The sequence below is a fragment of the Rhinopithecus roxellana genome, chromosome 3 (assembly GCF_007565055.1).
Source record: "Rhinopithecus roxellana isolate Shanxi Qingling chromosome 3, ASM756505v1, whole genome shotgun sequence".
Classification (NCBI taxonomy): Eukaryota; Metazoa; Chordata; class Mammalia; order Primates; family Cercopithecidae; genus Rhinopithecus; species Rhinopithecus roxellana.
Window position 1 is genome coordinate 15,310,229 of NC_044551.1, and position 288,358 is coordinate 15,598,586.

Here is a 288,358-nt window from a genome sequence, read left to right on the forward strand (position 1 = left end):
TTTTTTGATTGGTCCGCTCTTTGCCTGGTTCAAATAAAATCCATCTCCATTGACTGGCATTCCCACCATTCTATCTGTCTACTAGAATATTTCCCGGCTTCATTCACATGTAGTCTCTGGCCAGGAGAATTCTTGGTTGTAGATTCTTTGTGACATTAATACTTTTGCTCAATTTTCCTTATAACAACAATAACAAAAAACTAGAACACTTTCTGTGAACTCTCTCAGAAATATCTGTGTGGGGCTTTGATCCTGTTCTGAAGGCCGCTCTGGCTAGGTTTTTCTCTTTGATACCAAATAACTTCCTCATCCCCTGTGGGACAATTTGGATGCAGGTGGGATCCCATGACATCAGCCTGGATGGATGACTCAGATTTCCCCTTTTATCTTTCATCCCTCCCTTAAGAAGACTGGAGTCTTAATAGAGCTCGAGCTCTCCCCTACTAAGTTATGAGTTTAATTAATAATTAATCGTGAGTTACTACGGTGGTATCCAGCTTGTGGAGAAAAAAGTTTATAAATGCTCAAAACATTGTAGGGGCAAAAGTGGTTTGTTTTTAAAACCACCTTCTCTTCTTTAAAAGTGCAGATTTCCTCCGCAGAGGCCAGCAGTTACCGGTACGGTTTGAAGCAGCAGAGTGCAGGAACGGCTTCCCTGTCTGTCAAAGGGGCTTCCCGAGGACACTCAGTGAGGCCGTCAGATCATCATGTGGTGTATCGGTGGCCTTATTAAAACAAAAACAGCAACTCCACAGTCCGGTGAGCTGTATGTGTGCCCAAGTACATAGGTGATTAGAACAGAAAGGCCTGGGCTGGTCATCTAAGCTCTTCCAGTGGCCACCTCTGAGGAAGGTGGGATGTGAAGGGAGTGACAAAGGACTTGGAGAGTTAAGACAAGCACGTGCTCCTGGGCGGTGTGCGTGGTAAGAGAAAGAACCAGGGGAGGTTTGGGGAGGGATCAACCAAGTCAGAATGGGGCATGGTAGGCGGCTTCCAAAATGGCCCCAGTGACCCTACGATCCTGCCCTCGGGGGCTCCCTGCCCTGGGTTTGGGCTGGGCCCAGAGATGGCCTCTGATGGACAGGATATGGCAGGAGATGGGAAGTTGCTGTGTCTGTATCACTTCCTACAGAGGCTTAACATCTCTTTGTATTTATACTTGGCTAATAGACTTGGTCTTAATCCATTTATGCCTAGCATTCCATTATTGGAACATTCCATTATTGAAACGCTAGGCATGTGGGATTGATATCCTACTGCTCAAGGTGATCACCAAGGTCTGATGGCAAAAATTCAAAAAATTGCTACCCCAGACAAAAATGGTTAATTCTACCATTTTATTTATTTTTTATGTTACTATTTTCAACGTTTTAATAAGAATTTAAAAATATTCAGCAAAATTGACAATATTTTATAATTTTTAATAAATACGTCTAGTGTATCATGAACCTTTTACTGCACTTGCTTTGGGGCATTTCTTAGCCTCCATCTTTTTTGATGCACATCAAAGCAAACATCGTAAACGTCCCCCTAAAATCTCAGCTTGCATATTATCACCTAGAGTTCAGTATTTTTTTACATTTTTTTCCCTTGAAGGTAAATATTACATGTAACAAAATGTCACAATCTTAAAACCTTCTCTGTGTTTTGACAAATGCACACCTGTAAGGCCCAAACCTTTAAAAAGACGACATAGAGGCCGTCACGTGGAGGCTGTCATCCCACAAAGCTCCCTCATGGGCCTTCCTGGTCAATCCTGGCCCTCAGCCCCCAGAGGCAGCCACTCTTGTTTTCATCTGTTTTACTTTTCCATCACAATCAGCCTTGCCTGACCTAGAATATCACGTCAAATGGGGTTGTGGCGTGTAAGCATGGTGTAGACGTCTTCTGCTCAGCGGGATGTTTCTGGGATAGAGCCGTGTCACTGCGCACGGCAGGAGCTCCCGTCTCTCCATTGCCGAGTGCCGCTCCATCCTAGGAGCACAGCCTGTGCTGTGGTTCGTCCATCCTCCCATGCCCGACCTGGCGCTGCTTTGGCTGTGCTGCGGCGAGCACAGCACAGGTGGTTCATCCATCCTCCTACACCAGACCCAGGCTGCTTCGGGCTTTGGCTATGCTAGAGGGAGCTGCTGTGGACATTCAATGCGGGCATGCCATGGACACATATGTAGCATGCTATGGACACATATGCAGCATGCCATGGACACATATGCCCTCCTCTTGGATGAAGTAACTAGAGAGGAGTGTGCTGGGCGCTCAGGCGAGTGTATCCTTAACGTTTTCAAAAGTTGCTGGAATTTTTTCTCCCCGATAGTTGCACCATTTCACATTCCTATAGCAAAGAGATAAGAATTGCTGAGGAGGAGATGGGGAGGGGGTGGTGAGAGATTGGTCAAGGGGTGCGAAGCTGCGGCTGGATGGGAGGAATAAGTTCAGGTGTTCCATTTCCTAGCAGGGTGACTAGAGTTACCCTAATGGTGTATTACTGCTCACTTCAAAATTGCTGGATGACGTTTTGGCATCTTCTCATCATAAAGAGATGCTCAGTGTTTAAGCTGATGGAGAGGCTGATTTCCTTGATGTGGTCATTACATGATTCCTACACAAGCGGAACCATCACGTTGTCCTCTGTAACGTGTGCCTCACATCCTCAGCAACGCTTAGTGTTGTCGGTCTTTTTAATGTTTAAATATTCTGAGAGGTGCGTGGTAGTTTCATCCTGTGGATTTAACTGTGTGTCCCCGACACACCAATCGTGTGGCACATGTTTCATTGTGCTGACGATTGGCCGTATCTTTCTTTCTTAAGTCAATGTTCAATTTTTAAAAAATGAGGTTATCTTTCTAATATGCAGTTGGATGATTTCTCTATATATCCTGGAAGCTAGTGCTTTGTTAGACACATGGTTTTCAGATATTTTATTTTTCCCTATGGCTTACCTATTTATAAATGATGTGTTTTAATAAATATAAGTTTTACATTTTAATTATGTTCAATTTATCTATTTTTAATGGTTTTTACTGTGTGTGCCCTAAGAAACCTTTGCCCAACCCTGAGTCACACTGTTACTTTCCTTCGTTGTCTGTCACACCTTGTTTTTGTCCCCCCAACTTTTCCTGTCTTCTGTTAAATTAATAGAATTTACCTCCTATTTTTCACTACTGGTTTTAATGCCAGATCTAACCATAAGTTGGCTAAAGGTGGTCAATATCTCTATTAATCTTCTGATTGTACAGAGACCCTGGGAATCTTCAATTCCAACTCTGTCCCCACCAAGCCATCCAATAAGCCACACTGCCCGGCCTCCTGGTGTCTTCTTGCTGTGATGCCCTTCCCAAGGTCTCCCAGGTGTTTACAATGTCTTCACTGGCCATCACTCTTTTGCCTCTGACCCCTGACTCACAGTTTCAATATTTTTTCACTCAGGTGTATCCTTTCAATGAAGTTGAATTCTTTCAGGATTGTTCAGTGAGGTTTCCTAAGTCATACCTTCTCTCAGGTCTTTGAATGTGCCACTGTTTTCTCTCAGTCTGGAATGATAACTGAATTCTAAATTGACAGTTAATTTTCCCTTGGCGCTATAAGATATCCCAAGGTCTTCTGATACCCATGGTGTTGGCTAGGAGTCTGCAATCAGGCTAGCTGGCAGATGATATTCCTTTTCTCACTGTTATTTTTGCACAAAGCAACAAGAGGTTTTTCTCCTCTAGCCATTCCCTCTCATTGTTTCAAAGACATTTGAGGTCTGCTTTTGGTTTTGTATCAGATTTTCTTGTTTTTCATGGTACTTAATTAAATCATGTAATAAATTTAAAAAATATAATAGCAGTACACAGGTTTGGAAATACAGCCAGCTGACCTGATTCATAAACACACAATGGGTGGGGCAGAGCAGTGCAGGTGTCCAGAGGCGCAGCCAGCACATGGGGGCGCTGATGCTCTGTACACCCATCAGCGCACCTTGGGGTGGGATGGGGAGCGTGTGTGAGTTGGTTCTGGGCTTTAGTGGGGTTACTGGAGGGAGTGGCATAGTGCTGATTTTATAGTCTTTGTCAGACAGTTCAGTCATCTCCACTTCTGAGGGCATGCATTCTCCCCTGCTCTCAATCCCCCATCTCTCTCTCCTGTCCATTTTTGCCTGGGGACTTACCTTTGAAGAGGGGTTTTCTGCAGGAATTCTGCCTGCTCTAGCCTGGGAAATCTTTCTCCCTACAATTTCACATTTAAGTTGGCCAGGACACTTGCAGTTTCACTGGTTTCAGACCCTTCTGGTTTTCATTTTTCATTTACATTCTGAACAAGGTGGGTGGTATTAATTCAGACACCACACCCATACATGGCCAGATCTGGGCTCCTGCAGGTTACAGGGGGATGCTTTTCCCTAGGAGAGACTTACAAGGGGTGGGGTCCCCTGACACTTCCCATCAGCACCTGGCTCTCTGCAGGGGCCTCAGGCCCTCTCCTGACTGGGAACTTGTACCATCTGGCGTCCCTGTCACCTGCCTGTGTAGGCCTCAGGGCTGCAGCTGCCCGGGTTGTTGTTCTGAGTCCTGTCTTTGCTTCTGGCTCCTAGGAATGTCCCTTCCTCTCATGCTGGAACACGTATTTGCGTTGGGGGGACTATGTTTCATGAGTTGCGTGCCTGTTGGCCGTCCTGCCAGTTCAGCTTACTCTGCATAGTAACTGGAGCTTTTCTTGTCAGGGAGTTGACCTTTACGATGGCCCACCGTGCACTGCATGCTTGCTCCACGCTCAGGACACACAACACACGCTCCATGAGGAGACACAAGCTCCTGACTTCACGTGGCTTCCTGTCTAAAGGGAGAAAATAGAATAGATTAAAGTCTAGGACTCTGCCTTTTAATGAGCGATGGGCTGAGTCTACAGAAGGAAACGCCCCTGAGTGCAGGCTGGGGAGTGGTGGATGCAGAGGAACCGTGGGGCAGGAGGGTGCTCGGCACGGTGTCCATTCCAGGCAAAGAGTCAGCCCCAGCCAGCACAGGGACCTCCCAAAACTTCAGCCTAGGATTTAGCAGGCCGACCTGTGCTGTGAGATCACAAGGGTTGGTCACATGCGAGCTGTGTGAAGAATGTTATTAATATTTTTATGTCTAAGGATTTAAAATTATCACATGGATTTTTAAATTGCTGAGGCAGTGCCTATGGTGTTGACACTTATGTGAAGGCTCAACCTTGACTTTAAATGGTGGAAGCGTCTCTCCTCTTGATGTGGCGGCAGGAAGTGTCTCCCATGCAAGGACTCTGTGCTGAACGTGTGACTGTCACCCCTGTTGTGAGTCTCTTGGGCTTCGCTCCTGTGACTGGATCCCATCATTCAGCAAGGGGACTTTTACGACATCATGAAGACCTCAAATCTTCTGACGTGAAGTTAGGGAGATTATCCTAGGTGTGCCTGAGCTAACCCGGGAGCCTTTAGAAGAGAGTAGAGGAATCACCCCAGCTGGTGTTGAAGACGTACGTGGCAGGGTGTTGAGAGAAGTAGGCCAGGGGCAAAGGCCTGATTCCTGCCAGCACCTGGTGAACTTGGAAGAGGCTCCAGAGCTCAGATGCGACCCGACCCTGGCAGGTGCTGACTTCAGCCTGGTGAGACTCTGAGCAGGGGACTCAGTGCAGCCCCGCCTGGCTCCCGACCACGGTGCTGTGAGCGGACACACGGGGGTCTTTAGCCACATCACTCTCACCTCCCCCTGGGGTCTCGGAATGGAGAGACAGGTGAGGGAGTGAGGGGCTCTCTGGGGAAGTCGGCAGCTCCTGCCTGGTCAGGCTGCATGAGGCTGTGGTTCAGGGGTTGTATGGGGAAGTCGGCAGCTCCTGCCTGGTCAGGCTGCATGAGGCTGTGGTTCAGGGGTTGTATGGGGAAGTCGGCAGCTCCTGCCTGGTCAGGCTGCATGAGGCTGTGGTTCAGGGGTTGTATGTAGTGTCTTGGTGTTAGGGAAAGGCTTCCCTGCTGCAGGAGGCACTCCCTGGGCAGAGACTGCATGCACAGATATGGACGCTCACATCTAGGGCCTAAAACAGGCAGGGAGAAGATGACACCATTTTTTACAAAAATACATGTGTTTCTATTTTAACTTAATTTTAATATTACTTTTATCATAAAGTTATAAACAACTGTGTTTTATTATTACAACACTTTTTTTCCAGCTTCATGTATGATGAATAAAAATGGTGTATACGCAGGGTGTGCAGCATGATGATTTAATGTCTGTCTACACTGTGAAATGACCACCACAACCAAGCCGAGTACATCCATCACTCAGGCAGTCACTGTGGTATGAGTGCAGTGAGATGGCTTTGATTTGGCTCTTAGCAACTTCCGACGCTCCTGGTACCTGCAGTCACCATGCCACACCCAGGCTTCTATGCATGTTCATCCCACAGCTACAGGTTTGGACCCTTTGACCAGTGCCTTTTCTTTTCCCCTGGGAATCACCGTTTGGCTCTTAATGACTGTGAGTTTCTACTTCTTTTTTTAGAGTCCATGCATAAGGAAGAGCATGGAGTGTTTGTCTTTCTGTCTAGCTTATTTCACTTAGCATAACATCCTCAAGGTTCATTCATGTTAGTGTAAATGGCAGGATTTCCTTTTTTTTTCTTTTTTCTTTTTTTCTTTTTTGAGACGTAGTCTCACTCTTGTTGCCCAGGCTGGAGTGAGGTGGCATGATCTCGGCTCACTGCAACCTTTGGCTCCTGGGTTCAAGTGATTCTCCTGCCTCAGCCTCCCAAGTAGCTGGGATTACAGGCGTGCGCCACCTCGCCTGGCTATTTTTTTTTTTTTTTTGATAGAGACAATGTTTCACCATGTTGGTCAGGCTGGTCTTGAATGCCTGACCTCAAGTGATCCACCCTCCTCGGCCTCGCAAAGTGTTGGGATTACAGACATGAGCCACCATGCCTGGCCAGGACTCCCTTCTTTTTAAGGGCTTGGTTGTATTCCGCCATGTGTGTGTCCTGCTTTTTCAAGGCTTGGTCATATTCTGCTGTGTGAGTATGTGTCCCTGCTTTTTCAAGGCTTGGTCATATTCTGCTGTGTGAGTATGTGTCCCTGCTTTTTAGAGGCTTGGTCGTATTCTGCTGTGTGTGTATGTGTATGTCTTCGCGTGTGCACCACATTTTCTTTACACATCCCGTTGCTGGCAGACTCGTACGTTGTTTCCACATCTTGGCTATTGTGAGTGATAGCGCAATGAACGTGCAAATGCAGGTATTTCTTGGAGAGAGCGATTTTATTTCCTTTGAGTATATACCCAGTAGTGGGATTGTGATCTCATACCCTAGCTCTATCTCTAATTTTTTGAGAAAACTACAGCCTGTTTTCCATAATGGTTATATTAATGCACTTTCCCGCTAACTGGGTACAAGGGTTCCCTTTTCCCCACATCCTCACCAACACGTGCTGTCGTTTGACTTTTTGATAACAGCCATTCTAACAGATGTGAGGTGATCTCTCATGGTGGTTTGGTTTGCATTTCCTTGATGATTATTTAAGGTGAGCATTTTTTCATCTGAGTTTTGACCATTTGTTTATTTTCTTTGGAAACATTTCTATTCAGGTTCTTTGTCCATTTAACCAGGTTGTCTGTTGTATACTGTGGAGTGCTTTGAGTTCCTTATATACTCTGGAACTACGTGATACTCATAGGTATTTTCCATACTCAATAGTGCATATTAATTAATCTGTAAACACAAAGAATAGTTGTAGAACTTTAAAACAGGATGGACAATGCTGTTTGCAACATTTTTATTTAGTGAGTACTTGGAAATAGGATAAATGTTCAGACAGTGATATCTTCTTACCAGGGACTGCACCGGGCATTCGAAAGAGTTTTATTTTCTTTTTTTAAAAATATTTTTCTTCTTTTTGAACATCTTCAGAGTTTCTAAAACAAGCATTCACTATCTTTATTATTCCTATTTTAGAAAGAAGCTTGAATTAGGGATTAAACTACATTCTACCACCGACAGACTCCAAACTTTCACCAGCTGGTTTGCTTTGGGCAGAAGGCCCATTTTTAGGATAAATAAATACATCAGGAAGTTGTTGCAGGAAAGTCTGGCTCTCAGTGTAAATGCTTGATAAAGGGCTAATACTATTATAATCATAATTTTTATTTTCAATTTTTGTGCTTTCATTTTAACTAAGTTTTCAAATTTGTTTGCATAAAGGAATTTATATCTTCTTATCTTTCAAAAAATTTTTATTATGGTAAAATATGCATACCATAAAATTTATGATCGCAATCACTTTTAAGTGCACCATTCAGTGGCACTAAATACATTGACATTGTTGCGCAACCATCACGACCATTCATCCCCACAACTGTTCATCTTCCCCAATCAGAAACGCTGTCCCCATTAAACACTAACTCCCCATTCCTACCCCCACTCCCCAGCCCCTGCCAAACACCATCAACTGTCTGTCTACATGATTTAACTTCCTCTAAGCACTTTATACAAGTGAGATCATGTGGTATTGGTCCCTCTGTGACTGGTTCATTTTACTGGGCACAGTGTCCCCAAGATTCTTCCATGTTGCAGCCTCTGTCAGAATTTCCTTCCTGTTTAGAGCTGAATAGTACTCTGCCATCTGGGTGGAACACATTTTGCGTACCCGTTTATCTATTGAGGGACGCTGGGGTTGCTTTCACCTTCCGGCTATGGTGAATCCTGCTGCCATGAACATGGGTGTGCAAATAATTCTTTGAGACCTTGCTTTCCGTTCTTTTGGATATATACCCAGGAGGGGAATGCTGGATCATATGATAATTTCATTTTTAATTTCTGAGGGACCGCCACACTACTTTTCACAGTGGCTGTACTATTTTACAATCTCACCAACACAGCACAAGAGCTCTAGTTTCTCCATATCCTTGTCAACGCTTGTTAGTTTCTGTTTTTTTATTTTTTTATTTTTTATTTTTTATTTTTTTGAGATGGAGTCTTGGTGTGTCGCCCAGGCTGCAGTGCAGTGGCCAGATCTCTGCTCACTGCAAGCTCCGCCTCCCAGGTTCACACCATTCTCCTGCCTCAGCCTCCCCAGTAGCTGGGACTACAGGTGCCCGCCACCACGCCCGGCTAGTTTTTCGTATTTTTTAGTAGAGACGGGGTTTCACCATGTTAGCCAGGATAGTCTCAATCTCCTGACCTCATGATCCACCCATCTCGGCCTCCCAAAGTGCTGGGATTACAGGCTTGAGCCACCGTGCCCGGCCAGTTTCTGTTTTTTAAGTAGTAGCCATCTGATGTGAGTGAGATGGTATTTCACTAGTTTTGATTTGCATTTCCCTACTAATGAGTGATGCTGAACACTTTTTCATGTGCTTATTGGCTATTTGTGTATCTTTGGAGAAACGATGATTCCGGTCCTTTGCCCATTTTTGAATCAGGTTGTCTTATTGTTGAATGTTAGAGGTTCTCTGTATATTATATTATAGGTTCTAGTTATTATGTAGTTATTATATGTTAGGATTTCTCTCTGTATATATTATGAATGTTAATTCCTTATCAGATATATGATTTGCAAATATTTTCTCCCAACCTGTGGGTTGCATTTGTTCTCTGTGGAGAGTGCCTCGGATGCACAGAGTTTTAAAATTGTCACCACGTCCAATGTGTCTGTTTTTTCTTTTGTCACCTGTACCTTTGGTGTTGCATCCAAGGAAGCATCGCCAGGTCCAAGGCCATGGGGTTGGAACCGAGCAGCATGCGGCCTTTTCAGCTGGCTCCTGTCATCTCTTCACATGCATTTGAGGCCCCTTCATGCCTTTCCCTGGCTTGACAGCTCATTTCTTTTTAGTGCTGAAGAATATTCCATTGTCTGGATGTGCCATAGTTTATTTATCTACTCACCTACGGAGGGGCACCTTGGCTGCCTCGGAGTTCTGACAGTTATGAATAAAGTGGCTCTACACATGCGCAGGTTTCTATGTGGATTTCCATTTTCAACTCACTTGGTCAAATACCAAGGAGCGTGGTCACTGGATCTTACCATAAGAGCATGTTTAGTTTTGTGAGAGACCAGCAGACTGTCTTCCACCGTGGCTGCACCACTTTGCATTTCCAGGAGTGACGAGTGGGAGTTCCTGTTCCTCCACGTCCGCGCCAGCATTCCGTGGTGTCGGTTCTGGGTCTTGGTCATTCCAATGGGGCGTGTCCCAGTGAATCTTTGTTTTTGAGCTGAAGTGTCTCACCATGTGCGGACAATGACACTGGTGCTGTGTTTGGACTTTAATCCTCCTTCGTGTATTTTCTGTTCGTCTCCCTGATCGATGTTCTCTTCTGTCCCATTTCTTGCTTTCTTTTGAATCAAACACATATTTTTCTTTCACCTCTCCTCTGTTATTGGTTTGTGATTGATGCATTTTTTTTTGATATTATGTTAGTGGCTGCATAAGCTTGGAGCACACCATGTGTCTGACTTGTTAAAGTCCAGTTCATGATATTCCCTTTACCACGTCCCAGACAGATTTGAGCTCACAGAGCCTCCCTCAGTGCACCACCCTCTCCCACGGTGAACCGCCCCCTCCCTCGGTGCACCACCTCCTCCCTCCGCACACTGTCTCCTCCTCGTGCTGTCCTCTTCCTGCATTTTAGCCCCACATTCATTTAAATCCCACTGGGCCTTGGCATGACGGTGCTTGCAGTGAACACCTGCATTTAGCTATCCACATGTCAGCTGCCCCTGTGCCAATGCTCCTTTCTGCACTTCCAGGATTTCGTGGGGGTGGTTTCCTCTGCCCAGAAGGCTGTCTCTTGTGCTATTTATTACAGCCTTTGGCAGATGCATTCTTTCAATGCACTCTTTCTAGACACTTCTCTACATGCCTCTGTTTTTCCTTCACATTTGAGGGGCATTTTTCTCTCTTAGTTTAGGCTGTCCTTTTTTCCATTAAGATGCTATTCTATTGTCCAACAGATTCGTTTTACTCTCCATAGTGTCTCTCCTGGATGTTTTAGATCGTAAGTCCTTTTGGCCTCAGATTGTATCAAATAGCATCTTTTCTCCCCAACAGCCTTGCAGTTTGCTCTTGGTGCTAGCACGGCTCTACTGTGAGCTGTGAGCTGTGCCCTCAGGCACAGAGGCCCTGGGGGCCAATGGAGGAAGGCTCTCAGCTCTGGCTCCCTGAGCAGCACAGCAGGAGGCTGCAGGAGGAGGCCAGTCGGATGCTCTTCTGTTTCTTCTACAAACACAGATTTCCAGTTTTCAGTGGGCAGGAGCTCTACATGAGATTAGAACCATAGTAGGGGTGTGAGCGCTGGGGGAAGGGGAGGGCATCCTATTTTCCCCTGAAACCCGATTCTTGCCATGAGTTTAGTCTCTTCCTTCTTTCACCTTGATGCAAAAAATGAAGTTTATGTGAATCTTGATCCTTTAAGTGGTCCTGAATGTCTCACAGAAACAACTGTTTTCATTCTCCTTTTACACACAGGGAAACTGAGGCAGAGAACAAAAGTGAGTGGTCCTGGCACAGATCCAGTGACTCTTCAGGGCTGACCTGTTGGTCTCATGAAGGAGCCCTGCGTTCTCAGACACAGCCCACCAAACTCTGGGGCCCCTTTTCTGTAACTTCTGTCTCATCTCTGGAAAACCAGGCTGCTGAGTGGCTTAGGAAGGGCCAGAGAGATGTTTTGGTTTTGCTGATATTTTGATTAAAGAGCCAATGATTTCTCTGTCACCCATTTCCTTGCGATGGCCGTGACTTAATCAGCACAGTGGGACCCCCCTGTCCCCCACCCCGGTGGGATGAAGTAGTGGTCAGGTTCTGTGCCAAGCTTGGTAGGCTACAGCCCCAGGCACTTAGCCACTCATGCAGGTGTTGCTGAGAAGGTGCTCTGTAGGTAAGATTAAAGTCCATCATCAAGCAACTTTCAATAAAGGAGATAATGCTGGATAATCCTGGTGGGCCTGAGCCAATTGGTTGAAGGAGAAAAGTTGAGTTTTGCTTGAAGAAGAGGCAGGTTTGCCTGTGGACGGCAGGCTCAGCTGTGCTTCAGAGATTCAGCCTGACCTTCCTGGCACCTGGCCCTGTGGGTTTCAGACCTGTGCAGCCAGACCCCGCAAGTCCATGAGCCAATTCCTTGCAGCCGATGTTGCAGAAAATCAGTCGGCATCTCTTGCTGGTGGAGCCCAGCTGTCACAGGTGGAGGGGGAGCACATCCATCAGGAGCATGGAGGAGGGGCTGTGTAGGCTCTCGTGGAGAATCCATCCTAATGAGCAGGGTGGTGGAGACAGAGGCTGTGGGGGAAACAGTGACTTGGGTGGTTGCAAGGGGGACCCCCTGAGAAGAGCCTGACTTCTCAGATTGAGTCTCCTGTCTCCCCCACCCCTGGCCCTGAAGCTCTTGCTGACTTAGCTCTTTGCTCTCCATCATGGCCCCCAGCTTTTGCTCCCACACCAGATGTGCTCACAGCCCCAGTGTGGGGCTGGGGTTCTCGTCCACCCTTGGGACGTGCCCTGCTGAGAGAGTGGTCAGTGGCACCCGTGACCCACCACCTGCTCATTGAAGTGGAGGCAGAGGGCGGAGCTGGCTGCATTCACACTTCCTGCAGGTCATCATCTGTTGTTTCCAAGCAGAAGTTTGAACTTTCCTGCCAACGATTTCATTTCATTTTAAATTTGCTTTAAAGAAAAACAGGAAAAGTCTTCCCTGAGGAGGTGACATCCGCACTTGTTTTCTGGGTGCCTTGAGGAGTGGTGTGGGTCCCGGGGACAGATGGAAGCTTGAAGGGCAGAGGGTAGGAAGGGGACAATGTCATGAGTCAGTGGGAGCCTCAAAAACTGCAGAGAGAGGAGCTGCCTGTGCCTCTTGGATTCTCAGCCCAGGGTCAGGGGCAACATTCCTGTTCTCGCTACTTCCACAAGAGGCAATTAATACTCGGCGTTCAGCGTCTCGGGTCCAGACGATCTTCCCAGGCACAGCGAAACCATGATCATTGGATCATCTCTGTTGAGTAACTTCATTTTCCCGTCAGTCAAATCCAGAATCAAGCAACTGAGTGCAGCCAGTGTGAAATGTCTCAGCGAACAATGCGTTAGCTGCAGAGCCTTTGGCAACGTCACTGCTGGCATGTGCAGAGGAGCTCTCCAATGTGAAAATAGCCCGTACTTTAGAACAACAACCCAGCACCACTTTTAGAACAATGTGAATCGTGTCTGTGGAAGGGTAAACGTACGCTGCTTACATCGTTGCTGTTTACTTTTTAAGGTGTGAAGACCAAATCGAGTTACTCACGGATTCTTTAAAAAGCCAGCCTCTCAGCCAGGTGTCCTGTGCTTTTGCGGCAGACACATCTCACCAAAGCTCCAAGTCTCCCTAGAGATTTGCGTATGATCCCCCTTAGAAGAGTCCTTCTTTTCCAAGTTGGGGAGCTCTCTGTGCCCTAAAAAGGCCTCCTGCAGAGATAGCTTGAGGGGCTTCCATGGGGATGCTGGTAGAGCGCTCCGCAGAGCCAGCCCCACCCTCTGGACACTGGTTTCTGGTGGTTTTCCAAAGGCAGCCTCTGGAGGCCTCTGCCTGCCTGCCCCACACATCACCGATGCCTGGGTGCCACCCGCGGCATCACCGATGACCACAGGGCTGGTCCCCTGCTTCTCATCTGTCATCACTGTTCCAGCTGCTCCATGTTCAACTGGACCGGCCCTCATCTCCCCAACCTGCCCTCTTCCTCCCTGACGCTGCCTGCTCCCAGGGGCTCTGCCAGACCCCCGGTGGCCCCTGGGCACACTCGGTTGTCCAAACAAGAACTGCCCCAAGGAATTAGAGATTTCTTAATCTGCCTCACCTCGCTACCCTGAAGGGTGTATGGTCCCCTTTCCCCAAGACAGTTAACCACCAACCCGCTTTGGGAGTGGACATGATTTCTTCCTAAACATTGCCAATCATCAGGATCACAGAGTGAAAGGCGTTCACATCTATACTTCCTTAAAGGGATTGTACGTCCCCAGTTAACAATAATTTAGTAGGATTTTTTTTTCTTTCCCTTATGTAGACTCTGTTCTTCCTTGCAGCCCATGGAGAGCAGTGATCACAATGACTGTTCCCTTACATGTAGCAGCAATAATTGTCCAAGATATATGTGTTCATACAGCAAACTTTTATAATACAAGTTTTCTTTTGCTGAGAACAACCCCATCAAAAAGTGGGCAAAGGATATGAACAGACACTTCTCAAAAGAAGACATTTATGCAGCCAACAGACACATGAAAAAAAATGCTCATCATCACTGGTCATCAGAGAAATGCAAATCAAAACCACAATGAGAAACCATTTCACACCAGTGAGAAGAGCAATCATTAAAAAGTCAGGAAACAACAGGTGCTGGAGAGGATGTGGAGAAATAGGAAGGCTTTTACACTGTTGGTGGGAGTGTAAACTAGTTCAACCATTGTGGAAGACAGTGTGGTGATTCCTCAAGGATCTAGAGCTAGAAATACCATTTGACCCAGCAATCCCGTTACTGGTTATATACCCAAAGGATTATAAATCATTTTACAATAAAGACACATGCACACGTATGTTTATTGCAGCACTGTTCACAATAGCAAAGACTTGGAACCAACCCAAATGTCCATAGTGATAGACTAGATTAAGAAAATGTGGCACATATACACCATGGAATACTATGCAGCCATAAAAAGGATGAGTTCATGTCCTTTGTAGGGACATGGGTGAAGCTGGAAACCATCATTCTGAGCAAACCATCGCAAGGACAGAAAACCAAACATCGCGTGTTCTCACTCATAGGTGGGAATTGAGCAATGAGAACACTTGGACACAGGTGTCCATTCTACAAAATATCACCACGACCCTGATCAGCACCCCAAAACTTGCCCCTTGCTCCACTATCAACTTCCCCTCTGTGGGAACCGCCAGCCCGATGTCCAGCAGCAGGGCTTGGCCTTGCCTGATTTTGAACTTCCTAGGAATAGGATTACGTATCATGCATTATTTTCCATCTGGCTTCTTTAACTCAAAATGATACAAATGAAATTCACCCTTGCTTCTGTCCAGCTCCTTCCTCGTGACTGTTGTGGGTGTGTTCCCTTGCACAAATGCACTACAGTTATGCTTCCATCCTGCTGCTGATGGACATTTGACTTGTTCCCAGGGTGGGGATACTGTGAACACTCCACCCAGGAGCATTCTTACATATGTCCTTTGGTAAACATGTGCATGGATCTCTGTGGGGTGTGCACCGAGATGGGGAGCTGCAGGGTCATTTGGTGCATGGATCTCTGTGGGGTGTGCACCGAGATGGGGAGTTGCGGGGTCATTTGGTGCGTGGATCTCTGTGGGGTGTGCACTGAGATGGGGAGCTGCAGGGTCATTTGGTGCATGCACATTCAGGTTCACTTTTCTAAGGTGGTCATGAGAATTTATCTCTCACTGATCACGGGTTCTGGTCCCAGTTCATGCCTCCTCAGTCCTTGATCAGGGAATCTTTGTTTGTTTGTGTTTTTCTTGAGCCTTGCTGGTGGGCATGCAACAGGTCCTGTTTGTGTGTGTGTGTGTGTGTGTGTGTGTGTTTTTTTTTTTTTTTTTTGCATACCCACGAAGACTAATGAGACTGTACACCTTTTCACCTATTTATTGGCCCTATTGGGGAGTATATTTTATTAAGAGTCTGCTCAGTCCTTTGCCGGTTCTACCACGTGGGTGTCTATCTCTTTCTTATTGGTTCATAAAAGAATTTAAAAAATATAATCTATATTGCTTTATATCTCATTCTTGTAGGTTATATGTATGTAGAAAACGCATTATCTGCAGCCTTTGCACTTAATCTTAACGGTGTCCTTGGATGACAGCAAGCTCTTACATTTCAATCTTTTTGTCAGCGGTTTCATGCCTTTTGTGTTCTCTGTAAGTAATCTTTTCACAGTTCCCTAATAATCACACTTTTTTTTTTTCTTATGTGATTCTCTGGGAGACTTAATTATGTTTATTTTTACCTTTTACATGTAGGTCAACATTTCATCTGGAATCGGGTTTTTTCATGGTGTGAGATGCTCAGAGTCAAAAATTTCTTTATGGATATCAAATTTACACAGCCCATCAGCTGAAAATGCCGTTTCCCACAATACATATTATCTTTTTCATAAATTGAGGTCCATATATGCGTGAGTTTGGTTCTGGACACTCTATTCTGTTTTGCAGGTTTCTGTTGAGCCTGCAGGAACACTCATGGTATACATGACTGTAGCTTTGTAAAAACTCTTGATCGCTGGCACTCTAAATTTTTTCCTCTTTCCTATTTGTCTTGGCTGTATTTTGCCCTTTGTGTTGCCATATACATTTTAGAAACAGCTTGTCAATTTCCACACACACACACAAATCCCACTGAGTTATTTATTAGGACACTGTGGGATCTGTAGAATAATCTGGGGAGAACTGATCTTTTATAACATTTGGTTTTTGACAGCCCTGGAATGTTCCTTCCGGCCCCCAGGCCATCCCTCCATGACTGTGTTCTGTGGGTAACCCTCAATCTCTCCCAATCAGCCCCATCATGCTGGTGTCCAGAGAAAAACGTAGGCTCCCAAATTCAGAGATGGAGGGATTGGTGAGGCTGACATTCAAGGAGAAGAGTGAGAGGTGGATATAGATGTTTTAGAGACAAAGCTGCCTCAGTGCCTAGAAAAGGACTTGAGATCCCCAAGGACACAGGTGAGTTTGGAGACCACACATGTGTGGTGTTAGGACACAGGTGAGTCTGGGGACACAGGTGAGTTTGGAGACCACACATGTGTGGTGTTAGGGCACAGGTGAGTTTGGAGATCACACATGTGTGGTGTTAAGACACAGGTGAGTTTGGGGACATAGGTGAGTTTGGAGACCACACATGTGTGGTGTTAGGGCACAGGTGAGTTTGGAGATCACACATGTGTGGTGTTAGGGCACAGGTGAGTTTGGAGATCACACATGTGTGGTGTTAGGACACAGGTGAGTTTGGAGACCACACATGTGTGGTGTTAGGGCACAGGTGAGTTTGGAGATCACACATGTGTGGTGTTGCACACCTCTGGGGCAGGGACCCTCTGGCAGGGCTCAGTGGCCTCTGCAAAGGTATCAAAGGCAGAGGGGCTGGCTGCCTCCCAGCTCTCAGGGGCTGTGCACACTCCTGGACCCCTTTCAACTGAGTTGATTGGAGTGGGGTGGTCATCAGGATTGCCGTGTCCTCCAAAATGTGTATGTTCAACTCCTCAGCCCCAGGGTGATGATGTGAGGTGAGGCCTTGGGAGGTGATTGGGTCTTGAGGGTGGGGCTTCATAATGGGGTTGCTGCCCTTCTGACGGAGGCCGCAATGGGCTCCCTGCCCTCTCTCCACCTGGTGAGGACACAGCAAGCAGATGCCATCTGAGGACCAGGACTCAGGTCCTCATCAGACATCCTATCTGCTAATAAGTTGGTCTTGAACTTCCAGCCTCCAGAACTGCGAACCATTGTTGACAAGCCGCACAGTCTGTGTATTCCATTATAGCAGCCCAAAGGGATGAGGAGACAGATATGGCCTGGTGATAATGCACACCTCTCATGGGGACAATGTCCCCATTCCCCTCCAGCTGCACTGAAGACCTGGAGCAATGGCTGCCATCCATGCACGAGGACCCCTCGGAGGCTCCACCTGCACAGACTTTGCTAAGGGTGAGGTGTTTACTAGAAGGAGCACATTTCCTAGTTAAAATCCAATTAGATTCTCCTTGGCAGCTTACTTTACAGAAACAGGTATAGACTATCAGCTTGTCCAGCTGGATGCATCCCTTCAGAGGGAGGCCTGGGGCCACGTGCACCTAATGAAGGTGTGGCAGTGCCTGGGAAGGGGCTGGCTTTCCACTCAGCAAATGCTTTCTTAAAGAAAGACTGTGAGGAGAGTCCATTTTCTTAGAGCCATATGAAGCAAATCCTAAAAGCCTACTGCCCAGTCTCACCCCTTAACAGTGAACCTGGGGGGTGACATCAGAAATTCCCAGCGTTTTCCTCCTCGTTGATCCCTGTGATGAAGGCACTTGCCCATGTGTATTCTGTAGTAGGAGTTTGCACTCTGAAACTGGTCTTTATTAAAGAACAAGCACATTATTTACCAATTATAGTAAGAGAAATACCTAATTATTTATAAAACCTGTTGCTCAGCATGACAATACAGGTGATCACATGTCATCCACAGAGTTTCAGATGACTCTGTTATGCCGACCATGTGCTGGTGGATGTGTAGTTCTCTCATAGGCCTTTTACCTTATTGAAAATCATGCGTGCATCCCAACTGTTGTTTAGGATTCTGAGCCCCCTGGGCTGGGAGCCACAGCACTGATGACCTCAGAAACAAGGTTGTTAGAGGCTGTGTTCTCTCCACACCCCTTTCTTGTGAGGCTCTGGGATGCTGCTTGGTCTGGAGGGGCATCCTTCCCACGGCCCCGCAGGAGACTGCTGTCATCTGCATTCTACTGAGGGCGTCCCTGGTCCCAGGTTTCGTCCTCCACCCTGACATGCTCAAATGAGTCAGTCCTCTTCGTTCATAGATTCTATATTTGCAAATTCTCCTACTCACTGAAATTTATTTGTAACATCAAAATCAGCACTCATACAGTGTCTTAGAATTTGTAGATGTGCACAGAGCGATAAAAAATCAGAGTCCTCCGACATGCACAGCCCCAGCTGGGGTGAACAAAGGCCCAGCTCTGCCTTCCTGTTACAGCTCATCTTGTAAACGATGTGCTTCCTGTGGTCTGTTGAGTGCCATGTTTCTTGAATTTGTGTGCACTTTGCTGGTGATCTCACTGTTTAAGAGGGCGAGCACAGTGCAGAAGAGCTGTAGAGTGCCCAAGTGCAAGGGGCTGTGGTGTGCCTCACGGAGAACACGTGTGTCTGAGAAGCTTCCCTCCAGCACGAGTGATGAATCACCACTGTATAGTGAACAAGGTGTCTGAACAGAAACACATAACACAAGGCTGTGCACTGATCCACGGAAGAGATGCTGTGACCAGAGCTGAGCCCTGCGTCTCCCCAGGATCGGGGGTGTTGGTCAGCTCACCATCTGCATACTCCAGTACGTAGCCACACCCCCCAGCGGCTGGGGGCCCCCGATCGCCGGGGGGTGACCCACCAGCCACCTTGAGTGGTGGGGACCGAGTGCACTTCTCACCAGTACTCGGCTAAAAGTCTGCGTGCGACCTAGCTTTATGTGTCCTGATTTTGGTCTTTGTTTCACAAAGGGAAGGGGGTTGGATGTTGGGTTTCCCAGAACATGGTGCCTGTTGGGAAGTGCCCCCAGCGCCTCAGAGCCAGTGGGAGGAATCCACCCAGATGCTGCTGACAAACCTCCTTGCGGCAGCTGCCACTCCACACGGAGGTGCAGGGAAGCCAGCTGCCAGGGCACACACACAAACACGTGCAGGTGCACACACACCTTCACACACAGGCACACACACCATACACTCACACACACACCTGAACACGCACGTGCACACATGCTACACTCACACGTATACAAGCACACATACCCGAATACACACATGCACACACACTCTACACTCACATACACAAGCACACACAGCCACATTGGAACACACATGCCACACTCACAAGCACACATGGGAACACACATATGCACACACTCATGCCACACACACACAAGCACACACATTGGAACGCACATACCACCCCTACACACAAGTGCACACACACACCTGAACATGCACATGCACACACATGCCACACTCACAAGCGCACACACACCAGAACACATGCACACACTCCTGCCACACACACACAAGCACACACACATTGGAACACACATGCCACACACACAAGCACACACACAATGAAACACACATATGCACACATACATGCTACACACACACAAGTGCACACACACAGGTACACATGCCAAACACACATACTGGAACACATACATGTACACACACCACATAAGCACACACACTGAAACACACATGCACACACACACCACACACACGCACACAAACACACACACACCAGAACACGGACATGTATACACACGTCACACTCACATGCACATACCTGAACACACACATGCACACGCATGGCACACACACACACCTGAATATGCACATGCACACACACGCCACACTCACATGTACACAAGTGCACACACACCAGCACACACACACACCACACTCACACACAAAGGCACACACACATATATCAGAACACACATATGGACACACACATGCCACACACACAACCAGAACATAGGCACATGTGCCACACTCACAAACACACACATATACTGAAACACACACATGCACACACACCACACACACACTGAAACACATGCACACAAGCCACACACACAACACACACACACAATGCACCTGAACACACACATGCACACACATGCTACACTCTCACACATGCAAACACATACACATACCCGAACACGCACATGCATACACACACACCACACTTGCACACACCCTCCAGCACGTCCAGAATATTTCTCTTCCCTGGTGGGAGAAGCTCTTGGTGCTTGGAGACTCCACTGAGAAGCGCTCACTGGAAGCAGAAGCAACTGTGGGAGACAGAGAAGGCGATGTGGGGGCTGGTGGGGCTGAGCTTCCCACTCTGGGCTGGTGTAGATGGTTGCAGAGTCACCAAAAGTGACACCTGGCCTTGAGGGACCCTGGCAGGTGACAGGAGGCAAAAGCACCGATGTGGATGATTCTTCAGGAGAGGAAGCTGAGAGCCTCCTTCAGGCCACAGCCCAGAGCCTCTGGGGACCCCGCGGTGGAGCCGCGTCCTGGTCACTCGGATTCGGTACCTGGTCAGCAGCCTGCACCTCTTCAGCACCCTTGGGGCAGTCACACCTCCTCTCGGCATGTAGGAGAGGCCAATGTCCTGTCGTCCCTGTTGGTTAAACTTGTGGCTTGATCTTCCTTAGACAGATGCCAGCTCCATCCCCAGGGGTGAACTTTAAAGGCTCATCGTAAGGCCCTGCCTTCCCTGTCCTCCCACGACACCCCTGGACCCGTGCCCATCCCTAGACCCATGACCCTCAGTAGGCAGCATTTTCAAGGCTGCCTCTTGGCCCTGGACGGTTGTCTGGTCCACCTTCATGCCCCATCACATCATTGAGGCTCAAATGCCCCCTCCTCACCAGGCCGCCACTGACGCCCTCTCCACAAAGCATCCCCTGCTGCACCTCTGTGTCCTGACCCAGGGCTGTTCCCCCCATATTTGTCGCCATCCAAGGCAGTACCATTTGTTTCCATGTTTGTTCACTTCCTGTCTGTGTCCCCCACCAAGCATGAGCGGCGTTAGGGCAGGGGCTGGTTTCCGGGGACTTGTGTCATGGTGGTTGCCACAGTATTACGGTAGATGCTAGCAGAGGAAAGGGAAATTGAAGACATTTGTTTCACAAAAAGTTTGTTTCCTAGAAGGCACCCACCTGCCGGAGAGACACACCTGCTGTCAGCGGCGTTTTAGGGGCTGAAATCTGTCATCCTGCCAGGCCACTAAAAGGAAAACCAATGTTACGTTTTGGCAATTTGCTCAAACATGCAGCAGAATGAAGGTCGTTTCTCTGCTCACTGCGAATGACTTCCCATCCCCCACAATTGATGCAGGCCCAGAGTGTGCGCCCAGCCAGCCACAGGTGCAGCAGCGGCCCCCACTTAGCGGTATGCTCCTCCCCTCCCCTTTCCTCCTTCCGTCGCCTTTTCCTTTCCAGTGAAACATATTCCATCTTTCCTTAAAATAAAACATTTAAATTTTTAGGAATATTGCCTGGTAAATGGGAAATATCTTGGTTCTCGACGGGTGAATTTGTGTAACTGGGGTGCAGGCTTACAGACAGAGGTAGTTTTCTCTAGTCTTTTCTGAGTGATGTGTTTTACACCTTTGTTTTGCAAGCCACTTTCTATGGGTGTACATTCTGTCCTAGAGAAGTGTAGGGCCTCCGGGCCAGTATGAAGGCGCGGCAGTCCAGCCCTGTCTCGTAGAAATACCATGGGAGCCACACGGGTAAGTGGACGTGTTAGAACAGTCACATCAAAAAAGTAAAACAAACAGGGAAATGGGTTCTATGAAATTATATGAAACACTATGATTCATTTAACCCAGCCTATCTAAAATACAATCATTTCAGAATGTTCCTATGATAAAAAACATGTAGTGAGATAGTTCACAGTCCTTTTCATACTAATTCTTGGAGATCCGGAATGTATTTTATACTTACTGCACATCTAAATTTGAACCGGCCACATTGTGGGTGCCTATGGCCACACAAAGCCAGTGGTCACTGCACCAGACAGCACAGCCCGAGGGCAGGGGTTGGTGAACCGTGGCCCGTAGTCTGCTCATGTCTGGTCCACAAGTTGAGAATGACGGTTAGAGTGACAAATGGTAGAAAAAAGAAACAGCAGAAGAATATGTGATAGAAGCCATAGGTTAGGATGTTCAGGTTTATCACAGTGATTTTCAGGTGAGTCAATCAATAAAGACATATGTTTTTTTTCTGAGTTTTAATAGCAGAAAATGCAGATAGAAGAACCCCCATAAACAGAAGCTGTACGGGCGCTTGAGAACCGTGGGTCTGGTCTGAGCCCAGGCAAGGTGGCCACCTGGTGAGGGAGGCGCCCAGCAGCTGAGAGGCAGGTGGCCTCAGCCCATGTCACCTCACCCCATGTCACCCGGCCCCACGTCACCCAGCCCCACGCCACCCGGATCCCCTGCGTTCCCCGTCGTGCAGCACTGCCTTCTTATCCACAGCGTGTCTCGTTGGCGAGGCTCGGATGAGAGCTGTGCTTCACAGTTGCTTGCAGTCGGGGGGATAAAGAATACTTTCAGCTTGGTCCTGTCTGACTGTCATCCTCAGCCGCTTTACCAGGCTTTGGGTATGGCCTCAGAAGAGGTGCGAGGTCAAGCTCACGGATGCTCATCTTAAAGGGATTCCCATGGCAGGTGTGAACAGAGCCATTGTCTCGCCTTTTATTTTACAGGATTGCCGGCTGTTACCACGTATGTCTTGGGTGACCTAATTTGCAAACATAGTATTAATTTCCTCTTAAAATCATGCAGACAGAATATAAAAATGTGTGCTCAGCCTGTGGCAGGAAGGCAGACGGGGCAGCCACACAGTTTCTCCTTCCTGCTGCCCTTGGCAGACCCAGCAGGTTTCAGTCTGAAGAGCTTTCCCACCACAGGCCATGGGGATCGTCCATAGACCGAAGGGGCCTCCTGACTCTGGTGTCCTGGGCGGCTGCTTCTGGCTCCAGCTATCACTTCCATATCCCACTGACTGACGCTGAAGGACCTGCAGATGCCCAGGAGCTCGGGGCTCAGGCTGTTGCATCCCCGCTTTCAGCCACACATGGACCCCCAGGAGGTCCTTGGCTTCTGCTGACCCTATTGGGGCATCAGAGCCCTGTGCGTTCTGGTCCAGCACCTGAATGACCGGAGGACTTCCCTGCTGAGGCCGCGGCTGGACCTCACGGAGCTTGGGAAGAACTTGTGTGTGTGGTGCATCTTCATGGTGCAGCCACAGGACCAGAATGCGTTCTGAGAAATGTGACTTTGTCATCGTGCGAACATTGCAGAGTGTTCCCTTACATAGACAGAGGTGGCACAGCCTCCTCCACACCTGGGCTGTATGGTGTAGCCATCGCTCCTGGGGCACAGGTCTGTGCAGGAGGGGACTGTGCTGAAACTGCAGGCAGCTGTTGCACAATGGTGAGAGTGTGGGTGTCTACACATCTACACATGGAAAGCCATGGTGAAAATACGGCATAAAAGGTAAAAGATGGTACACCGCATAGGACACTGAGCATCCGTGGGGCTTGTGGAACAGCAGTGGCTCTGGGCAAGTCAGTGAGTGAGTGGAGCATGAAAGTGAATGCCTAGGACATGGCTGCACAGCACTAGTGGCTTTAGGAACGCTGGACACTTAGGCTACACTGAATCTATTTACAACATCTTTCTTCAGTAATAAATTAATCTTATCTTCCTGTAACTTTTTTTTTACTTTATAAACTTTATTTTTTATAACATGTTGACTCTTGTAATAACATAGTTTAAAAGACAAGCACATTGTGCATTTGTACAAAAATATTTTTACATTTGTGTCTTAATTCTATAAACTTTTCCTGTTTTTAAAACTTTTAACTTTTTAGTTTTACTTTTTAAATATTTTTCCTTAAAACCTAAGAGACACACACCTTAGCCTAGGCCTACACAGGGTCAGGATCATGCATATCACTGTCTTCTCCCTCCCCTTCTTGTCCCGCTGGAAGGTCTTCAGGGGCGATGACAGGCAAGGAGCTGCCATCTTCTGGGATGATGTCCTGGCTTCTTCAGGCCACCTCCTGAAGGACCTGCCTGCAGCTGTTTATAGTTAATTTTTAAAAATACAAGTAGAAGAAGTACGCAAAACAATACAAAGTATAGTACGGTAAATGCATTAGCTAGTAACAGCCATTTATAATCATCATGTACAGTACATAATTGTATGTGCTAGACTTTTACATGCCTGGAAGTGCAGTAGGCTCATTGACACCAGCATCACCACAAACACGTAAGGGGTGTGTCACCCTGCAACAAGACCATGGGTCTGCGGCCAGGCTACAGGAGACTCTCAGCTCTGTTATCATCTTACGGGAGCAAAACCATTTATGTGGTCCACTGTTCACCAAAACGTTGCCATGCATGCATGACCGTATTTAATTAGTCTGCAAAAGTTAAAAATGATGACTTGGAAACACTGGTAGTGTGGCATTTTGCTTCAGCAACATTTTCCCTGTTTGGGCGTCGGTGGCTCAGCCAGTGTTGAAGAAATCTGCAGTGAACAAGAGCGCAGGTAGGATCTGCTGCAGAGGAGGTTGCACCAGGCCACAGCCGCCTGGTGATATCAGATTCGCCAGTTGCTGCCTCCACTGACAGAGAGCCGGGCAGGGGGATAGGGGAGCTGGCGTCCCACCCACATGCTCTCTCTTGCTGGGGTGCTCAGTCCCTGGGGCCAGGGGTGCCCTAATGACTGTGTGCTTGTCCACTTCCAGTGGAATTATGAATTCTGCTGGGCTAACAGGTGCTGCTGGGACTGGGGGGTGTGGGTTGAGCGCCCCTGCACACACATCCAGGGACTGGTTGGTGCAGACACACACTGACTTGACTGCACACACCCCTTGACAGCACAGGGGCTGATTCTGTGGCGTTGTTCCCGCTCTAGACTGAAGCAGTGTTCTCAAAGTAAACCTGGCCAGTAGTAGCACTATCCCTCCTGGGAAGTGGTTGGAGATGCAAATTCTCCAGCCTCATCCCAGACCTATAGATTTAGAGCTCTGGGGCATAGCCCAGCAGCATATGTTTAATGAGCCCTGCAGTAGGTTCTGATGCAGCTCAAATTGGGGCACACAGCTCTGAGTGTCCCTTGGCGTCTGGAGGGCTCTGGTCTGCAGCAGAGACATCTCCTGGCTTAGCTTTGCCCCACCGCGGCTTCTCTCCTTGCTCCCCTGAGAGCACCAGCTCCAGCCATCTCTTGGACAGGCATCTCGCCCTGGGGGTCTGCATCTGGGAACCAAGGGGGCTTTCTGCACACCACCCTAGGTATCTCCAAATTATATCCAAAGCTGCTTAATTCCTCTCCTTACCTCCCCCAGTCCATACCTATACCTTTTAAGCCACGTGTCTCTTCTACACATAGAGTCCAAGAAAGCCCAGGGAAAGGCAGGCAAAGTGCACTGCGGAGGTTATTAATGCATCTCCAATTTGACGTTCATTTCTGGTAGACTCAGCACGCAGGCTTGGCTCCTGCTGTGCTATTTCCCCTTTTCTCCTTTACAAATTCAGTGAAGACAAAGGAAAAACAAACAAACAAACAAACAAAAAAAACAGAAGGAAATGAATCCATTAATTGAGAAATGTTTTCAGATACTGTAAATAACAGTTTTATATTTAAAACAGGACCATACCAGGGCATTCAATTCTGTCTGGAGTTCTGCTGGGAGATGGGCAGCTGCCGGCCACACGCGGCCGTCAGGTGCTCGAAGTGCACTGACTCGCACTGAGAATCTACACACGGGTGTTGGAGACTTAGTGCAAGAAAAGAACGTGGAGTACTACAGAGTAGTTTACTCTTCATCGTGTGCTGAAATCATCACATCTTGGACATATTGGGTTAAATAAAATAATATTAAAATTTCTTTCACCTGTTTCGTTTGCTTTTGCTTTTGTTTTGAGGCAAGGTCTTGCTGGGTCACCCAGGCTGGAGCACAGTGCTATGATCTTGGCTCACTGCAGCCTCGACCTCCCAGGCTCAAGCCATCCTCCCACCTCAGTGCTCTGAGTAGTTGGGACCACAGGCACGCACCACCATGCTCTGCTATTTTTTTTTTTTTTTTTGTAGAGATGGAGTCTCGCTATGTTGTCCATGCTGGTTTCCAACTCCTGGCCTCAAGTGATCCTCCTGCCTTGGCCTCTCAAAGTGCTGGGATTATAGGTGTGAGACACCATGCCCGTTCCACCTGTTTCTTTTTCTTGTGGCTTTAGAAAATTTAATAATACACATGTGGCTCATGTTCTGTGTCTTTTGCCCAGTGTTGGCTGAGAGGTACTAAGGTACTAAGAGCAGTGGCAGCTCAGCAGTGAAGGAAGTAGCTGCCCCTGGTCTGCTGTCCAAAGATGGCGAGCTGGCAAAGGTTCAGATCGCCACCAAACAAAGCCCTGATGGCCTTTCCTGAGCACGGGGCCCCAGGTGAGAAGGCAGGTTCTGAAGCGGGACTTCCCACTCATCTTGCCCAGCCTGCCTTTCCCGGTCTTTCGATGCTCGCTGTGGTGCCGTGAGACGTGATGAAGTTCGTAAGTCAGGGCAGTTTTTAAACCCACAGACAAGAAGCACATCTGCAAAACGCAGCCTGGGAACTGTCTACTCTCCCCGGAACCGTGGGGATCTCTGCAGGAGGAAATCGCACGGGTGAATTGTCGTGATGCGGTTGTGGCTGTTGGCAGGAAACATCCCCACATTTTCAGTTTAAATGTATTGCTCCTGATCTTTCCAAAAGACGGAGGCAGAACAGCTGGTTGCCATACTCTGTGTAAAGTCCTTTGGGTAAATTGAAGGTAAATTTTATTCCTTAAATTCTGCTCCATGGGGTCACAACCTTGGTTCTTTAAATAAAGAAAATTGTGATTTCTTTTTCCCTATAAAAGCAAAACAATCTGGGTAACTGCACCATGGATGAAGCATTTAGACAAATGATGTGATTTGGATACCAAAGGGAATCTGAGGCCCGGCACAGTGGCTCATGCCTGTAATCCCAGCACTTTGGAAGGTCGAGGCAGGCAGATCACTTGAGGTCAGCAGTTCGAAACGAGCCTGGCCAACATGGTGAAACCTTGTCTCTACTAAAAATGCAAATTTAGTCTGGCATGGTGGCACGTGCCTGTAATCCCAGCTACTCAGGAGGCTGAGGCAGGAGAATCGCTTGAACCCGGGAGGCGGAGGTTGCAGTAAACCGAGATCGCGCCACTGCACTCCAGCCTGGGCAACAGAGCAAATCTCCATCTCAAAAAATAAAACAAAACACAGAGGGAATCTGAAACCCCAATCTAATAAGATTGCGTTATCTATAAGCTAGAACACTCCGTGGAACAACATTTTGGAAGAGTTTTCTATTTTTGTGGTTCATGAAATCTTTGTATCTACACTGAAATACTATACATCGCAATATGACTAAAACTGAAGGGGGTTCAGATGACCACGAGGCGACTCAGGACCCTCCAGACAGCAATGGCATGGTGGGGGGCCTTGCCAGGCTTCTCTGCCAACTTCGCCGTCTGGGTCTGCCTGCTCGGGGGCTCCAGGGGCCGTTCTGTCCACAGGCCGGTCTGGAAGCGGTGCTGCTGCTAGTGGAGGAAGAAGAGGGTGTGCAATGGAGCTGGAGCTTGCAAGGAGCTGGAACTTGCGGGGAACTGGAGCAGGCGGGAAGCTGCAGCTTGCTGGGAGCTGGAGCTTGCGGGGAGCTGGAGCTTGCGGGGACCTGGAACTTGTGGGGAACTGGAGCAGGCGGGAACGGGAGCAGGCGGGGAACTGGAGCAGGCGGGGAGCTGGAGCTTGCAGGGAGCTGGAGCAGGCGGGGAACTGGAGCTTGCGGGGAACTGGAGCAGGCGGGGAGCTGGAGCTTGCGGGGAGCTGGAGCTTGTGGGGAACTGGAGCAGGCGGGAACGGGAGCAGGCGGGGAACTGGAGCAGGCGGGGAGCTGGAGCTTGCGGGGAGCTGGAGCAGGCGGGGAGCTGGAGCTTGTGGGGAGCTGGAGCAGGCGGGGAGCTGGAGCTTGCGTGGAGCTGGAGCAGGCGGGAGCTGGAGCAGGCGGGAAACTGGAGCAGGCGGGGAACTGGAGCAGGCGGGGAACTGGAGCAGGCGGGAGCTGGAGCAGGCGGGAAACTGGAGCTTGCGGGGAGCTGGAGCTTGCGGGGACCTGGAACTTGTGGGGAACTGGAGCAGGCGGGAACGGGAGCAGGCGGGGAGCTGGAGCTTGCGGGGAGCTGGAGCAGGCGGGGAACTGGAGCTTGCGGGGAACTGGAGCTTGCGGGGACCTGGAACTTGTGGGGAACTGGAGCAGGCGGGAACGGGAGCAGGCGGGGAGCTGGAGCTTGCGGGGAGCTGGAGCTTGCGGGGAGCTGGAGCTTGCGGGGAACTGGAGCAGGCGGGACCTGGAACTTGTGGGGAACTGGAGCTTGCGGGGAGCTGGAGCTTGCGGGGAGCTGGAGCAGGCGGGAACGGGAGCAGGCGGGGAGCTGGAGCTTGCGGGGAGCTGGAGCAGGCGGGAGCTGGAGCAGGCGGGGAACTGGAGCAGGCGGGAGCTGGAGCAGGCGGGAAACTGGAGCTTGCGGGGAGCTGGAGCTTGCGGGGACCTGGAACTTGTGGGGAACTGGAGCAGGCGGGAACGGGAGCAGGCGGGGAGCTGGAGCTTGCGGGGAGCTGGAGCTTGCGGGGAACTGGAGCAGGCGGGGAGCTGGAGCTTGCGGGGAACTGGAGCAGGCGGGGAGCTGGAGCTTGCGGGGAGCTGGAGCAGGCGGGGAACTGGAGCTTGCGGGGAACTGGAGCTTGCGGGGACCTGGAACTTGTGGGGAACTGGAGCAGGCGGGAACGGGAGCAGGCGGGGAGCTGGAGCTTGCGGGGAGCTGGAGCTTGCGGGGAACTGGAGCAGGCGGGACCTGGAACTTGTGGGGAACTGGAGCTTGCGGGGAGCTGGAGCTTGCGGGGAGCTGGAGCAGGCGGGAACGGGAGCAGGCGGGGAGCTGGAGCTTGCGGGGAGCTGGAGCAGGCGGGAGCTGGAGCAGGCGGGGAACTGGAGCAGGCGGGAGCTGGAGCAGGCGGGAAACTGGAGCTTGCGGGGAGCTGGAGCTTGCGGGGACCTGGAACTTGTGGGGAACTGGAGCAGGCGGGAACGGGAGCAGGCGGGGAGCTGGAGCTTGCGGGGAGCTGGAGCTTGTGGGGAACTGGAGCAGGCGGGACCTGGAACTTGTGGGAAACTGGAGCTTGCGGGGAGCTGGAGCTTGCGGGGAGCTGGAGCAGGCGGGAACGGGAGCAGGCGGGGAGCTGGAGCTTGCGGGGAGCTGGAGCTTGCGGGGAGCTGGAGCAGGCGGGAACGGGAGCAGGCGGGGAGCTGGAGCTTGCGGGGAGCTGGAGCAGGCGGGGAACTGGAGCAGGCGGGGAACTGGAGCAGGCGGGGAACTGGAGCAGGCGGGAAACTGGAGCTTGCGGGGAGCTGGAGCTTGCGGGGACCTGGAACTTGTGGGGAACTGGAGCAGGCGGGAACGGGAGCAGGCGGGGAGATGGAGCTTGCGGGGAGCTGGAGCTTGCGGGGAACTGGAGCAGGCGGGACCTGGAACTTGTGGGGAACTGGAGCTTGCGGGGAGCTGGAGCAGGCGGGAACGGGAGCAGGCGGGGAGCTGGAGCTTGCGGGGAGCTGGAGCTTGCGGGGAGCTGGAGCAGGCGGGGAACTGGAGCTTGCGGGGAGCTGGAGCAGGCGGGAGCTGGAGCAGGCGGGGAACTGGAGCAGGCGGGGAACTGGAGCAGGCGGGAGCTGGAGCAGGCGGGAGCTGGAGCAGGCGGGAAACTGGAGCTTGCGGGGAGCTGGAGCTTGCGGGGACCTGGAACTTGTGGGGAACTGGAGCAGGCGGGAACGGGAGCAGGCGGGGAGCTGGAGCTTGCGGGGAGCTGGAGCTTGCGGGGAGCTGGAGCAGGCGGGGAACTGGAGCAGGCGGGGAACTGGAGCAGGCGGGAGCTGGAGCAGGCGGGAAACTGGAGCTTGCGGGGAGCTGGAGCTTGCGGGGACCTGGAACTTGTGGGGAACTGGAGCAGGCGGGAACGGGAGCAGGCGGGGAGCTGGAGCTTGCGGGGAGCTGGAGCTTGCGGGGAACTGGAGCAGGCGGGACCTGGAACTTGTGGGGAACTGGAGCTTGCGGGGAGCTGGAGCTTGCGGGGAGCTGGAGCAGGCGGGAACGGGAGCAGGCGGGGAGCTGGAGCTTGCGGGGAATTGGAGCTTGTGGTGCCCACCCAGGACCAGTTACGGACTGGGGGAACCCAGAGGACAAAAGAAGGACTCCTCGTTCGAAAGTTGTTAGGAGTTTGAAGACGGCAACGACAGAGTGTTCAACTAGGTGGGAGCCCCTTCTGTGCCTGGGGCCTCGTGTGACTGCAGAAGCCACCGGTCCCTGAAGGCAACCCTGGTGTTATGGCACAGACTGTGGGGACAGCTCCTAGGTTCTCCCCTTGGCCAAGCACGACATTGCCTTCAAGGGGCCGGGGAGAAGGGCAGTGACGATTGTTGACAGTTCAGGAAGGAGGGGCAGTGGCTGAACTATGTGGACCATATGTGCCCACCGAGGGGTCAGCCTTGAAAATTCTCTCTAGGATTTATGACCATTGAGGGAGGACATTGCTCTTCTTGTCAGAGAGGGTAAAATATATCCTGGGGGGCAAAGATTTTTGTGGTTTTACTTTTTGTTCTCTCCTTCATTCCTTCCTTCCCCCTTCCTTCTCTTTTTCCTTTCTTTCTCTTTCCCTCCCTCCCTCCTTCCTCCTTCCTTCCTTTTCTCTGTCTTTCCTTTCATCCTCTTGCCTTTATTGTATTGTCATTATTATTTAGCACAGGTAGCCAACTGCGTGTAGGGGCATTAAAGGTCAGCCCGTTTAGTCCCATTGAAAGAACAAAATACCAAGGATACATTTATACTCTCTATCTATTGCTGGACAGCTGATTGAATATTTTCCCCCCTCAAAACCATATTTCTTCAGGTGTGTTGATGATTCTGTTTTTGTGTTAAATAGAGCCAGCCTCTTCCTACTTCTGTGTTCTTGCTATAAGCTGGCTAGGGACAAGGTCACCAGCGACCTAATTCAATCAGCAACTGCTGGCTTTAAGCGGATCCAGGAGTTCATTGTGTGAATGCAGCCATTGACTGGCTTCAGACATGGAGAGATCATCGATATTTTTCTGGGCCATCTTGGTCTCGCCTCTTTGGCAGAAGAAAGCAGCACCCACACAGATGTGTAACATCTGATTCTGGTCCAGCTCCTGAGGGCTGGGCTCTGCCCGTTGTGCGTGGCCCCACAGCTCAGCCAGCATCTGTTTCCATCTGCCGAGCCATCCTTTCTTCTGAATGTGAACTGTTTTCTTGGTTTCTTTCTGGCATCAGAAAGCAACAATGAGTGATTATCTGATGCAGCATCCCTGGGGCCCCAGGTGCTGGTGACTCATTCAAGTCTCCCTGCAAACCAATTCATTAAACCTGCTTCATCTGGGACGTGCTGAGAGTGGAGGTATATTTCAAAAGCGGCTTGGCAGCAACGGTGCAATTAAACAAGGAGGGAAGGAGAGCAGAGGCGGAGGAGGAAGGCGCGATTTAGTTGTGACTTGAACACTGTCTACACCAGCCAAAGAAGGCTGGTCCACACTGGCTTTCAGCTGAGGGGAGGGGCAGTGCCCAGATCATATAATTTTTGAAATTACGTTTGTAATTAACTTCACGATATCTCCAGGGAATTCTGGAAAGACAGCAAGAAAAAACACTGTGGTATCTGTCCTATCAGATACTACAAAGCACCTAATGAAGTATCCTTAGGACATTAGAAAAAACACTCACTCAAAAAAGGTGGAATTCTTCCTTTGTATTCTTGTGGTGTTGGTTAGGGTGGCAGGGTTCATCGTTAAGTTCATCGTTAAGCAAAGCAGGGTCTTGCTGCCTGTGAGATGTTTCACGCAGTTTTGGTTTTCATTCTTTGGGTCAGGGTCTGGCTTTCCTCCTAATAGTCTTTTACCAAAACAACCTCTTCAGGAACTTTTAAGTTCATGCAGATTTTTAGGAAAGTTAAATCTAAAATATTTTGTGATAACAATTTGAAGGTCCAAAAACATTGCTATCTCCCCACTTATCAGTTGTTTTAGTGAGCCTTGCTTCTTCGAATTATGTTCTAATATTTTAATAAAATCTCCATAAAAACAATAAATTTGCAAGAGAAGCAGAGTCCCAAGTCAAGTGCGCTTGACCACATTCAGAACTTTCCTGTCTCAGGGCTTGGCTACCTGCGTCACTAGATATAATTATGTGGCAAATTGTGCAAGAATGAGCAATGGAAGACGTCTGGCGATTGAGTGATTTCTCAGCCTCTGGATGTAGTGAGCAGAGTTGGAATAGATGGATGAGAACTGACATATCCAAGTAAAAGCAGCCAATGAAGCGGCTTAATAGGCTTCCCAGGGCGCCCTGGGAGTACACGCCACCTTCACCCATTAACCATTAGCTCCGCTGCAGACGTCTCAGCTGCTGTGCAGCCCCTCGCACAGAAACCCAGGAGACCAGCACCTGCCTTCTGACAGCTTACAGTCCAGTAGGCTTCAGTGACAGGAGTAGGATCCAATCATCCCCATGAACTTGGGATCTGAAACTTCTTTGCTGGAAGCTTCTTTCCCAAAGAACACCAAGAAGCCACGGTTTCAGGTACACACAGTCAGAATGCGCTGCAGCAATGTGCTTTGCAGCTGGAACTCCTATCAAGTGTTCTAGGCAAGGCATGCACCCCAGCACCAGAGAGAATCAGGAAGGGGAAGGTGCCCTGAACTTCAGACAAGAGCCCCTCCCAGAAACCACCACCAAAGCCATCACTGTGTTTCTACCCTCAGACCTGTGTCTCTAGCTTCTCGGTAGAGGAAGAAGAGGAGCTGGGCGGACAGGGCTCAGCAGCTTCTAAGTTTTCGCCATGTTTATGGAAAAGTGGGCCAGTTCAGATTTGGATTAGATCACCTAAGAGAAGGCGTGGAATCTGCCTCTTTCAAGTTTTACAACAGGAAACTGGCAGAGAATGTCACTCCTCACGAACGCGGTGTTTCTCCTTTTCCTGGGCACACAGCCAAATGACAGTCCAAGGTCTCCTTGCACCTGTGTGTTCTGCCCAAGCCTGTGTTGGTGGGCGAGATGGAAGCTGCCTGCAGCTTAAATAATCTGTCCTTTTTACTGTCCTAGTCCATGGTAGATTTGGACGCCATGCGTTAATGATGGCAGTGCCACAGAACCGGGGCCCGAGTGACTGTGTGGAGTCGAGACCCTCACCCTCCTCCAACACAATGCTCTGGGAATGGGGGGAGAAGTAAAGTTTTGCATGTTAAATGATGGATGTTTTGTGTCTGTTTGTTCTAGCTGTTCACCTACTTTTACCAGTACAAAGGATATGCAAGCACAGGGAAAAGTTGTCTTATTTAAAGGGCACTTACCAATACTTTATTAGCAAGACTAAATACATTGAGCAAGTTTATCAGGTTATCAATCAGATAGTAAAACAGTGGAGGATCAAGATTTAAGGTTAAGTCATCATATAAATAACATACTTGTTGTGATAACATCTCCTTTTCTAGGTTCTTGAATGCAATTTAATTTTCCCAAGGTCTCATTTTTACTCTGCACCTCCAGACTTGGCTCCTGGCCCACAGGTGTCTGTTGATTTTTTTTTTCTTTGACAGCAGGGGGTGCTCTGGGAATATGTTCTTCAAACTAACTTCTGCCTCTAGTTATAGTTCTTTAAGAATCCAAAAGAAAGTACAAGAATAATAACAATTTGTCAATTTGTAAATAAATGTCTTCTAACTTTGGAAATGCAGATTAGCACAGACCCAGGGCCTGAAAGAAATTAACGTGGTACTAAAATAAATTAGACAGTCGAAATGCAACCAGTAAAGAACAAAGGAAATGTGTGTTGTTCATGGAACCCACCATTTACTTCAAGCTGAGAGATCAACCACAAACCCCAGGATAAGCTTGAGAGACACTGGTGGTCACTGAGTAGGATGGTGACTTATCTTTCTCCTCCGCTCCTGGCTGGGTGATAGAGTGAGGAGGAGATTGGGTGAATCGTGTCAGGATCCTGCACTGCCCAATTCTTACCACTGCAATGGCCACGTTTCAAACAAGGGCTTGGTGGAGGGAGATTATGAGTGGTGAAGGTAAAATTGGTGTTGAAGACACAGCTAACAGCTGGGTTGATTCCCTTGGATTTGTTTTCTGATTTCTGGTTCTCATTTGCAAAGTAGAGACGATCCCTCCTGGCGCCCATCTCAACAGGCTGCTCTGGGTCCTGTGAGAACACATCTCATGCTTGGTATTTAAATCCCTATCTTTTCTTAAGTGACTTGGAATGGAGTTTTATCCTAGAGATGTTCTGACCATTGGTTTGCCAGTGCCCTACTAATTCATGTGTTCTCAGTTCCCTCAATGGCCTTCACATTCATTTTTTTGGGATTCCTCCAATTCACTTTCCCTGATCTCCAAAAAACTAAATAGTACAAAGAGGGGACTCCTTGTGCTCTGCCACTGGTGGATCACACCACGTTGCCACCTGTTTATTGGTCCATGCCCCCCACTGGTTGACAGCAGCATCTTAGACGTTATTATACCGACTTTAGCAGTACTTGCTGAGCGAGTGAGTGAACGACTGGCTAGCCACTCCTCCTTTGGAATCTGTTAGTGCCATAAGCCGCTTTGGTGCTGTTTCTCTCACTCATTTCAGATCACATCTCAGTGTGCTTCCATCTCGCCCCCAAGAGCACTGGGCACCCTGGAGTGGGGGCCTATTCATTTCCCTTTGAATCCTAAGTGCCTGAGATACTACTTGGAGACTGACTAATATTTGTTGGGTGAATGAGTAAATGAATAAAGCAATGAGTTATCTGTTCAGCATTTAAGGATAGGGATTGATGAGACTGGAGTCTAGACGGTTTTCTAAAACAGTCTTTCTAAGGTACTCAGTGAATGTTTCTTGACTCCTGAGATGACCTATTTCTTCTTAGGGCCTCATTTGCTAGAAAGGTTCTTCAAATGGTGCATCAATGTGGTGCATCAGAGTTAGTCCTGCTGTGGAAATATCTTTTGGAGGGACATTTCTGGAAGTCAAGTGATACATGTTTTAACACTTAAATGATCTAAATCTAGCACAGAATTTTTTTCCTCACAGTTAATGATATACTGACAATTAAAAAAATTCTGCTTTTTAAGAGTTTAGACAACTGTTTACCAGAGACCTAAGACCAAGGTATCATTTTCTCCATCATTACTTCAATGTAATAAAAGTTGTATATGAAAAATCCACAGCTAACATCATACTCAGTGGTGGAAGACTGAAAACATAACTCCTAAGGTCAGGAAAAAGATGAGTGTTTTTTCTCACCACTTCTATTCAACATTGTACTAGCAGTTCTTGCCAGGGCAATTAGACAAGAAAAAGAAATAAAAGGCATCCAGATTGGAAAGGAGGAAATAAAACTTTCTGTACTCACAGATCACATTATCTTGCATATAGAAACCCCCAAAGGAATCTATGAAAACCTATTAGAACTAATAAATGAGTTCAGAAAAGTTGCATGATCAACATACCCAAATCAGTTTTATTTCTACATGATTAGCAATGAACAATCCAGAAAGGAAATTATAAAAACAATTCTATTTAGAGTAACACCAAAAATAAAGTGCTCAGTAATAAATTCAGCCTAGAAGATGTAAGGCTCATACACTCAAAACTATAAAATATTGTTGAAAGAAATTAAAAAAGGCTTAAGTAAGTGGAAAGACATCCTATGCTCATGGATTGGAGACTTAATGTTGTAACGATGACAATATTCCCCAAAGTGACCAATTGATCACTATTAAAATTTCAATGGGCTTTTTTTTGTTTGTTTGTTTTCATAAATGGAAAAACTAACTCCAAAATGTGTACGGAATTGCAAGGAGCCGTGAATAACTAAAACAATGTATAAAAAGAGAACAAAACTGGAGGACTAACACTTCCCAATTTCAAAGCTTACTACACAGCTACAGTAATTAAAACAGTATGGTACTGACATAAGATAGACATACAGAACAAGGAAACAGAACTGAGAGTCTAGAAATAAACCCATACATGTATGACCAATTGATTTTCAACACTGGTGCTAAGACCATTCATTGGGGGAAAACAGACTTTTTAATAAATAGTGCTGGGGCAAAGCCTGATATAGGCTCATAATAATAATAATAATAATAATAATGATAATAATAAAGTACTGAACAACTGGATATCCATATGCTAAACAACAATTGTGTATCCCTATCTCACACCAAACAAGAAGTCAACTTAAAATAGAACAAAGACTTAAATGTAAGTACTAAAAATATGAAACTGTTATAGGAAAACATAGGTGTATTTTTGTGACCTTGGATCAGACTATGGTTTCTTAAAAGTAACACTGAAAGCATAGAAGAAACCACAAAACAATGGGTAATTTGGACTTCACCAAAATAAAAAGCTTTTGTGAATCAAAGGACACTACTAAAAAGGTGAAAACATACGGCACCACGAATCTTGAAAACATGATGCCAAGAAAAAGAAACCAGATGCCCAAGCCCACATACTGCAAGATTCTATTTATAGAAATGTCCAGAAAAAGGCAAACTCATAGAATCGGAAAGCAGATTAGTGGGTGCCAAAGCTTGGAGGTAGGGGAAGTGAGGAGCGACTGCTTAATGGATTCGGGATGACTTTTGGAGGTGACGTAAATGTTCTGGAATTTGTGGTGTTGGTTGCGTAACATTGTGAATGTATAAAAGCCACAAAATTGTTTACTTTAAAAAGAATAAAATAATTTCATTTCAATAAAAGAAAGAAGGAAAAAGGCTCTGATGGTTAATATTGAGTGTCAACTTGATTGGATTGAAGGATGCCAAGTATTGTTCCTGGGTGTGTCTGTGAGGGTGTTGCCAAAGGAGATTAACATTTGAGTCAGTGGACTGGGAGAGGCAGACCCACCCTTAACCTGAGTGGGCACCGTCTAATCAACTGCTGATGCAGCTAGAATAAAGTAGGCAGAAGAAGACGGAAAAAGTAAACTTGAGTCTTCTGACTTTCATCTTTCTCTGGTGCTGGATGCTTCCTGCCCTTGGACATCCGACTCCAAGTTCCTCAGCTTTTGGACTCTTGGATTCACACCAGTGGTTTGCCAGGGGCTCTTGGGCCTTTGGCCACAGACAGAAGGTTGCACTGTTGGCTTCCCTACTTTTGAGGTTTTGGGACTCAGACTGCTTCCCTGCTCCTCAACTTGCAGATGGCCTATTGTTAGACTTCACCTTGTGCTTGTGCGAGTAAGTACTTCTTAATAAACTCTCCTTCATGTATATGTCTATCCTGTTAGTTCTGTTCTCAGTTCTGTTCCTCTAGAGAACCCTGACTAATACAAAGACCTATGTAACAAACCTTATATGTGCGAAGGTCTTAACTAGAATGTTATTTTTAACAATGAGCAATTAGAAATAATCTAAATACCCACCAATGATATGTGGTTAAAATACTGTGGAATATGTACTCAATTAGTATTCCACAGCTATTTTACATATTATTATATATGCTGTAGCAAAATGTAATGATTATGTTTTTAGGGATAAACAGATTACAACATCTATAATAGCAACTCTTTAATAGAGTGTATGTATATGGAGATATATATATATATGGAGAGAGATATATATATGGATATATATGTGTGTGTGTGCATATATATATATAACAGAATATATACATGGAGAAAGACTGCCAAGGAAAAGAAAATTGAAAGCAGAATGTGGGTCATTTTGAAATTTTATTTTTTATATAGAAAAGTGTTCGGCAGATCACGAGGTCAGGAGATCAAGACCATCTTGGCTAACATGGTGAAATCACATCTCTACTAAAAATACAAAAAATTAGCCGGGCATGGTGGCAGGCACCTGTAGTCCCAGCTACTTGGGAGGCTGAGGCAGGAGAATGGCGTGAACCTGGGAGGCGGAGCAAGTATTGTCATTTATTCAACAAATACTTATTGACAGATATTTATGCTATAAAAAAAAGGTTAACTTAAGTTTGAAATTGAAAAAAACAAACAACACTAAGGAATAGAACAATCTCTATATCAAAAACATTTAGCAGTGCACATTTTGAATTGATGCCAAGTGCAGAATAAGCCTTTGATTTCTTTGAGGTCAGCAGTTACAGTGGATTTCAAAATTATTCATTCTATTGACTATTTTATTAAAGAAAAGAGATTTATTCTGATTTATCTTAAAATTTTTGAAGTTCATCAACACGATATTTTAAAGAGAACAATGTCTTCATTCAATTATTATTTTGCTTATTCATACAATATTCATTTATCAACAATATATTAGACACTGTTGGAGAGTAAGGTAAAGCAAAATGTAAATATTTTCTCGCAAAACTTTTGATTTAGTAAAGGAGAAAGCACGTATAGAAAGCCAGGTCTTTAAAAAAATAGTTTCATTTGAGTTTCAACACTAATGCAGGGAAGAAGTACGTTATAGAAAATGGAATTATGTTCATGGATTTTTTTCCTAGTCAGTATAATTAAACCTTGTTCTTAGCCAAAATTCTGCCAATCTTCATTTTAATAAGGTGCCACTTGATAACTTTACTGTTCAACTGAGTGTGTTAGTTTCATGGCGTTATTGAAAGATACTTTAAATAGTTATTTAACACGATCTTTGCAGAAATTAGGAAGAGTTTCTTATTACACACTGAACATTAGACCGACCCTAAGAAAAGCCTCAGAAGTGGGTGCCTTCAATGGTAGACACGATGCAACATTCGCATCCACGTGGCACATGCTGTGTATGTCACCATGGTGGGACTCCACATTCTGTGATGAGACACATTTCCATTTCTTTACTCTCATTATGTTTATCAAAGCTGTCTATTTCTTGGTCCTAATTCTGGCTTTTAGTTTTTGCAAAAAGGACTGCAAACACTAATTAAACCGTGGCAGCAGCATTTTTGTTTGTTTGAGACAGAGTTTATATTTTTGTTACCTAGCCTGGAGGGCAGTGGCACGATCTCAGCTCACAGCAACCTCCGCTTCCTGGGTTGAAGGGATGCTCCTGCCTCAGCCTCCCAGGTAGCTGGGATTGCAGGTGCCTGCCATCATGCCTGGCTAATTTTTTGTATTTTTATAGAGATAGGGTTTCACCATGTTGGTCAGGCTGGTCTTGAACTCCTGACCTCAGGTGATCCGTCTGTCTTGGCCTCCGAAAGTGCAGAGATTACGATGGGGTCCATGATACCGAGCAGACTCAGAGTGGTGCATCCCCCACCAGGCCCCAGAGACCCCTTCCCAAGACCAGGAATCCTAAATTCCTTACTAGCACTGGGTGACTGTGAGGGTCATAGGGTGCACTTTGTAGAGAGGTGAAGACTAGAGCAGAAAAGTATCTGTGCTGCTACTAAAAAAGACCAACCAACTACAACAAATTTGAAGGAAAACAAAGATTTTTATTTTTAAATTGTTAGGTCCCTTTGAGATTTCAGATCTTTTTCAGTTTATTAAACATAACAATGCCTATGCAATTTGGTATATTTCTTAATGTGATTTTGATTGATTGCTTAAAGAAAATATATTCTGCATTCTAGTAATCATTAAAAATTAGCTAATGGAATTTCAATTTAAAATTTAAGATATACGATCTTGAAGTTCAGTTTTTTTAACCAGTATTTTAGAATATTATAAAAATTAATGTAGAAATATTGTCGGCAAATAAAGGAAAGAAGGTTTTCTGTAATTAATGTTTTACTATGATGAAACGGACGTAGAAATCTCAATTTAGGAGATAGAGGGTCCCCACATTGGGGAACACACCAAATATACGTAATATAAACACGGCCGTGCATGTTTTCTAATAAGCTCCCCTTTCTGCACAGTCTTCATTTTCTGTTCCTCCTAAGCGTTCTTCGAAAGTTTCTGACATCCAAGGCAATCCTAGCTGTGGAAGTTCTTTCCCCTCAGCTCTTGGAGGAGTTGCTGGGTGTGGTGCGTGGAAGAGGAGCCGTCTGCTGAGAGAACAGGAGGAACTCCCCTGTCTGAGTCAGTACAGGACCACGGAGGACGAGGAACTCAGCCCTCCCGAGTGATGCTCTGAATCCAGGGAATAGGCTCGCTGGGAACTGCAGAATCCCTCCCGCCGGCCTGTGATAAAACCGTGTTGACTTATGGAGCATCATCTTTGGTTTATATTGAACTTTCTTAAAACTTTCCTCTTCTATATAATTTTACTCTCTACCATGGAGATAATTTTGATGAAATAAATCTCAGTCAGTGCACATTGTATTTTTTTTCCTATTCTTTGTATTACATTGGTGCAGAACTAATTGCAGTTTTTGCCATTAAGAGTCTTGGCATTTACTCTTTGCCATGACTCTTAATGGCAAAAACCGCAATTTACTTTTAATGGCAAAACTCACAATTATGTTTTCACCATCTTAATAATTCTCAAAGTCTCAGGTCTTAAGGCACCAACTTCCAATCTCATTCCAGATGGAAACCTCTTGATTTCTCCGTATCTTCCCTGTTCTGAGCCTTTGACCAAACAAGGCCATGTGCTTCCTGCCTTTGTCATTCCTGATTAAATGCCAACGCCACCGTCCTCTCTCGCATTCAGTATTCAGAGGGCAAAATCATGAAGCAGGATCCTACCGGCCACCGTGTCAGTCCACAGTTCCCATGCTGGGTCCTGCAGTCTCTTCATTGTCCTATGGGATATTAAAAGGACTTCTGTGAAAAAGATAATTCTTAAATGATATTGTCATTCTAAAAAGCACTTTAAAAAAGGTATGTGAAAACTGTCAACATACTTACATGGTGGTTTTATTGGTTTTCAGTAAATTTCTTTAAAGCAGTGGTATGCAGTACTTGGTAACGTCCCCTAGGTAACAAGAGGCCGCTGGAGACATGAACATGGTGGCCAGGTCAGCATCTGCTGACTGATGCTTGAAGCCATCACAGAGAATATCAGAAGGAGGAGGGTGTGGTGGCTGGGTCAGTGTCTACTCGCCATCGCAGAGGCAGGATCCATGAACCCACCTCTGCACTGGATGAAGATGGTTGCAGTTGACTCATTTTTTTGGTCTATATTTGCTGTGTAGGGACGTGACTCACATTTTGTCATTCTTTTCTGCATTGGAGCTGTCTGTTAGACACTTGGGATCCTCGTGTGTTTCAGCCCTGAGCCCCTGTGGAAGCTTTACCAATAAATAATCCTTTAGCCAGGGTGATGGGGCCAAATAAATCTGGGGACCATTGTTTTTGGTAGGAATTCAATGGGAGAAAACGTCAGAGCGAAGAAGGCTTCACTGTTCTTCTTTTTCTTATAAAAATAAAGGGGCTATTAAAGGCAGAGCTGCCTCTTGTGCTTTGATTTTTGAGTTCTTCATTTCTTTTTATTGTAATAAATACTACTAATAATGTGACAATGTGGGTTGGTAGTTATATTTACAAATCTCCCTAGGTCGTATTGTTTGAGAAGAAAAAGTCTGTGGGAAACTAGGTTTCCTAACTTTCCATATATTCCATAGACAATCTGAGTTTCACCATCATAGATTAAAATCTTAGAATGCATTTCATAAGCGAAATGTATACTTTCCTACAGTACTTAACAAGCAGGAGTCCAATTGTCTCTTGTGACTGAGATAGTCTAGTCGATATTTTGTTAATGAGGAATGTTTTGTCCAATGGAGGAGATACAGTTGTTGGATCAGTAATTAAATTGTTGTCCTTATTATTTTATGAAAATAAAGGGGAGATAAAGAAGAGGGAGATGATACTAGTGTAGGAGCCTGAATGCACTATGGGTAATAATAGAAGTCACACATGCCAAAGGTGGCCTCTTCTTGTCTCAGCAGTGATCCCAGAGGCAGGTGCAGAGCCCATGGGAGGGCTGCGGGGCCCCTCCTGCTCTCTCAGCGGGTTAACTGGCACACATGACTTGAGCCAACGCAAGCAACACTTTCTATCAAAGTATTCCTCTTACGAACACGAGACAGTGGCCAAAACAAACCCCACTCCAGTGTGAATCGTCTTGATGAGACTGATCCATGTCTAGCCATAGTCAAAAATGGGATGTCATTTGTGTATTTACTAATTTCACCTAACCTGGTACCGCTTGGCACCACATAATTATTTATTGTTTTCTTAATTCCCCAAACGTGAGCTTATGATAGACTTGGTGTAGATGGTGTCTTGAATAGACATAGTGTTCTACTATGGAAAGTCACGGGTTTGTGCTGTTAGTGCCATGATGCGGCTGGACGCACCATCAGGCTGACCCTCAGCCTAAACTTTGGACGGCAGGCATCAGAATGGCAGGCATCAGAGGGGCCGTGATTTATCTCTTGCCTCCACCTAGCCCAGCAGATGCTCCAGGTGGACCTTATCCATCGATGCCGTCCTGGCCCTGAGCTTCTCTCTGGGCTGCTGGGTAGGTGTTGCGAGTTGTTTAATGACACCGCAATGCGGAGGCAGCGGCACATTTGCTGTGTCCTTCCTCCCGTCCTTGTGGGGTGACCTCCAGCATCTTTGCCAGAGCCCGCAGCATCTGCCGCTCAGCGGCTCCCTCCCTGCTGGACGGCTGGGCTCCTTCCAGGGCTCAGACTCCGGCCTCCCTCCTGGACCAAATCTTTCCGAGCTTTTCCTGAACTTTTATCATCAGAGAAATATCCTTCTAGAAGAAGACGTTTTTACAGAACAAAAACAAAAACAAAACCCTGACCAATTTATATGATTGGAATGGGTGGTCAGTTTTTAATAAAACAAGTGTTGTTGAAATACATACATTAATTGAAACTGTCTAATACAGCATTGCTGCTATAGGTTAAATAGTCCCTGTCCCCCCGAAAAGACATATATTATTCCATCTGTGAAGGTTTATAACAATAACAGCACCCACTCAATACAGACACCACATAACCATCTTCAAATCCTCATCCCTGAAAAAAAAGTCGGTTTTGATTCTAAGAAATTGCTACAGTGATTAACATAATAATATGCATTTAAGCTACTATTTAGTTTATCTCTGTTACTTATATTTTAATAAAATATTTACATTCTATATGAAGATTAATTTGGAGAACTCTCAGTTATAAAATTGGTCCCTACATGTTTATTTCCAAAGCCTTTAGTTAATCATTCTGAATTGCTTGGCTTGATTGCTGACAGTTTTTGTCACCCAGCCTGTGTACTACATATTCCTGCATTTAGATGGTAGATTTGGAATAGAGGATGCTAGCACAGTGATTTTAAGTACAAAGACACAGAACTCAAGACAGTCCATTCTGTCATTCTAGCAACCTTTTGCAGTTGTTCTTTGCATTTAAAATTCGAAATAGTAAAGCAGAGCTGCAATTTGTGAGATGTTTTGTTGTGTTTGAATGCAACGTTAAGTGCAAATTTTTGTTTAGCAGCGAAATATTTTACTAAATTTGCATATGATCTTTAGAATTAAATTGTATTCCTTTAAAATTGTTATTTAAAATCTAAAGGACACACAAAGAAAATTACTACTACTACTGATTGTTACATTTTTATTCCTGAAATAATTGTGCTGTGCAGAAAAGAGGGTCTCAAAAGTTGCTCCAGGTGTCAAGTATACCAGTGATACGGTTAGGCTCTGTGTTCCCACCCAAATCTCATCTCGCATTTGGAATCCCCCACGTGTCGGGGGGGGCCTGGATCATGACTGGATCATGGGGGTAGATTTCCCCCTTGCTGTTCTATGATAGTGAGTGAGTTCTCATGAGAACTGGTGGTTTAAAAGTGTGGCACTTTCCTGTTTGCTCGCTCTCTCTCTCCTGCCGCCATGTGAAGATGAAGGGGAACCTTCATCGTCTGCCATGCTTTCTGTTAAGCCTGCAAAACTGTGAGTCAATTAAATCTCTTTTCTTCATAAATTATCCAGTCTCAGGTAGTTTTTAAATAGCAGTGTGAAAAAGGACTAATGTAATCTCAGACTTCTAGGCTCCACAACATAAATTATGTTGCTTAAGCCACCCCCTATGTGCTATTTGGTTATGACAGCCCAAGCTAAGTAATACAGAAGGGAAAGACAGGTGGCACATGCCTGAAGTGAGGAGATGGGAGTCCAAGGAGGGAAGGGCAGTTACAGCCAGAGGTCAGAGGGCTGGTGGGATGAGGGCTGCAGAGGGTCACCTTCAAGGGTTCACTGGAGCTCCGACCAGTGCATACACATGAGAAAGTTGCCCCAAAGGATTAGAGGGAACAATTCTCAGATAACACACAGGGCTGAGGATATTGCTTCTTCCTGTCAGCCAGAATGCAAAGCCTTACGCTATATAGGACATTGAGCAGAGCAATCAGAAGGGTTTAATTTTAGTAATGGGGCAATGTTAGCCACAGTCTAACAGCTACTCTGCTTTCAGCAACAAAGTTTAGAAGCAAGACTCTGAAAGGACAAACCATTTCTAAGTGACTTAAACATATCCTGGAATGAAATTCAAAGATATTTATAAAAATAAAAAATATCCAATACCCCAAACAGTGAAATTCACAATGTCTGGCAGCCAATCAACAACTAACAGGCAAGGAAAAAGCAGAAAATGGGAGGTGTCAAAATATTTGAATAAATAATGGCCAAAGCTTTCCCCAATTTTATGAAAATTGTAAACTCACATATCCAAGAATTTTAACAAAGCAGATGAAAAACATGAAGAAACCTACAGCAATGCACACCATAACAAATTGTATACAGAGAAAACTTTAAAAGTAACTATGGGAAAAAAAGACACATAATATACAGAAGATAAAGATAGGGATGAAAGTAAATCTATTGCCATAAACAATGCAAGTGAGAAGACACCATAGTAACATATTTAAAATACTAAAAAAAAAAAACTGTCAACCTAGAATTGTTTACCTAGTGAAACTATCTTTCAAAAATAAAGGCAAAATAAAGACTTTTTTAGATGTACAAAAGCTGAAGGAATTTATCTTCAGCAAGTCTGTACAATAAAAAAGGTAGAAGGAGTTTCTTCAGGCAAAGAAAAACTGATACCAGATGGAAGTCTGGATTTCCATGGAGGAAATGAAAAGCACTGTAAGTGTCAACTAGAATGGTAAATACAAAGTGATTTTTCTATTATTTAAATTTCTTTGAAAGACAGTTGGCTCTTTCAAACTACATAAAAATAAAAATAATGTAATTTGGGGTTACAACATATCAAAGTAAACTTTATTACAACAATAGCACGAAGTTCAGGAAGGGAGAAATGGAAGTATGTGATTGCAAACTTCTTATAGTATATATGGATTGGTATGATACTATTTGAAGATAGACTGTGATAGGCTAAATATGTGTACTATACACTCTAATGTAACTTCTTAAACAGCACAAAAATAATAATAACTAATAAGATAACAAAAGACAAAAATGTAATCATAAGACCACTCAACCCAAAAGAAAACAGAGAAGTAGGACAGTGAGTAAAGAATAAATGGAATAAATAGAAAGCAAACGGCAAGATGATAGACTTAAAGCCAACCATACAATTATACTAAATGTAAATGTCAAAGCAACTCCTTCATTGAAAGGCAGAGATTGCCAGATTGGATAAAATGGACCTAACTATTTGCTAAATTCAGGAAATCCACTTTAAATACAAAGACAAGATTAGATGAAAAGTAAAAGGATGTAAAAGTATGTATTAAAATCAACAGATAGCTGGACTGGCTGTATCAATATGATACAAAATATTTTTCAGAGCAAAGGCTATTACTAGGGATGAAAAAGACCATTTCATAATGAAGGTATTAATTAATCAAAAGGACATAAAAATCCTAAATATTTATGAACCTAAAATCAGAGCTTCAAATACATGAAGCTGAAACTGAAGAAAATGTGAGAATAAATCAAAAAGTCCAAAATTATAATAAGCAATTTTAACATTCCTCTCCCAGGAATAAATAGAACAATAACACAAAATATCAGTAAGGATATAGAAGATATGAGCAACACTGTAAACCAGCATGACCTAATTTACAGCTGTAGATGAATTCACCTAACAACAACGTAAATATTCTTTTTAATTGCCTATAAAGCATATACCAAGATAGAGCCAATTAATGTGTCATAAAGCAAGCCTCAACTTCAGTGGATTTATGTAAGACAAAGTATATATCCTGACTGCAGTGAAAGTTACCAAGAAATCAATAAAATATCTGGAATATCTCAAAATACTTAGAAACTGAAAAACATACTTCTAGATCATCCATCATCAGTAAAATAAAAAAAAAATCAAAAGAGAAATTAGATAATATTAGAAATGAAGGAACACAGAAGCACAGCATGTTACAGTTTACAAGGTGCAGCTAAAGCAGCGCTTTCAGGAAATTTCATAGCACTAAATTATCCTATTAGAAAAGAAGGAAATGTGCTGGTCCAGGTAGCAGAGAAACAATTTAAAAAAAGAAGAAAAGAAGGAAATGAATAAAATAAATAAATAATCTCAGATGCCACATCAGTAAAGCGGAAAAATAAGTGCAAAAGAAACTCGAAGTAGGAGAAGGAAAAAAAACAGTGAGCATCAAAACAGAAATCAATAAATTAGGAAAGCAGAAAACAGAGAAAAGCAATGAAACCCGGAGCTGATTCTTCGAAACAATCAATAAAATTAATAAACCTCAAGTCAGATTGGTCAGGGAACAAAAGATAGAAAATACCAATCACCAGTATCACAAATGAGAGAAATGGCCTCACTACAGAGTCTTCAGGTGTTTAAATTATAAGAAGAAGATATTTTGAAAAAAAGCAATAAATCAAAAAACTTAGATAAAATGGACCAATTCCTTAAAAGATACAATCTACCAAGATTCACTCATGAAATAATAAATGAGCTGAATAGCCTTATGTAGTAAAAACCTTCTGACAAAGAAAACTCCAGGCCCAGGTGGCTTTACTGCTGAACCCTACCAAACCTCCTGAGAATAAACACCTACACCCATGCTCTACTTAATGGTGAAAGACAGAATGCTTCCCCTACAGGCCCAGGGCCAGGCAAGAAGAGCCATTTTCAGCCCTTCAGTTTCACATTGTGCCCCAGGTCCATGAATTATGCAGGGAATTTAATAGAAGGTGTCTAGATGGGAGAGGACGTAAAAGTGTCTTAATTTTCAGACAGCATGCTTACCTGCAAAGAAAATCCCATGAAATCTATAAAACAACTACTAGAACTAATAAGAAAGCTTAGCAAAGTGGCAGCCTACTAGATCAATATACAAAAATCAATTGTGTTTTTATATACTGGCAACAACTAGAAATTTAAATGGAAAGAAATACCACTTATAATATAAAAACATGAAATACTTAGGGCTAAACCTGACAGAAGATGTGCACGACCTCTACATTGCATATTAAAAAACTTTGATGAGGGTAATTGAATGAGATCTAATTAGATGGAGGGATTTACCATGGTAATAGGTCGGGAGACTCATTACTGTCGAGGCATACGTACTTGACATATGCCTCGTACTGTCCAGCTCTCCCCAGATTCGTGTACGGATTCAGAGCAATACCAATCAAAATCATAGGAGGCCCTCTTTCTGTAGAAATGGATGGTCTGATTCTAAAATCCATGTGAAAGTGCAAAGTACTTAGAATAGCTAAATAAGTTTGAAGCAGAAGAAAAAAATTGGAGAACTTTTGCCACCTAATTTCAGGGTTTATTATAAAGCTACAGTAATCAAGACAGTGTGGTATTGGCATAAAGACACACAAATAGAGTGATAGAATAGGATAAGGAATCTAGAAATAGACCTACGTGTATGTCAGCTGGTCTTTTGTAAATGCATGGAGGCAATTCGATGGCGAAAGGACAGTCTTCCTAACCTTTGTGAAACAATTGATGATCCATATGAAAAAAAAGGACTTTGATAAATTCATTCTATCATCCACAAAATTTGTTCAAAACGGATTAGAACCATAAATGAAAAGCTAAAACCCACAAAGTTTGTGGAAGAAAACACATTGGAGAAAATCTTGAGGCTTCAGGTTAGTCAAATATATATTAGATACAACATCAAAAGCATGATCTACAGGAGGAAAAATGGATACCTTCAACTTCATCAGAAGAAATAACTTACACTGAAAAGTAAATGGAAATAACGATCACAGACTGGAAGAAAATATTTGTAGATCACATATTTGATAAAGCACTTGTACATTAAATATAAAAAGAACTCACAAATGTCAATAATAATTTTAAAACCCCACCCAATAAAAAGATGGACAAAGGGTTTGGAACCAAGTGGCCTAGCTCAGCTTCAGAAAAACACTTAAGGAAGAAAAGTAGAGAAAGACAACAGCTCATGCTGAGGTAGGATTTGGGGGTGGGCACAGCCTCAGAGGGCTGGAGGGGCACACGGAGTGTTTGCTTCAGGGAGGTTTGTAGCCCCCCTCCCACAGGGACCCTTACTGTCTTCTGCTGGACATCCTCAATTTTCCAGGTGAACATGAAATCTTTTCATCTATGAGAGCTTTGATTCCACTGTGTTGCCTCCCTGCCTATTCCTCATCCTTTGGCTGGGACACTGCTCTGAGCAGAGGGTGAGTAAACCAGGAGCTTTCCTGGCATGCAGGCTCAGATTCACATATGGAAGGGATGCCTCCCTCATCAGAACTCAATGTGTATCATACACACCCCTTCGCAGCTCCTAGCCAAACCACCCACATTAGAGTTAACCAGATTATGTGGGACCCCACCCCTAAATATACTTTCTTTTCTTTAAATTTGTTTTTAACCTCTATAATGCTATTACAGTAAACAGGTGGGGGATGTCTCATTAGCTCAAAAGAAAGTATGTAAGGTACGGGTTTGACTGAGAGGCTTTTTTTTTTTTTTTTTTTTTTTTCTGAGATGGAGTCTCACCCTGTTGCCCAGGCTGGAGTGCAGTGGTGCTATCTCGGCTCACTGCAACCTCTGCCTCCTGGGTTCAAGTGATTCTCCATTCTTCTGCCTCAGCCTCCCAAGTAGCTGGGATTACAGGTGCATGTCACCACACCTGGTTAATTTTGTATTTTTAGTACAGACAGGGTTTTGCCATGTTGGCCAGGCTGGTCTCGAACTCCTGACCTTGGGTGATCCACCCTCCTCGGCCCCCCAAAGTGCTGGGATTACAGGCATGAGCCACTGCACCTGGCCTGACTGAGAGTTTTAACTCTACTGACACCCATTATATATTTGACAATCCTCACTCCTGGGTTAAGAAATTCAAACCTTTCCATTGTTCTGCTTCTTTTTTTCTCTTTGATTTATTCTCTCCCTTCACAAGTTCAGACTTACCACCACTGGCTCTTTCTAAGTTATTTACATGCATTTTGTCTACACTGCTTAACGTTCATATAAGAGATATTGCTCTGATCAGCAGTTCACACTCAATGACTCTGATTTTATTCTTGTCTTATTGCCTTGGCAGGGACCAGAGTCATGGGAGCAGTGATGGCCTGTATCCTTGTCCTGAGCCTGACTTGAAAGGCAATGCCTCTAGTTTCCCCACTCCACACAATCTTAGTGTGTTAATGACAGTGTGGGTATAATGTACTTAATCTTCAAGGTAGTACCATGGTAATAGGCTGTGGAAATTCGTTGAGGTTATCTTTGTGTCCTAATAAATGCTCTACTTTTAAATGTCCCATAGGTGTTTAAAAATAATTTTGATGCTCTGTTAGGAAATTTGTTTTTCATTTATGTATCTATTTCGTCAAACTTTTCAGTTGTGTATTCAAATTCTCACTTTTTTCATATGTTGTATTATTGGTCAATTTCTAAACTTGTGTTAATTGTTCCTGTAATTATTGTGGATTTGTCCATTTCCCCTTGTATTTATAACAGTGTTTATTGTATTTCAACCTGTTGGTAAGGGAATAAAAATTCATTGCTCATACATTCTTTATCCTTATGAAGCATGATCTTTTCCCATTTTATGCTTTTATCTTAATTTCTACTTTAATATTAATAGTGGCTTCTCTACATTTCTTATTTGCATTTGCCTCATATATTTTCCCCACATCTTTGCCTTTTTATTTTATCATTTAGTTTCTTGTAAAACACATATCAGTAAATTTTATTGTAAAACTCAATCTGGGAGATTCTTTTAGTAGAAGAATTCATTTTGGAAAACCATTGTGTTGGACCACATTCTTTAATTTTATTTTGCTTACCTCTTGTAGCTGACTTTGTAGCAGCTTGTGCTTTGATGCTCATACCCTACATCCGTTTAAAGACACAGGGTGTTTATTGGGGGCAGGTCTTCCCAAAGACCTGGAGGCTGCCTTCCCCAGCCTGAGGTCTGTCTCAGAGTCTCCTGGCTGCAGGAACAAGGCCAGACTACCCCAGCACCATTACCTCCTTATGCAAATGACCACAACTGAATTAACTGGGAGTTTGGTCCTGGTGCCACACTGGTTCTTGAGTTGAGTCTTTTCATTATTTTAGAACATAGAAGACACAGGCTCTTCTGGGAAGCCAGTGGGAAGTGACTCCAATGGCTGCTAAGTTATTCCAAAGATTGCCAGTTAGCAGCTTCCTAGAAATCCAGCAGATTTCAGTCCTCTGAGGAGTCAGAGTGTCAGGGTTGTTTTCCAAAAGCACCTGACTCTGCATCTACTTGAAGTACGTAGCCAAGAAGGTGGGGATTCAGACAAGTATGTAGCCAAGATGGTGGGGATTAGGATAACCATGTGGCCAAGAAGGTGGGGATTCAGACAAATATAAAGCCAAGATGGTGGGGATTAGAACAAGCATGTAGACAAGAAGGTGGAGACTTGGACAAGTATGTAGCCAAGAAGGCGGGGTTTCGAACAAGTATGTAGCCAAGAAGGTGGGGATTCTAACAAGTATGTTGCCAAGAAGGTGGGGATTCGGACAAGTATGTAGCCAAGAAGGTAGGGATTAGGACAAGTGTGTACCTAAGAAGGTGGGGACTTGGACAAGCATGTAGCCAAGAAAGCAGGGTTTCGAACAAGTGTGTAGTCAAGAAGGTGGGGATTCTAACAAGTATGTGGCCAAGAGGGGATTAGGACAAGTATATGGCCAAGAAGGCAGGGATTCAGACAAATATGTAGCCAAGAAGTTGGGATTAGGACAAGGTGATGTTTCAGTAAGTTAGAGTGTTAGTTAAGGACTGTGTGACTTTTCACAAGCTGATTCCCCTTTATGATATCTGGAATCTGAATAAAGTTTTGAAGTCTCCAGCTGGAGGAAATTTAAACAACATCATTTCTGCACAGCTCCAAGGTCATGGACAAGCAAATTGTTTCCCAATATTACAGAAATGTTTTACATGTTTTGAACATGGGTTCTAATCATTTAAAGCATGACAGGAAACCATTTCACTGTTGTAGAGCTACCATACACATGCGCCTGAGGGGACACCAGAACACACTGAGGTTCAGTAATTGCCAGCATTGTCTGTGATCCTGGAGCCTGCTCTGGCTCACCAATGGGCTAATGGCTCTACTGAAAATGAATGGGAAGTGTTTAAGGCAGTATTAATTGAAGAGCATTCATGCAACTACAGATTCCTGAAAGCCATGTGTGCTGGTGAGGACCTCTACATACCCACTCTTTTCCCTGAATGGCTTGTCATTCTTCCCTCTCACTTGTTTCTAGCCAGTCTCCCCATAGAAGCAGCTGTTGCCAGTGGACACTGTGCTGTCTGTTCACCACATGCAGCAGGTGCGAGATGCTGGCCTGATTGGGGTGGGCGTGCTGGGTTTGGCCCACACAGTGAGTGCTTAGCGGCCAAATGGCTGAGCCAGGACCAGGAGCCTTGTCCTTAGAGGCCAGGACAGCGCACCTGTGGATCCTTCAAGATCAAGACCCTTCCTTACATCTGTCCTATAATAACCCCACTAGACCCCCAGCTGCAGAGAGGGGAGAGTCTGGTGGAGATGCATCAGACATGGATGGGGGTTCCTGAGGCCCCTGCTTTCAGGATGGGGGTTCCTGAGGCCCCTGTTTTCTCTCTGCAAGTGTAAGGGATCTTTAAAAAAATCTTGCTGAACTTGGAGGGTGGGACGGCATTCAAGGACACCTGTCCCGGACACACATTATGTTTTTTTTTAGAAAATAAACTAGACTCAAGCAATGCATGTCCTTGGGTAAGTTATTCCCATCTCATCCAGTGTTCAGGACCACCCTTCAGTCTTTAGGGTGGGAAGGACTCCATAACAGCTACCGCTGTCTCAGCAGTCATGTGCGCCCCACACCTTCTCCATCACCCTTTGACTGGACAATCTGTCTTCTGGAGGCACAGCCAGCCAAGCTGCCCAGCCTTCCTAAAGAGGCCATCTGTGCAGGCTATGGCTGAGGGGAAGACACACCAAAGAGCCAAGCGTCTCCATGAGAGAGTCGGCCGCAGAAGGACACTGCCCAAAGTCAGCACGGTGGGGGCTGGCTGTCCACCTCAGAGGGAACAAAGGGAAGGTTTTTGATTTTCTGGGGAAAAAAATTCCACAGAGGGAAAAATAGGGACTTATGTAGTCGACAATATCAGTTCTAAAAATGCAATTTCCGGATTAATAACAAAGACGCTGTTCTAGTGCACCTGTTCCTTGAGGACGTGTGCTTTTGACCCACAGAACATATTGTGCCCCGTGGCTCTTAGCTGAATCGTGACTTAACAGTCCTCCCCTTTTTAATGCGTGATGTCTATTAAAACGAGTCGCTGCTTGTACCAGGGTCCTTGTGGAAATGAGAAGCACATCTCGGTAGGCTGGCCACTGGTTAAATATTAAAGCTTGTAACTTTAATATTTGTGTGTTATATATTTCATCATAGTAAAGAAAAAGTCACAAAATATTGTTTCTTTTATGAAACCTTCCATATCTAAGCAATCACAACTTCTTTTATCCTACTTTGGCAGATAAAGTTTTTACATCAAGGATACATCTAGACACAAACAGAACAAATTTATCTATCACACTCATATATATACATGATTAGCATATCTATGTAGGCACAGCCACACATGTATACACACATGCATATATTTATACACGCATGCTAAGATAGGTACTAATATGCTAACGTCACGTATGACTTTAGAATTCATTTTGACATCTGCATCTCACCGTCTACCTTTGAGAACGGTGGGAAGGAAGAAGAGGCGAGCCTGCACTTACCCCTGAATCATCAACTCCCTGTCTCGTGTTTCAGGTCAAGAAGTCACGTTTCTTCTGCAGGAAGTAATCAGACTCCAAAGAGAAACAATAAAAAATAATCAATAAATAGAGTAAGTGAAGGTGAGGAGCTTCGTCAGGGTGTGCTTTTTCAATTTATCCACCTGCCCTCATGGGTGGGAGAGAAAGGAAAGTATGATATTGTAAGGGTTAAAAATCAGACACACCAGCTTAAAGGAAGAGATTTGAGAAAATGAGGACTAAGCCATTAGAAAGACAGGAAATACAGCATGCAGTTCAACTGGGAGTGTTGTTAAAATCCAAAAACCAAGATAAAGATTTTCCAGTTGTGGCAATTTGCTGTAGTATTGAGCTGATGAAAACTAAGTATTTATAAAAAAGCAAAATATGTACAATTTTTTATCATGACCATTGTCAATTATTTTAATGAACAAGGTAGGTATTTGGATATATGGTCTTAAAATTCCTCATGGTTCTTGGCCAGTGATAGCTCCAAGTTGTTAAATGGTGTTTCCTGAAAACTCACATATTATGAATTAAACCTAATTCTCTCTAGGTGAAATATTCAAGTGGGTGTCTGAATTTTATGGTAAATGGAAGCAAATCTTCCAAACTTCTGCATCCATAGGGATTGTTGCACCCAGGCTCCTGTTGCCATTGGCTAGATGTGCTGGGCGAGAGGCAGGTGCACATCGACGTGGCAGCAACCCATTTGTGGCTGGCACATACTCTGCCTGAGGTTTTCAGCAGGTGCCCAAGAGCTGCGGGGCACAAAGAGAGGAAGTGGCTATGTAGACAGCTTGCTTCACTTCCTGTGTCATAGTTGACACCTGTCCCTCTCTTTCAGTTAAAGTGTTTGCAACAATTTTCATTCAAAGAATGAATTTGTCCTAGATTCCAGATCTATCTTGTTGTCATAGATTGTGTCCTTCAAATGGAGGAATTTCAATGACACAAGGGGTACTTCTTCAGTCATGGTCCATGGTCATGGGAGATGGTCATGGTCAATGATTGTGAACAATAGTATTAGGTGACAGTCGTGGGTGAAAGTCACAGCAATGACCATGGACAATGGTTGTGGGCAAGTCATGAGCAAGGGTCATGAGTGCTGGTTGTCTGTGATGACCATGGATGAAGGTCATAGGTGAAGGTCATGGTAATGGTTGTGGGAGAAGGTCACAGTGAGGGTAATGGTGAAGGTCATGGATGATGGCTGTGGACAATGGTGACTAGTGATAGTCATTGGTAAACATCATGGTGATGGCTGTGGGAGGTCATAGTGAGGGTCATGGTGAAGTTCATGGATGGTGGCTTTGGGCAGTGGTGACTGATGATGGCCATGGGTGAAGGTCATAGTGAGGGTCATGGCAAAGGCCATGGGTGGTGGTCATAGGCAATGGTGATTGGTGATGGTTGTAGGTGAAGGTTGTAGTGATGGCTGCGGGAGGTCACAATGAGGGTCATGGTGAAGTTCATGGATGGTGATCTTGGGCAATGGTGACTGGTGATGGTCATGGATGATGACCACGGTGATGGTCACAAGAGAAAGCCAGGATGAAGGCCTTGGATGAAAGTCCTGGTGATGGTTCTGGGCAATGACTGTTAGTGAAGGTCATAGGCAATTGTCATGGGCAGTGATCACGGGTGATAGCCGTGAATGAAGGGCATGATGATGATTGTAGAATGGTCATGGGCAAAGGCCATGAGGATCCCTTCATGAAAATGTATTGCTTTTGGAAAATGAAGAGCACAGTTGTCTGGGTCTTGCACACATCTTTGGTACCCTCCAGGAGTGGTTCAGCAGGACAGGCATGTCAGACAACATTTTAATGGGGGATGTGTGAGTGACTTGAAGGGAACTGTGTATAACACAGAGACATGAAAGAGCATGTCAGAAAAGAAGAACAAAGAGGACAGCTAAAATATTGATGTGTTAAATCCAGAAAAGAATTTTGGATGCAGATATGAAAGTTTATTGCATTTCTTTTGTGGTTTTCCTGATGAAACTCTGGGAGACAGACTTGGAGGAAGTTCAGGGAAATGCAAAATAGTCATCACTGGGGTTGACCAAGAATAAGCATCTCACTCTAAACACAGAGGAGAGGATGACACTTGAGAAAGGATTAGGGAAGTACGGCCAGGTGTCCTCCATGGAAAAGGGTTGGGGTGACAGGCAGGAGCTGGCTGCAGGACTCTTCCTTTGTGTTTCTAACCATGGTGAGACTTCAGAGTAGAAGCAGCGCCATCTTTAAAACCTCATCTCATCTCCCCAGGAAGCTCTCCAAGAACAGTGAAAATAAAGTCAGTACCCTTCAACAGAAATCCAACTTAACTCATTCATGACATTTTATTTGTAAACATTCGATCCAGCAATTATTTTCAGATCTCGTTTATCACCTGCTGCATGAGAACATGTGGAGGCTAAGCGGTGCCTCCTGTGAAATCCTTCAGAGCTCAGCTCACCACCCATCCTTCAGGGGCAGTAGAATGAAAATAATATTTTTAATTGGCTTGAAATGTTTTGGTAAAGGCCTTAATCAGAGCATAAAATAGAAGCACATTTCCTGTGGTTTTAATAAGTTAATTTGTCCATATTTTTCTTTCTGAATTCTGCACCCCTGCACAGTTTTGACTTAAAGGAAGGCTCCTGCCAGTTATCCACTTGCACATTTTCTTCATCATCTCCATTGTCCTTTTTCAGTCTTGCAAGATAGCAAGACAGACAAGCAGTTTTGCTGAAATTTTCCAAACAAATTCACCTTTGCGGTGAGGTAATTATGGGAACATTTCAGTCTCATGTATAAGCTTTACAGAAGGAGGTGTGTGCCGGGAAGGGAGTGATGGTACCTGATCCTGCTGCTGCGTCTGCCCCTCCTACTCGGAGTGTGCTAATGCTCGGGCATGCAGGCTAATTTCACAGCTGGTGTGCTTTCTGCTGACCTGAAACCGAAGTGGAGGAGACAAGCAAAAAGTGGGTTCAGCAGAGAACTTCAGAAGGATTTTGACAAAACGATGTGCATGAATCAATCAATGAAATCTGCTGGACTGGAAACTAGACATACGCTATCCAATTTCCAGCCTAAAAAGTTAAATTCAGAAAAGCAAAAATAAAATTAAGCAGATCGATAGCAGAACAGGCATTTCTTTATGACAATAGTTCTAAATTATGCACAGTTTACTCAGGTGATTATCTCACTCGTTTAATGTAGTGTTGGGATAGACTCTAGGCTCAAATGTTGATGGTGCATAAGGAGTTTCCTACACCCCTGTATTTCATACGTGTAAGTCTTGACCTCGTGTTATATGGGTCGGAGGCAGGGGTAACCTACTAATACTAGTTATCTTTGTTTTTTTGCTTAGAAAAGATGGTAAACTCAGTCTAATGGCGGCTGGCTGGTCAGCAGGGTCACAGCAGCCACAGGTGGCTAAGGACCAGGCTTCAATGGTTGGGAGCCTTAGGGCAGATCTCAACTGTTCCTGCCCCTTCGTGCCAACTCTCAGTGCAATGTTCAGGGTGGCAGGTCCCTTGGGTGTGCTCACACCGAGAGTCTAAGGCGACCCACTGCAGGCTTGGAGAAAGACTCCTCTCCCCAGCTTCCCTGAGGCTGGCTGCATCCTCTCCTCCACTCGTGGGAAGTTCTGCCCCACAAAGGGGTTGGCCACCTGTCATCAGCAAACAACCAACCTCCAGAATCCTGTCCAGAGGGGAAGATCTGCGTTAAGCAGACACTCTCTGAACTAGCTAACTTGTTTCCATTTTGCCGGTTCCCACTGGCTCCGAGAGCACAGTACTCACACCTGGACATCAGGTCGGCCTGTGCCTGGAGGTGTTACACACAACCTGCAGGGAAACAGGATTGACCCCAGGACAGATGGAGGGGCGTCTTGTAGGACAGGACTCCTGTGCACTCGTTAGGACCCACAGGACCACACCGCAGCTGGGTTGAAGCCCTCGAAGAGGCCATGTGGGTGGGGGGCAGCAGCCTCACACCTAACCAGGGTCTTGCTGAAAACAGCCTGCTGGTTCGGTAATGGGTTGGGGCGGTTCCTGGGATGGAGCAGGGAGGGGGAGGAGGATGAAGAAAATTCGGTGGAAAGAGGTTTTTTGAAGAGAAAACAAAACTTAGAGAAAAAAAATCAAACTTAAGGCCTATTAAAGAGGTGGTCAGGGAAGAAAGCTGGAATTCAGGGCAGAACTCCTAAAACCTTAGCATGAAGGTGTGCGGCCGCCCCAGGAGGCTGACAAATACGGACGGACAAAAGGTGGCAAGTGCTGGGCATGAAGGCTTGTTATTTACTGTGGATGGGGGAGGACGCTGGTGGGGAGAGGAAGCACCTGGCCATGGTCAATAGTCAACAGAATGCTGGTCCTGGAACTGCAAGCAGGAGAGGCTGAGGCTGGGTGGTCAGTGAGCAGCAGGACTTTACCTGAAGGCATCCTGCTCAGTCCGGCTGCCACGACAGAGCACCTCGGCTGGGGGCTCACACAACAGAAATGTAGTTCTTGGAGCCAGAAGTCTGATATTGAGGTGTGGGCAGGGTCGGTTCTTCCTGAAGCCTCTCCCTTGGGTGTGTCGACGGCATCTTCTCCTTCATCCCTCTGTGCCTATCTGTGTCCTCACCTCTTCTTTTGAGACGGAGTCATGCTCTGTCACCCAGGCTGGAGTGCAGTGGCTTGATCTCGGCTCACTGCAACCTCCGCCTCATGGATTCAAGCGATTCTCCTGCCTCAGCCTCCTGAGTAGCTGGGACTACAGGTGTGCTCCACCAAGCCAGGCTAATTTTTTTGTATTTTCAGTAGAGATGGGGTTTCACCATCTTGGCCAGGATGGTCTTGAACTCCTGACCTTGTGATCCACCTGCCTTGGCCTCCCAAAGTACTGGGATTACAGGCATGAGCCACTGTGCCTGGCCTCTCAACTCTTCTTGGAATGACACCTGTCCTAGCAGTGTCTAGCACAGGACCCACATTAATGAACAAATTGAATCTTATTTACTTCCCTAAAGACCTCATCTCCAAATACAGTCACATTCCAAAGTCCTTGGGGTTAGGACTTCAATGTATGAATTTTAGGGGACACAATTAACCATAACAAAGGCAAGAGAGTGGCTCAAAGAACTGTGAGAAGTTCTGCGAGTTTGGGACTGGGGCAGGAGGAGAGTCATGGGTGGATGGGAGTGGTGGCTACAGGTGGCTGCCAGGACCTCGGCCATGAGACCTGTCTATGTGGACAGCCACAGGACACAGCCTTGACTCCCTGGCCCTAAAGCCTCTGCAGACTCTGCCTGCTTCCTGGGCCGCTGCAACCACTGCCTCTTGGCCTCTCTGTGACATCAGCTCCTGACTCAAAGCCCAGGTCTGGGCTTGGAGGGGCCTGGAGCAGAGGGCGTCGCAGCAGCCTCAGGACAGTGGGAGAGAGAGTCCCAGCTCTGCTTCACCAGGGTGTGCTGGGCTCTGTGTCCCCCAGGCCTCAGAAGGTGGGCTGGGCATGGTGGCTCACACCTGTAATCCCAGCACTTTGGGAGACTGAGGTGGGCAGACTACCTGAGGTCAGGAGTTTGAGACCAGCCTGGCCAACACAGTGAAACCCCGTCTCTATTAAAAAGACAAAAATGATCTTGGTGTGGTGGTGCACGCCTGTAGTCCCAGCTACTCAGGAGGCTGTGGTAGGAGAATCGCTTGAACCCGGGAGATGGAGATTGCAGTGAGCTGAGATTGTACCATTGCACTCCAACCTGGCGACAGAATGAGACCCCGTCTCAACAAGCAAAAAAAAAAAAAAAAAAAAAGAAGGTGGGAGTTCCCCAGACATTAGGAGGAGGTCAGACCCTTACTGTCCAAAATCAGTGACAAATGCAGACACAAAGTGGCTTAAAGAATATGGGGTAAAGACTATCAAATCTTCAACAAAATCAGGTAAAACGTTAGCTAAAAATGTACCATTATGCTTTCAAGATAGCATGAAGGAAAGTATTAGGAAAGTTGATTGACTTTATGTAAGTCATGAAAACAATGACACCCATACTTTACGGAGATGAGAAATGCATTGTAGAATCACGCTGTCAACACTGGACTCACTCCAGCTCCATTCGCGGTCATGAACACGTGGACTGAGCCAGCTCAAGTGAATGTGGACGTGTCAGCGGGGGGGAGCGGCCCTGACTCACTCAGCCGAGCCCCGCTGTGCAGGGAACGTTCCCCTGGGAAGGCCTCTTCTTCCCCTGCTGTCCTCTGCCATCTGCAGAGGCCGGCTCCCGGGCAGGGGCCCCATCCTCTCATCTCTCCCTGATAATAAAGGATCCCAAGTCCTTCTCAGACAGAGTAGGGTGAGGATGGGAGGCACAGCGGGGAGATTGTCTCCCATCTTCCCTGGACTGCACTGAGCCAGCCTGATGTCCTGGGGACATTGAAGACTGGTGTTTCCAGTCACGTCTCGGTGGTTACAAATGCATGCAAGTGACTGATCCAACGGTGACACTCCTCGTAAGAGCAGTGTTATCTCTGGCTTTGTGGGTAGAACTGGCAGGTGCCTAGAGGCATCTGGAGGAAGAGCCGGGCAGTCAAGATAAAAATGAGGTATCGACCTCAACAGGAAAGCAGCCTTCGGAAGAGAAGATTCCACACGAGCAGTGACCACGGCGCAGCTGAGGCTGAGGAAAGAGGGGGACCTGGTGGTGTTACTCGGGGGAAGGAGATGACTCCAAGTGAGGTTGCTGTGTCTGGCCTCATATTAAGAGCTCTCCAAACTGTGCCTCAGTCAGCCCCTGCTGCACGCCAGTCAGCTTGAACTTGGCACTTTAAAACAAGCACTTATTCAGCGTGCAGTGTGGTGACAGGGTCAGTGAATTGCTTTGTACCTGGCCAAGAGGTTCCTCTGCTCTCAGCTGGACTCTCCTGCACCATGGGCAGCCTTGGGTTGGCTGGGGCTGGCTGGCCTCAGTGGAGCTGGCCTGTCTGCTGTGTCAGATGGCTCATCTCCCATCCCCCCGCTCTTCCGGTCTTGCTCATGGGACCGCAGAGTGCGGGGACTCTCGGCTGCATTCTGGTGGCCAAAGCAGGTTGCAAGGCCGCCCCGGTGGAAGGGCTGGGGAGAAAAAATCTGCCTCTCCCTGGGTGTCGATGGGACATCACAGAGCCCAGGGTGTGGGCCCAGCATGGAGGAAAGGCTTGTTGGCTATTCCACAGTGACCCTAACACATGCTCCATGGCAACACAGGAGTTTCCCTTCCCAGGGTGACTTGAGCAGAGCATCAAAATGCACTGACGGTCGAGGTCCCCAAAGCGGAGAGAACATGCCAAGGTCCATATTCCAAAGCAGGCACTAGAGCCCTTGTGTGGGGCACGAAAGGGCCATTTCAGGCACCAGAGCCCTGTGTGGGGCCGGAAAGGGGCATTTCCCAGCCCCCTCTAGGACACAGCGGGATGCCATGTGAAGGGGTGGGGAGGGAATTGAGAGGTGGTTTCCTAGAGGATCGGAGGGCTGCTGGCATTTCTGCCCCACTTTCCCCACGGGGTGGGGCTTTACCCTCAGCTGAAGCTGAGTGAGAAGACACAAGAGCCCCCTGGGTAGCTGTTTGGGTCTGGAGCACAGGGCACAGCCATGCCGAGTGCCTTTCGCTGGCAGGTGGCTAGTGGCCCAGGAACTTCCTTGAGGTGAGGCTCAGGGACCTGTTTCCTAGGAGGCCAGGGATAGTCTCCGGGAGCTGGGCCGGCGCTGTCTGGGAGGGACCACAGGCAGCCATTCAGGGAGAAGACGGGTGTGAGACACGTTGCAGGACCTGGGAGTGAGGTTCAAATGGGGGAATCGCCAGGAAGCCCCCAAGTTGAAGATCAGTAGCACGACCGCTGGCTCATCTCTGTGCCTTTCTTCTGGATCCTTCTCTGCCTTCCCACTGACACCTGCAGGAGGCAGAAGTGGCTGATGAAGCAGGGGCAGGAGGTCGGGAGGTTTGGAGTCCATGCATCAGCCTCGGGAGGACTTCCAAGCCCGCTGCGTGTCTGAGCTACAGCCACAGTGGATTTCCACAGCTGGTCATTGTTTGAATGACTAAGACCAGGCTGACCTGTGACCCAGGGAGTCTACATATTAATTTTTTTAATATGAAAGTGACTTGACATGCTATGGAATCTACCAGAAATTTCACCCAAGCTGGGGTTGAGCAGGGAACAAACCAGGATTCGTGCCACAACAAACCTATGTCCACGCCGTATGCACTTGCCCCGCCTCAGATGTCCACCCTGGGGTGATTATTTCCCTGGTCTTATATTAGTTATCTGTTGCTCATAACTGACTAGCACAAACATTATCTCTCAGCCCAGAAGACTGGGCCAGAAGTCTGGGCAGAATTTCAGGAGCTTGGGGTCTGGCAGGCTGAGGTCAGCAAGCTTCATGGGAAGCTCAGTGTCCTCTTCCCAGTCCATGCTTGCTGGGAGGTCTCTGTCCTCACCTCTGTGTAACTCCTGGAAGGAACAGGGGCAACTGCTGTGGACTCCAGCTCCCTCCGACCTCGAGACCCAGGTTTAAAGGGCTCACGTGACTGGGCCAGGTCAACCCAGAAAAAGCTTATTGTTTTGATTAACTCAGGGTCAGCTGAAGAGGCACCTTAATCCTATCTTTGCCACTTAATCCATAGTCATGGGAGCCACGTGCCGTGGTCTTCACCACCCCTGCCGCACCCCGGGGGGCCGTTGTTGTGAGGCTGAGGATGTCTGGGACTCCAGTCACTACTGGTCCTGCATAACGACATCTCCACATTTGGTGTAGGGAACCAGGCTGATGAGCCTCGGATGTGTGTGACACAGACCAAAGGGAACACGGGCTCAGCCATGTGAGTTTCTCGCAGTAACACTGCAGTCTTGCTAGTGCAGAAACCCAGACATCTCCCTCAGCCTCCTGGCAGGTGTGGGGCAGCCACGAAGGAGCCTGCAGGTGCCTGTGGGAGAACAGAGCTTGGGCTGCCCACAGAGCCCGGGGGCCTAGCGGGATGATGGACAGACAGGCCAGGCTCCCACCTATCCTGTCTCCTAGCAGATTCCGGGGAGCAGGGCTGCCCTGGGGCATCCACGTGGCCCCTTGCTGCTGGGGCCAGGGTAGATCCACTGGGCTTCGAGTCTGCTGGGCAATGACAGAGTGGTTTCAGGGCAAGCCCGTCCACTGGCCTTGGAGGAGGACCAGGGCTGTGCCGGAGCATCTGAAATTCCAGCTCTGCGGCCCTGGCGCCTCCAGGCGAACTCTGGGTGTGGTACCAGGTCCCCATTTCCACAAAACTGAACAACATGCAGCTTCTTACTCAGTGGCTGTCTTGGGATTTTCCTTTCAAAAGCTTTTACAGTTGCTTTCAAGCTGTCCATTTGTTTGTCTGTCTCTTGTTTAGAACGAGGAATAACAATGAATGTTGGAGAGCCTCTCCAGCAGATGGGTCGCATGGCCCCAGCCTGAGGGATGCGTGTCCCCATCCCACTCCAGGGGCAAGTCCCCGCCGACTCGTACCCCAGGGAGGTGGAGGCAGGTGCCGTCCCCTTGTCCGGGTGACCCAGTGTGGCCTCCCCACCAAGCCTGCAGCCTGGATCGGCAGCAGCCTCTATCGGGGGCCGGAGGAAGCAGCCGAGATGTGGCTCGGAGGTGGCGGCTGCCAGGATGGGTGCTCCAGTGACAGCTGACGTGTCACGGCCTGAGCCTCCCCCCTGGGTGCGACTCTCTTGTCCACAGCATCAGCAACTCTCTGAAAAGATCCCTCTGCTACATGTCACAGTGCCTGGAGGGAGGGACGGCAGCCAGGACCTGAGGTCCTGCCAAGCTCACAAAATCTCCCTGTAAGGACCTCAGAAGCCAGGAGGACCTGGAGCCAGTGGGACGGAGGCCACGGATGGGCCCAGGGAGCCTGAGCTGCTTGGAGGAGGAGGCAGCAGCGGCGACCCCAGCTGGGAGCCAGGCATGGTAGAAAGAGGGGCGTCTGGAACTGGAGCGTGGCGGTGACTCTGGAATTCTGTCCAGCTGCGTTCAGCCATCCAGCAACAGGTCCCGGCGTGAACAGGTCCCCCGGAGCGAGTGCTCGGGAATGTCTCCTGGCCAGGCCTAGAGATTGCAGGATGCCAGGGGAGGAGCCCCACGTCTCCCCTGTTTCCGGGCCATTGTCTTCTTGGCTGGATTTTGAGGAGGGTTAAGTGTCCCTCTTGGCCTGGCTGCTGAGTGGGGTGAGAGCGATTGCGTGAACTTGCTTCCTGGCATGTGGCTGTGAATGCTTCTCGGCTCGCCTGGCCCCCACGGTTTCCTTCCCAGGCTCTCTTTGCTGGCAGGAGGGAGCAGACACACAGGGTGTGGATCGCTCTGGAACTCACTGGGGGCCATGCGCCCCGCTCATCACTCTGGCCACACTCCCTGCCCGTCCCCTTTAAATTCCCGGCTTGCCTAGACAGGCAGATGGAGTGGGCTTTCAGGAAAGAGAGAGAACAAGGAATCTTCTATGTGGCTGGTTTTGAACCCTTGAAATCCCAGGGAAAATAATCACACTAAATACTATTTGTAGCAGCTCAGAGACATGGAACATGGGCTGAATCCTTTGAATTTCTTTATAATTGGAAAAGGATGTTTTTACATCTTGACATTTTTTGACTCTCAGCCACATCTAGATAGAATTAGTGAGACCCCAAGAAGACATTCCATCGATGCTGGGTAACTGCAAGAACCTTAAACGGCTCTGTCCTGGCATCTCCGAGAATGGCGGCCCACAGTGACCTGGAATCCCACAATGGCTCCGCCAGGCATTCCAGGAACAGGTCCCAGGGACACACGTCTAATTCATTATTTATGGAGCAAATTATCTTTCTCCATAGCAAGCAGAGACCTTGACAAATGGGCCACCACTGTGGTTTCCTGATTTTCTTTTCTTTCCTTTTGTGGGGGCTGAGGGTTGCGACAGATGATGCCCTAAAGACCCCCAGGGCTGTGCCTGTGCCAGACATCTGGCCAGTCCTCAGGGTCCTGGACTTGTCCTCATCCTGCTGCCTGCAATGCACGGCAGGCTGCTCACCTGCTGCCTGCAATGCAGACCTGCCTCCCCTGGATGCTCACTTTTCATAGCTTTGTGCCTGGTGGGTGCAGGCTTAGCCTCCCAGGAGGCCCCTCCCCGACCATGGTCAGAGGGAGTCATGGACCACCTTCCAAGCATCAGGTAAGTCATGCAAAGCCTCAGGTGTATGAGGCTCACAGCCACCTTGAGAGAGCTTATGGGTGTGGAAAGTTTTATTATTTGGGAAATGCCATGGCTTTGTATCTGTGAATGAGGATGGGTGGGTGTGGAGACCCGCAGCTGTGTGCCTGGGTGGGGTTGGACTTTTGCACCTGCTCTGTGGGTGTTTGCATCAGTGGTAAGAGTGGAGCAGAGGCAGCCACTCGTCCCGCATCCGATGTGCAGAGGGGAGGCTGCAAGGTGTATCTTTGGGGGTTGTGTTTGCCAGGGGCCCTCGTTGCGGTTGGATATCTGTGCTCCGAGTTCCCCTGGAAGCTTATTTACCTGACAGCTGTGTCCAGTTGGCCTCACAGATAGGCTGATGGTGCACATACTCGCTCCAGCCATCTTTAGAAGGAACAAGATTCATTCTAAGCCTGGTTTGTGATTCTGACTGTAGTCACGGAAGAAAATGAAAGCCGATAAGCTTTCCATTGTGTACACTTTCTGTAATTTAACTTTTGAAAGCCTCTTGTAGCTTTATGGGACTATGAGTAAGTCAGTCGGTGAATACCTAGAAAGCACCCATGTTTTGCTGAATGATTCATTTTTAGCCCTTCTGTGTATAAAACATTTCAAGAAAATCAGAGAAAAGTTATGTTCCTAATGTTTAAATTGCAGCATAAAATGATATTTGATGCGTTGGGGCCATCCTGGTACCATTTAATGCCATCCAGTTTTAGGGCAACCTTATCTCCAGTACTCCAGCATCAGGTCCCGGTGGCTCAGGGAGTGGGGGATAGGAGTGGTTCCAACAGGCATCTCCATCCAGCCTGGCACTGGGAACATGCAGATCCTCATTTCCAGGAGCTAAGGGTCTACTTGTTGGAGGATGGCACAGGGGCTGCTGGACAGAGGCCGTGCAGAAGGTTCTGCAGTGGGGGCGCTTGTGGGTCTCTTCCATGAGGCTGGAGCTAATGCTCATTGTCCACTGCGCGTCTGAACCATTGCATCTATAGTCATTACACGCTCCAATTGTCCAGGCTGCGGCCTCCCCAGGCCCTGCTGCTGTGGCTGCAGTGGCTGCTATTTGGGGTCTGCCTGAGCACCTCTGGAGGTAGGGGGCAGAGACCACAGATTCTGGAACAAACTCCTCGTGGCGGCTGCATCCCACGTGTCTACTTGGTTGGGCCCCGTGCCTAGATGCTTGGTCAGGTATTATTATGGATAATTCTGTGAAGGTGTTTTTGGATGAGATTAACATTTCAGTGGGTGGGCTTTGAGTAAAGTAGAGGACCCTCCATAGTGTGGGGCTTTATCCAATTAGTGAAGGCCTGCACAGGACGAACACTGGCCTTCCTCCCCCAGGAAGGGGTTCTGCCAGCAGACGCCTGTGGACTCAAACTGAACTTACCCTCATCTCCACTGCTCACCTGCTGCCTGCAATGCAGCCCTATGGCCCTGGACGCTGAGACACCTCACAGATTTATGCCTAGTGGGTGCAACCTTAGCCTCCCAGGAGACCCCCTCCCTCCCCCCTCTTCATGATCAGAGGAAGACACTGACCACTTTCCAAGCATCAGGGCAAGTCCTGGAGACCATCAGCTCCTCCCTGGGTCTCCCGCTGATGGCCAGCCCCAAGGATTTTGGACTTGCCAAGCCTATAGAATCGCTTGAACCAGTTCCTTAAAATAATCCCTCCTTCCATGCGGATATACACATTCTACTGGCCCTCTTCTCTGGAGAACCCTAATGCACCATCTTATTTGTTAATGTCATAATCTCTCTCAAAAAGAGTTGAGGAACTGGCCCAAGGCCCTGCAGTGAGTATGGCTCTAGATCCTAATCAAGTGTGTGTGGCTTCACAGCTGTGATCTTTCCATGTACCACATGCAATGAGGAGGGAAGAAGGGTGCTAGGCAATGTTCTAAGCACGTTTGTTACCAGACAGTCATCTAGGTGATCCTCTTGCCCTCTTGTGCAGGAGCTCCTGTTATTAACCCCGTTTAACAGATGCGGGGACCATGTCACAGAAAGAGTAGGTCCCCTGGCCAAGGCTGCCCAAGGCCGGTCAGTGGCAGAGCCCAGATTTAGATCCAAGCAATCGGCCTGCAGACACCTTCCCACCCTGTTTGTGTCTATCACGCTAGGTTGCATCCCCATTACAGAATGTTCACCTCCACTTAGGAAGACATAAGTGAATATCAATAGATTTTATGATATTGCATCTGAGTTTATCATATTGTAGTCCATGGATTAATACGTCTCCACATATATTTGATCATCAAATGGAGAAATTCATAGGTGTTACAAAAAATCTATCTATTGAGCTTGATGAAGGGTAGTTTGTTACCTGCCTGAAATGCTACAGATGAGAGAAGCCTGCTAATACGCCACCTATGCACTCTGCATTTTGTTACAATGAGATGTGTGCACCAGGAATGGCAGCCACCCCGGCCTGCCCCCAGGACACAAGTGAGCTGCCCTTGGTGAGGGGCAGGGCGGGGGCCTCCTACAGCCCTGGCTGTTATCACGGTTTGCTTGTGGGAGTGACAAGTTAGGCACAGTCATTTGACAGAGGCCGCTTCTAGATTAAAAATGAAATGCGGTGCTCAGTGCAATTAAAAAGTTTCCGAGTCCTCAACAGGAAAGAGCAGGTTCTGTCGGAGCTGCCCAGGACTGCGTGGGGCTGGGTTGAGATTTGCAGGGCTGTCAAGGAGGCTGGGGCCAGGCAACACCACGTGTCTTCTGTTTGTGTGGCTGTGGGGCACAGTGTGCATATACATCCTGTTGCCCTGGCAAGTTTTGTGTCTTTTTGTTTGTGCCAGGTGTCTGGAGGCGTTTAAGGAGAGCCTCTGTCCACAGGAAGCCAGGAGTCTAGAACAGGAGTGAGCTGCGTCTTTTGTGAGTGCAGGTCTGAACATCACCCAAGCATGAGTGTCCTGTCCCTACTGTGTGACAGGCACCGCACACGGGTGCTGTCAACAAGAGAGATGCACTGCCTCACAGTCCTGGAGCCCAGAGGTGCAAAGTCAGGGTGCTGAACTGGCTTGGTTCCTCCCAAGGCTGGGAGGAAGGAGCCATTGCCGGGCTCTCCCAGCTTCCGGTGACCTCGGGCATTCCTTAGCTTGTAGATGTCTCCTCCGTCTTCACACTGCCTTTCCTCCACACACGTTTGTCTTTGTGTCCTAGTGGCTCCTTTCGATAAGGACGTGGTTATGCTGGATTAGGGCCTTCCCTCATGACCTGCTCTTCACTCATCACATCCTCATTAGACCCTGTTTCCAAAAAGGCAGCATTCCTGGGTCCTGGAGTCAGGATTTCAGCACCTTTTGGGAGGTGGATCGAATCCCCATAACAACCAGCGGTGACATTTTCCCCTTCTCGGGGGAGACTGAAGGGTCTGAAGATACTGATACGTAGAGGCTCTGGCTAGTTACCCACCTGCCAGCGCCTCAGTTTCTCTTTCGATAAAGTAGAGATGACATTCTTTGAATGTCATGAAAAACTGGTATGTAGAGAAGAGTTAACAACAGCAACAGCAACAGCAACAACAAACCCAGGTGGAAACACATACAAGTTGTCACAACCAGTGGCGACATTTTCCCCTTCTCAGGGGAGACCGAAGGGTCTGAAGATGCTGCCGGCCTCCTTGGTTTCCGACAACTTGCCCCAAGGTGCGTGTGCGTCTGCGTCTCATCTAGATCATTAACTCCTCCCTGGAGAATGAAGTGTGACACCTGCAGGATCTTTCTCAGTGCTTCTTTGTTTTTAAAAATTTTGTGCTTTACCTTTTGTATGTCTGTTACAGAACAGAGAGAGAGATTCGCCGCGGTGCCCCAATGAGGCGAGGGAATTGTGGCTGCGTATTATGATGGGCCCATGACTTCTGCCTCAGGGGCCATTTTGGAAGAGGTTGGAACATATCCCTTCTTTGAAACAGATCCCGGAGTGCACGAAGGCAGGGCTGAGAGTGGGAGAAAGGAGGCTGTGATTGCGAACTGGCCCAGGCGAGGCCCAGTCACCTGGACAAGCAGAGTCTCTCTACTGCCAGGGCCTGGGTGGGGCAGCGGCTCCAGGAGTGCCCTTTCTGTCACGTATTCATTCAGAATCCCAGCGAGGCCCACTTGTGACAGCTTTCAGGAGAGGGGTCGGCGTTGGGGGTCTCTCCCTGCCCTGCGGCCCTGGGGTGAGCGCCACAGAGACAGTGACCTTTGCCACAGGCAGACGGATGTTGAGACAGAGGCCTCCTGGTCTTGATGTTCCAACTTCAGATGTCTAAACAAGATGACAAGCACTTTTGACCCCACCGCTTGTCTTGTTAATGACTTTGCAGGAAATCAAAGTAATGCTTTCCCCACAACACCTGTGTGCACCCATGGGGAACCCTGGGGCCCGGGGTGGTGGGAGCCCTGAGCTGGGAGGCAGACAACGTCGGCAGCACGTCACAGACCACATGCTGGGAGCCACTTCTGTGCCTAATGGTCCTTCCCATTTCAGGCTTGACCTGCACTTTCCAGCTCTCAGTGAATGCCCCAGGGGCTTAGGGAGGGTCCAGGAGTTGACCCTGTCATCAGACCATAGTGACACGCAGAGACCAGGGACTCCTTTTCCAGCTCAGTGTGGAAGGCTCCCTGAGAGTCAGCATGAGGCTGAGAGGGAAGCTGGATTAACTCTGGGTTTCCTCTTTCTCTCTACCACGTGACCTGTGTAATCCGTATTGGGGTCTTCAGGCCCTGGCTCAGGACAAGCTCCGAGGTGAACTTCTCCCTCTCTGGGTCCTTGTAAGCTATCCTGACACAGTCAGTGGCCACTCCAGGCCGAGACAGAGGAGGACGGCTGCCAACAATACGCAGAACCCTGTCCTTGCTCACTCCACAGGGACGGGAGACGGCAAACATTCGCTCAATCCCACCTCCGACAATGAACCCCGAGGAAATGGTCGTGGAAGCTCACAGATGATCCAAAACTGAAACAGTGATCCAAGAAGAAAACTGAGAAGAGTTTCATTGTGGAACAGGAGGGAGCAGGTTACAGAAATTGTTACTGGTTGAGTTGTTATCCCCAAAAAGATACGTTGAAGTTCAAATTCCCAGTACTTCAGAATGGGACCTAAGTTAGAAATAGGATCTGGCAGATGTGATTTGCTAAGACGAGGTCCTACTGGAGTAGGATGGGCCCAACAAGCAGTAGTGAGAGAAGGATAATATAGCCAGAAGTATAGAGGTAAGTGAAGGTCAGAGAGATGAAGAAAAAAAGAAATTAGATTATGTAGAAAATGATCTTAAGAGCCAATCTTTATCTTCCCCAGATGACCTTAAATGCATGGATCAGTGAAACGGTGGCTAGAGTCCAGCTAGGCAGTCCTCAGGACTGGTTAATTTGTGTATGTGACAGAGAGCTTCATGCAAAATGACACAGAGACAGACACACAGGGGACAGCCTGTGACAACGGGCCAGAGACTGGAGTGGCGAGTCTACAACCCTCGGCACACCCAGGGTGGCTGCGACCCTCGGATGCCAGGGAGAGGCGAGGAAGGGTGTCAGCCAGAATTTCAGAGGGCATAGCACCCTGCTGACACCTTCGGGTGGGACTTTCAGAATAAATTTCTATTGTTTAAAGCAATCCAGTGTGTGGCGCAGCCCTTGAAAAGGAGGACGGAAATTGTGTCACTTTCACAATAGACTGTATTCATCCATTAAACAGCAGTGCCCTGAGAATAACGCCTGGTGACACAGGAAAACACTTGTGCTGCAGTAAATTAAAAAAAGAAGTGAATTGCAAACAGCATGTACTGTATGATTCAATTTCTGAAAAACAAAATATGTGCTTATTCACAGAGAAAAATGACTGGAGAAATGCATGGCGATGTTCACCACGATGTTCTTGCTTCTGATTAAGATTGTGATATTTATGTGTACTTTTGGTTTATCTTCGTTTCTCAAAGTTTCACAGTGTATGTGTATTGTTCTGATGGCAAGAAAAAAATGCTGGACTTCCTTCAGCAAAGACAAATGCGAAGAGCAAAAATGTGTATAACAAATTTGGAAGACAAAGTTTGAATATTCTGGAAGTGTATGAACCTAAAAGGGAGACAGAGATCCTAATAGCAGAGCCAGAGATCCTTACACACAAGAGAAAGAGACAGGAAACGTTAATGAAATACTCAAATGCTTTAGCAACATCAGAATGCAAATAAAATCATTGTTTTCCAGTAAAATAAGGCAAGCGGTAATACTCAAAGTTTGATGGAGTTGGGTGAAATGGAAACTCCTTCTTCTGCAGGAGGGTATGACTGTAGAATTTCCAGGATGGGCCATTGTGGGGATGCCTCAGGGGGTGCTGGCAGCCGGTTCTGGAGCCTTTCCTGAGAAAGTAATTCCAGACATGAAAGATATTTCAATACAGTGACCTCCAGCCAAGCAGACCCGGACCCGATTAAATCGATGGCCAATCAGCTCTGGAGCATGTGAAGGACAAGGGACACGTTTCCACCATTTTTCATGCATGGGGAACATTTTCAACATGAAATCAACCCAAGAAGGCCTTGATCTGGGAACACATCAGCGCTGTGGTTTGGTGAGTGGGGATTTATTGGGTGATTGTTACCACTTCCACTCTGGTGTATCACGGCCGGGACAGCCTGGGTGTGTGTGCAGGTCCCAGAGGGGATTCAGATCCTGCAGCCGTGACCACCGCTCTGTCTGCAGGGCAGCCCACAGCCAGGGCTGCCGCTGACTGAACAGGGCTCTGGCTAGTTACCCACCTGCCAGTGCCTCAGTTTCTCTTTCTGTAAAGTAGAGATGATATTCTTTGATCGTTATGGAAAGCTGATATGTAGAGAAGAGTTAACAGCATCAGCAACAACAAACTCAGGTGGAAACACGTAACAAGTTGTCACTATATATGGCTAAGATTGCAGGATTATTTTTTATTCTCAGGTTTCCAAAATGTGAATGACTTGACAATATTCATCTTTTATGAAAATAAAAAAAAATCTCAGATTCTAAATATATGCCCTTCCCACGTAACGAGGTCTACCAAGGCTTTTCTGGGAGTGTGGCCACCTGAAAGTCCGGGGAATAAGCTCTGAGTGCGGCATGCGGGAGCCGCCGGCTCACTGCTCACCACACCTCGGAGAGTCACCTGTCCTCACACTTCTGTGAAGCCAGCGTCCGTCTGGCCCCCACCCTGCTGTGGGTCCCAGGGCATCAGGGAGCCACCGACAGAGCCCAGGAGGAAGGTACTAGCAGAAGCGTCTGATGGCAGCATAACCAAATACGCAGAATTTCACACATGGGAGATTTCTTTTCTGAGAACCTCAAAGTTCATACAAAAATTAATTAAAGCAGGGTCTGCGGAAATAGCAATTATGTCTGTAGTATGTTTGCTTTGATGTTACATAGGTTAAATGGTATTAAAAGTAGCAAAATATATGGCGTGAAAATAGATAGCAAACTCTGAGCTCCTGCAAACACAACCAGAGCCTATAACACTAAAAGAGCCCAAATACAATTGCAGAACATGACCATGAAATAATACTCGACAACGAACGGTATTAGGTGAAGTATATTACAACCAGAAGTGCAGAGGTAAGTGAAGGTCAGAGACATGAAGTATGTAAAAAAATAATTTTAGATTATATAGAAAATGATCTTAAGTGCCAATCTTTTTCTTCCCAGATGCCCTTAAAGACATACCTCAGGGAAGCGGCAGCTAGAGTCCAGCTGGGCAGTCTTCAGGACTGGTTAATTTGTGTACATGATGGAGAGCCTCTTGTGCAGCCCATACTTTGCGTTGTCCAACATTGTCGCTGCTTCTCCTTGCTGATGTCACCTGCTCAGACCTGTGCAGATGGTGAGGGCTCTGCATAAGGAGGTTCAGGAGGTCACAGTTCGAGGAGATGCAGGCTCCAATACCAGACCCAGGTTAGGGATCTTGGAAAGATGATTGCAGTTATATGGTGATATGGTTAGGCTTTGTGTCCCCACCCAAATCTCACCTTGGATTATAATCTCCGTAATCCCCACAGGTCAAGGGAGAGACCAGGTGGAGGTGATTGGATCATGGTAGGAGTTCCCCCATGCTCTTCTTGTGATAGGGAGTTCTCATGAGATCTGATGGTTTTCGTTTTTTTGTTTGATTTTGTTCTTGAGACAGGGTCATGCTCTGTTGCCCAGGCTGGAGTACAGTGCCACAATCTTGGCTCACTGCAACCTCCACCTCCTGGGTTCAAGCAATTCTCTGCCTCAGCCTCCTGAGTAGCTGGGATTACAGGCACCTGCCACCATGCCCAGGTAATTTTTGTATTTTTAGTGGAGACGTGGTTTCATCATCTTGGCCAGGCTGGTCTTGAACTCCTGACCTCGGGATCCACCCGCCTCGGCCTCCCAAAATGCTGGGATTACAGGTGTGAGCCACCGTGCCTGGCCAATCTGATGGTTTTATAAGGGGCTTTTCCCCCTTCGTTCGACACTTCTCCTTCCTGCTGCCTTGTGAAGAAGGTGCTTTGCTTCCCCTTCATCTTCTGCCATGACTGTAAGTTTCCTGAGGCCTCCCCAACCATGTTGAACTGTGAGGAAATTAAACCTATTTCCTTTGTAAATTATACAAGTTTCTGACTTGGACCCATTCATTTAAACTTTTTTGTGTCTCTGGTATGTATGTATTTATTAATAACCTGTGTAATGGGCACATTGAAGACCTTTGTCCCAACCTCATCGTGAGACGTGAAATGCAAAGATGGCATCTCCACTGCCCCCTCCCGTACAGAACACACTCTGCGGGTTTTTGTACCTTATCATTGGCTTCATCACAAGGAGCCGACTTCTCCAAATCTCCTGAGTGATGCTTAAGACATGTGACTGTCTTAGGAGGTTTTCATGACATCAAAGAAAACCTCTCCTGGTGAATTTCGAGGCATATTGTCCCAAGTCCTCAGAACTGCAGGCAAGTCCAGAGGAACCCTTGGGTAACAGTGCTTGGACAAGGTGACTTCAATCTCTGTAGAAATGAGTATGAAACATCAAAATATAATTCTTCTTGAGTAGGTTTTGTTTTTTGAATATTGCCTAGACATCACTTCGAAATAAAAGGCTTCTACCTGACACCCATCAATCATCTGACACATTTGCTGCGTGTCTGCCAGGGCCTCAGTCCTCTCACCTCCGTTGCTGTTTGTGTTTTGATGCAGACCATCCTTCTCCAACAAAGAATGGAGTTGCTTTCGGAGCAGACTCTGAGGCTCGGGTCCAGCACTGCGTGCTCTCTCACACCTTTCCTTAAATGCCACTCTGGACGGGTAGCAGAGATTCGCCTCTTCTGATGCAAACCAAACTCTGAATTTGTTTAGAGACACAAACAGAATTCTGTGGTGGCAGGTGCCATGGAAATCAGGCCTAGGAATGTTTTTGGGGGTGAAGGAGTACTACAAAAATTTATAACCAAATTTGAAACCAAGCCAAAAGAGATCAGTGAGTGCATGGAGACCATTGGTGCGATTGGCCTGACGATTCATGACTGGATTCACTGGGTGATAGAATTTCACAGCTGCATCACAGGACACTGGCCACTCTGTCTGCCCATCTCTGGCTCCAAACTGCATCCCTGGAGGTCAGCAGAAAAGGGGAGAGAGGCCTAGGGTTGCGTTGACCCATCTGGGGCTTTGGACTTCAGGGACTGAGCAGGGCTGGAATTAGAACCAAAGTGTGGGCTCTGCCCTGTGCCCTGTGCTTGGCTTGGGTGGGGACAGAGTCAGCTGATTTCACATCGATTTCAGGGCCACGCTCCTTGAACATTGTCTCTGGGGTGGGGTTAGATGCGTACTCAGACAATCTCCCCTAGTTGTCTCTCCCAAAGCACTCCCACCCAAGTCTCCCGCCGCAGTGCAGCTCTGCCTGCCCCCACACAGGCTCCACCCCTCCATCGAGGCTCTGCATGGGTTAGGATCACAGCCCTTCTGGACACACCGTAGTGCCCAGCATGACATGAGTCCCCAGTCTGCATACCCAGCTCCATCAGCAACTGTTTGGAAGATGCGGGCAGAGACCTGGGGACTTAGGGAGAGCATGGGGCCACCTGGGTGCTTCCATGGGTCACCAGGGGCCTCCGCCTACAGCCACATCTCTGGCTCAGAGCAGCAGCCGTGGCCCCTCTCACAGAGTGGCCTGCTCTCCCGTGGCCCAGGTAGTACCCTGCTCTGCCAGGCTGCACACACGAAGCACGAACGAGGAGCCCCTGGCAGCCCCTCAGGTGTGGTTGCTGTCAGCCTCACGCAGGAGGGAGAGTGCAGCATGGGGAGAGGTGGCAGCAGCTGTGGCGGTCCCTGCAAGCATCCCCTCAATATTAGACAACCCCTTGATAACAATTCAAGGAGATGCTTTCTCTTCATTTTATCCTGGCTTGCTGTATGTCCTATCAAACGGATTTGGTTCTCTCTCGGTTGCTTTCATGATAAACACTGTGTCCATGTTCATGGTATACACATTGATATGGTGTGGCTGTGTCCCCACTGAAATCTCATCTTGAGTTGTAGCTCTCGTAATTCCCACAGGTCGTGGGAGGGACAGGGTGGGGGGTCATTGAATCCTGGGACAGGTCTTTCCCGTGCTGTTCTCGTGATAGTGAAAGTCTCATGAGATCTGATGGTTTTATAAGGGGCAATTCCCCCACATGCTCTCTTGCCTGCTGCCGTGTAAGATGTGCCTTCACTCCTCTTTCGCCTTCCACCATGATTGTGAGGCCTCCCCAGCCACGTGGAGGCTAGAGCCATTAAACTTCTTTCCTTGATACGTTACCCAGTCTCGGGTATGTCTTTATTAGCAGTGTGAGAGCAGACGAATACACACATACTGCAAAAATAATACCAAAGCATACACTGGTAATCAGCAACATGTTCCGAAAGTACTTTCTTTTCTTTTCTCTTTTCTTCTCTTTTTTTTTTTTTTTTTTGAGACACAGTCTCGCTCTGTCGCCCAGGCTGGAGTGCAGTGGCCTGATCTCAGCTCACTGCAAGCTCCGCCTCCCGGGTTCACGCCATTCTCCTGCCTCAGCCTCCCGAGTAGCGGGGACTACAGGCGCCGCCACCACGCCCGGCTAGTTTTTTGTATTTTTTAGTAGAGATGGGGTTTCACCGGGTTAGCCAGGATGGTCTCGATCTCCTGACCTCGTGATCTGCCCACCTCAGCCTCCAAAGTGATGGGATTACAGGCTTGAGCCACCGTGCCCGGCCCCTGAAAGTACTTTCAATAGGCTACCTTAAAAAAAGGATAAAAACAGACAAACGCATGACTGTTCTTGGTGCTACAGGAATCAGTCCTTGTGTGAGCTTTGACTCTGGGAGCCTGCTGCTTTCTGGCAGATGATTTTTATGCAACTTTATCCAATTTAAGCAATCATGAAAACAATCTACCAGAATTTCTGCTTTGTAAAGGAACTTGGATTTACCAAAAAACAAACAAACAAACAAACAAACAAAAAAAACAAAAAAACCCCAGCTTTTTCATGAGCCAGTCAGTCACTAGAAATGTCAGACAACACACCTGGTGGTTGGCAGAGAAAGACAGGTCCGTGCTTGCCATGCAGAGAGGCCATGTGGCCTCAGGCCCTTGAAGATGGGGAGCCGAACCATCCACGGGGCACCTGCACCTCAGGAACTCCTTCCTGATCGGAGGCTGCCTCGGCGCCCACTTGACAGGAAGTGGTTCTCTCCCTGCAGAGTGAGCCTCCAGCTGCTGCCTTGAGGAAGGCGGACCAACACCTTCGTCTCCATGGGTGCCTGCGGACCCTCCTGTCCTGAGGCATCCCCACCCCTTGCCTCCTCCTAACACACGTGTTAAATCATGCTTAAGTAAAAGAGCCCAAACCCAAACCAGTTCTGCTGAACCTCACCGTCTCCAGTGGTAAACTCTCCCGCCCCGGCTCCCCTTGGGATATTCCTGATAACTTCTTAGTTTGATCCTGCCTTCGGGAAATGCTAGGATAATCTCCACCTTCGGGGAATGCCAACCTTTTTCCTTGGAGCGTCTCACCTCCTGCTGTGGGATGGCTACTCACACCTGTCGGTGTATTTTGTTGCCGTGAACACTACAGGTTAATCTGGGAGTGGAAGCCGAGCTGGTCAGTCGGACTGATTTTACCTGTTTGAGTGTTTTTAAATATGATGAAGCGAGGCCTGGGCACTTTTATTTTGTTTATTATTTGATCTTTTTGGATTACTTAGTGAGACTACATAAACTCATCCAAAAACAGCTAGTGTTCTGCCACATAAATACACTGGTACTGGAACAGAATTAGATCAATAAGCAGCGAAGAGAGGATGACTGAGATGAACAGGAGGGTGGAAGAAAAATCAGAACTGGCAGCGATGGGGAGGGACTGAGGTCTGGAGCAGCCCCACACAGCACTGCTCGGAACACATGCCTGCACCCGAAGCCACACGCCTGGACCCGGAGCCCCGCGGGTCAGTGGCCCATCCTGACACTAGCCAAGTTTGCTAAGCATCAACACTGGGGAAGACAAGGACTGGTGCTGGCTCACCAGCTGTGGAAATGGTGATGCCCTGGCTCCTACTGTGGGAATGGTGAAGTGCTGGCCCCATTGCTGTGGGACTGTGGAGGTGCTGGCCCCATTACAGTGGGTCTGTTGAATATGGGCTTCATTGCTATGGTAATATTGATGAAGACAGGCGGTGGGATTTTGTGGCCCTTTCTGAGTTTCTTTTTCAGATGCCCGTCCTGCATAGCAGCTGGTGCTGCATATCTGCAGTCAGAATTCAGCCTCATTCCTCCCACCTCTGTGGATCCAAATGGTCTTCTGCTCCCCGACCTTTTGCAAATCCTTGCTGTTTCCCAGAGGAAGCAAATCTGTATTTTTCTCAGTTTTCAGACAAACTGATGTCCAGTCCAGGCCCCTCAGAATCTTAGAGTGTCCAGAAAATATGTACTTTCCCTTCAACAGGTGTCTTGATCTGAATGCGGTCTACACCTTTATCTCCCTAGGTAGAAGTTCCTCAGTCTCACCTGGACCCCTCAAGGGTGGAGACATTATACACTAAAGGGCGAGAGGCAGACATTGGCCAGAAAGAAACATTCCTTGCTAGTGAGAAACAAGTTATGTGTATATTTTAAAATGAACCAAAAATATTTCCTTGAACAGCTTCCAAATTCATAAATGCGTAGAAAAAAGAGTCTGACTAAGAGCAGCTGGCATTTGCAGCTGCCCCGGTTTTACCTGTTTCCAGGTAAGCAGGAGACATGTCTGCTGGGACAGTGATTTAAGAGAGCCACTCACCTAAAATAAGCAACTAAAACCATCCTGGTTGTTACAAATGCTACAGAAAATAAGCGGAATCCACCTCATTGGAATACATCAACATGAAACCTGGACTGTTATTTCTGAGAAGGTAATTAATGTTTCACCTCTTACATGCCATTATTAATGCTAATAATAGTACTTTACATGTATAGTGTTTTCCTCTTTGAAGCTGTTTTTATAAGAGACCACATAGTCTTGTCTGATTGAAATATGACATTAAGGATGCATATTTAAATCTCCCACTACAATTGTAGACTTCTTCTTTCTCTTTAAATTCTATTTTTTTTTTGTTTTCTTTATTTTGGGGCTATCTTATTAGGTACATATAAGGTTATGCCTATTATATTTTCTTGATTAGTTGCTATATCTATCATTACATATTATCATTCTTTATCCTTTGTAGTGCTTTTTGGTTTAAACTACATTTTCCTTGATAGAAATATAGCTACACTGATTATTTTTTAGTATTTGCTTTATAAAACTTTGCTATTTTTTGCTTTTTATCTTTCTGCAATTTTATATTTTATATGTATCTTGTAAACAAGACATGGCTAAGTCTTCAAGCTGCTGAATTTGATCCATTTACATTTATTTTGATTACAGATAGATTTTGAATTTCAAAAAATGCATCTTTATAAGGCACACTTTTTAAAGGCATATTCATCTGATTTTATAAAATGAGAAAACAAACTGAGAAAAGTTAAATAATTTTGTGAATGCTATAAAATAAAACAGTGAAATTGCTAATTATTTTTAAGTCACTGTGCAGAAAACTGCTTAAATATACATTAAAATAACCTAGCTCTTAACACATTGTCCTAGTAATTTCTGTAGAACTTCTGTAAGTATATAGAAATTAAAAATGGGATTGGATTAATAATTGTATAGCACTATCTGGACTTTAACCTTGATTTTCTTTTTTTCTTATATGCAATTATACTGAAACATGAAGATAAAATATACTAATTTTGGTTAGATTATCTACCTCAAATTAAGCAAATACAATATCTTTCAAAGTGTAATTGTCTACTTTTCAAAATAACTTTTTATTAAAGAAAGGCTCATAATACTATGCCTTTAACTAGACAGTACTCCTAATTAATGTAAGATTTCAGCAACACATTACACAGAGAGATTGCACATGCAATCATAAAAAAACTACATATAAATATTTAAAAACATGACATTTGTGAATTATTTCAACCTTTACAGACTTCTTTATAAGCATGTTTCATGAAAAATAAGGGGTCCAGATATAACTCTAAGTTAAACCTTACTTTAAGTTAAACCTTAAGTCTCCCCATAAAGGTGTCCTAGAGCAGATGTCCACTGATCCAGGCATTGTAATGCCTGGGAATCAATAGTGTAATCAGCAAGGTGGAACTGGATATGTGGTGATAGCTATCGATGTTTACGACAGGTGGGTGCACCATCAAACTGGAGTCTGAACTTAATAAATTGGTGCTCTGGGAAAAAGTGGATGAGAGTCATTGTGGATGTGGATAGGAGCAGAGCGGTCCTGAGCAGGACGCCGAAACAGAGGAAGCTTCAGAGGACGCTTGTGCCTTCCTCATAATGAGACCACGGAGCACAGCAGGAGCCACGGGGAGTTTTACAAAGGCTGCTTTTGACTTGGTTTTGCAATCACCTTTTTATTAGTAAGTTTTATTTTGTTTGTTTTCCGTTGGGAATTTAAATAGTAGGAAAACAGTTTGGGATTATCTGTCTAGACACCTGTCAGTTCAGTTGAGGCTTGTGTCATCTTAGAACTAGCTATATACTAGGCAAGGCTTCAAGGCTTGCTGAAGGGCAATGCTTCCCTCAGCTAGGAGGAGATGGTTTTTACAGCAGTGCTGTCTCCACAGGGAGCCACCCAGTGTGCTAAAAACAACACTGGAAACACAAATCTGGAACAGTGGTTTGTTTTTGTTGTTGGGGGTGTTAACACGTTACTTGAAAACTAATAATCTTTTAAAGATGTGGCAAATCCTAATGGCACCCTCCTGGGTAGTAAGTCCAACATTGTCCAGCCGCTCAACATTTACAGAAAGAATATTGTAAAATGGTTTTGTGAGCTTGTGTTGTTTCCTTCCCTTCTTTCTTTTTTCTTGCTTGCTGGCACTAAAAGCCTTTCATTGTTGAAACAGTTGACCATAATCTTTATTTACATTTACTCTATGTTTCATCATAAGCTGTAGTGCATTTTAGCGTAAAGTGGATTAATCAGAAATCATAGCTGAATTGGCAATTCAATTGTTAATAGTACTTTTTCTAACATTCAAAAACTTTTTTTCTGTTTGAATTTATTCCTTTTAAATGACTAGAACAAATTTGAGCAATTAAAAGCTGGTAAACTTGAGATTTTTCTGGTTTCATTTTAGTTTTTAAATCCTTAGACTATTGTCACAGATATAATCCAGTGCATAATTGTCTTCTAATTTGACTGATGACTTAACTGCTGAGTTGTTTTGTGGCTTTTCACATGGTTATATTGAAGGACAGTCTATATGCACTTGAAAAGGTTATGTATTCTGCTGTGGTTGAGAATGGTCCCTAGATATTAGTTGGGTCAAGTTGGTTAATAGTGTCGTTCAAATCTTCTGTATCCTGGCTACTTTTTCATCTAGCTTTCCATCAGTTATTCAGAGTGAGATATTAAAGTGCCCAACTCTCATTGTGCAATTGTCCATTTCTTTCTCCAGCTTCATTAGTTTTGCTTCATTGTAAAAATATTTCATATACATATGAATGCAGGTAAACATAAAGACAGTATAAACATATTTTTGCATTGTTCTTTGAAGTTATTTAAAATGCAATATAAATGCTTATGTATACATGTAATATTCATGACAATGACAGCACAAAGGAGGGAAAGGATGAAACTGCATTGGAGCAAAGTGTTTCACTCTGTTATTACGTGTGTATATATTTACAATTATGTTTTGCTTGTAAATTGACTTTTTTGTAATTATAAAATCCTTCTTAATTTTTAGTAATGTGTTTTGTCTTAAAATTTACTTTGTCTGATATCAGTATGGCTACTAGAGCTCTCGCACAGTTACTGCTTGCATGGTATGTTTTTTCATCATTTGCTTTTAAACGCTTTTGTGTCTTTGAAATAAAGTGTTTTTCTTGTAGAAAGCATAACATTTGATCTTTTATTTTCAGTTGTTTTGTTTTTAATTCATTTAAACCGTCTTTAATTTTGGATTGGAGTTTTTAATCCATTTATAGTTAATGGATTTATTAATATAAGTAATGGCTGAATTTATTTCCACCATAAGATGGCTGAATTTATTTCTACCGTGTTGATGCTAGTTTTCTTCATTTTATGTCTTTTTTGTTTGCCCATTCTTTCTTTACTACTTTCTTTTATGTTCAATAGCAGTTTTCTAATATACCATTTTATTCCTTTTTAAATGTTATTCTCTTGGGAAATATCACTCTAGGGATTAGAGTATACACATTTACTTATCATAGTTTATTTTATGTTAATACTAACTTAGTTCTGGCAAAATAGAAACACTTCGCTCCAATACAGTTTCATCCTTTCCCTCCTTGGTGCTGCCATGGTCATGAATATTACATGCATATATAAGCATTTATATTGCATTTTAAATAACATCAAAGAACAATGCAAAAATATGTTTATACTGTCTTTATGTTTCCCTGCATAAGAACTTTAACATTGCGCATTATTTCTTCATGGGCATTTGAGTTACCATTTGGTGTTATTCTCTTTCTATCTGAAGGATTTCCTTTAGTATTTCTTGTAGGATAGGTATGCTATTGAGAGGTGAAGCCGGCAGGGCTTCAGAATGGGGTGTGGACTTGAAGAACTTTTCTGTCTAGCTAAAGGATTGTAAACACACCAATTAGCGCTCTGTGTCTAGCTAAATGTTTGTAAATGCACCAATCAGCACTCTGTAAAAATGGAACAATTAGCACTCTGTAAAATGGACCAATCAGCAGGAGGTGGGCGGGGTCAAATAAGGGAATAAAAACTGGCCACCCGAGCCGGCAGCGGCAATCTGCTCGGATCTCCTTCCCTGTTGTGGGAGCTGATTTCTTTGGCTCTTCACGATAAATCTTGCTTCTGTTCAGTCTTTGGGTCCGCACTACCTATGAGCTGTAACACTCACTGTGAAGGTCTGCGGCTTCACTCCTGAAGTCAGCCAGACCATGAACCCACCAGAAGGAAGAAACTCTAGACGCATCTGAACATCTGAAGGAACAAACTCTGGACACACCATTTTTAAGAGCTGTAACACTCACCGCGAGGGTCCACGGCTGCATTCTTGAAGTCAGCGAGGCCAAGAACCCACCGGAAGGAACTAATTCCGGACACACTATCAGCAAACTCTCTCAATATTTATCTGGAAAAGTCTTTTTTTTTTTTTTTTTTTTAATTTTTGCTTTCACCTTTGAAAGGTATTTTTGCTGACTATATAATTCTTTATTGATAGTTTTCTTTCTTTCTTTTGGAACTGTTAATATGTCATCCCAATACCTTCTTGTATACTTTATTTTTTATGAGATGTCTGCTATTAATTTCATTATGGTTCCCTTATATATGGTGATAAGAGTTTGGATGCCTGTCTCTGCCCAAATCTCATGTTAAATTGTAATCCCTAAAGTTGGAGATGGGGCCTGATGGGAAGTGTCTGGGTCATGAGGGCAGATCCCTCATGACTTGGTGCTGACTTTGCAATAGTGAGTGAGTTCTCGGGAGAGCTGGTCATTTAAAGGAACGTAGCACCTCCCCTCCACTCTCTCACTTGCTCCTGCTTCTGCCGTGCGATGCATCTGCTCCCCCTTTGCCTTCTGCTATGATTGCAAGCTCCCTGAGGCCTCCCCAGAAGCCCAGCAGATGCCAGCACCATGCTTCCTGTACAGCCTGCAGAACTGTGAGCCAATGAAACCTCTTCCTTATGAATTACCAGGTCTCAGGTATTTCTTTATAGCCATTCAAGAATGGCGTAATACATGTACTGAGTGTTTGTTTGTTTGTTTGTTTCTCTTGCTGCCTCCATGACTTTCTCATGTTATTTGGTTTTCAACAATTTGTCTATGATGTGTCTAACTGTGATCTCTTTCTGTTTATCTTTAGGATTTGTTAAGCTTGTTGAGTGTGCAGATTCTTCATTAGAGTTGGAAGTTTTCAGTTATTTCTTCAAATATCCTTTTGCCACATGATCTCTAGCTTTTCCGATATTCCCATTAAAGATAAATTTGATACTTCTTGGTATTCAGTGGGTCGCTAAGGCTCTGTTTATTTTTATTTATTCTTTCTCTCCTTTGCTTTTCCAAATTAAACACTTTCTTTCAATCTGTCTTCATGTTCACTGATTTCTTATTTGGTCAGTCCAAATCTTCTTTTGTTTGATTTTTTCATTTTTTAGATTATGCTTATTAACTACAAAAAGTCCACTGGATTTAAACAAATAATTTCTATTTCTTTGATATTCTTGGGTTGATGAGTCATTATCACTGTATTAAAAAATTATTTAAACATGGTTTTCTCAATTGTTTGAACATATTTGTAATAATTTCTTTTGAGGTTTTTGTCTGCCAGGTTCAACATCTGGGTCTTCTCAGAGACTTTCTATTGACTGTTTTTTTCTTATGTGAGAATCACACTGTCTCGTTTCATTGCGTGTCTTACAATGTTTCTTTAAACCTTGACATTTTAGGTCATATGTTGTAGTAACTCTAGATCACAACTTCCTCTCCCTGCGGGGTTGTGGTTGCAGGTTTTGCTTATTGTGTGTTTAGTGACTTGCCTGGACTAATTTTGTAAATTCCTTTTCTCCTGCGGTGTGTGGTCACTAATATCTGTGTTAGGTTCCCCCCACTCCCTTTTTATTATTGCATTTATATTTAAGCCTGGTGTTGCAGGGACCACTTTTGGTCAGCATAGCTTAGTCATACAATGTTTGGTCAATGGTTGTACTAAAACATCTTGTGCTAATAAAGCTTCTGCCTTTTGCCAATAAATCCATGTGTGGGTTGGGTAATGCATTTTTAAAACCAGTCAGTTAACATAGCTTGCTGCAATGTTTGCCTCTGGGTATTTTTTTTTTATTTTTATTTTTGCCATAGGGATTGCTGTTGTATTAAACACCACACCCCGCATCACATCAAATCAGTCCCCTCTGGCAGCCAAGTTGCCAATTTGCACTGCCTGCCCAGCCCAGGGAGAACCACCACATGATTGAATCTGGGGTGGGCAGAGCAAAAACAGGCTTCTATAAAAACACCAGTCTACAATACTTTTACCTGAGGTTTAGTCGATTTTTTGTGTGTGTGTGCGTGATACATGCTTCCTAATTATTGAAATGCTTCTATTTTATTTCCAGAGTTCTGCAATCTTGTATTTGACAATTTTGTCCAGTTTTGTTATTGTTTGGAAGGAAGTTTATCAAGTGTCTTCCTCCACCATTCTAGGAAACCCACCAACTTAGAATAAAATTTGAGTTAAAAAATATGCGTTAGTATTTCTTGGTTAGTATTGCCACCAGAGTAGAGAGTTGGGCAGAAACGCTGATGCATTATTGTTTACTCAGAAGCATTTTATAACTTTTTGACAATATTTCTCTAGGGAGTCCAATTTTACTCAAGACTTCTGGAAATGTGGTGCAATGCTTTAAAAAACCAAGACACAGAGTATGCACAGTTCTGTTGGTGTCGCAAAACTCTTCAGTTATCACTCTCACTTCTTGGAGAATGTGGCATTACTAGAAGTGTGGCCTGGAGACAAGTCATCACGCTGAAGTTCTTATCATTCATCTGCAGGGGTCTCAAGGCATGTATGAAGAATTCCATGGCATATTTTAGACACAGTATGACCTCAGTGTTTCTAAAAACATTCCCGCTCAAAAGAGCTGCTACTGTGTGCTTTGTGACTGCTGGTTCTGCCTACAGGTGACACACTCCTGTCACTTAATCATCTGAGTGCTGGATGTATAATTTATTGTTGCATTCAAAGTTATGCACAAGTACAGTCTCCAGATCTACAGGTGGAGAACTGAGGGAGCAGAATCGATTGTTCTCATCAGGGTACAATCTGAAGTCTCTACTTTGCACCAGAAGGGTAATTCCGGTTCAGATTATTCAGTAATCAAGCCTTGACCCTCTTTCCATCGTCACACAGAGTTATAGGGAAAACTATTTTAAAACAGAAGCTTATATAAAAATAATGATCTTCTTATTGATTTTGCATCTGAATTTTAAAAATTGTAGAGAATCAACCTCTTTTATTATTTTTAACATTTAGAGATAGAAAAATAAGTGCTCATGTTTTCATTTCAAACTAATTCTTTTCTTATATGTGTATGTTTCCCTTATTTCAGAAGTAACATCTGTGCAATATAAAACATTTGGAAACAAAGATAAAACTGAAAACCTGCCTTACTGTTCCTCACTGTCCAAAGGTAACTCCTGCCACTATGCTAATGCAATTCCTTAAGGTACTGTGGTCATATGGTCAATGTTTTCTTCTGTTTTTCAGATTCATCTTATGCTTGATTCGTAGCATTCTCTTCCCACTTATAGATCCATCACAATCTCCTATTTTTTGCATTTTTTACTATAAATTTTGTATCAATAATGTCTTTGTCCATAAAAGTTTTCAGGGCTTCTGGACATTTCTTAGACTAGATAACTAAAGAATGAATTTTGTTGTTGTTGGAAAGACAGGAATATAACCAAGATTTCAGGTAAGTTTTGTCTAATTGCTTTCCCAAGAAGGTCCCATCTCTACTTCCAAGCTGTCGTTTTGTGTATAGTACCATAACTGGTTAATTGTTTTTAAAATAAACTACTCTTTAGAACACTGTAGATTTATAGAAAAATTATGGCAGCAGTACAGTGAGTCCTATTTTCTACTAGAACAGTACACCTATTATACTCAATGAGCTAATAGTGACACATTATTATTAATTCAAGTCCATATTTTATTCAGATTTTCGTATTTACTTACTGTCTTTCTTCTGTTTCAAGATCCCGTCCAAGATGCCGCAGCACATTTAGCCGCATGTCTCAGCTTAGCTCTATGGCCTGTCATGAAGGATGGGACAAAATATCATCAACAGGCGAAGAAAAGTACAAGAAAAGTTTTAGGAAAAATTTCATACATGTGTCTTCAGAAAACCATTGCTCCATTGACAAGAGGTCTGATGGCGGTTCACACCCGAGGCAGCATACGGCCGGTGCAGCTCCCAGCATGGCTGGTGCCCCGTGGAGAGACCCTGAGGCCAGGGCCACCAGCTCGCTGGTGTCTGCATCTGTGATGGTGATAAGGTCTCAGCACTTCTGTCCCAGCCCTGGAGAAGCCTGGTGGGCAGTAGGAACACATGCCTGAATCCCCAGCATCGGGGCAGGAGACTTGCTCTGCAGGTGGCAGTTCATGGCCCTGGGAGCCACCTCACTGCTGAGATGTAGCCCCTTTACTCGAAGAGGAGCGGGTTGGGCCTCTGTTCTTTACAGTCTGTCATTGTTGCCAGATGGGACCCCTAGTATCAGGCACCTGCCTTGTTTCCTGCCTTATTGTACAGTTTCCAAAGAGAGACGCGTTGTGAGTGAACATGATGACGCCTTTTATAGTTTTGTTTCCAGATGCCTCCCCTGTGAGGGTCACGTCTCCTTCATTCCTCTTATCTTTGTGGTTTGCTGCCCCTCCATTAGTGAAAGCAAAATGAATGGCGTTATTGATTTCTAAAAAGGGCTCTTCACAAACGTGTTTGGGGTTGTGCTTTATCCTTGCTGTCTGATAGCAAAATGATTGCCAGGCACTGATACCAAGGTAACCAGTGAAGCTCTAACAACGGTTTACATCAAAACAAAAGTAGTGTATGGTCCCTTTAGCAAACATCGTGAATTTCACGTGTCATGTGTATTTCCCGAAATGCCTGCCACCCTGTCCTCATGACCCCTTGCTCCCCTTACGGCAATTGCTGTTTCCATCTTTCACACTCTTCAAACCTCCTCCCCACAGCATTCATGCATATCCTGCTGCCAGAGATCACAGAGCCCCCCAGCTGAGAGCCTCATCCTTAACACCAGGCAATTGCACCACCCACTGCTTTGTCCATTACCACAGAGGAGCTGTCCGTTCCCTGGAGAAGCACATTCTCTCCACTTTGTTTTGGATCCCACCTCATTTATTCAGGACCCTCATACTGTGGATGACATCTTTTTGTTCTAGAATATTCCGTCCATCGCTCCTGGTTGTATCTTTCCTATCACGCTCCCATCTGTCCCATAGTGGTGGTATGAAGGAATGATTCTTAGATCCACCATATGCCTACACCTTTTTTTCTATCCCATTTTTCTTCCTTTCACAGAAAACTTCTAAATGCTTACACTAAATTCTCTCTAAATTTAGAAATTTCTAAATTTCTAGTTATGCTTATACTAATTTCTCTCTTTTCTCGTTTCAAATTTGCTTATCCAGTGAGCTACTTATGTTTTTATTTTCAGCATTTTAAGCTAGTTAAGTCCAGATGTCCTTGATTTATGGTGACCCGTTTTATGTTATAATCTTTCTGCTATGTTTTCTACTCTTTTTCTTCCTTCTCCTCGTCTTCCTATTTTTTTCTTTTTGGTATTAAACATACTAATTTTAAAGTTCTTTCTAGATTGCTTTATTATTTCCATTTCCTTGGGAGTGAATTCTCCCATTCGCTGACTTTCTGTTTTATGATAGTTCCCCCTCAGTGTGGTTTCACAATTTAATTTTCAAGATCATCTCTCTCAATGCCACCTTTCCATGACTAGTTGTTTAGTGATTGTTTTTCCATTTCCCCCCAATGCCCCCAATTCAGAACCCACATTTCATGTGCACTTGTCTCAGCCCCTAGGTCTCTGATCTAAGTAGATCTTTTCCCTCACACCCAACGTGCAACAGTGGCACTGAATGAGGAAGACTGCAATAAATATGTCCATTCAAAAAGGGGATGATGATGGACAACAGCAGCCACAGGTTCATAGCATTTCCGAAACCTTGCCAGGCTCAGGTATTTGCCCCTTCAGTGAGGGCCCAGTCCTGCTCCATGGGAATGAGTCTCCAAGGCTCATGGCTGTCCCATCTGGGCTTCTGGCTCTGCCTTTTCTGTAAGAAGTGGACTGCAGTTGCAGTTGCATAGCTTTCTAGGTCTGCATCCTGTCCAGACATCGGGGGACTCCAAAGGCCTCTTTTCATTTTGACAACCTCTGTCTTCTTCAGTTAAGTATATTAATTCCTTTAAAAAGTACATGCATTTTTATATATCAATTTATAATTCATTTCATTATGCAAAAGCCATATTCACAAATCTTCTCGAGATAAATCCTTTTCTACCTTAGACCTTCTGTGAGGCGACCACAGTGTCAATGCCCTTGAAGGTCTTTAAAGCTAGACTGTTGTCTAGCTGAGAGGATCTGTCAGACATGCCCTAAAATGCTTAGTGGGAATTTTGCTTAATGGAGAGAGTACAGGATACAGTACCCTGAAACTTTCTGATATCTTATTGAGGGCACTTACCACCATGCCCTGAATTCTGTGAAGCTCTAGTTTACTGGAAGTGACCTTAATTTGATCTTAGCTCTGAGGTCATCCCTTCATTCACAAGCATTTTGCTCACTGGAAAAAATATGCTTGACTTATCATTTCATCCACACTCTACTCAAAAACTAAATAGATGGCCTTTAGTTTATCTCTCTCCTCCTACATTTTATTACAAAGCAGCAAGAAGAAGGCAGGTAGTGCTATGAATATTCTGCCTAGCAATGTCCTCAGTGAGATCTTGGTTAGCTGTACTCCCATGTCCTGTGTCACCACATCACACAGTGTTGTCGAGTTTCTATCTCTGTATAACAAGGGTTTCTACCTCTGGCCTCCAATAGCATTTTTCTCACTTCCCTTCAAGCCCTTCCAACCACTGCATTGAGGACATTCACTGAGGACATTCAGGGACTGGTTGCTGGGCTCAAAATCAGTGTCACAGGTTTTAGGTATGATTTTGCCAGCATTCCACTTCTAGGTACCACATTCTGTCCTAGTTCTCTATGGATATGTAACAATTCATTTCAACATTTAGTGACACAGACAAACAACTATTTATTATGGCCACAGATACTGTAGGCCAGCATTGCTGGAGGGACTAGGCCGAGTGCTTCTCAGTGGGCGTTGCTTTGGAGGCTGCAGTCACCTAAAACTCTGGTGGGCTGGATATTCGAGGGGTTCATTCCCAGCTGAGTTTGTGCTGTCTGCTGTCTGGGGGCTGAGGTTGTCTGTCCCACAGAGTGCTTGCACCGTGGGTGGCTCCTTGTGGCTCAGGAGACTCACAACACCATGGCTGAATTCTGAAAAAGAGTAATCTCAGTGGAAGCATCTGGGAGCAGGTGCACCTGGAGACCAAGAGCTGCAGCCTTTTCTCGCCCAGCCTTGGAAGCCGTGCCATCTTACCTCTCCCACATATTTTTGGTTATAGTGAGACCTTAGCACTAGCTTCAAATCAAAGGGAGAATAGATCACAACTCTCGATATAATTTGTGGTCATCTTTCATTCATCATGCCTACTTATCTATATAGTTCAGCTCAGTGGTGCTTTTCTCAGCAAAGGTTTCTCTGACCTCCCTTAGCAAGTGAAATCTGCCATGATTTTCCCCGTACTATCAATTACTCCACCGAGTAACTGAGGTGCACAGGTAGAGTTTTACATTTATTTGTGTGACTGGGTGATAGTGTCAGTTTCCCAGTGTCAGATTCTAATTTCTTGGAGGTTACATCCTTTACTTTCCCCACAGCAGTTGTGATCTCAGCTCCTAGAACTGTTTTCAGTAAATATTAAACATTTGATAAACACTTGCTGAAGAATTAATGTATATGTTTGAAAATTCTTGAAAGAAGTTCTAAGATGTTCTTTGTGATGTTTCATCTTGCCCCCACCTTCTGTTCCACTATACTTGATACATGTCCCTCTACCAGTTTCTTTCTTCTCAGTCTGTACATTCATTTCCATCACTGTCCATGTCATTGTCATCTTTATTCTTCTAGTGTCCAGTACTGTGCCTGAAACTTTCAATAAACAATGAACAAATAGTGGAAAAAGTGACTGTATTATATCTTTTTATTTATTTATTTTTTGATGGAATCTTGCTCTGTTGCCCAGGCTGGAGTGCAGTGGTATGATCCCGGCTCACTGCAACCTCTGCCTCCTGGGTTCAAGTGATTTTCCTGCCTTGGCCTCCTGAGTAGCTGGGATTACAGGCATGTGCCACCATGCCTGGCTAATTTTTGTATTTTTAGTAGAGACGGGGTTTCACCATGTTGGTCAGGCTGGTCTCGAACTCCTGACCTCATAATCCACTCGCCTCAGCCTCCCAAAGTGTTGGGATTACAGGCGTGAGCCACTGTGCCCGGCAGATATTGTATCTTCTTACACAATTTAATTTGTAGAGCCTTCCGTAAAGAATAATGCTCTTTCTTTGCACAATTTTTTGGGCTGTGGTAGAGAAAGGAGCTTCTCTAATTTGCCTTTGGGTAAGTGAAAATCTTAATCTGTCCTTCCCTTGAGTTGCAGTGTTGCTAGCCATAGTGCTACAAAACAACAAAACAAAACAAAGCCCCCGAGCCATGGCGCCTTGGATGGTTCACTTGGCATGGTCATCCTGCATTCCATCTGCCCAGAAACACGCTGTTTAAAAAAATCTCTATTCCTAATATTAAAAACCCCAGGCTATAGGATGAAATTTTCATCTGCTCTCCCCACACTGTTCTAGGAAACTGCCTTTTCATGCAATAATAATATTAGCTACTACTAATGAGAGTGGCTGTGTTAGGATGACTAGAAAACGCCTTATCCCCTTCATCTGTTAGTAGGGCGGGAGTTGATATTAAAAATGCCATATTAAGTCGCTGAATTTGGATCCCATGTGGAGGTCCTGTTAATAAAAAATGAATGTTTCCATTTCCTCAATCTCTGTCTCATTCAGTCCAACACTCTGGCTACCCTTCTTCTACCTTAATTTTATATACATAATATTTATCCATGTGTAAGATATATTAATAGAATATATATTCTAACAGCCCTAGTTATAATATGTATACATTACACATACATATGTATATGTACATATACACCATATATATGTATACATGTGTGTATTTTATGAGTATTTTATATACACATACACAAAGAGTAGAATTCCTCTTGCTTTTCTCCACTCCTCACATTTATGCAAAATCTCCCTTGCTAGATTATTGTAAGTTATAATTGAAACACATTTCATATTAAAGGAAAGGGCTAAATATATTTAACTGCGTGTAACATTGTGTAAACAAAATGTATACCAATAAGCATGAAGGACTGGATAATATTTGCTGACCATGGTAAAATATCTGGCCCTTTGGCATGCACATCCTCTTTTATTTACTAATGGCAAGGTAAGGAAATGGTTCACACTGAGGGTAGACAGCAGAGAAGGGCGAATCAGGAGAGAGCTGATTTGCCCTGGCAGTGAAGGGTGTGGTTTAGCATCAAGCTCTGCCTGCTTTTTTTTTTGTATTTATACATTTAAAAGCATATGCCTTTTGTTTCTATTAATAGGATGTCAACAACTATATTAGAGCCTTTTTCATGTTGTTTTTTGTTTTTTTGTTTTTGTAGTACTTACAATTCATGGTAAAGTATTTGTTTCCTGAAGAAATGAATGCCAAAACCCCCGAGTTACACAGATCACATATGACATAGTTGTGATATGGGAACAGTTAATACCCAATTTGTTTCAATACATTCTCTCACGAGCCCAGCTTTCTGCTTTGATTGGAATACATGCGCTAACATGTGAGCACAGCAATATCTTTCCCAGTCACCTTTCCAGGTATTCAAGAGGCCCAGATGATACCAAATTCTGTGTGCCCACAAACATGCACCAAACAAGCCAAAATATCTGTGGAAAATGTGACATCTGGTCAAATTGGTTATAAAAATATTGCTTGTAAATCTTCCTCCTCTCCTCTCCCCTCTTCCATCTCTCCTCTCTTTTTGAGATGGAGTCTTGCTCTGTCTCGCAGGCTTGAGTGTAGTGGTGCACTCTCTGCTCACTGCAATCTCCCCCTCCCGGTTTCAAGCGATTCTCCTGCCTCAGTCTCCAGAGTAGCTGTGATTACAGGCGCTCACCAGGATGCCTGGCTAATTTTTGTATTTTTAGTAGAGATGGGGTTTCACCATGTTGGCCAGGCTGGTCTCGAACTCCTGGCCTCAAGTGATCCGTCCGCCGCGGCCTCCCAAAGTGCTGGGATTACAGGCGTGAGCTACCGCACCGGTCAAAAATACCTGTTTGTAAATCTAAACGCCATGTATTTCTTTACATTTATTTCCAACTCATGTGACAAACATATATCTGGTAGTGTACATGTATTTTAAAAGATGCACTCACTAAAAAGAAAATGTGTTCAGAAAAATGAGACATGTTGTTTATCATAGTAACTTTTTTCCTAGTGAAAATAACGCACATTAGTCAAATCTTGAATTTGGAAAAAAATCCCACAAACGAATCAATTTATTATATTTTTCACAATATTAGATGAAAAATAAGTTATAAATACTGCACTGTCGAAATGCAGCATTTGCCCAGGCGTTTCCTCTTTACAGACCTGTCAGTGTCTGCCGCTTGGAACCTTCTCTTCACTATGGGATGGCACTTGATCCGGGCGGCCCCCAGCCTGTTCCGCGGTGCAGGCGTCTCCTCCCTGGCGAGGCTGCCCCAGCCCCTCTGCACCCTCCCTCCAGGTACCGCCCCTGGGAGGTCCGGTGGGGACCGCGGCCCGCGACGGCCGGCGCGTGCAGTACGGGCCCGGAGCCAACAGGTGGCACAAACGCATTTGACTTGCGCATCGATCGCCGCGCCCGCCCGGGGCCGCACCTCCGCCGCCAGAGTCCCGCCACCCGGGCCCCGCTGCCGCGCAGGCGCAGTGCTCTTCTCTCCGCGGGCCGGGCCGGGCCAGGCCAGGGTCTGACCCGAGTCTGGGTCAAGCCAGGGCGGGCGGCGGGCGGCGGCGCCCAGGCGGTGCGCCCTCTGCTGGCCACTCGTGTACACTCTGGCTCCAGCTGGTGCTGCACTCCTGGCAGACAGGGCCGGGCAGGGGCTGGGCAGGGCAGGGCTGGGCTGTGCTGGACAGGGGCTTGAGCAGGGTTGGGCAGGGGCTGGACAGGGCGGGGCTGGGCAGGGCTGGGCAGGGGCTTTGCAAGGCTAGGCTGAGCTGGACAGGGGTTTGGGCAGGGCTGGGCCTGGGCAGAGCTGAGCAGGGCTGGGCAGGAAACAAAGAGGGGTTGGACAGAGGTTTGGCCTAGGGGGCTGAGGGGGCTGGTCCCCAGGATGAATAAGAATCCAGAGTAGAAGCGCTTCATTATTATTATTATTCGAGGAGTGTCGAGTGCTTCCTTTAAACACCTTCCCCAGTCCCTTCCCACAGTGCAGGGAGCTTAGGAACACGCAGCTGGGTAGCTGGCACCTGCCTCCCCACCCCCTTCCTCTGGAAGGCTCCTGTCTAAGCCAGCGCCAGCGGGAGGGGCCAGAGCTAGGAAGGGAGGCCTGTCACTCGGAGGTTCCAACTCACTGGAGAGGAGCCTCTCCTGAACTTGTTTTTAATGTGTCAAATCGCAAAGTCACTTCCCAGCAATAAGGTGTGAAGGGGTTACAGCCTCCCAAGGGCCCTCCAGGAGGCTGTGGCACAGGCCTTTGTTTTCTGCCTGGCAGAGTGACGGGCCTGCTTCCACCCGGCATGCCCCAGCCCACAATTTGTCACTTAGGAAGCCTCTCTTGTGAAGTTTACACCTGCCTTGGTCGCCGTTAGTGGTGCCCTGCCTTAGGGGGCAACGTATAGCTTCCGAGGTCCCTCCCTGGCCCATCCCCACAAGCCTGGGTTTGTGAGAGGGGCTTTCCCTGCAGCCCTTTCCAAAGCCCCCTGTGTCTTGTACCCATTTCCCCAAGCCCACACCCAGAAAGGGGATATTGTGGAGTCCACGGTGTTCCGACAAAACAGGACCTCAATTCGGACTTGGTTCACTTTCTGGCTGTTATGGTCAGAAGAGATTTGTCTCTAGGAGACCTCAGCACTCCATTCTGCTTGTGGGCGGCAAGCCTTGCCATAGCCCCATGGAGCGGCGCCCAGGAGATGCAGATGGCCTTTACCGGGGCCTGTTCGGAACTGCGCACTAAGCTACACACAGTCCTTCATACATCACAATACAGTTCTATTGTTGTCTACATTTTACAGATCAGGGAATTGAGGCTTAAGGTGACTAGCTTTCCTGTAGCTGAGCGAAGCCATCAAGCTAGGTATGCTTACCCTAGAGCCTCGGCATGCAGGCAGATTCTACCTGCTCCTTGCAGAAGGGGGCTCCATGGGCTCTGCCATAACAGAGGGGAGAGGTCAGTCCTTGTGGCCTTAAGTCAGGATACATGGGGCTCAGGTCTCTTCAATCCTGTTCTGTTGCCAAAAATAACCCCCCATTATCTCCAATGGACTCCCAGAGCTGGTCCTGCTTTATCTCTGACACTCATCTCCTTCTTGCCCAAGTCTGACCAAGGCTCAGTATCTGGGAGGGCACTCAGGATGGGGCAGGGGTCTCAAGACAGGGGACACAGACATAGTCATTTTAGTGTGAAAGAGCTATCCCACCATCTATTAAATAAACCGCCAGAAACTAAAAAAGGATTGTAGATTTCATCTGCACTAACATTGTAAGTGCTTTATATATTTAACCCAAAATGACTGAATTTGGAAAGAATGGATTAAATGGGATTGAAAGAGGGCAAAAGAGAAAGGATTTCAAATTTCATCTTTGCATCTAAATTTCAGGCTATTTAAGGACAAGGTCTAAACTGTCACAGTAGCTAAGTGAATATCTGTTGAACAATGAATGCGTCTGATTTTGTCTGGCAGAGTGAATTTATGAGGTTGACATTTTAAGAAGTCAAAATTTTAGCTCATTTCAAACAGTGGAGCATAGCTAAAGCTTTGTTCCTTCTGGTGGCAGTCCCTCCAGATTGAAGTCTGACTTTGCGGTAGTACTGACCTTAAAAAAAAAAGCCCCTGTGAAATGCAAGGTCTGATGCTTTGGGAAAGCACACAGTCAAATTTTCTTTTTCTCTTTAATTGATACCACTTAAAAATTCATGCAAAGGCTGGAACATGAATTGCCAATTATTTTCATAGGAATTTATAAGAAAACTGTGAAAACCAAATAGAAGGGATAGAAACAGTCAAAGCGAGAAAGGAAATTGGAACACCCGGTACACTTTAGGAACATGTTGAGCCTCAGGGTGAGCCAAGATGCACAAATTAATAAAATAAAAAAATGAAAATACCAGTTTTCACCCACCAAATCGACACATGCCCACTTTTGTGGTGGTGCTTAGTGTTGGTGACGATGCAGCAGCACAGCCTGTTTGTGGGTGGCTGGTGGAGGAGTGGGTCAGCTCTGCCTCAGTGGAAGGCAGTTTGGCCATGCTTATCATGAGCACTCTCTTCTGTTGCTTTGACCCAATAATTCCCCATCTAGAAAAAGAAAACTATCACAAGGAAACCAGAAAGTCACATTTCTGTAACTCTCATCACAGTATAATTTATAACTAGGGAAAAGTTGGGAACAACCCACTTTTGTAGGAGCAGATCTGCTAAACTAAAGATAGTGACCCAGGCTCTAGGTCGGCAGCGTTTCAGAGATGCAGACAGAGCCGAGCGCTGCGGTGCTAAATGAGAAAGGCGAGATGAAAAGCTACAAAAACAGAACACTTGTGAATTTACAACAATCATGGATATATTACTATATAGTATATGCAAAATATCTTATGTACATTCAACATGTATTTAAATAGACATGATATGTGTCTATCCCGGTAGGAAAATCAGATGAGATGGCTGTAGCGATTCCTTGGTGAGGAGGTTTAATGGGTAATTTTAAAAGATGTATTATTTGATATGTTCCAAATTTCTAAAGATATGTTCTTCTTTCATAATTTCAGAAAATAATGAAGGTCTTTCCCCGAGAAGCACTTTGCCTACCTACTGTACTTGTGTTCTGACAATACTATCAAGAGACTCTTGTAAGGCTGCAGTTCATTAAGATTCCAGACAATGCAGGCCCTCGTCCTCCCCCAGACAGGCAGCTCCCAGGATCACTCTGCACCCAGAAGGCTCCCGAGCCATGGCGGCCTTTCCCAGGACGCACTGAAGGCTAGGATGTAAAGGTCCCTGCCAGCCGATGGTGCCAGCTGTGCCTCTTTAAGTGCAGGAGCTCCCGAAAATCAGCTGAATCAATCACAGAGTTACAGCCTGAGGTTAACACTTTGGCACGGCCAGATTTCAAAAGGGGATCATGAAAATCACGGCTTGGGGACTGGTCACAGCTGGGTTGCTTGTGCTGAGACGTTGGCCAAGAGGTCACCTTCAGAGGTAGGAAGACAGGCAAATGTTCTCAGCTGACTCAATGGAATAGCCCAATGTCAAAGTATGTCAGAGGTCAGAGATCTGCTTGTTGGGTGTTCTGCTGCCTGCGTGTGTAAATATAGGCAGTGCAGTGAGACTTCTAAGCCCTGAAACAGAAAATAGGCAGCCACAGAAATACAGTTTCAGAGACGAGGACGCTTGTGAGATCATTGTTGCAAATACAGTTCCACAGACGAGGAGGCTTGTGAGATCGTTGCAAATACAGTTCCACAGACGAGGATGCTTGTGAGATCACTGTTGCAGTTACAGTCCTTGTTGGATGCTCAGGATGGCAGACATGGAGGGTTGTCTCCACTGTAACCGTGCAGATGTCTCAACTCTCTCGACATTTCCTGAGCTTCTTCACCTGAGAGCTGGGGATCACACTGTCCCTAGAGCTGGCGCCTGTCCCTAGAGCCGGCTGTGAGCACTGAATGAGGAAAGGTGCACATGGGAGGATCCAGGCACCTGGCCTGAGTCCCACTGGTGGAGTATCCTTCCCCACCCGTCTATGCATCCCCACTGGGTAGCATAATATCTGACAGATAGAGCAGGAGCTCCATCCATGTTTGTTGATGGTCCTGAGTGGGAGGGACTTTCTCCATCTCACTTGCTCTTGGATTTGTCGAGTCCACTGGGTGTGGAAGGATCCCAGGCACAGGTGGGTTCTCCACTCTGTCTGTTGCCAGCTCCGTGGACAGGTGAGGGCATGGGTACAGCGTTCGGTCTTTTCCTGTCCACGACGGCTGGGTTTTCCTCTGTGATCATGTACAAATTTGATTTTTTTTTTTTAGATTGAAACTCGCTCTGTCGCCCAGGCTGGAGTGCAGTGGTGCGATCTTGGCTCACTGCAACTTCCACCTTCAGGGTTCAAGACATTCTTCTGCCTCAGCCTCCTGAGTAGCTGGGATTACAGGTGTGCACCACCATGCCCGGCTAATTTTTGTATTTTTTAGTAGAGATGGGGTTTTACCATGTTGCCCAGGTTGCTCTCGAACTCCTGACCTCAAGTGATCTTCCCGTCTCAGCCTCCCAAAGGGCTAGGATTACAGGTGTGAGCCACCACACCCAGCCTAAAAGTTTGAAATATGGGAAACATAGAATAGGAAAACCAAGCATGGAGGTTGAAAAAGAAATTGAGACAAAGTTAAAGAAAGATTGAAACCCATGGGTTAACATTTAACCATGCCAACAGATTGTGTCGAATAGACTGTGACTCCTAAGACCTCCTTGGGTCAGTTCTGGTCCCCTCTGTGAGTCTGCCACTTGTACAATCTGCCGCTTGTACTGGAGGGACAAGCTCCGGGGATGCTCTGCAATTTCACTGCTTGGGTTCAACCCTGCCTCAGCGACCTAAAACTTGTACAATATTTAAGGACTCTGAGCCTCAAATGGGAAATGTGATGTTAATATACGATCCATCTTTTTTGTAATACAGCCAAGAAGCAGAATTATAAAACCAGTAATAAATACCTTAAATGTTCCTTTCCATTTTCAACAAATACATGGCACTAACCAGCCAATGTTTTGATGTGAAGACCAGGTCTTTTCTTTGAGCATAAGTTATTGACTGGAGTTGAGCAGATACATTTTTCTTTTCTTTTTCTTTTTTTGTAAACCATATGCATAGTCTATTGACTTCAATTTACAGGTTGGGTTTCTTTCAAATAGGTCAAGAACATACAATGCTTACAACACAATCTGAGTGAAGACCCTTTCTAAATTTCTGAGTGATTTTCCCAATCTTTTATGGTGATTTTATCCAATCTTAATTTCACAGTAACTGTGGTGAGTCACTTTTATTACTAGCAAATGTTTCCCAAGCGTTTGGTTTCCATGAAAAATAACCTTCACATTTGTCAGACTGTATAACATTTAATTAATGTGCATATTTACAACAGAAATATGACTGGCAGAAGCACATTTTTGAAAAACTAAATATGACCTTTGGAAAGCATATGAATGAGAGGGTACTGGTGATGGATGTGGGTGCACGGCGGCTGCCTCTGCACTGGGGCAGTCCCGGGGGACATTGTACAGAGAAGCTGGAGGGCATGGGGTGTCCATCCTGAGACCTGGATGGGAGGAAATGAGCTAAGAGGACACTAGGGGTCCAATTGTGTCCCCCCAAGAGGCTATGTTAAAGTCCTTACCTGCAGCACCTCGGGAGTGGCCTTATTGAGGTCACTAAGGTGGGCCCCAGTCCATTGTAACTGGAGGCCTCACAAAAGGGGGAAATGTGGGCACAGAGACAGACATGTACACAGAGAAGGTGATATGAAGAGACTTGGGGGGAAGGTGGCCGTGTAATGAAGGGATTGGAGCAGTGCATCTGCAAGGTAAGGAATTCCCCAAATTGCTGGCAAACCACTAGACACTAAGAGAGGGATGTGCGACAGATTCTCCTTCACAGCCTCAGGAGGGGCAAAACCTGCTGACACCTTCAGCGTGGACGTCGGCAATCGAGCACTGAGACAGTAAATGTCTGTAAACTAACACCACTTCCCGCCACCTCCCAGCTCCCCAGTTTCACAGATTTCTCTTTAGTCCTCAAATCTCAGGTCTTGGACTTCTCTTCTTTGTCTGTCCTCTCTGTCTGTCGGATCTCATTCAGGTTTGTGGCTTAAACAACATCTATAAGCCAATGACCCAGACATTTACGTCTCTAGCGCAGACCTCTCTCCCCAAATCCAGACCTATATGGTCAATTGCCTCTTGCTACCTTGCTTGATGTTCTAATAGGAATTTTCTCGAAACCCATCCTTCCAGAAAATTAAGGGAGGTATCTGGGGGAGAATGGGAGCCAGAACTCACCTGTGCAGAGGTTGGTCCTTCAGTGGAACCCCACTGATGCTGTCACTGGGGGTTTCCCAGGGTAATGGCTGCTTTACAGCCTGCTCATTTCCATGTGAAGTCACTGTCTAAGAAGCACTGACCATGTGTACAGTAATCCACAAAATAGCAAAACCTGGCTCTGAAGGAAACAGACAGTTTGGGGAACAAAAGAAAACACTGAACCAACTCTAATATTCTCAGGGAAAATTCAAGAAGATATTGTATCTTTTAAATAAGAGCATCTTTTAGATAATCAAGAAACGGGGGTTTATCCCAAAAGACAGTGATTATGGGCTTCAGACTTCCAAAAGAAAGTGACTTCCTGTCTAGAATTCTACGCACTGGAGGCAGATGCCCATGGTGCACTCTGCAAGGCCTGTCCTGAGAGGGTGACTGCATCCTGCCATGACCCTTGCAGATCATTGCGAAAGGGCTTTCTCTGGCCGAAGGAGCCAACCTGTGCAGTTGAGACAATTCAGGCAGTCAACACTCCTGGGAGCAGCCCTCACACAGGGAATGGGGGTTCGCCAGTTACTCTGGTTTCCTCCCAGCTTGAATGAGATGACTTGGAGAACATGCCTACCACACAGTCTGCCAGAGGTCTTGCTGCCCATAGCGGTAACCTGCACTTTAAGGCACATGATATTGGTTTGTTTTCTTTTCCTCACTTTTGCACTCACCTACAAGAGATTCTTGAGAGTACCTCCCATGCAAACTGCTTGCCCTTACTTCCTTGTCCCAGGGTATTTGTTGGGAGAACCCAGTCTTAGATACAAGTCAAACTATTATTAACCATGCAAATAGCATCAATAGACTGTGAATGTGCAAAGATTCATGCCCCAACCCTTTCTAAAGATATTACATGAGAATGTACTGCAACAAAATAATGGAGAAAATTAAGAAGACATGGATCTGAGAGAACAGTGGATACAACTCAGGATATTGAGAAATTGAAGTCCCAGGATAATAGGGGTACAGAGCAATAAGTCCAGGAGAATAGAGTTCTCCAAAAGGGAAGTCCCTGGGAAGAAAAAAAAATAATGGTGGGTGATTTCATTGACTTGATAGTGCTTTTAAAATATCAGATCTTAAGAACATGATAAAAAGAACATGGTAGAAGCAATTAATGCAGAAAAACAAGGCAATTAGAAACTCCAGGAAAAACCAAAAAGCTGTAAAAGGAAGGAAATACAATTATAGCATATGATTCCACTTTGCAGCAAACAATATACCAAGACCATAATATAAATATGGTTCATTGATTTTCGAAGCTTTAGAACCAATATAGACAGAATTCAGAGAATTCTTAATTATAATTATGGGATAGAATGCAAATGCAATCAAACTTGACAATATAAAGTAAAATACAGAGAGAGTCTGGAAGAAGAATTGGAACAGGTGGAAGGGAGAGATGATGAATTAATGGAAATGCAGAAGATGTAACAATTTCACCTTGTGAAGCAGGAAACCATCCACACTACAGTTAACAAAACAAGAAGTAGAATTCCAATTATATGATAAAAGTAATCAACATAGGAACCAAAAATAGTACAGTAGGTGTACTGGTCAAATGTGGAGAGCTACAATCTCCCACTGTAGACTGCCAATAGGTAATACCAAAAATTGATAAATCAATAAATAGTGCTATAACATATTATTAAGAGATATGGAGGTAAAAATAACCAGAAGGACTAATAATGGAAATAATAAAAATGTGGAATGTGTGGATGGGGTGCAGAGTGAGAGCTCTGTTGCTTTTTTACTATTCGATTTAAAAGTCAACATTCAAATGTGTTGTTTTCGTAACAACTTGAGAACACAATTTAAAATGCTTTGTAATTTAGTAACTGACAAAGTATCTTTTCCTGTTTTCCTGTGCGGTTCATTTTACAGCTACATGTGCATGGTTTTAATTGCCAGTCAATCGAGTTCACTCCTGCCACTGACCCTCTCTTGTGATGGATAATTGAGAACTGACTCTGTTAAGGAACAAAGAGCTTAAAAGAGCTGCTGTACTAGTGCATGGCATATCATCATGTCTAGATAATGAACTCCCAATACCAAACGTTTTCATGATGGCATATCCCATGACACCTGCTTTTCAATGACAACGGGAGGAGGTGGCTGATGGTGTGGCTAATGGCATGCCCCACCTCCTTGATGTCCCTGCTAGCCCTTGTGCTGCAGCCCACCTGAAGGGTGAACCCAGCCTCTTCAAGCAGCAACTTTGCCTAATTAAACCTGACCAGAATTGCTCTCATTACAACACAACTCGTGATAACATCCAAGCGACCTGGTTCCCCAGGATCCTGTGGCGACATGCAAGTTCAGTTCTATTTTTGGCTTCTAACAAATGAAGCATTTCTCCCAAACTGCAGAAATAGACAAATAAAAGACACTGGCACGAATCAATCCAGAAACAGAAGCTGGGAATGGTCACTGAGAAAAGTCACGTGCTTTTAATATTGCAGTATGAAACTCAACAACACGATAACACCCAGACGATTCTGCAATCTGAGTTAGTGCAGTCTCTGAGGTAATTAATAACCATCTTTTAAAATCACCAGTGAGAAGCATTTGTGAAGTCACAGAATTAGCTCTGGAAGTAACTCCAGAGTTTATTTAGCCCCACTTCCTCTTTTCTGAATTGAGGCGTTTGAGGCCCACAGAGATGGAGTCGACCCCTTTTTCACACCATCCCCAGGACTGCAGGTGGAGTGGTTTGTGCTGTGTCATTGCAGCTGCTCCAAACTTCATTACTTGTTTAAAAATTGTACCGTTAGAGAGTCAGACTAGGCATAGGAAAACAGTTTACTTATTTAAACGATTCTCTTTCAAGTCGTTTAGTGACTGTTTAAAATGCTATGGACAAAAGATTTTTCATCCTGTGATATGATGTTTTGGAGAAAAATAGTGAACAGCAAATTGGAACCACGAGAATGTCAGAGAACACACTTTTTGGAGAAGTTAATGCAGCCAAATCAGGACACACAAGGCCTGGATGTCAGATCCATCCCTGACCAACGCTGGCCTTGGGCAGGTGTCAGTGTCTGTGAGCCTTTCCTCACGGCCTTGCTGGGAGGACGAAGTCAGATGATGCTGGAAGGTGTTCCTGTGGAGTCCTGAACTTAATGGGAGGCCCAAAAGCAGCTTCTGAATATTGGAGAATTCCATGTGTCTTTAGCCAGACAGGCCAAAGCACTCAGCGTCAGGCTGCCTGTAGGGGAGTGGCGCTCACACAGACCACAGCCACCTAGGGAAGCTGAGCGTATGGACAGGCAGGCTTTGGAGGATACTAGGTTCTTACGGGCAGGCCGCTCTCCTGAAGACACACCTGGGATGGGGTCATTAAGCAGGTGAGATGCCAGTGTCAGAGATGGGCATGTGAAGACTCACACCTGGCCCAGGCAGTGTACCTAGAGTGAATGACTGGGCAGTTGCTGCAGCTGGGCCCAATTTCTGTTCCATTGCTGCACGAGCAGAGGCCCATTGGCCCCTTAGAATAGACTAGAAGGATGTGGGCAAGGGAAGGGCAGACCCGCTACTTTGCCCACCTCAGACTGGGCTCTGTGCGTGGGGCTCTGAGAAACTGGGTTCCCCAGCCCTGCCTTCCTCCAGAGGACAATGAAGGCACTTTTGGAGGAATGCGTTAAAGATGCAACAGCGTCCAGTCATGGGCCAGCCCCCCACGCATGCGGAGTAACCAGAAACAAGCTGGGAAATAAAGGAACACCCTTCCTGGTGCTGTCTGTGGGGTGCAGGTTCCACGGCTGGGCTGGCTGGACTCCTGGCTTCCTGAGCAGTTCATTCCAGTGCACAGGGGAGTAGAGTTTGCTAAGCTCCCAGGAGCCTGCAGCTTCCGCACCTGGACTCAGGAGAAGGTGTCCCAGCCATGACACTGACCTCTTTCTGCCCCAGCTGCGAATGGCAGGAGTGTGGGCCTGCAGTCCCAGGCATCCTAAGCCAGGCTGGAGCTGACGCCCTTTGCAGATTGAAATAAAAACTGTTCAACATGAGAAGAGATTTTCATGTTTTTCCAATGTGAAAATTATTAGCAGTTAGTGACCAGGTCCCAGCTGGGAAATCCTATCCTCCCGCCAGGCTTTGAGTTAGATGAGCAGCTGATTCTAGGATGCAATGTATTTAATCTTCACCAGCAAAATTTGGAATTTTGGGCAGGCGAATTATTGGAGATAAACCATTTGAAGGAAGCACCTTCTCTTCTTTTTTTCATTTCTCTGACACATTGTATTTGCCATTTTCTTGTCTAATTTTGTGATTGAGGATGACTGTTCAGAGTTATTGAAGTGTCATGCGTTCAGGCCTCAGCATCAGGATCACCACAAAGAACATATTTGAGTGCAACTGAAAATCACTGGAAGGAAGGCTCACAATGTATCCCGAAGAGTTATTTTTAGGTGAAACTCATGGTCCTACTTGCTGTGTAGCTATAAAAGCAAGAGCAATAATCTTTCAAAATATATGATTTTAAGGCAATTGAAAATAATTTTAGAAGTCTATTACTTTTAATTCCTAACACTGAACTCAATTATTTTCATTCCATCTATTTTTCAGTGTTTGTCTGGTGACATTACAAATGTCAATTTGTAAATTTGAAGACAAGTCAATTTGCTACATTGTGTTAAAATCAAACTCTACAGAGAAATGTGTGCAGCAAGGAAGGATATTCACATACAAATGCACATTCCCATTACAAATACAATCTCATACTTGTCACTGAATTTGGTTGCGTTTCTTCCCCAAATGCTGTCTTTTATTATTTCATTATGGTTTGGATTCTTCATTTTACAATTAATGTAAGTTCTGGGAAGCACTTGTGGCAAGCCTACTTTCAGAGGAAGGTCTCTGTCTTTCCCCAGGATGGGAATCCACCCACTATACAGAGAATCCCACTGACGCTCCCTGACACTCCATAATCAGCTTTGGTTTCTGTATTAGCCTGTTTTCACGCTGGTGATAAAAACATACCTGAGACTGGGCAATTTACAAAAGAAGGAGGTTTAATTGGACTTACAGTTCCACATGGCTGGGGAGGCCTCACAATCATGGGGGAAGGAAAGGAGGAAAAAGTCACATCTTACATGGATGGCAGCAGGCAAAGAGAGAGAGGGCTTGTGCAGGGCAACTCTACCTTATAAAACTGTCAGATCTCATGAGATGTGTTCACCACCACGAGAACAGCACGTGAAAGATCTGCCCCATGATTTAATTACCTTCCACTGGGTTCTCCCGACAACACATGGGAATTCAAGATGAAATTTGGGTGGGGACACAGCCAGACCATATCCATTTCACAGCCTCGTTTCTGCTTCTTTGAATAATTTTCTCAAATGCTTATCAATAATTCCCTTTGACTCTGGAGAGAGCTGAGAGGAACAACTCCTGTAGACATGGAATGAATCACCAGTTCCCAGCAAAATTCCGTGACAAATATGAGATTGTAATAACATAATCAAATTCAGACATTGATACCAAAATAATAATCACTAACAGATTTGTTTTCTAAAAAACCAATAATATAAAAGAACATATTAAAAGAGATATGTCATAGTCAAGCATAGGACATAGAAGAAGGAAGAATAATTATCATGTCGTGACTGTTTTTAGGAGGAGTAGGTTTTTTTAAATAGGGGCTTTCTTTTTAATGAAACTCATTATGCAAAAATACTGACAAATCCTGGCCTTCAGTTTCAAGTGCATAAGACGAGGAAATTGTATGCATGTTTGTAAAATATTTGTATAAATCTCTTATTGGGGATAAGCATTAATTAATATAGGAAAATACAGTATTTTGTTCAAATGATAAAATGATTAGTATAAATAATAAATCTAAACAAAGCCCTTGTTAATTTGCTAAATACCCTTCCTTGTTGCACACATTTCTCTGTAGAGTTTGATTTTAACACAATGTAGCAAACTGACTTGTTTTCAAGAGAGATGGGAAGTAGAAATTGGAGGAGGTGGAACCTGGAAGTCTGTATTTCCCGAGACTTCCATCAGCAAAGGCCTCAGTCAGCACCTCATATTCCTGGGCACCAGGGTTCTTGGTTTCCTTTCTAAGCAGAGTGGGCACTCAACTCCCATGAAAGGGAACGGAATTGTATCATTATCCCTTAATGATTCCATTAAACAACTCAAAAAGGAAGGCCACAAGAGGGAAATAGTTTTTGTCAAATATTCTAACCCACAGTATGTGGTAAGTGCTAAATTGGGAAAACTGTCTTGGAAAGACTTATCCAATGGTTGTCAAAATCACTTGTGAATTTCACAGTCCTATATGAAGTTCAAGAGATTCAATAGTAATATGATCTTAAATAATCTGTTTTTCTAGCACATATGCTCCCTTTCTGAAGTTAAAACGAAAACGACAGTGCAGGCTTGGATGAGTGAAACTGTGAAGGGCCTGAATAAGATTGCAAGGAATAGGTTTATTCACTCAAACACATCTCAAGTGAATTCTTTTTTTAAGAAATTATTTTATTGTTTTGTTTTTAAGTTCCGGGGTACATGTGCAGGATGTGCAGGTTTGTTACATAGGTAATTGGGTGCCATGGTAGCTGCTGCACCTTTCAACCCATCCTCACCTAGGTATTGAACCCAGCATGCATTAGCTCTTTTCTCTCATGCTCTCTCCCTCCCCTGCCCTCCCCTGACAGGCTGCAGTTAAGTGTTTTTCCCCTCCCTGTGTCCATGTGTTCTCACTGTTCAGCTCCCACTTATAAGTAAGAACATGCAGTATTTGGTTTTCTGTTCCTGTGTTAGTTTGCTGAGGATAGTGGCTTCCAGCACCATCCATGTCCCTGCAAAGGACATGATCTCATTTCTTGTTATGGCTGCGTAGTATTTCATGGTGCATAAATCATTCTGTTATTAAGATACATGCACACATACGTTCATTACAGCACAATTCACAATAACAAAGATGTGGAATCAACCCAGATGCCCATCCATGATAGGCTGGATAAAGAAACTGTGGTGTGTACGCATCGAGTGAATTCTTAACTGTAAGTTCCCCCAGCGGAGGGCATAGAATCCCAATTTAAACCTGCAGTTCTTTCCTCCAAAGTATCATTTGCAGGGCAATCAAATAGATAAGGTTTCTTATGCATTAGATTTTGCAATTTTCCTTATACTTTTCATATTTTTTCAATCTTCTCTATTCAGATGAGGACAGATGTTGCCCTGTTCTAGGCACAGATGTAGCTGAGATGAAAGGACATGAGCATAGCTGTCTTTGGCATCCACGGTCCTGTGGTGGCTGCGGGAAGAGCTGTGCTGCCCAGGAGTCCACCTCCTCTAGTCCTTTGGGGGCAGCACTCTGGGGAGCCGGTGCCTCAGGCTGCCCGCCACCAGGGATGCCCAGTTGCTCCCCATGTCTCTTCCCGCCGTCATCTTTTCTGTCCTGGTTCTCCCCCGGTGGCCTGTTTGCCCATGCAGCTGGTTGAAGCATCGGTGCTGCAAGTGCTTGCTGGTTTAGGTGACTCAGGTCAGTTTTAGCTGTGACGTGAAGCCACCCTGGATTTTTTAAAATGAGATGCTCTGGTGACAGTTACTTCCAGTCTGAGATGAGTCAGCTTTGTGTTTCTGAGATCCAACCACACAGGTTTTGGGCACATGAGGCAGCCGGCTCTGCCATCAGCATCATCCCAGGGTCCTGTCACTCCAGGCTAGCCTGGGACCACACCTGGTGAGGGCTCTCCTCTCCCTCCTGTCTATCGGCCACGCTAGAATTGAGTGCAGGGGAACACAGCCCCATAGAACTCAGGGGCCTTCTCAGAATCCAGGTGTGGATGCTTAGGTTCAGAATCTTCAGGCTGTGTGGAAGTTAGACCAGTGATTTGACTGTGTTTATTTCATGTGTATGTGCAATACAATTTCTGTGCCTGTTAGCAACGATTTTACTTTCCATGTGCTGAGGGTAGACCTAGGGATGGGTGAGCTCAATATTGAGCAAAAGAAAGATAATTGTGGGGTTTATACCCTAAACTCTGTCTCCCTTTTGGTGGACAAAAGCCCCCAGACACAGGAAATAAAGTCACAGAGGAGAAGCTTGTAAGATGCATTCTTCTTCAGGTAACAATTTTTAATCCTGCACAAATAACTTTTAAACTCTCAACAATTCAAATGCAGTGGAGAGTGAATGAAGGCAGGAAAAATACAGAGTGTGCCGAATCCTTGTGAGAAGGTACCACACTGGATACGATCGGCACATATTTGGCTTTTTACCTGAGGGGATTCCCTCATTGCAGAGGGGTGGGGCCCTAATGACTCACGCAGAAAGCTGCAGTCTCAAGGTCTCAGGACTTGGAGGACAATGCCAGGGATCCTAGAGTGGCTAAAAGGAGAGGAGAATATGTCCTAAAGGAGCAAACACAATAATGAATGCACAAATCTGCACCTAATATATGCAAAAGTGTGTGGTTCACCCTCAAACTCATACTTATGGGAAACTCATATGGAGGTTCCTAGCAAAACAAGTTAACAATGACAACGACAACAACAAGAGAGCAGCTGTGAGGCTGGAGCAGCTGGATGGAGACTCTGGCTTTTGTCCACAGAAAGGGAGACAGAGTTTAGGGGGTAAGCCCGGCCACGTAAAGCACCTGGTATAAAAATGGCATCAACCACCAAAGAAGCAGCAGAGCCCAGCATCTGGGCAGCGCAGAACTCACAGCATCCAGTATTCAATACGCATACCGAGTATGTGAAGACACAGGACACGGAGCCCATACTCCATAAAGAAATCAGGTTACCGAAACAAGACATGAGGAGACCCAGACAGTAGAATTAACAATGGTTTTAAAACGACCACTAAAAATGGGCTCCAGGACTTATAAGAAGATGTGGTCATAATGAATGAATAGCTATAGAATCTCATCCAGACAACAAAGGACATTTAAAGAAAGAATAAAACAAACACCAAATCAGAAATACGTAACTGTGCCTATGGATTTCTAAGCAAGCTAGGAATAGAGAGGAACCTCTTCCACTGGAGGCAGGTATCTGTGAAACAGACACACATTCTGCTTACATTTGACAGTGGAGCACTGACGCTTGCCCCCAAGACTGGAAATAGGCGATGATGTCTGCTCTCCCTGTCCCTTACACTGCTTGATTCCAAGTCGAATAAAGTGACAGAGAACAGGAAGTATGGAACCACAGGAGTAGGATATCAATAAGATAGAATAGGGAGTTCAGAAATAGACCCACAGTCTACTTATTTTTAACAAAAGTGCTACAGAAATTCAATGGCATTGGACTAATGGGATATCCGTATGGGTACAAATAAAATGAATTCTTTTCCATGTCGTATTTAAATATTAATTTGATATTGATTGTAGACCTAAATTTAAAAGCTACATAATTTCTAGGGGTGAACTTAGGAGTTCATAACTTGGGAGTATGCAGATATTTCTTAGAACACTAAGTGCAAAAAATATAAAATAAAATCGTGCTGGATCATTTTTCATAAAAATTAGTAATGTTAGGTCATCAAAAGATATAAAGAAAATCAAGAGGCAGGCCAGAGACTGAGAGAAAATATTCACATAACACATATCTGACCATAGACTAGTATCTACTATATAAAGAATGCATACATTACAATAATAGACAAACAGCACAATAAAAAGAGCAGTCCACTTGAAATGATACTTTACAACAATTACCTGCAAATAGTTGCCTGGAAAAATGCTCAACATCACAATTTATCAGGGATATGCAAATTGGAAAATAAGAAAACAACATAGAGACCTTAGAATAGCTAAAATTAAAAGATTTAAAAAGATAACACCAAATAAAGGAAAATATTTGTAGCAATGAGGACTCTCATACAACAGCCCAGGAGGGTTGAAGTGCACAACTGTTTGGGAAAAGCTTCGGCAGTTCCTTATAAAACTAACCACAGAGTTACCCGTGATACAGCAATTATTCTGCTAGATATTTACCCACAATAAATAAAAGTTTATTTTGAAAAAGGAACTTGTATAAAATGTTCAGTATGTGAAGGAATATTTCAAATATTCAACATGTGTTTCACAGCAGCTTTTGGCAGAAGTTATCCTAACGCTCATAAAGAGGATAGTGGATTAGGCTGGGCATGGTGGCTCATGCCTGTAATCCCAGCACTTTGGGAGGCTGAGGCAGGCAGATCAACTGAGGTCGGGAGTTCAAGACCAGCCTGACCAACATGGAGAAACCCCATCTCTACTAAAAATACAAAAATTAGCCAGGCGTGGTGGCTCACACTTATAATCCCAGCTACCTGAGAGGCTGAGGCAGGAGAACTGCTTGAACCAGGGAGGCAGAGGTTGCAGTGAGCCAAGATTGTGCCACAGCACTCCAGCCTGGGTAACAAGGGCAAAACCCCATTTCAAAAAAAGAAAGAAAGAAAGAAAGAAAATAGTGGATTAAACAAATTGTGTGTATTCAGATAATGGTATAACAGTAAAAACGTGACAAACTGTGGATGCAAGTGATGACCTGGATGAAACGGACAGGCATCATGCTGAGCAAAGGAAGTCAGAGACAGACAGGGCAGGCTTCCTGAATCCATTACACGAAGTTCTAGAATAGGTAAAACTAATCTGTGGTGACAAAGAGGGCTTGCTTTGTGGTGGTGGGGGCTGCCTGTGAAGGCAGACAAGGGACTTTTTGGAGGTTATGTGAAGGTTCAATATTTTTATAGGTTACATGGATGCATGCATCTGTCAAACCTCATCAAATTGTACACTTAAGATTTGTGCATTTTACTGTATGTAAATTGTAACTAAAAAATCCCCTGCAAATATTGAAATCAAGTTACAGGGTTGCTTATAACACTTTTATGGGTAGTGTATCTGAAACTATTTTTTGCGTACTCTAGGCCTCAGCAAACGTGTGCCAGTGTTTCTCAGGGTTGGAGAAGGGAGTTTCACATATGGAAAAAGAAAAGACTGAACTATTCCCTGTGTTTTTGTATAGGAATTAGAGATATCAGTAAATTCACGATTTTATTTTCACAATGCAGACATTTAGACATATATTTGTAGCCATCTATGTCTATGTCCATATCTACCTTTCTCCCAATTCTGTCTGCTGAGAGAGCATAAAAACCGAGTCACATCAGCAGCAATGAACGCACCTGGTGCTCAGATCTTGGTTTCTAATTACCTTCTTCCACTGAAAGGAAACAGAGCTCCCAAAGAATGGGCTGATGCCAGGCTGAGGCAGAGAAAGCCCAGGGCATCCTGTTTTGCCAGAAAGAAAGGAATTGCCCCAGGACTGAAGATAACTGCTCCAATCATGTATTACTTTGTAACAGATCATCTCAAAATTTAGTTACCTGAAGCAACAAGTTATTATTATTGCTTACAATTCTGTGGGCTGCCTGCTAGGCTGGTAGGTTCTCATCTGAGTGTCTTTGTTAAGACTGTAATTAGTTACCAGCTGGGAGGTGATTTGGCAATGCTTTATTGCAAAGTAATACATGCGTTGCCTTATAATCTTACCTTTTGAAAACCAGGAAATGGATTTACAATGGCTTAAAACACAGGGGCTTTCTCTTACTCACATAAGGATGAACAGGAGCAAGCAGTGGTCCCTGGTGTAGGCTGAGCTACCCACCGACGCCCCCAGTGGGTTTTGTGCTCGTGCTGGCTGATCCATGCTCACTAGACAGGAGCCAAGTTTGCAGACTGCACATTGGTGCTCTAGGATATGCCAGCAAGCGTGTGCCCATCTCTTATCTAGAAAGTAATGGGGTTCCTGGAAAGCCCCAACAGATTTCCTCTTCCATAATTTGGCTAGAACTTGTCTCATGGAGAATCGTAGCTACAAGAGATCCCAGAAAATACAGTACTGGTCTTTTAAGAATTTCTCTTTAATTTGAAGCATGGAAGAGAGAAGGGAGAATTGGGAATGGCAGTGAGATAAACAAACCAAGGGTGCATGCCTCAACGGATGGTAGGGAAATAATGAATCACCAAATGCAGTGTGCATTTGGGAACAGGTTGCAAAGGGTGCATATGTTAAGGGGGCCTCCTCGCCAGTCGCCAGCTTCTTCAATCGGGGCTTCATCAGCCTCAGCCCTGTCTCTAGCTCATGCTAAAGTGGCTCATGCTAAAGCTCTCCAGACAGTCTAAGAAGGTCCCAAGGCCCACGCATGTGACTGGGAAACTTTAGCGAATGTTGCCATCCAAAGTCTAACAGCTAGAATCTAACTATGCGATTGCAAGGTAGTCTCATAGCTAGACTCTGAGATTCCAAGGTAGTCTAACACCTAGAGTGTAACTGCGAGATTTCAAGGTAGCCTCATAGCCAGAATCTAACTATTAGGCTTCTTGCTAATTATGGAAATTTCTGCAGCCATCTTGAATTTCACCCCAGAAAATGGGTTTTTCTTTTCTATCACATAGTCAGGCTGCAAATATTCCAAACTTTGATGCTCCTCTTCCCTTATAAAACTGAATGCCTTTAATAGTACCCAAGTCATCTCTTGAATGCTTTGCTGCTTAGAAATTTCTTCTGCCAGATACCCTAAATCACCTTTCTCAAGTTCAAAGTTCCACAAATCTCTGGGGTAGAGGCAAAATGCCGCCAGTCTCTTTGCTAAAACATAACAAGAGTCACCTTTGCTCCAGTTCCCAACAAGTTCCTCATCTCCATCTGAGACCACCTCAGCCTGGACCTTACTGTCCATATCACTATCAGCATTTGGGGAAAAGCCATTCAACAAGTCTCCAGGAAGTTTCAAGCTTTCCCACATTTTCCTGTCTTCTTCCGAGCCCTCCAAACTGTTCCAACCTCTGCCTGTTACCCAGTCCCAAAGTCGCTTCCACATTTTCAGGTATCTTTTCAGCAGTGCCTACTCTACTGGTACCAATTCACTGTATTAGTTTGTTTTCATGCTGGTGATAAAGACATACCTGAGACTGGGAAGAAAAAGAAGTTTAATTAGACTTACAGTTCCACATGGCTGGGGACGCCTCAGAATCATGGCAGGAGGTGAAAGGCACTTCTTGCATGGCGGCAGCAAGAGAAAATGAGGAAGAATCAAAAACCAAAATCCCTGATAAACCCATCAGATCTGGTGAGACTTACTCACTATCACAAGAATAGCACGGAAAAGACAGAACCCCGTGATTCAATTACCTTCCCCTGGGTCCCTCTCACAACACGTGGGAATTCTGAGAGATACAATTCGAGTTGAGATTTGGGTGGGGACACAGCCAAACCATATCAGAGTGGGTGTGAGCCGGAGGGCCTGGACCCAGAGTCTCTGCTTTTGACTGGGATCTTCCCACTGCCTTTGCTGAAATTGGGAAGCTGCATCCCTCTGTCTATTTCTGGAGGGAAGTTTGTACCTGGACTGCAGGAAGACATGCTCAGAGAGTCCATGAAATAGTCCAGCCGGCTGTGCCTTCAGTATCCTCTGGTGTCTGGTGATGGCCAAGCTTATTGTCCTCAGAGCAGTAGGAGTGGCCAAGCCAGAATAAATCAACCACTGAGCCCACGGTTCCCTCCTAGGCCCCTCTGAACATGGGTCTCATGGCCTCTGTGATCTGGAAAGCCCAGAGAAAAGCAGCGTTATCTTAGGGAACTGTCATGAGAGCTGGGGGGGTCCTGCACCCCTGCAGCAGAGGACAAGCCGGAAGCAGGCGACAGGTAGGAGAATGTGGAGGGCCCTGCACCCCTGCAGCAGAGGACAAGCCGGAAGCAGGGGATGGATATGAGGTTATAAAGTGGTCTCGTAGTAGACTTTTTTCCCCCACCTGATTTCCTTTCAAGTAGCCAGAAGTCTCAATTTATCCTCTTTCTCTCGATGCTTCCCTTTGACCTTGTGCTCCTGGCATTTTCTTCTTTTTTTGTTCACCAGGAGGAGAAAATGAAATGAGAGGAGCGCGGGCCTCCTGCACAGCTGGGTGTAGTTGTGGGAATCTCCGTGAGTTTCCTCTCCCCGGGCGCAGAGGCCAGCTTTCCCCCTTGCAGGCCACTGCCGGCTTTTGTACCTCGAGTTTCTAGGCTGTCAGAGGCTCCTCCCAGGTTTCCTCCCATCCTCCGCTGTCTCACGGGTTCCTCTCTCCCTGCGCCTGAGGGAGAGCTGTCCAGTCTCTTTCTAGAACTGGCCTTAGCCCAGCAGGGTGGTCCCAGCCGCACCCCATTCCTCAGTCCCTTCTCTGGCTTCCTCACACCTGCTATGTGGCTGGCATATAACAAGTACCACACACTTGGTGGCTTAAAACAACAGAGACTTATTCTCTCACGGTTCTGGAGGCCACAACCCCCAAATCAGTGCCCCTGGGCTGAAGTCAGGGTCTCTGCAGTGCTGGACGCGGGGAGACCGCATGTCTCTGTCTTTCCTTCTTCAGGTGGTACCTGGATCCCTGGACTAGCAGCCCCTTCCTTCACCTCTGGCTCTGTGGCCACATCACCTTCCCCTGTGCTGTCCTGCCTCCCTCTCAGAAGCACCCTGTGATTTCATTGGCCCACCAGGATCATCCAAGAAAATCACCCATCTCAGAAGCCTCAGCCCCATCACACCCGCAAAGCGCCCTTTCCCTAGAAGGCAGCGGTTGCACGTTCTGGGGGTCAGGATGTGGACATCCAGGGCCCTAACTCGACCCCCTACGGCCTCCGTGTTTCATGTTTCATGGATTCTCTCGCTGGGAATCTTTAACTAGGTCTCAGTGTATTGCTCAGACCCTGTAGCCTCCATGCAGCCTTCCCCAGCAGCCCCGCAGGGTGATCCGCCTCCACACCCCTGGGCTCTCATCACTCACCACGGGTTCTGATCCACAGGCAGGCGGCTTTTGATCAAAGGATCTGGACACACAGGCTCCAGGTCAGGCAGCAGTGGCAAATATTTGCGGAATTAAAAATGCATAAGTGAATCTGCAAATACGGCCTGAACGAGCCCCACAAAGTCCCTTGAGCAGCAACTGTCCTGGGCAGGGGCGGGCGATGGTAAGAGGAAGCGCTGGCAGACCAAAGTGTTTGTTGAAAGATGAATCCTGGAGTCACAGGCTGTGTGACTTTGGGCAGCCTGACATGGGAGGCGAGAGCCTCCGGGGCTTCTGAGGACTAAAATATGAATACCGTCAGGAACTGCTTAACATGGCTTCTGGGAGGGCCCGATGAGGGAAGAGTGAAGACTTACCTGGGGACATGGCTTTGATGATGTAGGCTGACAAGCTGTTAGATAATCAGCGTTTTTAGGCAGCCTGTTTCGTACATAGATTGTCTGTTGTCTGCCTGTCTATATCTACATATTGTAATCTGATTTATTATTGTAGACAGCAGCTGTCACTTGGAGTCAAAACACACCCATCCTAATCCAAATTCCATTCAACCCCTTTTTGAATATTTCTTTCTATCCCCTGAGCTCATGTGTGTTTTTGATTCGTGGCAAACTGTAAGGTCTTGACATAAACAAACCAAGAAACAAACAAAACACATAGGTAAGAAATCTGGAATCGTTTTTGAGAGTTGCGCGCATAGACTGGTTTGCCCCAAGTTGCGTTCTGTTGTCTGTAAAGCAAAGTATTTCTTTTTTCCCCTACTATTGCTAATTTTAATGTCATTTCCCCTGGCACAGCCCCTGTCCACGTCACTCTATATCCCTTCAGACACCCGGGGCTCTCTGGAAAGAGGCAGCTGTGGAATGAGGGGAGGCCGACCTCACTCATCTTCTGCAGGCTGCATGGGGCTGGGGCTCCAGGTCTTACCCTGTTTAGATCTGCTTTGCCCATTAGGTTTGTTTTCATATCTCACCTCCTGAAACGAAAAGCTGTGTCCAGCGATGTTGTGGACATTGAGGCCTAAGAGGGTGTGATGCTCTTCCAGTTCACTTGTGTGTGTCTTTCTCGATTTAATGTGGAAGCACTCATTTTTCTTTTTTTTTTTGAGACGGAGTCTCACTCTGTCGCCCAGGCTGGAGTGCAGTGGCGCAATCTCTACTCACTGCAACCTCTGCCTCCTGGGTTCAAATGATTCTCCTGCCTCAGCCTCCTGGAAGCACTCTTTATAATAATTTTCGTAAAGAACAGAGTCATGCTCTGGCAAATCGCAGAGCTCAGAACTGGTGTTGCGGCCACATTCCACACACGTGCAATCTTATCTTCGTTTCTGTCTCTAGGCAGCACGTGTGGTGCTCCCCAGGAGGAAACTTCCCTCCATGTCTGGGTGCTGTCCACCTGTCGGGAGAGGCGTTAACAAGGGGCATTGACAAGATCGGTAGCAGACAATGTGTGAAGGCAGCGGTCCCAGACTTAGAGGTAACAGTGATTTAAGAAGGATTAATTTTGTATATGTTTCCTCCAAGTGAAAATCTTTCTCATCTGAATGTGTTATTCTTTATCATTTTTTTTCTTTTTTAAAAAGGAAAACTCTGTTATGTGAAATTTTTAGTTTAATACGTTTTTATTCTCGGATCAAGTAGCTTGCAGGAGACACCCCACCCCTCAGTCCCTCCACCCTTAGTATTTCTAAGAATTATGCAAATACACCCACTGCATTAAATAGAGCATCTTTTCCTTACCTCTGTGTTCTTTCTTTTGGAAATAATTTTTGTTTTAAATCCCACACTAGGCAAACTCAGTGCCCGCACCAACGTTTCTTAGAGTGAGGCTGCTGACCACCTGCCTCGGACCCTGTAGTGTCAGAGCACCTGATTTGTTTGTTAAAAATGTAGATTCCAAGGCTGACATCTCCGCCACTGCTCTGCCTCTGTTTCCCTGCTGGCCACTGCACAGCCCTGCAGTACACAGCACAGGACCCTGTCCTTCCCACTGTCACCTGTCTGTCCCCAGAAGGGAGGGTGCTCTGGGTGGGAGTTATAGTCCCATCGCCCGGCACAGGTCAGCTCTGCCAGGCCTGGAAATACCGCCTGGCACTGAGCCTGGGTGTGGGTGGGAGGGAGGGAGTGTCTACATCCTGTTTGCTTTGCATGATTCTCTTGTCTCTTGACTTGCAATCCTCCAGTTTTCTAGAGTCTGCGTTAAAGTGAGTCCTTTTGTTATTAAATATCTACCTTGTAACACTGTATTGCTGATTGTTTTATTAATTTAAGGAAAGACAAAGTCATTTTTCCCGGTTAGTTATTGGGATGGGGAGTCCCTGTCAGGGATTTTAATCAGAAACATTCAAATATTTTAGTGTGAAATAAATGAGAAGCTAGTGATGCATTTCTGACATGGATCAGGTCTCTTCTGAGTGCTCACTGAGCCTCCAGAGTGTGTATGCCCCTCAGCAGAGTCCTCAGAACCAAAAGCCACAGCCACTCCCCTCAGGGACCTTCCCACCCGTTTGGGTAGATAAGCAAAGGCTTGACATGGTTCATGCATGAAGCAATCTGTATTAGTCCGTTTTCCAGCTGCTGATAAAAATATACCTGAGACGGGGCAATTTATGAAAGCAAGAATTTAATGGCCTCACTGTTCCAGGTGCCTGAGGAGGTCTCACAATTATGGCGGAAGGCAAAAGGCATGTCTCACATGGGGGCAGACAAGAGAAGAGAATAAGAGCCATGTGAAAGGGGTTTCTCCTGATAAAACCATCATATCTTGTGAGACTTATTCACTACCACGAGAGCAGTACGGGGGACACCTTCCCCATGATTTCATCATCTCCCACTGGGTCCCTCCCACAACATGAAGGAATTATGGGAGCTACAATTCAAGATGAGATTTGGGTGGGGACACAGCCAAACCATATCAAATCCTAAATGCACACACCTAACAAGAAAGCTAAAAATGCATAGGCCCCAAAATGACCTAGTTAAAGACAGGCAAGTCCACAGTTATATTTGGATACTTTAACATTTCTCTCTCAGTAATTGGTAAAACAAATAGACAGAGAATCAATGAGAATATAGAATACATGAACAACACTCTTACCCAACTTGATCTAATTAGCAGCCTAGACTGCTTTTCCTGACAGCAGTAGAATCCATGCTCTTGTTAAGGGCCTACGGAATATTCACCAAGACGGCTCGTATGGTGAACCACACACAAGTCTCAGTAAATGTGGAAGGATTAAATCATGCAGAATACGCACATTCTCTGACCACAATGAACATCCATTAGACATTCCTACCACTCCATGAGATAATGAAAAACAAAACAGAGCAGAACTCTAAAGTGAGCAAAATATTTCTGAAAGTCTTTTGTGAAAGAACACACATGAATGGCCAGCAGACACACATACAAAGATCACACATCTAATCGAAAATCAAAAATGAAAGTGACTGAGAGCATCACGTGCAGGTAAAACAGAGCAATGGCAACTCCCATCCGTTGCTGGTTGGCATATAAAATGGTTCAACTGCTTCAGAAACGGTGTACACCACAGTTGTACGAGATGCTACCATTGGGGAAACTGGAAGTGGCGGGGGGAGGGGGCGAGTGTCCGTGGGCTCTGATGACTTCTCACAAGCCCAGGTGGATTCACAGTTACGCCGGGTGGATACTGGCCTCATTCAGTCGGGAATGTTGCTTGGAACTCTTACTTCTTCCCTTTCTTGCACCTTCCATCCCCTAAGCCAACCCAACAGGCAAACACAATCCCATTTCCTACCCTGCTGCACCTCCCAGAGTCTCTTAGCACCTCCGGAGATGTTCCGGGCTTCTCTCTTCCCAGTCCCAGAGGAGAAACAGGAAACGTTAACTACAAAGGAAGGGCATTTATGACAGGAGTGGAGGGGTCACCAGGAACATTTACTTCAAACAAGGGTTTTATTTATGTATTTCATTCTCCCTCAAGATCTTTATTTATTTTATTTTATGTTTTATTTATTTATTTTCTTTTTTAGTATACTTTAAGTTCTGGGATACATGTGCAGAACGTGCAGGTTTTTTACATAGGTATACATGTGCTATGGTGGTTTGCTGCACCCATCAACCCATCATCTACCTTAGGTATTTCTCCTCATGCTATCCCTCCCCTTCCCCCACACCGTGCAACAGGCCCCAGTGTGTGATGTTCCCCTCCCTGTGTCCATGTGTTCTCAATGTCCCACTCCCACTATGAGTGAGAACATGCGGTGTTTGGTTTTCTGTTCCTGTGGTAGTTTGCTGAGAATGATGGTTTCCAGCTCCATCCATGTCCCAGCAAAGGACATGATCTCACCCTTTTTTATGGCAGCATAGTATTCCATGGTGTATATGTGCCAGCTTTTCTTTATCCAGTCTGTCATTGATGGGCATTTGGGTTGGTTCCAAGTCTTTGCTATTGTGAATAGTGCTGCAGTAAACATACATGTGTGCATATCTCTTTGCAGTAGAAAGATTTATAATCCTTTGGGTATATACCCAATAATGGGATTGCTGGGTCAAATGGTATTTCTAGTTCTAGATCCTTGAGGAATCGCCACACTGTCTTCATAATAGTTGAACTAATTTACACTCCCATTAACAGTGTAAAAGTGTTCCTATTTCTCCACATCCTCTCCAGCATCTGTTGTTTCCTGACTGTTTAATAATCATCATTCTAACTGGCATGAGATGGTATCTCAGTGTGGTTTTGGTTTGTGTTTCTCTAATGACCAGTGATGATGAGCATTTTTCGTATGTTTGTTGGCTGCATAAATGTCTTATTTTAAAAAGTGTCTATTCATATCCTTTGCCCACTTTTTGATGGTTTTTTTTTCTTGTAAATTTGTTTAAGTTCCTTGTAGATTCTGGATATTAGCCCTTTGTCAGATGGATAGATTGCAAAAATTTTCTCCCATTCTGTAGGTTGCCTGTTCACTCTGACGGTAGTTTCTTTTGCTCTGCAGAAGCTCTTTAAATTAGATCCCATTTGTCAATTTTGTCTTTTGTTGCCATTGCTTTTGGTGTTTTAGTCATCAAGTCTTTGCCCCTGGCTATGTCCTGAATGGCATTACCTAGGTTTTCTTCTAGAGTTTTTATGGTTTTAGGTCTTATGTTTAAATCTGTAATCCATCTTGAGTTAATTTTTATGTAAGGCGTAATGAAGGAGTTCAGTTTCAGTTTTCTGCATATGGCTAGCTAGTTTTTCCAGCACCGTTTATTAAATAGGGAATCCTTTCCCCATTGTTTGTTTTTGTCAGGTTTGTCAAAGATTAGACGGTTGTAGATAGGTGGTATTATTTCTGAGGCTTCTGTTCTGTTCCATTGGTCTATATATCTGTTTTGGTACCTCAATTAAAAGACACAGACTGGCATATTGGATAAAGAGTCAAGACTCATTGGTGTGCTGTATTCAGGAGACACATCTCCTGTGCAAAGACACATATAGGCTCAAAATAAAGGGATGGAGGAAGATTTACCAAGCAAATAGAAAGCAAAAAAAAAAAAAAAAAAAAAAGACAAAACCAAGGGTTGCAATCCTAGTCTCCAATGAAGCAGAATTTAAACCAACAAAGATCAAAAGAGACAAAGAAGGGCATTACGTAATGGGAAAAGGATCAATGCAACAAGAAGAGCTTACTATCATAAATACATATGCACCCAATACAGGAGCATCCAGATTCATAAAGCAAGTTTTTAGAGACCTACAAAGAGACTTAGACTCCCACAAATAATAGTGAGGGACTTTAACACCCTATTGTCAATATTAGACATGTCAACAAGACAGAAAATTAACAAGGATGTTCAGGACTTGAACTCAGCTCTGCACCAAGCGGACCTAATAGACAACTACAGAACTCTCCACCCCAAATCAACAGAATATAGATTCTTCTCAGCACCACATCGCATTTATTCTAAAATTGACCACATAATTGGAAGTAAAACACTCCTCAGCAAATGCAAAAGAAGAGAAATTACAACAAACAGTCTCTCAGACCACAGTGCAATCAAATTAGAACTCAAGATTAAGAAACTCACTCAAAACTGCACAACTACACGGAAATCTGAACAACGTGCTCCTGAATGACTGCTGGGTACATAACAAAATTAAGGCAGAAATAAATACATTCTTTGAAACCAATGAGAACAAAGACACAATGTACCAGAATCTCTGGAACAGAGCTAAAGTAGTGTTTAGAGGGAAATTTATATACTAAATGCCGACAGGGAAAAGTGTGAAATATCTAAAGTCAACACCCTAACATCATAATTAAAAGAACTAGAGAAGCAAGAGCAAACGAATTTAAAAGCTGACAGAAGACAAGAAATAACTAAGATCAGAGCAGAACTGAAGGAGAAAGAGACACAGAAAACCCTTCAAAAAATTAGTGAATCCAGGAGCTGGTTTTTTGAAAAGATTAACAAAATAGATAGACTGCTAGCCAGACTAATAGAGAAGAAAAAAGAGAAGAATAAAATAGACACAATAAAAAATGATAAAGGGGATATCACCACTGATCCCACAAAATACAAACTACCATTAGAGAATACTATAAACACCTCTATGCAAATAAACTAGAAAATCTAGAAGAAATGGATAAATTCCTGGACAGCTACACCCTCCCAAGACTAAACCAGGAAGAAGTCGAATCCCTGAATAGACCAGTAACAAGTTCTGAAATTCAGGCAGTAATTAATAGCCTATCAATCAAAAAAAGCCCAGCTCCAGACAAATTTACAGCCGAATTCTACCAGAGGTACAAAGAGGGGCTAGTACCATTCCTTCTAAAACTATTTCAAATGATAGAAAAAGAGGGACTACTCCTTAACTGATTTTATGAGGCCAGCATCATCCTGATACCAAAACCTGGCAGAGACATAACAAAAAAAGAAAATTTCAGACCAATACCCCTGATGAACATCAAGGCGAAAATCTTCAATAAAATACTGACAAACCAAATCCAGCAGCACATAAAAAAGCTTATCCACCACAATGAAGTCAGTTTCATCCCTGGGATGCAAGGTTGGCTCAACATATGCAAATCAATAAGTGTAAACAATCACATAAACAGAACCAATGACAAAAACCACATGATTATCTCAATAGATGTAGAAAAGGCTTTTGATAAAACTCCCTCCAGATCTTATCAAATGTTCTGTGTTTTAACTATTTCCATTAAGAAACTTTCTCAGAAAAGGGGTCCCATGATGCTCTGTTTCAATCACCGACTATCTTCATTTTACAGAAGTTCTTCTCAGATGTTCTTATCACTCCCGCTGAGGTGTAAGCCCACCAGCTGCTCCTGCTCGTGCTATTTTCCTGCAAGGCATCCAAGCAGAAACTGTGGGAGACCCTCAGGAAACAGTCAAGGGATCCCTCCATTCTTTGCAGGCTCTGCTGGCTCTGGCCTTGCGTGAGAAACAGTGGCTGCCCCCGTGACGACGCTTGGACGGAGGCGACAGTTACCTTCTCAGATCAGCAGCGTGATGGAAAAACAACCAGCCCCCTAAGTCAAGGTATCCACGCTGCTCTCTGGTGTTCAGGAACATCAGCTCCCAATCAGGAAGCTCGTGTTCACAGGCTGTAGTGACCGCTCCACTCAGCATTGGTGGGGGCTGCTCTGACTCCGCCTCCAGATCAGACCTTGGGGAGCCCAGCCAGCTCCCTCTGGGTGCTGTTACCTTTCTGTGATTTATGGCCTCCAGTCCAGATGCCCTGAGGTCATTCTTGTTAGGACGATCACTTTCTGAGTTGCTCTGCCTTGCAGAGAGCATTTATTGCCAGATGGGAGCTGTTGCTGGGGTCACCAGAGACAACTGCCCCCAATTTATCTCTCAAGACCTGGACCTGTCATCTACTTGCTGTGGCATCAACAATATCTGTGTAGCGCCTTGTGTGTAAGGAAGGTTGAAAGCGAGTGTCCTTCACGTCGTCTCTGTGGTGGGAAAGTTACTCTTGTGTAACCTGCTGCACTGGGCCTCTTGCCCCACCTGCCTTGGCTCCTCCCGGTCAGCCCCTTGCTGTCTCTTAGGTCTTAACGTATTTAACCTGCCACTTTGGTCACAGTATCTTCTGAATAAGCATTTATTACTTAGAATTGGATATTTGTATTTAGAATAATGCTTGGACTAGTATTTTATGGTGACTGAATGTCCTCACTTCTTCAGATAGAGTGGTATTTCCCCCCATCTCCTGCTGCACAACCGCATGTCACTGAAGGCCTCACGTAAGCTGTTCTGACCGTGGCTTTGTCAGCCTGTAACTCCTGGCTCTGCTCTGTGGGCAACAGGACCTGCTTCTGGCTTATCCCTGCTTCCAGTTTGTCCTCTGCTGCAGGGGTGCAGGGCCCCCTCCTAGTTCTTAAACCAGTCCCCTGCTTCTAGTCTGTTCTCTGCTGCAGGGGTGCAGGGCCCTCCTCATTCTCATATCTGTTCCCTGCTTCCAGTTTGTCCTCTGCTGCAGAGGTGCAGGATGCCCCCAGCTCTCATAACAGCTCCCTGTCTAAGATAACGCTGCTTTTCTCTGGGCTTTCCAGATCACAGAGGCCATGAGACCCATGTTCAGAGGGGCCTAGGAGGGAACCGTGGGCTCAGTGGTTGATTTATTCTGGCTTGGCCACTCCTACTGCTCTGAGGACAATAAGCTTGGCCATCACCAGACACCAGAGGATACTGAAGGCACAGCCGGCTGGACTATTTCATGGACTCTCTGAGCATGTCTTCCTGCAGTCCAGGTACAAACTTCCCTCCAGAAATAGACAGAGGGATGCAGCTTCCCAATTTCAGCAAAGGCAGTGGGAAGATCCCAGTCAAAAGCAGAGACTCTGGGTCCAGGCCCTCTGGCTCACACCCACTCTGATATGGTTTGGCTGTGTCCCCACCCAAATCTCAACTCGAATTATATCTCTCAGAATTCCCACGTGTTGTGGGAGGGATCCAGGGGGAGGTAATTGAATCATGGGGTGGGTCTTTCCCACGCTATTCTTGTGAGAGTGAGTAAGTTGCACGAGATCTGCTGGGTTTATTAGGGGTTTCCACTTTTGATTCTTCCTCATTTTCTCTCGCCGCCACCATGTAAGAAGTGCCTTTCACCTCCTGCCGTGATTCTGAGGCCTCCCCAGCCATGTGGAACTGTAAGTCCAATTAAACTTCTTTTTCTTCCCAGTCTCAGGTATGTCTTTATCACCAGCATGAAAACAAACTAATACAGTGAATTGATGCCAGTAGAGTGGGCACTGCTAATAAGATACCTGAAAATGTGGAAGTGACTTTGGAGCTGGGAAACAGGCAGAGATTGGAACAGTTTGGAGGGCTCGGAAGAAGACAGGAAAATGTGGGAAAGCTTGAAACTTCCTGGAGACTTGTTGAATGGCTTTTCCCCCAAATGCTGATAGTGATATGGACAGTAAGGTCCAGGCTGAGGTGGTCTCAGATGGAGATGAGGAACTTGTTGGGAACTGGAGCAAAGGTGACTCTTGTTATGTTTTAGCAAAGAGACTGGCGGCATTTTGCCCCTGCCGCAGAGATTTGTGGAATTTTGAACTTGAGAAAGATGATTTAGGGTATCTGGCAGAAGAAATTTCTAAGCAGTGAAGCATTCAAGAGGTGGCTTGGGTACTATTAAAGGCATTCAGTTTCATAAGGGAAGCGGAGCATCAAAGCTTGGAAAATTTGTAGCCTGACTATGTGATAAACAAGAAAAACCCATTTTCTGGGGAGAAATTCAAGACGGCTGCAGAAATTTGCATAGGTAGCAAGGATCCTAATGTTAATCCCCAAGATCATAGAGAAAATGTCTCCAGGCCATGTCAGAGATTTTCACAGCAGCCCCTCCCATCACAGGCCTGGAGGCCCTGGAGAAAAAAGTGGTTTCCTGGGCCCCTGTGCTGTGTGCAGCCTAGGGACTTGGTACCCTGTGTCCCAGCTGCTCTAGTCGTGGCTAAAAGGGGCCAAGGTATAGCTCAGGCGGTGGCTTCAGCGGGCGGAAGCCCAAGCCTTGACATTTTCCACATGGTGTTGAGCCTGCAGGTGCACAAAGGTCAGGAATTTAGGTTTGAGAACCTCTGCCTAGATTTCAGAAGATGTATGGACACGCCTGGTTGCCCAAGCAAACATGTTTTGCAAGAGTGGGACCCCCGTGTAGAACCTCTGCTAGGGCAGTGAAGAAGGGAAATGTGGGAAGGGAGCCCCCACACAGAGTCCATACTTGGGCACTGCCTAGTGGAGCTGTGAGAAGATGGCCACTGTCCTCCAGACCCCAGAATGGTAGATCCACCTTCGGTTTGCACTGTGCACCTGGAAAAGCCACAGGCACTCAATGCCAGCTCATGAAAGCAGTCAGGATGGAGGCTGTACCCTGCAAACCCACAGGGGTGGAGCTGCCCAAGACCATGGGAACTCGCTTCTTGCATCAGCGTGACCTGGATGTGAGACCTGGAGTCAAAAGGGATCATTTTAGAGTTTTAAAATTTATTGCCCCACTGGATTTCTGACTTGCACGGGGCCTGTAGCCCCTTTGTTTTGGCCATTTTTTCCCATTTGAAACAGTTGTATTTACAAAATACCTGTACCCCCATTGTATCTAGGATGTAACTATTCTGCTTTTGATTTTACAGGCTCATAGGTGGAACAGACTTGTTTTTTCTCAGATGAGACTTTGGACTGTGGACTTCTGGGTTAATGCTGAAATGAGTTAAGACTTTTTGGAAAGGCATGATTGGTTATGAAATGTGAGGACATGAGATTTGGGGGGGCCAGGGGTGGAATGATATGGTTTGGCTGTGTCCCCACCCAAATATCAACTTGAATTGTATCTCCCAGAATTCCCATATGTTGTGGGAGGGTCCCAGGGGGAGGTAATTGAATCATGGGGGCCAACTTTCCCATTCTATTCCTGTAATAGTGAATAAGTCTCACAAGATCTGATGAGTTTATGAAGGGTTTCCAGTTTTGCTTCTTCCTCATTTTCTCTTGCCATCACCATGTAAGAAGTGCCTTTCACCTCCCGCCATGATTCTGAGGCCTCCCCAGCCATGTGGAACTATAAGTTCAATTAAATCTCTTTCTCTTCCAAGTCTTGGGTATATCTTTATCAGCAGCATGAAAACAGACTAATACACCCTCTGACATTTCTTAGCTGTGTAACCTTGGGTAAGTTTCTTACTGTCTCTGATATGGCTTAAATGTTTGTTCTCTCCAAATCTCATGTTGAAATGTGATCCCCAATGCTGCAGATGGGTGCTGGTGGGAGTTTGGATCATGGGGGCAGATCCCTCATGGATGACTTGGTGCCCTCCTCACAATAGTGGGTTCATGTCAAATCTGGTTGGTAAAGATACTGGGAGCCTTCCCCTCTCTCTTACTCCCTTTCTCATCATGTGTCTCTCCCTCTCTCTTGCTCCCTTTCTTGTCATGTGTTGTGTCTGCTCTTCCTTCACTTTTGGCAAAGAGTCAAAGCTCCTGGAGGCTTCCCCAGAAGCTGAGTAGATGTTGGTGCCATGCTTGTACAACCTACAGGACTGCGAGCCAAATAAACCTCTTTTCTTTATAAATTACCCAGCCTCAGGTATTTCTTTATACCAATGCAAAAATGGTCTAACACAGAAAATTGGTACTGAGGAGGGGGACACTGCTATAAAGATACCTGAAGGCGTGGCAGTGGCTATGGAACTGGGTAACAGGCAGAGGTTGGAAGAGTTTGGAGGGCTCAAAAGAAGACAGGAAGATGAGGGAAAGTTTAGCATTTTTTAGAGACTCATAAGGTGGTTGTGACCAAAATGCTGATAGAAAAATGGACCATGAAGGCCAGGCTGATAAAGCCTCAAATGGATACGAGGATGTTGTTGAGAACTGGAACAAAACTTGTGCAGGTTATGATCTAGCAGAGAGCTTGGCTGCCTTATGTCTCTGTCCTAGGAATCTGTGGAAGTTTGAACTTAAGACTGATGACCTAGGGTATGTGAGGGAGGAAACTTCTAAGCGAAAAAGCATTTAAGATGTAGCCTGGCTGCTTCTAATAGTCTAAATCAGACGTGGGAACAAAGGGATGTCCCTAAGTTGGAACCTAAAATTAAAAAGGAAGCAAAGCACAAAGGTTTGAAAAATTTGCAGCCTGCCCAGGTGGTAGAGAAGAAAAACACTTTTTCAGGAGAGAAATGCAAGGGGGCTGCAGAGAAACTACTTGCTAGAGAGATGTTCATAACTAAAAGGGAGCCAAGTGCTAATATTTAAGACAATGGGAAAAAGTCTCAAAAGCTCTGGGACAGACCCTCCATCACAGGCCCAGAGGTTTGGGAGGAAAGCATGGTTTTGGGGGCCAGGCCTGGACCACCACTGCCCTTTGCCACCTTGGGCAGATGCTCCCCATATCCTCACTGCTTTTCTTCTAGCTGTGGCTCAAAGGACCCTAGGTATGCCTTGGGCTGTCACTCTGGAGAGTGTAAGCTGTAAGTGTTGACATGGTGTTAAGCCTGCAAGGTACATAGAGTGAAAGAGTTGAGGCTTGGGAGCCTCTGCCTGGATTTCAGAGGATGCATGAGAAAGTCTGGGTGCTGCAGGGGAGGAGCCTCCACAGAAAGGCTCTGCTAGGGCAGTACAGAGGGGATATGTGGAGTGGCAACCCCCACATAGAGTCCCCACCAGGGAACTGCCTAGTGGAGCTGTGGGAACAGGGCCACTACCTTCCAGATTCCAGAATGGCAGAGCCACTGGCAGGTGGCAAGCTCAGCCTGGGAAAGCTATAGGTACCAGACTCCAACCCATAAGAGCAGACTCATGGGCTGTGCTAAGCAAAGCTATCAGGGTGGGGATGCCCAAGGCCTTGGAGGCCCACACATTGCACCCATTGCACATGCAGTCAATGATTGTTTTGGGGCTTTAAGGTTTAATATCTGCTCTGCTGGGTTTCAGACTTGTGTGGGGCCTGTTGCTCCTTTCTTTTGGCCAATTTCTCCTTCTTGGAAGGGGAATGTTTACCCAATGCCTATGCCACCATTATATCTGGGAAGTAAAGAACTTGTTTTTGATCTTACAGCTCATAGGTCAGGAATGAATTTGCCTTGAGTCTCAGATGAGGATTTGGACTTTGATTGAGTTGATGCTGAATGAGTTAGGACTTTTGGGGACTGTTGGGAAAGGAGAACCGTATTTTGCAATGCGAGAAGGATATGAGATTTCGGGGATCAGAGATGTAATGATATGGTTTGGATGTTTTGTCTCTCCAAATATCCTGTTGAAATGTGATCTCCAGTGTTGGGGATGGGGCCTGCTGGGAGGTGATTGGGTCACGGGGTAGATCCCTCAAGATTGGCTTGGTGCCCTCCTCACAGTAGTGAGTTCACACGAGATCTGGTTGTTAGAGTCTGGGACCTTCCCTCTCTCTCTCCCTTTCTCACTATGTGACACACTGGCTCCCCCTTCTCCATGAGTAAAAGCTCATGGAGGCCTCCCCAGAAGCTGAGCAGAGCAGGTGTCATGAAGAACCGTGAGCCAATTAAACCTATTTTCTTTATAAATTACCCAGCCTTAGGTACTTCTTTATAGCAATGCAAGATGGACGAACACACTGACCCTACTGTCCCAATTGTAAAACTGGGATAGTGATGTTCCCTGCTCCATAGGATTACTGTGAGGATTAAACAATAGAAATACAGCTGTTGACATAAGGCTGACACACCGTGGGTGCTCAGAGACTTTGGATGATGAGTGTTTTCCCTGGACGGTGTAGGAGAAGCTTGAAGAGAAATGAAGAGTCAGAAGCCTCCGCTCTCCTCCCCAGCAGAGAACTTCATCGCTGACACAGGCCCTGCATTCCCTACAAGGCCCAGCCTGCCACTCATTTCCCTAAGCTTCCCTCTTGGGCTCCGTGTGAAACCCTCCTTTTATGAACAGTGGCTTTTCTGAGTGCTGCTGAGGAATGGACCCCAGGCTCTATGAGGAGCTTCGCAGAGGGCTTGGGCCGCTTTCTGGGATCTTGGTTGTGTTCCTTTGTTGAGGTCATGGGACCCACCATTAAACATACTTAGGGGCCTCCATAAAGCTCCATTTGTTCACTGGTACTGAAGGGTTCAAAAACTACCCTGAGATGCTCTTCCCAGGCCTTCCATGCTGGGTCGCACTTTCTTCATTTATCCTAGTGAGGCTTTCATCGTAAAGATGCAACTCTGCTTGCAAAATAGACAAGAAGACGGGGCCCTCACCCGGGGACGCCATGGCAATGTCTGTACGTGCGAAGGTGACACAGACATCTATCTGTGCCATGGGTGAGGGGTGGCCTGGGCAGGCGTTAGCATTGCATCTGAAGTTTGTTCTGACTTTTTAAGCAATTCCTTGAACGCATGCTGTTCCTAAGCATCTTATCTGTCTGTTAAGCTGGGCTCCACACAAGTCCACATTATTGTCTTGGCTCTCAATGAACCCAAGTTTGAGTGAATTTCATTTTGGTCATGCTCTTCAGCAAAGAAATGCACGTTGAGTCCTGTGGGGATAAATGAGTGTGAGGTAAACAGCCCTCCCACGCCACCTTGGCCTTCTGTTTGGGAAAAGGCTGCAAGTACAGGGAAGCCAGTGGACAAGGCCCAGGCTGGCGGGAGGCAGAGCTGGGATCAGGGCTGTCTTCCTGATTCTGCCCTTGTGAGGCCTTGAGGGCTAAGCCAACAGAAACCACTCACCAGAGCTGGGCTGAGGTTTTCTGCGAGAAATGTAGCCACAAACATCTCTTATTTATGGCGATGTTAGACGCTTTCTTACGACTTTTATGAGAGCAGCAGGCACCTGCTGCCACCAAGCAGGAAGCCATGGGCTCTTGCTCCTGCCCTGGCCCCAGGCTGGGGAGAGTCGGAGGACAGCAGCTGTGGACCAGGGTGGAGGGAACGGGGTGGCCGTGCTGACAGGACTCCAGGCACACTCTTCTGGCAGGTGCAAGGCTGTGGGGTGGGGAGGAGACCCCTTCTTTCCTAGACACCCTCCCATCCCCCCACCACACGATCCCAGCACCTATCCTTGGTGAACACTCCGAGGGCAGGGTCTGCACAGGGCCCGCTCACAGGGGTAGCACAGTGTGTCCCTGGCCTTGCCTCCACTCAGCTCTCAGCAGCACTGACCACTGCAGAACCTTCTGTAAAGATTACCAAGATCCTCTCTTCCTGGATGCCTGGGGTGGCGGGCATCGGCATGGCAGCTTGGTGTGTTTGTGACCAAGGGAGGTCTCGTCCCCTCCTGGTCCCAGGGACCTTGGTCTGGGAGGAGGTGACCTGGCAGCCTGGTCCCTTTGCCTGTCAGTGTTCAGATCGGATCTACCACAGCATGGGGTCTGGGGTTGTGACCTTTTCTCTCCAAACAGCCTCACACATACACTATACTTTTCTGCCCCATTAGCCAATGTTTGGAGTGAGGACTTTGTCCAGCAAATCCTGAGCCCTTCTGGCTCCTGGAAAGATTCATCATCATGCTGTCCTGAGCCCTGCCAGGTCCCAGATGGATGGACGGGAGCCCCTTCTCCATGCTCACGGCCTCCCCATCCCGCTGCTGTTCATGGACAGTCCACAGCACTGTCCCGGGCACTTGAGTGAGGAACGCCAGTGCCTGGGTGGTCCTGCCAAGCTGCCGGGCTCTCTCCTTTGGGGTCAGCCTGCAGAGTGAGTCTTCACTGTCTCAGTTCAGGCAGCTCCAGGTCTCCCTAGTTCAGGCAATTTTATTATAATAACTTTGCAGTTTATGAGTTTCCACAATTACACTTAATCATAAATGTATGAAACTATACTACACGTAATAATACGTAGTCATACATAATATTTGGTGGTCAATACCCTAAACCTAGGTTAACTCTCTGTAAGGTACATTTCAACAACCTGCTGCTGAATGTCTATCGAAAACAGGAAGACTATTTGCCAAATGATTACTCTTAGTCCTGAAACCATCAGAGTTTTAGGACTAAAACTCTTGCATTGACTTGCATTTTAGGACTAAAACTCTTACATTTACCTTTAAGAGTGCACTCTTCTCATCAGGTTGAAATGACTTACAGTGCCTTTTAGAACATCATCCTCCTAGTTTTTCAGAGAAATATGACTAATTTCTATACGAATGCTAATTTGTGGGTTTGTAAGTGTTTAAAAAACAGTATGTTTTGCTTTTTAATTCATTGTGGAAAGCAGTTAGGCAAATTCCAAAAGAACTTAAAACCGAATTACCATTTAACCCAGCAATCTTATGATTGGGTATATACCCAAAGGAATATAAATCTTTCTGGCGTAAGGCACATATATGCATAGGTTCATTGCAGCACTATTCACAACAGCAAAGATAAGGAATCAGTCTAAATGCCATCAATGGTAGACTGGATAAAGAAAATGTGGTACCTATACACCATGGAATACTACGCAGCCATAAAAACGAATGCGGTCATGTCCTTTGCAGCAACATGGATGGAACTGGAGGCCATCATGTTCAGTGAACTAACGCAGGAACAGAAAATCAAATACCGCACGTTATCGATTGCATGTGGGAGCTAGACAAGAAGTACACATTTATGCAAAGAGGTGAACAACAGACAGTGGAGCCTCCTGGAGGGTGGAGGGAGAGAAGAGGGTGAGGATGGAAAAACTACCTGTGTATTGGGTGCTATGCTAATTACCTGGATGATGAAATACTCTACACACCTAACCCCTGCGACCCACAATTTACCTACATAACAAACCTGTACATGTACCCCTTCGCCTAAATAAAAGTTAAAAAATAAATAAATAAAAAACATGTAAATAGATATATCAGTGTAAAAGACTTGGACTTATATTGTAAAATGTATCTCTAAATGTTTATTTCTTTTAATTCTACCATTAATATAATTTTAACTTAATTTTTAGATTGCTCATTGGTAGTATATAAAACTACGAACACGTTTTATATGTGGTTTTGGTATCTTGTGGCCTCATTGAACTTATTTATTAGTTCTAGTAGATTTTTAGTGAATACCTTACAAATATAAAGGATTATTTAATCTGCAATAAGATATACTTTACTTCTTTAAAAAAGCAATATATACCCTTTCTCTATTAAAAATATGTTCCCTAACGTTGAAACTATGCTAGTGAGCAATTGCTTGCTAAGCCGATGGGCAGGGTCAGCAAAGGTCAAAGCTCTGGCTGGGTCCCCTACACTGGGTCTGCCCCTGTTTTCCTGGTATGTAGGAGATGGGGACAGAATTTGTGCTCTTAGTTTGTCTGGGTCGGAAGGAGCTGCGCTGAGGAGGCCCCTTCCATTCAGATAGGATGCAGATCGCTATACCATGGGCTGCCAGCCTGATGCTGTAACTGATGAAATTTGGGGGCCAGGGCGATCTCCCTGTGTCTCACACCAGGCCAGGAGGAGACTGTGGTTGTTGCATCAGTGGTCCCCAGCAAACCACACCTCCAGGATCCGGGTCTTCCTGATCCTCTCTCTTGGACTCTGGGTTTGGCAGGTGCCTCGCTTTGGACAGAGGGTCGTCAGGGAACAGAACACAGGGAGAGGCTGGCTGGGCCCTGTGCTCTGGGCCTTGCCCTCTGAGAGTGCCCTGGGCTGCCGTGCAGGGCCTAGGCTGTCTCCAGGGTCCAGCACCCTCGGAGCCTGGCTAATGTGGCCCCACCTGACCACTTGAGGCAGCCTGAGAGAGGCCAGCAGAATAGTGGCCCAGATGACTCCCTGAATCATGTGGGAGAAATGTGCTTTGCTTTGATCCAAGTTCAAAGTTCTGGGGTGGTTTTTGATGCAGGAATACATAACTGAAGTGACCAACATCAGAACTGAGTGTGTTTCAGTAAGATCTGCTGAATTCAGGGTTCAGTGATTTTATGGCCACCAGATAGGATAAATGCATTGAAAAATCTGAATAGCATTGCAACAGTCCTCTAAATGTGACTGAATAATGTTCATATTGGCTGGTTTTTATATAGCCTTGACTACAAATCATAATAGGAAAAGAAAATTATGACTGCCATGTCAGTGTGTTGGGAGTGGCTGAGTCAGTCTTTTCATCTTCAGCCACTGGAGCTGGAAGGATTCTGCAGGCTTTGTGCATCAGGGAGGCAAAGACCTGTCACAGGTAGTTCTGATTTGTAGCCAATGGACAAGCAAGACTTTGTTCACATGATGTATTCATAGACTGTCGATAGCAACATTGTTTGAAAGATGGTGATTTTTTTTCTGTTTCTTTCCCTGAAAACGATGTTAATTAAAACCAGAAGTATTAAAAATATCTATTTATTATATATTTCAATCTGCTACCAAGCTGAGGGAGGAGATGAAAACTCTTCCGTTTTTGGCAATTTTTAAGGCTTAGAGATTATGGTTTGATATAAATTTGGTTCTGTCTCCACTCAAATCTCATCTTGAATTGTAATCCCCACAATGTGTCAAGGAAGAGCCTGGTGGGACCTGATTGGATCATGGGGGTGGTCTCCTTCATGCTGTTCTTGTAATAATGGGGGAGTTCTCATGAGATCTGATGGTTTTAAAAGTGGCACTTACCCCTTATCTGTCTCTCTCTCTCCTGTTGCCTTGTGAAGAAGGTGCTGGGTGTAGTGGCTCACACTTGTGATCTCGGCACTTTGGGAGGCCAAGGCAAGTGGATCACCTGAGGTCAAGAGTTCAAGACCAGCCTGGTCAACATGGTGAAACCCTGTTTCTACTAAAAATACAAACAATTAGCCAGGCATGGTGGTGCATGCCTGTAGTCCCAGCCAGTTGGGAGGCTGAGGCAGGAGAATCTCTTGAACCCAGGAGGCAGAGGTTGCAGTGAGCCGAGACTGTACCTTTGCACTCCAACCTGGGCAACAGAGCAAGACTCTGTCTCAAAAAAAAAAAAAAAAAAAAAAAAAAAAAAAAAAAGAAAGAAAGAAAGAAAAGAAAAAGAAAAAGAAAAAAGAAGGTGCCTGCTTCCCCTTTGCCTTCTGTCATGATTCTAAGTTTCCCGAGGCCTCCCAATCCATGTGGAACTGTGAGTCAATTAAAACTCTTTTGTTTATAAATTACCCAGTCTCTTTATAGCAGTGCAAGAACTAATACATGGTTCATCAACTTCTATCCTTGTAATTGATACAAAAATTATACAGTTAAGCTGCTAATTTATTTGCATTTTTTTTTACTCCAACCCAATTAATTCAACTAAAACAAAAGTCCATTGTAAAAAGCCCACTGAAGATGAGAAGTAAATTAATTGTCAGGAACTTTAAATCATTAGCATTTTTTTCTGAGTTATTAATTATAAAATGCTAACACAAGGGTGATAAATCCAGGGTTCAGGGATGCTGAGTGAGGCAGCTGTAATCTGTGTGGCAGAAACTTAAGAGAGGACCCACACAGGCACAGATGGCATCCCGAGAACTACTAAGGGGCCTCCTGGAGTCTTTGGCTGAGGTCTGACCTGCATGTGAGTATGAAGAAACAATTACACTCTGGAGACTGAGGCTCAGAAAAACCATCACCAAAAGCACACATTCAGAAAAATCCCTAAAATTTACACAGGACCAGCAAAATTTGTGTTCCTGTAAGCCAGTGGAAAGTTCTCTTAATAGAAGGGACATTGGATCGATTCCTTAGAAGGGTGTTCCCCCAGCAAGGGGGGAAAATTAGGCTTATGCTAATGACTCTTCTAGACCAACCCTAAGAAAGCACTGAAGCAAAGCTCAAAGAACGAAACTGATGCTAGACACCTGCACCTAAGAGGAAAAAAAAGGAACTCTAAACCTAAACCATTTTAAAAAATAATTAAAATAATTTAAAAAATCTAACACTAACAATGCAAAAGTCCCATGCCTGGAGTTTAATTATAAAATACTAAGTATGTGAAAGAACCAGAAAATATACTAAAATAGTTATAACTAAGAGATAAATCGGTAAATAGAAACAGACTGAGAAATGACAGACATGATGGAAATAAAGGGCCTTAAAATAACAATAAAAAGTATGCCACCAATGTTCGCAAAACCAAGGGAAAAAATGAGGAAACTAGTTCAAGAAGCTAGAGGAAAACAGGTAATGCATGTGTCGCCTCATCAAGTGAGATATGTAAGTTACAAAAGAAGTTTCAAGTAGACCATCTAGAAATAAAAATTACAATATCTGAAATAAAAAAATACATAGAATGGGGCTAATGGCAGAGTAGTAGTAAGTATTCTTAGCAGAAGAAAAGGTTAGTGAACTTTAAAACAGCAGGAGAAAGTATTTTTACTGGGAAAGGATGAATGGAGCCTCAGTGAACTGCGAGAAAATATTTCATAGCTTAAAATACATGTAAGATTGTGGGGGGATCACAAAACACTTAAAAATTATGACCACAAATTTTCCAAATAGAAGAAAATATAAACCCACAGTTGACAGAAGCTCAGTAAACATCAAACAAAATAACCACAAAGAAAACTACACGTAGTCCTATTATAACCAAATTGCTGACCACGTGATGAAGAGTTCATTTTTAAAGCAGCCAGAGGAAAGAGATGCATTATGTACAGAAAATCCATGGTAAAAATGACAGCCGCAAAACACACAAGTCAGAAGACAATGGGACAGTGTCTTTCCAGTTTTGAAAGAAAAATAAATTGTCAACTTACAATTTTAAAGCAAAGTTTATATAAAAAAAGGAAGGTGATACATTGCAAATATGTAAAACAACATTGCAAAACTGGTAGGGAGAAAAAATAGCCAACCTAAGTAACTGAGGAAATGAGTCACGTCTGTAAGGCTAAATGCAACATAAACTGTACATAAGCACTGTCCCCTAGTTGATAAAGTTTGCTCCAAGAGGGTTACACGTGAGCAGTTCTGATGCTGCCACCCATGTATGCAAGAATCTAACAATCCAGTAAATGGATGGCAGATGATCAGAGCCAGGTTTCTTGCTGTTGGAGTGGGAGTTTACGAATAGGCAACGGAGGAGGCTGGAATAGATGACCGTGTGGTATCTGTTAGAGTTATAGACATCGATATAAACTCACGTTTAGATTGGCATAAATATGGGTACGGACAGCAAAACAACCTTGTACTAACTTGTCATAACATGTCTGAACAGGATCTAATCTGAGGCACTAAGAAGGGGAAGAGATCAGTTTGAAAAGAGCCCCTATTAAAGCAATATGATTTCTGCTACAGTTCTGTTCTTGAACCAAGAGCAAACATCAAATTTGTGGTGAAGTTTGGGTGGGAGAATGGTGAAACCATTGTCGCCTTACAAAAAATGTATGGAGAGAAAGCCTTAAAGAAATCAACAGCTTACAAATGAATTAATTCATCTTAAGAAGAAATGAGATGATGTTGAAGATGAAGTCTGCAGTGGCAGACCATCCACATTAATTTGTGAGGAAAAATATCATCTTGTTGGTGCCCTAAGTGAAGGGGACCAACAATTAACAGCACAAACAATAGCCAACACTATCACCATCTCAGTTGGGTTGGTTTATACAATTCTGACCAAAAAATTAAAGTGAGCAAACTTTCCACTTAATGGGTGCCAAAATAATTGTGCCTAGATCAGTTGCAGACAAGAACAGGACTTTGAGTGGAAATATTAAACAAGTGAGATCAAGATGCTGAGGCACTTCTTGAAGAATTAGAGCAGGAGATGAGCCATGGCTTTACCAGTACCATCCTGAAGACAAAGCACAATCAGAGCAATGGCTACCAAGAAGAGGAAGGGGTCCAGTCAAAAGAGGACCAGTCAAGAGCACAGGCTATGGCAACAATTTGTTGGAATGCTTGAGGCATTTTCCTTTCTGAGTTTCTGGAGGGCCAAAGAATGGGCATCTGTTTATTATGAGAGTTTTGAGAAAGTTAGCTAAAACTTTAGCAGAAAAATGCCTGTGATAATTTCACCAGCCAGTCTTTCTTTACCACAACAATGCTCTTGCTCATTCTTCTCATCAAACTGTTAATGGCTATTGTAATACCTCGGTTCTTGTCTTCTTAGTTTAAAAGAATTTAAACAAGAGACACACAGCAAAGGAGGTGCAACAAAGAGTAATTTATTGCAAAGGAGAAGGAATATTTTGAAAGTTAAGTGCAGAATAGACAGTACCCCCTGAGAGAGAGAGAATTCAGGGTGGGCAGCTTGTAAGGGTGAGACAGCAAAGACTGGTGCTAGAGAGACTCCCTTTATGGGAGTTTTACATGATTATTCATAAGGAGATGGGAAGAGGTGTTAATAGCAAGCGTGTTCTGGGTGGTTCTCTGGGTGCACATGCACAGTAGCTGTCCATGTTTTTTCATACACCACATGCCTCATTAGCATCTTAAATCTCCACCCAGGGTCCCATTCTTTACTGTTATGATGAACAAAGGGTCAATTTGAAGATAGGTAAAATCAAAGTGTGCATGCTCTCTAGAGAGGAAGCTCCCTGCTGAAGATAGCTTTGTTTGAATGAGCTAAATTACAAGGTGAATGCTGAGGTTTATTGTGTTGAGTGGTCACCACAGTTGCTACATCCTGAGGACATGTTCATTTCCTTGACTACTTATCCTTCCTCAAAACCATAGCAATTTTGTGAGGGTTTTAATGGTAAATATCATTAGGTATTTGCTTTACAGCTTTGATTTGCCTCCTTTAGAGTTCTCCTTTTTTTTTCTTTTCCTAATCTTAAAAACATTTAAAGATCACCTATTTGTCTTCAGTTAATAATGTTACAAAGACTACACTGACATGGTTAAATACCTAGAACCCTCAGTTCTTTAGAAATGAATTAAATAGCTGATGTCATCGCTGTGATGTCTTAGACTTACTGCTCATTTTGAGAAATGAACATATTTATATTTTTACTTTTATCTTTTAATTCTACTTTTTCACTAACATTTTGAAGTTCCCTCACAACAAGTTGATGGATTTGAAACTAATTATATTAATAATCATATTAAATGTAAGTGGTCTAAATACTCTAATTAAAATGCAATCATTGTATGATTGGATTAATCCAATCAGTTTTCTTGGTCAAATTTTTCTTAATTCAATTATTTTTCTTAATGCAATGCTTGGATTAAGAAAAGTAAGAACCAGGTGGCGTGGTGGTTCATACCTGTAATTCCAGGATTTTGGGAAGCTGAGGCAGACGGATCAGTTGAGCTCAGGAGTTTGAGACCAGCCTGTGCAACACAGCAAAAACACATCTCAACAAAAAATAAAAAAAATTAAGACTAGTGGTGTATACCTCTAGTGTCAGCTACTTGAAAGGCAGAGGTGAGAAGATTGCTTGAGCCCAGAAGGTGGAGGTTGCAGTAAGCATAAGCTGAGATCATGCCACTCTACTCCAGCCGGGTCAACAGAGTGAGACCCCATCTCAAAAAAAAAAAAAGAAAGACCCAAGTAGATCCTCTCTACAAGAAACTACTTTAAATATAAAGGCACAAGTAAGCTAAAAGTTAAAAGTTATACCTTTAACATATGTAAGAGACATAGGAAAATAGCAGTTTAAAAATTTAACAATGCTATATGGCTACAGTATATCAGACAGACTTCAGAACCAAGGACATTACTGCTTTGTAAAGATAGAAGCATCAATTTATCAAAGGATGAAACAATCTTAAACCTGTACATATAATAACAATGCTTCCAAGTAGATGAAGCAGAGCTAATAGAACTATAAGAATCAATAGACAAAACCACAAAAATAGTCAAGGTTTCAATGACTCTCTCTATATGATTGATAGTAAAAGAAGACAGATAATCTCATTTAAATAACTTAATTTACATTTATAGAGCACTCTACCTAAGAATAGCAGAGTATACATTCTTCTTGAGCACAGAAGTAATTTACCAAGGTGGACCATGCTCTGGGCTGTAAAACAAGTCTCAATAATTTAAAAATGATTCAAGTTATACAAAGTATCTTCTCTGTCTACAGTGGAAAGTAATTAGAAATCTACAGTAGGAGTAACTCTTGAAAAATCCCCTCATATTTAGAAAATGGCACTTCTACAGAGCCCATGGGTTAAAGAAAAAATCAAAAGGGAAATTAGAAGTAAAAACGCAACATGTTAAAATCTGTAGCATGAAGCAAAAGCAATGTTAGAGGGTGCCAATGTAGGATAAAAACATAGTCTCAAATCAATCAACTCAACCTCTGTGGAAAAGAAAAAGTAGAGGAAGAAGTTAAACCAACAGTAAGTAGAAGAAAAGAAGTAATGATCATAGACTAATTCAAAGTAAGGGAAAACAGAAAAAAATAACAGATGAGTTTAAATAAAGTCAAATTCTACCAAATATTTAAACAGGAAATAATACTAACCCTACAAAAGCTCTTTCAGAAAACTGAAGCAGAAAGAACATTTTATTTTTCAGTGTGTCCTGTGAGGTCAGCATTACCCAGACACAAAAACTGGAGAAAGACATTGTAAGTAATGAACACAACAGACCTACAATTCTCATGAATGTAGATGCAACAAATTCTAAATATAATTTTAGCAAATTGAATCCAGCAATATATAAAAAGAATAATATATACCAACAAAGTAGTGCCTATTCCAGAAATTTAAGGTTGGCCTAACATAAAAAATAGATGCAAGTTATTATATAGACACCCTAGGAAAAAAAAAAAAAAAAGCATAATCATCTCAACATTCCAAACCCCCCCCCCTTTTTTTTTTTACCAAAACCAATTTCAATTGCTAATTTAAAAAATGTTTTCACTAACAACGAACAAGAGGAATTTTCCTCAATATGATAAAGGGCGTATAACAAAAAAAATTAAGGATTTAAAAACCCCAAACGCGGCCAGGCACAGTGGTTCACGCCTGTAATCCCAGCACTTTGGGAGGCCGAGGCGGGTGGATCACGAGGTCAGAAGATCGAGACCATCCTGGCTAACATGGTGAAACCCCGTCTCTACTAAGAATACAAAAAATTAGCCGGGTGTGGTGGTGGGCGCCTGTAGTCCCAGCTACTTGGGAGACTGAGGCAGGAGAAGGGTGTAAACCTGGGAGGCGGAGCTTGCAGTGAGCTGAGATCACACCACTGCACTCCAGGCTGGGTGACAGAGCCAGATTCTGTCTAAAAAAAAAAAAAAAAAGAAAGAAAAAAACCCAAATGCAAAAATATAATTAACATCTTTAATGGTGAAACATTAAATTCTTTTCCCCCAAGACAAGGATGTTTTCTTTTGTCACTTGTACTTGACATTGTACTGGACATTATTACTAGTGTAGTAAATTAAAAAAAAAAAAAATCAAACCCCAAATGACACAAAAAGAAATAAAAACAGATATAAGGCATCTAGATTGGAAGTGAACAGGTAAAACTGTTTTTCTTCTCAGATGACATAATAACGATCTGTAAAAGAAAACTTATGGAATGTCCACAAAAGTTACAAAAACTTATGAGTTTAGCAGACAGCAGAATACAATGTAAATATACAAGTTGCAATCTTTTTTATTCTTGCAATGAATTATTTTAAATTTAAATTAAAAATTACTATTTACAATAGCATCAGACCAAAATTTGCAAGTCCTGTATACTGTATACTAAAATCCATAAAACATCGCCAAGAGAAATTAAGGAACATCTAAACAAATGGAGAGATATATCATGTTCATGGGATTAAAGATTCAGTATTGTTTTTATTTCTTCCCAAATTGACATATTTGATGTTATCTCAATAAGTACTAGCAAGCTTTTATTTTTGTAGAAATTGATGAACTTATTCTAAAATTAATTTGAAATTGCAAAGGGTGTTTAATTGCAGAAACAACTTTGAAAGTAGAGAATAAAGCTGAAGGATGAACACCAGTTTATTTTAAGACTTAAAACTACAATAATCGAGAAAGTGTGATATTGGCATCAAACTAGACAACTAGATAAATGGAATGGAATAGAGAGCCCAGAAAATGGCAACAGCCTATAGTGATAACTGATTTCTAAAAAGAATGCAAAGGCATTTTTGCAGATAAAAGGTAGCCTTTTAAAGAAATGGTGCTGCAACAATTAAATAGCCACATGCAAAAAATAAACTTTTATCCATACATCTCACAGAAATAGGTTATTGCCTTATATATAAAGGCTAAAACCATCAAATTTTTGACGGAATTAGGAGACATTCTTTGTGACCTGGAGTTAGGCAACGATTTCTTAAATATGACAACAAAGGCATGTTCTGTAAAAGCAAATATGATAAATGTGACTTCATAAAAATTAAAACACCTACTCTTTGAAAAACACTGCTAGGATAATGAAAAGACAAATCATTGGCTGGGAGAAAATATCTGCTTATCTTATAGAGCGAAGGGTTTTTACCCAGATTATGTAGATAACTGTTAAAACTCTATAAAATGAAAAGAGACATCTTGATTAAAAATGAACTATTGGTTTGAATGGACACTTCAGCAAAGAAAACGTGTGAATGGAAAATAAGCCCATGATAAGATGATCAATACCGTTAGCTCTTAGAGAAATGCAAGTTAAAATCTCAATGAGACATCGTTGCATAGTTATTAGATGACTAAGATTAAAAAGACTAATGACGCCAGGTGAGAGTGAGGCTGTAGAGGAACTGGAATGCTCACATAGCACTGGTTAAAATATTAAATGTTACAACCACTTTGGAAAAGTTTTATATATTTTTCTAGTTTTGTATTTTCCATTTTTATTTAAAATCTCTTAATGTTATTTTTGAGGCTATTAATGGTATAGGGGTTTATTGCAAAATTATATAAACATCTTCAAACAAAAGGTAAATAAGTTTGGCTCATACAATAAATGCCAAAACACTACTGTGTAATACTCAATATGTGGGTGTTATACAAGTGTTAGACTTCATAGAATTACTAAGGTAGCTTTGTTCTGTCTCTCTTTTCTACACACATTTCACATATTTAACATGAGTTTTCCTTTTTCCCACTGACCTTCTCACCTGGCAGCTTGCTTCTCAATCTTTCACACAAGCCACGCACAGCTGCTTGGTTGAGCACTAAGTGGCCATCAGGCAGCAGTGTCCCTAGACGTTCCTGCTCCAAAGCACATTTTTAAAGTGAGTAGCTGCATTCTGTCCTTGAAAGAAAAGTGTGAATAACATCACATCAGAAAGGACTGGAGAAGGAGGAGCAAATCTTAGCAGGTGTAAATGGCTTCCAATGGGCCTGGCAGACTGAGATGAGACCGCAGCAGAAACCAGAGACATGAAGCCCACCTCAGCTTATTGTGAAGAATCTTCTAGTATAATATTCTACACTTGTTGGTCAAAATCTTGTATTGTGTACTTTTGTTGAATTTTCAAGCATATTATCTTTTGTTTCCTGTAAACTAGGTCAAATTTCCCTGAAGGTCTGATATAGTATATTTCCTTTTTAAATCATATATAATGTGCAATAATATTTTAATACATGAGTCAGTCAAATGAAGACAGCTTTTACTATTGACCTAAATGCTTGATCATACTGTGATTAAAAAGTGAAATAGCTGACTTTATTTATCTAAGAGCATTTATCAATCTTCAAAAGTATTAACTGCATTAGTAATAGATGCACATAATGGATAATATGGCACAATGACTAGTCTAAGACAGGCGACATGCTGTTGTCATTAATTTTTTTCTCAGTCAAATCTATTTGCTTCATTTTTATTTTTAAAATTGTGGTAAAAACCACACAACATAAAATTTACCATCTAACCTCTTTTTAAGTGCATAGTTCAGTGGCATTAAGCATATTCACAGTGTTATGCAAACAGTTTTTTTCCCCAAAAGTTAAACACATAACTACCATCTGACATAGCAATTCCATCCCCATGTACTTCCCCAAGAGAAATGAAATCATATGTGTTTATAAAGAATTGAACACAAATGGCCATGGAAGCTTTACCTGTAATTGCTAACAACCAGAAATGACCCAAATGTTAATCAACAAGTGAACGGATAAATACAAATAACATCCATTCCATGGAGTAATACTTAGTGATATAAAGGTTAAAAAAAAAACCTGTTGAGATATATAACATGGACGAACCGCAAAGCAATTATGCTGAACCAAAAAGCCAGACAAAGAATAATACATAATCATGATCTTATTTTATAAAATTACAGAAAATGCAAATGAATCTCTAGAGACAGAGGGTAATCAGTGATTGCCGAGGGAGGGTGGGGAAGAGGGGAGGAGTAAGAAGGAACAATTTCAAAACATTATTACAAAGCGAATTCCCAAGGAGATGACTCTTATCCTGACTTTGATAGATTCAGCGTTTTGCATGGGTTTCTACATCTTTAAAAATCTACCCAGTTTTATATTTTAAATACATACAATGTATATATCAATTGTATAATTGTTATATAAATTCAGCCTCAATAAAGTTGTTAAAAAATAGAAGCGATGTGAAAACTGTCTCAGACATACAAAAGTAGAGACACCACTCTCAGCAGCCAGCACCACGAGGCACTAAAGGACTTTTTAGAGTTAGCTTCCAGACAGAGTTTGGAAATGATAAGAAATAAAAATGAGGGTCTACACAAAAGGAACAGGAGTGGGTGTAAAATGCATCAGCAAATACAAAGCGTGTTGACCATATTTTGAAATCTCTTTAATTGAACATTGTTTTAAACAGTAATAATAATACATTTGGGGTTTATAACATAAGTAGAAGCAAAATGTCTGCTAACAATAGCACAAGGGCTGGGAGGTGGGAAATGGAACCAGGCAGTTGTAAGATTATTAAATTACACGGGAAGTGATGCTGTATTATTTGTTATTCTTGGGTATTCTTGATAAGTTAATGCTGTGTATTGTCAACTCCAGAGCTACCATTTAAAAAAACAAACATGATTCATACCACTTACGAAGCTAACAAAAATGTAATATAAACCCATGCGCCCTGTGTTCCAACAGAACTTCAAAACAATTCTTCAATGATGATTTGGTGGGAATTAGTCACTAGAATTTTCTTTCATGGCCTTGCAGACCGAGGACTTCAGCCAGCTTTCACATGGGACTGCGTTCTGGCACGGGGCGTCGTTGACGTGGGCAGACCGAGGACTTCAGCCAGCTTTCACATGGGAGAGTGTCCTGGCATGGGGCGTCGTTGTCGTGGACCATGAGTTTGCACCTTTTCAGATGGTGGGAAGCCACTCATGAGTGACAGAGGGTGTCATATGATAACACAAAACCGAAAGGCAGCCCTAATCCTGGCAGGAAAGGTCTGTGTGAGGATTCACCAAGAGTGGACGTTGGAGTTTGTGACGCCAAAGCCGGTGTGCCTGACACATGTGTGGGCGTTCGCAGGCACACGCCTGCACGGAGGGTGTCTGTCCAGGCTGCTGCTGTGCTGTGGTCTCGCTGCTGCCTTCCTTAATGGTTGATAACACTAAACTCTTTGACGTATCCAATTCCCTGCTTTATTTTAACTCAGATTATTCCTTACTGCGCCCTTGGCCATAAAATATTTACTGCATGATAACATAGTACTTTGTTTCTGTTGTCAGTCCACGACGTTTTCCACTCTCTAGGGAGTTCCACTGTCAAGAGAACACAACTTATCACCAGGGGAGACAGGATCCGGGAGGAGGCGGCCGGTCCCTGCCCTGGCCACAGGAACACTGGCGTCCCCTGGCTGGGAAAGGACACAGTGTGCTCCAGGTCTGGCCGCATCTGCCTGGTTTCCCCATCGGGATGGTGGCTTGTGAACTAGGAGCATTCGAGTTCCAGCGCCATGGCCCAGTCACCAGACGGTGGGCGGGGAGCCGGGCTGCGCCCTTGCCCTGGCCACAGTCCAGCCTGCTCCACTAGTCGGGATCCAGCTTCCTGCAAAACCAAAGCTCAAGGCTGGGCAGGGCAGCCAGCTGTGTCCCAACTCACCCCAAGTTTCTGCACTTCATGTCCGAGCAGATGGGCTTTCAGAGTGGACACTGTCCTAGGGTTTCACAGCTACTTATGCTGAGTGATGCCTAAACCTGTAACTCCCGGTCACTGATCCTGGGATCCTTGAACCACAGGATGCTGACCTCATTTCCCCACCCCATTGGTGGATGCGTTCATCAGAGTCTTCCAGAAACTGTGGTGGGGGCATCGCCCAGGCTCCCACTCAGGAATCTCGCCGAGGGAGCTCCGTGAATGCAATTTAGGCGATCGTACTTTTCTAATGTTTGAGATATTGCGTCTAAGAAGAGACATGTCTCTCAATATCACAGGAGACACACGCATGTTTAAGAAATGCACAAAATAGAACCTACTTGAGTATTTGCCAAATATGATGACCTAGCTATGATAATTTTTAAAAATGTAGCAATAGTGTTTTCAGAAACTACTATTTTAGAGGGTAGAATGTTGACCACTCATGTTTTATGGCACCCAACTACTCAACATTCGTAAGCCCTTTTTCATTAGAAATGACCCATGCGAACTTTAAATTGCATGACTCAGCAGTTTCTTTCTTAGAAAGACGCAGGTAAAACTCAGAGAAACTTATCAAGCCGGAATAAAGGAGTGAACACAAAAATGAAGCAGCTCCAACTCTTCTATGGGGCTTCCTACCTGGAGTCCTTCATCCTCATAATATTATTTTCTGAATGGCCTCTGACAGCTGTGATTTCCCCAAACGACCAATGTCATCAAATCATTCAGCATAGTAGATCAGGAAAATTGTCAGATTTATTTTAGAAAGAATCTTTTTTTTTTTTTTTTTTTTTTTTTTTTTTTTTTGTGAGACGGAGTCTGGCTCTGTCACCCAGGCTGGAGTGCGGTGGCCGGATCTCAGCTCACTGCAAGCTCCGCCTCCCAGGTTCACGCCATTCTCCTGCCTCAGCCTCCCAGTAGCTGGGACTACAGGCGCCCGCCACCTCGCCTGGCTAGTTTTTTTGTATTCTTTAGTAGAGACGGGGTTTCACCGTATTAGCCAGGATGGTCTCGATCTCCTGACCTTGTGATCCGCCCGTCTCGGCCTCCCAAAGTGCTGGGATTACAGGCTTGAGCCACCGCGCCCGGCCTAGAAAGAATCTTAAAGGACAGGTGGACTCGAAACGGATGTTGTGCTTAGCTAGATATCCGAAAATGCAATTAACAGACACATTCCTTCTCCAGATACACAGAGTTTTCCTGTGTGTTCAGGTGTTTGTTCCGGGGGTGCATTCGTGGATGAATTCCTCCACCTGCCCATCTGGAGACCCGGGGATGTCTATGCTCTTTGCCCCCTGCCAGGTAAAAGAGCAAGCTTCTAATAATCAACTCAGGTTCCCTTTTGTTGGGTTAGGAGATGAAAATATGTTGTACTGGATTCTCTTTGAAATCTAAAATTGTCCATTGGTTTTGGAGTTTTTTAAGGGAATCGCCTTTCAGGTAAACATCCAAAACCTTCCTGTGACCCGTGCAGAAGCGCCTCCCACAGCCCCCAGCGGAGACAGGTGACCTCAGCAGATGCTGAGACCAGGGAGCCACCTCTCTCGGGCTGTGCTGGAAGCATCTCTGAGCTCTGCTCAGGTGGGAGTTACTGACACGCACGTCCGAGTGAGGGCTGGCGTTTCCTTCCTTCATCAAACTGCCCATCCCCTCCGCAGCCGGCGTGGGAGTCGCTGAGTGCCGCCTTGGCTCCGGCCGCCCAAGGCTCTGCCGTGCTGGAGAGCGGGTCCGGGGGTTGACATCTCTATTCTTTCGTCTGACAAATCTGTGCACTGGCTTGTAAAAAAATCAATACTGTTTTTCCCTGGTTCCCTCTCCACAGGTGAGCTGATGGATCGTCGCGGCTCTCCCCATTCCCGCCTCCAGTTCTGCTCTCAGTTTCTTTCTCTTGCTTCAGGGTTGAGCATGTGATCGTATCTCCAGTGGACGACGCCAAAAGAATGTCCGTGACCTTGTCCCCTGGCGATCACGTCTACGGTGACTGAGTGCCGCCCTGGATGGAAAGCCGGGGTCTGCCTCTCCCAGGACCTCAGGACCCATGATGAGGTGCTGTAGGGCCAAGAAGACGAGGGGTCCATGGTGAGCTCTGCCGCAGGTGACCCTGTGCACTGTCCTAGGACCTGTGCCTAAGGAGATGCCCTCTATGGTACCAAGTGTCTCCTGAAAAGTGATTTGCGGGCGATGGGTGCTGGAAAGTCACGAGGCTGCCATTGATCTGCCAGAAAAGGCACCTGCTCACCTGGCAGGAATAGTAAATTTGCTAGAAAAATGCAGGTCCCCCTGCTCTGGGTGATCTGTGACTTCTGCCATGCAGGGGATCCAGCGTGCGAGGATATCTGAGCAGGAATGAAGGTTTTGCTGAGCTGAAGTGGGTTGCTTTCCTCTCCTTCCCTCATGAAATCACAAAACCCATGTTCATCTCCCAGATGACCTAAGGGTGGCAGTTCCTGGAGGCAGGCAGTAGATGATGCACAGTGACCTCATGTCCAGCCCAGGCTCCTGTGTTCATTCCCGAAGGGACCTGAGTGTGGGAACAGAGTGCTCTTCTCTCTCTCTTTCTCTCTCCTTCTGTCTCTTTTTCTCTCTCTTTCTCTCATTCCTTCTCTTTCTCTCTCTTTCCCTTTCTTTCCTCTTACTCTCCCTCTTTCTCTCTTTCCCCACCCCCACATTTGTCCTTCCCCTTCCTCGCAGTCTTGTTCTCTTTCCTCCTTTTACTACAAACTTGCTCATCTTCACTGAGGTTTAACCAAGACCCAAGTTCTGGATCTTGTGGGCTATTTATTATGAAGACCTAGGACTTGCAGGGGAACACAGAAAGGCTTAGGATTCATAGTAGAGAGCCTAAGCAGTCCAGATGGGAGACGTACGTTTGAGGAGAGAGATCTGATGGCCGCTGACTGGGGATGGCGCTCTTTTTGGTCCACCATCGGCCCCTGGTGCCAGGTGAGGGGACCATGCCTTGAGCTGGTCTTCAGGCCTCAGGGCTCAGCTGCTGCAGAGGAAGACCCATGAGGACCTCACACCCTGAGGCCTCCCTGAGTTTTGCTCTCCACAGGCCTGCATCTTTTCCAGCAATTTTCACAAGTGCTTCCCTTTTAAAAGCAGAGTCTTCAAGATTGACCTCGTATAGTATTCACTTATTTAAAAAAAAAACCCAGCTTCTGCTGTGGTGCTCACTGAATGACCGGAGCAGAGCTGAGTGCTGCTTCCTCGGGTGGGCCTCGATGGACACCTACCACTCTAACTGCTTAATATCACTAATGTGTCCTAAATTCACACTTAGAAAAGCTGCATCTCAGGCCGGGCGCGGTGGCTCAAGCCTGTAATCCCAGCACTTTGGGAGGCCGAGACGGGCGGATCACGAGGTCAGGAGATCGAGACCATCCTGGCTAACACGGTGAAACCCCGTCTCTACTAAAAAATACAAAAAACTAGCCGGGCGAGGTGGCGGGCGCCTGTAGTCCCAGCTACTCAGGAGGCTGAGGCAGGAGAATGGCGTAAACCCGGGAGGCGGAGCTTGCAGTGAGCTGAGATCTGGCCACTGCACTCCAGCCTGGGCGTCAGAGCAAGACTCCGCCTCAAAAAAAAAAAAAAAGAAAAGCTGCATCTCAAATTTCCTTACTGGGGTGGCAGCTGTGAGACTCCCACATCCTTGCTCCACATCCATAGAGACAGACCCCTGTGTTGGCTGCACAGTCTGGCTCAATCCGGTGTGAGTGTGGGAAGTTCACACCGACGCCAGTTTAATATCAATGTTGAATGTTTCTCGTTAGAAGAAAACCCCATCAGCACATGATTCTCTTCCTCATCGGGCAACGCCTAGTCCACTTCTGATATCCAGGGTGGATAAGATCTCTCAGGGGGGTTGGCCAACTCCTTCTGCAGCTCCACACCTGGGTGTGACCCCGAGACTCCAACACACCTGGATATATCCCTGAGATACCTAGGTATGTCCCTGAGACCCCAACACACATGGGTATATCCCTGAGACCCCAACACACCCAGGTGTGACCCCAAGACCCCAACACAACTAGGTATATCCTTGAGACCCCAGCATACCTAGGTATGTCCCTGAGACACCAACACACCTGGGTGTGTCCCTGAGACCCCATCACACTTGGGTGTGTCTTTGAGATCCCGGCACACCTGGGTGTGTCCTCAAGACCCCATCACACCTGGGTATGTCCCTGAGACCCCAACACACCTGGGTGTGTCCCTGAGATCCCAGCACACCTGGGTGTGTCCTCGAGACCCCATCACACCTGGGTGCCCCTGAGATCCCAACACACCTGGGTGTGTCCTCAAGACCCCATCACACCTTGGTGTGTCCCTGAGATCCTGGCACACCTTGGTGTGTCCTTGAGACCCCAGCACACCTTGGTGTGTCCTTGAGATCCCAACACACCTGGGTGCGTCCTCAAGACCCCATCACACCTTGGTGTGTCCCTGAGATCCTGGCACACCTGGGTGTGTCCTCAAGACCCCATCACACCTTGGTGTGTCCTTGAGATCCTGGCACACCTGGGTGTGTCCTCGAGACCCCATCACACCTGGGTGTGTAACTGAGATCCCATCACACCTGGGTGTGTCCTCGAGACCCCATCACAAGTCTCCTTGTACTTGGTTTTCTCCTTCTGCTCAGCTGGGGTCTCTAGGCTCAGCCCAGTGACTGGGAGCAGGGTCCACGCTCCATTCCTCCTGCTGAGAAAGTCAAATCGAGATCAGAGAAAACAGATGAAGGGCCCAAGTCACAAAGCTGTGGGATGGTGGGGGCCGGGGGTGAGGCCTCAGTTCTCTGGTTCTGCCAACTACTCCTATTTCCTGGGTAAGATGATCACTAAAGGACTCTGGGTTTTAACTTGAAAACAAAGGAGAAAAAAGTTCTGTCTTTCAGGTCCTCTTCCATTGTAAAAACTGTATATAAAAATAAGGCTGAGCACGTGTGACCCCTCCTGGGACTCAGCAAAATTCCTGGCAGCTAGTGGACCTCAGTGAACGTCTCTGGAAGTAACTGATGGGGTAGACCAGGAGTAAATACTTAGTCTCTAGTGGAGACGTAGAGACAAAAGGGGGCTACAACTTTTTTGTTTTATTTATGCTTTTCTCTTTTCTTTTCTTTTCCTTTTCTTAGGGCTAAGCTTGAAGCAGAAGAAACCACAGTAAAAACACTGGTCAATGTATAGTAATTTTAAAGTCATCTACTTCCTATACATGTAATTGTTGGCCAGGGCATTTATGATTTATGTTATGTTTTATTTTACTATGGTCTTAAGTTATTGGTTATATTTTAGAACTTTGCATACATGCAGTTGTTGGCTGGGCCATTTATGCTTTATGTTGTATTTTATTTTACAATGGTCTCAAGTTGTTGGTTATCCTCTAGAACTTCCTGGACATATAGGGTTGGCCGGGCCATTTATGCTTTATGTTGTATTTTATTTTACTATGGTCACAAGTTGTTGGTTTTCCTCTAGAACTTCCCATACATAATTGTTGGCCAGGGCATTTATGATGTACGTTGTTTTTTATTTTGCAATGGTCTTAAGTTGTTGTTTTTCTTTTTCTAGAACTTTAGTGCATTTCACAGTAACATATTTTAATGGATGGTGAGGTAAGGTCCCAAAACCCCCGAAACAAATCGTAAATTCTAATAAAAACTACTACCCAGTAGCTGGCATGGAAAAGTTTGGTGGCTCCTTACAATGGTAAATGTAGAACTACCGTATTACACAGAAACTCCACTCCTAGGCATGAGTGGAGTTGTCCAGAAGAATTGTGGGCAGAGGCTGGCACAGGTAATTGTACAGCAAAGTCATAGCAGCATCATTCACAGTAACCAAAAGGCAGGAGCGACCGTGCCCATTGAGAGGTGAATGGGTGAACCCAGCGTGGTCTGTCCGTACAAGGAATGCTTCCAGCCTCAACAAGGGATGGAGTTCTGATACATGCTGCAACCAGGATGGACCTGCAAAGCACACGAAGCACAGTAAGCCAGACACAGAAGGACAGCTATGACATGACTCCATGGACACGGAATACTTGGAATAGGCAATTCCACAGACAGAAGGTAGAGCGGAGACCCTCAAGGCTGGGGAATGGGATGGAGTAGGTGTTGTTGGAGGTGCCAAGCTTATGTTGGGGATGGTGAAAACGTTTTGAGGATAGCAGTGGTGATGGTTACACAAATGGTGAATAGATTTAATGCCGCTGCGTTGTCCATTGAAAAATAGCTACAATGGCAAGTATTCTATTCTGTACACTTTACCACAGCACAAGAAAAATTACTTAATACCTAGTAGGAACTTTATGCGGTTATTTTGAAACATGGGTCAGATTCTAAATTTACTCTCCAGGATCACAGCGATAAGTGTTTTGTGAATGGAGGACTCCCTGTACTGCCCCCGGGGCTCAGAGCCTCTGTCTCCTCACCTGTGAAGCAGGTGCAAGTTACTTGGAAGCGTTTTCAAGCAAGAACGTGCATGGCTGGTAAATATCTAGAAGGCATCACTGCGCAACCACTGGTCAGTGCTTCCTCGGAGTCAAACTGACATGTGAACTTGCATACATACTGACATCAGTTTCTGTCCTAAAGCTTGCAGTCACTCTGGGAGGTGGTGGATGGTATTACTGGGCCCATTTTACATTGGGGAAACTGAGGCACCAACGCTGAAATAATTCACTTCACCTGGAGTTGAGCCCAGATCCTCTTTACTCCAAAGCCAGCCCTCCTTCTGAGAATAGGACTTTGATTTGGATGGAAGGAAATTGCTGGGGGCCTCAGCACAGGGTCTGTGGGCTCATGGCTGGACACGCAGCTGTTCAGCGGCAGCCACGATCTGTCCACCCAGGTGGAGATTGGATGCAACAGTTTCAGGGGGGTTCCTCCCTCCCCCGGTGCCTGCCCACCTCTTCCTTACATGGGATATCTCTTCTTCCTCCTTGCCTGGTCCCTAAAGCACTTGAGTTTGTGGTTCTTTTTATTTTTTAATGATATAGTTTATTTAACCCAGTGTATTAAAAATATCATTTCAGCATGTACATTTTACTTTTTTTTTTGCAATTGGCTGTGTATTTTGCACCTTTATTTTATTGATTTTTTTTTTTAGACAGTCTCTCTCTGTTGCCCAGGCTGCAGTGCAGTGACGTGATCTCAGCTCACTGCAACCTCCGCCTCCCAGGTTTAAGTGATTCTCATGACTCAGCCTCCCGAATAGCTAAGATCACAGACATGTGCCACCATGCCTGGCTAAGTTTTGTATTTTTGGTAAAGACGAGGTTTAGCCGTGTTGGCCAAACTGGTCTCAAACTCCTGACCTCAAGTGATCTGCCCGCCGTGGCCTTTTATAGTGCTGGGATTACAGGAGTGAGCCTCCACGCCTGGCCAGACTAAGCACGCTTCAAGTGTTCAACAGCTACACTGGGCAGGTGGCTCCGAGCTGGAGGGCACAGGTTTGGATGGAAGAGCACTGTGTGTGAAAGCGCCACTGTGAGCCTTGTGGGGATGCAGAGCCCTCGGCACAGGCTGCTCCCGAGTGACTTCTCCAGAACCTGCCTGCTGTAAGCACTCAGGTGTCTCTATCTCTCTGCACCAAACCTTACTACTCTTACAAGTTTTGAGAGAGCCGTTTACTTAGTATACTAATGATTGCACCCAATTACTACCATTAGATTGGATAAAAGACCATTAGACTGGGTTTTTGCCATCATTTATTTTCATTGATTGCCTAACATTACATTTTAAATAAAAATTGTGTATATTTAAGGTGCACAACGTGTTGTTCTCATGTACACTGACACAGTGACATCATCACTCTGGTAAAACTAATTAACACCTCCTTCGCCTCACATAGCTCCTTTATTTATGTGTTGGGAGCAGCTGGAATCTACTCAGTGACTTTCCAGAGAGTCGTGCGGCCTTATTAATGACAGATATCATGGTGCCTTCCAGACCCCTGGGCTTGTTCGTCCGACATCACTGCAGCTTCATGATTCCACTCAATAGGCCAAGACAAAGAGAAGCCCCGGTTCAGGGAGAACATGCCCCAGGAAATCAGGGCAGCAGAGTTTTCCACGAACGGAGGCTGTGACGGTGGAGGGTGGCCAGGCAGCAGGAGGCCGGGGAAGCAGGTGTCCTGAAGCAGAGGCCACGGCGCCACGTGAATGGCAGCTTTCAGGTGAAGAGCATTGCAGTAAAACAAATCAGACCCTGCAGAGGTGAGTGTAAGGGAAGGGAGCTGCCCCCTCCTGCTGCCCCCCTGCTCTCCTGCAGCTGTAGAAGCCGGGGCCTGAGCTGTGTCGCTCCCCTGAAGACCTCGGGGCAGCATGAGGGCCAAGTTCCAGCCTGCTTCACAGTCGTTCTGGGGATTGCGGTGGTGAGAGGATTTTTCTAATTTTATGAAAGGTATCGCTATCTTTTTTCCTGATTATCTTGGTAGTTTGCAGAGAGAAGGGAGTGGTCTCTGCTTTTTCAATAAACCCACTGGCTCCTCCCAGAGGCCTGCAAAGTGGATCTTGATGCTGTGGCCCTTACAGGCTAGGCAGGAGCAGCGCATAGATGCTGGGGCCTGGCTGCCCTGGGCTTTTTCTCTGTGCAGCCTACAGTGGGGGCTGCAAGGGCCTGCAGGCGGTGCTGCCATACAGCGGCTGGGAAATGGAACACTTGGCAGCTGCTGGATCACCTTGCTGTGTTTTCTGAGGCACATGTGTTTTGGAACGTAGTGTTAGTGAACGTCCATGAGGGCTTCTATCTCCCAGGTGGGTAGCAAGCATTCTAGGCAGGTCATCTTGCTGATTCCTCATAATAACCTTGTAAGCCAATATTGTTATGAACCCTATTTCACAGATAGAAAAACTGAGTTTTAGAGAGGGGAGTGATCTTCCCAGGCTGCCAAGCAGGGCTGGGATGCAGGCTTTCCTGCACCTGTGCTCACCTGACTCCAAAGCCAGGCTCTGGACCAATAGAATGTGGCTCAAGTCTGTGGCACAGCTGCTTGCCATCTCCCTAGGACCACTGTGAGACCCTTGAGGCCAGGCACCACACCTCTGTACACTGCAGTGCCCTCGTTGCTAGTACAGTCCCTGGCACATGGTCAGCCCACAGTTAAAACGTGGTGAGCAGATAAATCGGCAAATGGATACTTGAATGGTGAATGAACGCGTGCATAACATTTCAAAGCCCAGTTCAAAGCAAACTGAGATAAATACATCACTGGAGCACAGAAATTGGACCTTTCAAATCGCACCAAAATATTTCTGTGTTTATGTGCATAACCTTTTCACATTTGAATCTGCAATTTTGTGTTAAGGTGTAATTTTTTAAAAAAGCTAGTCTCATAATGTTGTTAGCAATGGTTTTGTTTTAGGCATCTCCACGGTGTGAGAGGCAAAGGGCATGCATTCTTGATTCTAACAATTTAACTGCAATCTGTCAATTTCAAGCAGGAAATCTGATCTGAGTTTTCAAACCCCCATGTCTCCCCGAGAGTCAATAATTCACCATTTTAGGGCAACAGGCCCATTAACACAGAACAGCTTGAGAATGCACTCTTCATTGATCAGATAAACAAGTCATGAGATATTTTATTACAAAATGACGAACCAATTTAGCCATCTTTTCACCAACAATGGACTTATATTAGATGTGAAATGGCAAGAAATTTGCTTCCTCAGGGAGCCATCATAAGAAACACAAAGTGAAAGCTTTTCATCCAAATGGCTCATCTGACTGGGCTTACCCTGAATTCAACCCAAATTTAAGCCAGACCACTGGTAAGTTTTGCTTAAAAGTGATAGTTTTTTCTTTGTTAATCTTATTCCAAATTATATGCAATATTTTGTCTTATATTTATGTCACACATTTAGCGTTTTCTGGTAGTTTCTTATTGAAATACAGTAATTATACGGGTAACTTACACAAGTATTATTTGTCATAATTCTGAATTTTTAATTCATCTTAAGTAAATGATTGAGGCAATTTTAAATTCATTTCCATGAAGATTTTACATTCTTTTTTAACTTACAAAATGGAACAGATATTGCCTTTGGTTGGTAAATAGAAATAAATTGCAGGCCAGGTGTGGGCACAGTGAGGCAGCGTCAGAGATGACCAGTGCTGACTGGGAGTCAGGGTACTTGGGGGAAAACAAGGCTGTGGAGTTTGCCTTGCCAGCACTCTTTCTGACTATATGTTCAGAGAAGTCCCTCTCACCCAGCGTCTCTGAAAATGCTAGGCTCAGTGAAAGTGTGACGGCTACAAGAAGGCACGGTGCGGGCGTGACTGGGATACGAGAAGGCACGGTGTGGAAGCTCTGGCTCTGTGGCTCTTCCTGCACAACTGAGGAAGGAGCTGCTTACGTCACAGGGTGTGTTCACGGCTCCCCGCTGTGGGCACTGCAAGTGACCTACTCAGCTGCCGGCAGCGGCCCTGGGTCCCCTGCATCCGTGGGGTGAGCCACCGCCTCGAGGGTGTTCACTGACGTTTGGCGGTTGGAACCTGAGTGCAAAGGGTCTCATTTGGGTGGAACAGGAGGTGGGGCCTGGGTAGGGTGAGAGGGAGGTCACGCCAGGGGCGCCACAAAGTCCGGGCTTTGAGGAATGGCATCCTCAGTGGGAGGTCTGGAAAACACACTTTCTGGAATAGAACCTGTCTTAATTTTGACTCTAATGGAGAGAACGAGGGGGAAAATTCCTACTCATATTGCTACACTCAAGCAGAAACAAATTCAGGTCTTTTCTGGAGGAACATACTTTACATAAGGACAATGACCTCAAAGACTTCCCACTGTTGAAATTCCATCAAACATGAGATTAGAACAAAGCTTCCTAGGACAAATGAGGAAATAAGCTGCCACAGCCCAGGATGCACAGAAACAGCTACAAAATCAGAACCACACACACTCCAGACATTGGCATCTCCCAAAACGGAACACAAACACATGTAATATATTTAAAAATCAGAAGAGGAAATGCATGAACGACAAAGGTAACAGAGACTACCAAGATTGACATGTAGAATTGACCAAGAACCAAAGAGAATGTCTAGAAATGAAAAACTGAATTCAGTAAAAACTGAATTCAGTAATAACTGAAATAAGCACAGTGGGTGGGCCACGTAGACCTTAGAGGCTGAGTTGGAGCTAAGTTACTCTATGTAAAATATGGAAGACAGATTGTAAGGACTGACTCAGGATGCACAACACAGTTACTAAAATATAGAAAATACACAAGAGTGTTCAAAGAAAGGGCAGGGAGGTAAGGGTATGGTGAGGAGGCAGCATTAGAAAGGTAGGCTCTGAACTGTCAGCATCTGACAGTAGACACCGAATCTCAAGTTAATGAAGCCCAGTAAACCCCAAGCAGCAGAATTAAAAAGAAATCCTCACCAAGATGTAGAAATGCAGCTGAAAAACACCAAGGACAAGGAAGACATCGAAAGAAAACAACAAACATTATCTACAAATGGAAAGAACCATCCGAGAGCAGTAGGCCGAATATTTCCTCAAAGTTTACACAGAGCTGAGAATAGTTTGAATTCCAACAAGCCAATGTGGGAACACCCCATAATACAGAAGGCATCAGATAGAGTCCGAAGACGCATCGCTTCAGAGGTGGAGGTAAACAAGCTCTAGACTGTGTGGTACTCCGACTTTCCCTCACAAAGCTTCAGATCCTCAAAAGATCAAACTAATTTCAAAAATACCTAAGTACAAACAGGAAAAAACCCCCACAATATAGGAATCTAATAAAATCTGGCATCCAACAACATAAAAGTAACAGTTTTCAACATCCAGCAAACAAACAAACAAAGCCACTTCCAGGCATGCACGAGAGGAGGAAAATATGGCTTACCACAAGAATAAAAATCAGTCAAGAGCTGCCTCTTATTAGCAACCATGGAGGCCAAAAGAAAGTGGACCAACATCCTTAAAGTGATGGAAGAAAGTGAATGTCAACTCCAAATACTATATCCAGTGAAACTGTCATTCAAGAATGGAGGTAACATGAAGACATTTTAAGATAGAAGATAACTAAAATAAGTCATCACTACAAGAAATGTTGATGATAGTTCCTGGGGAAGAATAATAGTGACACCAGATGGAAGCTCAGAACATAAGGGACAAAAAGAAAAAAGAGTATCAGAAATGGTAAATATCTGAATACATTCAAAATACTATTTTTCTTTTTTGCCAAAATGTAACATTGTGTCATGGGTTTATAATGTGTGTAGTTGTATTATGTATGACAATGATAACATAAGGGCAGGGAAGAAATATAGACCTTAAGGCTGTAAGATGTCAGTATTTTACATAAAAAGTAGACCTACTAAAAGTTAAAAAGTGCATTAAATTGCCAGAGCAACCATGAAAGGAAATCGAATTCTATAAAATCAGTAATAGTGCAATGTATGACAATAGTAGCCCAAAGGACAGGTGCAGGGGAGATGGATGGATAGATGAATAGAAGGACAGATGGATAGGTAGATGGATAGATGAATAGACAGACAGATATATAGATGGATAGATAGATGTATATATGGATAGATGAATAGATAGATGGATAGATGGATGGATAGATGAATGGATAGATGGATAGGTAGATAGATGCATAGATGAATAGATAGATGTATATAGATAGATGGATAAATAGAAGGGTAGATGGATAGATAGATGGAGAGATGAATAAATAGATGTAGAGATAGATAGATAGATAGATACATAGATAGTATATTAGTCCTTTCTCAAACTGCTATAAATATACTACCCAAGACTGGGTAATTTATAAAGAAGAGAGGTTTAATTAACTCACAGTTCCACTTGACTGGGAAAGCATCAGGAAACTTGCAATTATGGCAGAAGAGGAAGCAGGCATAGCTTACATGGTGGTAGGTAAGAGGGAGTGCATGAAGGAGGAATTGTCAGACACTTATAAAACCATCAGATCTTATGAGAACTTGTTCACTATCATGAGAACAGCATGGGGGAATGACACCTGTGATCCAATCACCTCCCACCAGGTCCCTCCCTCAACATGTGGGGATTATGAGGATTACAATTTGAGACGAGATATGGGTGAGGACACAGAGCCGAACCATATCAGATGAATAGGTAGATGGATGGATAGATGAATAGATAGATGGGTAGATAGATGGATGGATAGATGGATAGAAAGATGGATAGATGAATAGATAGATAGATAGATAGATAGATAGATAGATAGATAGATAGATGAAGAGATAGATGCATATATGAATAGACAGATGGATAGATGGATAGATAAATGGCTGGAAAGACGGATGGATGGATGAATAGATAGATAGATGGCTAGATGGGTAGATGGATAGATATAACTATTGCATCAATAGTAGAGATAAAATTAAAATATAAAAATATTAAATTAATCAAAAACAAGGCAGAAAATGAGGAAAGTAGAAATCAAGTAGAAAACGTGGATGTCTTGCAAGGTGGAAGATTTAAATCTAACTATCAATAATTGCATTAAGTGGAAATAGTCTAAACAGGGTTTGCTGTTAGAAGGAATTATTTAAGGTAGAAAGCTGAATCAAATTAATTTTTAGCATCACAATACTCTGAAAAAAGGTAATATAGTTTCCTGAGACTGAATATATTAGATATAAGTAATAAATGTGAATGTGTCTAGGTTTATGTACTAATGTTTATTATAAATTAGACAGTTTCTCAAGGGATGAACAACATAAATTAATCTTGTAGTTTCTGCTGTTTTGAAGTAGAAAGAATGAGTTGAACAATAACTCATTGATATTTAGAAAATGCTAGACATATCCTGCTGTGCTTTTTTCTACTTCTGAAAACAATTGGGATTTGAACAACACGTTTTAGTTGTTTTAAGTGCAGACAAAAAAGATTGTACTTCTGACAAGAAGGCTCCCTGGAGTCCGTGCCTCGAATGGAGGAAATGAGTCTCGTTGAGGCTGGGATACCTTCCCGCTTTCTCTCTGGTGGCTGTGTGAGCCTGTGCTCCTTGGAGGCTAGCACTTCAACTCTTCCTTTTACTGGAAAAGGCATTTTGGTGTCAGTCATGGGATATGCCACTTTCAACTCTCGGAGTCCTGCTCAGATCTTGACCCAACCCCAGTCTTCAACTCCCTGTGGTAACAGTAACTGAATAATCAGTAAAGCTAGGCTTCCACATCACTCCTGGGCACCGTGTACTGTGGGTCCCCCAACACCCCACACAAACACAGACGTCTGGTTGGAAGTCCACACAGCTCATGGTCTCTCCTGGCTACGGTTGTACTGACATCATTGTTGTTGATTTTGTTTTATGTTTGTTTCTGTTTTAAGCAACTGCCTGATCCAAGCATTGCAACTAATCTGGCTATTGTGGCTATTTCTAAGACCAACTAAGTCAGTTTCCTGTTTCAATGGCTTGTGGGAACCATTTAGATTGTGCAAATGATTAAACGACTACATCACATCGATTGCTCTAAATAAATACAGCCTAAAGCAGCCTGCCCCTAAAATAGCACATAAGAGAGGCAAGATAGAGTGCCATATAGTTCTTTAGATACAAAAATCAATAGGCTAATTCAGGTTCTAAGGAGAAATACTTGATATGTCAAGTTTGCTTATTTTATCTATGAGCAAATGGAACACAAGACCAATTGCTCATACTTATTCCATAGATTCCTGGCAGAAGCCAAGAACTGTCTTAAATACATTTTTAAAGTAAATAAGTTATAAAGCATAGGTTCGCCTATTCAATAATGATTTTCAAAGTCTCAAGTGTAAATATTTCTAATGATTACAAGTTGATCAGTGTAATGAACATATATTGAGTAGACAAACTAAATGCACACTATACATGTGACATAAACACTGGTTTCAGTTTGTCTCAAGAAAAAATAAAAAATATTGGCCCCCTGCAATGGCAAAGAGGGGCCTCTATTGGGGTAATTCAAACAATGCACTGTAATACAGGAAAGACTTTGAAAACAAGAGGCACAGAATATTTCCAGTGCTCATAAAGGCAGAGAACTTCCAAATTGATTCTTCGGGGAAAACTCTGATCTGAAGGTATTGGACTAGGAATACTTGTTTAAAAACACAGGTGCATTTCTCTCCCAGTGAACCGAACGTGCAGTGCTGAGGCACTTGTGAATCATGACACCTGCAGGGACCACCTGATGGCAAAGTCCCCACGCTTCTGCACTGCTCCCTCCATGGGGCGAACTCCAGGCCCCTTGCAGTCCCCACCAGGCCCTGAAGACGCACTGACATTCAGCAGAGCCCACCTCCTGAGGCCTCTCAGTATTCTCTTGTTCTCTGACGGCAGTGTCGCCCAGGTGATGCCCTGGTGTGCTGCATGGACATCCTGCACGGGAACTCAGGAGACACACTAGTGGGAGCAGTGATTGCATTTGGCAAAGCCTCATTCACCAGGAGAGTGAGCCAGTGGCCATGTGCGGCAGGATCCAGGTGTGCAGCAGGACCCGGGCAGCTCTAGAAGTTCGCAGGAGGAGAGATCGTCCTTCCCAACACTGACCACTGACCCGGGACGCTAGTGCTCTCTTCCAACAGAGTTGCTTAGGAACAGAGGACTTAGAGGAGAAGGCATGGGTGGGAGAGAGGGGGTTGGCAGTGAGCAAGGGAGAGGTGGGCAGAGGCCTGCGGTGGAGCCCACAGCTGGAGGCAGAGAGTGAGCTCACTGGGGAGGAGATGGGGAGAACAGAGGAGACTGTGACCACAAGGAGAAAGTGTGCATGAAGAGAATCCAGAGTTCCTGCCCCTGTTCTATGGGCAGAGAAGCACATGGGCCCCTCCAGCCGCAGAGCAGAGGCCGCCACTCTCTCCATCCACTCTCCACCCACCCGCAAGGACATGGCATGAGAGTCTGGAACCATGGCCCTCATCAGCACAGGCCTGTCCTTTTCCCTTCTGGAGTGTGATGCTGTCCTGATTTCACCCACGGCTGTCAGGCCACACAGAGAAATGCAGAGTGCACGGCTTTCCTGTGCCCACTCTGGAAAGCTTCTCATGTGCGCTGAGTCGGCCACAAGAGAAATGGGTTATTGTCTGAGGGGTGCTTGTACCCACTAGGACCCTTTCAGAGTTGAGAGAGGCAGCATCTTGCAGAGAGGAATGTTCTAGAAACTTCCCTGTGAGCACCTGCTCTGTAGGCTCCTTCTGTGTGGCGAAAATGTCTGTGAAGAAAACACTCCCAAAGCCTAAGCAAGGGTGTGCGCGCCCTCGAGAGACCGTTTACCCCACCCCAGAAACGTTCATTCCTGCCATGGAACCTTCCTGTTCATTCCACAGAAGCTGAGCCGGCTTGTGGGGCTTGGCAAGGACTAGGCCGAGGGTGGGGTGGGGCATCGAACCCTAAGGAACTGAGCCACCGCTGGGGTCGGGGTCCAGTCCTGGGGAACGCCGGTCCCGGGAGCACAGCAGGGCCTGACCGCCTCCGTGCCGCCCTCCCCGCATTTCCTCTCCTCCTCCCCAAGTCCATGGCCCCCAGCACCGAGACCTGCCTCGCCAAGCAACGCCCGTTTATTTCCTTCCTCATTTATTTCCTTCCCATTTATTCATTTTGCAAAAGCCCCCTTTTGAAAGCCGGAGTGCAGCGTGGACTGGCTGAGGCCGGGGGCCAGGCGCGCGCCTCCTTCCTGCGGGCGGCCCGGGCATCGATCGCGCCGGGCGTAATGAACCCTAATAACAGCTCTATCACCGCCCGCCCGCCCATTGGCCCGGGTGCCCTCCAAATTAGCCACAAAGAAGCCAGTCTGTCAATATTAATTCCGCCGCGGAGATTACTTGTTATGGGAGAACAAAGGTGTTCTGGCTTGAGCTGAGCAACTTAACTCCTTGTCTCATAAAATTTAAGCTGCTATTGATCGCCTCCTTGCATTGTGTGAGGATTAAACACGTGCGCGTGCACACCCAGGCACACGCGCGCACACTCTCGGGGCGCCCGGCCCCCCTCCGGCAGCCGCCCCACCTCCTCGCCTACCCGGAACCATTCAGCAACATGAAGCAAATTAAATCAATGAATTCATCCTAGCAGATGGCCACTTTAACACTCAGTTAGCCTTTAGATAATTGAGCGTTGACTCCGGAATCATAAAATGGATGGCTCGTTTGTACATTTTACTGAAATAGATCACCGAGGTTAAATAAATGAAATCCCATTTGTCAGGCAGTAATAAATGGCCTCCCCTTCTGCAAACAGCTCTGTTTGGCCTAATAAATACAGGGACGTTACAGCGCTCCTCCCTTGATAGGGTTACAGCTTAATGAAATGGCCTTCCCTCTGCTTGTTTTTGCCGCCTCCTGCACCGTGTGATAAGTAGCAAACCAACGAAGCTTGTAATTACAATCTTACAGAAACCCGGCCAATCTGTATATAAATCTCACCCTCCAATTACAAGATGTAATAATTTTGCAGTCAAGCTGGTAATGAGGTCTAATACTCATGCCTGTGATAATCCCCCTGGATGCTGACTCTATCAGATGTTAGCTTTGTAATTATACTGGCAGAAAATCATTATTTCATGTTCAGCAGAAAAATGAGGTTGGTGGGAAGTTAATTTTCTCTATGCTCTGTGAAGCATAGACAAAATTTTAATGATTTAATCATTATGGTTATCCCTTTTGCAATTGACCCACGTTACTTGTGTAGAAACATTGGCACATTTAAAAGTCCCTGTTACCCGATAAAGCTTGCCAGGTATGCAGCTTTTAATGTAAGAATAACTGTGTACAATTAAACTATTACCCTGCCGATAGGGAAAATTCATTTTACTTTTAGTTTCCGTTATTTACGTGTGTGATTCATGGAAATGTTTATGTCTTGCCCACACTATAATAAATGGCTAATTAAAAAAAATTGAATTATGCCACCCTGATTATGTCAACCCTGCAAAATAGCATCACAGAAGAATATTCAGACCAGATAATTTTTGGGTATGGGCCTGAGAAGTGACAGCTTCTGTGTCTCCTGTAAAGAATAAGGACAAAAAATGGAAGAGTTGCCAATATCCCATTTGGGGAGTGTAATTTCTCAAATGCGAGTCTTTAATATTTCTCAGTCTGGCTGGAGGGCTGTTTCTAAACAATACACTTTTAGATACAGTTGATGCTTGAACATCGTTTTTTCCTCATACTTTTGATGCCTCTTCAATGGCGTAGTGGAAGACACACATCGCACACATGGCTCAACACTGTCAGGCTAGTCATAGGCTAAAGAACGATAAGGATATGAAAGTTGCCTCCCAGGAGGCCAAATTTAATGATAGACTGGAAAACATACTCCCAGTGCTATATTTTGCGGTTTAAAACTAGCTTTCTGAAACTCCTAATAAGGTTGGAAGAATTTTTCTGCCTGCCTGGTCAAATGTTGCCCACAGCTTAAGACTCTGCCCGTGTCTGCACCAGCCTGCTCTGGTGTTGACAGAGGTCGCCGGCTAGCGCAGCTCCACGCGGGGTCGCAGCAAGGGTTCCAGTGAGTGAAGAAGGTGCCTGGGGGATAATCGTGTCCCTGGTTCTAGACTTATTTTCCTGTCCGTACTTTCCTGCAAAACTGAAGTCTTTGGAATCAGCCCTTGCCCACACCTCTAGGATCGTGAGTGGGCTGAGGTGTGCGCTACAGCTGGGAGAATCCACTCAGCGTCCTGTGGGCTGTGAACGGAATGTGCTCACCTCTACAAGGGTGGAGACTTTCCAGCTATGAACCAAGGTAATTTTTTTTTTAAGGAAAATTCCATATTAGTGAATTGGCGTTTTGCTGAACTCCATCCATATAGAAAGATATCAGTATCTATTGCAAATGGCAGATACAATTTTAGGCACCTAAACATAATTTTTATAGATACCAAGATGAACTATGCAAATCTAAATTTAAGTGTATAATGAAACTGTGGCACTTGGTTTCTCCTCTTGCAGTTATAACTCTCAAAATCACAAGATAATTGATCATTGAAGATTTTGCCTTTTCAGGACAAAAGCCAAAGTGATTGCTCCAAATGGACATCCATGCCTGTCACCTGTGTGAGGATCGCTGAGTGTCTCACAAAAGCAAGCGTGTAGGAAGGTGGGGTTGATGTCGATGGTTAAACCAAGCAGTTCAGAAGCATCGGTGCTGGTAACTTATCCCCATCCTTCCCATGGTTAGATATCCCCTTCCAGTGAATGGTGAGTGAGAAGGGGTCAATACTCCTGGACCTGGAGTGTGAGATTGCTGGTGCGTGGGTCGAGTAGGAGGTCTCAGGGCTGACCCAGAGGTTCACGTAAATGGAAGCTGTCCCTCTCCAAGAGGCCCTGTTCGCAAAGTGGTCTACATGAATGGCCCTCCCTGGAAACGTGAAATGAGTGGCCCATGTGCTGTGCACAATGGCCTGAGCCCGTGGTGCCTGGCAGATTCCTCCAAGTGCCGTTCCTCAGGCCCTGACTGCCCTGGGAAGGGAGCTGGCCCCGAGCTCCTGCTCACCGGGATTCTGTGGGATGTGGTCTCTTGCCCTGCCTCCCTCTGTAGATCATTTCCAGCAAGTTCTGCTGCAGGCTCTTTGTGCCTCCCCTTCTCGTGTCCCTGCAGAGGCTGCCAGCTCTTGCAAAACTTGGTGCTCAGGCTTTGCATGGCTTGGGTCTAGGCATGAGCCTGTGACTGTGGGAGAGCTACATGGAGGGAAAAATGAGGTCCTTTCATATCCAACCCCTCCCCTTACCCAAGAGGAAGGATAGATTCACAGACTTTTGTGCAAAGGCCACCAAATAGACTTGCTAGGATATCATCCTCAGAGGCCCCACTGCATGTGGCCTGGAGCTTGCACATTACTGAGCAGGGGCCACGCCCGCTCCTTGCAGGATGGCCCTGCTGGCATGGCCATATTGCCTGTGCTTTCCGCCAAGTCAGAGAGATCTTTTTGGTTCCCTTAAAAGTACCCTCAAAATCCCTAGAATCCTTTGTTTTCGTTGTTGATATATTTTTTAAAGGAATGGCTTTCTTCCTGCCCATGTCAAATCATCAGTTTCTGGGAATGGTGCATTTCTGTCTCTCTGTTTCCCTTTCAAGATCAGGAATTGTCTTTTATTACTGTCTTCAAGATAGGAGTGGCTAGCAAAATTATACCCACGTTGGAGGGATGGGCTTTCCTTAGGAGGTTAGAGCAAGGTCACCCCCAGCTCACCTGCATTACAGGTGTTCTAGGTTACTGTATTAGCCTGTTCTCACGCTGCTGATAAAGACATACCTGAGACTGGGTAATTTATTAAAAAAAAAGTTTAATGGACTCACAGTTCCGCATGGCTGGGAAGGCCTCAGTCATGGCAGAAGATAAAGGAAGAGCGAAGAGACGTCTTCTATGGCGGCTGACAAAGAGAGAGCATGTGCAGGGCAACTCCCATCAGATCTCGTGAGACTTCTTCACTACCATGAGAACAGGATGGGAAAGACCCACCCCCATGATTCAGTGCTCTCCCACCAGGCCCCTCCCACAACACGTGGTAATTATGGGAGCTACGGTCGAAGACGAGATTTGGGTGGAACACAGCCAAACCTGTATCAGTTACGGGGTCAAACTTCAGTGCATATTCTTGCAAATGAAGGGGACAAGAGTCAAGTTGTAGGATGACTGGATTTCCTACTACATGAGGATATTTAAGAAAAATGACAGGCTTTTGTGGCTCAAATACAAGCAGAGATTTTTGACGTCTGCTTGAGCCCGAGGCTAGCAGGGCCCATAAAGCAGAGGCAGTGCCCTCTGTGCCTCCAGCAGCTGCCACCAGCCTCTGTCCTGGGCAGGGTGTCGTCAGCACCGAGAGATCCTCCTGGGCTATGAAGGTAGGTGAGTTGATGGGTTCTGACACCAATGTTTGGCTTACATTTCTACATTGTTTTATTTTCTCTCAGTTTCTGTAAACTGCAAGTCTTTGTGGAGGCAATTCAGACATATGTATGTACAGAGTAAAAGTGAAATAACTATTATAATTAAAAATGTAATGTCTGGGTGTCTGTGGGGTGCGTGGGCCAGGGGACGGCCACCGACATGTGAAGTGGCAGGAGGCACCTGCTGCCCAGGCCTCCCCCACATGCCCCTTGGTGCCACAGCAGGACGCCTGGTACATTTTCCCAGGAATCCTGAAGTTAATTTTAATTAGGAGTTGAGATGTCAGGAAATATGGGTTTGAATTCTGGCTGGATGTTTAACTCTGTGGCCATAGAGAGATTAAGCACCATCTCTGTCCTGAACTGGACAGTGAATGATCATCCTTCTTCCTGGAGTTCATATGAGGGTTAAATGTCTGGGTGGTGCTCAGCACAGTGCCCAGGAAAGAGCAGCTTCTTGGAGGGTCTCAGCCAGCCTTGCTCCTGGCTGTGCAGTCCGGGCTGCCTGAGAACTGTGAGCACTACGGCTATGGGTGGGACGGGTGGGAGGAGCGCCCGGAAGCATGCTGTCTGCCAGTCACATCACTGCGGAGACGGAGGAGGCACCAGAGCCATGGCACGGCAGACGGTGGGGCGTTCTTTCCCTGCCAAGCATGGAAAAGGAAACGGCACCTCTTTCTTCCCCAACTAGACACAGATCCCGTGTCAAGCACCTCTTGTAGATATTGTGGTGTTCCATCTGCAACCCTACCTTCTCCCTTAGATGCTGTGGCCTCCGTTCCATGCAGAGAGAAACAGAGCACAGAAGCTAAGTGACTTGCTGAAGACCCTGCGTCTGGGTACAGGATTCAAAGCCAACCTACCTGCCCTTGCAGAACCAGGGTCCTCTGGCATAAGCAGAACCCACCCGTTGCTCATTGTTTATTTACTACAGCCTGGAGTTTAGTAAATGATGGCTACGCTGACTGTAGATGCTGTGTACCCATTTCTACCAGAATTTCTAGGTTCTTTAATCTCTTTAAATGTTTGTTACTATCTCAGCCAGCCGAGGGTGCTCCCACAGAAGCTGTGGATGGAGTGGCTCAAACAACAAACAGTTCTCCCTCACACTTCTGGAGGCTGGGATGTCCAAGGTCAAGGCACCAGGAGACCTGGTGTCTGGTGAGGGCCTTCCCCCAGGTTTGCAGACAGCGTTTTCTCGCCATGTCCTCTCTTGGTGGGGAAGGCGCTGGGGAAGAGGAAGCTCTCTCATGTCTCTTTTTTAAGGGCACTAATCCCGTTTTTAGGGCCTCACTCACATGACCTATAATCTGCCAAAGGTCCCATCATGAGATACCATCACACAGGAGACTAAGTCACCAAACACCAAGTTCCTGGTGAATCTGTGACAGCCACAAAGCTTCCCGCGGCACCATGGGGTGAAGAATAGTTCTTTGATTCATCAGTTATCTTTCCTGCATGGCCATTTCGTCATGTCATCAATGAACAACACTCAGAATTCGTCCCTCCCGGTCTCCCCACATAACCAGGTGCTCCGGAAGTAGATGGAGCACTCTCCGATGCCTGAAAGGAAAGCGTGACTACTTTGAACACATTTTCCCATCTCCTTCACTGCTCCATGCTCATGGATCTTTTGTGTCTGTCTGCAGGAAGCCTGATGACAGTCGGGCAAACATTTCATTTGCTTCCTTAAAGGTTTTCTTACTATTTGTTACAAGAAAGCTAAGATTTTCTGGATTTGGGGGAAAAATGGCATGTTTACAGTCTTTGCTTTCCCTAACATCTTACAATCTTTAATCTCACGTTTCTCTCCAGGCATCTTCTGGTGGGTGCAGGACCCGATGGAGGAGTGATGGGACCTCAGGGCCGTGTCCAGGCTCTTCCAGTCAGTCGGTGGCCTCCACAAATGCCAGCCAGCCAGCCCAGTGCAAGCTTCTGCTTGGCCAACTTGTGGCAGTTACGATGCTGCAGTTGGGAGAGGCTGTGAGGATCAGTAGTTCCAGTAGGGGGCGCCACGGACACCCCTAAGAACCCATTTCCATGATTTTAGTCCCAAATTGGATTTTGCTGGGAGAAATTCTCTGCCCTGTAATTTAGTGGGGTTGGTTTTTAAGATCACAGACATTGGAGTAAGAAAGACAAGCTCTTCCATTTGCTGTTCTATGACTCACAGGGGAATACCAGAGAACTTGGCATCCAGAAAACACTCAGTAAATAAAGACAGTGCAACTAAGACAAGACCCGGGCGCCCTGTTCCTTCCCTAAGGCTCCTTTCACTAGGATGCTGTGTCAGCACACACACACACACACGTTCACACGCACTCCAGGAAGCCTCTAAAAAACATGCAAGTGTTCGCCAGTAGAAAGAGCGTCGCTGAAATTCACTCAACAGCATGGTCTTCGTATCTTTCCTGCCCAGGGCCACACTCTCAGCTGCCCCCTCCCCTCTCGCTCCTTTCCTCCTGTGTTCTCCAGCAAGGGTGGGGCCCCACTGTCATTCAGAAAACCTCCTCCTAGTTTTTCTATGCAGGGAGTCATTCACACATTCAGCAAGGAAAACAAGGGCCTGTGCAGACTCCCTTTGGGAGGTAATGGGAGAGGGGTTCTAAATGCTTGTCACATTTTTACCTAACACTGTTACTACCATGATACCTACTAATAACTAATGCCAACTTCTGAAATATCTTTCCTGTCATCTTATGGGAGAGAACTCTGTGGTTTATAAACATGAAATCACAAATCTCCAATTTGCATTCTTGTTTGTCTACTTGTTTGTCTGTTTTCCACTGCAGTGCAGGAGCCCGTGGGAAGAGACCGTTTCTAGCACCGAGGGGCTCAGTATTCCCAAGTCACCTGTGAGATGAGCTCTGAGCACCTGCCCACACTCCTGAGACGTAAAACCCCATCACACACAGTGGCAGATGGTTAAGACAACAACCAACCAACTCGTCAGATAAAAGGTTCACTCCACTTAAAGTGGATGATTTTTAAATTTGTTTGTAAAACCTTTGATATTTGGTTACTAAGAAATTATAAGATCCCCGTGGACAGGAAACTAATTTTCTACATTTCCTGGTTCTTTAAAAATAAATAATTATCACAGGTACTAATTCAAGCTCTCAGAATTGTACTTTTGATTCCTAATAAATGCCAACATAGATCTTATCAAATATTTACAGTGCAGTCATGCATAAAGTCTGTAACCTCAAGAACATGAACTGTCAATTTATGCTACTCTGGACTCAGTTTGGCAAGTTAAGGGGTGAGGAATGGGATTTCGGGAAAAGCTAAAGGGTCTATTTGTTTATGATAAATATTTTAAGTATCTGTTATAAAATGTGACCAAGCCTGTCTTATTCTTTGAATAGCTGACTTCCCTGTTTTATCCCCTCTCTGAGTTATTTTCATACATTTTCACAGAAAACCGCAATACTTTTTCTTGACCTGAGATTTCTGAAGTTAATATGATGAAACTGTTGTGTGACACTGGAATTTGGAGTGAGGGCATTGAAGAAGAACAGGGCTTCCTCCCAGCCAAGGGCTCTTTAATGTGGAGGCTGGAGCAACCCAGAAATCTTGCAGCAAATCTACAAGGTGGGCTGTGACTGGGTCAAACGGAAATCTCTTTCAGTACTTTGTTCATGCCATGCAATACTCTTATTCTCATCATTTTGATAAGGAATAGGTTTTTTCCCCCTTTAGTTCCTCTTCCCTAGAGATATAGATTTTTAAGCGATTTTGTGCCTCGGGTTTACTTAAGTTTTAAAAAAATATTTTCCAAGATAGGTAAAACATTTTTTTCCCTCTTAGAATAATGAGTATTTATTGACATTCATTTAGTGTTGTTTCAGCAGACTGCTCCCTGCTTGACCCCTGCCAGCCCCCAGGAGTGCGTTTTGGATTAGAGGAAAATCTGGAACAATTTGAAGTGCTTTTAATCATAGTAAAACACATTGGGATGGTGTTGAACACGTTTATAAAAAATTACATGTGTTTGCATTGGCAGGAAGCATTCCAGAAAATGCCAAGAATTTCCAGGCACTTTGTGGATTTTCCAGATGATAAATGATAATTTTACTGCTTTCATTAGCTGTTGAATTTTCTTAACTCATCCAGCATTGATACAGGCAGAGCAGGGCATGGCAGACTCCACAGTTCCATTTCATCATACTTGCTCACTCCACGATGTCGCTACGCATCCATAGACTGACATGTTGTCTGGGGGACCTTGTAGGTACCATTTCTCCTCCTTCCAGTAAAAGCAATCCTAAAAGTTTTAAAAATAATCAATTTAGAAAGTACTACTGTTAATTCTTAATTTTTGTTTATTTTTTGAAACATTGTATCCTTTGACCAACATCTCCCCATTTTTGTCCCCACCCCCAGGCCCTGATAACCACATTCTACTCTCTGCTTTTGTGAGTTCAACTGTTTTAGGCTCCACATATAAATGAGATCATGAAGTATTTATCTGTTTTCTTTTTGTTTTTTGTTTTTTTTTTTTTTTTTTTTTTTTTGAGACGGAGTCTGGATCTGTCGCCCAGGCTGGAGTGCAGTGGCGCCATCTCCACTCATTGCAAGCTCCGCCTCCCGGGTTCACGCCATTCTCTTGCCTCAGCCTTCCGAGTAGCTGGGACTATAGGCGCCGCCATCATGTCTGACTAATTTTTTGTATTTTTAATAGAGACAGGATTTCACCATGTTAATCAGGATGGTCTTGATCTTCTGACCTCGTGATCCGCCCGCTTCGGCCTCCCAAAGTACTGGGATTACAGGCATGAGCCACCGCGCCTGGCCATTTATCTTTTTGTGATTGGCTTATTTTGTTTAACATAATGTCCTCCAGATTGATGCATGTTGTTACAAATGACAGGATTCCAATCGTTTCTATGGCTGCATAATATTCCATCGTGTACATATAGCACATTTTCTTTAACCACTCATCTGTTGGTGGGCATTTAGGTTGGTTCCACATCTTGGCTATTTTGAATACTGTGATGAACAGGGGAGAACTGATACCCCTTCGACATACTGAGGTATGTCGAAGAAATACTCAGACTGCTGGATCGCATGGTAGTTCTGTTTTCAATTTTTTGAGGAACTTCCATACTGTATTCCATACTGGCTATACTAATTTAATTTTTACCTATAGTGTACAATGGTTCACTTTTCTTCACATCTTCACCAATACTTATCTTTCATCTTTTTCATGGTAGCCATTCTGACAGGTGTGAGGTGATAGTTCATTGTGGTTTTGATTTATATTTCCCTGAAAACTACTGATGTTCAGCACTTTTCCATATACCTATTGGTCATTTGTGTGTTTTCTTTTGATAAATGTCTGTTGAGCTCTTTTGTCCATTTTTAAATCATGTTATTTGGTGTTTTGTTGCTGAGTCATTTGAGCTCCTTATATTTTGGATATTAACCTTTTATTAGTTGCATGGTTGGCAAATATTTTCTCATATTCTGTAAGTTGCCTCTTCACTCTGCTGATTTACTGTGCAGAAGCTTTTTAGTTTGATGCAATCCCATTTGTCTGTGTTTAGTTTTGTTGCCTGGGCTTTTGGGGTCATATCAAAAAAATCTTTGCCCAGATCAATGTCAAGAAGCTTTTTCCAGCTGGGCATGGAGGCTTCTGCCTGTAATCCCACTATTTTGGGAGGCCGAGGCAGGAGGATTGCTTGAAATGAAACCAGGAGTTCAATACTAGCCTGGACAACAAAGTGAAACCTCATTTTTACAAAAGCAGTTTTTAATTTTTAATTAGCTGGCCACAGTGGTGTATGCCTGTAGCCCTAGATACTTGGAAGGCTGAGGCAAGAGGATCTCTTGAGCCCAGGAGTTAGAGTCTGCAATGAGCTATGATTATGCTACTGCATGCTAGCCTGGGACATAGAGTTAGACTCTGTCTTTATTTAATATTTATGTTTTTTTCTAGTAATTTTACAGTTTGGGGTCTTAGGTCTGTAAACACTTTCTGTTCATTTTTATATATGGAGTGAGATAAGGGTCTAATTTCATTCTTCTGCATGTGAATATTCAGTTTTCCCAACACCATCTATTGAAGAGACTGTCCTTTTCCTCATTAGGTTCTCTTGGCTGCTTTTTCAAAGATCAGTTGACCACTGTGAGCTGTGGTTCCAATGGTTTAATCTGAGGGCTTTGTGGGGTTGTTTTGATCTTGGTTTAGCTGCTGCTTCTGGGGCTCACATGGGTCTCTTCTGGGACCGCCTCTGGGGTGGAAGGGACTTCCCCAGGCCAGGGCACTTGGTGTCTCCTCGCAGTGACAAGGAGTCTCCAGCCAGGAGGAGGAAGGGGCCTGACTGGGCAGCTGTCACAGGGGATCCCCTAGGTGTCTCCGGCTGTCCCCGTGTCTCTGGCCTGGGGATCCCAGGGCTCACAGGGGAAGCGATGCTTCTCTAGGCACTGATTGTTACTGAAGGTCTCAACTGATCCCTTTCCTAGCAATGCCAAGTCCTTTACATGGTGTCAGAACTCCGGGTTGATCCCAAGAGCAGTGAGCCTCCCTGGGCTGCCTTCTGCCATTGTGTTCAAGAAGTGCTGGGTGTGAGTAGTCTTCATAGTTGGTTGGGGATGTAAGGTGCCCTGCCATGTGTTATCTTTTCAGTCCTGGGTTCCCAAGGCAGTTCCCCTTCTTTGCACTGCCAGCCAGAGTCCCCCTTTGGGTGTTTCCTGCCTCCTGCCTGGGATTCACAGTCACACTCTGCAGGAGGAATGGGCAGAAGCAGCTCGAAACCATGGTGTTCAGCCCAGACGTCCACAATGTGGCACTTGACTCCGCGACGCCAGGGTGTACTCATGACGTGCGCTTCTCCAGCTCTTCTCCAAGACAGCCTGGATGCGATGCTAACGCAGTACCAAGAGCTTCCTCACACCAGCACGCTGGTCTCCAAATGTCATCAGTTACAGGAATGCAGGGCTGCTTGGCCTATTGGCAGATTCCAGGTGTAGGGTGGGAAGTAGAAAGGACGGCTCTGGAGCATCTGTCACCTCAGATGGTTGTTCTGGCAACAACCAGAACCAGTCACAGGACACAGGAGCCCACAGGAGAGGCCCCCACTGGCCCAGCAGGGGCCAATCTGAACATCCATAAAGGCAGCAAGGCCATGGGTGGAAAAGCATCCCTCTCATTAATGCCTATGAGTTCCTGATTGTGCTAAAACAATCACAACCATCAGCATCAACCTTTTGAGCTTGCCAGGGCACCAGCTCATTATTCTAAAAATTGCTGCATAAAAGGTAAGAAAACTGAGCATTTATCTTGCCCTCCCTAAGGGACGAAGCCCTTCAGAGCATCCATGTAGTCGATGCGTATGTAATATTGAGCAAAAGGAAGAGGCTGACTATTGCCAGATCCAGGAGGCTGTGGGCTCTAGCAGCAGAGCCCCCCCAGACACCCCCAGGAATGGGGCAGAAAATGGCTCTCGACATGCCCATGCCCCTTCATGCCATGTTTCTTGAGGAGCTCTGATATGAAGTGGAAGAGGGCGGGGATTCCCAGGACCGTGCCTGAAGCCCTGCGTTTTAAGGGGATAGGGTAGAAGGAGCAACCCAGGGGAGCAGAAGGAGGACACGCCAGGTAGGACGGGTGGTGAAGGCAGGGACAGGCAGGGCTTGCAGGAGGAAGGCAGACCAGTTGGCTGGGAGACCCAGGAAGCCCACAGGATGAGATGAAGCCGTAGCAGCAGCTGGAGTGTCGGGGGCCATCCTGATGGAAGATGAGTGGGATACGGGTTGCAGTGGCCTGGGGGTAAGGGGAAGGGAAGAGCATCTGTGATGTGGGGAAGCAGCTGGGATGGTGGAATGTGGCTCCAGGGAGAGTAGCTTTAAATCTCAATTCAATGCGAGACCACAGAGCATTTTGTAAGGTGGACAGGACCCTGTAAGGAGGTGTTGGGAGGAGGGCCCAGGAGGGGTCAGGCCAAAGGGAGGGCGGTCAGCTGCTGCTCCTCAGCAGGAAGGAGGGGAGGCAACTCAGACGGGTATAGACTTGGGTGTGGGGCGTGAGTCTGCGCTCTGGTGGACTCTACTTCGTCTATGGTGTAGAGGCCATTTTCCAACATCGATCTCATTTCTGAGAGTTACAAGAGAGATGGAAGAGTCAGAGGCTGACAATGGAGGGGGCATTTCAGAGCAACTTTTGCTAAAGGCGAGAGAGCGAGATGCCCAGACAGACAGTGAGCTTGCAGGGTGGTGGATACAGGTGGGGAGACTGGGCAGGGGATCTTTCTATCATCAGGGCTTTGCTGCTTAAGGCACAGGCTCAGAAGAGGAAGAAGACGGCCCGCCCTGCTGGCACTTTCCCAGGATGGGGGGAAAGGCGTGGGGGCGTGCGTGAGGGTGCTCGCAGGGATGGACCATGGACTCCAGGCCCAGTGTGAGGCTGTGGGATGGGACGTGGCTGGAGACTGCGTCCCATGAAGGGGGAGCCCGCTGCAGCTCAGTGCGGAGCAAACGCACTGGGGAGCTGAGGGTGGGGGACCTTTCCACGGGTGACAGATTCACCCCAACAGCGGGAGGTAAATAGGGCGGCCGGTGCCGGGAGGCCGAAGGACATGCTGACCATGCTATTCTCTTTGTCGCCTCTGTTGGTGCTTATTAACTGAAAAACACATTTGTGTGGGCAGGGAAAATTTTAATGGATCTGGGCATGTTTCCTTTAATACAGATTTCACAAGAAACCAAAAGCAAATTAAATTACATTGTTATGGTATTTTCCTCACTATTTAAATTTGTGAAATGCCCACAGGTGCTGAGGATGTATCTGAAGGGGAAACTTTATTAATCTCTGGACAGGAAAGAAGGCGGGATGCCTGTGGGACCGTCCTGAATTTCTGTCCTACGATGGTCGGGCCCTGCCGGAGAGAGGGTCCCTCCGACTTTGCCAGGGCTACTGAGAAGGGGACACAGTCCTGGGCCCAAGAGTGAGGCCAAGCCTTGGTTTTCCTCCTATCCAAAAAGGAAGAGCAGAAGGTGCTAGTGGATTCTGAAAGTTAATCTGATTCACCAGCTGGACTGAGGGCTCCTTTGTTTTGTAGAAGAGACTCTGGCAGTGGCAGAGAGACAGCCATCATAGGTGTGGAGGGCCCCAAAGCACTGGCCTAGGGCCACAGCATGCTTTGGTGTGGGGAAAACACATTCTGAACTTCCAAGCAAAATATTAAAGCTAAGATACATTGTGCATTGACAAATAATCAGGTTATATTTTAGAAGTTTTAGATGTATAGAAAAACTAAGCAGAAAGTGTAAAGTACAGAGAGCATCCTACATGCCCCACACCTTGTTCTCTTATTATTAATATCTTGCAATGGTGCAGTTACAATTAATGGTCCAATATTGATACATTATTACTATTAACTAAAAGTGCATGGTTCACTCTAGGTATTGTACAGTCTGTGGGTTTGGACAAGCCTACGATGACATGGACTTACCACTATGGTCTCATCCAGAGGAGTTTCCCTGCCCTAAAATTCCTCTGTGCTGCCCCTGTTTCTCCCTCCTCTGAGCGCCTGGAAAACACTGATTTCTCCACTGTCTCCACAGTTTTGTCTTCTCCAGGGTGTCGTGGGGTTGGAATCCTACAGTAGGCCACCTTTTCCCACTCGCTGCTTTCACTCTGCAGTATGCACGTAGCGTTCCTCCATGTCTTTTCGTGACTTCATAGACCATTTCTCTTTAAAGCTGAGTAATATTCCATTGTGTGGGGTAGCCACAGTTTGTCTGTCTACTGAACTACTGAGAAGCATGCATCCTGCCTAATCAGCTTTTTTTTTTTTTCCTTTTTTAAGGAAAAAGCATTAAGATTAAAATGTGGATTTTTTAAGGGAAAGATGCTTTGTGGTCTTTGGACTTTGATGATGAGGTTAGGTTTTCCAAGGTGCAAGGCGATTTTGCAGAGAGATCAGAAGCAAAACGTAGCAAACCACCATGGGCCAGGCCGCTTTTGGGTCCACTGGTGGCAAGACCCTCCCAACCAGCAAGTCAAATAAATACGAGCCATCTTCCATTTCTGACAGGTGCATAGTTAGCCTGTGTAGCAGCAACAGTAAAAGTACATTTAACATTCCTTTAATTTTGAACGTTTGACCATGTGAACAGCTTCATGATGAAGGTGAAGGAGGTTTGCCTAGAGGCTCTGCTGTGCTGTCTCCCTTCAGTAAGATGGTTTCTGACCCTCTATCTGACAGGGAGGATGGAACCATCTCCCTCTCTCTAATGCGAAGGACTGAACCTACGGCTGAGTGAGTGGGGAGGGAATTAGGAATTCAAGATCCAGAAATAAGGAAAATCCACAAAAATGTATGCTACACAATTCTGTTTTTGTTTGTTTGTTTTTGTTTTTGTTTTTAATGTAAAACTTACCTTCACTCAGCTGGGCATGGTAGCTCATGCCTGTAATCCCAGAACTTTGGGAGGCCGAGGCGGGTAGACCACCTGAGGTCAGGAGTTCGAGACCATCCTAACCAATATGATGAAACCCCATCTCTACCAAAAATACAAAAATTAGCTGGGTGTGGTGGCAGGTGCCTGTAATCCCAGCTACTCAGGAGGCTGAGACAGGAGAATTGCTTGAACCTGGGAGGCAGAGGTTTCAGTGAGCCAAGATCGTGGCATTGCATTCCAGCCTGGGCAATGAGAGTGAAACTCCATCTAAAAAAAAAATTACCTTCCCTCACAACGAAGTTTGGCCATTAGACTGAAATGTATAGGGTTAAAAAACCATTTCTCCTGCTAGCACAAATAGTGATGACACTACTCCTTTTCTTGTGCTATGTTTAGTTTTACAGATAGAACAGATATATCACCACAGTTACGTTTTTAGAAGCAGAATTTTGGGGAGAAACCTGGTTATTAAAAAAGCCGAATAATTGGATGTAAACATTTAATTATTTCCCTCATCTTCATCATCCCTATAGATGTTATGTCACTTTTATGCCCAAATAAAGCAAGTGCAAATGTATGCTATAAATAAAGCTCTGGTTATTGTGTAGATGAGAACATGGGAATGGCATTTCGGAAGGGAGGTAAAAACGTCTCCCAAATGCACCCGTTCCCATTACCCATCATTTAGGTGTTGTCCGTTAGAGCTGTTTGCATCTGGCGCTGACACTGTGCAAAATTCATTTATGGAAACGTTCAGTCACACTTGAGAAGTTGGGCAGATGGTGTCTCTTCTCATGTAAGTTTTTATTCCAATTTTGTTTTTTCCTCTGACTCTCTCTCTGGACCCTCGACCCCCCAGCTCGATCCCTTTTCTGCAGAGAGATCTAATCAGCGGCGTGTTAAACAGGAGGGGATCTTTTATGTCTGTGGTGGTGGGACAAGCGGAGCTCGGCTGTGGATCACCAGAATAAACAACGTGGGCCGATTCAATTACAACGCGGCCTGGCTTTTATCTGGTGGTGACATCATTTCAATCAAAATGTAAAATAATACAATCCAACAGTTGCAAGAGGCAGAGATAGGACACAGACTGCTGCACTCGTCATTTAATAAAAGAGAGGGGAAGGGGCCCCTCCTCCTGACAGCCGCGAAGCCTTCCAGTCCCAAATCTCCATTACCTGTTCTCAACGTGCTCCAGGAACCGAGTGCAAAGATTGTCTATTACCTTTGGTTAGTGGAAGCCGCAATGTAGGCTACAGACTCCTGTCCTGTTTTTCCCTTTGCTCGTTTAATTAGCGAAAGCATGAAATCTTCCTATTGGCAGCTTCTACCGCTTTTCCCCCTCCGAGCAGGGACTTTGTTCATTTCCTTTGTCTCCTTTGAAATTCTTTTTTTTAAACAGCGATGTTTTTCAAGAACCGCAAATAATCACGAGAAGGAAAACATAATTCAAGGGCAAATGTATCGTCTCGAAAGTGCTTAGGCTGCCGAAACCCTCGGTGGCGGTTTCCCTCGCTGCAGCAGTTTGTGTGAAAGTTTCCTTTCAACGCCAAGACTTTCAGAGTCCTCGGGGAGAGGTGAGAGGGCTCTGCTTTGTGTCAGGACGATAAACACACGAAAGTCAGTGCGTCCACCCTGCTCCACAGCAAAAAGGGAGAAAAGGCGGGCGCGGCCAGGGAAAGGGGGAGCAGAGCCGTGATTCTGCAGCTGACCTCTGTGGTGGGGACCCAGCCTCTGTGGATGGGGACCCGGCCTCCAGCGGTCCTTTCCAGTTCATCAGTGTGTGCATTGTTTTTCCTTGAACTGTACTTCGTTTACAGCAATCAATCATTTTAAAAAGAAATGATCCATTATCCATCAATACTTTCATTATCCATCAATACTTTCACTATCCATCAATACTTTCACTATCCATCAATACTTTCACTATCCATCAATACTTTCATTATCCATCAATACTTTTGATCGTTCCTTACAACCGAGATGATCCACAGAACAGAACTGGCTCGGGTGAGTCCCACAGTGCAGGAGCAAACCCTCGACCCCATCACCTGGAACCTGGCGCTCCTGCAGAGGCTGCGATGGCCCAGCCTGAGGCGACTGGCTCTGGCCTTCCCTAGCAGGAGAGAGAGGGATACAGCTTTACATGTCCCCTGGTATCCTAAAATACAGCATAGTTGGAAAGGCAGTGTTTTCATATAAAAAGTCAAATAGCAGCATGTTCCATTGTGGCCTAAGAATAAAACAACAGGATGTTTGTGCAACCAACAGAAAATCAGGTGACTTGGGGAACAGGAGGTTAACTGGGAATTTACTCTCATTGTATTTCAGCAGAGGCTGTGAACGGGGAACAAGAAGTCCTCTTCCTAAAGAGTGGCTAGGCCTTGCCACTCAGAACCTAGTCCCAGAAGGCACAGCCCCTGTCTGCCATCACTCCCAGTGCACCCCTGACACACACAGAAGGCCAGGCACTTCCGGCCACCCCCCTACACAGAAGGCCAGGAACTTGAAAGGAGATGATGAGAGGGGTTTCCTGGCTTTCTGTCTTCCAGCTCTGCCTGAGGGGAAGGCATATTCCCCGACTGCGTGTCCGTGAGGGGCCTCCCAGGAAAGCAGGTATGGAGATCAGGACTCCCATAAAAGGGGAGATGGGAAGCCCCTCCCCTTCCCAACTGAAATGGAGGGTGGGAAGGAGGTGGACTGTGTGTGATATTGAGGGTTTGGCTGAAGCTGGAGACAGGGGCCTTAGGAAAACTGTCCAGAACCCCCAGCAACACCACAGTGAAACAGCAGAACAGTGACATTTGGAATTCCCTTATTCATTTACCGAATACTTGTCAGATGTTCCCTCTCTTCTCTGCTTCAAAAAATGTTCTTAAAGGCTCAGACTCTGGGTAGAAATAACAGATCATGCTAGGGTTCCAAATACTTGGAGACATTTTGCAATATGTGAAAACTCTTCCTCCCTCCGTCATTAGCTCTCTCTTTCTCTCTGATCACAGTCTCTCCTGCTGTAGTGATGATGCTGGAATGCATACCCAAGAAAAGCAAGTCCACAGCAGACCAAAGCAACTCGGGGGTGCCCTAAATCTCTCAGTCGGGGCATCCCTGTTTCTCAGGAGCTGGAGAGATAACTCTGTGACCTGTGGGAGTACACGGCTTCTCCCTAAACCTCCAGGACTCCCAGGCCAGGGTGGGCTCCCTGGGGGCCACTGGTGCAGGTCCTGTCTCCACTCCTCCTTTCTGTTTCCCACTCTACGTGATCCCACCAGAGAAATTCAGCCTGTTTCTCAAACTGCACATGCCCATAACACCCACACAAAGCACCTGCAGTAAGGCAGCCTGGCAGGGGGTCACAGGACATGCAGGGGCCCCAGGAGAGGTCGCGTTCACAAGGAGTACAGAAGTGACATGAAGCATAATGGCCCCATAGTTTGTGGTGACCACAGACGTCCTGAGGTCACATGACACACAGAGGCCACGTGAAGAGTGGTGGTCACATGACACACAGGAGCCACGTGAAGTGTGGTGGTCACGTGACACACGGGAGCCACATGAAGTGTGGTGGACGCATGACATGGGAGCCACGTGAAGTGTGGTGGTCACATGACACACAGGAGCCACATGAAGGGTGGTGGACACATGAAGTATAGCCTCCCATGTTACACAGTGGTCAGCACAGGGTGTCTCCCACATGCTACACCATGCTGTGACCACACCTCCCTGGCCCTTGTTCCCAAGGAGCTTCCATTGTCCCAGCTTCTTCACCAGTGACTTCTCAGCGGTCAGTTCCTTTAGAAGGAGAACTTTTTTTTTTTTTTTAAACACCTTTTTTCTTCTATTTCACAGAAAGAATGCTGGACGTCCCTCTGTGATGGCAGCAGCCATGCTGCCTCTTTCTGCTCAGGGGTTCTCCGCCATCTCCAATTTCACCCAGTCTCTTGGCCTTGGTCAGGCTTTGGCTCCCACCTCTGTACCAAAAATTTCGATGCCTTTAGTCAGGGCGCTTTGCGGAGTCTTACAGCCTACTGAGGCTTGATTCCCTTCTCACAGGCAGCAGTGTTTGACGGCTGGTGACACCCCCCTTTCCAAGCACATCTCTCAGGGCGTTCCTCCCTGTGCTAAGTGCTGTGTGGAGTTTTGGGTGTGGCAGGAGCAAAGGCCTCTACCCTTGTAGATGTTCGTTTCAGCGTGGAAAGACAGACAGCAAAATTGGTCGTAAACAGTAGAGTGTGCTGGGAGAAAACTGAGGCAGGGAGGGCCTGGTGCCACTGGGGAGAGAGCTGCTCCGACCCCAGTGTGCTTCCCGGGCTCCCTTGGAGCCACGTCGATGGCGACTTCCTGATCTTGGAGGCCGCAGTGCTCAGTCCTCATGCTCAATGGCGTCAGCCCCTCTTGGGGAAATCCAAGCATCCCTGACCTGAAGATGCACCTGCATCTCTGTCTCCAGCAGGCGACACCCCATCCCGGCTGCAGGCTGGGAGGCTCTAGGCCCCTCCCAAGCATCACGCATGAGGTCTGTCGGGAAACGGCATCTCATCTTCTGTCCACGCCTGCACCTGGGTCTGCCCTTCTTTCTGTTCTCCACGCTGCACGTCCAGTCTGACAGCAGCCTGCGGGGCCTGTCCCAGGACTGCTCCGGAGGGGGACGCGTCCTCTCCCGGCTCTCAGCAGTTCATGCTCAGCCATCCCTCACCTGGAGTGTTGCAAGGGGTCAGCTGGCCCCCACCTCAGTCCCTTCCTGACCCAGCAGCCAGGGTGGCCCTGTCGCGATGGAGGTCAGATCCACTCTTCCTGCTGAGGACCCCGGAGTGGCCGCACGGCCCTCAGAGCCAGCCAGTGCCTTTCACGTCCTTCATGACACTGCAGGCTGCAGCCCTGGCCTCTGAGCCCCGGCTTTGCTCCCCATCCCCAGCCACCCGACTTCTTGTGTTGTGCACTGAGCTGGGCGCTCCCGCAGAGGCCCTCTCCACCCCGGCGAAGGACGGGCTGCGAGTTCCTCTTCTCCCAGCAGAAGGCTCTTCTCGCAACCTCCCTGGTCTGGCTCTGTCATCTCCTGGAGTCTTTGCGCAAATGCCACCTTCTGAGGGATTCAAAATCCCTCAGATTTTCCCTACTTGACTCTTCCGTGGCTCCAGTCCCTACAAGACAATTTATACTGATTTGTTCCTTTTGTGCTTCTTTCTCTCCTCTTCTGGTTGTGTGGACCCAGGGATTTTGGCCTAAGCTTTTCTCTCTGGTATCTCTATTGCCTCGGAACCCATGAACTGTGCCCTGCAAACAGCAGCCGCTCTTGACAAATGCATGGGGTGAGTGGGTGTGAGTCATCCTTGTCTACTTTCTCTTCTCTCCCTTCCAGGAGCAAAATTTCAGAATAATCCAATGTTCATATGTGCAGTTCCACAGCTAAGCATTCAGCAGGGGTTTGGGTTAATCTTTCTGATGATGTCTTCCAGTTTCACTTTCTAACCACAGGGGCTTAGCAGTGTGGTTCCCCCAGCCCCTAAAAAGTTTTTCTCTCGTATTAGTTTGCTTAGGCTGCCACAACAGAACACCACCCACTGGGAAGCTTAAATAACAGATGTTTATTTTCCCACAGCTCCAGAGGCTGGAAGTTAGAGATTAAGGTGTGGCAGGGTAGGATTCTCTGGAGCCCTCTCTCCTTAGCTTGTAGACACCAACTTCTCCTGCTGTCCTCACAGGGTGATCCCTCTTGGGTGTCTGTGTCCTCTTCTTCTCTTCTTATAAGGACACCAGTCCTAGTGGATGAGGGCCCCATATGACCTCACTTTACCTGAATTAACCCTGTAAAAACCCTGTCTCCCATCAGTCCCAGTGGGACCAGGGTCTCAGCATGTGGAGTTTGGGGTCACCACTCAGTGTACTTGCCCTGGAGAGCATTCTCTCTAGGCTGATAGGAGAACGCATGTTCCCACCCAGAGGCACACGGTTAGGTGCACTGTCTCAGGAGATGCCATTGTCCCTAGGAAGGATGCCACTAAAGCGATTTGCAGGTCTGCAGGATGAAGCTCTGCTGAAGGGAGCTGAGGCATGTGGACACCGGAAGGTGCTTCATTTGGCCTTGTTGGGGACCCGGCTGGCTGGGCAGCCAGGTTGTCACTCCATCTGAGTAGGTGTCTGGAGGCCTTGCTGGCCGCTGAGACTTTTGGCCGCTGGGTTCCATTAGTCCAGGCTGTTTTATTCTTTTAGTTATGAGCAAGGAAGTACATAGAGAAAGTGCAGCCCACGCACTGCCATGCGGTGACCCGGCACATCCCAGGAACCTGCAGGTGACCGTTTCCAGCTTCGAGGTCTCAACGCTGCAGTGTGCCTGGGAGAGATGTTCCCCTTCAGAAGCTTCAGAAACTTCAGAAACACATGAGTGCCGTCAACTCTCACACAAATGATGCCAGGATCAGGGAGCTGAACCGACCCTGGAGTGGGGGCGTGCCCCTAAGACTATGAGACTGGGGTAAAGTATTTCCCCAACCATACCCAGGCAGCTTTTAAGAGAGCAGGGAAGCCCCAGCCTCCATCTGCTATAGGACATGGCTCCTTGGTGCTCACTGGGGTGACCTCCTATGTCCTGTGACCCCCACCGAGGCCAAGCCTCACCTGTAGCCATGGCCTTCAGTCCCAGGTCCAAGTCCCCTTCAGGTGTGGCCAGAGTGCAATCTGCACAAAAGCTGCATCTGCCCTCCAGCCTCCAAGCATCCAGGCACCTTGCTTCTCTCTCCGCGAGCTCTGCTTTGGTTAAGACTCAGTCCTAGGGAATGGAAGCCTGATGGAAAGAGGGACCCCAGTACCAAAAACTGCATGCGCTCCTCATTTCAGAGGCAGAGGAGGGTCTAATTCATGCCTGCAGACCCCGAAACTGAAGGCTGCATGCACTCCTCACTGCAGATGCAGAGGAGAGGGTCTAATTCATGCCTGCAGATTTGGCAACTGTTGGGCTACAGGAAGGAAGACACAGTCCTAGCTCTGGGGTGTCCCCAGGTGGGGCCACTGCTCTTCCTGGAGACACACGGCAAAGCAGAGCCTCCCTTTGTGCTCCTCATGGCAGGCGGAGCCTGGGAAGGAAAGGAGCTCATCCTTGTGCCGCTTCACTCACTGTGATGCTGACAACCAGCCGCGTTGCTGTGCCATTCCCAGGGAACTGGAAGATGCCCGTCTTTTCCTGCGCATCATCATGCATTCCTTGGAGTTGTATTTCTTGGAAGACTATTCATTTCAGGTCACACTCAGAAAGACACAAGGACCTGGTGTCAGTGAGAGTGGTGACTATGAATTACAGATGATGAATTGCATTCCGTCACCCTGCTGGCAGGATGGGGGCAGGCCCTGGGGTGGGGGCAGGCCTTATGGGCTCCTCACCCATTTCAGAATCTCCAAGTCTGAGTCACAAGGTGGTGCCACCATCATTCAAACAAGGTCACCTCTCAATTAATATGTCACAGCAGGTGTTTTACTGTTCTTGGATGCCCGCACTTCCTTCCTTCCTTCCTTCCTTCCTTCCTTCCTTCCTTCCTTCCTTCCTTCCTTCCTTCCTTCCTTCCTTCCTTCCTTCCTTCCTTTTTTCTTTCTTTCTTTCTTCCTTTCTCCTTCCCTCCCTCCCTCTCTCCCTTCCCTTCCCTTCCTTTCCCTTCCTTTTCATTTCCTGAGTTTCCTTTCCTTTCCTTTCCTGAGTTTCCTTTCCTTGAGTTTCCTTTCCTGAGTTTCCTCTCCTTTCTTGAGTTTCGCTATTGTTGCCCAGGCTGGAGTGCAATGGTGCAATCTCCTCACTGCATCCTCTGCCTTCCAGGTTCAAGCAATCCTCCTGCCTCAGCCTCTCGAGTAGCTGGGATTACAGACACCCACCACCACGCCTGGCTAATTTTTGTGTTTTTAGTAGAGATGGGGTTTCACCATGTTGGTCAGGACGGTGTGAAACTCCTGACCTCAGGGGATCCACCCGCCTCAGCCTCCCAAAGTGCTGGTATTACAGGTGTGAGCCACTGCACCTGACCAGGTTATTTTCTTGAAGAGATTTTAACCTCTTCTTCAAAATGGTAAATTACGTTTATCTATGAATTGCTCTTATTCTTAATGTCATTTCAGTAAGTGCTGATTGGACTCTCTCTGTCAGGTGTCCCTAGAGGTGCCAGCAAGAAGGGAATGAATGAAACAAACCTCTGTCTCTTCCTGGCCTCAGACACATGTTTCAACCCATACATCATTTCCAAAGTGCTTATGTATTCACACATTAATCAATTAATTAATTATTGCTGTGACTCTCTACCAGCATCCACAGCAGGCTGCTCCTTCGTGCAAGCCTGCTGAGCTCACCCCTGGAGCCTGCGGAAGGTGTGCTCCTGCCCAGGGGCCGTGTGGGCAGAGCCTCCTCTCATGCCTCTAAATGGACCTGAGTCAGCACGCCTCGCATATGTGTTGGCACCATTTTGGAGCTGGAGAATAAACTCCTCATCACTTTGTTCAAACTCCCCTTGCAGGGCCTTTGCTCATTGCCTTTTCCTTATAGGTGGCCAGCTCCATCAAAGCACTGTCCCGAATCCTATGCGTTTTCATGTCCAATGAGTCTCTGCCTTCTGACTGTTTCCCTGGAGAGCGCCGTGGCCCGTGCTGCCTGTGTGGCATCCACTGGTAGGTGTGGCTGTGCCTCGCTGGAACATACTGTGGTCCACGCTGTGTGGTATCCGTGGTTAGGCATAGCTGTGCCTCACTAGAGAGCACCGTGGCCCGTGCTGCCTGTGTGGCATCTGCTGTTAGGCGTGGCTGTGCCTCATTGGAGAGCACCGTGGCCCGTGCTGCCTGTGTGGAATCCACTGGTAGGTGTGGCTGTGCCTCGCTGGAGCACACCGTGGCCCACGGTGTGTGGCATCTGTGGTTAGGCGTGGCTGTGCCTCATTGGAGAGCACCGCGGCCCATGCTGCCTGTGTGGCATCTGCTGTCAGGTGTGGCTGTGATGCCAATGAGCCTCATGTGGACTCCATGTCTAAGGAGTTTTCCTTTAATTAAAAAAGACAGAAATATAAACAAATGATTACAATACCATGTGATTACCTCTGCACTGGAAATATGTACTCGGTGTGTACAAATCACAGAGAAGTCCACCGATGCTCCTGGAGACATGGTGCATGTGGACACTGCTCAGACAGAAGTGGCTGCTTCTTCAAGGATGAACTGAGCTCACAGCAGGCCATGTGGGGCAGGGCACTCAGATTAGGGCATGACACACACCAAGGACCCAGGCACTAGTCAGTGTTACCCTTCCAGGCTCATGACTGGGGCGTGGGGCGGGACAGGAGAGAGCTGGGCTCTTCTATGGGGGCCGGACCTGCCCTAGGTTCCCACCCACTGAGGACTCCGGGGGGGCTCCTAGCCCTGCATCTGCAGCTCACTCGGTGTCAGCAATTCATTTGATTCCCACTCCAAATGTTTCTGAGGCAGAAAATCATCACTGGGTGCTTTTCCAAGACTTTACAAAATCAAATGCAGGAGGAAAATAATCACACCTATTGTTTGTAGTTATGATACCGGAACAAACAATTTGCTCTACCCAGCCTTCAATTGCATTGAAGTCTTCACCCAAGTACTCACTGGATGCTGAGTCAATGGACGTGTCTGGGTCATGGGGACAGAGCCTTGGAAAGTGAAACACACACACACAACACACGCGCACACACACACACACACACTCTGACCAAAGCACTCCCTTTGCCCCAAGCTTACATTCTAATTCCCAGGAGGTACAATACTGCATCTTATTGGATCCAGTATTTAAACCTTGAATTCACATTTTCAATACTTTGTTTTATTAACCCTGAGAGGCATGTCATTTAGAAGCAAAAGCATTGCATTTTAAAATGCTTGGGGGTCCAGGCATGGTGGCTCACACCTGTAATCCCAGCACTTTGGGAGGCTGAGGCGGGCAGATCACCTGAAGTCAGGAGTTCGAGACCAGCCTGACGAACATGGTGACACCTCGTCTCTAATAAAAATACACACACGCACACCACACACACACATTAACCGGGCATGGTAGTGCATGCATGTAATCCCAGCTACTTGGGAGACTGAGGCAGGAGAATTGCTTGAACCTGGGAAGCAGAGGTTGGAGTGAGCCGAGATCATGCGATTGCACTCCAGCCTGGGCAACAAGAGTGAAACTCCGTCAAAAAAAAAAAAAAAAAAAAAAAAAAAACCCAAAAAAACCAAAAATGCTTGGATGAGCTGAAAGTTCTCCCATTTTCTGTAGGGATCTCATCAACCCCGCATTCCAGTCCTGGGCTGGCGGTTCCCTGCCTTGGGACAGACGGGCTCTGGACTCTCTCTCTGCTTCCCGAAGTGGACGGACACGGACTTCCGACCCCCCTTGGAGCACGCGTTGGGAAAAGGAAAGGTGGGTCCGAGTCCTTCTCATCTCTCCTCTCGCTCCCTCCCTTTTATTTCCCAAACAAGCTAAGAGTTTTTATAATCCATCACCTGGCTGACAGATGAGTCCTGCTGGAGAATATTAGAAAATGTCTCAAATCTCATATATATGCTAATGGTATGCCGAGGCTGGTCTGTGTGCAGAGTTTTTAATCTGTCTCGGCCAGTGTGGGAAGTGGCGGAGACAAGTCGCAGCACTCGACAATTTATGATCAAACAACGAAATTGTAAAGGAAGAAGGACATGCAGAAAGGGGGAGTAATTTTCTGATTTAACAGCGTTGTTACTACAAATAAAGAAATCTTGATTTTGACTGCTCTCGACATTAAATGAGTTTCCTGTGCCCGGTGCTGAATTTTTCATTTTCAGGTTTGTATAAAGCGCCCTGCTTAGATACAAGTGACAGATAAGGAAACGATTGCATATGGAAATCAAATGTGTATAATAAAGCCATCTTCTGTTTATTAAATAAACACATGTAGATTACTTCTGTGGAGGAGGCCCTGATAATTCTTCACTGTGTTTTCCCTTTTTTGCAAGTCACAAAGAATCTTATTTAACAACCGGGAATGTTAGACGTGAGTTCTTCTGTGTATTACGGCCCCGCAGTCCAGGGGGCCCGTATCTGAATTTGGGGCTGACGCTTTTCCTCCGCAGCCCCTTTGTCTGCTGCGTTATTCAGTACGTCACCATGGGCACCGTAGTAATTTTGGAAGTGCACCACTAAGTCACATTTGGCTAATATTTACATTAGGGAAATGGCAGGAGTGGGCCCGTAGGAATGGGGCAGGGCCATTTTCTGAAGCATGCAGGGTACTGAGCCCGGTTTTGGTGTGGGATCTCCACCTTCTGGGAAGGCAGTTACACAGAAAGGCATTTGTGGGGTCATGTCTGGAACCACCGCAGGCTGGACGGCCCCGGCTCCCATCTACCTCAGAGGCGGAGGCCTTGTTGTCCCCATAACCCCAGGAGGGGGCACCTGTGTCGTGGGCACATCCCAGTCGGGGGCACAGGGTCACACACAGGCCCCTACCATGGCTCCAGCTTTTTACTAGGAAGGAACCCCCAACAGAGTGGAGTCCTTGGTGACCATGGTGGAGCCTCCGCGACAAGACCACAGAACAATGCCGCGTTCCTGCGAGAGGTAGCTTGTGGATGACTGCGGGGATGGCCAGGGAAGTGTCCTATACCCAACACCTGTGGGAGGCTCCATGCGGTGGAATACGCCATTTTAACCAATCGACAAGAAAAAGAAAGCTGGAACATACCTGGAGACAGGAATCGAAAGGTGTCTTCCCAGTGGCTAGAGTGGAGCCTGGTACGGAAGGAGGAGGGCAGCCGTGGCACGAGCTCTCTTCTCTCCTGAGGGATTTCCTGTTGGTGAGAAGGGGCTGGGTTCCTCTGTTCCTGGACTGGCCAAGTGACACGAAGTTTCAAGCCTTCTGGAAGTTAGTGTTCCAGTCAGTGCCAAAATGGGGCATAGAAGGCACAGAGTCTCTCTATCTTCTTCAAGTTTCAGTATAAACCTCGGTTCCAAAGCACGTAAAAGAAATAATGAAAATAAATTTTATTTTTTTAGACCATTATCAGCTTCAACGCTTTTTTCTCTACCATCTGTTTATTTTTCTCAGCTCACTTTTCAGTCATTTTTCTTTTGTATCTTGAAAGTACATTACCTCATTCTTACTCAACGCCATTTGTTAAGGAGAACAGCGGGCGGTATATTTAGGAACATGATCTCCTCTGCTAAAAGCTCTAGTCTGACGTTAAGCTAATCAATGCACTAATTCTCAATGGAGGTGACTCTGCTCTCTGCACCCTCCGCCCACCTGGGGACCTTTAGCAGTGTCTGGAGACAGTTTTGATGGTCAGAACTAAGGGCAGGGGCAGGTGAGGGATGCTACTGGGGTCTGGGCTCAAGGCCACTCAACATCCCCCAGTGCACTAGTTAACCACCCCATAAAGCACCGTCTGGCCCCCACAGCAATGGCATGAGGCTGAGAGGCCCTGACTGGGTACCGTCACTGTGGGTAGATTTTACAGGAGGCAGTCGGGGAAGGACTGGAGCCACACGCCTGGGCCCAGGAGCTGGCATTCTGGGCACTGGGCCCTGCGGCGTGGGCATGGGCCATTTGCACGTCCTGGTCATGTCCAGGTTCCTCGTACTGACGAGCAGATGGAGCCAGGATGCTCCGTGTTCTGTTCCCACTTTAATGAGTTAGCATCTGAAACAGGGGCTGGGAATTAGCACGGGTGGTTGTAGGGGTAGGATGCTTACAGGGGATAAAATCAGCGGATGAAGGACAGGTCGGGCGGGAGCACCCAGGGCTGTGGGGTGTGGAATCCCCTTCATCCAGGTCAGTTTGGAACACTCATCTGGAAGGCTCAGGATCCCAAATCAGCCGTGCAATGGAGAACATCTTACGAAGACATTGTAATTTTTATTTATATTACATTACTGCTGTGTTTGGATCTTAATTTTACATTTCTTTTGTAAGCTATTATTCTAGGCAATACTGTTCTTATTGTATAGCTCTAATGTGGTGCTAGAGGCACTTAACAGTGTTAGCTTTTATTTTTGAAGAAAGAAGAAATTGCCACTTTAATCTACTACAAAGTGAAAGCACATGCACATGTTAAAACAGACACCTAGCGAAAGTTGGTTTGTGAGGGTGTGTGTGGTGTGCATGCTTATTTTAAAAGTCCTTCTTTGTTTCTGAGCTGAGGAAGCACAGCTAAGAGTGTTGAGGAGCTTTTTTGTTTGTTTGCTCTTTGAGGACAGAAGGTGACATTTCCTCTGGACATTCCCATCTTGCCGATGTCGCTGGCACGGGGACGCCAGGCTGCCTAACAGAGAGGCTGTGGTGACAGCTGCGTGGCAGGGGAGGACCACCATACCAGTGTTCCCCACGCCTTTCCCGCCTCAGGTTTGGAAGCCACTCTGGAATCTGCGAGATTTGGAGTGTGGCTGGGTTCTGATGTCCCGGCACCCCCAGCAATCACCTTCTCCCCTGTGTGTTTTCTGTAATTCCATCAGCTGCAGCCCGGATGCAGACAGGAGTGGGCTTGGGGAGCTCCAGTTCCCAGGGACGGAGCTCCACGTTAAAATCATGACTTTCAGAAAGAGGTGCTAACGATTTTTCTCCTGCCAAAATGTTCAGATAAGAATGCAATAAACATGGGAGTCAGCTCTCTCCTGCCCCAGCTCAGTGCACCTGACTTGTGGGCGTCACTCAAAACAAGGGTGAGCTACAGAGGGAGCCCCAGACTGGAGCCCCTGGGGGCCTGCAGGCAGCTGCAGACGCTCATCCCTCCACATCCGAGGCTCCTCCCTAAGTGGCGAATCCACACACCATCCTCATGGAATGTTCTGGTGTCCACATGCAGAGCGTTTCCCCCAAGCCAGACCCCCACATGCACTGAGGTTTGTTCTGTCGCCAGCATGAGGGGTTCCTGGGAGTGTTGTGAGGCTGAGCTGAACCAGGGCAGAATCGACCGGCCAGGCACCGTGCAGCTGCCAATGGGAACCACAGCCTCACACCCACGCCCCTTCCTCCCCTTTCTTCTTCCTAAGCAGCATTTTTTGTTTTGAAAGTAACATTTGTTGAATATTTAGATATTAGGGAAAAGCGTAATGATAAAAATAAGAGCATACTAATATCTGCAGGTATAAATACAAATATTTCTTTGATTTTTTTCCTTGTAAAAAATATAAACATATAAGCATTATAGAAGTTAGAACATACCCAAGTTAAACATTTCTGTCATTTATTTCATTAAACATTATGAGTACCGCTTTATTGTTTTATAATTATAAATTATGCATTTATAATTTAAAATACTATTTTAAAGTAATTATATAACACCTAAGTGCCTGAATGTTCCATAACATTTTTAGCCGCCTCTACATTTTTAGATTCAATTCTTTATCCTTTTTCTTTTTTTTTTTTTTTGTCAGTGATGAACACTGGCCCCTTCCACTATGTAATCCCAGCTACTTGGGAGGCTAAGACAGGAAAATTGCTGGAACCTGGGAGGCAGAGGTATAGTGAGCCTAGATTACACTCCATCCTGGGTGACAGAGCAAGGCACCATCTCCAAAAAAAAAAAAAAAGGAAAAAAATGTCAAAGAGAAGATTCTAGGAGCTGAGCCTTGGTGACTTTTGTGCCTCGTCAGCCCTGCGCCTTGTCTGGCCCCTCAGATCTGAGTGCTTGACCCCCACAGACCCATGTTCAGAGCTGGCGAGCTGCACCCAGAACATGGAAGTCTTGCTGGGAGACCTCGGCACCCGCCTACGCATCACTCAATCTGCTTAAACCACCTGCTCTTCGCTTGCAGCAAAGTGACCTCTTTGAAGGGTCAGAATGGGTGGTATTTTGCGATGTGGAAGCCATGAAGCGCTGTCACAGCAGGTATTCTGCTGGAAAGGCCTCTCCCCACCACCCTGACCCTGGAAGGAGGTGGAGTAACTGACCTGGGAGGATCCTTGAGCGGCACCTGTGATCTCACACGGACAGCTGCTGAATCCGGGGCTCACCCCTCCTTCTGACCATCTGGTGAACCCCAGGAGGGCTGCCTGCCTGAGAGATGATGGCTTCCCAAGAAGCCTACAGGCTATATATGGCGCTGTAAGAAAAGCAGCCAGTGGAGCCCTGTTTCCTGTTTGATTACAGAGATACAACCTACGTGCAAGGGGCTATTCCAGATTCAACATGAGCAGCCCGTTTCCTTGGGATGCCACTGGGTGACAGAGGGCCAGGTGACACAGTCCTCTGAGGCCACAGGTGCTGATCCCACCAATGCACCCTACTCAGCTGCCTCTCCCTCAACAATTCCAGCAAGAATGCGCTTGCCCAGAATCATGCATGAGCAATCATGACTCGGCTGTTGCATGGTGTGGAGGGTTTTCAATCTCACACCCACGCCTGTTGGATTTCTCCAAATCTCTCTATACTGCCCGGCTGTGGTTCTCCTCCATCCCACACCAGGACACCTCACCCGGCCAGCAGCCCTGTTCCACCCACATGCTCTGAATCTCTTCTCCTTTTCGAGTGGAGAAGGTTATGACGTCCTAGCATGCACATGCACACCCAGGTGTTCAGAAAAAGCCCGATCCTGGAAGAAGATGGAGTAACAGACCCAGGAGGACAAGCAGAAGTGCAAGCACAGCAAAAGGAGGCAAACCCAAAGTCCCTCTGCAAAACCACCTCTAGTAGAAGGCTCCGTCTGTGAGGCTGGAGAAAGTCCCTTTGCAAAACTACCTATGGTAGGAGGCTCCCTCCATGAGGCTACAGTATGCACGTGGCTTCCCCAGCCCTGCACGGCCATGTGGTTTGAGAATGCTGGGCTGAGAAGCTCTGGCACCACAGGCTGTCCAGCCACAGCAGTTGCACGCCGTCTCATATGTTGATGTCCCAACCTGGACTTCAGCCTCCAGAAGAAGATGTTTATAGATTTCTAAACTCAACTCTTAGTCCATATGGCTGCTATAACAGAATATATAGGCCAAGTAGCTTATAAATAATGGAAATTTATTGCCCACAGCTCTGGAGGATGAGAAGTCCAAGATGAAAATGAAAGCACCCAGCAGACTTGGAGTCTGGTGAGGCCCCACTTTCTGGTTCATAGTGGAAGGGGCCAGGGATGCCTCTGGGGCCTCTGGTTTAAGGGCACTAATCCCATTCAGGAGGGCTCTACCCTGATGACCTAATCACTTCCCAGAGCCTCCACCTGCTAACCACCATGCTGGGGATTCAGATTTTAATACATGGCTTTGGGGTGGGGTGAGCACATGCAGCCCATTGCATTAACACATACCAGAGTAAACTTGTCTTTTCCACAAACCTCTTCTCTCTCTGGTGCTGAGTTTTCTCGGTGAGGGGGGCTACCCCTGCAGAGCATGTGTGTGCCCCAAGTCAGCTGGAGTTGGCCTTGACTGCGTCTCCTATGCCGCACGCCTTGTCCGCAGAACCATATCCTGCCATGTTCCTTCCCTGACGAGGCTCAGCCCACTCCCGCTGCCCCATCCCTCCAAACGCCACCTTCTCAACCCTCACCTGGGTCCCCACATCACTGCTGCACCTGTTTCTCAGCCCCGGTGCCACCAAGGCTCAGCTCCTAGAATCTTCTCATTGACATTTCTTTCTTTCTTTCTTTCTTTTTTTGAGATGGAGTTTCGCTCTGTCACCCAATCTAGACTCACTGCTACCTCTGCCTCCTACGTTCCAGCGATTTTCCTGCCTTAGCCTCCCAAGTAGCTGGGATTCCAGGCTAATTTTAGTATTTTTAGTAGAGAAAGGGTTTCACCATGTTGGCCTGGCTGATCTCGAACTCCTGACCTCGGACCACCTTGGCCTCCCAAAGTGCTGGGATTACAGGTTTGAGCCACCGCACCTGGCCTCATTGGCGTGACTCTGAGGCCCACCTCCTGAACCAGAGGAGACTTTAATTCTTCCATTCGTTTCCTCCCCAGGGTTCACACGACTCTCAGGTTTGCAGGCACAGCCCACAGCTGGGGCAGTCCTAGTTGCTTGGGCTGGAAAGCCGGGCCTCCCCTGAAGAACCTGTCGCCCCCTCCTCTTCCTTCTCCCGTCACCCTCTGCTCTGGGCCACTTCCTGCTGGGTGCCCAGGATATCTGGGGCATTCCAACTTCACTTCTTGCAGGGGTGCCGCAGGGTTTAGTAGGATAATCCCATTGTGAAGGGCAGCTGGCATCCCCAACCCTGGCCATTCCCAGTTATCCTGAGGCCAGACGACCTGCGTGTTTCCAAACATCCCAGGTCTGCCACGCTGCTCACACCATGAGTCACCCTCAGCATGTTGGTGTCCTTCCATGTTACAATCTCAGGGTAGGGCCTCGGAGGTGCCCCCAGCTGGTCCTTGACCGGCAGCAGAGACTTGCTGTCTCCCAATACCCATTCTCACCACGATGGACTGGGCCGTGTTCCCACGCTCGAGCCACCAGTCCCAGCTTTCCCGCTGCAGATGAAAGTGTGGCCAGGTTCTGGCAGACGGGCCGTGGTTTCAGCCTGAGTGTCTTCACTGTGTCCCTTCCGCTGGTGACAGGAAGGAGGACACAGATGCGATTGTGTGTGGAGGGTGTCGCCGCCCTGGCAGAAGGGCCTGGGGGTTGTGACCTGCCCTGCTGCCCCCCTCCCTGGCCTACCTGTGCCAGGTTTTGGGCAAGGGAAAGCCCTCCCTCCTCGGACACTGCTGTGTTCAGATTTTCCCACTGCAGCCGGACTCTGTGGACACCTGGCCCATCTGTCCACAACCCAGTTTGCTCCAAGCCTACGCCTAGGCTTTTCCTTTGTCTTGCCCCAAGCAGGATTCACAGCAGATGACCAACAGGGGGTACACATAGGCTGGGGGAACACACAACAGTTACCCCAAGTCTCATGACCCCGACCATCCAGGGAAGTGTGTCCTCTCCCTCTCCTGGGTGGCAGCACGAGGACATGTGCTCCAGGTCGTGGGACGTGGACATGTACAAAGGCCACAGATGGGGTTTCTCTAGAGGGCCGGTTGGCCAGCACTCCCTGCCCCTGCCCCATCTGTGGTCCACGAGTGGCTGGAGACCGTCGAGTGTGCAAATGTGATCACCAGGGGCATCTTCAGCGCGTCCTTCTGGTCTTCCTGGTCTGGGTCTGGCCCTCAGCAGCTGCACTTCTGCCCCCTGCCCCCTGCAGAGAGGCATCAGATGTGATAATAATCTGTGTTTTGCCATTATACCTCCAACTGTGTTACTTGCTGTTTCAAGATTGAACGGACGTCATCTTTGAGCATTTTTTAAAGTCTGATTTTTCATGACGTTCTGGGGAAGAAAGACTCCACTGCTGATGTGGCATTGTGAAGTGGCCATTGTCCCTCCCGCTGATGCAGGTGGGAGACGGATGCCACCCAGCCCCTTATCGGGCCACTCTGCTGCCACGAAGCTGGCCGCCGTTTGCTGGGTGGCCTCTGTGTGGCTGACTTGCTGGCCTCTTTCAGGATGGGTCACCTGAGGGGGCATTTCCCAGCCACTGAGTGAGTGGCTGGAAGCCCTGGGTTAAGTGTTATTGATTTCAGAGCAGCAGCCCTTATATCTCAGCAGCGTGATCAAGTTTCAAGCTAGTTCCCATTGAATTAATTTTTGTTGATCGGTGTTTGAAGTTCAGGTGGGAATAATTGGCCTGGGAGAGACTCCTTGCATCCTTGCCGGGTAATGAAGCTGGAGGCAGGCGTGTGCCCCCTCTCAAGAGACAGGCTTGGTGTTGAAGTCTTTCTTGGTTACTAGGAGACCACTTGGAGCCTCTGACTGTAGCCAGCAGGAGACAGTCTGCGGATGGGCAAGTGGATACGGCATTTCTGGCTCCCAGCTGTACATGCGAGGCCCAGGACTCCCGCTGACCTCTGCCCTGCCTGGGAGACACCTGCCTCCTCGGACTCCCAGTGAGTCCAGAGCCTCTGGGTTTGTGCTGGGATCTTGAGGGGAGAGGCCATGGCCAGGGCTGCATGAAATTCCTCTCCTCACACACCATAGACCTCCTTGACCTGCAAGCGCCTGGTGTTCTCTGGAGAATGCACCACAGAGAAGCCAGCTCATTGTGGCTTCTTGCTTTTGTTTTGCTTAGTTTTCATTCTTTGCTGCTTTTAGGGTAGGCATTGGTTTTTACTGATGTTCGACGATGTCGGGGACAGGTTCTCTCTCCTTCCTCATGTAAAATGAGGGTTTCTTCATTAGGGACTTGGGGACCACCTTCCAGGAGCCAGCCTTATCCCTGGGCTTGGGTGTATCAGAATGCCTGGCCACTCAGGAAACAGCCCATGGCAGAGTCAGGGGTCCATATGACAGGTGATGTTTCTGCGACTGTAACACAGCCCACCTCCCGAGGCTGACGGGAGAATCAGAGGAGCTCATGTACAGGGGAGTCCTCTGTCGCCTGGAGGGCCGTGTGGGTCCTCATCGTTGCCCTTGTCAGTGAAGCCCTCACCATTACCCCTGTGGGCGAGGTGTGCATTTGCAGGAGAACCTTGCAGAGCATCAGATGCATGGAGCGTAACAGGATCTCAGGAGACGCCAAAGAAACACAGGCACAGTGTCCGTTGGCCTGGCCCGTCTGTGCCCCCTTCCTCGCTGTTTGCAAAGATTAAATGACAGGCAATGACCTTCGAAATACACATTGAATGGGCTATTTAAGAATTGATCATTTTCTAATTAAAAAGACTCCTCTCTTTACAGAAGAGGTGTATTACTCCGTGTTCACGCTGCTGATAAATACATACCTGAGACTGGGTAATTTATAAGGAAAAAGAGGTTTAATGGACTCACAGTTCTACATGACTGGGGAGGCCTCACAATCATGGCGGAAGGTGAAAGTCACTTCTTACGTGGTGGTGGCAAGAGAGACAATGAGAGCCAAGTGCAAGGGGTTTCCCCTGATAAAACCGTCAGATCTCATGAGACTTATTCACTGACATGCGAACAGTATGGGGAACAACGTCCCCGTGATTCAGTGATCTCCCACTAGGCCCCTCCCACAACACATGGGAATTATGGGAGCTACAATTCAAGATGAGATTTGGGTGGGGACACTGCCAAACCAGATCAAGGGTCTTGCTGGCTCAGATGGGACTTTGGTCTGTCTGTTCTCTGAGTTTTAAATCAGCCATCCTGTGGTTTGTACACAGCCGAGGGTCTTCATGCAGCAGCCCAGGCTGCCTCCTGGGCAGGGTCAGGGCCAGGGCAGTGGGAAGGGGATCTGAACACTGGAGATGCCTGGGTAACCCACGCAGGCCGTGGGGAGTCTCCCATATGGCACCTTGTTGGGCACCTGAAGGCCCAAGCCCGAAACCCCTGCTGGGCCTGGGGGCCCGCTGGTCAATGCTTGAAGAAAGGGGCTTTGGGAAGCCTGCTGCCATCCAGGCCCCTTGTGCCCGCAGTCCTGATTGTTCTGGTAACTGCTCTCTGGAACTTCAGTCCACATGAATATTTACTTTGTATGTCTATTTTATTGCTTTTTTTCACCTTGAAAAAAATGTATTTAACTATGAATGGGAAATAGCAAAGATCGAAATAAAACATTCAATGATTAAATAAATAAAAAATTATAATAATTACCTCTCATTTATAGAATATGTTATGCTTTTCTTTTTTATTATTATTATACTTTAAGTTCTAGGGCACATGTGCAAAGACTTGGAATCAACCCAAATGTCCATCAGTGACAGACTGGATTAAGAAAATGTGGCACATATACACTGTGGAATACTATGCAGCCATAAAAAAGGGTGAGTTCATGTCCTTCGTAGGGACATGGATGCAGCTGGAAACCATCATTCTCAGCAAACTGTTGCAAGAACAGAAAACCAAACACCGCATGTTCTCACTCATAGGTGGGAATTGAACAATGAGATCACTTGGACATAGGAGGGGGAACATCACACACCGGGCCTATTGTGGGGAGGGGGGAGGGGTGAGGGATAGCATTAGGAGATATACGTAATGTAAATGACGAGTTGATGGGTGCAGCACACCAACATGGCACATGTGTACATATGTAACAAACCTGCACGTTGTGCACATGTACTCTAGAACTATTTTATTGCTTTTTAAGATCCAATTTTAAAGCCAGTCCCACACTAACCGTCTGCTTCTTGATTTCCTTGTCTGAGTGTTGCCTCACCTGGCCAGGAAGGGAGACTCCCACTGAAGACGCCTGCCCTGGTCCCCGTTCTGGGCCCAGACCCCTACCAGGTACCTGAGGAGCAGAAACCCAGCGTTCTGCCGCCCGAGGGGAGCTAGCGACATCTAGTGGCGACATCACCCAACTACAGACACTTGTTTCCTGGGCCCCAGAATCTGAGGGTCACCCAGTAATTTAACAGGTGCCACATATGTTTGTTGCTGCACTATTCACAATAGCAAAGACATGGAATCAACCCAAATGTCCATCAGTGATAGACTGGATACAGAAAACATGGTACATATACACCATGGAATACTATACAGCCATAAGGAGTGAGATCATGTCCTTTGCAGGGGCATGGATGCAGCTGGAGGCCATTATCTTTAGCAAACTAATGTAAGAACAGAACCAGTCACCACATGTTCTCACTCACAAATGGGAGCTGAACAATGAGAGCACATGGACACAGGGAGGGCAACAATAAACATGGGGGCCTGTTGTGGGGCTGGGGAAAGGGAGAGCATCAGGATAAATAGCTAATGCATGCTGGGGTTCATACTTAGGTGATGGATTGATAGGTGCAGCAAACCACCATGACACACGTTTACCTGTGTAACAAACTTGCACATGTATCCCAGAACTTAAAATAAAGTAATAATAGTAATAATAATTCAACAGGTGCTGTGCTGGGGCTTTAAGCCTGGGCAGATATTGGTCCTCACAGACTTATTTTTACTCATCCCTTAGAAGCTAGAGTTTTACAAATGGTTCAGAAAGAAGCTTGGAGATTGTTCAGTCCAACCCCCTATCAGGCTTGACTCTAGGCGGTGGACTCCACACTGAGTGCCTTCCATGGACTCCTTCAGTGGCAGCAGACTCAACTGAAGAGCTCGTTCCCGTCTCACAGAGTGGTGTCGAGGCTGGGAAAGGTCTTGGACCATTTACACTTTCATTGCACAGGTGGACGACTGAAGAGTCATTGGGAGTGGAGATTTGGTCACACTCAGTAGATTTGTGGCTAAGCCATGCTGAACCTGAGTTCTCCTTGATATTAGCCTATAGTTCTTTCCTCCAGCAATATATGGTAAAATATTAGAACCTTCCTTTTCTTCTTCCTTTCCTCTCTCCCTCCATCTCTCCCTCTCTTTTTTCTCTCTCCCTCCACCCCCTCTCTCTTCTTTTCTCCCTCCCTTTCTTCCTCCTTCTCTCTCTCCCTCTCTTCTGCCCTCTTCTCCCTCCCTCCCTTTCTTCTTCTCTCTTTCCCTCTCTTCTGCCTTCTTCTCCTTCCCTCCCTCTCTTCTTCCACCTCTCCCTCCCTTTCTCCTTACATCTTTCTTCCCTTTTTCGACAACTACCTCCTGACTTCCCATTTTACAAACCCCTATAGGCACCGTGTAGAGTGAATGTGAAGCATCTCAAGGACCTGGGACCTGGCATTCCTGCGGGGAACCAGTCAATGCATAGACAGTCAGAACATTCCTCCCCCACCGCCCCATCCGGCAAAAACAAAAAACAAAAAACAAAACAAAAAAAAAAACGAACAAAAAAGCAGGAGGCCAGGAGGAAGGTGATGTCATCATCACATTCATGGTTAAAAGGGGGCAGAACTCAACATGAACTGGTTTGAACAAACAAAGACAATGGCTCGTAGCCTGGGAAGCCCAGGACGGTGGATTGGGGTGCCCAGACTCTGACATTAGGGCCATTTTTCTCTGTCTTGTGGCTCAGCCTCTGTCTCCCACTTGGCACTTTCTTTCCCATTCAGGATGCTCCTTGTGAGCAGTGAGGGAGGACTGGGCACCACCCTGGTGGGCACAGCCACAGACAGAGCAGGTGGGCTATGCCTCCTGGTATGCCAGAGGAAAGCAAACTCACCTCTCCTAAACCTGCATATCAGATCCCGGGGAAATCAAAATCAGTAGGGCTGGAAGGCCTTCTAGGTCCACCTGGAACCTGGACTGTGGTTCCAGAGGCAGTCAGATCCAAGACCTGAATAAAGTTGTCTCAGTCAAGAGAAAAGGATGCAAGGTGGAAAACAACAGTGGTCCAGCGATGGGAACAGCATACATCACAGTTAGGAGAATAGTGGTCCTGCGACGGAAACGGCGTACATCACAGAGAGGAGGGCAGAGGGCACATACCGACCACGTGCAGGAGTCCGGTGGGCTGGGAACTCATCCAGAGCTGTGTGTGGGGAGGTGGGAGAGACAGGCTGTATGGGGCAACAGGAGCTTGACTGCGGATTTCTAGTCTGTATTATGGATTTGGGACTTTATTCACGGGGTGACTTGGGGTGTGGACAGGCTTTAAGCACAAGCAGGATCTGTTTTGACTTTGATCTCGTAAAGATCATTGTGGTCACCACGTGAGTGGAGGGGCCCCGGCAGTAGGTAGGAAAGTTATGAGGCTGTTGTGACAATCAGAATAGAAATGACTGTCACGGCACCAAGGTGTTGTCTGGAATTCAAGTCAAATAATACGGTTGTGATTACTTCGAACCCATTTCCCGGCCAGAGAACTCAGGATGCAGATGGCTCAGGCCTTCTGGAGGTATTTCATCTCTTTCGGCCTCAATTTCCCTATATGAATTGAGAGCATTAGAATTGATAATTTCAAACATTCTTTTTTTCTTTTTAAATTTTTAAATTTCATACTCTATATTAAACAACAAGAAAAGACCCTTGCTCTTCTATCCAGAAAGCAGGTGTTAATAGAAATGAATGTGTGATTCTGTTCTTTCTTGTTGCTCAGGCCTCTTCTGGCCTTTCTGGTGAAAATACTAAAGTCACATTTCAACATTAGTTTCACATCAATTCCTTTGTATTAAAATATCCATAATATAATCAGTGTCCAAATTATTTAACTCTGCACTCTCAAGCAGCTCTTCATGCAGAAACATCCAAACAGGTTTAATCCCTCATCCCTGGACCTCCTCATACAGGGGGTTGACGATGCCCTCAGACCCTGCTCCCCCGTCAGGACCCCAATTACTCTGTAGCCGAAGCCATTTACCCAGAGCCAGGTGGTTCCTGCAGTTACAGTCAATATTTGCCCAGCACTGGAATATGCAATCGTGACCTGCACCCACTGTTTAAGAGGCAAATGGCAAGCGATGAATTTTGAATGGGTGAGGAGGGAGAGAGCCTGATCTGCATTTACTTAGGAGCTTTGGAAGTGCAAGACGTATACTCTGAGTTCTAACTTCTTAGATTAAATGTTGTCTTTTTAAATCAAAAGTAAGCAAATCCTATGTAATATGCCTGCCATATATTTATTACAACGTTCTTCAGAAGCAATTTCCATGCTGATATGCTGTTGCCGGGATTATTATTAAAGAGGTAAGAAAAATGGAGAGCCAGAGATCAAGATTAGATTTTTTCAGAGATGGAATGACAAAATGAATGGGGCATTAGGGGAACATTACCGAAGCAATAGAGTTTAAACCATTAAACAGATAGATGTCAATTGAAAGATGTTGAAAGATGCTGGAGAGTTTGTTTTTTAATGCTCCTGTCATCAAAATCATAAGGCTGGGGTTTTACAGGCTGTAGTTTGAAAACATCTGTATGGGGCGCTTTTTATGTGCTGTAGGGAAATGAATCAGTTTGGAAGTAATGCACATTTTAAGACTTATTGTTTACTCTTACATTCCAATTTGAAAAAAAGCAACAGCAAAATTATGGGATATGGTAATAAACAGAAATGAACCTTCCACCTTAAATGAGCAAACTGAAACATTTGCATCTAACTTTGCCATTATTTGTGGAAGTGAACCATGACAGGTAGCTGGAATCCTCCGCAGGCCTCCCCGAGTTACCGCGATCCCCCACCGACCGCAGGGCCTGCGGAGTCCACGTTCCTCGGCTTTCCTCGGACGCACGCTAGACGTGGGAATACGTGTTTGCTGTGTAGCCATATGATTCACTGAGTCATCTGCATACTTGAACACGGAGAGTATGTTCTAGACTTGGCTTTTTCTGGAACTCTGTGAAGCACAGAGAACCCAGGAAAGAACCCAAATGAACGCAGCCATCCCCATGCTGGGGAACATGAGTTTCCTGGGGAACCACATAACAGGTTAACACAAACGGGGTGGCTTAAAACAACAGAAATTTTTTGTGTGTCACAGTTCTAGGGGTCAGAAGTTCAAAACCAGGTTGTCGCAGGGACACATCCTTCCAGCGGCTGCAGGGCAGGATCCTCCCTGCCCCGGGCAGCTTCTGTGACTCTGGGGGTTCCTCGGCTGTGGCCACATGGTTCTGATCTCTGCCTCACCTCCACGTGGCCTCCTCCTCTGAGTGGAACTGACCCAAATTTCCTCTACCTTTCCCCTTTATGGAGACGTGCAATGGTGCTTAGGGTTCATCTGGGGGAAACCAGAATAAGCTCCCTTCCGGAGAGCTTTAATTTAATTTCATCTCTTGCCACCTAAGGAGATACCTGTATTCACTCTTCTGCTATGTAAGAACCATTCACAGGCTCCAGCGATGTGTCTGGCGTTTTCTCAGCCTGCCCCAGGGGTGTTTCTGTTTGGGGGCCGGACAGCGATGTCCCAGAGGCCGTCACTGGTGGGTGTGCTCATGAGGGAGAGTTTTCATGAGGGAGAGACTTACCTGAAATTGAACTTGCTGGGCCAAGGGTCTGTGCTCTGACTTCACAGCCTCTTCCTGGGCTGCACCCTCAGCCATGGGCGTCAAATCTCCTGTTTCCCACATTCTCACCCACATGGGGCTTCCGTTGTCAGGGTTCACAAGGCGGTTCCTCTGCGAAAGCCCACTCCCCTCTGCCTGGGAGGACGCGGGCTGTGTCCCTGTTTGGGGAGCTAATTCGCACTTTCCTTCCTGGTTTGTACAGAGTTCTTTACGTGTTCTGGATGTTAATCAGTTTTTGTGTTATATTGATACAAACAACTTCTCCCAGGATATCACTTATTTAAAATTTGTTTACAGGTATTTTTTCTCTTAGAGAAGTTTAAAAATCTGAAGAAGTCAATTTTATTCATCGTTCCCTTCACTGCGCCTGGATTTGCCTGTGGAGGAATCCTGCGTCATCACCGAACTTCATCTTACAGTTTTTGTTTTGTGTTTTTTTACACATTTGCCTTATAGTCTATATGGAATATGTTTTTGGGTGTAGTGTGTGGTAAAGATCTAAATGTATCTTATTTTTCCACAGGAAAGACCTTTATAAATAGACCTATCTTTTCCCCACTGATGTGTAATATTTTCTTTATTATTTAGTAAGGTTTTTCATTCGATTGTTTCATTGTTATATTTTCTTCAATGCACCAATATTGTAAGGGTTTAATGACTGTGTATTTAAAATGAATTTTGATAGTTGATTGATAGGGAAACCCTTTCACCATTTTCTTTTTAATCTCTTTGGTTATTCTTATATCTCTCCTTTTATATTTGAATTTTAAATCAGCTTGTTGAGTTTCTACTTAAAATCCTGTGCGCTTTGTTGTGTTTTGAATTGCATTAAACTGAGAGTCAGATTTATAGAGTACTTACTATCTAAGTCATGTTGAGTCCTCAATTTCATCCCATGAATTATTATTATCTTTCTAAAGTTCTTCAAAAATATTGTCTGGTGTTTTGTCTGTATGTTTAACCTGGTTTTTCCATGCAGATGATTATGTCATGAATGTTTTTATCTCTTCCTCTCTAAGGCTCACCGACTGGCCCCAGCCCAGGCTTGTGGTGCAAGCTACTGACAGCTGCAGGCCGAATGGCCGGAGACTGAGGTGATGCCCGAGTGCTACCTCCCCGCCTCTGCGGGTCCAGGCCTCACGAGGCTGCATTCAGGTGTTGGCCAGGCTGTGTTCCTTCCTGAAGCTCTAGGTCGTCTCCCAGTCACATGGCTGTCGGTAGAACTCAGCTCCTGTTGGTTGTGGGACTGAGGTCCCCATTTCTTGCTGGTGGTCAGTTGGGATCTTCTCTGAGCTCCTGGAAGCCCCAAAGCTCCCTAATATGTGACCCCTCCCAGGCCTTCAAGGCGGGCAGGAGAAGCTCTCACTCTACTCCGCTAAGAGGATCTCCCACAGTGAGACACGGCCGAGACTGTGACTTCCCATCACCTTTGCTGGGCTTCCCCGGCCCCACCCACACATGAGTGGAGGGATTGCACAAAGGCATGACTCATTGAGGTCATCTTAGTGTCCTGCCAGCCGCAATGACTCACATTGCTCCTGAGGTTAAATGTGTCTCTCACCATCACGCCCACATCAGACGCTTCGCTGTGGATGCACAGGAGTGAGGGCTACTCAGCAGCAAGGGTTTCCCTTGTGCCTCCCCCCAGCCCCTCTGCATTCAGACGTGGCTGGCAAAGCTCATGGCTGCAGGTGCCTGGCCAGATGGCCGAGACAATGTGGACATGGAGGAAGGGGGACAAGGACAAGGAGGAACAGGTCCCGTCTGCATAGCCTGACACTCGTCTGCCACTGACGGCAATGCCTGAGGCGGGCTTCACTCCTGCCTCTAAGCCTTGCCCAGAACTTTCTACAAATCCCGAAAGTCTCCACGAGGCTGCTGGGGGTTCATGATCAAGTTGTCAACACCCAGGGTCTCTGCAGGTCGAGCCATTCTGATGTCCTTTGGCTCTGCTGCCTGCAGGGCAGTCACGGCTCCTTGCCCCTGGGGTTCAGTGCCCTCAGCACCCTGTGGACACAGGGAGTCCATGGGTGGACACCCTTCCTGCCTCCTCACTGGAGCATAGCTGTGCCTCTCCTGTGGGTGCATTATCAAGGACATGCAGAATCAGGGGTCCTCACTGGGGTGGCGAGCCTGGCTCACATACGTATTTATTCCACATTCCGATCTCACCAAGCCTCTGGGTAGCTTCCTCTATGGTACACAGAGGAGGTCTTGAATCTCAACATTTGTCACAGGTGTTTGAACCAGAGCAACTCCATCTTGAATAGGGGCTGGCTAAAATGATGCTGACGCCCACAGGGCTGCATTCCCGGGAAGTTAGTCACTGTTAGTCACAGGATGAGATAGGACATTGGCACAAGAGACAGGTCACAAAGACCTTGCTTGCTGATTAGACAGCATGTGGTAAAGAAGCTGGCCAAAGACCACTAAAACCAAGATGGTGAGGAGAGTGATCTCTGGTCGTCCTCACTGCTCATTACACACTAATTAGAATGCGTCAGCTGCTAACAGACACTCCCACCAGCGCCATGACAGTTTATGAATGCCATGGCAACTCAAGAAGTTACCCTATGTGGTCTAAAAAGGGGAGGAACCTCAGTTCTGGGAACTGCCTACCTCTTTCCTGGAAAACTCACGAATAATCCACCCCTTGTTTAGCAGATAATCAAGTAATAACTATAAGTATAATCAGATGAGCAGCCCACATTGCTGCTCTGCCAATGGAGCAACCATTCTTTTATTCCTTTACTTTCTTAATAAACGTGCTTTCACTGTACTCTGTGGATTTGCCCTGAATTCTTTCTCGAACAAGGTTCAAGAATCTTCTCTTTGGGTCTGGATTGGGACTTGTTTCTGGAAGAACATTCACTGTAGATGGCCTTTACGTACAAGTTATGGTTAACCAGCTAAGCACACTGCTAGAGCCACACTGGAATGGCACCATGATTAGCACCATGAATTCAGAATTCTGCTTGGAGCCCTTACATCCATTCACCTGCCCATTCTTGTGTGGTATTCTTCCTACCCAGGTCCAACACGCCCAAGGCCCCCTTCCAGGCGTCTTATGTAGGTCTCTGTCAATATAAGTTGGGGAAGCCCTGTGAGGCCTTGGTGCTTGCAGCGTGTGCTGTGGGCCACACTTTGTGCTTCTCCCTCCTGCCTGCAGCTCCGAATCCTCTTCCCGTCAACTGCGAGTGCCCTGGGCCTGTTCGTGTGTGCATCCAGTTACAGATGCAGGAAGGATGGGAGGTGGCCGGCATGGGTCTGGAGGAGCACCAGCCTTCTCTGCAAGTCGAGATCACAGGAGAGGTCATGGCAGGGGAGGGGTGGTTAATTTGGGGTGTGAATCTGACTGGGCTAGGCCGTGTCCCAGGGCTGGTGAAGCATTGTTTCTGGGTGTGTCTGCAAGGGCTTTTCTGGAAGATATCAGCATCTGAACCAGTGCACTGAGTACAGAAGATCTGCCATCAGCAATGAGGGTGGCGTCAACCAACCTGCTGAGGGCCTGAAAAGAACAAAAGAGACCAGCACCCTCTGCCCTTGACACTGGAGCTCCTGGCTGCTGGGACTTTGGACTCTGTGACCTGCGCTGGCAGCCTCCCTGGGTGCTCGGGCCTTTGGCCTCAGGCTGTGAGTTTACACTGTCAGCTTCTCTGGTTTCAGGACTTCAGACTCAACCTGAATTACACCACCGAGTGGAGACTCCTGGTTCCTCAGCCTGCAGACAGCGTATCAGGGGGCTTCTCGGCCTCCATAACATTTCCGTAAGAGATCACCTCATATATAGCTATGTATTCTCTATTGGTTCTGTTTCTCTTGAGAGCTCTAACGCCAGGTTCTTGCAGCAAGGGGAGATGAACCCTGCAGATGGGAAGAAGAGATCCAGCTACTGCCAGAGGGGTTTGGGTAGAGTTTGAGGGACTGAGAATCACGGCCCCATTGGATCTTGCCTACATGTTCCCATGCCACGTCGTCGGGTTTGGATTCTTGAGTTGTGAGTCATTTATTTATTTCAGTCCGCCCCTCCTGGTTTCGTACCTGGAGCTGGAACGGGATGTGTAAAGCCATGGTCTCATTTTGCTCCTCCAGGTTCTCTAGCTCATGTGGAAGCATCCAGGTCTCCCCACAGTTCTCATATTCCATGCCCACAAAATGCTCTCCACCAGAGCACAGTGGACCCACAGCAGAGTACAGAGGTGGCCCTGGGCACTGTGGGTCAGGGCAGCCACCAGGAACGCAAGCTGGACGCCCCTGGAGAATGACGGGGAGCAGCATCATCCGAATTGTGATTTTGAAAAATCAACTCCCTAGGTATTGCTGCTGAATGGCAAGACACTTTTCTTGATAAATCTGTGACAATCAATTTAAAAAACAGACCGTAGGAAGAGTTTGCTATCAGGTTCTCGAAAACTCGTTCACTTCCAAATTTACCTTTTTCTTTTGGGTCTTCCTCCATTTTACCTCGAGCCTCTCGTGGCAACTCAGCCCCACAAAAGTTCTGACATTAACAAAAGGCTGGCAAATATCCCGCCTTTCTCCAGAAAGGAAGCCCTTGACTCTTGTAATAAACGGTGAAGGTGACGTGAAGGGTACTTTCCAGGTAAACACTGCTCCCCCCAGAGTGTTTCACCGAGGGAGTCTGTCTGATTACTCTCCACCTGGTTCTTCGTGAGCTTCTCTAGTACACAGTCCTTGTCTTTCTTGGCTGTGAGCAGCAGGACTTAGGCAGCTAACGTCGCCATCCTTCTAATTATTCCAGGGGTGCTGTCGCTTGGAGCAGTGGGCGTGGGCGACCTCAGATCTTAAAGTGAGCTTCTCGATGAATAAAACCCCGATCAAGCCTTAGTGGGGTTGCACATGACAGGCGTGTGCTGCTGTGAAGGCAGCTTCCTTCTGGAATCTCTGCTTGATGCTGGGTGAGGGCTTCTTCTCCTCTACAGGCTCTGAGTCCATCACCCCCCTCCGTTTGAACTTGGTCAATAAAGTTATCATGCAATTATCATCAACTGGTCTTTAATTATTAATTGTCACCTCTGGGCTGTCTGAGGACCAAGGGTTGTATTTCATCTGAAAGTGGAACCCAGGCTTGACAGATAGGAGGGAGCGTGGAAGAAATAATCAGTGCCCCCATGAATAATTGAGCTTTAATAATTTTTGCTGCATTTAGAAATCATTTCCCACACTTGTTCCATGACCAACTGCCTGGAGCTGAAAAGTTGATCAGATTCATCTCGTACTTGGTGAAACTCCAAAGCCTGAATGAAATCAAGGTGCAGATTTTCTGGAAGGAAGCTCATGGTGAGAAGTGTCTGGGGACCCCATCCTGCGGTGGTATTGTCGGACGCAGGGCACCCACAGGGAGGAAGCTCTTCTCAGAATGGAGAGCAAGCTGGAGACAGAACTGCTTCTTTTTGAATGACTCTATTATTATTCACTTTGACTATAAAGACAGTTTATTTACTGTAAACAAATTCAAACAGTACAAAAAGATGTACTAAGAAGAGTAACGACTCCCTTCTCTCCTGTTGTGACCACCTACAGAAACAGAATGGAATATACCCAGAACCCTGCTTGGAGGTTGGATGGATCACGCGACACAGCTAGGAGGGCATGGGGAGGTTTGTTACCCACATGAAGAGCCTTTGTGAGGAAAGCAGAGCAGAACCCCAAGCTGTTCCAGAAACAGCCCGAGAGGGCCACGGAAGCAGAGTGGTGTGGGGGTTTTCTTAGTGGCTGAGGGGCTCGGGTGAAGGTTCACACATATGGGCAGGGTCTCGCTCGGTTTGCATCTCCTACTGGTGCTCAAGAAGGGAGCAGCCTGGCTTTCTTGTCAGCCTGACAGACATGGGGTAGAAGAAGAAGAGGGGTGAGGCCTAAATGCTGTCAGCAAACAGCAAAACTGAGAGTCAGGCTTGACCATATCTCTTTAGTTCTCTCACTCCAGAGGGACTGTTGTCATTTCCTGAGCATAGACATTTACTGTGTATACGTAAAAGTATACTTGTATGCAATGTGTATGTCTGTTTATCCATCCACCTATCCATTCGTCTGTTCGTCTGTCAGTCCACCTCCCCCAACCATTCATCCATCATCCACCCACCCACCCATTCATCCATCCACTCACCTACCCATTCATCCATCCACTCACCCACCCGTTCATCCATCCACCTACCTACCCATTCATCCATCTGCCCACCCACGCATCTACCCATTCATCCATCCACTCACCCACCTATTCATCCATCCACTCACCCACTCATTCATCCATCCACTCACCCACCCATTCATCCATCCACTCACCCACCTATTCATCCGTCCACTCACCCACCCATTCATCTATCCACTTACCTACCCATTCATCCATTCGCCCGCCCGCCAACTCACCCACCTCTTCATCCATTCACCTACCCACCCATCCACCCATTCATCCATTCACCCACCCACCCATTCACCCATCCATGTATCCATCCATTCACCCACCCACCCGTTCACCCACTCACTTATCCATTCATCTGTCCACTTGGTAGTTCACCCACACACCCATCCATCCACCCACCCATTCATCCATCCACTTACCCACTCATTTATCCATTCACCCACCCACCAGTTCACCCACCCACCAATCCACTCACCCACCCATTCATTCATCTGTCTGTTTGGCAGTCCACCCACCCATTCATCCATCCACCCACCCACCCATTCATCCATCTACCCACACATCCACCTATCCACCCACACATCCACCCTCCAATCCATCTATCCATTAATCCATTCACCCACCCATCCATCCACCCACCCACCCATCCACTCATCCACCCACCCATCCATCCACCAATTTATCCACCCACCCACCCACCCACCTGTCCATCCATTCAGCCATCCACCCTCCAATCCATCATATACCTGCCCATCTATGCATCCATCCATCCATCCATCCGCCCATCCATCCATCCATCCACCATCCAATCCATTTATCCACCCATCCAACCACCTGTCCATTCACCTGTCCGTCCACCCACTCATCCATCCACCCACCCATCCACCCTCTGATTCATCCACTGATCCACCCATCTGTCCATCCACCCATCTATTCATCCATCCATCATCTGTCTATCTTTTTAATGCAGAAAAGGCCCCACATTACACATATTGTTTTGAATTTGTTTTTTCACTTAATGAATCTTGGAGTGACATTTGTCTACAGCTCACCTATTTCTGAAGGCTGCATGGTACTCCATGGCCCACTAATGGTGGCCATTAGGGGTGACTCCATTTTCTCCCATCACAAATCATCCCTATATTCCTGTACCCATGCAGGTATGCTGATGGGACACAATCTTGGAAATGTGATTGTCAGGACACAGGCTATGCACCTTGTAATCTTTGAAAGACATTGTCAAGTGGACTTTCAAAACTGCTCTAGAATACTTCTTAGGCAACAGGTTATCAGAGTCTGTGTTCCATTACCTGAGTCCGTCGGGGTGGGGGAGGAGCATAACAAAACAACCTGCCAATTTGAGATATAAGAAACCCTGGTAGCATTAGTTTACATGATTTCAAATATTTAATAGCCATTTTTACTTCTCACTACTCTTAATTTTCAGTTATTCTCAAGTAAGTTCTGCTTTTCTTAGTAATTTGTAAGCGGTCCTTTAATAAAGTATGTTGCTAATATGTTTTTCAGTTAGTCATTTGACTTTGTAAAATGTTTTTCTCTAAACATTTTTTGTCATTATTATGAAGTCAAAATGAAGAGTTTCATGTTTGCTGGCTGCTAGTTCTGTTATATTCAGAAAGGCTATCTCACAGAAAAGATTAGTTTTTTTTTTTTTTTTTATCATCTGTGATTTTATTCTTGGAGTTTTAAATACTTATACTTAAATTGATGCTCCAGCAGGAATTTCTTTTGTTGTAAGGCAAGAGACCGGCATCCCTGCTTTGTCTAATTAACTAGTAGATTGTCTCAATATCCTTTAGAAGCTATTAATCTTTTACTTGGTGATCTGAAATATTATTTTTATTACATGAATCATTCTGAATTGTTTCATTTCTGGATTATATGTTTTATGTTGTTCTATGTGATAATTTCTCTCCTGTTTTGCATAGTTTTATTGATTGTGCTTTATCATATGTTTCAATGTTCAACAAGGCAGCTCCCCTGAATTACTCTTTATTTAAAACTTTTCTGACTGTTTAAAAATGTTTATGTTTCTGGAAGATCTTTAGAGCCCTGTGTCCTATGTCATGCTATTCAAGTTGTTTTCCTACCAGCAAATGCCAAGGATTCTAATTGTTATTTTAATTGGGAATGTATAAAAAATATAGATCATATCTTTTTAAGCTGGGTCTTTTTAGCTAAGAACAAGAGTTGTTGTCATTTATTCAAATATTCTCTTATATCTTTACATAATGCTTTAATTTGAAAAATATATTGTCCTGTATTTCCTTATGCTTTTTTAAGAGATATTCTATCTCTTTTTCGTGAACTGAATTGCTTCTTCCTTTGTATTTCCAAATGTTTACTCTTTTGACATAGGACAATTATTGATTTTGTATTTTAAGTGACATCAGCCATTCAATGAACTTAATTTGCTTTTGCATTTTTGGTAAAAGATGTTTTCTTGGTCTAGGACTCTATAACCCACAGGAGCAGTGATTCTCTCATTCCTCGGGACTTGCCACGTTCTTGCTCTGTATCCAGGACAGGCGTTCAGCCATTCTCAGACTGTGTCCTCATCTCTAACACGGGAATGACCTCCACTTAAAGGATGACTTGAGGGGTTCGAGGGCACAAAGGCTGAGTGCAGTGGCGAGACGGTGCTTGGGAAGGGCGAGGCCTTGCCTGGGTGCGGGGTGGGGTTCTGTCCACATGGGAGGGGTTCTGAGGAGAACTGGGGTGTCTACGTGGGAGGAGTTCCGAGGGGACAAAGGCTGACTGCAGTGGTGAGATGGTGTCCGGAAGTGTGGGGCCTTGCCTGGGAGCTGGGTGTCTGCCTGGCTGGACCACTGCATCTTCTCCATCTAGTATTTGCTGCTTTCTGGGAAGGGGTTTGGGCAGTGCCCCCAGCAGCTTAGGAAGGGCAGGAGCACTGAGAGGCAATGAAGGTGGAACCTGTCGACTTTGTTTTGCTGAATCACCACAAGTAAAGACTATTTTCCTGATGAATTAACAATTGAATAGGCTTAAGTGCCCACTATTTTTGTGAAGATGTACAGGAGCATAAGTGCGTCTTCTTTTTCCAACTTACAAATAGCGATGCTGCTACTCCCATTCTGCCCCTAATTAAATGTGCCTAGAAAACTTATTTTATAATTTCATAACTCATACTTTGTTTACAATGGCTTCTCCTTGGTCTATAGTTTTTTCATGAAAGTATGCTAAATAGTATTATAATACCATAAAAAAACACTAAATGCCAGTAAAGATGAGAATGTAAGAATACACGTTGGACGCGTACTCCAAGGGTGGTTGATGTGAATGGTGAGAGCTCCTGTGAGGGTCTTGTTTCTCCTGAACATGTGTTCACGTGTGTATGCATATGTGTGAGTGTACATGTGCCCGCGTGTGTATGCACATGTGCGAGTGTGCACGTGCCTGCATGTGTATGCACGTGTGAGTGTGCGTGTGCCCGCGTGTGTATGTACATGTGCAAGTGTGCGTGTGCCCGCGTGTGTATGCACATGTGTGTGCATGTGCCCGCATGTGTATGCACGTGTGTGAGTGCGTATGTGCCCACGTGTGCACCACCTGCTGAGATCTGGAGCTGGAGGAGCCTGGTCTGAGAGTGGAGCCGGTGGGCTCAGAGCTGAGCGTGCACTGGAAGCCCCTAGAAGCTGAGCCCAGGTCCTGGACCCCAGCGCGGGGCCTCTGAGTCAGAAGGGCCTGAGTCCGGCCCTGGAAAGTGCATTTCAACAAGTTTCCAACAGACTGTAGCTTCTGGCTGGGGCCCCTCTTAGCAGATCACGGCTCCATGTTTAGTGTGTATTTCTCATCTGTAAAATTGGAGATACCCACTCCCTACTTTGAACACGATGTGCCCAGCCCCCTCACCTGTTCTTGTTGGATCCAGGAACACTGTGAGCCTGTGAGTACATGGACCAAGGCGGGGAGTCACATGGGGAGAAGTACCTTCTACTCGCTCTGCACACATATGCAAACACTGGTGCTCACACACCCGCTCACACCCACCCACACTCGCACACCCACATCCACTCACACTAACACAAGCTACATTCACATCCACTCACACGCCCACTCACATCCACACCCACTCACACACTCGTTCACATCCACACTCTGACACATACCCACTTACACCTGCTCACACTCACACCCACTCACATCCACACTTGTTGACACTCACACCCACTCCCACACCCACTCCCACACCCACTCCCACTCCCACCCACACTCACACCTCACACCCACATCCACTCCCACTCACATCCACACCCACTCACACACTCGTTCACATCCACACTCTGACACATACCCACTTACACCTGCTCGCACTTACACCCACTCACATCCACACTTGCTGACACTCACACCCACTCCCACTCCCACACCCACTCCCACCCACACTCACACCTCACACCCACATCCACTCCCACTCACATCCACTCACATTCACACCCACTCACAACCACACCCACTCACACACCCTTTCTGACACATACCCACTTACACCTGCTCACACTCACACTCACATCCACACTTGCTGACATGCCCACTCCCACTCCCACACCCACTCCCACCCACACTCACACCTCTCACACCCACATCCACTCACACTAACACCCACTCACACCACCCATTAACATCCACACTCACACCCAACCACACTCTCACACATACCCACTCCCATCCACACCCACTCACACACCTGTTGACATTCACACTCACTCCAACTCACACCTGTTCACACCTGCTCACACACACCTGCTTAAACCCAACCACACTCTCACACATATCCACTCACATCCACACTCACTCACACACCTGTTCACATCCATACTTGCTCCAACTCACACCCACTCACACCTGCTCACACACACCCGCTCACACCCAATCACACACTGACTCACACACACCCACTTACACTCACACCCACACACCCACTCACACTCAAAGCAGCTCACACTCACACCCACTCACACCTGCTTACACTCACACCCACTCACATCCACACTCACTCACACACGCACTCACACGCACACCTTCTCAGTGTCTACGATATGCACACTCACCCTCACACGTGTGCACACACACGGATCTTTGGCAGAAGCCGGAAGGACACAAAGACTACTTGGACTTGGGGCATGAGGAGAGAAACCAAGCTGCCAAAGAGGACGTGGCCAACAGGGCCACGGTGCTCTAAATAACCTCACATGACCCAACATTGAGACTGTTGTCTATGCAGCCAGCTGAGGGGCTCTGGGCTATGTGGGATCAGGCAGAGGGGACGTACCCTGAGCATGAATCTGCCAGGCTGGGACACAGAAGCCGCCTCAAGTTCCTCAGGTCCTTGGGGAGAAGCTGCCTTTTGCGGGGAGCTGCAGGCCTGAGGGGTGCCAGTGTGGAGGCCAAGGCTGGCCCATCATCTGATGGGCTGGATTTGCCCTGGTAGGAGACTGCAGAGGCTAGCCCACAGGGAAGGAGGAACACAGCCCCTGACAGCTGCGGGCAGCCGTTGGACATCACTAGATGACAGACATGGGGAAAGGGGAAGCTGAACCGGCTGCACGACTCTCACGGCACGGGTGCCCGCTGCGGCACCCAGCACTCCACCTGCATCCAGTCCCTGCTCCTCCAGGAGCACTCCTCGGAGACGGTTAACCTGCCCCCTCGAGGGAGAAAGGTGAGGTTCCAGAGGCTGAGTGGCTTCGCCCGAGCACACTGATTCCGCTCACACATGCTGGGAACTGCTGACTGTGGAGGGAGCGTAGGGGGCAGTGGAGAGGAGATCCCAGCAAGCAGCCCCTGAGGACAGGCTCGTCTTCAGCTCTCCACCCCTGCCCTGGCTCCCAGGGGCCTCTTTCCACACAGCAGCTGCTCAGTAAACATCATCCACATCCACTCCGGAGGTTTATCCGGACCCTGACAGCCCTGGATGGAGACAGAGTAAAAGTGATCCAGCAAGTGTCTTTCCTGGGCTGTGTCAGACATGGGGGCAGCAACAGTCATCCTGCACAAGGTTGAACAGACTGTCCAGTCTGTGGACCTGGGGGAGGCAGGAGCTCCCTCTGTTGATATGAAGACAAAGCAGACTCTAGAAACCCCGTCTCTGGAGAAGGCCTGTCTGCAATCTATGTGGGAGTGCGTATGTGGAAAGAACTCATTCCAACAGCACACAGACCCTCAGGTGGCCCCGTGGCCCGGCCTCCAGGATCCCTCTCCTCCTCGAGCATGAGTCACTTGCCTCCAGTCAGAAGGGGCAGCCCCAGGGATGGGATGTTTGTCTTGTGATTGTGTTTTGTTACAAAGACTTGGTCTCAGCAGCCTGGAGTCTCCCATGAGCCCCTAAGTGGGCAGCTGTGTCAGGTGGTCTTGCATGACAAGGAACTGCAGGCGGCTACGGGACCCAAGGACTGCCCCAGCTGGTTCTGCCCCACTCGGGCCTCCAGATGGGAACTCAGCCTGGCTGATGCTTTGCCTGCAGCCTGGTGTGACCCAGGGCAGAGGACCCACAAGACAAAGGACCCACAAGACCACAGGAGAATAAACACAGGGTGTTTTAAGTTGCCAGATTGTGATAATTTATGTAGCCAAAGAATAAACATAAAAATGAATGCAATCATGAATGCCTCGCATTCACAATTAGATATTTCTTTAATGAGCAAAAAGGGAACTTGTATTATTTGCCAAGGATAAATGACAGTGACATAGTCAGCATTTCATGTTTTCATGTTTTTGAATCATTTAGAGTCTCAAGTGAATGAACTTTATCCAACACTATCCTGAGAGCCGCTTGCAGTGGAGAGGAGATTCCTGCTGATGGGGAGGGTGTGGGAAGGTGAAGACTCCCAGGGATTGTGTGTGCTGCCTCCACTGGGGCCAGGCAGACGTCGGAAGGGATTGGCCCGTGTGATCTCGGCACACACAGTCTACCCTCTACCCCTCCTTTCAGGAGAAAAGGAGGAGGATTAATTTAATTATTTAATGACTGTGTTCACTAAAAGGCTGCCAGGCGTACTTTAAAACTAGGACATTCAGAGCATGTCCTTGTTGGCTGAAGGATGTGAGCATGATGGCTGCTGCTGGGCTCTATGCTGGGAGAAGCTGGGCAACGTTGATGTCTCCCTCGGAAAAATGACCGTGAAAACTGCTCCACACAAGATTTGCTCAGGGAAAAGGTGCTACTTTTAAATCCATGCACAAAAGGAAGAGGCTGCACAGACAGTGCTGCCCTGGGAAGGGAGGTGCCCAGGTGGGTGGGGACAGAAAACCAAGTCCTGCCTGAAAGATTCAGAGAAGCCGTTGATTTACTTTGTACAGATTATGTTCATAGACAGAAGTCCTGGTCCCTGTCCCTCCGAGGCCTCCCCTGACGGCACAGTGTGGTGGACAAGGAGCAGGCAGGGGCAGCCCCAGGACTCCATAGATCTTAGAGCAAATGAGTCAGCCACATTGGAGCCTGTTGGGGGTGACCAGCTTGTGAATATTCCTGGGCAGGGACAGCAACGGTTTTTCCAGGAGGATGAAGCAACAAAATTAATAAGTAATAAACCCAAACTATATTTCCTTTTAGCTGAAGAAGAGAGAGGGAAGGAGGTGCCATGTGTGAGGACAGTGCTTTTGTCGTCTCCAGTGGATCCCCAAACCCTGACACTGCTGCCTCCCGGGATGCAGAGAATTCTCGGAGACAGGAGGGTGGCCAAGCACGTCCATACTCAATCTGTTCTTTATGGATGTGCCCTGGCTCTTTCCCTTCATTCAAAGCAAAGAGAGATTGAAAGAATGTTCGTGTCACACTGTGGATGGCTTCTCTGATGAAGGGACATCCCTGGCAGGATCCGCTGCCACCCTGGCAGGGGGCTGGGTGTTCCTGCCTGGGCCTGTGACTTGGGCTCTTCATGCAACACAGATGGGGTCACAAACTGGAACTAGGATCGGAGTGGGCCACGCCCAGACCCTCCACCTACTCCTTACAATTATGCTTTCATTACCTTCTGAGTCCAAAGGTCCTACAAAAGGCCTTCCGCCCCTTCTCCCTGTCCTTCCTCACACCCACCCTGTTTCTCCCAAAGAGACTGAGGAGAACGGTCCCACTGGCTGTTCTGCTCATCGTCATGTGAACGGGAGGTCATTGCATGTCACGATGTTGCTTCAAATACAATTTTCCATCCCTGCCCATCACTCTCCCGCTGGGACAAGGGAAATGGGAGCTGTCGGCGCCACTTACGCTTACCTCCCACACTTTCTGCTGGACAGTAGACAATTTTTGTTTTCTCTTTGCAGGGAATAATAATAAAAAAACCCCAACAACTCTGTTTGAAATATGTAAAAGCAACTTAGCAGGTAATGCAATATAAGAAGAAAAATAGCTCCTTGCTGAGTTCTTCCTATTTACCCACCACAGAAAATAAACTCAAAATGTGCACAGTTTGAGCGTAGGCAGCCCTTGGTGGGCCAGTGCCGCCTAGGGAAGCCAAGGACCCAAGCCAGGACCTCAGCCCAGTTGGGGGCCTCGCCTTGTTCCTTTCTCCCAGCCCCCCCTCAGTGAACAGCATCCAGCCCTCTGCCGCAGCCACTTGTGCCGTGTGACTCTATCATATAACCATTTGTCTTGGGGTCTTGTCTGAAATAATTTGAACTGCCAAATCCTGAAATGAATAGGTTTTGTTAACACAAAAGGCTAAGGAACTGGTTGGAAATTTTAAAGAGCTCTGGCCCCCGAGTCTTGGGGGATCACATTGTCTGACTGGCGGGCACTCTGTCAGCAGCATTGCCTCGGTGGGTGCGGAATGATGGATGGGCCGCTGCTGAGGAGAGGAGGGCGCGGCCGGGCTGGGAATTGGCTAAGTACTCCCGGGCGCCTGACCTCATCGTGGCACAGCGAGTCGGCCTCCTTGATTTATAAACTGGGGTGGTGATTAATGATCTTTTAAGTGGACAAGGCAGGCCAAAGCCGCGCCACTCCGGCCACTCAGAAATGATGACCACTTGTAGCCGGGGAATAACAGCCTTGCAGGGCGGCATCCAGGCCACCTCCCAACAGCCACAGGATCTGCCCCAGTGCCCACCTATTTTCCACGAGGGTCCCACAGAGGCTGCTGGTGGACACCTGCAAGGCCATAGAGCAGGGGCGTGTGTGGGGAGGCGACTCCTCCCTTACTAAGCCAGGGCGGCTTGGGGAATGCGGTTGGAACTAAGGACAGGGCCGAGAGCACCGCCCGCTCCTCCTCGGTGCTCCTCCCCCCTGCAGGCTCTCCACGGCTATGCCAGGCTGGGCAATGTGCCAGAATTTGCTCTGTCTGCAGTCCTCTTGGCTGCCTGGAGGACCCTGGTCTGTGTCTAGGGAGCATCTCACTGAGTTCCCTGCACAGGATCTCCTGGCCTCAGTGCTGGTGGGCCTCAGCTTCTTTATCCTGCACTGGAAATGAAGATGCAAACCTGGGGCGTTGAAAGCCACAGCAGGGACTGGACACACCCTCTGAGTCCAGGCCTTCCTCCCCTCCAGGCCTTCCTCCCAGGGCTCTCTCCTCCCAGGGACACCCAGAGGAGACCAGAGAGAGAGAGAGAGAGGCTGAGCTCCCTCGGTGAGTGGGAACCCAGGGGCAGCCATGCCTGGGGATGCTCTACCCCCCCGGTTACAGCATTCATCAAGGTAATGATTATAATTGGATCCGGCGTTGCTGTGACTCACAAATAAACGACAGGCACTGTGGCTGCAGGTGAGCAGGGAACAGATCAATAACAGAAAACCAACCTCTGCTATGAAAAGAGCTTTCACGTCTCCCCAGAGGAAGACTCCAAAATCATTTCAATCTGTTCTGAACTCCAGGGAAAGCTTCAGTGCATTGAAAGGAGGGAGAAGAGGGAGAGGAAGCCCAGACAGGCTTTCTAAGCTCAGCTCTAATGAACTGAGCCCTTGGCTCTGAGATATGGAGCATCTTCCTCAAATGTTGTTTGCAAGGAAGGGAGGTGTGGCTAATGGATTATCCTGCAGCTCGGGGTATCTGTGCATAATTAGTATCACCTCCTTTTAAGCATGACTGAGGCTGTTGCCTTTTGCAAAATGCAGACATGAAACTGTATGAAGGAAGAGGTTTGGAGGTAGGTTAAAACTTCATCACAGAATTCTACACTCGGGAGACATACTGGTGGAGACCTCAGGGAAGACATTATATATGTGGATATATTTGGGAACTGAGGATGAAGATGGAGCGCCATGGTTGGAGTGTCTGTCCCTACGTAGGATGAGCCTCCTTTCTCCCCAGCAGAGATGCATTTTCGTTTTCTGCTGCAGGTTTTAAAAGCCAACAGAACAGACTGCACCTTCAGAATTGGGCTCAACTTTTGACTCAAAAGGCCTGTGATCATCTTACTTTACTTCAGTTACAAAGGATGTCACAGCAGCCACCCAGGTTCACGCAGGGCAAGTGGAGACTTTCCACAGCACTGGCTGTCTCTGATAATGGGGGTGTTTCTTCTTTGTCTTCAATGACAACATGAAACCCCTTTTCTCTATATTTTCTTTGTCTTCTTCCAATTTTTCATTCAATGAGTGCGTTCATTGTCTAAAGGAAAACTTGATTTTAATAGGGAATTTTATATTTTTCCTTTAGATGGAAGGAGAGGGATTAGAAGGCAAAAACAATGTGTGGCTATTTCCAAGGTAGCTTCAGTTTTCAAAAGAACTCGAGGCCTCACCTACCTACCGACCCAGCTGCTCCTAAAGTAAGCTCAAGGCAAAGCCTTCATTCGTCTTCTCTCTGCTTCTGGAAATGATGGTAACAGGATGAAGTTTGGAGCCTAAACGATGTGGTCAGGTTATTCTTTGCCTCACCCTTCCTGTTTAAATTCAAGCCAGTCTTTCTGGAATACCAACAGAAATAACAGGCTGCAAGTGGTGGCTCATGCTTGCAATCCCAGCACTTTGGGAGGCCAAACCCGGAGGATTGACTGAGCCCAGGAGCTTGAGACCAGCCTGGGTAACAGAGAGAGATCCTGTCTCTACAAAAAAAAAAAAAAAAAAAAAAAAAACAGCTGACTGTGGTGCCAGTAGTCCCAGCTACTGAGGAGGCTGAGGCAGGAGGATCACTCGAGCTTAGGTGGTTGAGACTGCGGTGAGCTGTGATTGCACCACTGCACTCCCGCCTGAGCAAGTCTATCTCAAAACAACAAACAAAACAAAACAAAACACAACAACAACAAACAAACACACAAAAAACAACACTTCCGAAGCTCCAGGAACACCCCAACACTGTTCTAAGCCCTGTTGGACATAACACTTTATGAATCCTCATGGTAACCCCATGAGAGAGGCACTATTATTATTACTGATGTAAGAATTGGTAAAGAGAACATGTGAAAGTGCCAAACACAGGGATGCCCGCCCAGCACAGCTGTCGCCTCTCCCCTTTCCATCTGCCTGGGCAGGTAATGCAGCCTAGCCAGCCTCAGGTGTGTCAGCCAACAGGTGACCCAGAGGCAGCCAGGCAGGACCTTTGCTGTGACAATGCTTTTCTCATGGAAACCTAATACTCTGCCATGGTGGATTTACTTATTCAAATTTCATTTCTGCACGAACGGTGGCCCATCAAACACTGGATATACCATTGCTTCTTATGAACAAATGCCCTGGCCCTCAGTCATTTCTGTACTTTGTGAAGCCACCACACTCTACCATGAGCCACGGGCTGAACTACGAGTCAGTTTGTGTGGCTGGCTTAACCTGCCTTTCTAATGAAAAATTAAATTCAAAAAGCAAAAATCAAAAACCTAAGCCAACGACAAACACACACAAATCCCGAAAACTCACCCTGGATTTACAAATGTGCATGGGACGAATCTGTGTTTTCTTCATTATTCATCCATCATTCACACCTGAAACTCTCTGTCTATTTCCAACTATCAAACTGTAGCCTCATTTGCTATTCTAATGGGAAAAGGAAGCCAACTAGCCCACATTGGGAGAACAAAGGCTGTATTTATAACACAAGCGGCATAGAACATAAAATGGTTCAGGGTAATTGACTTTCTGGGTGGGATTATTTTTGGAGAGAAAGCAACATTTATTTAGATTCCACATCTGCAGCCGACAGTGTGTGCTTGCAGAAACTGCTGAAGCATCATTGGCAAGTTTATTTTGCTACGGGTTGTTTCGTCTTCAACCAGTTGTAGTATTGATTTCTCTCAGTGGATTAATTATCAGAGGCAGTTCCAGGCTTCCCTGAGATGGACGGAAGGAAAAATGATGTTTTCATTTCAATGAAGCCTGTTGGCAATTGTGCTTGGGTTTCTCTGGAGCCCTGGAGTTGACAAATCAGGGGCCATGGCAGAGAAGGACTGTGCCTAAAATTATTCATCTTATCTGTGGTCGTGAAGTCTTGGCGGCCTGTGGATGCTTTTAAAGGGGTTTCACAGGGCTCTCTGCTACTATTTGTAGAAGGAGCATTCAGCCCTAGGGGGAAAGGAAGAGAAATTACCGAGCCACACAGACGTGGAAGTCTAGTTTATTTATAGTCGGCTGACGTTCTGACATGAGGAAGATTTAGATGGCCTGCTGGGGCCAAGGCTCCTACAGACACAGGGCCAGCCTCTTCTCCAAAGAGGCTTGTTTAAAAGCCACCTAGGATCACCAAGACCTTGGAAGGTTTTTGAGAGTCACTGTCATAGACTTCAAGAATCCAGATGATAAGGATGAACAAAATCCTTAAAAATAAATCCTGTCTTGGCACTCATTCCTGTGAATTTTGTGAGTTATGGAGTCATAATAACACTTTGTTTTTGAATATCCACATTAAGTTTTCCGTATGTCAAGGTGTTTCTAAAAAAATCCCTTTTTATCCATAGAGTACCTTTGGATGGTAGACGGGGCAGGGTTACGAAGTTCGTGCTACCATGAACGTCTGTTGGGATTGGGGGAGAAGGCTGTGTTTCAGGCAAGCCACAGAGCGTTTTTCCAGAGCTTTGTGAAATTTCCTTGTTCTACAGAGAAGTTAAATAGAATCTTCAGAGGTTTTTTCTGTTCTACTATCATTTTAATTGTTTTAGTATAAGCATAGTAACTGTAAAAATGTCATCATGATGTCAAATAGAAATCAGATAAGAGGTGAACATAAAAAACGTAATTTGTGTGTGTGCATCTTTCTATATAGGTGTCATCATAAGTTCATACTCATATGTTCTCTATTTTGTTTTTTCAGACATGTGATCACAAAAAGGTAGCACTTTTTACAAGGCTTTCTAAACTCTTCCCATTAGGAAAAGTCTTGATCTTATCTCCCTAATTTCCCTGAGCCTCATTTTCACAGCACAGAGTGCCCTGAACCGCATGGTTTTGTTTCTTCTTTAGGCCCTTTTCTTGGATGGTGTACTTAGTGCCTCCGATTTTTTGCTTTGAACATCTTGAAATGAATACTTCCGGAGTTGCACTTCGAGCTTGTTTCTGGCGGGCTCAAAGCAGTGGCCCCTGCTCGAGGCTGCAGTTAGAGGCTGGATGGTTCGAGAGGCCGGTCCTGGGGCTGCCCTGCTCCTGGTGGCCCTCCCAGGACCTGGGTTCTCCGTTCTGAAGTGGGAGAAGGGGCGCTCCCTTCCCTACTCTGATCTAGTCCCCACTTTTGGAATCATTGCCGTGTGGATGGACATTTTTTCTACTATTCATGCCTATTAGCACTTTTTTAAAATTGTGAACTGACTTTTTAAAAATACATTTGCTTTTATATACGCTAGCTTTTCACTTTTATCCAAACCAGCCAAATTGATTTTTGGAGATTTTCCACATTAGGGGCCATGTTTAAAAATATCTCTCCCATCCTAAGTTCACATAAATCTCAGATACATTTTCTGAAATTTTCTGCCCTTTTTTGCTTTTCCTTAAAACGTTAAATTATCTGGAAAGAGTTTTGACACCCTATGAGCGATGGATGGTCCAGAACCTGATGCTCCGTGCTGCGCAGCTCCTCCGGCTCCCTGAGCTGTGCTCTGCGTCCGGCCTCAGCTGCCCGCCTGGCTGCAAACTGACCGATGATGTGGCCCCACAGTCTGGGTGGGTGTGGAGTGGAGGGGCCACGTCTCGGAGGGGCTGAATGCAGGATGCAGGGTGAGGGGTGCTGTGGTCGATTTCCATGCCATCCTTCTCTGTGCTGAGAAAGCATTGAAGAATGACTGTGGCTTTAGAGCAGTTCAGGTTCCCACAGCCCCTCCCTTACAGCCCCCAAAACACGCTGCATCCCAGCATGTTCATCTGTGTGAATCAATCCATTGGATTCAAAAGCAACTTTTATGCTGCTGCTTAATGATTTTATATTTTTATAATTGGGATGTTGCTAATGTTTGTTACTTTCTCAATTTATTATAAGTGGCTTAAACTTCTAGATTAATTTGGAAGAAAAGGGCATTAGGATGGACTCCGTGTGCTCCCAGGCCTTCTCTTGTCCCCTGGGTGGCTGATGCCATCATCGGTGGCCTGTCCCTGGCTCAGCTGTGGAATCCCACCAAAGCAGGGACTCAGTGTCAGATCTCTAGAATTCAGGCTAGACATCTGAATTTCAGACAGGAACGTGTCTCCCAGGCACCTGCGGCACAGGTGTTGGGGAGAAAACCTTAGAGAGAAGAGCTCCCAGCTTTGCTTTGATTTCACTCAGTGCTCACCATTTCTGGCTTTGCAGATGGCAGCACAGAGCCCACAGGTCCTGAGGGAACTGCCTGTCCTCGTGGGCTCCTACCTGGCTCGCAGCTTCTTGCCAGTCCACGGAGGAACAGTGAGGATGGTGCTGGCCTGGGCAGCAACTCTGGCTACCACACCGATGGTGGGACCAGGGAAAGCCATCCTCCCTCCACACTGCCCTGAGCTGGCCGGCAGCGAGTGGGAGGACGCGGCTCCGGTGACTGCAGCAGGTATGGTCCCAAGAGAAGGCCCCAAGCCAGGATTTAGGGCAGGGGTCCTCAAACTGGTGCATGTGGAGATCTGCTGGAGACCTCCCACAGTTTCAGACTCCCCAGGGCTGGAAGGGCTGGGATTTGCCTTTCCAGCGGGTTCCCAGGTGATGCTGATGCTGCAGGCCTGGAGACGACTGTCTCAACAGGGGAACCTTCAGGCCCAGGGAATTCATCTCTCTCTCAAGGCATCTCTCTCTCATCATATTTAAGAAATTACTCCATTAATTTTTCTTGACATTCCCTTATGCTATTTCAAAAACGGTGCAGTAGATAGTAGAAATCTCTTTTAAAATTACTTTAGGAAGAATACTTTTGTCTGTTAATCAGTTTTCTTAATTACTTAAATGGATAATTACCAGTTATTTTCTTCTTGCCTGTTTTTCTTGTAAGGTAAAGGAATACCGAAGTAACTTGTGATTTGAGGCATTTACAGAGATCCTGAGAAACAGGAAGAAAACAATAAGCTACACAGGTTCTAAACGCTAAGCAGTGTGGAAATCTCTCCATCGCTCTTCTTTGTTCCTTGGAACAAGCAGATGAGGTAGGCACGGAATTAAAGGCATACGGAATTCAGTGCTCTGACTTGTGTCAGAGACAGGGCTAGTTCCGCCTGAGCAAGTTGAGATGGCGTACAGAGAAACCTGGACCTCTGAATACACGTTGAGTATTGCAGATGGAATTCTGGATTAAAAAGCGAGTTGAACATCAATGGCCAAGTTATCATTTGATCAGTTGTAGATTTATTTGTCGGTGCCTGACATATTTCCTAATCATAGTTACTATGATCTGTAATGCACACATGATTTAAAAGTAAATTTCAAATAACTGAATTTGAATGTGAATAAAGTAAAGCTTTTAAGCAAATGATTTAAATAATCTGCTGTACAGAAAGCCCATGTAGCTATGTAACTACGTTTAACAAGCAGCTGATATAGAAAGACGGGGGTTGAAGAATGTATAAAATTTTCCAAGTGGCTCCAAGCATGTTGAAGGCAAGAATCCAGTTTTCTTCTTTGAACTCTGGGGTGTGATCTTAGTGACTCTAGGCCCTGGTAAGCAGGAGGCAGCCCAGTTTGGGGCCCCCAAAGCCTTCTTTCTCCTCTTTTCTGCCCAGCAGAAGGCAGTCTCTGTGCAGATGTCAACATCTCAGTGGTGCTGAGGTTCTACCAGCCCCAGCTCCAGAGGCAGCCCAGGTGACCACGCTGTGTCCACTGTCCAGCAGTGACCTCAGGGAGTAGCGTTACATCCTTGGGGAGAGGAAGTCCTCCAAGGCATCCACGACATCCCAGAGTCCTCATCCCATCCCACAACCGCCAGCCCGGTAGGAGCCCAGGCTCAGACACCCAGGATGCATTGTGGAGCAGCTGTCCCCTCACCCCACTCTCCTGTTTCCCTGCTCATCCCATCTGCAGTTCCTGAAGGGTGGCAGCAGGTGTTCCTTTATTTCTTTATTTCAGAAATTTATTTATTTATTATTAATTTATTTAATTTATTTAATTTAATTATTTATTTCTTTATTTCTTTATTTCAGAAGGCTCCCGGGCTCCCACTCCACAGCTCTGGGTTTCCAGTTGACTGGGAGGCTCAGAAAACGCAGAAAACACCGACTTGAGGTTTTAATTTACAAACTCAACCCGAACAGAGATGGCATTTCCTGCAAGCTTCATGAGGACGAGGGGTGAGCGCAGCTTGGAGGAAAGCTTGTGGTGGTCGTGGGCCGGTGACTTCTCCACAGGAGGCCGGGCTGCCATCACTTGGTGATGCTGCTGTGTTCTGATTTTATTAACCGCCTTCTTACACTTTCCTTACCTAACGATATTTTAATAGTCACTTGTGAAGCCAGTGTTTTGTTGTCAATTGCAGGATATAAATCACCTGTTTACGGGGCGGTTTGCAGCTTAGTGCCGATATGCCCTGGAACTAGGCTTTGCCTGCACTTTGTTTCTGTTCCTGGGGGCCTCATGAGGCTGTGGAACCACAGAGAGACATTGGGAAATAACTTACAGCCCCACTTCCAGGAGAGGCTGTGCGTCTCTTGTAAACAGGCCTGTCTGTGGTTATCACTCACAACACATTTTCTGTTTCCTTTGAAGAGCAAGTTCTCAGCACCCGGGAGGAAGCGTGTCCACACCGGCCAGCAGATGCCTTGGGGGCAAGAGGGCAGCACCCACCTCCCACAGCATGGACCCCACGCGGCCCTGCCGCCGCCTTCACAGCAGCATTGTCCGGGAGGAGAGGGAGAAAGCGTCTCCCTCAGCCTTCTCCGTGAAGTCTGGGATCCTGAGATAGTGTCCTCCTGGTCAAATGAAAGAAAACTGTGTTTTCAGGAGCTTGATTTCTCTTGATAAGTCAGATTTTCTGTTTTCAGATTCCGTTCAGCTCTGCAGGCTGCAGGCCTGGGCACGTGTCTTCTCATGAGACACGGGGCTGCTCACACTTTGAGCTTCCCCCTGGAAAAATAACAGCAGGTTGCCACCCTGAGCTTTCAGGGCAAACAGAGGACCAAACAGGCTTTACAAAAACACTCCAGGAATGTAAGCGTGGTTCCGGAATCCACTGCAGGAGGCCCATCGAGGTGGTCAGAGCCGGGGCCGATTCTACTCAGTGTCTGTTGAAGTTGTGTGCAGGGTGGAGAGCAAGTGAGATGCGGTCATTTCAGCCATTCACAAGAGGCCCTTTCATAATCCCCTGCATCCAAAGGGTCAGTTTGGGCTATTTTGAGAAATTAAGGGAAAAATCATGACAGTATTGATACATAAAGCTCCTAAGTGATTTATGTTTATTCAGTTTATTTAACCCTCACAGTTCTCTGTGAGGCAAGCAGGGTCATTGTCCCTTTCTGTAGATGGGGACCAGGGACTGGAGGTGTCATGCTGATTTCCAGAGGTGGCACTGCTGCAGAAGGCAGTCTGAGAGAGAGCTGCTCCTTCTCTCTATGGACGGAGCTGGCCTCCCATCTTCATGGTCTTTCTGGCCTGGCTTACATAGTGTCACCCAGCACCTGGGTTCTGCCCTCTGCCGAGTGTCTGTCTCTGTCTTTGAAGCCTCCTCCTCTCTGCACCATCTTTGTGCTCTGCAGCTGCCAGAAAAAATGACCACAAACAGGCTTAAAGCAGCAGAAGCGTATCTTCCTCTGGGACTGAAGACCGTAAGTCTGGAATCCAGAGGGCAGCAGGCCCACAGTCCTTTGCCAAGTCTTAGGGGTGGCTCCTTCTGAGAGCTGACAATGTGCTAGCAGCCCTCACTCTCGGCGCCTCCTCGGCCTCGGAATCCACTCTGGCAGCTCTTGAGGAGCCCTTCAGCCTGCCATGGCACTGTGGGAGCCCTTCTCTGGGCTGGCTGAGGCCAGAGCCGCCTCCCTCTGCTTGTGGGGAGGTGCAGGGGGAGAGGCGCAGGCAAGAATCAGGGCTGCACATGGCACGCGTCCAGGCCAGCGTGAGTTCCGGCGGGTTGCGGCTAAGGGACTTAGCACCCGGGCCAGCAGCTGCCACGGGTCCTCCAGCAGTGCTGGCCCGCCGGTGCTGCACTCAAAATCTCACCGCGCCTTAGCTGCTTCCCCATAGGGCAGGGCTTGGGACCTGTAGCCCATCATGTCCGAGTTCCGCCCCTGCCGTGGGATCCCACGCAGCCCGAGCCTCCCCATGGGTGCCGCCCCCTGCTCTGTGGCGCCTGGTCCCATGACAGCCCAAGGGCTGAGGAGTGCAGGTGCAGCTCGGGACTGACTGGCAGCTCTGCTTGCAACCCCCGTGCAGGATCCACTAGGTGAAGCCAGCTGGGCTCCTGAGCCGGATGGGGACTTGGATAACTTTTATATCTAGCCAGAGGATTGTATGTGCACCAATCAGCACTCTGTATCTAGCTAATCTGGTGGGGACTTGGAGAACTTTTATGTCTAGCTAGAGGATCGTAAATACACCAATCAGCACTCTGTGTCTAGCTCAAGGATTGTAAACACACCAATCAGCACTCTGTGTCTAGCTCAAGGATTGTAAATGCACCAATCAGCACTCTGTGTCTAGCTCAAGGTTTGTAAATACACCAATGGGCACTCTGTATCTAGCTAACTCTGTATCTGGCTAACCCAGTGGGGACTTGGAGAACTTTTCTGTTTGGCACTCTGTCTAGCTCAAGGATTGTAAACACACCAATCAGCACTCTGTGTCTAGCTCAAGGATTGTAAATGCACCAATCAGCACATTGTCAAAACGGACCAATCAGCTCTCTGTAAAATGGATCAATCAGCTCTCTACAAAATGGACCAATCAGCAAGATGTGGGTGGGGTCAGATAAGGGAATAAAAGCTGGCTGCCTGCCCCAGCACCGGTGACTCACTGGGGTTCCTTTCCACTCTGCGGAAGCCTTGTTCTTTCCCTCTTTGCAATAAATCTTGCTGCTGGTGACTCTTTGGGTGTACACTGCCTTTATGAGCTGTAACACTCACTGCAAAGGTCTGCAGCTTCACTCCTGACAGACCACAAACCCACCAGAAGGAAGAAGTTGCAGACACATCTGAATGTCTGAAGAAACAAACTCCGGACACACCATCTTTAAGAACTGTAACACTCACCACAAGAGTCCGTGGCTTCATTCTTGAAGTCAGTGAGACCAAGAACCCACCAATTCCAGACATACTTCCTGCCTGTGCCAGCGTTTGGGGTTCCAGGCACCCGTGGGTTGTGGACACATTGCTCCAGCCTCTGCCTCTGTCTTCCTCTGTCCTTTGTAAGGACCATTGTCATTGGATTTAGGGCCCGCATGGATAATCCAGGATGGTCTCCTCATCTCAAAATCATAACTTCTGGTGCAAAGACCTTTAATCCAAGCACAGCCACACCCACACATACCTGGAGTTTGGATGTGGGCATGTCTTCTGGGGTCCCCATCCTGCCCACGACAGACCTCTATCACCTGCAGACACAGGCTGCCCCTGCACACTTGCTGGTTGTATACCTCTCCAACATTTTCTACGTGCCCAGGGTCTGCTGGGTGCAGCAAACACAGGAAAGAAGGTGAGTTCTGGCTTGGCCTGGTGTCCACCACCCCAGGCCCTGGCACTGCAGGGGGCATTGCATGTCCACCATGTTGCTGGCCTCCAGCCCATATGTCTCCCTGATTCCAGCTCTGAGGGGCTTCCTGGAGGGAGGGTCTTGGCCCTGGGAAGATGAGGCCTCCCTTTCCCCAGCAGGACCTCGTGCGTGGGACCAGGCTGTGGCTTCCAGAGGATCTATCCTGGAGTGTCAGGCACATGGAGACACCATGGAGGGAACTGTAATCCAAAGGACACCGAGTGCCAGAGCTGACACAGAGTGCCTACTGGGGCACAGTTGGAGGGGGATGGGCCAGGTAGAGTGAAGGGCATGGTGGCCGGGGTGAAGGGGGTACAGAGGACAGAGGGATAGCCTGTGTGGAGCAGCCCTGCCTACTTGCTGACAGCGCTGCAGTGTGGCTCCTCCTGTAGACAATGCTGCCACAGTAAAGCCACCAGCAAACATGTCCAGCTGCAGCCTGCGCAGGGTCTCCTCCCTGGAGACCTAAGTGACGTGTGCCTCCTAGTATTTTGCTTATTTTGGTCGAAGTTGAATTTCTCCTTTTACCTTGGCTTCTAGAATGCTCAGGGGTGTCACTGGGATGTCACCTGCATTCTGCCTTGCAAACAAAACCTGTTTATGCTGAAGGCGGCATGTGCACAGCTTGAGCCGATGTACCCTGGTTGGAGCAGGCCATTCGCAGGCTTCTCAGCCTCCCTCTCAGCAGGCAGTGGACAGTTTGAGCTGGACTCTGACGTCCGTGACAAGTTTGTTGCAGGGTCCTAAGGAGAGACAAAAGGAACAAGTGAGCTGGGAAAGCCCTTCCTCCCATCCTCATAAGGATGTGATGTCTGGAGCTACAGCAGCTGTCTGGTGAGCATGAGACAAAAAGCACAAAGATAAAAGTCAACACAGGAGAAGGGTGGATGGTGCATTTGTGAGAGTTGGTGTGTGGTGTCCGTCTACGGACTTCATGCTGCCCGAAGAAATAGTGGCTTCATCATTGGTTTCCTGTGACTTGGGGATGAATAAATTCCTAACCAGTACAGAAAAGTTTTGTGCTCAACTACATTTACTTCTTAGAAAAAGCTTTTGTTATATTTACTTCGCCCTTTTGCCTTTTCTCTTTGTTATTTAGCTGCTTTATTTTTGCAAAAACTGCTTTTTCTTCCATTTTTTGATCACCCTGCTTTAGTTAATGCAGTTAATCATTTCAGTAACACGTGTAAATAAACTTGATATTTATAAGTGTATATACATTTAGGTGTATATACATTGAGGTTATATATGACATATTATAAATATATACTATACATTTATAAACTTAGGATAGAGTTAAAATTTGAAATGCTAACATTGAGCATTTTTTTCCCGGTTGTTGCGGAGATGATGAAGCTGGGGTTTCAGAGTCATCCAGGGCACAGCACGAAATGGAAGAGGCTCTGGTCAGGTAGGTGGGTGAGGAGGGGCCAGGGAGCTGGGAGGACTCAAGGCGGAACCAGGAGTAAGGCCCTTGGCATTTTTAATCCAGCGTCTGGGATTTCCCTTTGGGGAGCAGGTGGCGAGGGCGTTGCTGCTCCTGAGGCATTACAGGCAGCTTCCCCTTGCTCCTCAAGTGCTGCCTGGAAATGCGGGCTCCTTTAACCTTGGGAGTTACAAGGTCCCCTGACCCAGTGCCCCGTCAATACTTAGGAGTGTCCAGGGCCCCACCTGAGCTCCAAGGGACACCTCCTGTGTGCCCTTGGCCTCTTCCTTACACAGAATCTGCTACTCTTCAAACACCAGTGGCAAAGAGCCTGACCTTGTGCCTTGTTTATTTGCTGTTTGTCGATAACTTGTCTTGTGATGGCTGTGTTTGTGTTTCTTCTTTGCAAGCAGTCGGCGCTGGGGGTGAATGAATTGGGTCTTGATGAATTCAGTGTAAATGAGCCTGAGATTCAGTTCTCTTACTTTAGCATTGACTTGGGAGCAGAGTTGAAGTCGGAGCCCTGTCCTTCTGAAGAAAGCCTTCTGGAACTAAGCAGTGGACAGGGAGTAGCCTTGACGCTGGGAATATCAGTGCCCTGGGTGGTCCCGCGGGGAGGCTGCCGGGGGTGGGGAAGCCCACTGCTCCTCTGTTTCTCTGCCTGTTTCCCTCCGTGTTGCAGCCCCTGCTGTTCTTCATGGGTCTGTAAGGATGGAAAGACTTTTAAAGTGGTCCTTGCAAATGTGCAAATGTCTTAGTTTACTGCAATTAAGGCCGTGCATGACTGGAACAGCATCTCTCTTCCTGGTAGACAAATGGCAGTCATCAAGGATGTTTCTGACTCGAGAGAGCACCGTCAGCATTGCCTGTTCCACGCCCCACTTCCTCCCCTTCACTGTCCTCTGCGGGGGCAGCATAGTGTTTTCTGACCAAGGACTGTCTCTGTTCGTCTTGGAGCTCCTTAGTTGTTGGTGTCATCAGCTATAGTCATAAAAACAGTTTAAGCCAGCATTAACAGAATTCAATTTCGCCAATGCATAGAAATTGCATTGAGAGCCGCTCCAGTCTGCGTGGGGAAACGCTCTGCCTAAAGTGAGAGTGGAATTTCCCACTACAACTTTATATCGTGTCTTAACCACAGGACACTGTTCACGTGTGACACATAATCCTCAAGGTTGGCTAGAGTGAAACGGTTTCTGGGATTAAGAGAGGAGTTAGGAAAATACCTATTAGAAAGGGATTTCTTCCACCCAGGTTGGCCGCCCGCCTTCACTTTTGCTCTCTTGTTTGAACAAGAGGGAAGTTATTTTACAGGAATGGATGGAAAAGTGGAAAAAAAAATTCTAAACTTTTTTCTGTCTCTGAGAATTGGGGAACTATTAGAAACTCCTGGTGTGGGCTGGTCCAGAGGTTGTGGGTTCTCTCAGCTGGCTGCTCTCCGTCAACTACAGATCCAACTCCTTGTTCGACTCCCTGCCTTCCTCACTATTGCACTTGGCTGGTCTATAAAACAACTAGGGCACCAAACAAAACTCTAGTTTCCACGTCTTTTTGCTTGAGTTTGGGACGTTCAGGAAAGCTGACAGGAGGACGTTGAGCCTCTCACTCACACGGGCTAGGTGGACTTTTTGGCAGGCCCGCATGTTCCCTCTTCCCTTTGCCCTGGCAGTTCCCTGGGGGGCCCGTATTTGTCTGGGGTTAGGGTTAGGGTTTGGGTTTGGGTTAGGGTTAGGGATTAGGGGTTAAGGTTAGGGGTTAGAGTGAGCTGGTCCTGTGCTCCCCTAAATTCCAGGACACTAGGAACAATCCCCCGACTCTTCACAACCCGTGAGTCACCGCCTCCTATTCAAGTACTGAATTTCTCCACCTACTTTGTTCCCCAAATCACCTTGATGAGCTGGTTAGAGCAGGAGGACCAATGGGCAATGGTTTGACAGAAGGCAAGAAAAAAGCCTCGTCTCTTCCCTTTACTTAGGGTGAAACCAGAGGGAGTGTGATGAGAAAGGATGAGGGGGTATTGGGAGGGGGTGGTAGAAGCTGGCAGAGGGGGTACTCCTGTTTGCAGCAGAGCCCACAACAGGCTGTCACTATGGGGGATGTCTAGGGCAGGGCCAGCCCCTCTTACAGGTTGGTGAGGGTTGAGGAGGTGCGATCCTCTAGCCGGGGGCAGAGGAAGGAAAGTCCAGAGGCCAGCAGGGGCCTTAGGCTGGTTTATGCAAGGAGAGACATTTGAGCTAGATGGGCACCCTAGCAGAGCCTGAAGCTAAGGGCACTGCTGGTTATCTCTGGCACCTGGGGCTTGAGGCTGAAGGGCTGGCCCTGGTTCCCCCAGAGAGGATGGAGGTGGGATTGGGGCACCAACAGGCAGTGAGAGCAGGCGGCCCCCAGACCTGGGGGTTCCAGGGGCAGCCCTGGTGAGCTGATCTGCACTCCTCTGCGGTTTGCAGCTCGCGTTTCCGTGCTGGAAGGTGCTGGAAGTATGCCATCCCGAGATGCAAGGCAGGCCCCACAGAGGCACTGGGGAAAAGTGGGCACAGTGTTGGTCTTGCCCACCCTGGGTCACGGGAGGGTTCGAGCCCCATTTCAGTAACCTGGGTGCTTGTTTTGAATCAGTCTCATGGACTTGCATCATTAAATCAGCATACAGCATCTGTCTCCAGCAGCCGGCAGAGGCCCCGAGAAAACACCACAGCAGGGAGGTCCATCTACAGTGATCCCTTCCTTCGGGGCAGCCTCCAGGTCAGGGATAGGGCGTGGCTTCAGTGACACAACCGCAATGTGAACGTTTGAGTTTTTAGTACTTACAGACTGCGGGGCACACAGCACACCTGGAGGCCACACACTCAGGGGTCAGGGAGCACGGGCAGGGAGAGAGCAGGCTCCCGGCAGCCCACCGTGTAGACGGGTGGCTAGGGTGGGGGCACCTTAAGCTCACAGGCAAAGGTCTGAATCACCCATTTTAAGGAAAACAAGCCCAGTGTGCGAAGCGAGAGAGACGTCTGTGAGTTTTTACCTCTGGCCACCACCTTGAGCCATTTGGGTGTGGCATCAAACTGCACATGTGCAAGAGTGACTGAGGCTTGGATCTGGCATGAGAAAGCTAAACCCGTTCTTGGTGGACACGGAGGTGACATAAACCTGTAGGCATCCACTACAGTTTCTCCAAGGAGTCCTGAGCCAGCACTAGGGTTCCAGCCATAGAGGCAGCATGGCAGAAGCTCTCAGCAGCCCGTGTGGGTATAAAACTATAGCATGACTGAAACTCTCATGCATTCCCATGCTCCAAGGGGGTCTGCCCTATGGGACCTAGAAGAGGAGGCGGCAGTGGACAGAGGAGCTACAGCAGCTGCCTCGACCCAATCCCGCACCCTGGAGCATCAGCATCTGGACCAAGAAAAGCCGCGCTTCTCCCTGGAGACGTTCACCAAAGAGATGCCTCTCCAGACAGAAAATTGGTGCCTGCCATGGGCTGCTGGGAGCTCTGTTTGCTGTATAGACGGTAGCACTGAAGAGCAGAGATTTGAGGCTTATCCATAGCGAGGGGCTTGTTTAGACCTAGTTACTGAAATTAAGGTAGGTATTTGGTCTCTATGTTAAGTCCTATTTGCTGTAATTAATCATCTGCTTTGATGAATGATGAGTTATGATGTGATTTCCTAAAATATCACATCAACTGATCCTTTCAGCATAAACCCTGGGAAGGCTGGCCTCCCAGGTCTCCAGGTTGGGAGGGGGTGGGCGGGGTGAGGAGCAACCTTGGGCTTAGTATTGAGTACTGGAGTCTGGGATCAGAAACGGGCACAAAACCAAACGGGTGGTCAGTGATGTGGCCTGGAGCAGGTGACTCACCTGTCTGTAATCAGACTTCCCACCTAGATCACGGGACCATTCACCAACTGTGTCATGCAGTCTTGGAAAGATTAAATACACTGATCTTCGTAAGTGTGTGCAACTTACAGGGGTGCACAGACCATGTGCTACGTAAGTCTTCACCAGGAAGGCCTCTGACCCCATGCAAAGGTCAGAGTGACTCAAGTTCTGCCATTAAACATCCAGCAAGACCAAAGAACAGTGGGTCTGAACATCAGAGAATTCCCTATTAAAACGCAGCTTCCAGCCCCTCACTAGGGAAGGCAAACTCCCAGGCTGCTGTCACTTACGACTCTGCTTTATAACAAAGATGAGTTGCTTGGGTGCCTGAGGAAACGCTAGATTCCTAGTGGCCTCGTGGTTGTTTGGCACAAGGTGTCCAGAAAAGGAATTCACCAGCAGAGGAACAGAAAAAGAGGCCCTACAATGCCCCTGCCATCCTCATGGGCTTCGTTTCCAGCCAGGCTAGCAGGTCCCCCCCCCTTGCTCCCTCCCCACACCCCAGAAAGCTCTGGCTCTGCTGCGGTGGCCACAGCCCTGCCCACAGGCTGCCCCTCTCTCTGTGTGACTCAGAGGATCCAGCTCTTGGATCCTCTGAGACCCATGGATAATGCAGCCATTAGATTTAGATATATGCATGCCCAAAATGAAAGCATAAATACACAAAAACTTGAACATGAATATTCATAATAGCCAAATAATAGAAATAACCCAAATGTCCACCAACAAGTGAACAGAGAATAAATTATGGAATATTCATACAATCAAATATTACTCAGCAATAAAACATTACCAGCTATTGAAACATGTGACAACACAGGGGAAACGTCAAAAGAATTACGCTGAGTTAAAACAAAAAAGCCAGAAGCAAAGAGCATGTTCCATAGATTTCCATTTTTATAAAATGCTAGAAATTGCAAACTAATCTATTGCGACAGAAAGCACGCAGTGATTGCCTGGGAGCCTGAGGGGTGGGGTGGGGAGGAGGGAGGGATTACGAAAGGAGCTTGGAGGTGACGGATACGTTCACTAATGATGTGGTGATGATTTCACCACATGTCAAAACTCATGAGATTGTGACTTAAATATAAATATATGCCGTTCACTGGATGTATAGTATAGTTCAGTAAAGATGAAAAAAAGAATCTGAAGTTCAAACAAAGCACATGAGTCCTTAGGCCTACAAATGCAATTCAGGTTCACCTGGCCAGCAGTAGGAGAAGGACCTGGATGTCCAGGGTGTCCTGCAGACCCCAGGCTCTGGGACTGGCACCAGGCCGGCATCCTCCCAAACGTCGTTTGTTACGAAACAACGTCATAAGTGACAGCAGCCTAGGAGTTTTCATAGGGAATTCTCTGATGTTTAGACTCACTGCTCTGTGGTCATGCTGGATCTTTAATGGCAGGTGTAGGTATAACTCTTTAAAAAAGCTTCCAAATTGTCTTCTGCAGTGGTTGTGCCGTTTCCCTTTCCCACTGGATGATTGTGAGTTTCAGTCGCTCTGCATCTTTGACACATCTTGGTGAGGTCGGTCTTTAAATGTAGTCATTCTCATGGTGATGGGGTGGTGTCTTGCTGTGGTGTCATCTTCAGTTCTCCTCGTGACTCATGTCGCGTTTCTGTCCATGTGATTATGTGATGGTCGTATACCTACTTTGATGAAGTATCTGTTTTGATATTTTACCCACTTTCCGAATGTATTTTCTTACTCTTGACCTATAAAAGTTGATTGTATATTCTAGATATAGATCCTTTGTCAAATACATGTTTTGCAAATATTTTTCTCCCAATTTGTGGCTTGAATTTTGATTTTTATAACTTGTGAAGAGCAATTGTTTTTAATCTTGGTGAGTTCAATTTATTGATTTTCCTTGTATCGTTTTTTGTGAAAGCATTGAAGGGGTATTTGTGAAACATAAATACGAAGTTTTTTTCAGTGTTATCAGAAGTTTTAAAGCTGTAGCTTTTCAACACCAAGGTCATTTTGTATGTGGAGTGAGGTAGGGATCAAGGTTGTTGTCCGTGTGTTCCATCATGATTTGGTGAAAATCTTATCCTTTCAAAAAATATCATTTGACCTCACACATGCAAACCTGTTTCAGATCGTCTATTTTTTAAAAAATTTATATACTTGGATTTTTTTGGGCAATCATAACATTGTCTAAATTACTGTAACTTTATCATAAGTCCTGAAACCACACTGTAGGTGTTCCAACTTCTTTGTTTGTTTTGCCCATTTAAAATCTTTTTCATTTACATTTAATTGCAGAATCAGATTTTTAAATCTTACAAAAAACTAAAGTTTGGGATTGAGATCAATGTGGAAAAAACTGATATTTTAACAAAATGGAATCTCCTGATCTATGAACATGGGTGTATCTCTCCAGCTATTCCAGTCTTCCTCAGTATCTCTATTTCCAGACATTTTTGTCTGTTATTCATTTCTAATTTAATAATATTATGGTCAGAGAATATATTCTATATAATTTGAATTCTATCAAATTTATTAAAGAACTCTGCTATGGTCTAGAATAGAGTGTATCTTGGTAAGTATTTTGTGTTCCCTCAAAATGCATGATTATTCCCTCACTTGAAAATAACGCCATTGTCTCCGGTGCTCTACATGCATAACTTAGGTCAATTAAGTTCTCAGGGCAATTGCGGTGACCCCTGACCTCAGTCTGTTCCTGATCCTTTTTCTCTGTTTCAATGCCATGGAGTTTATGTAGATGGAAGCAGGTGATGGAGTGTCCTGCACACTTTTTCTAAGCCTTTAAATCTTAGAATTCTCTGCAGTAAAATAGGAATGATAATCACTTCTACCTCATAGGGATTTCAGGAGAAAATTCTTCCTGTAGGGGTCCAAACCACAGGGGATGTGGGGCTTCTGGTGCGGGGGGTCTCCAGGGAAGGGGAGAGGAATGAAGAACAGAACCACCCACGGCTGCCCAGGCGGTGCTTTTGCTGGACTGTGGAGCCTGTCAGACCCCACCTCCAGCGTTTGGAACTTTCCTACCACACAACTGTGGATAAAACACGGAGTCATTTCTCGTGTCTGAGCAACTGTGGCCCCAAATCCCCGCTGTCCATCTGCACCTCTGCCGTGGCAGCATGAGACCCCCTCCTGGTGATTTTACTCGGGGAAACGTACTTTGGCAGCTACTTCCTAACACTCCCTGTTTTAGAATTTTGCCACTGTTTCCCTGGTGGTTAAAACCAAATGAGTCAGGACTTAGTTTCAAATATATTTGCTTTTCCAAAGCCCGGAGGTGCCCAACTCACTCTATGCAAAAGAAAATGGATAATGAAGCACTTTAATTAATGTGAATATTATGAAATTTTAACTGGGGTTGATGGGCTCCAGTTAAGAATCAATCACTGTCTCTTAATTCTCTGATGAACCTGACAGCCTGTGAAATGAAGCTGCAGCATAGGCACTCACATAGGAGAAGCCAGTCGGAGGGGAAGGTCTTTGATTTATGAGATGCCAGGTAGGATCGGTCTGATACAGCATCCTGGGGCTCTATGAGCCTGTGATTTTTGTGTAATGAAGGTTATTCCTGAACTCATAACATTCCATATTCCGGTCTGTACCCAATCATCACCCTACACTATGAGGCTTGGATCTATAAACATATTAATGATACAAAGAATCCTTCCGTGGATGGGTGGTGATGCGTTATGGGCGAGCTGCCTTCGGGGAAAGAATCCCTAGGAGCCCCTGCAGGAAGGAACAGATTCCTCGGCAGCTTCCCGAAGATTAGAGACTGGGCCAGGCCTGGTGGCTCCCACTTATAATTCCAGTACTTTGGGAGGCCAAGGCAGGCGGATTTACTGAGCTCAGGAGTTCACGACCAGCTTAGGCAACATGGTGAAACTGCGTCGCTACTAAAATACAAAAAAATTAGCTGGGCATAGCAGCATGTGCCTGTAGTCCCAGCTACTTAGGAGGCTGAGGCAGGATAATTGCTTGAACCCGGGAGGCGGAGATTGCAGTGAGCTGAGATTGCGCCACTACACTCCAGCCTGGGTGATGGAGTGACACTCTGTCTCAAATAAATAAATAAAAAATAAATAAAAAAATTAGAGACTGGGGGTGGTTCCATCTGGGACCTCAGTAATCCATAGTTCTAGATAAAATCAGATTTACATCAACACTGAAATCTCCGTGCATCTTGGCCTTGGCTCAGGAAGGATTCCAGCCCTTTCCAAGTGTCCTCCGTGTGCTTGGAGGTGTTAAGGAGGCACTTCCTGCTGCAGCCACCCGCTCCTTCCCAGCGCTGCTGCCCTGTGAGGCCCGGGTTACCCCCAACGGTTTGGGGACAGCCCTCCACCTGGCCTCTGCCCTCCTGAGCTGGGCCTGGCCCGTCCCGCACCTGTCCTCTGAGCCGCCTCGATTCTGCAAAATCCAAGCCCCATCTCCTAGTGTGGTACCTGGCTGGGGGTCCTTGCTCAGGATCCCTGGTCCCAAGCACTCTCAGGGTTGTGGGCATTGGCCCTTTCCACTGCAGGTTTGCACTGACAGGACGGGAGGTGGGGCAGGTGCCCATCCTGGCTGCTCCTTGGCACAGGCCCTCTCGCCTGCCTGTGTGTTCAGACCATTCCAGGACTCGCCTTCTCTTACCCCCGCTGCCTGCGCTGTCCAAGCTGTCGAAAAGCCCAAGTGTTTTCTAAGAACTGCAAACATTTCTAATCCTATTACATGTTATTCAGCTCATAGTTTAGACCATCAAACCCTTTTCCATATGAGTTGCTCCTGCTCTAGGTCACTGCCATCCTGGGACCCTGAGGGTGGCTCTTTAAATCTCAGCCGCATCCACATTTATCACTGCTAGACTTCACTTGGGTGGCTTTCAGCATCATTTGCGTGTAATCTGCGTCTGGTTCCATCGGCGGTGGGCATTTGGGCAGGATACAGCAGGGGTGCTCCGTGGGAGGCTGATCAGACAGACGTACCTCCTTCGGCAAGGATGGTCCCCTCAGCAGTGGAGCCAGGTGCAGCTCCACCTGACCCCACGCCGCATTACCTGCAAGCAGCCACATTCTTAGAAGAGTGGACCCCTGGCCACGGCATTTCCCTATCTGCAAACTTGCAAACTTATTGGAGCAGGAAATGAGAGAAGGACATGGCCTGATGGCTTGAAGGGTGCTCATGGCTTTGGTTGCCCGTTCCCCACCTCAGATCCAGAGTCACGCCAAAGACATGTTGAATGAGGCTTGAAACCTTGAAAGCGTCCTCCGTGGCCATATGTAGACAAACTCAGATACCAACAGATACAAACATTTCTAAAATTTCTTCTAAAGGAAAAGAGAAATTATTCTGGAATGTCATGCACGATAGTAGCTCACCTGTGTCTGGTGTTCTATGGTTCACATGGCAATTTCACAAACACCAGCTCCCTTCTTTCCTAACATTTAGAGGGATGTGGTTCAGGTGACAGATTTTAGAATGAGACATCGCAGCGTCATAAGTGCAGTTAAAGTGTTTAGCAGGTGCTGGCCAGGACTCCTGGTGCAGAGCCCCTCCTGGCAGTGCTGAGGAAGGAACCTCCAGCCACAAACCAGTGCCTGTCGCACTCCTGGGGGTACTGCTTGATCTGGGGTAGCACAGCCAGACCCAGGTATGTGCCAGCCTTGAATAGTCTATGATGACCTAAAACTGCAGCTTCTTTCTTAGGTCCCTGGACACCGTATCGGAAGCTCCCTGAGAGCCGGGACGACTTTTGGCACCGTCAGGCTGCGGATGGAAGAGAACACCGTTGCGCCGTCAGGCTGCGGATGGAAGAGGACACCGTTTGAGGTTGCAGCCCATTCCCTCATCTTCTGGATTCCAGTGTTGCTCTTGCCTCACCCCTCGCAGCTGTTTCTGTGTTCCCTTCTCACTGTGGGAAAAGGCCAGGCTCTCCCACGGCTGTAGACAGGCCCTGTCAATTAAGGATCACTTTCAATTTCCCTGTTTATAATCCTGTGGCTACTAAACATCAATAATTTCTGCCCTCTTTCCTTGTCACTAGAAGATTGATGGTGCACATCATCTCTCATATGAAGACATTTAAATGAAAATCACACTTCTATCTGCATCCCATTTTCCTGCTGAGCAGGGGAAGCAACCCTATTAAATCAAATTATATGTGACTTTTAAAACTTCCCTTTACAGCGTTCAATTGAAAATCTGAATCCTATCATAATACATTGCCTTTTTATGAGTAAATTGACTTTACTTGGTCCCCTGGGGGTTTCCAGCCTCCCTTTCCATACTAGGAGGCAGAAGGACCTGCTGCCAGGCCACAAGGCACAGCACACGTGAGAGGGACCTGGCAGAAGGGGATCCTCATGCTCTGGGCACCACCGTTCCTGGATTTGAGAGTCAACATCTGACTCCAGCTCACCATGGCCGCACTTCTCAACTCCAGCCTAGAGAAGGCTCCCGGGTCATCTACTGAACCTGTGGAGTAAGGGACTGTCTGATGCTGTTTACCTCCTCTGTGACGGGCACTCCCTGTGTGGCTCACAACATTGAACTCTTGCAGCAATGCTGGGAGTGGGACATGTCCTCATTGTACAGATGAAGAACCAATCAGAAGTGAGGATTTTGTGGAAGCTTTGCACCCAAAACTGTCTATGTCTGGTGTCTGCTGTTTACTCTCCAGGCCATGGATGGCACGTCACACACTCCCATCCCAGCAGGAAGAGAGAAGGAGTAGGGCTGCCATGCCCATGTGGGTGGATGCACACAACATCTGTCTGTCCGTCCATCTGTCTGCGGAGCTCTGTCAGTGCATCTGGGTGAGCAGGGAGCCCTGGGCAGGTCTCTGCACCAGCCTTTGAGAATCAGCAGGTGTCGTTGTTGGGATAGGAGGTGCTGGTGGGAAGACTTGAAACTCAAGTTGGCCATGTCAGTATTTAAAAATAATTAAGAAGAAATGAACAGAATAAACCCTATTAATAGCAAATGCACATCTTACCACTAGATTTTAAATAAAACATGACAGGAACCCTGGATTGGAAGAGGTCCATTCCAGCAAAGAAGTTCTATTGACTACAAATCCAACACAAGCCAGTGTCATGATGTGGTCAAAACAGCATCAAAGTCATTGTAACAAGGTATAATCTTGAGATCAAGAAAAGAGGACACATGCTCCTTGATGAGTTGAACTAAATTTGCCATTCACTAAATGCATCTATGCATTATTTTTCCTAAGAAAAGGAAAAGTGATCATTTTATTCTGTTGCATGGAAAATGTTTTCAGTCACAATTCAGGGTCACAAATAAAAAAACTCTATTGATGTGGCAAAAGTTGTTGGAGAGGAGACTGTTAAGTCACCCTGTCATCCTCCATGGGCAGGACCATCCCTGTCCAAGCTTCCGCTGAGCACCCTTCCAACATGTGGCCTGGGTTCTTGGTGCTGGTGCCCTCCCAACAGGGTTGGGAGTGAGACACTCCCTTGGTTGGGGCTCTGCATGGATGGTTCATACACCACTTCTGATGGGCTTGTCTTAGAAGGGCCTGCCACTCTTTCCCAAAATCCCACACCTGACTTCGAGAAGATGTGTCTCCACACTTCCTGACAACACCATCTCACTGTTATTTCTCATCTGTGTCTGTGAGGTCTGGAAGAGGAAGCTGACATTTGGAGTCAGGCGGCTCCAAGCCTGCACTGAGCTCCTCACTGAGTAGTAGAGTGGCTGGTAAGAACCACAGAGCCTCCACAAGGGGCCTCTGCATCCTGTCTGGGAAGGGAGGATAGAGCTTGCATTGTGGGGGTGGTGGGAGGATAAACTGGGTTAAAGGAGCCATGGTACCTCGAAGTTGGTGTCTGTTTTTGAAAATGGATTTTGGCTCCTCGTCACCCACGCTGAGACCACTCTCCTCTGGGTGTTTTCCTCCAGGCAGATCATTCTGGGTAACATTTCCCTTCTGGGTGCTTGGACCAGGAATTTGAAAGCTGCATTTGTCCCTGTTGGGCCTATATCCTGTGCATCATTCTCACCCATTCTCTCCTTGTCCCTCTGCTCATTCTTAGGAATCCATTCCATGTTCTGAAGCCTCCCACCTTCCCATTTACACCTATTAAAATCTGTGAGCACTCTGCCGGGTTCCTTTCTTGTAAATTGCATATTTGATTTGAAATAACGAATGAGGATGTTTTGACACTTCTAATGAACATGAGTTAGTTTAGCATGTTTCTAAGCTGCTTCCAAAAAAATCTATTTGTATTCATCATTTGCCAGATAATCCACCTGTAATCACTCCATTGTCATGTGATCAACTCTATTTTATCATCAGCAAGATCAACACCCTCACATCTTGAAAAAACCGATGCCATGAAACTCTTCCCAGCAGAATTGATCATGTGCGACTCTGACGTGTGGTGTGGCAATCAGCAGGCAGTGATGAATATGCACATGGTGGCACGGGCCAGGTGCAGAGACTGGCTTCATCTTCTATTATTAACACCTTGAGGCTCATGTACCTACTATAATCTCATGCACCTGTTTTAAAGATATATCTTGTGTTCCTTCCTGCACATTTTCTATTTGTGTTGATTGTGTTCAGTTTCACTAGCCTGCTTTCCTGATTTCATGTGAATCTCATCCCTGGCTTTTATTTCATGAGTTGACTACTGACCCCATCAAGAGTCAAGACTCTGTATGTGTGTGTCTATCACAAACATTGGTAGAGCACAAGACAGGGCTCTGTTTTCTATAAGGGGACTTGTTTTGCTGAAGAAAAGAAGTGACCATCCAAAATTATAGGAATGTTGGCTCAGGGCATCAGCTCTGCTCATGCTAACGTAGGACTTGCTGAGATCAGGGTCAAGCACGGGAAGCAAATTGGGCTCTGAAATGCCTTCCAGTCACTTGTGGATCCAGGGGAATGTGCCTTCCTCTTTGATAAGCAGGACCGAGGTCAACAGCAGCTGCCACCCTGCCAGACAGGCATCTGTGTGTTCTTGTCAGGGTGGGCACTTGGTGGAGTCTCCTTGACATGGCTCCAGTCTCAGAGGGCCAATGTGTGAAATCTGAGGTTCTGCCTTCTGCCTCCAGACGTCCTCCATCTGGGTTAAAGCAATGGGAAGGCACTTGTTTTGTGGAGGAGTAGGATTCGTGTCTCTGGCAGTCGTCCTGCACATTCAAGATGCAAGAGATTTCTGTGCAACACAAAGCAGAGGCAAATGCAGCTCTTATCACAGCATGTGTGCAAACGAGGACAAATGTGACTCCTTCCCAGTGCCTTTCAACACTGAAAACCTGAACCAAAAAGCAAATGCACAGAGCATCCAGAATTTTCTGTTGATGGACACATCTCTTTCCACCCACTCACTCACGCTTGTATTCCAATTCATTAATTCACAGGACGTTGGGGCCAAAGCCTTTGGTTGAAGTTAAATGGAACGATCTCTTCCATCTCGACCTGCGCGTGTCCACGCAGCAGAACTGCGAACCTGTCGTCTTCAGCGCCCATGGCTGAGTGCGCGGAGACCGCTCAGCTGTGCTTGTCTCTGTCTTCTGTCTTGCTATTCAGAGGTAGTTCTCTTCTCTCCTCTGTTTATAGAGGTCAAACGTTTTAGTTCAAAACGTGTGACTTTGGTACAAAGCCAAGCTGAACAATTTGGACTCTGGATTCCTGACCCTGCCATTCCATGGGAGCCGAGGCCCCTTTCAGCCGAGCTTCCACTGCGGCTTCTTGGACATGCTTCACTAACCCTAATAGCTCCCTGTTACCGGTGACAATTTAGCATCTGCGCCAGGAGCTGGAAGAGAGGGGGAGAAAAGGGTGTAAATTATACGGAGTAGCGGGGAACAAAGGTTTTATTTCTCCTGAGCACAACCCTTTGATAGGAAAACGGGGGAGACAAATGTGTCGCTAATTTAATTAAGTGGTATGAGATTTCAGGGTCTACAGATGCCATTTAGAACGGGATTAATCAAGAGCAGGTGATGAAAATGAATAGTCACACACGATGTTAGCGTTTTCAACAATCCGACACAGTCGGATGGAATCAAGAGCTCTTCAAAATAGGACACAGTTTTGCTTGCTAATCCAAATCTACCTACTCTTTCTCCTCACAGTACGCGGCTTGTTCTCACAAGGCAGAAACCTTTCCTATTTTCTTGCTATAAGCGAGGCACCAAAGCAAAGGGATGAAGAAACTGGTTTATGTACTTGATGCTTTGTGTATTCTCCCCTCCCCACACTCTCTCCAAGAAAGAAGAGGTGTCATCAGGAGATCTTGGGGCACCTTCAGAGCAACCCTTAGTCCCTGCTCCAGGCTAAAATTCGATGGGCCCCAGCTCAGCTCCATGGCTGAATATATGGATGCAAACCCAAACAGTGCCTACACACCTGCTGTGTAAGGAGCTCACCCTCACCCTGGTGGCTTGACGAGTCAGAATGATACTGAGCACCCCAGCAAACACAACACGTGCCCAGAGGCCCCTGAACGGGGAGCATAACAGGGTCGTCACACAGTAGGAAATGACACTTGTTAAATAAAGGAGCTGAACGGAGGGATGGGATTGGATGCTTGTGCCCAGAGGGGACCATGCCCTGCTCTGTCTGCCAAAGTCCAACTTCCCTTAATTCGCTATGCAAATCACACTTGAACAAGACATGGCTTCATGCTTTCAGGACGAGGTAACTCTCTTAACTTTCATCATACTTTACTTTGAAACTATTTGGTATATGGGTTATTCAGATATAAAGGAATCTCTCTCAAATGCTTGAGAGTACTTGAAAAATATTTTAGTCTCCTAAGAGTTCAAGTAGCATTCTGAAAATTTGACTTGTATCATTAATTATTTTTCTCCATACACTTTAGAGATGGAGAAAAAGGTGTAATTTTAGTTTTGGTTGCCCCTCATCTTTTCAGAAATTCTGAATTAGTAGAGACTAAGTTGGTGAATTCTTGCTAGTCAGGCAATTCTTAAAAAGTATTGTGAACGACTTAGATGAATTTTTAAATTTCCCCATGCGTGATTGCCGTTCTTCTTTTATATGCATGTGTGTGTGTGTGTGTGTGTGTATACACACACACACTTAAAGTTCTGGGTTATATGTGCAGAACGTGCCGTTTTGTTACATAGGTATACACGTGCCCTGGTGGTTTGCTGCACCCATCAACCCATCACCTACATTAAGTATTTCTCCTAACGTTATCCCACCCCTACCCCTCACCCCTTGACAGGCCCTGGTGTGTGATATTCCCCTCCCTGTGTCCATGCATTCTCACTGTTCAACTTACACTTATGAGTGAGAACACGTGGTGTTTGGTTTTCTGAGCTTGTGATAGTTTGCTGAGAATGATGGTTTCCAGCTTCATCCATGTCACTGCAAAGGATATGAACTCATCCTTTTTATGGTTGCATAGTATTCCATGATGTATATGTGTCACATTTTCTTTATCCAGTCTATCATTGACGGACATTTGTGTTGGTTCCAAGTCTTTGCTATTGTGAATAGTGCTGCAATAAACATACGTGTGCGTGTGTCTTTATCATAGCATGATTTGTAATTTCAATATGTGTATTTTCTTCATTTAGAGAACTTTCTTTATAGTTGGAAAACAAAACAGACAAACAAAATCCTTCCTAAACTTTGGAGACTTATTACAATCTGTAGTGGTTTTTCTGGGGAAACATTTGAAACTATTGAATGTTTATTTAAAATATTTGGGAAATACCCAGGGATTTCAGACAAACACTTTACCCTTCTCCTTCAACCTCACAAATAATTGGAAGATGGATATATTGTCTCCTAAGTACTAAAGGAAAAATGATATCTGGGAGATGATTGTTGTTAGGACAAGCTCACTCTTTCAGGGTTCACCTTTCTGGCAACACACAAAGATGTCATATAAAACTTATTTCATGGCAGATTCATGTACCTAACCCTTCGAGGGCCCAAAGGTGCCTGGGCATCTGGGAAGCTTGAAATCTCACACACATGCCCACCATTGGAACAAACAGTGGTGTGAGAGGCAGAGTCTAATTTTATTTCCTTTTACCCTCGTGAAAATGTCAGAAGCCTAGCTCTTCCTCACTTAATACACCTGTGGAAATGACAGAAGCCTAGTTCTTGTGGAAATGACAGAAGCCTAGCTCTTCCTCACTTAAAAACACTCAGGCTCAGTGGGCACCACCTCATTGTACAGGCATATAAGAATGACTTTTTTTCTTGTATTCTATGAGTGCAAAATGCCTCCTTGCCCTGGTCAGTCCTGCGTGGGGTGGCCATCCCAGCTGGGGGGCTCAGAATAGGGCTCTGAGCAGGACAGCAGTGCACTCATGGGTAATAGAGACCAGAGCCGAGAAATCTCTATCTGCTCTGCTGAATAGCTCCATCTCCTTCAAGGAGGCTCCGGCCAAACAACCCTGCTCCCCGTGTGGACGCAACTCAGAATGGAAGCCGGAGAATCCCACACACTGGCAAGGGAGGCCAGGGTTGACCTTCCTCTCTTTGGAAAAGAATATGGATTGTAACAACAATAGTAGAACTTGAATCGTAATTGTATTTTTCTTTTGTGAAATTCATAACAGAGGTGGCTGGGGAGGAGCCGGGGTGTGGCAGCAGCCAGGACCTGTGATTCTCTCTCTCTGTCTAGCTTTGGCCCAATAGACCGTGTCTTGGGCAAATTCCCAGATGTCCCACACCTCAGTCACCCACTCATGAATGGACCGTGCCATCTCAAGATGCTCCCCAGTCTGGGAACCTAGGACTTATGATGATGCTGACTTTGCTTTTGAGAGCAATAGCACCAGATGAGACGGGACTAGAACCTGGATGCAGATTTGGGCGTTTGAATGAGACAGCCTGCCAGCAGAGTCTCCACCCCAGCTCCCGTCAACAGGAGTCCCGTAGAGGTGGTAAAACACAGCCTGGTGCCTGCAGAACACAAACTACAAATCTGAGCAAGCGGGGCCGTGCCATTTCCCAGCTCATGGAGCAGGACAGGGAGCATTTGGAAAGAATCAGACCAGTTTGGGTGCAATAGATCTTATATGTGCTCCAGGCATTGTGGAGACTAGAAATACCTGTTTGCTAAGGCCCAGCTCATTCTGGCAGTCTTGCATGGACTATAGGGTCTGGGAGCTCTGAATGGACACCGTTCACTCACTGGAGAGATGGAAGACCAGGGGGTGACATGGCCAGTCTCCCGTGCATGTCAGGAGTGCCAGCAAACAGCCCAGAAACCTGCCTGTCTGCTTCCTCCTGGCTGTCTTGGGTTTCAGCTGCCTGCCTGCTGGGAGACACCCATCAGCAAATGCATGGCTGCAGCAGCATTTCATGGGCCACTGGACATCTGTGAAGAATGCATTTTAAGCTGCTTTTGGCAGTTTGGCTCCTGGTCTCCAGAACCTGCCTTTACATTTTCAAACCACCCCTAAAGTTTCTTAACTAGACTGTATATAAACTCACATGGAAATTTTTTTAGGTGATATTTCAATGCATTTCAGATCGTTTTCTTGGAATTTTGGGGGATTGGCAACACAAGGAAACAGAAGACTTGAGTTCAGATACCAGGTTGACTCCCAGCTGGGCACAGTCGAGGTGGAATCGTGCTGCCTCCCAGGGCTCCACCTTCATCACGTGGGTGAGGGAAGTGCTCACAGGTGACCCTGGCAGGAGGCATGTCCAGGATCAAGCCCCTCCCAGGTGCCAGGAGGCACTGTTCTAGGACCGGGCCTCCTAATTTTCTTTCTCTCAGAGGAATTGCCTTGCAGTACAGGAATCAGTGCGTAGAGAAGGATCTGGAATGGAAGCTGCGGATTTTTGTCATAGTGTCTTGACTCAAAAGCTGCCAGGTCTTTTGCAGGTTTTTCTCCATAATTTAAGACTCATTCCTTGGCAGTGCTTTGTTCCTGTCGTCTTGGCATCATTCTGGTTTTTTTCCATTCATATGTTTTAGGTTATAATTAAAAACAAGTCTGGAAACTTTGCATTAACTTAAACCAATGTTTGCTAGTCTGTTTGTTCTGAAATAATCAGTTGTTTGATTTCAACTTAAGCAAAATGCCTGGTGTGGATGCTCTAAGAATATTCCCTGTGCATAAGGGACAGGATCAGCATAGCTGTTGGCATTTCTTTTTTCCACCATCAGGCATTCAGCCTGACCCTGGTCCCTCACTCCAGCTTTCTGACCCACTCGGGAAGGGCCTCCGAGCTTGCAGGGTGGCTTGACTTCTCAGTGGGAAAGTGCATGGAGACAGCGATGTGCTAGGAGGGATGGCCCAGCTAGTAGGGTGCATGCCTGCTCTAGGTGGAGCTGGGGGTGCACCATCCTAGTTCTTGAAGGGATCTTCCAGTGCACCTGCTCCGTGGCTTTCGTACAGTGACTGCTGTTGTGGGGTGGTTTCTTCCACCTGCCAGGGTTCACCTGGATGGCTGCCCAGGGCAGGCGAGGTGAATATTTTAATATTCGTTTCATGATTTTATTTTCGAATGCCTTAAACTTGAAACGTTCACAGAATCTCAGTTTAATAGAGAGCCAAGTGATGAGAATCGGTATGGAAGTGACTTTAAAGTAAATGGAATGTGCTAAAACACACGACATATGACATTAAAATGTTTATCATCACTAGAAAAATGAAAACTTAGGCACAATCCTTTTCAAAATTATTATACACTGACATCTTAATGTGGTTTTATATTAAAATATATCACAAAGCCAGATATCAAATATTTGAACTCATCTATAGTTGGGGATTATTGAAACATTTCCTTCCTTTCACGGTCATGGAAAATTGAGAGTTGGCTAAACAACCTCTAGAGCATGGAGAGGGGATGACCAGGAGGATGTGTATGCTGACCAGGAGGATGTGTATGCTGTCAGAACCTGTAAACCAGAAGCCTGGGAAGGGGTGAGAGGCCATTAGCACCAAAGGAAGGAAGTAATTATCGATGCATCCAGAGAGAGAATCTATTATAAGTAGCCCTATTAAAATATAAAGGGAAAATATAGGTCCTTAAAAAAAGACAGTATGTTCATGCTGGAGGGTGAAAATGAATAGGAACTTTTATTATTAAACTAATATACCATTTGATTAAAAAGTGAACTATGTAAGCTTTAATAAGATAAGAATGATGAAGTCGGTAAAAATATTCTTGAATTAGCTGAGTGAGGATTCTTTCCTTTCAAAATTGTTCAACAGGAAAAAGGCTAAGGGAAAATGTGTGGGCAATTGTGAAGCTCACGGAGACCATCCCGGAGGCTGTGTGAGAGCAGGGCTCTGAAAGCAGCGCCCTCAGGCACATTTGGAGATGAGGTTGGGGAGAAGTAGAAAAAAAATCAGAACGTGGTTGTGTCACCTTTTCTTAGTTCCCTTTCCAGATGATCTTCCCCAGATCATTATTCTATTCCTGAAGGTTTTTTTCTTTCCCTCTCCCCACCTCCAGCCTTCCTTCTGTTTCCTTCCCAGCCCTCCCTGGCCCTCTCTCCCTCCTTTTCTAGTGAAACACTTTGTGGTGTTCCTTTATTTTTGCTGTTGGAGGAATTACTCTTGGGACAGTGTCTATGAATCAGAAATCTAGAGCATTAGTTAATTTCTTACTATTTATGGTTTTGTTTCATTCAGATAATCTAATGGTCTTTCCTTGTAGCCATTTGATTAAATTCTGATGGGCCACTGGGTGAGCCGTCCAGGCAGGGCCACCTCAGCAGGCCCTGTGCTGCGCCCGAGATTCCTCACCATTCTGGGGCTTTCTCAGAACCAAATGGTGAGAATAACAAAGTTCACAGATGAAAACACGATGCAGGTGAACTCTGTTGAAGAAAGGCCCTTAGACACTAAAAATGACACCATGAAAGCAATAATGAAGAAAGGGATACATGGATTCCTAGCTAAGAAGGAACGTACAAGCTCTTGGTGCTAATGGACATCAAGATCCCAGTGTGTAAGACAATTAAAAAAAAAAAAAAAGAGACAGCAAGGAGGTCAGATTCTTTTTGGTAATTTTAAAAATAGTATTTTTTTAAAACTTTGAGATTTGTTTTGTCCTTAAGCCAAATGTGCCCATGACTTTTTTATTCACAAACACAAATTATTAAGAAATGTATTTATACTTTCCTGGCTGCAAATCAGGACTTGAGGAGACTGACAGACACACATAGCACCTGATGAGATCAAGGCAACCAAACGCAAGGCCATAGAAGGCAGGTCAGGTGGGCAGAGTGGGAATCCTGAGGGAGGCGTGGCCCCTTACAAGGTGCCCAGGCCACATGGTCCCCGGGAAGTGGCCACTGACTCGGAGCAGCCCTGCACGGCTGGTGGACAGTGGCCTCCGCGAGATCGTGACTGATGGACGGCGGCCTCCACAGGAATGTCTTCCCTTCCCCACAGGAGGTCCTCCTTGTCTTCCCATTCCTACAGGAGGCCCTCCTTGTCTTCCCGTTCCTACAGGAGGCCCTCCTTGTCTTCCCGTTCCTACAGGAGGCCCTCCTTGTCTCCCCTCCCTACAGGAGGCCCTCCTTGTCTTCCCGTTCCTACAGGAGGCCCTCCTTGTCTTCCCGTTCCTACAGGAGGCCCTCCTTGTCTCCCCTCCCTACAGGAGGCCCTCCTTGTCTTCCCATTCCTACAGGAGGCCCTCCTGGTCTTCCCATTCCTACAGGAGGCACTCCCAACACGTTCACTCAGAACCTACCCTGGGCCGCCACCGAGAGCCAGGGGCTGCAGATGTAAGAGTGAAGAAGCAGAAAGGACAGGCTCAACCCTCCTGGAGCTTCCTGTCTAGGATGGATACAGGACACGAGTGTGCCAGGGAGTGGACACTCCCTTGTGACTACCATGTGCCCAAAGAGGATAGCAATCAGCGAGGGGAAACACGGACTCAGGGAGAGCCACAGGGGAGGGAGACTGGTGGGGTTTCTCTGGGGAAGTATGTCCCAGGGACTGGGAACCCCATAGGCCTGGGTAGAAAGAGGGAGGGAAGCTGTGAACTGTGATGCCAGGGAAGTGGGGGTGGGACTGGGGCTTGGGCGAGACCCTGGCTTCTGACCCTGAGCCATCCAAGGCCCCTGGAGGTCTTGGGCCCCAAGGAAGGAGCCCTGACCCACTGGGAAGGGTTGAGAATGGGCTGTACGGGGCCAGGTTGGAATGGAGCAGGGAGGCCGGGGGAGTAGGATGCCTCATGCAAGTGTGGGAGGCACTGCCTGGCACAGGGCCTTGGCCATGGGGATGATGAGAAATGGCTGGGTTGGGTGTCCTTTGACGTTTTGAGTGGAGGATGCTGAGCTTAAATCATGAACCTTGGAGCACTGCTCTGGTTCTGGGGCATCGAGGGGAGGTAAGACGCCATGCTGGGGCATCAAGGGGAGGTAACGCATGTGCAGAGGCCACGCTGGGCTTCACCAGCAGCTCGTCAGAAGAGGCTGACCTTGTTTGGGGCTTGTTAGCACCCCTGAAAGAAAACTGAGATGACAATCAAAAGAGCAATGCAAACCAAGTTAAAAATCAACCTGCCCCCAAAACTGTGCCCCTTTTCACCAAATGGAAAAGTGAGACCAGCAGAGGAGCCCCCGGTGCTGGCCCCGTCGTCTCTGCCCAGCCGAGCACCAGAGTCGGCTGTGTGTCCATAGCCATGACTGTTCTCTGACAAGAGAAGAACAGAGGCCTTGGAGGAATCTGCAGAGTGATCCTGAGGAACCTCCGAAGTTGGAAAATTCTGCTGCTGCCGTCCAGTTTTGCCCCTGTACACACTGCGGCCCCATTAATCCATGCGGCGTCCCCAGATCAGCCACAGCCGCCACAAGTACGTGGCGACTTGGCCGTGGGCACATTCATGCAGATGAAATGGAAATTTAACAACGTCTCAGGGCGAATGCCTGTTGTCCTTTTTTTTAAGTGTGTCACATGATCGCGCTGTGTGACATCGCAAATCTCCGTCTCGGCTTTGTTGGCCTCTATGCATGAATAATTTTCCCAGTGCTTGTTTTTAGTGCAGCCAGAAAAAGAGCGCATTACCGGCGCGCAATCTCTTGTTGTCCGCGATCAGCATTCTGTGGGTCTGAGCTGGCTTACAACGGTGTAAAGACCCCAGTAGCATGTGTTATAATATATGAACCATTGTCCCCCTGAAGAACGCACGAAAGAAAGAGCATTGTTCTACCAGGGAGCAATTCAGCGGGTTTTTCCCAGAGACTCTTGGGTCAAGTTTTTATAGGCCTATTTGATTTTCAAATTCTTCCTTACGCTCTTTCCTCTCTGCGCGCATAGTGTCCAAACTTGTCTACATTCACTTCCCATGTTCCGTGCATGGTAGATGGCCTTTAAAAAGAGTATCTCAAATAAGTCTTTATTCGTGTTTTGTTGGGTCTCAGTCTGTGTTTTCATGAACTCCGGCCCCAGCCATGGCAACTGCAAGAAAAATGTTAACAATGATTGACAGGATTAGAAAAGCCTCCGTCCCTATCCGCATTTCAAACACTTTGGGAACAATGGTGTTTGGTGTGATTGAATTAATGAGATACCATGGGCTGTCAAAAGAGCACACAGACTTTACATAAACCTGATTATCTTTGCATGGCAGAAGCGGAAAAAAAAAATACAGAGAGAGTGCAGTTTGGTTTTCTTGCCTACCTCCAAAGGAGCTTGGAAGGCCGGGCTTGCTCCGTGAGAGGGGCCGCTCTACTGGCCCGGCCTCCCTCCATCGGCATACATCAGCCATGGTATTTAACAAGTCTATTCAGGAAACCAGGCCCCAAACAGCCTTCTTTCACAACTCAGCACCTCTGTGATGGTTTTTTCTTTTTTTTTTTTTTTTTTTAATTTTCCCTGGGAGCCGTTGTTCAAGAACACATTTCAACAATTAGACCTGAGCCTGCGGCCCCCGCCCCGTCCTCACCCTGCGAAGAGGCCTGGGTCCCCGACCAACACAGTGTTTAAAGGTTGGGCCCAGCCGGTGCAGACGTTCACCCTGGAGGACGCCAGCAGGAACCCTGTTTATGCCTGGGCGTCCCCTCTGATGATCAGGAGTTCTGCGCAGTGCCTGAAGGCCTTGGCCGAAGCTTCGTGTTGTATTGGGGAAATGAGGATGAGCCTCTAAAAATGATTCAGTTTCTTACGGAGAGCAGAGCGACCATCTCCCTTCTGGGAAACCTTCCATTGAGAGAGCATGTGAACCGGGGCTTGCAAACTTTCCTGTGAAAAGCCCCCAGAGCCGAGAGCAAGTAAATCCCATCTCATCATTTACGGATATTGCTGAGGCACCCGGAAAGCACCAGCGACTCAGTAGGGGGAGACCCGCAAGGCTCAGGAAGAGTGGCGGCTCCTGGGTCTGCACCTCACCGCCTGTGCTGGCACCGTCTTAAGAGAAAAGCTCACTCGAAGTCACAAACGAAGCAAGTGAGCAAAGGGATACAGGAGACTGTCTTCCAGCCCCAGCAGAGTCCCTGCGCAGCTTTGCTTCTGCAGCAGCCAGTGTGGCTCACATCACGGAGCAATGTCTGAGAGCAGCCACGCCAGTTGAGAAGGCCACGTTGTTCCACTCTAGAGGAGTAAACACCATGTGAAGTAGAGCGAGGACGGACCAGGGAACAGAGCGGCATCTGCAAAACTAGGGCGGATCTCAGCCATGCCCGCTACATCCGGCTGGTCTCTTTTCCTGCTGAGGCAAGAACCCAAGCCAGCTTTCCAGTCACAGAACAATTCCACAGACACTTCGCTGGCCAGCGCCTCTATTTTATCCTCAGTCCACCGATTAAACGTGACAGGTGCACACACACAGGGGAGGAGGTGCAACTTGGGTCTTTGGACATGGCCCCTCTTTCCAGAGTGAACTTGGGGCTGCTGGAGCCTCAGTCCCTGCGGATGGGCAGCTGGAGCCCCTGAGGCCCCAGCACAGCTCTGGAGAAGTGCATGTTCCAGGATTCACATCTGCACCTGTGTGTGAAACTCCTCTCCCCACTCCCTTTCAGAGCCTAAGAACAGACTGGGGACTCTGAATTCATCCTTGGCCGTGACACCCGACAGCAGAGCTTGCTCCCGGCCCAGCCAGCAGATGTCCCTGTTTCACACAGGGTCCGGGGCCCGGCCACCGTCCTCCCCGCCAGCAGCATCCCAGGTCTGCTCACCTGCTGGACAGGGCAAGCGCGGAGGCCACTTCTGCTCTTTCTCACACAGAGGGGAGGGTGGGCAGGGCTGCGGAATATTTTTAGAGGAGTCAGTTGCTCCACTTAAAACACAATTTAGAAAGTCCTCTGGTTTCAGGGAGATTGAGACCAAGACCTGACCCCAAATTAAACCACACACGCTTCTGCTCCCAGGAGCTAGAGAATCTGGGATTCTCTCATTGAGTTCCCGATCAGGAAAACTACAAAGTGACAGCAGCGATGTTGCCCGTGGAAAGAGAAACAGATTTGTTGGGTGTTGTATTCAAATTTTTACCTGCTTGGTAAAGTTGCGTTCAACACCAATAAAAACGAACTACACTCATATAGAAACTAGGTCCATATAGGAAGTACTATATCCATGTGGGACCTATACTCATATAGGAAATATATCCGTATAGGAACTACTATATCCATAAGGGAATGATACCCATCTAAGAAATATATCCACATAGGAACAATAACCATATAGGAAAGATACCCATAGAGGAACTATCTCCATACAGAAACAATACTCATACAGGAACAATATCCATATAGGAACGATACCCACACAGGAACAATATCCATATAAAAATGATACCCACACAGGAGCTATATACATATAGGAATGATATCTGTAAAGGAACTGTATCCATGTAGGAATTATACCCATACAAGAACTGTATTCATATAGGAACGATATCCATACAGAAACTATATCCATATAGGAACAATACCCATACAGGAACTGTATCTATACAGGAACAATACCCATAGAGAAACTATATCCCCATACAGAAACAATAGGCATACAAAATCTATATCCATATAGGAACAATATCCATGCAGGAACTATATTCATATAGGAACGATACCCATACAGGAACCATATCGATATAGGAACAATACCCATAGAGGAACTATATCCATATAAGAATGATATTCATACAGGAACTATAGCCATATAGGAATGATATCCATACATAAACTATATCCATATTGGAACAATACACATACAGAAACTATATCCATATAAGAAAGATATCCATACAGGAACTATAGCCATATAGGAATGATACCCATACAGGAAGTACATCCCCATACAGGAACTATATCAATATAGGAACAATATCCATACAGGAACTATATACATATAGGAACAATATCCACAGAAGAACTCTATCCATATAGGGATAATACTCATACAGGAACTATATCCATACAGGAGATACCCATACAAGAATTACGTCCACACAGAACTACATCCCTAGAGGAATTATATCCCCATACAGGAACAATAATCTTACAGAAATTATATTCATATAGGAATGATATCCATAAAGGAACTATATCCATGTAACAATGATATCCATACAGGAACTATATCCATACAGGAATGATACAAATACAGGAACTATATCCATATAGGAATTATATCCATACAGAAACTATATCCATGTAGGAACAATACACACAAAGGAACTGTATCCATATAGAAATGATACCCATAAAAAATTGTATCCATATAGGAATGATACACATACAGGCCTTAGAACAACGATAGCCTTAGAGAAACTGTATTTATATAGGAACAATGCCCACACAGAAACTATATCCATATAGAAATGATACCCATATGGGAGCTATATCTGTATAGGAACAATATCCATAAAGGAACTATATCCATATAGGAACGATACCCCTAGAGGAACTATATCCCAGTAGGACTGACACCCATATAGGAGCTATATTTATGCAAGAACGATATCCATACAGGAACTATATCCATATAGGAATGATACCCATACAGGAAGTATATTGATATAGGAATGATACCCATAGAGGAACTGTATCCATATAGGAATAATCCCATACAGGAACTTTATCCATATAGGAACGGCACCCACACAGGAACTATATCCGTAGAGAAACTATACCCATACAGGAACTATATCCGTACAGGAACTATACCCATAGAGGAACTATATCCACACAGGAACTATATCCACACAGGAGCTATACCCACACAGGAACTATATCCATATAGGAACTATATCCATATAGGAACTATACCCATATAGGAACTATACCCATACAGGAACTGTATCCATACGGGAACCATGTCACACAGGAAGGGAACTCTGTGTCATTAGTCAGTGGTATCTATTTGTTAGTCTTGTACTTTTATGTTTAAAAATGCTTATTTTTACTTTTGGGAGAAATGATTGTCTCATTATAAATAATAAAGCTTGTTACAGAAAATTTTTAAAAGTTATAGTATTTAAGCTCTATTTTAAAATTTCATAAAACAATTGTGAAATTGTTTTATCTAATAGGGTAAAATGTACTTTAGAATTTGCTTTCACACCTTAATTTTGTTGTGATGAAATCTCTCAGAAAATTATTTTGGTTTTAAGGTCATAAGATATTGCTGTTGTTCATCTTTTATAGATTTGTAAATTGAAAGCTTGGCAAACAGGTTTTATTAGTCTATATTGTGATCTCTTTATGTTAAAGTCATTTTAGACACTTCTAGGTGTTTGAGCTCCCAGAGACATGTCTGACTAGCAGTACAGCCTCAAAAACTTAATGTTGTTATTGAAATAATGAGGTTTCATAATTTGGAGCAAAAAGATATCCTTGAGATAAGAAGCTTCACTCCAGTATTATCAAATGAATCTGTTAGGGCTTTTATAACCATAGCTAATGTTTGCCGAGTGATTTAAAGCAAGCACATACTAATGAAGTAATATTTGTTACTAAAGAACTGTTTTAAGAAAGGGATTGAGATGGTTCTTTTCTGTGGAGTTTTATGACACTGAGGCACAAATAATTTCCAGTGGGCACACAGAAGGTTTCAGGGAAAGAACTCTGGACTTAGGTCTCCTGAGACCCCATTTTCACTACCGGTTGCCCGTAGTGGAGTTGCAGTGCTATTTACATGTGGCTGGTTCTTCCTGCTTCACACTATATTTCCTTGGGTTGGTTACACTTAAAAAATACTTTTGATGATTATAAAGCCTTTAAACAGATATTTCAAAGACTGCTGTCAGTACATTGAACTCCCTTGTTAGTTCAGGTAAGGCCCCCCAGTGAGGAGGTGGGTATCAGTCCCACTTGGATATAGTTCCTGTAGGGGTATCATTGCTATATGGATATAGTTCCTGTAGGGGTATCATTGCTATATGGATATAGTTCCTGTAGGGGTATCATTGCTATATGGATATAGTTCCTGTAGGGGTATCATTGCTATATGGATATAGTTCCTGTAGGGGTATCATTGCTATATGGATACAGTTCCTTTAGGGGTATCATTCCTATATGGATATAGTTCCTGTATGGGTAATGTCATGGGTGCTCAATGTCTGTCTCTGGTAATGAGAGAGAAAGCCTTCCTCAGGGCTTGCTCTTGTCACCCACCTGTCCAGGGTGGCCTCTGCCTCTTCATGCTGCCCCTTGTCCACCAGGTACCTAAAGAGGCTGCTCTAACTTCCCTTCTGGTCCTCTGGTTTCTGGTCAAGTCTAGCCAGTGAGGAGGTGGAGAGGCTGGAGGGGGGCAGAGAGGGGCCAGGTGTTCATTTCCCCAGAGAAGAGGTGGAGAGGTCGGAGGGTGGGCAGTGAGGGGTTGGGGGTCCATCCTCAGTGAGGAGATGGAGAGACTGGAGAGGGGGCAGAGAGGGGCCAGGTGCCCAGCCCCCTAGTGAGGAGGTGGAGAGCCTGGAGGGTGGGCAGAGGGGCCAGGTGTCCATCCCCTAGTGAGGAGGCAGAGAGACTGGAGGGTGGGCAGAGAGGTGCCAGGTGCCCAGCCCCCCAGTGAGGAGGTGGAGAGGCTGGAGAGTGGTCAGAGAGGGGCCAGGTGTCCATCCCCCAGTGAGGAGGCAGAGAGGCTGGAGGATGGGCAGAGGGGCCAGGTGTCCATCCCCTAGTGAGGAGGCGGAGAGGCTGGAGGGTGGGCAGAGGGGCCAGGTGTCCATCCCCTAGTGAGGGGGCAGAGAGGCTGGAGAGTGGGCAGAGAGGGGCCAGGTGTCCATCCCCTAGTGAGGGGGCAGAGAGGCTGGAGGGTGGGCAGAGGGGCCAGGTGTGCAGCCCCAACTCTTCCTGCAGGGGTGCCCTCCCTGCTCTGCTGAGGACTCTTCCCCCAGCCCTCGGGCCTTGGGTGGACATGGATCTCTGCTGAGCCTGGCTTCCAGATGGGGCTTTTCCCATCTGAAGTGGTTTCCTGCCCTGCCCAAGCTTGGCAGCAGGCTCCGTGTAGTAAGCCCCCAACTCACTGTTGGGATGCCACTTGTTTTCTGCCAGGGCACTGTGGTATGGTCCAATAGTCCCACTGTGTCCTCATAGGCAGCTCTGCAGTTGGGGGGGTTCCAAACCATGGGAGGTGGGCTGCCCCGACACAGGTTCCCCCGGGTAAGAGAGGGGGCTCCAGGATGGTGAGTCCAGTCTCAGCAGGTGCATGCTCTCACCTGCAGACTGTAGTGCAGGCCTTCCATTGGCCTCCTCCCTGGAGGCATTCCATAGTTCTTGTGTCTTACATGAAAACACCCGGGTCACAGGTCCATACCCAGGAACTGCCCGGCCCTCCCCAGGCTCAGGCTAGACTCTGCTGCAGACTTTGGGACCAGGAAGGGGAGTGGCCAGTCTCAATGCAAAGGTGGACCTAAGACAGCTGCCCCGGAAGGACCTGCAGCACCTCCTCAGGTGCTTCTAATGTGAGGCAAGTGAGACCAGACAGGTGGGTCGGGGCCTGGCAGCTGAGATGCATGAGTGAGGGAGGGTCTTTAAGGGCCCAGGTTGGGTGGCCACAGGCTCCGTGAGGGCAGCTTTCTCACTGCCATGCTTTGACTTTGCAGTAGGCACAGGAGTGGATCAGTAGAGATTGAAAACAGTTTGCATGAGAACTCACTGGGTCTTTGGGGGACAGCAAGGGGGGGGCTGTGTGCTGAGTTAACGCATGAGACGTGAAACACCAGCATCACCCTCTGTCTCTCCAAACAGATGGTGCTGCGCGATCCCTTCCCAAAGTGGCTCCATTCACTAGGAAGCGGGTTCCCCGGCACAGATGTTTTGCTGTGTTTGGTGTTGCAGGCTCGGGGGCTTTTGTGGACATAGTGTGGCTTTGAGACGCCAAGGACTGGGTGAGGGCAGGGTCCCTGCAGAGCGACTCAGTGTCACAGTGAGGTGAGGCCCTGAGGCTCCCACAAGCTCACAGCACACAGGAAAACTCATGCTGGAAAAAGCATCAGGTGGTGTAGACATCAGGCCCCAGAGGAGGTGGAGCTACCTACTCCTTGAAGATCAGTTCCCCATTTCTTAGTCATACACTTGAGTAATAAGAGAGAGATTAAGTAAAAAGGTGATCGCTTGCAAGGTGAAGAAGGGGCCAGCAGCCCAGCCAGCCAGGTCTTCCTTCTTTCTCATGGGTGGTGAACACACCAGTGCCATCTGCAGCCACCCAGCACACTGAGGCTTCACAGACTCTCATGGGAAGACCCACCTCACCTCGGGACGCCTCAGTGCACCTGTCCTAGTTCTGCCTAGAGACTGGCGAGGGTGTTGTCATCCACACCCAGAACAAGTGTGGCAAGACACCATGCAACCTCTCTCCTTCAGGAGAGAGGGTAACACTCATGGGTTCCCTCAGTTATGTGGGCTTTGTTTCCAGTGGCAACAAAGAGTAGCTGCTGGTATAGAACAGTGCATTTTAGGCAAACTATTTTAGGCAAACTTCAGATACAGTGGGACCACTGGACGTTGTTGTTGGTTAACAAAAATAATCATATCTGCTCCAAAGCACAGATGAAAAGTCAACAGACACTTCCCAAGGCTGCTGGCAGATTTTTGTTTTAGGCTTTCCCTGAGAAGTGTGTTCGTTTTAATAACCCAAACCCAGCCCTGAGGTTGTCGTATTGAAGTCGTTCCAGCCACACGCGGATGCTGCAGCTCTGAAGGGCCTTGGATTTGCAGCTAAACAGAAGAAGAAGAAGAAGAAGAAGAAGAAGAAGAAGAAGTCTCCCTCAGCAGCTGCTCTCACTCTTTCCACTCCGTTCTTTCGCAATGTCAGAGTTTTGGTTTTTAGGTGTGTTTTTTTTCCATGGGGAACAGAGGCTGGAAATGAATTTCTTTTCAACCTGGTTTCGGGAAGAACATTCTTTGAGCCACAGACAGTGTTCTCAGGTCACTGGAAATCATGAATAAATGTAATTATCACCAGCCAGACAAGGGCAGGAGAGTCTCAGTCAGCACAACACCAGGCAAAACATGTTCTCCCACACGGCAGAGTTTGCAGAGACTCAGATACGCCCAGGTCAGCTGCTGCTCAGTTTCAGGTTGAAGGGCGCTCATGGCAACGTTGGCAACCTCACCAGCCTTTTTATCTGGGAAGCACAGGCTGCTGCTGATGCTCTCTGCTACCTGTGATCTATCCACCTCCAGGAAGGAACACAGCTGCTGATTTCAGGCCCACCTGTGAATCCCAGGAGGCCAAAGGGGAGGCAAGGCGCCACCGGCTACCAGGTCTCCTCCTGGCCTCATCAACGGGGTGTCCAGATCAGGGCTCCCTTTCATGATTGTGGGGGACCCTGAGGTTTTGTGCCTAGTGGGATAAATGTGTTCAGCTATGACCACATGGTCTTCAGGAAGTTTTAAATAAAGCCCGTGTTCAATTTCAAAGAGTCCTTCTTCTGTGATCAGCAAGCCTCTCCTCCTCAGTCTTTGTCTATGTAATAAAGCCAGAGTGACTCCCTGTGTTGGCAGAGGTGGGCAGGTGGGAAGCGGCAGGGAGGGGGTTAAGCAGCGCGGCACTGCAGTTTCTCAATCAGCCTCGGGAAGCCTCGGGCCAGTTCTGCTCATAAGACTCTGCACAAATATTTCTTTTTCTACCAGAGGAATTCTAATTCTGCACACAGACCAGGGCCACTCAGATTATTACACATTATTAAAAATTAATTTTAAAAATGGTCTGGTTCTTGAAATGTGCTGTAGAGGTGTGTGTCCAAATTTGAAATTACAGCAGCAAAAAGACTGAAGGGGATCTGGACATGGCAAGGGCAAAATGAGTCCTGGAAAATCGCTCCTTGCATTGGACAATCGATGGTTTTTGGTTATAGTCTCTTCACCATGGTGACTTTAAATGACTGCACTGACCTTACCATACAAGGATAGCAATAGACCACTTCTCTGCAGTTTTCTGGGAGTGTTAAAATAGCCAGGTGCCTGTTTGTTTCCTGGAAGTCCAGGCTGGATGTTCAATGCCCTCGCGTTTTGACTGGAGGACAAGGTTTGCAGGCATTTGTGTGGATACATCACTGCCTGCTCCGTTTCCACAGCCCCTTCCAGTTGATTTTATGTTTTCCCCAGAGGACAGTTGTGGGTCCTGCTAATAAGATGTAGGGAACCCCGAGCCCTGAGACTTAGCACTGAGGGGAACAATAAGTAGAGATTGCTTGTTCTATTCTTCCACTAAAAAAGGTCAGTGCAATGGATTTGTCTAGTGAATGTCCTTGGATGTGTACATACTTGTGCCTCTACGTGCATATGACATTCTCATCTTCTTCTTTAAGGGAATGAATGACTTAGTCCCAGTTCAATTCAGTAGGAAATCATCTCCACACTTCCTCCTAAACCATCCATGGATCCAAGGCTACCATCATTGGAGAGTGTCCTCCGTCCAGGCACTTCCCATGTGATATTCCCTGAAATCCTGTGGCACCCCCCGGGGCAGGGGAAGCTAACACATCATCCAATGCCACACAGGTGGGCAGGGGCCAACTCTGCCTTCCCACTAGAGCGGTTTGAGCCTGAAGCCAGTTCCTGTGTGGGGTCCTGGTCCTTCCCTGCTGGGTCAGGATGCAGTTGCCTCTGTCCCCCTGGAAGGGTTCTCGAGTGTTTCCATGAGCAGGCAGGTAACGTAGGCTAAAAACTGAGTTTTAAACAAACAAAATAAATCCCATTGATAGAGTTACACAACACAAATTATCACGCTCAAATTTCAGTGGGGGAAAAATGGAGACATGGAAATTGACAATAATTCTCATCATGATCAATGGCTTTGATGACTTTCAATAATATCACCTGTGCTTTCCCCACAATTGGCTGTCAGTCCTGCATCCTGTAGCCAGCACTGTGGACAGTGCATGTTCTCATCAACTCAGCTGCCTCTGGTCAGCACGTCTTACTCAGTGGTGGGGGTCAGTTTCTTCCTGGCCCAGAGTGCTCGGTCTGAAAAGACACACTCTTAACCTTCATGGAGGAGAAATTAGGATGTAGAGAGGGGTTAGTGGGTTCAGGTGTCCTCCAGAGGATGGCACGTGTATCTCCTTCTGTAATTTCACAGGAAAATGGTGTGTCCAACAATATGTCTCCACAAGAAGGAGTGAGGCAGTATTTCCTGGAACTTTTGTTTCTTCAGGGATCAGTCACAATCACACCACTGTCCACGACCTCCATGGTACTAAGCACTGGTGATTTTTCCAAGAACACGTGGCCTCCCAACTAGAAATGTGCAGTCAACATGGAGACCACAGCTGGCTTTGTAGCCCATGCAGACCGGATCCTGAGGTCCACCTGAGGTCCTCAGCACCTGCTTGGCAAGGGGCCCAGCAGAGCCATTGCTGTTCAGACTTCGCCAGCTGCATTTGTCACCCTTGCCCTTTCTATGGCATCTTTGTGCTGATACTTTGTGCATTCATTTGCTAGGGTTGCCATAGCAAAGTTTGGGCAGCTTAAACAACAGAAATTTATTGCTCACAGTCTGGAGGTGGGAATCTGAGATCTAGGTACCAGCAAGGTTGGTTCCTTCTGAGGACCAGTGGGGAGCTTCTGTTTCAGCCTCTCTCCTTGTCCTAGGGACAGCCGTCTTCTCTTTCAACCTTTACATGGTCTCTCCTACATGCATATCTGTGTCCTAATTCTCTGTTCTAATGTGGACACCAGTCATATTCAGTTAGGACCCCCCTTAGTGACCTAATTTAAACTTAATCACTTCTTTAAATACTTTATTTCCCAAAACAGTCACATTGTGAGGTGCTAGGGGTTAGGTCTTCAACACATCAATTTTGAAGAGACAGATTTCATCCCAGAATACCCCAAATAGTACCCTTCATAAGGCAACTGTTACAGAGAAAGCTTAAATACACAAGCCAGGCCCTGGCCCTTGGTAACTCTCAAAGACTCAGTCAGAGAACACCAGGACATTTCCTTCCAAGTCCCCCTGGCTTTGATGAAACATCAGGTGTCTGAAACTGCTCTCTTTCCTTCTTCTGACTTATCATAGTCAAAGCAAAACCAGTATATTTTCATTGCATTTTAATCTGAGGTTAAACATGAGTAATGAAAGGAAGGGAAGAAGGGATGAAGGAAGACTAGAAGGAGGAGAAAAGAAAGAAAAGAGGAGGGAAAGGAGGTAGGAAGGGAGGAAGGGAGGGAACGAAGGGCTATTGAATGTCCATTGGCTCCAGTGACATTCTAGGAGTTTTACATCTGTGATCTTTTTTAATCCCAATAACAACACTGTAAATTAGGTTATACTTTAACCAGTTTATAGATGAGAAAGCTGGACTCCAGAGAATGAAGTTCAGAAGGTCAGGAGATGCTGTGCAAGGCATATTGGACCTGTCTCTAGAAAAAGGACAGTATTCCCAACTTCAGCATCACTGGTTATCTACAAAGTGGCCTGGCCAAGTGTCTGTCCGTGGGAGGCTCTGACAAACTGCAGGTGTAAGACAACTTAATTAATATCAGTTCCTTCTTAGACAAATATCTGGATCCTAAGATCATCTTTGTAAGCATCAGTTATTCACAAGGATCACTGTTGATGCTAGGCCAGCAGATGTAGACTGGGCTTTGAACAACACAATTGCTGCCTTTCCGCTGTTTCATCAACTCTTCTTCTAAGTCTTCAAGAGTCAGTTATCTGAAGGACTCTGTGGTCATGGCTGATTCCATGGATTTTTAAATCATACCTAATGATTAGTCAAGGTCTGAGAGTGGTGCTTGTGTTGTGCATACGAAGTCTAGTCAGGAGGACACAAGGACTTCAGATGAGAAGTGAGAGATGAAATAGCTCTTGTATGCAATTTTTCTGGCAAATTTAAGTTTAGGGTGTGTAATATTCATCCATTGATTGATTGATCTATCCATCCATCCATCCATCCATCCACCCATCCATCCATCCATCCACCCATCCATCCATCCATCCATTCACCCATCCATTCACCCACCCATCTATCTGTCCATCCATGCATCCACATATCCATCCACACATTCATCCACCCATCCATTCACTCACCCATCTACCCACACATCAACCCACCTATGCATCCACCAACCATCCATCCACACATCCATTCATGTAGACACTCACCCACACATCTACCCATTCATCCATCCATCCACTCATCCATCCACCTATCCATCCATTCACCTATCCACTCATCCATCCACCATCCATCCATTCTTTCATCCACCCACGCATCCATTCAACATCCATCCATTCATCTACCCACCCACCCATCCATTCACCCATTCTTCCACCCATTCATCCCTCTATCCATACACTCATCCATTCAGCATCCACCCATCCATTCATTCACACATCTATCCGTCTATCCACCCATCCATCCATCCATTCACCTATCTACCTATCTATCCACCATCCATCCTTCCACCCATCCATCCATCCATTTATCCATTCATCCATCCACACATCCACCCATCCATCCACCCACCATCCATCCATTAATTCACACATCCACCCACCCATCCATTCACCCACCCCCCTACCCACTCACCCATCCATCTAGTCATCCATCCATCCACCCATCCATCTATCCACCCATCCATGCACTACCCATCCATCCATTCATCTACCCACCTATTCATTCATCTAGTCATCCAATGAGTATTCATGGAGTACCTGCTCTCAACCACCCTGTTCAGGACTGAGGATACATTGATGAGCAAAACAAACATTTCATCTGTCTTGCCATGCGCTTTCCTCCAAGTTACCAAAATTTAAAAATGCTGGAAACCCAAGTGCTCCCTCCTCACCAGTGACCCAGGTATGTTTCATGTTAAAATCTCAGACACCAGGTATCAGCTGGAGGGGTAAGGTCAGGGTGTGGCTATACAGACAACCACATGATAACTCACAACCCATGGAAAATCATCCTCCTTTTATTGGAAATTCTTCTTTAGAGGCATCATTAAATTATTTTTCTCTAATTTTTCAATTCTTACTAATTTTCTGGAGTATTTTCTAGCTTTTGATCTGTAAGTTGATTTACTTTTAACCTTTAATATATAAACAAACATTAGAATGATTCAATTTATAAATTAAAATTTTGTTTTATCCCGTTTGTAAGATAAAATGTTTAAAATGTAAGACCAAATACATTTCCATGAGACAGAGCATTGGCAGGAAAGGGTGAAGCGTCCTCCCGCCGACCATCCTGCAGGAATTTGGAAGGAAGAGGGGGAAGCGTCCTCCCGCCGACCATCCTGCAGGAATTTGGAAGGAAGAGGGGGAAGCGTCCTCCTGCTGACCATCCCACAGGAATTTGGAAGGAAGAAGGGGAAGCGTCCTCTCACTGACCATCCGTGGGGATGCAGCCCAGCTGCTCAGTGCCAGCGGCTGTTGCTCGCGTCTGTGTCTGAGTCTTGGGATCCTCTCGTCGACTGTCCCTCAGGAACTCCTGTCCCAGGCTGCTGCCCCCTTGAGAGCACGTCAGGGAAGGGGAAGTCGTGGTCCTTGTATGGTGACCAAGTCCTGGCTCCACAAGGGACATGAGAAAAAGCCATTGGTCAGCCGCTTTGGCACTGCAGCAAACCTCAGGCTCCAAGTGTAGCTTCCATGTCACAAAACAGCTCCTGGAGGAACTTGTTTCACTCCTACCCCCGTCATGCCCTTCACTGACCAAGTCCTTCCTGAGGGAGAAAGGCAGCCTCCAGGCCCAGAGCTTTCTTGATGTACTTCTAAGAAATGGGTTCACAATGAGCAGTGATGACACATTCTTTGTGGGGGCTGCCAAAAGGTGTTCCAATGTCCCTCTTTGTCCTGTGGCCTTTCCCAGGCATGAAGCTACTTGGGACATGGGGAGCCTTGGTACCTGCCCCAACTCAAATGTCTTCACCTCTGCGGCATCACAAACCCTCAAATCACTGCAGAAACCCCTGAGTCTGGTGCCTCCTCAGGGTCCCAGAGGTGCTCGTGGTGCTTGCAGATGAGGTGACTCTGGGCTTAGATGTTGCTTTGTTTGCCCTTCCAAGGTGGATGCAGCATCCTAAGTTACTCAGAGGCGTGGTCTGTGTTCAGCACAATACACTGCTATGCACATAATGTGTGATGTGATGTTTAATTTTGCAATAAAAATGTGACTTGGATCCAGAACTGAATTAAATCTTCTCACACAAATGTGACAGATCTGCCATGGTTCCAGCAGGGAGGCAGAAGCAGCCTGAGGGGCTTCAACGTAGGAAACTGGACGCAGGCAGCCGTGCGGCCAGAGCGGGTGGCGGGGGTTGGGGACTGGCAGCTGTGTCAGCAAAACTATCACTGAGAACTTCAACCTCATCACCCAGAGCTTCCTGGAAGCTGTGTCACCATTAGGACTTTGGGAAGCTCCCGCCAGCCACGACCTGGCCTCCCATAGAGGGCTTTGCTTGGCTTCTGCCTCATTGGCACCCTTCTCTCCTCCTGGGCTCCCCATTTCCTTCTGTGATGGAGAGGCGGCCTTGAGGGGTACTGAATTGGCATCGGAGACTCCTGATCACCAGGAGCCCTCCGTGAGACTTCAGGGAGGCCTTAGCATGTGGAAGTCGTGTTGGTCTGGGGACCCCAGACCCTCTGCTGCTGGCGATGCCCTCTCTGGGGCAAGAGACCTTTGAAGGTGCAGCCATTTGAGACGCTCACCTTTGGTGCCTAGAACCCTCCCGGAACTTCCTAGGCAGGCCCCTGGCCAGCTTCCCTCAAGCACTTCCCATCACAGGCACTGTGGCTGACAGGCTGACACTCTGCTTTCTTCCAGAGAGTAGCTGAACAGTTAAGGACCAGAAGAGCTTCCAGGTGTTGGCATGTTAAATGGACTGGTCAAAAATTTAAATTTATTAATCTTCAAACCGAGTTCCAGAGACAAGTGGGGATGGAGGTGGCTTTACTGTCCTTGGCTACCCAGACACTGGGGCTGTGAGGCAGGCCGTGCAGTCACCTGTCTGGACAATTGGTTCTCCCAGCAGGGGTGGTTTTTGCTATCTGCACAGCTCAGCCCCATGCACCAGAGCTTCAAAAGCCAACCAGAGTGCTTTGGCTGGAGCGGCAGGACCGGCGATGGCTCCTTAGCACCTTCCTCCTTCCTCCTTCAGAGCCGCTCTTCTATGCTGGAGGCTCCTGCAACTCCTACCCAGGCCTGGGGCACCCAGCACGCTGCAGGAGTGCACCCCAGGACCTGTGTTCCTGTTGCGAAACTCGACACACCAGGGCTGGCGGCGGCTCCAGCGTTAATTATCTGCAGGCCCTGGAAGAAAGCAAAGAGTCCATCTGGGATGCTGGTTTGTAAAATGAATTTTCAGTGTGTAGTCCACAGACGGCCATTGGTTGTGGTCAATAAATAAAAACAGTCCTGACGTTTATTGTTGTAGGGAGTAATTATAATTCACAGGCCTGGACTCTTTGTGCTGCTGAATGCCTCGTTTGTGGCAGGCATGGGCGGACCCATTAACTTCGGGGAGCTCTTTCCATGGGAGCACTATCACTCATTGAGGACTGATCAATATTTCATCTGCACAGCATTTTGACTGAGGATGTCTGGACCCATTGTGGGCCTGGTGATAATGACTCCTTTATTCAAGCCAGCTTGTAGGAACAAGAAGATAAAGAAAAGGGGAGAGAATTATAGCACATGCTCAGGAAAGGATTGTAAAGGTTATAAGCAGAAAACAAGAGGAAAGCCACAGAATGGGCAGCAAATTGGAGAAGAAGGTACAGAGCTTCTGAAGTCATAAAGAAAGAAGTAATAAAGAAAGAAGTCATAAAGAAAAGAAGGGAGTGGATATTTTCATAGATTTTTCCTTAACATGCACAAAATCTACGTTTTAATGTCTTTTGAAATGCATGCTTCCGTAAAAGTTAACTTTATTAACTTTTGAGGGCTAACAGACAAGTATTTTTCTAATATTCTGAGTAATTTAGGATTTGTCCTATAAATAAGATCTCATCACTCTTCTTTGACCCACATCTACCCCTTAGACAAAGCCCAAATATGGGACTTCTGGATGGTTCCTGATTTCCTAATTCAAGCTTTGCTGCTTTTCCAATGATTTCCACATCCCCTCTCTGCGGCCCCAGCTTCAGCAGTTGCTGCAGAACTGGATGAAAAGGCTTGAGGTCAGCACACTGTAGAGTGTTGACATTAAATATCTAAATCATGTGGCTGAGAACACGTTTAGGGCCACTCAGTCTTGCAACAGCCATCTGGCCACTTCCAAGCAGTCATGCTTTCCAGCACTCACGAGTCATGTGTGCCGGGCTGTGTCCTGACAACCGGAAGGGAAGAGTCATGCTGGGATGCCCGCTTTACACACTAGAAAAAGGAGGCTGGAGGCCGGATGACTTGCCAAGGTCAGGACCCTGGTAGTGTTGGAGGCAGGGTTTGAATGGTTTGATTCTAGAACCCAGGTTTAATAACACTGGCCACGCTGTCTTTAAGAACAGCACCTGAATAATTCCAAAGGTTGTCTTTGTCCATGCCTGTCATCATCTCATAGTGCGGGGCCATCCTTCCTTCTAAACGAGCCCCTTCTGAGGGGTGAGTCTTGGGAGGAGGGGTACAGAGATACTCACTTCCTTGGGGCCTGGGATCTCCACTCCAGGGGCTCTAGAACCCCTCTACTGCTAGATAATTTAAAATCTAGAGTAGGGGCTCTGGGCCCTGCAGCCTAGAGATACCGGCCCCAGTGGAAGAGCCTGGTGTTTTGGTCTTGGTTTATTTTGCTTTAGCTCATAATGAAATGAATGCAGATGCCTAGATGCAGGAAAGCCCTCAGAAGATGCTGGGCCTTCTTCCTCCATCTGAATTCTCCATGCAGCTGTGGATTCATATTTCCAGACCAATGCTTCTAATAGACACACTGCGACCACTCAAGGTGAATTGGAGAGAACGATTTAGTCCTCCACTGTCCACATCACACAACCCTGCATTTCCGAGCCCTCTATTTGGGCAGTGTTTATCTGTCCCTGCCTGGAGGAGAAGGCTCCCGCCATGGTGGGTGGGCTCCCACTGGGCTCAAGGCACAACCCTTGTGGGGAGGGATTAGAAGGGAAACTGAGGAAGGAGAAGGGAGAACAAAGCTTGGGTGACAGAACTAAATAATAACAAGAAGGAGGGACTGCAAGGTGGGAATGAAGCAGTGTCTGAGTGAGTCAGACCATGCTGTGCCCACTGAGGTGGGGGACATGAAGACTTGACAACCCTAGATTTTACATTATCTACATCCGTAAAACAACTTAAAGTTAACAGGCCAATGCCACCAATACAAAGACGCCATTTTAGCAAATGTGCCAGATGAAAGATTCATATGTTTAAAAGAAGTAGTTCTGATGTATACATTTAAAAACTCACAAAAGCAATAAAAAATGACCAAAAAAGTTAATAGGCAACTAACGAAGGAAGAGCAATATGCCAAAATATCTTTTCCATCTCCTTAGCAATGAAACAAATTGCAACTTCAATGGGATACTAGAACTTGCTCCTAAAAAAAAAAAGAAATTGTTGCACATCAGAGCCAGTTCTCGCCTGGGCTGGGTACACAGCACGCCGCATGCACTGCCGGGGGTGTGAGCACTATGCACACATGTCTGGGGGATGTGGAGACCTGGAGATCAGGAGCCTGGAAGATGTGGAAAGTTGCTCATGCACTGGCTCTGGTTCTAGGAGTAGAGCACCAGGAAATATGCAGGCAGGGACAGACGCAGGTAGAACCTTATTTAGTGCTGTTTGAATTAAGTATGTCACAGGTAATGATTCAGTGATTTAAAAAGTAAACTTTAAAATGGATGTAAAACAAGGGTGTCAATATCTCTGGATGAAAAGCAGAATAAGAGAACAGCCAGTACCAGTGAGACTCATTGAGTCTGAGATTTGCTGACGCTGCCAGAAGGGTCTGAACAAATGGAACATAGCTCAGAGACTGAAAGCAGATCCTGCAGGTGCACAGCGAGGGAGCTGGGTTTCCTCCAGGGCTTGAACAAAAAGTGTTTACTTTGCCGGTGGACCTTGTCACAGGAGTGGAGGAATGGCCTGGAAGTGCACTTGTGATCTCAGCAAACTGTTGAAATCTGTACTGGTCAAGGAAATGTATCCTTGCTAAAGGACGCTTGTTCATGTATAAAAGAAGAAGTGGTTTGAAACGGAACATTGCTCTTGTTCGTTTGTCTCTGATTTAACGTCTGAATAGTCAAAAATTAAAAATTACTTCACATCTGACATACAGTAACATTCTGTGATTACCTTAATTATGGCCTCAAAATACAATGTCCTTTTCACAATCATAAACTATATTTGAATATGGAACAATGGTGATAATAATACTTGATGGGATGAAACTCAAGCAGTATAACCTTTAATATGCATTAAGTAGAGAAATGTGGGCCAGGCGAGGTGGCTCACGCCTGTAATCCCAACACTTTGGGAGGCCGAGGCAGGTGGATCACCTGAGGTCGGGAGTTCAAGACTAGCCTGACCGACATGGAGAAACCTGTCTCTACTAAACATACACAAACTAGCCAGGCGTGGTGGTGGGTGCCTGTAATCTCAGCTACTTGGGAGGCTGAGGCGAGAGGATGCTTGAACTCGGGAGGCGGAGGTTGTGGTGAGCCGAGGTCATGCCATTGCACTCCAGCCTAGGCAATAAGAGCGAAACTCCATCTCAAAATAAAAAATAAAAAAATGCGATGCACAGCAAATGTCTCGGAAAGGAGCAGAGGTCGGAGGCCAGCAGGGAGCCCTGCGAGAGGTGCCCTCGCTTCTGCCTGCAGGGTCTGACTTCCCAGTCTGACCTGGGGGCCTACCTGCAAATCTCACTCTCTTCATGCAAAATGGGGATTAAAACAGGAACTCCTGCACAGAGCTGTGGGAATCTCTGTCACAACCCAGGTGGCCAATATCAGAGCCCCTGTGGGCCACGTGGTCTCCATCACAACCCTCAGCACAGTCCTCATAGGAGTGAGAAAGCAGCCATGGGCAGCAGTTAAACAGATGAGGCGAATGTGGCCCCAGAATTATTTATGGACAAAGAAATGATGCCCCCAAATTACTTATGGACACCGAAATGTCTGTTTCAAGTAATTCTCACATGTCATAAAATACTCTATTTTTGACTTCTAAAAAATATTTAAGAATGTAAAGACCACTCTTAGCTTAGGGGCTGTACAAAAACAGACATGGGTTGAATTTGGTGCAAGCGTCATGGGTTTTGTTTTGTTTTCAAATAAATTTTACTGTGTGTATCTAAGGCATACAGCATAATATTTTAAGACATGTAAAGATAGTAAAATGCTTACCATCCTGAAGCAAATGGACATGTCATCATCTCACGTCATCTCACATAGTTACCCACTTGACTCGTTGACTCCAGATAGGGCATTGCCTAAAATTTATGTGAGTTGCTAAAATTACTGTAATTGTTAACTGAGAAAAAAAAAAAGAGAAATAAAATACAATGTAAACCTTAGAATCCTTTAATCATGGTTTATTTTTATTCCTTTCTTTGTATTTTTCTGGATTTTCTAATTTTTCTAAATTAAATGTCACTGGTAGTCATTTCATAATTTAAAAAGCAAACTAAAATGGATGGAAAACCAGGGTGTCAATATCTCTGGAAGAAAAGCACAATAAGAGAACAGCCAGTACCAGTGAGACACATTGAGTCTGAGATTTGCTGACGCTGCCAGAAGGGTTTGAACGCAGGGGAAACAGCTCAGAGGCTGAAAGCAGACCCCGCAGGTGCACAGTGAGGGAGCCGAGTTTCCTCCAGGGCTTGAACAAAAAGTGTATACTCTGCCAGTGGACCTTGTTGCAGGAATGGAGGAATGGCCTGGAAGTACGCTTGTGAGCTCAGCAAACTGTTGAAATCTATTCTCATTGAGGAAACGTATCCCTGCTAAAAGACGCGTGTTCATGTATAGAAGAAGAAGTGGCTTGAAATGGAACTTTGTTCTTGTTCCTATGTCTCTGATTTAACGTCTGAATATTCTAGCATGAGACTTCTAATCTGTGCCATGAGTAAGGAGCCACATGCTCTGTTGTGAGGTGTGTTAGTCAGGGTTCTCTAGAAGGACAGAACTAGTAGGATATGTCTATGTCTATATCTATGTCTATATCTATATCTATATCTATATGTGGGAGTTTATCTAGTTTATATATTTATAAACTATTATATACAAACTATATATAGGGGAGTTTATTAAGCATTATATATAAAATACCTAATATATAAATATTATACATTAAGTATATATTATATATGATGTATATTATATGGAATTTTATTAAGTATTAACTTACACTATCATAATGTCCCACAGTAGGCCATCTGCAGGCTGAGGAGCAAGGAGAGCCACTTTGAAGAACCTGGAGTCCAATGTTCGAGGGCAGGAAGCATCCCGCCTGGGAGAAAGATGTAGCCTGAGAGGCTAGGCCCATCTTGCCCTTTCACAGTTTTCAGCCAGCTTTATATTTGCTGGAAGCTGATTAGATGGTGCCCACCACATTAAGGGTGGATCTGCCTCTCCCAGCCCACTGACTCAAATGTTAATCTCCTTTGACAGCACCCTCACAGACACACCCAGGATCAATACTTTGCATCCTTTAATCCAATCAAGTTGACACTCAGTATTAACCATCACATTAAGGTACCAATCATTTTTGAAAGAGAAGTTCAGAGAGGAATTAAAGTATTTTCCATATCCTCCCCTCCCCCTTGCCCACACAGAATTTACTGGAAAGAAAAAGAGAATAACAGTTCTGGGAAGATGGGACAAGATATCCCTAAACCCAAAGTCCCCAGGGATGACGACACCAGCAATGGTGGCCAGCCCTGCTGGGTACCCACCTCTGTGTGGAAGAAAGTGCAGGGGAGCAACCCTGAATCCACTGAGCCTGGAGAGAGGAGACTGCCTGAGGTCCAAGGGGGTGTTTCCTGGAAATCCCTGCAGCCACCCAGAGAGAGGCAGCAGGTGCAGGGGAGAGCTCCGTCCCCTCAAATAGAGGGCTGGCTGGAGTGCTGGCCAAGTCAGCTCTGAGGGCTCCCTCCCAGGCAGGGCCTCACGTGGAGAAGAAGCTGCTTTGATTTGACTGGACAGAGGGGGCAGGACAAAGACGCTGGAGGTGGAGGAAGGGAGTCCAGAGAAAAGGGAGCCAGGCAGAGCCGAGAATCTCAGGAAGCAGCAACTGTTTTCACACAGTGAAAAACGGAACCCCAGGAAGAATTCCATGAAGACAGAAAAAATACCTGGAGCCATACCAACTCCTCAAGTTCAGGAAACTGAACTCACATGGAAACCAGCAACGAAAGAGCACCCAGGTCAAGCCCCACACAAAGCTTTAGCGAGAAAGGGACAGAAGAACATCCCCGCAATAACAGAAGAGCACACAGATCAACCCTCCAGTGGCTCATTCTAAATAAGCTAAAAAAAAGAGGCACAAAATAGGAAAACAAACCACCAATAACAAATATCAGAATCAGGAAGATGCAAAAATGAGGTAAAAGAACCCTGGAAGTAATTGGAAGAAAACCATCAAAACAAATAATGAAATAAAAATTTAAATGAGCAAACAAAAAAGAAAAAAAATTACAAATAAAAAAATGAGGAGATGAAAAGATTTGAAAAGGACAAATATGTCATTTTGACATATTAATAATTGGCATCCCTGGAAAGAAAGATCAAAACAAAAAGAAACGGAAGAAATACTAAAAACGATACCTCAAGAAAACTTTCCTGAAATTAAAATAAAGGAGAAAACTTGAAACTACATATTGAGAGAGCACAACATGTGTCTGAGAATATAGACGCGAATGGCCAAAGTCAAGAGATTTTAGTAAATTTCCTGGTCTTAACAAAAGAAGGGAGGGAAGGAAGAGAGGGAGGGAGGGAGGGAGGGAGGGAAGGAGAGGAGGGAGGGAGGGAGGGAGGGAGGGAGGAGGAAAAAAAGGAGGGAGGGAGGGAAGGAAGAAGAGAGGGAGGGAGGGAGGGAAGGAGGGAGGGAGGGAGGGAAGGAAGAGAGGGAGGGAGGGAGGGAGGGAGGGGGATGGGAGGGAGGGAGGGACGGGGAGGGAGGGAGGGAAGGGAAGGATGGGGAGGGAGGGAAGGGAGGGAGGGAGGGAAGGAAGGAGGGAGGGAGGGAGGGAAGGAGGGAGGGAGGGAAGAGAGGGAGGGAGGGGAGGGAGGGAAGGAGGGAGGGAGGGAGGGAGGGAGGGAGGGGGGGAGGGAGGAAAAAGGGAGGGAGGGAGGGAAGGGAAGAGGAAAAAGGAGGGAGGGAGGGAAGAGGAAAAAGGAGGGAGGGAGGGAGGGAGGGAGGAAAAAAGGGAGGGAGGGCGGGAAGGGAAGGAGGAAAAACAGGAGGAGGAGGGAGGTAGGGAGGAAAAAAGGGAGGGAGGGAGGGAAGGAGGAAAAAAAAGGAGGGAGGGAGGGAGGGAGGGAGGAAAAAAGGGAGGGAGGGAGGGAAGGGAAGGAGGAAAAAAAGGAGGAGGGAGGGAGGGAGGGGGGAGGAAAAAAGGGAGGGAGGGAGGGAAGGGAAGGAGGAAAAAAAGGGAGGGAGGGAGGGAAGGAGGGAGGGAGAGGGGGAGGGAGGGAAGGAGGGGGGAGGGAGGGAAGGGAAGGAAGGAGGGAGGGAAGGGAAGGAGGAAAAAGGGAGGGAGGGAGGGAGGGAAGGAGAAAAAAAAGGAGGGGAGGGAGGGAGAGAGGAAAAAAGGGAGGGAGGGAAGGGAAGGAGGAAAAAAGGGAGGGAGGGAGGAAGGAGGGAGGGAGGGAGGGAGAGAGAGAAAAAAGGGAGGGAGGGAGGGAGGGAAGGAAGGAGGGAGGGAGGGAGGGAAGGGAGGGAGGGAGGGAGGGAGGAGGAAAAAAGGGAGGGAGGGAGGGAAGGAAGAGAGGGAGGGAGGGAGGGAAGGAGGGAGGGAGGGAGGGAGGGAGGAAAAAAGGGAGGGAGGGAGGGAAGGAAGAGAGGGAGGGAGGGAGGGAAGGAGGGAGGGAGGGAGGGAGGGAGGAAAAAAGGGAGGGAGGGAGGGAAGGAAGAGAGGGAGGGAGGGAGGGAAGGAGGGAGGGAGGGAGGGAGGGAGGAAAAGGGAGGGAGGGAGGGAAGGGAAGGAGGGAGGGAAGGGAAGGAGGAAAAAAGGGAGGGAGGGAGGGAAGGAGGAAAAAAAGGAGGGAGGGAGGGAAGGAGGGAGGGAGGGAGGGAGGGAGGGAGGGAGGAAAAAAAGGAGGGAGGGAGGGAAGGAGGGAGGGAGGGAGGGAAGGAGGGAGGGAGGGAGGGAAGGGAAGGAGGGAGGGAAGGGAAGGAGGAAAAAAGGGAGGGAGGGAGGGAAGGAGGGAGGGAGGGAAGGAGGGAGGGAGGGAGGGAAGGAAGAGAGGGAGGGAGGGAGGGAGGGAGGGAGGGAAGGAAGAGAGGGAGGGAGGGAGGAGGAGGGAGGGAGGGAGGGAGGGAGGAAAAAAGGGAGGGAGGGAGGGAGGGAAGGGAAGGAGGAAAAAAGGGAGAGAGGGAGAGAAGGAGGAAAAAAGGAGGGAGGGAGGGAGGGAGGGAGGAAAAAAGGGAGGGAGGGAGGGAAGGGAAGGAGGAAAAAAGGGAGGGAGGGAGGGAAGGAGGAAAAAAAGGAGGGAGGGAGGGAGGGAGGGAGGAAAAAAGGGAGGGAGGGAGGGAAGGGAAGGAGGAAAAAAAGGAGGGAGGGAGGGAGGGAGGAAAAAGGGAGGGAGGGAGGGAAGGGAAGGAGGAAAAAAGGGAGGGAGGGAGGGAGGGAAGGAGGAAAAAAGGGAGGGAGGGAGGGAAGGGAAGGAGGAAAAAAGGGAGGGAGGGAGGGAAGGGAAGGAGGAAAAAAGGGAGGGAGGGAGGAGGAAAGGAAGGGAGGGAGGGAGAAGAGGGAGGGAGGGAGGCATTTTTTGAGGTCCAGGCAATAATAACAAGTGATTTATAAGGAGAGAAAATGAAAATCGTCATTTGTTTCAACAACACATTATGCCAGAAGTAAATGGAGTAACTTGTTATGTTTAAGAAAATATGAACCAATGAAGCCGGAGAGAGGTTCTGTTAGTTACTTATGGTCTGTCATCGACATGTAAATCTCTGAAGGAATATTATTGCCGTAGTCCTTTCTGAGAAGTCAGGAATTGGTTCTGCTAGAGAATCCTGTGTTTCTGTTGGGTTGTCAATCTGCTCCCCTCTCATATCTTTATGACTTTATGGGTAAGTAATATTGGTCCTTGTCTTTGACAGGCATTTCAAATATTGCTTTCTCAACTAGTTGTTTGAATTTGTTTATAGTGGTTATAGGTTTTTTTTTTTTTCTTTTGGACACTCAGAAGTTTTTGGTTTAATTTGTTTTTTTTCTGGAGGAGGCAACAAATATTCTGTGAATATAGACGAGGAAAGCTTTCCAAGTTTCCAGTGTCAAGTAGCTCTTCTTTGTGGCTACCACATTGAAATATGGGCCAGTCTGTGGCTTCCCCTGATCCAGAGAAGTTTTTATTGCTATCTGGGCTTCTAGGTCTCCTCAGAGGCTTCCAAAGTTGCATTTTGCTCTCATTTCCCGGAATGTGTCACCTCTCACCTCCTCGGAGGCTTCCCAAACTTCTTTCTCCTCTTCCTACAGAAACCCCTGCCCTTGTTACTGTCATGTGCTCAGGGGTGGGTCTTCCTTTTGTGAAGGTTTCTAAGATCCATCACCTGCTCCCCAATCCACAACACACGCATCCTTCTGGGTGCTCCCTGTTCTGTCCCGTGACAACCCTTCTATTGCCAAGACTTGCTGTCCTCTGCCTCTGGAAGCCTTTACCTGCATCATGGAGTATGCAGCTTCTCCTCCTGTCTTCCCAAGGCCCACTGGATGTGTAATTTGTGAGCATTTCTTCCTAATGTTTTGCTTTTTTGTTGGTGTTGTTTCTAAAAAGGAGAAGCATTCAGAACAAAGATGCTGTCACATTCCAATCAGAACCTACTCCAAAGTCTTCATTAGCTTGTTTTCAGTTTGAAATACATTCCCATTTTGCTGTAAATTTATTTTTGACATTGGAGGATCACTTGATCCCAGGATGAAGGCTGTGGTGAGCTACAATTGCACCACTGTACCCACATGGGGTGAGAGAGTGAGACTCAGTCTCAAAAATAAATAAGTAAATAAAATTCTGTGCCAAATAATTTTATTATCTGGAATCTTTCACATCCTACTTGTATGTTTCTTTTGTTAGATTTTGTTTGCTTGCTTGTTTGTTTTTATCATAGGTCCTTGATTCCTTTGTGTGAACAATTGCTTTTGACTGTGTGCTCATCAGGAACTTAAATAATTATTTGAGGCCTAGAATGAAGGTGCATTCTTCCAGAAAATGTTTCCATTTGCTTCATTTTTTCTTTTATCACTTTATACTACCTAGATTTGTCACCTTTATTTTAAGTTAGGAATCAGAAACTCATTTTCTTTTGATTACAGTGAGTGTCAAGGAGGTTACAGGGATGTTGTAAACCCAGCCAGAGTCCTCTTCTGCCCTTGCTGAAATGTCCATTAATTTACCATGTGTATGCTAAGCCCTAGGCAAACACTACCTTATTTAATTTAGACCTTTGAAATTAGTAATGTTCTCTAGACTATTGGGTAGTGGGATTTTATTTATTTATTTAAAAAATTTTATTTTTCCATAAGTTATTGGGGGTACAGGTGGTATTTGGTTACAGGAGTAAGTTCTTCAGTGGAGATCTGTGAGAGCCTGGTGCATCCATCACCCAAGCAGTATACACTGCATCATATTTGTTCTCTTTTATCCCTCACCCCTCTCACTCTTCCCCACAAATCTCCAAAGTCCCTTGTATCATTCTTATGCCTTTGCATCCATTTGCTTCTGCCAGTGGCCTTCAGTCACTACCAGTCTAGGATCATTTGTGTTTAAGAATTGAGGTTCTGAGCAAAAAGAACAAAGTTGAAGGAGTCACATCACCTAACTTCAAAATATATTACAAGGTGATAGTAGCCAAAATGGCATGGTATTAATATAAAAATAGAAACATAGACCAATGGAACAGAATGAAGGACCGAGATATAAATTCACATATTTACAGCCAACTGATTTTTGACAAAGGAGCCAAAAACATACATTAGAAAACACCTTCTTCAACAAATGATGCTGGAGTCCATATGCTAAAGAATAATATTAGACCCCTATCTCTTACCACATTAACTCAAGATGGATGAAAAATTTAAATATAAGACTCAACACTATAAAACTACTAGAAGATTGATGGAAATACTTCGGACATTGACCCAAGCGAACATTTTATGGTTAAGATCTCAAAAACACAGACAACTTAAACAAAAATAGACAAATAGGACTATATTAAACTAAAAAGCTTCTGAACAGCAAAGGAAACAGTCAAGAGTGTGAAGAGACACCTGTGAAATGAAAGAAAATACTTGGAAAGTATTCATCCAAAAAGGCACTAAAGTCCGGAATATACAATGAGCTCAAACAACTCAACAATAAAAGAATCAAAGAATACCATTAAAAAGTGGACAAAGTACATGAATAGACAATCTTAGAAGAAGACATACAAATGGCCAGCAGATGTATGAAAAACTGCTCAACATCACTAATCATCAGAGAAATGCAAATCAAAACCACAATGAGATATCATTATACCCCAGTTAGAATGGGTATTATGAAAAAGACCAAAAATAATAGATGCTGGTAGGATGTGGAGAAAAGGAACTCTTATACACTGTTGGTGAAAATGTAAATTAGTACAGCCACTATAGAATGCAGTATTGAAATTTCTCAAAAAATGAAAAACAGAACTACCATACGATCTAGCAATACTACTACTGGGTATCTAGCCAAAGGAAAAGAAATCAGTATATGAAACGGATACCTGCACTTGCATGTTTATGACAGCACTATTCACAATAGCAAAGACAAGCAACAAACTTAAATGTCCATGGATCCCATGGATGAATGGGTAAAGAAAATGTGGACCAACATTGCATCCCAGGGATGAGGCCTACTTGATCATGGAAGATCAGTTTTTTGATGTGCTGCTGGATTCAGATTTCAAGTATTTTTTGAGGATTTTCTTAATCGATGTTCATCAAGGATATTGGTCTGAAATTTTCTTTTTGTTTGTCTCCGCCAGGTTTTGTTATCAAGATGATGCTGGCCTCATAGAAGGAGTTGGGGAGGAGTCTTTCCTTCTCAATGTTTTTGAAATAGTTGCTATAGGAATGGTACCAGCTTTTCTTTGTACATCTGGTAGGTTCAGCTGTAAGTCCCTCAGGTACTGGGATTTTTTTGATTGGTAGGCTATTTATTACTGATTTAATTTTGATGCATGTTATTGGTCTGTTAAGGCAATCGATTTCTTCCTGGCTTAATCTTGGGAGGATGTATGTGTTCAGGAATGTATCCATCTCTTCTAGGTTTTCTAGTTTGTATGCATAGAAATGTTCGTAGTAGTTTCTGATGGTTGTTTTTATTTCCATGGGGTCAGTAGTAATAGTCCCTTTTTCATTTCTAATTGTGTTTATTTGGATCTTCTCTCTTTTCTTCTTTATTAGTCTAGCTAGTGGTCTATTTTATTATTATTATTATTATTTAAAAAAAAAACAGTTCCTGGATTCATTGATCTTTCGAATGGTTTTTCATGTCTCAATTTCCTTCATTTCAGCTCTGATTTTTGTTATTTCCCATCTTCTGCTAGCTTTGGCGTTGATTTGTTCTTGCTTCTCTAACTCTTTCAGTTTTGAAGTTAGGTTGTTAATTTGTTAATTTGAGATCTTTCTAACTTTTCAATGTAGGCATTTAGTGCTATGAATTTCCCTCTTAATACTGCTGTAGCAGTGTCCCAGAGACTGTGATATGTTGTATCTTTGTGCTATTTTCAAATAACTTCTTGATGTCTACCTTAATTTTATTATTTACCCCAAAGTCATTCAGAAGCATGTTGTTTAATTTCCATGTAGTTGCATGAATTTTAACAATTTTCATAGTCTTGACTTCTATTTTTATTGTGCTATGGTCCAAAAGTATGTTTGGTATGATTTTGTTTTTTTAACATTTGTTGAGGATTGTTTAATGTCCAATTATGTGGTTGATTTTAGAGTATGTACCATGTGGCAATGAGAAGAACGTATGTTCTGTTGTTTTGGGATGGAGAGTTCTGTGAAGATCTATCAGATGCATTTGGTCCGATGTTGAGTTCACGTCTTGAATATGTCTGTTAATTTTCTTCCTCAATGATCTGTCTTGTCAGTGGAATGTGTAAGCCTCCCACTATTACTGTGTGGGACTCTAAGTCTCTTTGTGAGTCTCTAAGAACTTGCTTTATGGCTCTTCATGCTCCTGTGTTGGGTGCATATATATTTAGGACAGTTAAGTCTTCTTATTGAATTGAACACTTCACTGTTGTGTAATTCCCTTCTTCGTCTGTTTTGATCTTTGTTCCTTGGCAGTCTGTTTTGTCTGAAATTAGGATTGCAAGGTTGCCTCAATTTATGCAAATCAATACATGTGATTCATCATATAAACAGAACTAAAGACAAAAAACACATGGTTATCTCGATAGACACAGAAAAGTCTTTTGATAAAATTCAACACCCCTTCATGTTAAAAACTCTCAATAAACTAGGTATTGAAGGAACACACCTTAATTAATAAAAGCCATCTATGACAAACCCACAGCCAAATTTATACAGACTAGGCAAAAGCTGGAAGCATTCCTCTTGAAAACTGGCATGAGACAAGGGTACCCTCTCTTACCACTTCTATTCAACATAGTATTGCCTGTCCTACCTAGAGCAATCAGGTAAGAGAAAGAAATGAAGACATGCAAATAGGAAGAGAGGAAGTCAAACTATCCCTATTTACAGATGACACGATTTTACATCTAAAAACCCCATAGTGTTGGGTCCAAAGCTCCTTCAGCTGATAAATAACTGCAGCAAAATTACGGGATACAAAATCAATGTACACTAATCACCAGCATTTCCAGACATCAACAACACCCAAACTGAGAGCCAAATCAGAAAGGCAATCCCATTTCCAATTGTCACAGAAAGAATGAAATAGGAAGGAATACACCTAACCAGAGAGGTGAAAGATATCTATGATGAGAACTACAGAACACTGTTCAAAGAAATCAGAGATGACAAACAAATGAAAAAACATTCCATGCTCATGAATAGGAAGAATCTATATCATTAAAATGTCCACACTGCCCAAAGCAATTCACAGATTCGATGCTATTCCTATCAAACTATCGACAACATTCTTCACAGAACTAGAAAAAAACTCTTTTAAAATTCATATAGAACCAAAAAAGAGCCTGAATATCCAAGGCAATCCTAGGCAAAAGGAACAATGTTGGAGGCACCATGTTACCTGACTTTAAACTAGACTACAAGGCTACAGTAACCAAAACAGCATGGTATTGGTGTAAAAACAGGAATATAGACCAATAGCAGAGAATAGCAAGCCTAAAAATAAGGCACACATCTACAACCATCTGTGTCTGATCTTTGACAAAGTTGGCAAAAACAACCAATGGAGAAAAGACTCCCTATTCAATAAATCGTTCTGGGATAATGGAATACACATAGCAAAAGACTGAAGTTGCACTGCTTCCTTACACCACACACAAAAAGCAACTCAAGATGGATTAAAGACTTAAATATATAACCCAAAACTATATATACTAAATATATGACCAAAACCCTGGAAGACAACCTAGGCAATGTTATCCTGGACATAGAAACAAAGATTTCATGACAAACACATCAAATCAATCACAACAAATGTAAAAATTGACAAGTAGAATCCAATTAAACTAAAGAATTTCTGCACAGCAAAATAAACTATCAACAGAATAAACAGACAGTCTACAGAATGGGAGAAAATGCTTTCAAACTATATATCTGATAAAGATCTAATATCCAGCATCTATACAAAATGTAAATAAATTTGTAAGAGAAAAACAACCACATTAAAATGTGGGCAAAGGACATGAACAGGCACTTCTCCAAATAAGACATATCTGCTGCCAACAAACGTATGAAAAAAGCTCAATGTCAGTGCTCATTAGAGAAATGCACATCAAAATCACAATGAGATACCATCTCACACCAGTAAGAATGGCTATTATAAAAGTCAAACAAACAAACAAAAAACAGATGCCGGAGAGGTTGCAGACAAAAGGGAACACTTCCACACTCTTGATGGGAGTGTAAATTAGTTCAACCATTGTGGAAAGTAGTATGTCAATTTCTCAAAGAGCTAAAAGCACAACTACCATTGGACCTGGCAATCTCATTACTGGGTAAATACCCAGAAGAATATAAAACATTCTACCATAAAGATACATGCATATGAATGTTCATTGCAACACTATTCACAATAGCAAAGACATGGAATTAGCCTGAATCCTCATCAGTGACAGGTTGGATAAAGCAAATGTGGTAAATATACACCATGGAATACTATGCAGCCATGAAAAACAATGAGACCATGTCCTTGGCAGGGACATGGATGGAGCTGGAGGCTATTATCCTTAGCAAACTAATACAGGAACAGAAAACGAAATATCACACGTTCTCACATGATCAAGGTCTTATACTTGATTTTATAAGTGGGAGCTGAATGATAACTTATAAACACAAAGAAGGAAACAACAGACACTGGGGTCTACTTAAGAGGGGAGGGTGGGATGAGGGTGAGGAACGGAAAAGATAACTATTGGGTACTGGGCTTAATATCTGGATGATGAAATAATATGTACAGCAATCGCCCCCGACACATGTTTATACAAACCTTCATATGTATCTCTGAACCTGAAATAAAAGATACGAAAAGGAAATGTGGTATATGTGCACAATGGAATACTATTGGCCACAAAAAAAGAATGAAATTCTGTTATTTGCAGCAACATAAACGGAACTGGAGGTCATTATGTTAAATGACGAAGCAAGGCAGAGAAAGACAAATACCGCATATTCTCGCTTGTGTGTGTGGGAGCTGAATGACTTGATCTTACGGAGGTAGAAAGCAGCATGACAGACACCAGAGGCTGGGGAAAGTATGAGGGGAGTGGCTACAAACCTGCAGTTACATAGAATAGAAGACATCAGTTTTTTTTTTTTTTTTTTTTTTTTTGATGGAGTCTTGCTCTGTTGCCCAGCTGGAGCATAGTGGCGTGATATCAGCTCACTGCAACGTCCATCTCTCGGGTTCAAGCAATTCTCCTGCCTCAGCCTCCAGAGTAGCTGGGACTACAGGCGCATGCCACCACGCCCAGCTAATTTTTGTATTTTTAGTAGAGACGGGGTTTCACCGTGTTGGCCAGGATGGTCTCGATCTCTTGACCTCGTGACCTGCCTGCCTCAGCTTCCCAGAGTGCTGGGATTACAGGCGTGAACCACTGTGCCCAGCCAAGACATCAGTTCTAATGTTTGACTGTGGGCTACGGTGACTATGGTTACCAGCAATGCATTGTATATTTTAATGCAGCCAGAAGAGAGGACTGGAAATGTCCCCAACATAGAAACAATAAACACTCAAGGTAGGGAATACCCCGAACACCGAAACTTGATCATTATATACTCTGCGAGCCACCGTTCCTGGCCGCAACTGCTTCTTAGCAACTAGGGATCAGAATATCAGAAGAATGCTGCCCAGTCGCCCGGATTACAGACGGACATTTTAGAATATCAGATGTCCTGTGACTATGAAATGAACACGAACTGTCTATTCCTTTGTCTACTTGAATGAAAATAAATAAATCAGGGACATTTTTATATAAATGTTTACCACACCAGCGGGAACTAGAGTCAAAAACAAGATCGGGAACAGGCACGGAACACACTGTGGGTGGGTGGGGACCAGGGCGTGTGGCTTCAGATGTCACCTCCAGCATGCTCTCAGGACCCTGTGGACACGTGAGCAGGGCTTGGAGAACCAGTGTAGGTACAGGTCTGGGCCTACAGTTCCATCGCCTTAGCCCAGGTGAGCAGCCGATTTGCACATCAAGATTTCCCCGTCCAGCTCTACCCGGGCCACGGACAGCACCTTAGTGCTGGGTGGGGGCTCCGCTGACCCCTGCAGTGGGCCTGTCATATTCCTGATATTTTAATCAGGGAGGGCAGGGGATCCCTGTCCCAGAAACCCAGGAGAGGTTAAAGTTGTGGTTCTGGTTCTTAATGAGGTTTTCTTTCTCTTAGTGATTTAAAATACCTCTAGTTAACGCTGATGTTTAAAGGTACAAGAACCCCCAGAAGTCAAGCACAAATTAAAAGCCAGGCAAAAACATGGACTTGTAAGGAATTCAAGGAAACAGTTGGCTAACAGGAGCAGTTTAAGTATTTTTCTGCTTAGTATGTACATGCTGCTGTTGTTTTCTTAATCATTGCTTAGTAGAACGAAGTACAGTGAGATGTTTAATGCGCATATGGTGTTCACGCCACAGGGTAAGGAGCCAGCCATGTCCAGGGCCATGTGGGAGTGAGTGGGAGGCTGGGCTGGTGTCAGGGGCCAGGAGTGTGTATATTCTGGGGGATGCCACTGCCCTAAAGTGAAAGCAGAATTGCCTGATGTAACCTTTGTCCTCTATTGCCATGTGGAAGATAAGTCAGGTTTTAGTTTTGTCTGGAGCAGGCAAACAAGTTGTCTGTGGTGGAATGATTTCAGATGAATGATAATTAAAACAATCAGAATCATTTCCTGTGTCTGCTATCCACCCTCATCACAGATGTCAAAAGCCATTGGCCCCACGTGACCCGCTCTGCTCTTCCCACTGTGGGCTCTCTAAGGTGCTGGCAGCCCTGGGAAAACGCCATCCTTGGCTCTGCCCTGGGGAACAATCCCTCACATCTCAGGAGATGGAGCCATCCCGGAAGGTGAGCTGCTCAGAGCCCGCAGGAATCAACACCAGTGTTGGACATTCATAGATGCTCAAGGAATTAACTGTCTCCGTCTCACAGCTGTGTCCAATCACGATTCATGTGACACTTGTTGAAGACAGAGGATAGAAAGAGGTCCTTGGGATGTACCTCATGTGTCAAACCTGCACACATACCCCTGAGTCTAAATAAAAGCTGAAATTAAAAAAAGTAAAGAGTAGACGCCAATTAAGAGGTGGCTTACAAGTACTGGACCCAAATATGAATGCAGGAAGAAGAGAATTTGCTGAAGAGGCATAAGCTAGCACTTGGGATGGACCAGATGGCTAGAGAAGGAAGGTGAGGCACAGATAAGATCAAGACAGAAACCTAGTCAGCTTTAGGGCACATGTGCTGGTCAGGTTCCCAGAACCCTGCACACTCAGTGTAAGATGCAACCCAAGAGATTAGTGCCCAAGGGTCCGGGACACAAGCCTCACCTCCTTCAGATACAGCTTCAGGGCAGACCCGCCTGTCAGAAGCCATCATACCTCGGAGGCATTAACCAAAGGCACCTGCTCTCTCAGTCTCCTGTAATAGGTAGAGGGCCTGCACCTCCCTGCATGCAATCCCCTGAGTGGGACGGGGTTTCGGCCACAGGCCTGTAATAGGTAGAGGGCTTGCACCTCCCTGCATGCAATCCCCTGAGTGGGATGGGGTTTCGGCCACACCCCTGAGCAGGAATTCTGTCTTCATTACAAAGTCCTGGAGGCTGGATTCATTTTCTTAAAGGTGGTGAGATTCAGGCTGTGGCTTCCGGTCTGGCAGGAGAGATCTTGGGAGTCCTCACTCCCATCCCCAGCTCTTTCTTTGGGGAAAAAGCTGAGCGAACCGAAAATTGACAATTGTTCTTAGATCCCTCAGAGAAGTCGAGGCCCAGGGCTGCCCCAGTCGGAGCCATAGACAAGTTAGTGCAGGACCCTCCATAGGGGCCAGCGTCCCAGTGCGAGGCCGGAAACTGGAGCCATCCTGGACCAGTTGCTGCAGGCTTAACGTGGACGGATCTGAGGCGTAAACCTTCCAGGGTCCTCTCTTAGGCAAACCTCACACACTTTTGTGGTTTTTACCTCAAGGGACTTGGTTGGGTCCTCACAATTAAGATCAGAGAAGAATCCCCTCCTGCTTCTGCTGGGAGAGGAGAAACGAACTATTTAGAAATAATCAGAGCCCTGGTTCTTCTTGACAAGGCCTCTCTGCAAGGGAAACTTACCAGAGCATCGCCCACCGATGGGGAGAAAAATGCCCACCTCCAGCCCATGCTAGCTGTGCTGTCCTGCCCGATGGGGAACGCAAAGAAATTGAGAAGCCACAGCCCAGGAACAGAGGTTCGCTAGGAGACCCAGAGCAACTGCAGGACCACAGAGCCCGCCCCGCACCTCGTCACCCCATCCATGGGCTCCTCCCCACAGCAGGGCCCCAGGGAGAGAACTGCAAGCCCAGACCTCACTCATGAGAGCGACTTTCTTCACGGCTTACATCAAGTTCAGAATATCTGACTTCAGGCCGGGTGCGGCTGCTCACATCTGTAATCCTAGCACTTTGGGAGGCCGAGGCAGGCAGATCACGAAGTCAGGAGTTTGAGACCAGCCTGACCAACATGGCAAGACCCCATCTCTACTAAAAATACAAAAATTAGCTGTACGTGGTGGTGCATGCCTCTAATCTCAGCTACTCAGGAGGTGGAGGCAGAAGAAACGCTTGAACCTGGGAGGCGGAGGTTCCAGTGAGTTGAGATCATGCCACTGCACTCCAGCTTGGGTGACAGAGTGAGACTCTATCTAAAAGAAAAAAAAAAAAAAAGAATATCTGACTTCAGGGTTGGTTTGACTGGCTTTTAGCAAATAGTATTGTTTAGCAGTGTCATTGGACAACTTTCAGGCCTGTGTCCATATTTCCAATTTTATGTGTCCTTTCTCTCACTTTATCCCTTGAATTTGATAGAATGTAAATGACTTTGGCTTTTCTAGGGACAGTTGTGAGCTGGCAGTATCAAAAGTATTGTCTACACATGACCATGACCCGTATCCTAGAAAAGGCTGTGTCCATTTTCTGTAAGCGACTAAAATAGGCTGTTTTAGGATTATTTACCTCTTTGCCAGAAGGGAAAACATAATAAAATATATTTGATTATTGACAGAAGATTACTTTAGCATTGCTTAAATTGCAGGTACACGTGCACAATTTAAGTGACTTAATGAATTGCCGTTTGAGAATCAATTTATGAAATGGAGCGAGCACTGAAGTGAGGCAGCACCCGGCCCTGCCCCGGCTCCCTGGGGACCTGCCAACAGTGCCTCATGCCCCGGCTTCAGCTGCCTTTGTTTTGTAAGAGGCATTTTATGGCTGAAAAATAGCAAATAGAGGTTGACTTTCTGCGCTCCCCAGCCTAGAATCCACCTTGCAGAAGCCTACAGTGAGATTAATCACGGGGCACCATTAAATCTGGGCTCGACAAGTTATTTCAATTATTGAAGTAAAGAAGTAGATTGACCCAGGGAAGCGTGCCCTTGTGAGGACAGCGCCTCTGGTGAAGGGCTCTTGGCCTGGTTCTGGCCGCGCACATGTGGTAGGCGGTGCTCAGTGATGCTGTAGAGCTCGGGGTCGGTGCGGTGAGTGAGGATCCAGCTTGCAGCCAGCACTCAGGGCTCTGATGCACCTGGCACCGTCCACATTCGAGGTGCCCTGACCCCTCCAGTCTAATGTTTCCAGCTCATGTCTTTGCATCTGCACTTGGGTGCCTGCTATTGTTGCAGATTTGGGAATTCCACCCCAGACCTATGGGATTTGGTGGATTTTCTAGGATTAGGTATTCTCAGTGATTCCTATGCTCATCAAAGTTTAAAAAAAATAAAAAATAAAACTTGCTCAAGGAGAAGCCCAAATCCCCCAAGGCTCCCTCACACCAGTGAAGGCATCTTCTTTTCAGGCACAGCTCCTCCCACCTGCACCGCCCCAGGCTCCTGCCCTGGAGGAGTGCGCTGGGCACCACCGGCCTCCATTCTCTGCTTCTGTTCTCAGCTCCTGGATCTCCAGAGCCTCTCCCTGGGGAAGGAGGGGGTAAAATCTACCCAATGTAAACTTTCTGGATACAACTTGAAAAACCAGTAGAACAATGAGCAGTTGATCCGCATGACTTTAGACAACCGGGTATTTAAAGACATCCAATGACTGGGCTTCAGTTTTCCTATTTGCCTCATGCAGAAGGGATGTCTCATGCACACAGCCTTTACGCTGTAATGTTCATCCACCCACATTTAATACAATTCGCATAGATGGATTTGGGTTTACTATTTTACTGTTATTTAATACATTCTGTTTAGATTCACTGTTTGGTTTTAATCTCCTGTGTTACGGCAAATTAAATATTTTTGGTATTTCATTTTTGTTTGCATTCTAACTACACCTCTTTGCATTATTATTTTAACGATACTGTGGGGGTTACAATGTGCATTTTATACATCTGAGAAGCTGCTTTGCAGTTTTCTTAGAGTTCATATTGCACCACTTCAAGTGAAATACAGAAGTTCTACAACCATATAGTTCACCCACCTTGCCCACTTATCTTCACAGTATAATTTTTATATAAATTGTATCTATATACATTATGAAATCCATGACCCTATTATAATTTTTTATTTAAAAAGGTGTGTATTTGAAATAAATTGAGAGAAAAAATAGTCTTGTAATTACCCACATATTTACTATGTCTGGTGTTTTCATTCCCTGCTGGAGAAAATGAGTCTCCTTCTGGTATTATTTTTTCTTAATCTAAAGGGCTTCCTCAGCACTGTGTGTAGTACAGTTTGATGGCAACAAATTCCTGGTGTGTTTTATTTGGGACTGTATTTTGCCTTCATCCCTGAAACATGCTCTCTCTGAATGTGGAATTCTGGGTTGACAGTGTTTGTTTTTGCTTTTGTTGAGCACTTTAAATGTGTCATTCCTTTGTCGGTGTGGCCTTTCAAATCACTATTCCTCCATATGTAATGTACCACTTATGCTTTCAAGGTTTTCCCCCTAACCGGAGTTTTCAGAAGTCTGCCTGCAACAAACCTATGTGTGTTTTTCTCTACATGAACCTTTCTTCATGCTCCATGATTATCTTGAATCTAAAGTTGATGTTTTCAATTTTTTTCTCTCTGTTCTTCAGATTGATCATTTGTATTGGTTTATCTTCAAGTTCACTGATTTTTATGCTGCATTGAATCCGCTATTAAAATCATCAACGGATTCTTTCAACTTCAAGTATTTTTAGTTCTAGAATTTCCATTCCTATTTCTGTTCTAAGATTTTCCTACATTTTTTTTTTTTTTTCATTTGGGAGTATATCTTCATTTGTGCTGCTGACCATTGTTACAATATGTCTTTGCCTCTGCCAACTTCATGACAATTGTTAGAACATGTCTTTAAATCCTTGCCTCTGCCGACTTCTCGGTCATACTGGGTCAGTATCTGTCATTGTCCCATTTTCCTGTTTCTCCATTTGTTGACTCTGAATTCTATTATGTGCCCTCACAGAGTACTGATTATTTTTCTTTTGTTTAGCAGGCAGTTGACTTGGCTACACTCAACTTGGGTTTTTCTTGGTTGTGAAGACAGGTCACAGAATTTTTTTTTTTGACTGTTGTTTCATGACCTCAAGAATTTTGAA